At 37.1% G+C, this 288358-nt stretch overlaps 2 protein-coding genes across 3 annotated transcripts; one reads left to right on the forward strand and one right to left on the reverse strand.

Moving 5' to 3' along the window:
- Positions 1-22045: 22045 nt before the first annotated feature.
- DTHD1 (death domain containing 1) lies at positions 22046-41929 on the reverse strand. Its single transcript, XM_075092457.1, has 10 exons — positions 41659-41929; positions 37065-37869; positions 36246-36576; positions 35395-35574; positions 34325-34569; positions 32021-32185; positions 31153-31442; positions 29657-29901; positions 22930-22987; positions 22046-22335 (listed from the first exon to the last, which is right to left on the reverse strand). Exons 1-10 carry the CDS (start codon positions 41927-41929, stop codon positions 22046-22048), a joined length of 2880 nt encoding a protein of 959 aa, XP_074948558.1.
- A 13413-nt stretch (positions 41930-55342) lies between these two features.
- ARAP2 (ArfGAP with RhoGAP domain, ankyrin repeat and PH domain 2) lies at positions 55343-192431 on the forward strand. Of its 2 annotated transcripts, XM_075091712.1 has the most exons (35): positions 55343-55500; positions 56641-56724; positions 57040-57155; positions 61441-62465; positions 69227-69297; positions 70245-70324; positions 75037-75122; positions 75932-76288; positions 79107-79176; positions 84674-84794; positions 87615-87796; positions 112029-112144; positions 113301-113500; positions 114242-114327; positions 114992-115174; positions 117338-117512; positions 119082-119216; positions 124152-124296; positions 126681-126783; positions 127411-127609; positions 129653-129716; positions 140645-140808; positions 142750-142962; positions 145194-145299; positions 147176-147323; positions 148166-148234; positions 160822-160896; positions 162004-162121; positions 166719-166847; positions 173138-173277; positions 177324-177406; positions 178750-178785; positions 179269-179332; positions 183768-183884; positions 189068-192431. In XM_075091712.1, the coding sequence occupies exons 4-35, from the start codon at positions 61573-61575 to the stop codon at positions 189416-189418; spliced, it is 5079 nt and encodes a 1692-aa protein (XP_074947813.1). In that variant the 5' UTR covers positions 55343-55500; positions 56641-56724; positions 57040-57155; positions 61441-61572; the 3' UTR covers positions 189419-192431. The 2 variants fall into 2 exon arrangements, with proteins under 2 accessions (XP_074947813.1, XP_074947812.1); XM_075091711.1 differs by lacking the exon at positions 57040-57155.
- Positions 192432-288358: the final 95927 nt, after the last annotated feature.

The following is a 288358-nucleotide window of genomic DNA, read 5'->3' on the forward strand; positions in this document are numbered from 1 at the left end:
TTAAAGTTAGACAGTTTTAAATAGTCTTGGCCTGATGAAATTTACTGCAGGGTGCTTAGAGAATGGATGCAGTGCTTTAATGCATTTAGAGGATATCCGTGAGAATCTCTGCAGCCTGGGAAATGTATCAAAGACTGAAGACATCATGTCCTCCTTAAAAAGTGAGTGTGGTCGTGGTTGGGTAGAAGAAATAGGGATTATGTTTGGATTCTAGCTGTTGGAAAACAACAAAATGACCAAAATTTATTAGCCTCAAGAATTCTATAGGTAGCAGATCCATGTTAATTTTCAGGTACAAATTATGACAATCTAGCAACTTTTTGTGATAGATTAACAGGTTTACTGAGCAACTGAATCAAATATCTTTTGGCTATTTTTTAGTCCAGGTAACAAATGTGGCTTTGGCAGCCCTTGAATATTTTGTCTGGGAAACCATGTTTTCTCTTCTTGAATAGAAGTAACTACATATTCCATCTTAAAGACACTGATAATTTCGATTTAGACATCAGTGCTCTCTGGGACTCAGAAGACAACCCCTTTTCACTGTAGTTTCTAAGAGGTTTCTCAAGAGAAAGCACACTTTTCTATTTTTCCCTATGGGCTGATTTTTATTTTTGTTTATCAACAGTGATTCATGCCTCCCAGATGATTTCCAGCATCTGTGTACCATTTGTTCATAGAGCATAGCAGATGCTTGTTTAGACGCTTAGAGGTGTGCTATTATATGTTTTTCTGCTACAAGATTAGAGTTAGAAATAGTCTTCAAATACATTTGTATTTGCTCCTAGGAAAAATTCTTCATCTATGTTTGTGTTCAGGTAGATGGTAAACATGTAGGTTGAAGCTCAAGATACTGGTAGATCAGTCTAGGATTCATCTTCTGCATGATTTCCAGCAACTTCAAAGGAACATGGTTAGTCATTTGAGAGAAAAGAACATTGGAAAATATTGATTAAATGTATTAAACTTCTTTTGTTCAAGGCACTTTCTACTTCTTTGTGCTTTTGCTCTTGGAGGTTTGGCTGCTCTATAAAACAGTGTGCACACTACTGTAAAAGTTCTTCCCCGGGGTGCTGTTCAGAGCATTTATAAACAAGTCTTTTTCAAATCTGATTTTTAGACAAGTATCATAAAGATTTTTAAAAAAATTAATAATCTTGGCAAATGTGCATGTGTAGGTAGTTTAATTGTAAACCCTGTAAAATGGGGTAGGGAGGAGTAAACAGTACTGTGAAACTCAAAATCCAGCTATAAATCACTGGTAATATCCTGCTAAACAGAGAAGGCATATGTCTGGTGCTTCGTAGTACCTTCTCTGTAACTTAATCTTTTAGTTCCTTGTATTTTCCTAATTATTGTACTTGAGCATACCCTGTTTGGCATCAATCTGGCTCAACAGCAAGACCTGCTGTCTTAAGTTACACTGGACTATTTGAGCCTGAGACAATAGAGCTGCCAACAGCTGAGCTGTCTGTCAAAACAGAAATGTGATCAAAATTCACTGATTGCTTCATTTCCTCCTCCCCCAGTGTATTAACTTAATTAAAATAATCACAACAGCTAGAATAAAGCTGTAAGTGTGCTGCGTCTTGTTCAAATAGCATTTGCATTAAACAAACAGTTAGGAGTCTGCAAAGTAAAGCCCTGCCAAAATTGGCAAGTTCCAGCACTAAAACCTTAGCACAAGCCAACACTGAAAGTGTGCATTACAATATTGTTTTAAATTAAGGCTTGCTATTTTTGCTATTCTATATTTCAGCTTATCATTCTACAGCCCATGATCCCATACTTTATTTAGCATGCATTACTCAACATCTGCCTCTAAAATGGTTATTGTTAGCTTCCTTTTCTATGAACAACTTCCCTACAGATTGTGTATTTCTTAAATGATCATATCCAATGGTAAAGGAAGAAGGTATTTTATGGCTCTCAGTCAATGACAGAAAGGCATTAGTGTCAAATCTACTTGGCAAAGGAATACTTAACTTGAGATGTCTGAAAAAAATTTTTTTTCAGAGTATGTGTATTTTGTAAGTCCAAAATGGAGACCTCTTTGGCTTCAGGTGGTTTTCTGGCTTTTGAGCAAGTCTGCAAACTTAACTATGGGTGTTACTCAGGCAACATGGAACAAACACAACCTAGAATAGTCTAGTCTAAATAAACTGCCTAGTATCATGTGAGAACCACTCTTAGATGCAAGCAGATTCCAAAACTGCCAGTAAAACATTTTAACCAATGGGTTTATTGTTATTTTCCAGCAAACTCCCACCTCATAGGGGATCCCCTATACCTAATACTGCAACAAAAATATTTACTTAATTGCCAGAAGAGCTCCAGTCTAGGCTCCAGTCTATTCCTTCTCCCAAACAACTTCAACAATTTGTCTCGCTGCGTTGATGTTCACAATTCCACACTTTAAGTTTTAATGTGATATTACTATATCAGCTAAGTACCACTAAACAACAGTAGACAGTATCTTCCTTGCAGCTAAGCATACTCAGCTAAAATGGGTGATTTGGGTCTGCTCTTGGGCTCCCCACAGCTTTAAACGTTGATTCCAGCTGCAAGTTAAGCACATGTGTTTCCCTTCATGATTTCATTTCTCACACATTTTATACCACATGGAATTTCATACAACATTACCACATTGTTGGAACAGAAATTTACATTTTGGTGTCCAAGACAGAACTCCAAACAGTTGACTTCCCTCCTCCAAAGCAAAGTGATTCCAGACTTCAAAGAAAAGGTCATCAGAATTTGTTTTATTCTCTAAATTTTTCAAAATTACAGTTTTGCAAGAGCAAAGAAACTCTCAGATAACTTGGACAGAAAACATAGAATACCTTCAAGTAGTACGTCAGTGGCAGAAATCTAACAAGCAAAATATCAGCTCACACTGATATTTGAAGTTTGGCAAGTGAGGAGATGAGCTTTTTTAACGGAGAGACCTAAGAGAATCTTAATGACTAACAGTGGTACCAGTCCCAGCTGTAACTATTCAAAGTTACACCTAGTATTCAGATCCCACCTGCTAATGGAAACAGTTTCTAAACTAGGAGCCTTGATGACAAGTAAATGACAGCTGATAAATCAACTCACCCTCCTGTGTGTGGCTCTAAACTTCCAATATCTTACTGCTGTCATCAGTCTCAGGACCTCAGAAAAATACTATTACCTGGAAAATAAGGTAAGAAGGAGTTAAGAAATTAATGGAAATCCTTTACAGGAGGCAGGTACAGCTGAATGCTGCAATCCCCACACAATCCTTACTCAGGCAAGCTGCCTAAGGTAAAGATTGCAAAATGGCAGCAGAGCTGCTCAGCCCTTTGTAAAACCTAAGACACCATTTGTGCTGAGTTGTGAGTCACTTCAGGAGATTGGTGTCATGGCACTGGGTGATTTTCCCCCTGACCTTCCTGGGGGTTGGGCCTTGAAAGAAAGAGCAAGCGATCACATCCTTGGAGGCTTGCTTCAAGCAGCTCTGCTAGGAAGACTGAGCTGGGGGGCCCTCCTTCTTCACTTGGGGCTGCTGAGGCTCTTGTGGTTGATCCCTGCTGAGCTGTACTGCAGCCATGTTGTGCCTGTGCCCTGTTGATCCAGATCCTGACCCACCGACTTGATGTCCCAGCTGGAGCTTGGTCCTGCTCTGTCACCACAAGCATCCCTGACAAGAAGGGCCGTGGGCTCCCCGCCCTGGCCCTGCTCCCTCGCTGGGGGTGGTGGGACAGGCCCTGGCGGGCAAGATCCTGCCGTGCTAGTGCGGCTCTCTGTGTGTGGGCATGCGTCTTTGGGAGAAAGTGTAGGATCAGAGGGGTGTTTGTCATTTTACTGGAAAGCCTTTACTACTGTGGACGCTCAGAATCTCAGTGATGATAAAACTCTTTGCAGTTCTTATTTTTCTTCACAGTTCTGATATCACATTGTGGTATCGTTTGCTAAGCAAGATGTGCTTTCCAAGCACACTTGAAAAAAAAGTTTTTTGTTCCAGTTCCTTTAGGTATTTCTATTACATCAATTTCAATAATAATAACAACATATTAACTCACTGCTGCAAAATTACTGGTGGGATATATTGCTGAGCCTCTCCCAAAGTTGTAGAAGCTGTACAACCAGTTTTGTCGGCTCATGGCTCAGAATCAGCCTGGTGGTAGGTTCACTTCCTAGCATGTTTCCAAGCTCTTGATAAAGTTGTTTCTGTACTGTTCATATGGCTGGAAAATTCCACAATTCCTGTGCTAGTATGCCCATCTTTCAATGCTGTCTTCCACTCCACATATTGGCTTGTACTGTAATTCTATTTCCTAATTCACAGATAATAATTCTAATGGTTTAAGAAAAGCCAAAGAGTTTGTATAAAAGAGTGTATTTGCCTAATTCCCCTTAAAAATAGATTCAGATTGTATTCGTGGGTACAGCTTTTGGACATCCTCAAGGACAACTCCCACAGGAGGAGGAATGTCTGGGAAGTGCCATTACAGAGAAAAATAAGCTGTTAGCTCAGCTCTGTTCTAGGGACTGAGTGGTGGTGAAACAGAAAGGGGAGGTAAAATCCGATCATACAGAGAAAGTTATCTATCACAGATAATATCTACAAAAGAAAATTAATATTCCCTTCCTTGAAGAAGAGAATTTCCTTGATATGTTTCCATCTCCAATTCAAAAATACAGATGTGGCTGTAGAACTGAAAATTGTCTCTTTTCTACTGAGATGTTTCAGCCCTTTAGGAGTCCTTGCAGGCAACAGGATGCATGTCACACTTTCAGAAGGTCCCTTCCAGTCCTGTTTCCTTAAGGAAGTTTTACTCCCTTTTAGACTCAATGGAAGATAACTATATAAAACTGAAAATGAAGTATTGAAAAAAGTTCTTTTAAAACTCTATTTTTATTTATTAGTGAGACATTTGCCTCCTGGGATCTGGCATTACTTTGTAACCTGGAAATACTCCACAAACCTCTAAAATTGTCTGAGTTGTTTGTTATTTCTATGACAAATATGTCTACAATATACATAGAAAACTAAGAGAAAAAAATCTTTGTATAGCTGACTGTTCCCAAGAACTTGCAAAGTCTGAAATCGTGTTGAGTCCAGATTATATGCTGAAGCAAACACACTTTATGTAGTCTAAAGCAATACATTCAGATTGCGTTGCAGTAACTTGCAATGAAACAGTTAATAAAATATTTTTGTGGACATAATTATTATTCTGTTAATTCTTATGCCTAAAGGTTAAAGCAGATTTTGACAATCTAGGATGGGATCACCTCACATAAATGAGCTGGAATAGATTGGAGAGGATAAGATATTTTCTCATCTAGAATATGACAAATGTACCTAAAAAATGCATATAAAGCAATATATTTCTTTGGGTGACAAAAAGGCTCTTTTGGCTGAAACAGGCTCCTAGCCAGAAGAGACTGTGGCTTCATAACTTTCTACGTAATGTTGGAATTAGGATTCCAGAACATACTCCTTCAGGTACAATAGTTAACTTGAAGATAAGTAACAGTTCCCTGTGTATAGGCAACATTCAGAGCCCACTATGACATTCCTCTGCAGTGTTCTCCCAGCAATTGTTCCTGTGGTTAACCAACCTCACTTGCAAAGACATTTGTGTTTTTTTTTGTTCTCTGAATTTCTGTGTTCATCTGTAGTGAATTAAACTGAAGAGCCATATAAGCACCCTTCTAGCTGCTCAACTCATCTCCATTCTTTAAGATAAACAGACAAAGCTTCTTTAAGGTTTTTTTTGTAACATGTTTTATGTCTTCTACTGCTTTGAGTAATTCTTTTAGTGCTTCTTTCATCCGTCAACCTTATAACTGTAGCTTACTCAGAATCAGGGCTTTGGGCTCAGCTTAGTACTATAGCAGCTTCTCCCACTGGATATGGGAGCATTACAATTGCATGTTTCCAGCCTCTCAGCCCACGGAACTGCCCCACAGCACTGGTGGGTCAGCTCTTTTCCTTGGCACTCACCATTGCACTCGCTGCTGTTATCACTGGGCCTAGGGACCAGGCGTGTTTCTGTGAAAGGCTCTTGTGCATCATGCGTCAAGACCTCTGGGGAAATATTCAGATGTTCAGGCTGATGGCAAAGGAGATGAGACTGAGCTGTGTCTCCTTTATCTGAATCCTGCTGGGGAAATCTCAAACTTTTTCTTTCATTCTGTAAGAATGGGCTCCATCCTTTGCTCCTGAATGCACATATTACTATATAGCATTCTTCCTTCATTGATTAAACCTGCTTTCCTTGATCGCTCATTGAGTCAACAACAAAATTTGTCAGCATTGGCTGAATTATATTTGTCCTCAACTCTGTAAAAATATAAATAAATGTAAAATCAGTCCTGGAAAAGTGTGATGAAAATAAATAGCCACTTGGTGATATTTCCTATTTATATTGCATGTTGAGATCTATTTGTTACTCAGCTTTTAATCCCATTAGTATGTGCCTTGATGATTTTTATCAACTGAATTTATAATTTCACAAGAACGATACCAACTAAATTTGACAAGATCTATTTTCTATGTACCCATGTTGATTAGTAGTAATTATATTACCCTCCTTTAGTTGCTTATTACCTGAATCCCATATCAGGCTTTACATAATTACAACAATCTCTTAACACTGGCAGCATGAGACCTTTCATTGGTGACACTTAGATTGTTTTCCCCATGGTAATGCAAGGTGGGTTTTTTTCCTCTAATTATCCCAGATAGATGCTTAAATACCTATTTATACCATTCACTAAAATGTTATGATAGTGTGAACAAAATAATGAACTGAATAATACCTTGTCTCATGTTTTATTTGGTGAAAGGTTTGACCAGAAGTTTCAGAATTACTTTAGTATGAGTTGTCACTTCCCTGGAAACTTGGGGCTTTTCATATTCAAAAATCTTTCTACAAGATTTCAGTACATTAAACATTTTTTCCTAACAAAGGAATACATTCTAGGCCTTACTCTTTATTCCTGAGGATTCTTACATTGTTGTATTAGAAGTTACAATCTGAAAGACTTGATGACTAGGTTTTGAATAGCATTTATGCAAGCACATATTACATAAGGAACAAAAAAGCCCCACTTACTGCAAGGACTAGAAATCAAACTGACCCTTTGTGAATGTTTTTCAGATGCACCTCCCAGAAGAAGCAACTGGCCTTAAAGCAGGGCGGGAAGGGGAGGATGGCAGATGGAGGGAATTTTGGTTACCTATCATCTCCTTCTATCTTTTTTCCTAAGAATTCAAGGCTTATTATACTTTCACTATTGGACTTCATACATAGTTTAATATCTTCATGCATTCAGTAGCTAGAACGTACTTTGAAAATTTGATTTTATTTGTCTAAAAAGTGTCAGGTCCCTGGTACGTTTTGCCTAGACAGTGTAGTTAAGTGAATATAGTTGTATTAGCTATACATTTAAAAACAAGAATTACCTATATTTTCACACCCACAATAGACAGGAAAATATTTTTCTATATCTTTTTGTAAGCAGACATCCATTTCTGGCATTCAAAATACCAAAGACACACCTGTGTAAATAACACAATGAAGAACAAATTCATATATTAAAGAACAACGTCAACCGGACATTTTTATCCTCCATGTGCTTACTGGGATTAATTTGGTCCAACAATTGTACTGTTTTGTTTCCAATTAGTAAAACAGTTTGCAATAGCCTAGAACTGATATTCAAGTGAATTTATACTTCTGCTTCTGATTTTGTTTTGCTATGGTTTTATTTTAAGAATACAATATGATCAATTTTGCTTTGTTTACCACATTCCTTCATTAATTTTAATTAATGAGGTCATGGCATTTTTAATAGTAAGGAGCCTTTGAACCCAGTGAAAAATCAGCATCTGTAGGACAAACAAAAATCTTTGCAAAGTTCAGAGGCTCTAATTAGAAGATTGAATCTAATATACCTCTTTCCCTAAGTGGTGTTGGCTCTTACACATGATTCGTAAGATCTGAAAGACCAAAATAAATGTAAAATGCTTAATACTGAGCTTACAGACTGATGTGCGCTGACTTTTTGAAAGAAGTATCTGAATTTACTTGAATGTATATCAGCTTATCAGGAACTTTGCTGCTGTTTCTGGAATACTTTTTAATTTTTCTGAACAACAGCTTTGTTTAAAGTTTTTTGTTTAAAGATCCGTGAATATTTAATATCCTTTTCTAAGTAGTTTCTTTCCTTTGGAAGATTCTCTTGAAAAGCGATCTTTTTTCCTGAGATAGGTCTCAAGTACGTAATTAAAGGAATGAAGAACATCCATATTTCTGTCATGTGGTTACCGCTGGCCAAGCTGCTACTGTTTTAATGATAATGATTTTCTCAAATGAAGAAAATTAGTGGTTTTCTGGTACTGCTATCTGGGGAATTATTTGCTGGATTTTTAAATGGAAGAAATAAATGCAATATTTTGTATCGCCTTTGTATTCACTGAATGAGAACTTTTTTTAGCATTCTGTATTTCAGTGAAATCTTTGAGAGATACATGTGAACGGGACCCTGGGGTGAAGGTGAGAAATATGAGAGTGCTCTAAGATAATGATGCTTAAAGATTTTGAATAAGAATGTAATATATTCATGTTTTAATGGTTAATCTTCCTTGATCTTTAGTGCTTTGGTGTCATAGGAAATTAAGTTGATAGCTAAGCTTCTCGCATGCAAAGGCAGAACTCCTGTCAGGTTGTAGATGCAAAAGACCTACAGTTTTATGTAGGAAGCAAAACATAGAACATATTGCAAAGAAAAAGAGCTGTGGGTTACATCCTTAGCTACTAGTGGAGCACATTGATTGATATCAGGTAGGATCATGGTCCTAGATAAAAATCCCCATATATAAATCTGATAACCATGTGGTCTTATATTCTCTCAGATATTATTTGGAAAGTTTTTTTTCATGTAATTGTTTTCAGAAGGTGGTAGGGAGGGGTGTTAATCTTTCTAAATTCTGAATCCAGAGCAGCACATCTATCTGGGATGATTCCAAAAGGGGGAAAAAAGTGTCTATGCCTACTAGAATGTTTTGTATAGAAAAAGAACTATGTAGTGGTTAACACATTATTTTTCATATTTTTTTCCCTGCAAAACTTCTAAAGGGAAAATGACTGGTAGGAAGAAAGAAAATATTCACTGCATTTTTGAAATGGCTGTAAAATCTAATACTTCACTTCAAGCTGAACTGTATGTCATTGAATAATCCATGAAACATCTTGAATCATCCTTCATATGCACCTTGAAGATCCCTTCAGTAGGGTGGCAGAATTTGGTGTACAGGGAGGATTCATTTCCATACCAAGTGTTAGAACACTGCAACTGCTGCTGAGTCATAGTGGTTCATTCGTCTTACTAAATTCAGCTGGAGTAGAAAACAAGTTGAACTGGCCAAGTGACAGCATCATGCCATGGAAAATATCTGTATGTCAACAACGATGTTAAACTTCCCTATGTGTAGAAGTAGGGCTTCTAGGGTGTATCACTCTTAAAAAGTAGCAGAAGGTTGAGCTGCTCAGTGAGTATTTTCCAATGCCAGTCTTGGCATCCAGGGTAATCGGGATAGCACTGGGAGGAGTGTTCAAAACGGAAATATTCTGAGTTTATACTGCAGAATAGTGGGTAATCAGTTCTCCCGACACATGCTTTAGTTTATACCCTTAAGTAGCGGTGGTACAAAGTTAAGCGCAACACTGTAGGAAGAGATATTGTACATGGATGAGACTGCCCTCTGGAGAAGTCTTTGTCACCACATTTTTCAGTAAAGATGATGTGTTTTCAAAGAGAAAATTCCAGGAAGGAGGAATTAGTTTCAGAGGCACAACATTTGTAGTCTACAGCAGTGTCATATGATGACCTGCTTACAGTGGTCTGCCGTGTAAACAGGTATGTTTAAATGCAGCTTTCAGCTAGTTTGTGAGATTGGCTTGAACAAGAGAATTTGGAGATCTGAAAATAAGGCTGAAGTCACCGTTACCATCAGAAAGAGGCAGAATTAGACTTGCTCATGGAATTTTCCATAAAGCAGATTCTTTTCTGCATGAACAAGGAAATTTACTACCCTAACTGCTTTTTTCATCTCTCTCAAAAGAGAACACTTTAAGTTGTTCAGAATAAAAATACAATAGATAAGATTTGAAATTTAAAAGTCTTCCTTTCAACATTCAAAGATTAATATAGCAATTGAAAAAATATGTATTTAAATTTTTATGCCTAATCAGCTAATCCCCCCATTCTTAAAGTTTTGCATTTTATTTCTTTTTCCCAAATATCATACTTGAGCATTGAATTCCATCATATCTGTTCTAAGGTCATTTTTTTTTTATTCTGTTGCTGTGCTTATAACCTTTCCTGTCTTGGTGTCATGTACTATTTTTAGAGTGTATTTTTTACTATGTATTTTATAACATTAATGGAAGTGTTTAAAAGAATTGGGTCCTTGGTTGTTTTCTCCTCTTGCTCCCTGTCACATTCCATTTGCTTCATCATCTTGATTTGTATTTATGCTCCTTTAGTTTCCTTCGTGCCTTAGGGACTTTTTCCAAGTCTGTTATTACCCCTTAGGCAGTCCCTTTTCTCCTGGGGACTCTTCTTCTCTTTTTTCTGAGCCCTCCTAAACATTAACTGACTGGCTACCTTTACATTAACACTCTACAGTGGGTGCTTCTTGCTCCACTTTCTTTAATTACAGCTATTTTTTTATATGGTATATTTAGCATTTTGGGACAAGCTTTCAAGCCAGAAGATAACAAAGCTAAGGTTTTACTGTCAGCCTTTACTGTTTTAAAGCATATCCACTATTATGCAATCCCGATGTGCAAAACCATACTGGTTTTTTCTTATTGGTTCTGTGAAGTGCAACGTGGGCAAAATGTTCAGGGGAAAAAAAAAAATCGTTCCGTGCACATGTTAGGGACCAAATGCTAAAGGACAGATCTGTCAGCATGGCAGATACTATACATCAGTTTATTCCATAAGTAAGATCCACTTCCCTGAGGGATACATTGAATTGAATGATAGGATTTACCTGGCTATGTAAGAGGATGTACAAAATATAGTGTAGTTCAGCTTTGTGTTTTGACTGTTTGAACCTATAGGTTTGCTAAGTTTTTTCTGGAACTCAGGAATGTCAGACACGCAACATAGGACCAATGTCCCTCTAGTTTAATTTGACAGTGGCCATAATCTGTTGTTCCAGGAAATAATTGCTGTGGCATGCTTTGATGACATATTTTCCTAATGCAAAGCTGTTAGTGGTAGAGTTTATGCTCTGAAGCACGGTGTAGCTGTGTTCTAGGCTATTTTCTTTTATCCTAATGTAGCTCTGGATGATGTTCTTATTTATGTGGACATCTTAGGCCTGTAGAACTTCACTGTTGTCTCTGGCAGAGTCTTATTGTTTTTTTCATTTTTTCCTGTCTTCCCCTTAATGAAAAATATCTGTCCTAAAATGCTCCCTTCTTACCATCACTAGTGCCATGAGTACATAAAAGAAATAAAAATGCTGGTTTACTTCTTGTAGATGCTAAATTTTTCAAGCTTCTGAGCAACATCATGGGAGTGCAGACTAATATGATTCCAACTTGCATAGGCACATAGAGTTTGCCCAGGCTCCCGGTTACTGTTACAAACTGAGATCATGCTCCACAGCATTACCGCTCTCCTGTGAACAGGAGGTTTGGATGGACAGAGAGTGACCGGAAATGTGCACCTGAACTCCGGGTATCATGTGTCTTCAGCTCATTGGAAAATCAAATTCCAGAATCTCTAGATATCACTTTTCTTAGGTGATAAGTGTTTTTTGTTTGGGTTGGGTTTTGTTGTGGTGTTTTGGTTTTGGTTTTGTTATTTTTTTAAAGCAAGTCACAAAACCGCTTTCTTACTTTACAGCTTCACAGTTGCTGTAATTCTGGCTATCTAGTAAGACTTAAAGAGTTTTTGTAGTATTTGAGATCCATCGAATGCTGGTGGTTAAATCGCAAATGTCGTTTACAAAAAGAAACCTGTTGCAGAAAATAAAGTTGGCTGCAATCCTATCACAGTTTTGAGTCTAGTAAAAGAAGGAAGTCTGCAACAGATTTTGAAGCCCCAGCATCAATTATGAGCACAAAAAATAAATCAGAATTGTACTTTAGCAGACTGCAAAAAATATTGCAAGTATAAAAATTGCCAGAATAAGCCTTCTGCTTTGGTTTACAAGCTCATTTGAAATACTTAACTTGAACTTTTTTGTCTTAGAGGTTACATGCTAAGATGTAAATTAAATTTTTCAGAGAAAAGGGAAGAACTGCATGCTCTAAGTGATTTATTTTTTTTCTTCATTCAGAGTTTAAAATTCTTGTGGAGTTTTAAATTCACCTTCTTTCATGTCATACAGACTTTTATGGTAACTTATTGTGCAACTATGCTTTTTCCTCTTGTACTTCTTCCTATAATAAGAAACCTTCCTGTAGCCCAGGGTTGGACTTAGAGGCCTGTGGAGATACAACACTTTTAAACTCATTGCAGTGTGATAGTGTCATGGCAAAGAGGAAAAAAAAATAACTTTCCATCCCATTGCATGCTATCATTCTTTCTTTTTTTATTTTAAAATCATTCTAACAGCACAGGCATATTTGAAGCATCTCATGAAAGCATGTTCTCAAGGCATTTTTGAATGTTACATGTAATCTCTATTCTCCGTGACGCAAGCATCTAGAAGACTGTAATAAATTATCTGTCAGGGAATCAGCATTTTTTTTTGGTGTCACTAAGAGATTCTGTCCTGTTTCACAGCTCAGAGTAGCTGAACTTCAGCACAAGTGGAAGCAGGTTTTGAGAGCTATTCCCACTATTACATAAATTTTAAAAAGTTAAAAAATCAAGTACTTAGGGCTTGTACTGTAACAACAACTGTCCTCATGACTACTGGTGATTGCAGATGTATGGTAGTATAAGCACATCCTGTCCTACTTCTACCATAGCTATTTCTAGATTAGTTTCTCTAACCATGGGTGATGGAAAGTCTTCTCTTCCTCTTAAGAACCTCCCCTTATTGAACATTCCACTGCTGAGCACAACATTGGACGACTACTGTAAGAAAGAGCTGAAGTTTTTTTCTATTTCTGATATTTGAGCCTGTACCAAGCTGTTACCAAACCTATTAAAACTGAAGTATCATTAAATAATTATGTGATCATTTTCCAGTATTAATTAATTTAAAAATGTACTTGATCCTTGTACTTAATGTAATCTTCTTACCCATTTTTTTTAATCTTTAAAAACTTCAGGCTAATATTCTATATAATATAACTTTCGAATAGAGTTCTTGCTCACCTGTCTATTTTTAAGTAACAGCACATCCATTTGCCGAACAAGTCTTCACATCAGACATATTTGTTTATCATCGTCATGGACTAACATAATAAATTTATGTGTTGTGTTAAAAAAAAAATTAAAAGCTAGCAGTAGAAGAATAAGCTAGAGGTAGATACCGTCAACAAAACTTGGCCTCAGATTTTAAGACTGCAGATCTGAGGCTAGTACAGATAGAGGTACAGATAGAAGATTTTGAATTAATTTCTTATAGATAAAATAGGAATTAGTAGAAATTAGCTTCTTGTCCATTTATTAGGGTGTTAGATATGGAAGTTTATTTCAGCCAGGCCATACAGAAACATCTGGTGAGTTTTGTGGGCTTTTGAAGATAATTATTTCCATTCATGATCAGAATGATGACTATACAAATAAGTTGTTAAAATGTTTCTGTGGTTCAGAAACAGTTGACAGAAATGGATCCGTTCTCACAGAAAAGTATTGAGTCACCTAATCCAGACTGGATCATGTTTCAGCCAAAGGATGCATGTTCCTATCCCTTTGGATGTACCAGTAATAGTATTTTTGGTTTCTGCTCCTTACATTTCTACACAAAACTGCTGTGGTTGTTTCTTAAACAGAGTTTTCCTATCTTTTACACCAGAGTTTGGTCCTGGCCCTGATCCAGGTAAGTAGAGATAACAAAAGGTTTGCAGGTAAATACTGATGTTCCAAGAGACCCAGCATGAGTGCAGTGAAGAAGGCACTCAGGGAAGAGGTGAAATTGAAATGATGGTACCTATAACATCAGTTTCTATAGTGCTTCTGGTCAATAGTTCAAATTAATTTTAATGACGTAAAGCAGTTGAAAGTAGAAAATTATTGGATGGCATCATAAACAGCTACAGAATGGGAAACCGAACAAAAATACGCACATCAAATGCGTCCCAGCCTTTTCAGAATAAAGTGGAAAAAACCATTAATATAAATGTAAATACTACCTCCAAATACCTCCCTGTCCCCAGGCAATTAACTAAAAATCTATCTTTTTTCCAAATTTCTATTCATTTTTCCTGCGGAGAAAAACTTTAAATTGATATGGAAATATAAACTGTAGTAAAGAGAGTCATAATATTACTACTATTTGAATGAACCATGGATGGTAATCTATAAATTAAAAAATAAATAAGCTATTTTGTATAAAACAGATTTTTATGTCAGTTAAAAGAAGCAAGGGGTTAAAATATTGCTCCAGCTAAATCTATTAAACACAAAATGGCTAGAATAGCTTTGACAAGCTCATTAAAATTAATATGAACATTTCAATGGGACAGAGTGGCTGCCATAAATTATTCAGGAAAAGAAATTATGCCATTCAACAAAGCATGCATTTTTTATTAAAATACAAGAAAAAATTTAACTAGTAGCTAATTTCCATTTCACCCTGAATTACTAGTTTTATCTTCTTGGTGTTTCAAAACAAAGTCGGTTACAATATACACACCCTGATCACAGCATTGTGGATCACTTAACTTTATTACATTGTGTAGCCATGGTTACCAGTCACTGAAAAAGAAAAGAGACAAAGACTTGACAGCAGTTTATTGTCAGCCAGGAAACCATACGTCAGATTAATTTTATACCTTTTTAGACATGAACTGAGCCTATTTAGGTGTGTATATGCGTGTATATGTGTGTCTGTGTGTGTACACGGTGTGTAATATGACAAGAAATGGCAGGAGCCCGCTTGCAAGATGAGGTGGATTGAGCAACTGGTATAAAGGATATGTTGATAATTCCTGTCCAGTCTATATCTGTCTGTATAATCTAGGAACACAAAAATGGACAGAGGATTGCTCTCCTTGTGAATTCAGTTCTCTGCTGTTGAGGACTGCTGTTGTAAAACCTTTCATGAACTTTAAAAACTTCATTTTAAAATGCTTTAGGTATTTTCTCCTATTAATCCTGCCAGAAGGTTCTGATGGTTAGGGAAGTACTTCTAATTCCCAATCTGTATTTATATTTATCTTCAGGAATAAGTACTGTGTTTATCTAACTGAAAATAGTTTTTCTATTTTTCCTTTTCTCTGGCTAGACAAGCTGATATTAGTTTCCTTTCAAGATTCCTTCTCCTTTTCCATGGTCTTTTAACAATTCCTTCTCTGCACAAGGGCTCAGCAAAGAGATTCACCATAATTCTTTTTGAACATACACGAGTGGAACAATGCACCAACTTGCAGAGGAGGTCTCCTCAACCTCTTCTAGACTGGCATTGACCCTCCTAGAAATAGGAGTATATACTGGGATTGCACTTACATTTGGCATGGCAATTATAAGAAAAATATGAAGCTCTTGATTAAAACTCACAGTACTTACATGCTATGTAACAAATTAATCAAAAAGACTCCCAAGCAAAGCTTAAGGGCAGAATAAATTGAGTAGAAATGTACAGTAGGAATGTACTGTAAACTCACAGTAGCTTTGCTGACTTTGCATGCTGAGTCAATGTAGTTTTACCTTGTGTCCCTCCTTGTTTTGTTCTAAACCATTCCACTCTGTGCACAGCTCTTGGTAGCATTTGTTTCTGGAAGATTTTGGAAGATGTCCACTTATTAAAAAACAAAATAGCCGAAAACTTTCACTGTTTTACTTGTAGATGTGCAAAAATATAAGACTTTTAGCGGTTTCTGTGTGTGTAAACAGAAAGATGAGCTAAAGTATTCTTGAAACCATTTGGATTTAGTTTTATAAGTACCATAAAATCTGTTATTGTATCAGCTTAATTTAATGCTTGACAGACATTCTCAGAAAAACTTCAAGATCTTTTGTAGCATCTTGTTTTCTCTGAGGAATGACATTTCATCAAAACTCCATAAGAAAAAAAAAGGGGAACATAAATTTGTTATCTCAATTAGTAATTATTCATTTTCCCTCAAAAATCTGCTAGTTTTTTAAAATGTTCAGATGTATATGAAACAGTAAACTCTTCTGATATTGCGTTTCTTCAGTACAGAGTAATTTCCTCTTTCTTTCTAGAAAAAAATGCTCCAAAATATTTTTGCACATTTGATTCTATACCACTTCAAAATTTTTTTATTCCTTTCCTTAATTCCTTAGGCATGGACATGGATCTTAACAAAGTATTACTGTTAACACTTAGAAAGCATTCCTATTTCTGATCGCATAATATCTCCATCTTAAATAATTTGCATCCCTTCACTTCAAAAGACTCTAAAATGGGGTAACTCATTAAGACACCAGTGAATTATGCACAACCTTTCAGGAATTTCTCTTCCATTATCTTACTGAAGTGACTCTTTAGATATTGATTTCAGGTTTGAAAATACTAGCAATAGTATCTTTGTAGAAGCTCTTCTGCGACATCTGCTGGTTAAATTGGCGCTTGGCACATAAGGCTGGTATGTAGTAATAATGATCCCGGCTGGAATCCTTCCAGTTCTATTAAGCTCTTTCAGTTTCTGGTATGTAATTAGTCTGCTCCGGCCATAGTCTGACCAAAGGCCAAAATTAAAATGGGTGATAACATTTCTGGAAGTCATACTGTCAAAATTGGACTCCTAAACAGAGTGCAATGAGGGTAAATGTTATGTATGAATTTTTAAGTATTTTAACAAGTTGAAGAACCACCATTTTTTCATTTGAGAAGCTACAGCACAAAATATCTTAATGGGAACAATGATGTGGTAGGTGCTCAACGGACAAAAATGGTCAGTGAGATATAGGCATGCAAGACCCCATGTATGGCTTTGGAAAATCTTCTGTCAAGGGGGTATACCCGCTGTGACATAAAGAATTTATACATACAATGGGGAGTTCAAAAGCATATTAATTTTTTTGATTAAGATTAAGAATATGGTTACAACAGTAATGACAAAGGGCTGTGTTTCACTTAGACTATAGATAAGGACAAAGTCTTATACTAGCATGTTTTATCATAGAATGGTTTTTCTTATATTTATGATACTTTCATTGTTCAGGGAGAAAGGATGAAACATGGACTCTGCTTTTCTATTCTTGAAAGCTTTACTATGATTTATTACAATATTACAGTAGATTACTAATTCATAACGAGCCTTTTGTTAACCTCTGATAGTATATGAGAAAATTGTTTTCGTATCAGTCTGTATTAACAATGGGAGCTCTTCAAATTGCCAGATTATAAATCAGTTTTTATTAAAATAAGACATTAATAAAGTAATAGAAGTGCTAAGGCAATGTTTTTCAGTTTATCAGAATATTGTAATGATGCAGGCTGTTGCAAAAACTGAGTTGGGTATTTGGGAAGGGGGTGACTGGGAAATCTTTTTAATTTTTTTTTTCCTGTAGATTATGTTGTTGTGATGACTGACAAAGACTCTTCACAGTTTCCTGGAAGAATATGAAATACAATATGAGGAATCAATCTTAAAGTTACACCTTCTGTTTTAGAGTTTATCTAGTAATCATATTAATGATTCTCCTTTTCTGAAGAAAAAAAGTATGTCTATTCACAATTCCAAATTTCCACTTGCCGTTAAATTTTTTCAGTTCCATAACATTCATTGTGTACGATATGATTCAACTCAATTTTGATCAGCTGGAATAGGTGTGCTTGCACTTTTCCAAATCTCTACGCTATCTAGAACTATTAGACCTCCTAAATGTATTTTCAGAGCATCATGCAAAGACCTTGTTTCTACTGATATATTAATAATGATTGCGTAATTCATGCGTAGGCAGAGTCGTCAGAGAAAATATTCTAGCATCTTAATGAAAAAGGAGACTTGGAAGGAGTCTCACAACAGGCTGGTACCTGGTATTCAGTATTCAGGCATACAGTGAAGCTCCTTTACTGTTTAAAACCAAAGGAGTTGCCAGTAATGTGTTTCCTTGGTTGACAACTCTTTTGAGATGCACCAGAGATGCTCAAGGACTTTTTGTCCTAGAGTAAAGATTATATGGAAATAAAGGAGTGGTTCCTGAGTGCCCCTGCCCTTTCTCAGGGCTTTAGCTTACTGCACTTAAGACCAGCTCACTGAAATGAGTTGTTAAGAGCTGGAAGGAGCCTCTACTGGGGCTCTCTCACCAAACAGCTCTGCATGTCAGCTCCCTCCCACTTCGCTTGGGAGCAGCTTTGAAGCCGAGATTCTCGTGCTTGAAGGTGACTTTGCTACAGATAGTTTTTTCTATGAAAACAGTACTTATCCCAGGACTACTGAAAGGATAAAACAACTCATTTTTGCAAAGGGCTTGGATGGGATATTGATTAAATGCCATCTTCAATTTTCATTAAAACCATCTGTTGTATTCAACAGCTTACTGATCCTGCTTATGGAGTGCTGTTTCACTAAGTAAAGAGAATTTGTATTTTAAATGTTGAATATGCAAAGTCTGCTTTTATACCTTTGCACTTCATCAGTCTCAGATACAGTTGGCAACACACCCTGTAACAATGCCACAAAAGGAATATATATGTGTTCCTTCCCTTCTTTTCTGCTTAACTGTTCAGTGTTTAAGTAATTAGCTTTTGTATTCAGTCAGCCAAATTATAGTTGTTTAGGTGGTTTCTTTATGAGCAACTGGCTTCCCATCTTAACTCATTTTCTGTTCAGTTGCCTTCACCGTTTAGCAGAAATATGCAGCATCACCTTGTATTTAGGGCTAGAAAACATACCCATTCTAAGCAATAAAGCTCGTATTTTGCTCTCAGTGCTGCGTATTTTTTACAGCCAATAAAAACATGTAGCACAGAGCAGATTTGTCCCATATAGACTGCATTCTTCTCTACATTTTGATTTCAGTTCAGAGAGTCTGAATCTCACCAAGGGAACCCTTTCATTAGGAGACAATATTTGATTGAATGAAAAGCAAATGACAGCTTTGATGCTAGATAAGAAATTGGATTTTCTACAGCAATAGTCCAGTCATATCAGTCTGTGACTGGCATTTGCTGTTTGGAAAGAAGCAGAATAGTCAGATACACATCCTTCCATAAGGACTGAGAGCTGTCTCTGTTGATGTTCCATTGCTCCTCTCTTTTCAACAAGGTCTCTGGATTCTGCTACAACTTAATTTTAATTTACTTTAGCCAGAAAGAGCTATAATTTGGGGTCTAGTTGCTGCCGTTGTCATTGTTTTGTTGCATAGAAGGCCATATTTTGGTCTAAAACCTGTTTTATTTACAGACTGTGAACTTCAGAGGGGGAAGAACCTCTTCTCTGACAAAAAAATTGGAATAAAAAATTTATCTGTATATAAACCTGTTGGTTGAGGCCTACCACCAAGGGAAACCCCCCATAGTCCCTTTTCCTGCTAGGAGTCCCTGGGGTCAGGGAGACCTAGAGAAAGAGGGTGCTTCTGTGGACACCTGGTAGAGCAAAAGAAACAAAGTGGGCAGGCATAAGCATGTTTGCTTTGCAAGACTTGTTTATATAAATTTTTGTTAAAATGTGCATTTTAAACATGCTTTTCTGTTAAAATGTTGTTGTGAGCTGAGAAAGTGTGTGCTCAATGCTACCCATGCTCTTCCAGGAGCTGATATAACAAAAAAGTGGGAACAAAAGCTGTGAAGGTTACCAAGAACAGTTAACAGGGAAAGCGCCAGCACAAGGCAGAACTGGTGGCAGAGATGAGGAGGGGGAGGAACAGAGCAAAAGCACATCAGTGGCCAGCTCAGCTCTGCTGGGCCACAGCAAGACAAGTTACTGGTTTTAGACTGTGAGTGTTACTGATAGAAGAGAAAAATAACTAGCGGGCCTAATGGTTACTCCTTAGAGAAGAACAACATGAATTGTTATATTAAAAATTGATAATTTTTTAATCTAACTTATTAGACTTTTCCCACTCTTTAATAAAATAATTTGTTTAGTCCCTTGATTAGTGTTTGCCACTCATAAAAATGAGCTTTTAACATGAGCAAATTTAATATAATTTTACCATTCAGTTAATGTAAAAAATAATCTCAAATTCCTAGGAGGAGGCTGAATGCAGTTGTTCCTATTGTATAGATGCTACTGAAAAGCCCACAATTCTTGCTGCTTTGCACTAAAGTTAATGATACTGTACAATAGCTCTTTATAGATGGCTTCTAGTTTTAGCAGTGAAAATATTTCACATATTTCACATATTTTTCAGCATGTAAAATAAAGGCATTATGTTTTTCTTAGACACAGAGGCCATCTTGTGGCAGAATGTTGGTAGTTGTATTAAAATACTAATTTAGATGGAAAAATGAAGTCCAATTTGTTGCAATATTTCCAGTATTATTTGTAGTACCATCATACATAGAAGCATGATCATAATATACATACATTGTGACAGTACCTGCTAAGCCTGCAGCACAATTAAGATTTGTCAGCAAGACATACAGGGATTCTATGTAGTCTAAATATTAATAAAGTTTATATTAATAACTTTTAGATTTAATTAACATTTAAAGTTTATATTATATTATTAAAGTGATGGTGGTGGGTTTAAAAGAGGAAAATAATTGGTGCATTGAATCCAGAACAATAACAGTAAATAAAAAATAATTATGCACAGGTGGACTTGAAGAAAGAGCTGCATCTATTGCTCATGGTTAGAGCAGTAGGGAAACCGCACAGATGTGACAGCCTGTGTAGTCACAAATTGATACTTGTATGTGTAAATACCAAGCAGTCAGCTTTCTCCCAGAATTTTGTGATTCACTGTCACTTTCCAGCTATGTTGAGCCTTTAACAGACATTTCAAAGTTCACCTTTTAGAGAAATTTGTGGTGTGTTGTATGAGGTGGATTGCAATATAGCAGCAACTAACAGAAGACTCTTAATTAGAATATTATTTCAGTAGAAACACATTTATAAAAGTCCAACCCTGCTATTGCTCTGACTTCTAAAAATCAGGTTAGTTTTACTTAGCATTCTAGAAAGAAATGAGTTTTTAAAGATTAAAATACATGGCTAAGGAATGTTACAAATACGCCTGGTATACTATCTGTACCTTCAGTACAAGAACCCAGTATAAGCAAGCAAATTTCAAGGCACTACATCTTAAAACTTACATGAAGAAATACCCCTATTTCCAAATTTGATGGTAACCTGAAAAAGAAAACACAGTACCAGGACAGATAAAAGTGAGGCATCAAATCTGGTAAATTCTGGAAACAGATTAGATATTTGCATATGGTAACACTGAAATCTGATATGACATTCACAAGGATAAAAAACATTCACTAAGAATATAAAAGTCAAGATTAATTACTAACAAACTTGAAAGTAAGAAAAAATTTCCTCTGTCTGTGCATTATAATGATCTGTTATGCTTTTCTCTGAAGAATCTGATAGCTATTACTACTGGATGTAAAGTATTCCATGTATCATGGAATGATTCATAAAAGTTTGAGAAAGTGTAGTGAATAATTCCTAGTGTTTAAAGAATGTAGAAATATGATTCTATGTCAACTGAGTATGGTATGTGCAAACAATTAAAATCCTTAGAAACCTATGCAGACCAGTCCATAATCCTTCATACCTATATTTTCAGTATCTCACTTTTCCACAGGAGAAATGTTCACTTTTAGCAAGCAAGGACATTGCTATTTTACTTTGCTTTAGTAAAGGGGTTCAAAATAACATATAAATAAGCAGTATGATCCCTGACTGGTATCCCTGTCACTCATTCATCCAAAGATATCACAGTAATATTCACACCTTTCAACAAAAAAAGACGAGAAATGGGCTGTTAGTTGCCAGTGATTCTGTCAAGTGAACACTTTATTTTGCCACTTAAAATGAAGTTCTTCTGAAAGATCACTTCTGCCACTCTTCCGCAAATAGTGAGACAGGAGCTGCTGTTTATCAGCTGACCTTGGAAGGGTCTTTTTCCAGCAGCAAAGCAGCTCATAGATCTGTTGTGTTAAATTATCAGGGCACTTCAGCTTAACAAGCTGAAGCATGCTCCGCCGAACAGGTAAGCATAAAGCAAGCAATGATGTATTATCTTCTGCAAGCTCTTCTGCAAGCCAATATAGCAAGTTGTCCCATAGGGCCTCTGAAGGGCAAAAATCAGTAAATTAAGAGCATTATTCTTCTGCTGTGTAAATCTTTCTTTTTTTTGAAAAGCTTTCTAAAGCTGGAGGCTCAGTAGGTGAACTCCCCAACTAAATATGGCTTGGTCTTTAATGAAAACATCATCACTTCTTATTTCTGATGTAATTTTTGGTAACTGCACTGAGACATGAAGTCAATTTAGTCAAGAGGAGATTCATCAATGATCTATAACTTTTGGAACTGCATGGGGAAAGCTAGCAATAAAATAAAACCGTTTGGGCATTTCCTATGACTAATACATAACTTATACTGGAGCTTTCCAGTACAAAGTGAATCTCCTTATACAGAAAAATTTATGCTGCTCAAACACCCCACCACAACATTAACTTACAAGAGCTTTTGCATTTCATGGTAAACAGATCACTTTTTTTTTCCTTTGAATAATATCTTTTAACACATTAACTACTTCGGTTCATGAATATGGCATTTTAAAATGTCAGTTACAGCTGAAACAAATCTTGGCATTTAAAAAAAGTAAATAGCAAATATAACTATTATTTATATTGACGTTAATATATTATGTATGCGCTCTTACCCGATGACTCAGAAGAAATTCTTTTTGTGCTTCGTGGACGGTTGATCAACTTTTCATACTATCAAAGAAAATGTGTGAAGGAAAGAGAAATTACTAAATCACTAAGGGAGGATGGAGTGGATTGCAGTAAATCAGCATTTAAGACAGGTCCTACCTACATAGATGATTTGTGTCATTATTAAAAACCAGTTAACACCATCAGCAGGTAAAAATCAGTATACAGCTTTAAAATAATGAAACTAAGTCTCTTTACACCAAATGGATGTTTATTGCATCTTATTAAAAAGTTTATAATCTATGCAATTTTATAAATGTTTGATTAGAAGCATTATGGCATGACTGGTGTATATAAACTGGGTGTATAGAAAATCTGTATAGAACCTTCGTACATGAAGTGGATTATAATTTCGAAATTTCGAATACTGCAGTAGCTTTGCCTTGCTGTCTCTGTGTTCTTATTACAGCTGTGGGCATACCAGACTCTTTCAAGGAAAATTTATAGGTTTGTAGGTATGCAGAGCTATAGTAAGGTCTAGAAATCATACTATGTTTGTAGCTATAGTTATTTGGTTTACATGGTTCAACTTTTAATTATAAATCACTAATAATAATCAGAATTCACAAGTCAAGTTCCATTAGAAAGTGGAGTTCTTCCTGTTTCTTCCTCTGAACACTGGAGAGAAAGAAAAAAAATACTTTGTCCTTTTTCCCTATGACTGAGAAGGAGGACAGTCTTGTGGGCTTTACTCTTGTTTCCTACTCCATATAGAACAAGAAATTACTTACATAAGCCCTGAGCACAATAAGATATTAATTTGTATCAAGTGAAGTTCAGCTCTTTTTTTTTTTGTTAAAAGCTGTAATTGTCCTCTTTTAGTGCTAATGTTACTTTTGTCACACACAGTCAGTTTTATTACCTGGCTGTTTATGCACAGCTTTCCCTGTGAGACGTGTTCCAGATTTATTCTCTGAGCTTCTTTTTCCATTTGTGAATTAAGAGCATGAAACGCTGGCTGGACAAATTACTCTCCTTTTACTGCTGGGCATACTGAGCCTTGCTGAGCTTATCTTAAATACTTTTATAATACAGACTTCATATATTGTTCAATATTTGGAGTGCTTCATACGTACTGAACTACACATCCAAAAGGTCAATATAATCATAACTGTTACCAATTCACCTGTGAAATAAACAACTTTTCATCAGGCAGCCATCTTGGTAGGGGGTTTCAGTGTGCACAGGATGCACACTGTATGCACTGCTTGGCAGTGCAAAACCATCCTGTGCTGTACTCATCTTGAGATCTGAATCTGCCTTGTCTTGGACGTGCCCTAGTGTGAAGATGGCATAACATGGCTAAAAAAAGCCCTCAAAACAAGAGAAATATAAAGCTCTTCCAGAAGGGGGCATTGTTTTTCTTCCAAGACTCAGCCTCCTTTGGCTTCGTTTAATTATGCATTTATATTTAAACTTATTTTCATTCATTAATGAGAATTTAGCACCTCAAAGGTCTGTATGAGATTTTCAAAGTTATTGTAGATGAACTCAATTACCCGTGCATTGACTTTAATCTGAACCACTTTATGCTACTTAATGTTAAAATAGTAGTAAAAATGAGAAGAATTGAAAATGAATATTGTCTAGAAACAGTGTAATAATATACAATGCATTAGATCCAAAACATTAAACCTGCCTTTAAAGATTAAATATCTGTGGTGAAGCGCTAAATTCACCCACGGTTCAGCTGCACTGGCATGTGGCACCACTGTTCTGGTTGACAGCATAAGTAAAATACTCTTAGCAGTCAAAGCAGTTTTCTAGTCTGGAAGGCCCTTCAATTAGCTAAGCAACTGCCTTTCTGAAGCAGAGGATCACATGCTATTTTGCTGTTAGACAGTCATTAGACATAAAACTTCAGCAGAATAGTAATTTGATAATGCTTGTATGTATTACAACAATGTCTTTTTGCAAAGCGCTCTGATTTCAGCCAGCAATACTGAAGTGCTCTGTCAAATGGACCTCTGAGACATGACCAGACTCTACTAGCATATCAAACAGGACAGACAGAAAAGGAGAAATTAACCTTTTAAACTCTTTAGCCCAGTTTCACATAAATACAACTGCTTTGAAATCAGTAGAAATATTACTGATACGCACTCACATACTTGACATCAGAACCTAATCCACTGTATTCAACTTGTGCTGAAAATAACAGGTTTGACCAACCAGTGTTTTCCATGCTGAGGAAATGAAAGCTCCATAACAGGAATTGTTAGTGAAGATCAGCTTACTTCTGTACAAAGGTAGCATGCTTAAACTAAAAACTGATGTGACGGGTTACATACAAAGTAAACAACCACTGCTTTGACCACTGTCAGAAATATATTTGTCAGACAGTAGATAATATGGCATGTACATATAACACACATCCACAGTTCAAGAGAAATTTAGGCAGGAATTTTAAAGAAATGAGTGAAAATGTAAAAATGTAGTCAGAATGGTTGCCTTAAAAAGATCCCATCTGTCTTTGTCACAATCAAGATCAGGCATTGTGGATGGTACTAACTCCATCATCTGGCAAAAGGGAAAAAAAAAAAAAAGAAAAAAAAAAAAAGAAAAAGCCCAAACTTCATTTCGTTTTGTAGAGAAAATTTTTATTGTTACTGCCAACACTGAGTATTTGTGATCTCATGTGTATTAAAACTAATCCCTTAACATGTTTAAATTAAACTGAAGATACTTGTTAACTCAACAAAGTAGTAGAAATGTAAATAGTCTTTGCTGTTCTTACCCTGCATTTACTGCTATTTCAGGGATTTTATTCCCAAACCACGAAAGGCTCCCCCAGCATACTGGGAGCAAGTGAGAAGTCCATCAACAATGCTAGTTTAGAGTCGCCTAATTCACAGTTAAGACAGGAGAGCCTTACTGTGACAACTGGAACTCTGTAAGCAGCTGTGTTAGTGTGAGCAACACTGTACACAGCACAGCATTATCAATAGGCCAGAGACAAACCTAAGCATTATAATTTAATATACTTTTGAGATTTGTGGCAGCTTAATTGCTGTACTGTAGCAGTATACATGTGATAGAAACTAGCAAAATTGAAGGGTCATTGCTTGGGTGTATGTCTACACACAGGAATGTGGTCAGATAGTTCTGGATGCTTTGGCAATATATATTAATAGCATCAGCATATGACTAATTATGGACAGTGCCAGTCTCGGTTCATATTATATGAATATTAACACAAGACTTGTACTTTAATGAAGTGGTAAATAGCAGTTGCATTTGACAGATGGTTGGTGTAGTTGTTTGTATAATTAGTGCATTAAATTTCTCCAAGACTGTGTTTTCTTATCCAATTTTAACTATTTCCTTCTATTCGTTGTATTCATTAGAAAGCCCATCTAAATGTGAAGACATATCTGATTAAAATTTGTTGATCAGATCATAGACAGTAAAACCAGGATAAAGTTCTTATATTAGTTTTTGCTGTCAGTGCTTTCATCACTGTTAATAATTTTAGAACACACTGTAAGATATGGTAAGTAGTTAGAATTTCCTTGTCATTACTCTAGCATTTAATTGCATCTGGATCATTATGTTTAATATATGGTCTGTCTCTCTGCCAGTCAATTCCTTTTCTAGCTCAAACTGCAAATATCCTGTGAAAATGAGTTCACCTTTTGATTATTTTTGTATGTAAAAAGTACATTGTTTTATATTATTGATTACACCCGTGACTAACCAATATAATTGTTCTTATATCCTGCAAAAGGGGATATAATTATTCCTTTTTCAGCTCCTCCATAATATTCATAAGTGTACACAATATTTCAACTTTTACAAAAACTGCCTGAATTGTTGTCTTCAATGTATGGTCTCTCTGCCTGGAACCACTCCATGTTTCTGACCACCTTCTCTCTGTCCTCTTCCAAGTCCTCTTTCTAAGCTCTATGACCAGGACTGCAGAGTGCACTCATGATATGGATGCCTTATAGTTACATGGCATAATCTTGTTTCCATTTTGTTGTCTAATCATTTAGAACATTCCATTTACCTTTTGCTGCTGAACACTCTGGAAGTTTTCAGAGAGCAAAATGACAAAATATTTCTTTTTTAAGTGGTAATAGGTAATTTAGAGTCTACCAGTATACAATTAGATAGGTACTTCCACCCCAAGAAAACACTTACTGGCATCTACATTATCTAGTTTATTTTCTAGTCATTCAGTATCATTATATTTTGTGATTCTTCACAGACAGCTTTAGTACTCTGAATATTTTGTACTGTCATCAGACTTTCCATTTAATTATTCACAAGTTTCTGAGAATATGTTAGCATGGATCTGTGTGGGACTTTACTAGTAATAATTTTTCATTGAGAAAACCAACCGCTTTTCCCTACTCTTCTTTCCCTATCTTTCAGCCAAGAAAAAGAAAAAAGACAATATTTTTTGTTCTTAAAGTCTCTGTGAGTTTGTTCAGTACAGAATTCAAGATATGCTTGGCTGGAAGAAGGTAGGAAGAGCAAAAGAGTGAAGAACATTATAACTGTGTTAATTGATGTTACATACCACTAGATGATGGTGTGGGTGAAATTCCCATTTGCCTCCTGTATTTATATACCAATAGGAAGGTACATTGTATTTAATTTATTAATTATACACTAAAGTGAAATAATAAGCTTCATTGATGTTTTATAATGCTTCAAAAGGATGATAACTGAACTAGCTAAATTATTAAGGAATATTTCTTCTCTACTAAAAAAATCTGACTTTAATCATTATGAATTTTAAATTATTACACTGGATGGATGGAAGATAGATCAAAATGTAGGAAGGTTCACCAAATACAGCAAGGTATAAATTTTTTTTACTAAGATGAATTGCAACGTAAGGGATGATGTTATTTTGATGCTATTCTTCATCCTAGAGGGAGACATTTCATTCTGTGTACAACAGAAAATACAAGTCATGTAATGAAAAAGTTATCAAAATGCAAATGTTTTCAAGCATTTTGGTCTAATATTTGCATTTAATGAAGATTCTGACTCCTTTGAAATGCACCCTTTAAAATACGTTTACCAGAAGCAAAAGAAAAATTATTTGCAAGATGCTGCAACACAGGTTTTCTGAAGTGATATAATAACTCAGTCTCTCTAAGCAGACTTTTTGTGCATCGACCTTGGGTCCTCTGTGCTTGAACTGATTCTGTTAAAAGTAAAGCCACTATTCAAAAAATAGATTTAGAGAAAATATTCCCAAAGGCTATCACCATTCCTGAGGTTTGATTTAATTTCTAATTTATCAGCAATGATCTTGTTATACAGTTCCTCCATCTAATTCCATTTAAATGAGGAGGCTGCCTGTGTGCTACTGTGTACCCATATATATTATATATTCTCACACACTTATACAGACTGACCAGACTTCAAGATCTCAGCCACACTGGGAAAGACGAAACACGGCCTTAAATTTAGTATGAGAAAAGGGGTAGTCAGAAATATTTGTTTTGAAAAGTCCAAATAGAACATTTAAGGATGAATATGTATAGCAGTAGGCCATATATGCCAACCCAAATCTAAGACACTTTATAATTACTTTTCTGGTTTAATATAAATGCAGTTCAATCCTTTAAATCTTGTTCTTATTGCACGGTAATATTAAATAAAGTGGAAAAACGGGATGGAAGCTAGGCAGGTGGATGGAAGAAAACTAACTGATGCCTAGGGTGTGCCACAGATTTTTCTTTTTTTAAATCATCCCACTGGACCTCAAGAGTTTGCATTTCCCTCTCTGTGAATACTCCACACAGAATACTAGACCTGTGGAAAAGCAAAGTGCTTGAAAGCATGTGATTCTTAAAAGAAAACTTACACTTGATATGGAGTTTGTCACTAAGAGAGATCTCCTCCTAAAATCTTCTGCAGTTAATTGTTCTTAATTTTTACTTGAGAGAATGGAGATGAGACAGAAATCAAGAGGTATGCTTACAAAATAAAACATGTATTTGCAGGTCATAGGTTAAGGAAGAGTGAAGTCAATTAAATTCAAAAAGAGAGAGATGCTACTGCTTGTTACTAGAGATTTAGACCAAGTGCTACTGTACATAAGTTGACATTAAAATGTATGCAAATCTGATAGCAGCAGTCTAGCAGCAGCATTTTGTACAATATAGGGTACTGATACCTAGGCTCTTTGAAAATATTACAATGAGATTTCATTGCAGGAATATTAAAGATTAATTTAGGTAGCAATACCTTTCACCAGAGATGGACATAATTGCCCGTATGGCTGTATTGCAGAGGCTTATCAGGCATAATAGGAGACGACTCAGGTGATAGGAGAAAGATAGGTTACATGAACCATTTAATGGTCCTATAGTTTGCAATTCTGCACTTCCAAGACAAGGACATAAGAAGTACATAACTGAAATTTAACCAATAATTTCTCAGGGCCATACCATTTGGGGAGAGCAAATGGGTGAGAGCAGGTGGGTTCTACTCAACATTTTTTTCTGCTCGTGCTTGGATGAGGGTCCCTCCCACCCACTAAAAGATATTCTGAGGGTGTTTGTACATTGCTGATGGATCAGAACTGCTCCATCAGAGACTCCTGTGTGTATCTGTAAAGCAAAAATCATACCAAGATCCTTTTGCCTAATAAATATGTCGTAAGGAAAAAAGGGAGGGATCTCTAACATTATCAAATGAGAAACCTACCTTAGGCAACGTTAGTGCTAATTTACATAGTGGAGACTGATGGTGATATTCACCATATGGCAAGGGTTGTTCCCATTTCTTGGTTATCATCTCTCTGGTAATTTTATAAAACACTGCTGTTCCTTTGTAATGAGGTGAACTGTAGTTACCAAATTCATCCACTTCTTTAATTTGGAGCTCCAGCCTGGGTTTTCTTTGTGAATGAAAAATCAGCCTGTAGACTTTTCCAAAATCTTTTCCATTCTCTGCAGTACATTAAAAAAGAAAAATTTTTAGGCTGTATTTAGATGCTTGGCATCTAAAATAATTCATTAGGGTGAGTCAAATAGAGCTAATCACATAACATTTCATTGTTCTTTATCATTATTATTACTTTATATTGAACATCTGAAGTTCAAACATTCCTGCCAGCCTGCTTCAGTAGTTGTAATGTCTTCATAGTTACCTTTCTTAGCCCCTGAATTGTTGGCATAAGGTCTAAGTGGTGTGGCTGTGCTACAAGTTTAAAAGTAAGGAACACACAAGGGGATAAAGTACATAACAAGGAGAGAAAAAAAAAAACCACGTTGCTGTGAATGGAAGTATATGCTTTCCATTTATTCAGAATGGATATCTGTCTATCTGTAACAACAAAATGAATGGAGGTGGAGAAGTAGGTGAATTTTTAGGATTTGTATTTCAATTTTGATTGATGTAACACTATCCTTTGCATATACGAGCAGGCAGTCCTTAGGGGCTAGAGACTTCTCTTTGTAAAGAATAATCCTTTCTTTAGGAGTTTTCAATGGGAGAGTTTATGTACAAAATGTTCAGAGGGCCAAATATATTTTTATATGTTCTTTCCAAAACTGACAGAAAGAATATATCTAATTTTGGATTAAACTTTCCTGAGGCTTCTTATCTCTTTTCCCTTTAAGCAAATCTCTGAATGATGGCGGCCACCGCATGGAATTTTTGAGGCTGCTGATGGAAACTGCATAACAACTGTCTCATCAACTCAATTCACAATGCAGCTCACAAAAGCAACATTTTGCACTGGATTTCAATGTTTAATGTTGATCACTTTAAGTGAATCTACACAGATAAAATAGCAGACTGTTTCATTTTGTTAGGAATCTGTTTAATTCTATGAAATATGCTTTATGTTAAAAAGCCATTGATGGAATCCTGCCCTTTTGAAGTGAAAAATAAAATACCAAGGGACCGGGTTTCACAGAATGGCAGAGGTTGGAAGAGATCTCTGAAGACCATCTTGTTCTGCTCAAAGCAGGGTCACCTACAGCAGGTTGCTCAGGACCTTGTTCAAATAGTGCATTTTATTTTTCAGTTGGAGCAGTTTCACATGTAGCTCCATGCACGTATCTTTTAAAAGAAATAAAACACTGAACTAAATGTGCTGTGACTAACCACAATCTACTAATGCTCACATACAGTGTATCTGAATAGCTGAGGTGATTGATAATGTTCATCCCAGATGCATGAATTAATTACCTTACCTGAAGCAAAAATATTGCCTCTAAATGTAAAATGAATCTGCTCTCCTTCTCTTAATGGGAACTGCTGCGTAGGTTCTGGGGGACCAATGTAGCCCTCCTCATGGAGATTTTGAAGTTCGCAGCTCAATTCTTTGGATGGAGATAGCAAAACTACTATTTTATATGGGTTTTCTCTTTTCCGATATAGTATCACATTAGCCATTGTGCTACAAACAGCTTCTTCCAGAGCCTGAGCAAAGAGGAGGAGATACGTGTTTTCCAAGAGGAATGAAAAGCGAATGACCACAAAGCTGTATTAAAAAAAAAGAAAGCAAGAAAATAAATAGCTCTAGCTTAAATCATTTTATCAACTGCTAACAGTTTATTATGTAAAATAATACAGGGCTCAGTCTCCAATGGACCTTTTGCTACCTCCTTTTTTTTCTTGTTTCCAGCACATGAAAGGGTAGAAATTTGTATGCTTCCGTAGTGTAGAGTATATTGACTCTCTATGATTTCAAATATACACAAATTTTAGATGAAAGTAAGAGAAAATTTCCTAATAAGGAATAAAAAATAATTGGTTTTTAGTTAGAGAGCAAAATTACATTTTAAAATTAAGATTAATATCTGCATTTTCTGTTTCAAGTTTTGTATATATTACATTGTGTACAGTCTATAGATCAAAAAATATTTAAACAAATTTATACTTCCTGTAATTAGGAGTAACAAAACTAAATGATCTTATATTGCAAAGTGGAAGAAAGAGATGCTGGCAAGTTAATAATTAATAGTGAATGATTTCTTAACTCCACTAATTTCCATTGATTGTATACTTGAAAGCAAATATTTTAGTAAATAAAATGTTATTAAATTATTCATACATTACCTTTCTAAATGCTCATTTAGTTCAAATGATACAAGCCCATTCCGTGCATTCTGGATAATAACATCATCAAACACCTTCCACCCTTCTCCTCTGTTTCTGTGACCTAATAACTTCAAAGTATCACTGAGATTCTCCCCATTTTTTCTCACAGAAGCACTCACAGCCCTGGAAAGCCAAGAAATTATAGGAAAAATATATAATGAAAAATAGATCCTTAGAAAGAGTAAGCTTGTATTTGTAGCTCTGCTTTTTCTTTTGCTTTCCTTGATGGCTACATGTGGTTTTTCCACCTTACTGAAAACCTACATCTGGAACTATAGTCCAGAGTACGTCAGTGATATAATTGTTAAAAGGTTTTAGTTTTTTTGGTTTTTTTTTTCAATTCTCCAGAAAGGGACAAAAAGGAAAAACAAAGGTTTCTACCTAAATGACTCTGTATTAATGTATCGTTTACTATCATGCACAGTAATTATTATGGGTTGTTCCTGAGTCATTCATCAAGATTTAGATTCTCTGGAAGTAGATATCTGAGAAAAAAAGAAAAAAAACCCAACAAAACCAAACCCAAAACAAAACCCAGCAGCCAACCTTTTCTTCCAGAAGCGAATATTACTCAATAACCACAAAGGAATTTAGAAAATAAGAAATGACTGCTATCCATTATCTCTTTCAAAAGAGAAAATAAAAGTAGCTTCTCTTCAAATCAGGTGATTACACTCAGAATGAAGCAACTGTGACATGACGTGCTCTGGCTAATTTCTTCTAATGAATGAAACATGAGGGTTTTTTTTACAGAAGCCCATAACAATCACACACACCTCTCCTTACCAATTTTTAAAAATGGGATGTGAGTAATCCATTCACCTCAAATGCACATCATATGTACAGTCCAAAAAAGAAAATATTCCACAGGACAGCCTAAGCATTTCTCAAGCATACAGCCTCAGCCTATGTGCAAATACAGGACAATGTTGGCATCATTTTCTAAGGAATTTGTATAGAAATAAGCAATCAAGCCATGGTCTTTTCATGGATGTGCTTTGATTGAGAATCTAAAGTGCCATTTAGACAAGGACAGATGCCACGAAGGTACTGCAACACCATTAAATGCTTCTGGTACAGGATATGAAATTTGAAGGTCTTATAAATTGACACGGGCACCCTTTCCAAATCTGAAGTTTGTCATAAAGATGGATGTTTAGTCTAAGACACCAGTGTGAATGTAGAGCTCTTTAAAACATGATCTGAGAAGTTTTGTAAAAATGGAAAACTAGAAGATTGTCTGCCTTCTCCATCTGTACCTTGCTTATTTTCAAGACAATCACAATCTTGGCATGTGGATGAATTTTAAAAAAGATAATGTTTAGCACAGTAGGAATAAGCTAACTCTTTAATGACCTAAAGTAGAAGTACTTGAAAGCTGACTCTTGTCCCAGGCTAGTCCCTACAAAGAAATCGCAGAAAGCCTTTCTGAACCTGGAGTTGCCCATGGTAGCAGAACTGGAAGGACAACAATCAAATGGTAAGTTCAGATTAATTTTTTTCCTGCATGAGATGGTAAAAACACCATCTATTTTGCTATCAAAATAGATGAGGTCTTCTTTGGCTTTTTTTTCCACTAGAAATCTTTATCCCTATCCTCGTATGCATGCTGGATAAATGTCTTTGAACCTACAGTTAACAACTGAAATGGAGAGGGTTTTTTTAGGAGTCCCTATGTTTTAATGCTTTTTAAAGATATTCCAAAAGGTCTAAGTTTTAGAAATTTTGCAGTGAGTGCATTGGAAAAATCTAGGCCTTTATTTAGTGCAGCAGTGACCACAAAACTGACTTACTCCAAACCATTGTGTCATAAATTTTCACTCAGGTAGCCATTGGATTGTGTAGAAGTAGAGATTAGAAAATTCAAAGGCCAGGGTAGCCAAACCACTGACTAGTAAAATTATGATCGTAGCAGTTTTGAGACATGGTTATTCTCTATGTTCAATGTTTGGCTTTGGTGAAAATGGCTGAACATTTCTTGCTGAAAAAATCCATGCATTTTTCATCCTGACTCCTGTTAAAATATAGTGGTCAGCATATTTAAAGATAATACATCAAATGCCATATGAATTTTCCTGGTAAAGCTGTAGCATGAGAATTGTGGGGATTTGCTCTAGGGTTTCTAACAATGTCTCTCAGTATAGCAGACTGTATTAAGGAACTAATACATCTTTAATACAAAAAATTATTAATCAGCAACTGTTAAAATTAATTCATTTTGATGTTTTGAAAACACCGAATTTGTAGTGAAGTTGTTCTTACCGAGGCTGGTATGCCGTAGCAGCCCTCTTTACTGTAGCACTAATGGCTCTCACATGTTCTGCCTCTTCTCCTTGCCTTTTTTTTTCTGGGTTTGGAGGACAGGGTAGAGTAATAGTGACTGAACTGTTAAATGGTTGGGCTGAAGGGTGCTGAGCATAAACCAGTACACTAGTAGATACCACTGAGTGGTACATACTGTGTCTTGCTTTCAATGTGGAAACCAATGATGGTTCAATTGGCTGCACCTAAATAGGGAAAGCAATTGTACAATTAATTTGCAAATTAATAAATCTTCTCTTACATGCCTGTTTTTAACAAATTGATTTATCTTTTGGAATTGGATTAGACTATCACAGAAGTTTTAGGCTCCTCTCTATAACTCAGAAACAACCCAATCAACATATCAGCATTTTATACAAAGCACAACTGAGTGCTTGAAAGTCATCAAAAACTGGAGCCTTTACTAAAATATTTTGACTGTTTGGTTCCTGCTTTGAGTTCAAGTTTTGAAATTCCCGACTTCCCTCCCAAGTTTGATAATTTTCTAAGATTTTTCAAATCTGTATTTTTTTCACTGTTAATTTTAGCTTCTCTGTACCTCAGAATCAATATTTTTATGGGGGAAGGGAGAAACACATTATAACTGAAGCAGATTTTGAGATTATTCTCAGCCTAAGACTAAGAGGTGACAAAACCTTCTGTTGCACTGCCTGGTACAAGTGACGGTCAGGTGAGAAAAATTGTTCCATTAAATTAAACACTGGGCCAAGCAGTTGAAGTTTGGAGCTGATGCTTATGTCATTATTGAAGACAACTGTATTTTCTGAAGTATATCAAAAAAAGGTAGGCAGCTCTTTTCAGCTAGAGATATGTTCACTGCTGACAATATCATGTGGCTTTAACAAAGTTCACAGGAAATCGTTTGCTGTGTATGCAGGTCGCAGAGCTACAAGCACTTTTCCCTTTTTCTAATAATAGAACAGGTTGCCTTTTAACATTATTGGCATCCTTGCTTCAGAACTGATCAGATACACAATACTTGCTCCATAAATATGTTATTTCAAGCTCACCTTTAACTGCATGGGTGCTGGAGAACTGAATGTTTCTGGAGGGTAATAGAAAGAGATTCTAGAATCCACACTCAGCTTTTGTAAGAGTCCTACCTTAGGGACAGTAAAGGTTTCTTTTTTTAAGCATGACAACACAGAAAAAACACCCAGCTGATAAATTTTCACTTCCGCAAAGGTTTCCTGCATAAAGAGAATGTGGGGTTAGAGCTCATGGGAAGGAAAGGAAGCTGTATTCTACAGCAGATTAGCTTTTTGAGAAGTCAACATTATTTATAGAGCAAAGTGTGAAATGAAAGTAGATTGAATATTATTGCCACTTGGATGCCCAGTTATCTGGTGATCTCTAGTCATCGTGCGATGTCATTAATATTATAGTGTATGATTGGGGTCAATTGAAATAAGCGCATAAACTGGGTGTTGAATCTGGCCCAATGCAATTCTTCTGCAGTTAAAATAAAGAACCATCCTGCGTTTCTCTGAGATGGAATTTGTATTCTTATACACAGAATTGTGTTACTTCTCTGAATGCAAAATAATTGCCCTTAAGTTTTTACTTTTATCAAATAATGCAACATATTACACTTACTTACAAAAATCATGAACCATTGCTCAATCATTAGTATTGTGGGAACAAGCACTTGCCTTAACATCACAAGTGAAAAAAGGGCCTTGTTAAATACTAGGTTTCAAATAGAATTAGATCTTGAGAAAGTAGGAAGAAAAGTTCAATTTAACCTTATGTATTGGGCAATATGGCTTAATAATGGCAACTTTACTTGTATAACTCCACAGAGGCTTAACTGGGAACCTGGGATGATGTTTTTGCAATGCTTAGATGAGAGGTTACCAACCTTATGGTTTCCTTGATATCCTTCCAAACAAACAGGAGTTAAGTAGTTTGATTGAAAGTTCACATCAGTCACCTTCACCATAATCTCCCGATAATTTCCTCTGAAGCATGAAGTAAATGGGATTGCAATGTTGATAGGGAAAGGGGTTGTTTTCTCATAATCAGAGCATTCAATACTGATGACATTGCTGACCAGCTCCTCAGAATCAGCCACCACCAAGGAACTAGCATCATTGACTATCTTACACTTAAGATTCTCCAGAGCAGTTGCAGGGGCTTTAATGAAACAAGCTACTTCACGTTCTTTCTTGCCACTCTCTTCCACTAGAAATCTGGAGAAAAAGAATATAAAATATTATTATATGTATTTTGTGTGGGGTGGTGCCTTGTATTTTTAATTAAATACTTTACTATAATGATGTGCTATATTGTAGCATAAGCAGATCATTCATAAGTGTATATGTTACGTTTAGCTTGTTTCAGAACAGCTTACAAATTATCATAAAAGTGACTAATTGGGGTCTTTTCCTACTGATTTCTAACAATTCGGGAATTATTGACTTTATTGTCTGGGACTCAGTCCCTCTCTGGCATTAAAAAAAGATAAATCTATGCAATCAAATAGAAAGTTACAGTTTACTTTAGACCAAATGGAAGATCTTCATTGTGCCTGCTTGAGTTGTAAACTGCTATTATGTGCATGACCAGCACAGCTGTTCAATACATGCATACTGAGTTTCTGGGCCCACAGATGTTTATATGTGTGCTAATAAGCAATATTTATGTATATCTGTTCCTAAAAACAAGAATATGTGCTCACTCTTTGTTCATCCAGTGCCTGGATTTTTGTACTTCACATCTTTGTGCTGAAGATGTGAAGGTCAATAGGTCATTCCTACAGATGTCATTATTTGTTTCCATTTTGCTGTCTTCCATTTGCTCTGTCAGTCTGTATTCTTCACTTTCTACCCCTTTTGAAGATTCTTTGACTACTGCCTTTCTCTCCTGTTCAAAAAGATTCATGACACTTCTGTCATCAATGTCTTTCACTGTCCCAGACAGAATGCCTTCCTCACTGCTCCCAACAGCATCTTGAAAAAACAGCTCTGGAGACTTTTCAGTAACAGAGCTAGGTGGAGGTCTATGAGGTTTATTCCTGCCATTGCAATCTTTTTTCTCTGTAACAGAATTCATTAGTAGTCTGTGTTCACCATTTTCCCTTTTCATTGGAGGTTCTCTGCTAACATCCTGTTCTCGAGCAGATACGTTTTCAGCTAATGATGCAACAATGTCTTTTTCCACAGTTTTAGTTTCACTTGGCTGGATTTGATTAACATTCTGAGTTTCAGTCTTGTTCATGGAAGGAGTTCTTTGGGATTGCTGACTGGGACTAGAAGATGCTTGCACAGACTCTGTTGCTTCTCCTTCAGAACAACACACATCTGTTTCCCTAGAAGAACACACATCTGTTTCTCTAGAAGCATTTTGCTCAGTCTGGATCTGAGAATCCTCGTCTTGTCTGCAGCTAGCAGCACAAAGTTTATTTTCTGCCTCTTTAAGGTGTGACACTGTCTTTATCAAATAATCCTTCACTTTCTGCAGACAATCTGTAATTCCATTGTACTCTGAGGAAAAAAATAGGCAACCAATTGAATTTTGCTATAAAAGCTAGCAAAAAAATATGAAAACTTTTATCCACATACCTAATGAATTCCACCTAATTCCATAGTACCATCCAATACATGAAGCACAATGTATTTTCTGGCTTTCATTTAGTATTTTTGCATTTATTGCAATTCAATATGAGTGAATTTCTGAAGAATTGAATACAACACAGTACAACTGTGTATTTGTCAAAGAACTGCTGTGGCAACTCTAATCAACATCTTTCTAATGATCAGACACTAGCTAAATTCTTAATGACAATCAGTCTAAAGTGTGGAATTGGTAAATAATAGTCAAATCAATTTGGGAAGAGCTTTAAAGCTAAACATTAATTATATATATTTCCTAAAATTGAATCCTGCAAGATTCTAATGCATGGGTCTCTCACAAAGCTGTTATACATGAGCTCAACATAAAATATGCTTAGGAGCTTTGAATTTTTGCCATGGAGAATAGAGGATAACACAAAAACACCAGCACTGAAGTTCAGCAGTTTGCAGCATGCAGTTATATTGTGGAGGTTGCTCTTGCATATAACCAAAAACCCCTGGTGAAGAAGGATGCACGAAAAGCACACAGCCACTACGTGACATTCATGTAAGATTTTATCTTTAATCTATTTATTTTATGATCCCTTATTTTTTCTTATCTTGCACCTTTTCCTGGAAATCCTTCCAGATATTCTCTCCAAGGATTTCAGATGTATTCCTTTCAGTTCTCCCCTCACCTTATGCTGTCAATCTCTACAACTAGAACTGTGTCTTCATTAGTTAGGTATATTGCAAACATCTTGGAAAATGTCTTGCTTATTTCTGTTTGCTGCATGAGATCCTGAAAAGCTTTGTTTTGCAGGTTAAATCCAATGGAAGTCTATAAAAATAAGAGAATTCTACAGAATGAAACACAGTATGGTGTGCTTTCCACTTATAAGGGACAGATACACAAGGGAAGGACAATAGAAAGGGCTGATATGTGTCTTGTGGGAAACCACTGGCTGACGTTCACTTTTTTCAATAACTTCATATGAACTAAATAACTAACTCAAAGTTTTCAACTTGGAAAATAATCTCATTGAGTAAGAATGTCCTCACATCAATGCGTGATGTTATATGATCTAGATAGGCCTTTCACTTTCATCTCTGTTTGCATCGGATTAATTTAAACGTACAAAGAGTATACAATTCAAGAGAAAGGTTTTTTTCTTGTTGTACTCAGTTTAAAAATTATTCCTTTGCAATACTTCCTCAGTTCCCAAATGACTTGTTATTGGATTTTGACTATATTAAAAAAGAAAAAAGATGCAGCAAACACATTTTTAATATATTTTTTTCCACTGGTAGTTCAAAGAAAAAAAAAAGTTTGTTCTAAGGTTCTGCTGTTTTTCCAGGGGCTCTTTTACAATAGAGAAGAAAAACTTCTAAATAATTTAACAGGGCTGAGAAATAAAATAAAAGGATTGGAAATAACATAGCTTCGTTTGCATAAGGGGTTGTAAAAGGCCTCTTCCAAGTCTGTCTGCAAGGCAAAGTTCAAGCCTCGGCAAAACTGCCAAAACTAACCTGTTTCCTGCCTGAAGTTTGCATTCTTGGAACAAAACAAAAACCCCAAAACAAATCATACAGCTCCTTCAACTTCCCTAAACTCAAGTTTGAAGCTAACAGGGTCATTCAAAACAAGGGCATGTTCATACACAGTGAATGTGACTTTTCTAGTACTGCAGTCCTTAAAGCCAAAGCCAAGCCCTGTAACTTTACACTACCCAACTGTGTCATGTGAAAAGACACTTTTTGCATTCTGTTACAAGGTTAACCTCGAAATAAGCTTACTATCTCTTTTGATTAGATAAGCTACTATTGCTTTTCTAACACTTTGCTTTCTATGCTTTTTTTGATGTTTCATAACACAGCTTTAGAGTACAGTTTATATGCAACTGTCTTAAAACCTTTTTGCTGACTGTTTTATGGAAAAGTGTTAGATGAGGAAAAGTAGCTTTTTGGAGGGAGAATGATACTGAATTCTCAGAAATTTACAAAAAAAGAAATCATATGAAGCCAACAGGGCAAAGTTGGCTTGATCTTGGAGCTTCAAAGTAGGTCCTTTTTTTACAAAAATGTTCTTTTATTATTGCAGACAGTTTATAAACTGTCTTTAGAACAAAGACTCATGAACATGGGCATTGCTAAAGATTTCTGCCTGGAATCTCTCTCTTTCTCTGTTATGCATCATGCTGTTTATTAAATTATTAAATTATTATTATTAAATAATAAATATTAAATTATTAAAATTAAATAATTATTAAATTATTAAATAATTATTAAAAATTAAATAATAAATTATTATTATTAAATGCAGAAATACTAGTTTTCTCCTTTGATGAATGTTCATTAAGATGTTGTTTCTGAGAAAAGGGTTTGTTTCATTTGTCACAAAATGATCCTGCATTTTTTTCAGAAATAAAATCTGGTTTTGGTCCTCAAAATAGATAACACCATTATTATATCCACATTGTTGTTGTAAATGCAAGAAATTGAATTCCACATGTTTACCTGTGCACTAAGATGGCACAAGTCTTTCTTATTTTTATTGTCACCTTTTTATGTTGCTACTTTTAGAGCACTGTAGGCTACATACATTGGTTTTACTTGGAGAGGTGCTGGCAGCGGGGGGGCCTCAGTGTGGAGGGGCCCAGGGCCACCCCATGCCTCACACAGCTGGCTCCACAACGCACCCACAGCAGGCCTGAGCTAAGCCTGTCAGCAAAGCTGCTGCTGCCTCTGTGAAAACATATTTAAGAAAGGGCAAGAACACCAGAGAAAAGTGAGGAGTGAAGAAAAAAGTGGGGGAAACAGCCCTGCAAACAGCAAGGCCAGAGAAGGAAGGGGAGGTGCTCCAGGCATGGAGTGGAGATTGCCTTGCAGCCAGCGGGAGAACAGCCTGGAGCAGATATCCACCCTGCAGCCCAGGGAGGACCCTGTGCCAGAGCAGGTGGATATTCCCTGAAGCGACTGCAGTCTGTGGGAAGCCCAGGATTTCCTGACAGGAGCTATGGGCCATGGGAAGCACCCACACTGGAGCAGGGAAAACTATGAGGAGGAAGGAGTGGCAGGGGGGAACCATTATAGATTGACTTGCCACCGCCATCCCCCTGGGCTCTGCTGGGCGAGGAGGCGGCAGAGGGGGCAGGAATGGAGTGAAGCTGAGCCTGGAAGAAAGGACGGCTGGGGGAAACGTGTTGTTTTAATTTTTTGCCTTTGTTTCACACTACCCAAATCTATTTCAATTGGCAATAAATTAATTTTTTCCTTCAGTGGAGTCCAGTTTGCCCATGATGGTAAGCAGCAAGCGATTTCCCTGGCTTTATACTGACCCATGAGCTTTGTCGTCTTATTTTCTCCTCCTGCCCTGTTGAGGAGGGGGAGTAAGTTGCTGGGTGAGCATCTGGTGTCTGGTCAAGATAAATCCACCAAAGTATAATATACATAAAACTTGGAAACAATCCTGTTTAGTTAATTTTATTTTTATATATCTATTTTCCTCTCACATAATGAGAATTACAAGTCTCATTGAATCTCATGTAATAGACTCAAAAATACAACAGTTGAAATATTAATTCATTTGGTCTCATGAATGACCAAATACTGAAGTACTAACAAATGAAAAGTAAGGTCCCTTAGCATCATAACACAGCAGAACTCAGCATCCAATATACCCAGTCCATTATCTTTACAGGTAAGCCCCTCTATACTTGCCTGGACGTGCAGTCAATTCCTTGTGTTTGTCACGGAGAGCACTCAGCAAGTGGCAGGTGTCTTGAATACTTTCCATAACGTTCTCCAGCTGCTGGCTAAGAGATCTGCTCAGCTGTTTTGTTAAAGAGATCAGTCTAAGCACATACTCCCCTATACCTTCATTATCCAGATCACTTCTCAGAAGCATATCTCTTGCTAGCAAGTTTAGGTGCCAGATTTTTTCCAGGACTTGGCCTGATGTGCCTGCAGGTGTAATCTTACCTTCAGCCATTTCCATTTTATGTTCAGAATATACTATTACAATTTTTTTTCTGCTCAAACACTTCCACGAGGTGTTGTCCTTGGTTCAGACTACTACACTGTTTAGTGTTTATAGCCTGAACATAATTTTTTAAAGTACTGTATTCCACACACACTGACAAATACAACTCTAGCTTAGAAATGCTGAGTTAATGTTGAGTATTAAAAAGTTACTAGGTGACAGAAAGGAGTGGCTCTTCTGTAACTAGGGGCAAGGATTGCCAAGAGATGCCAATGTACACCATATACCTTTAAGTGAGGTTATGTAACTCAGTTGACTTAAACGTCAGGAGCTCTGAGCAATTTCTCACTTCAGTGGTTGTAAATGGTCATTACTTATGAAATCAAGCTTAACTGTGAACTCATATAGTCATCAACAACAAGGAATTGTTTTCATTGCAAGCTAACATTAAATGCTGTAGGTCACTTGACACCATTTTTTGACAATTGTATTTCATTTGTTCAGAAACATCAAATAGGTGGGAGGGGTCCAAGCTGATCTGCAGTCTGGATGATGTATGTGAATTATATGTAGGTTTTAACAATACAAAAATCTACAAATCTAATTTTGTGACTAGCAAGAATTATTTATTAGCAACAGACAGTTAAAGAAACTTGCAGTGTTTTCTGGGGTGTGTTTATGTAACAGGCAAAGAAACGTAAAGGAAAACCAGGTACAGCTGAAAGTTCAAATAACTAATGACTGAAATTTTGCTTGACACTTTATAAGTTGAGAGCAAACTTACAAGAAAAACATGAACTCACTAAAGTTCACTGCGGCAGCAAGAGTTGACTATATGGGGCTCACAGGCAAAAAAGGACTGTCCTCAGGTGTACCACCATGAAAGCGGGCAGCACTGCTTTCACAGGGGCTCGTAACCATGTGTTCCTGGAGGCAACCTGGGAGGAAGCAGGGCCAGTGCCTGACAGGGCTCGTGTGCTCTTCATTGTCTTCGGTGGGTGAAATTTGAGCAATGATACCTCAATGATAGTATTTGCAATGATTTCCATTTCACCCAGCAAGTTCATGAAAAGAAGTCTCACCAGGATAGCATGGAAAACAAGTGGAGAAACAGCACTGACCTTCTCTTACTGATGCTAGTTCGCATTGCGCTGTGCTAGGGGACGACAGGCCTGAAACCCTCATTAGCAGAGTTCAGTACTGGGCTAAATCTGAAGTATCGCATACACCAAAATACTTTGGAGTTTAAGAAATGTACTATACAAATTGCTGGTATAGTGGCTTTGGTATTAAACATTCCTTTTTACGGTTCATTAGAAATATAATTGATGCAGATTTAAATAGCAATTAAAATGGGACTGTGATATAAAAACACGCTGAAACGTGCATCTAAGCATTGCAAGAACTAATAAGGTAATGTCAGCAGAGTGCTCTGAAGATGTAAAGCACCATATAAATGTTAAAATAACAATGAAAGATACAAAGTGTCTTTAATCAAACGTATGAGCTGAAACCAGCTGCAATTATTAAACTCAAAAGGAAAGTTCCTTTTGACTCATTATAGTCTGCTTCATCACACTGAGTGCACTGCACAGCTAACAGAAAAAGGTATGTGAATCATTAACCTATTTACCATTTCTGATGGTCCAGCATCTCCACATTTTTCCCTTTTTTTCCTAGTACAAAGGGAACTCTGAGAAGAACATATACTTTCATGTACAGGAAGTGAAAAATGTCACCTTCCTACCCAAAATTTCTGTGATGTGTGAGGGAAAAAAAAAAAGATGGGCAAAAATTCATTATCATATTTTTATTGTATCATATTGCATAGACCAACTTCTTGATGTGAATCCCTATTTTTCCCCTAACCGTAGTATAGCTGGATTCATCAGCTCTGGATTCTTTCCGATATTTGTATTTGACTAGATTACTTCAGACTAAATCAATTAGTGATGTGCAGGTGTGAGTTATGAAAAAGGACAGTAGTTTGAATAAAGGTAAAAGTAGATCTGATTCTTAAAAATTAACCTTTGTGCATGAAATAGATAATAATAAATGGACCTGTTGTCAGAATATGCTATTCACTGAATGTTGTAGAGTTTATGAGAAGCTACTACAACACAGTTATAAACACAGTTTTAGAAGACATGGCAAGAACTTATTTATATTCATGATTGCGTTTTTTGTCAAAAAATTACGTAACTACCTCCTGCTTCAGCTAATATACTCTGTCTCTATAAATTGTCTATGCATACTTGAAAGAAGACATTAGTTAGTTTAGAAAATACATTTGTCTGAACCGTAACTAATAGGAGAAACTATTCTGATTTTTTAATGGGTAGCTGAAACAATTTCAAGCCTTAGAGATAATAATTTATACTGCTCTGTAAACAGGAGTGAAACATGCAAACAAATAAGCTTTTGTAAAAATACTAAGTACTACATGGTATAAGGTTCTGTAATTATAGAGTGGTCTATTTAAGAATTTATTGTAACAGTCCTTAGGCAAGCTATGTTCTTACTGAAACAATTACTACATAAGCACTGCTATTGGGAGGCATCTGAATTTTAAACACATGATTATATATCTGATCTCATGACAGCAAATGAGGCAGTAATGGTCACTCAAGTTACAGCTGACTCTTCCAGCTTTTTTACTCTTCAGCAGTAGTAAAGAGAATGTATAGTTAGGTTGTCAGAGGTCTTTAAATTCAGTTATTTGTATAGCAAAAACATAGTTTTGATCAAGCAAAAATAGGTCCCGCACCCTGTTATAATTTCAGTCCCAGTGTTGGACTATGAAAACCTGTTCTTTGTGATATTTGCGACTAATTCACCAATTTCTCCTTACCTGAAGAATGGTGATAAATTATGTAAGTGAAATTTATTAATCTCTGATGCTATTTAGTAAATAGTCTTATGATTTAAGGCTTGTGTTTATGTACCATCCTGGCAGGTATTAGACAATATAGCTGTAAAGTCTTTGGGAACAAGACATTTTTTACTTGACAGAATCTCTTGCCCAAAGAGATCCAATTGTAGTAGTACCTTTCAGGGTTATGCACCCATAGGGCTTCATGGCCCAGACCAGTCTCACCTGGTGAGCGCAGGGGATTAGCCAGGCCGTGTTTGAAGCTTTCTGAAAACTGCAGATTGTAAAAGTAAACGTTGCTGAAATGAGTAAAATATGAATGGAAAACATGAAAGGTAAAGGAAGCAGATAACATGAGTCATTCAGAAATATTACAGAAAAGTGAGTGTATATTCTCTGAAAATATACTACTCCCTGTATTAGTATCTAGTACAAAAAAGAAAATAAGATACTACAATAGATGACATGTGAAAGAGGAAGTCTTTTCAATGCAATATGATAAAGAATCTAGTACAAAGGTTATTTAAACAGAACTTATATCACAGAGTTAATGCTGGAGTTTTACAATCTCTTTAAGCTCGTACTTTTGTGAAGTTAAATTCAGCCTGGATTAGTTATCTGAGATGGTTTACTATGCAGCACACCAGCTACAAAAAGGAGGTTGAGACAGTAGGAATAAGCAGACTTGATAAGGACAATATTCATTTTCCAGCAGAGTCAATTTTAACAGGGAAAACTATAGTTTGTTCTTTCAGCTTTGGCTGCAAAATCCTGACCAGAAGAAATAAAGACACACAAAAAAGAGAGAGACAAAGGAAAACAGTTCCGGGATATTGTATCAGAAGAAACTCACAAATTTGGCTACTGTGGGTCCCCTGCCTTGCTGGAAATCCCTGCCTAAAATATATCCTTTAATTGAGAAAGAATCAGGCCCATAGGGGTAGGATGAAGACACAAGCTATCATGTTTGCCATTACATACGGGCACCACCTAATTAGTCTTATAGTAACAGACTCACAGGAAAAAAGACATAGGTGTCCTGCAACCTGATTGTCAAAATAGGGCCCTATGCCTGGGTAGGTAATATAATATAGACCGAAGAAAATGAAAATAACTAAGAGACAATGTGTAAGAAATAAAGGTGCAAGAGCAACTGTGATAAATGTAGAATTGTTACTAGATTGTATTTTTTCACATCTTGGGTTGTTATTTTATTTATTTATTTTGTGTGAAAGAACTAATAACAAAAGAGCTGTGCCCTCATCCTCGGAGCTTAGTTCTCCATTGAATTTCACCTTTCTGAAGACAGATCCTACCCTTCAGCAAAACTACATCAGCAAAAAAACAAAGCAGAAAATTGGCTCTCCACTTGATTTTGTTTTAAAACAATTCCTATTCCTGGGTTACTTTCACTTTTAACTATATTCTGTAACTATTCAAAGAGTCCTTAAAAAAGAGAGCTTTCACATCCATATTAAATAGTGGCCTTGGACGTAGGGGGAACAAAATAACAAATTTATTAAAATAAGGATCAAAGTATACATTTAAATTCAGTCATCATTTAGCAGATGTACATGTTCTTTTCAGAATACCTTAACACTGTTGCATAGCTGATAACAAAGGAAGTGGACTTTGCTCTGCTAGGAAGAGAGATTAGACTGTATGATGCAGACCCAGTAAGTTCTATCTTTATACTCTGTGCATAATGCTAAGTTCAGTATATGACAATAAATACATTTTGGTGCGTTTATTGATCTATGCATATTTGAAGACATGTGTAATGGTTTTCTTCCTCTCTCTGGTATTCTATGGCTCAATTGAGAAGCCAGTAATATCAATGTCAATAATGTCAACCAGAAAAAGAAGGTTAAAGAAAGCGTAACCCTGATGAACAAGAATGGTGGCCTAGTATCAACAGACAAGGAGAAGGATGACGTACTCAACAACATTTTTTGCCTCAGTCTTCACTGGTAATCCCTCTCCTCGCCCTTCCCGAGTCAATGGACCACAAGATGGAGACCAGGGGGGTAAAACCCTTCCCACTGTAAGGGAAGATCATGTTTGTGACCATCTGTGGAACCTGAACATACCCAAGTCTATGGGACCTGATGAACTGCATCCCAGAGTCCTGAGGAAATTGCAGCGGGGCTGAATTACATGACCTCTAAAGGTCCTTTCCAACCCAAAGCATTCTATGATTCTATAATAGTATAAGAAAAACAAAGAAAGTGCTATAGATGTACCGTGTCACAGAAATTGTATGCTCATGTGGATGGTTCATTTAGCACTATACCATAGAGACCAGTGCTGGATGTTTGGAAGAAAGTCATAATCACCTTGAAACATGTAATTATGAAATGACATGGTTAGAAAAGGTATATCTCTCCAAGCACAGTCACAGTACTTGACACTAAGCCATCTTAACTATGAGTCAGTATGCATGAGCCTCAAGTTAGGAAAGACAAAGCTCCAGAGCATAGGCGGAAAGAAAGGCTGAGCTTGTGCTAAACCCTGGTGTGGGGCCACCTATGTACCTACACTCACTTAAATGCTGCATGGTGTTCTTGGCCTGAATTTGCCATTACATTTAAGTTAGCTTCTGAGGAGGTTTAAGGTAACCAATGCTGAGAAAACAAGCCACACTCAGCTGTGCTGGGGTAGAGCTAACACACAGAAGAGAGGATTGGGGTGCTAACCATGTTTTTCACATTTCTGAGCCTGATCTATGCCAAACTCTATTGGCACAGCCTTTGGTGAGCTTTGTGATCTGGGGAGGGGGGAAAGCAGCTTATATTCTTTATGTGTTCTCTTTTAGTTTAATTGTTGGTAACTATTTGCAAATACTTTGAATATTATTCCATGGGAACAAATAATCATCTGTGTACTGACGGAAGACAAGGAGGTTGCAGACTGGGGCTTTATGAGTCCTCATCTTTGGTTGGCAAGGTCCTCATCTTTGGAATGGCAAGACTTCTAGCCCATCTAATCTGTCCTTTACTACTTGAGCATAGACCTACAAAATACAGCAAGAATGTAGGGGAAGATAAAAATAGCAATATACACTCTCAAATCCATATACTATATTACCCTATTTACGTTCTTCTACAGGACATAATCTTGACTTAGCTGAAGACCTATTCTGCCTGAAATCCAGCTTGAACTGTAATATGCATTTCCTTTACCTCCCTTTTGTGAAAGAAATACAGACCACTTTCACTGGTGCTTCTCTTACAATGGACAATTCCTGCAGGCACAAAAGTAGTGAGCTTTGCTGACAGATATGAAGCCAAAGAGGCCTTTCCGTAGCTGCTGAAATACCCTAATCAGTTTTCATTACATTTTTTCCATGCTCATTTAGACTCTTGGTGCACTGCAGACATGGCAATGTATGGTTTTAGTGCATTAATTTAAACTAGAATTTCCTTTATTTTTAAATTTATTTCCTTTTAATTTTGTTCTGTATGCAAGACTATGAAGGCCTCCAGGATTCTGAGCATTCATAAACAAGCCATAAGTTTTGTACTGCGGTAGCTGAACAGAGTATGTAATTTGAATTCCATGCCAGTGATTTAGCCGAGAGGCAGAAAGATTTAGTCAAGGTTTTGGTCTTGCATAAGTTCTTTCCTTTGTGCATACAATATTGAATTATCTTGAATCAAGCCTTTGTGTGATACATTGGCTTTCTGATTATTTTGTAAGGAAAGGACAAGATTACCACAGTGTCTCTGAAAGGTCAGAAGTTTGATTAACTGCTTACCTGGAGAAGATCATAATTTCCACAGCCTCTCTGCTCTTTAGTCTCATTTTATAAGATTAAGTAATAATCTAATTATAAGCTTTGGGAAAAACTAATTCTTGAAAGAAAAATGCCTTTTGATGCGATCAGTAATAGTATTTTGTCGTTATTAAACATGATTGATGTTTAATGTTAATGTTTACTTATATAAGAAAAACTAGGCTTTTCTATCCAATATTGAAGTGACACTTACTTAATTACAATTTTAATTAAATTTAAGAAAGGGAGAGGTGGTAGAAACATGATATGAAATTGTCGTTTTCACTTGATGGTATTTCTTTTCCTAATGATTAAGTCCTACTCTCAGTTATACTGCTGTCCTCAATAACAGAGTGCAACCTTCATTGCTCTTAAGAGATACTCTTGGTACAAAACAATCCTTAAGGAAGTAAGAAATCTTCTGAGTAGAAGAAGGTGAAAAAGATAGCAGGAACTGTAACTGGATATAGAATGGTGCGGTGTGACCAATTTCAGTAGAGCTTGTAACATCAGCTGAGTATTTGAATGAGATTTCTTAAATGGCAACCTAATTCAAAATTGTAGGCAGAATACTTATGCCATCCCTTGTTTACCTAAAATAACTAAGGTTACCAGTACCCCAGTACCATGTGGTACTCTCCAGGTGGCTTGGCTGCTTTTGACTTTTCTTTTAGCATTTTATGTTTGAGGCTGTTCCTCATTTTGTTACTTAGAAAACAGACTGAAAACTAAGGACACAGTATGTGAAATGGGATGCAAGTAGTAAAACTTAAGAGTTGACACTTCTCAGCTTCTGACTTAGTAACCTCACAGAATTTATTCCTGGAGAGATGGGGTATCTTCATTATGAGTCTTCTATTAAATTTTATTTGTATATACAGTAAGCCTCCAGTTTAGTCCCTTTAATTGCAGCAGAACCCTGGGGAGTGAGCCAACTATCATGAGTTGGTTTCTTTGGTTGAGCAGAAATCAATGAGGAAAAGAAAAAAGAGGAGAGAGATCATGTGTTTCACCAGACCTAAATACTAATGTGAAATTATGTTGAACCATATACAATTTTGACTGTGGTTGTACTTTGGAAATTTTGTCCTCTAAAAATAGTTCTGTGATGTCTATTATGTCTCATTACTTTCCATGATAAATTTGCTGAAGCAACAAGTAAAATGAAAGAGGGAAGGAGGTATCTGAGGCAGTGACCTTTAAAACTAATAGCATCTTTAAATATGTCATATGCGGTTTCTGTAGAATGCGAGCAAGCCAATACTGTGTAGATAAAACCTTAATGATGTGTGATTCATTACAATTCAATGAACTGTGCAAAAGATGAATATGGGAAATTTAGCACTTTGCTGTGCAGGAAAGTTCCTCAGAGGGATTTATTTTCAAATAAGTTTAAGAATGCTCCATTAGACTTCTCAAAGGTGACAGGAAGTTATGCCAAGGTAACTAGGTCCTCTAAATGACAGCAATAGCAAAGAAATAAAAAGGAACTTACTACGTGCTTTGACACTGCATTTGTATTCGAAAGCAACTTGAAAACCTTTAAATAAAAATGAGAGACAGAAGTGCTAGGAGAAGGTCCCTCACTGACCACAGGTACTCTGAAAAAAACAGTAGCGAAGCAACCACTCTAGCTTTTCTAGTGACAGGTTTCTTAGAGAAACCCTGAGCAGCAGCTAGAATGAGAGATTTTTAAAATTTGGTTTTTTTCTTGGTCAGATGCCTGTCATTTGAAGCAAGAGCTTAACCCCCCTGCCTTGCGAGAATAAATCTGCTGTTTTCATTTTTAGACTTGTGAACTCAGGTGAATCTTATATGTAGGACATGGTTTTACTTCCCTGTAAGCAATGAATTCAGTTAAAGCAGTACTGAAGACAAAATTCTCAGGTTGTCTGCAGATTGAAACACATATCAATGTATATGAAACTGGAGGATCACCAGTCTATGGGGCTGTATCAACAGGTTTGGGTGCTAGCTCAAAACAGGGCATGGAGCAGGTTCGTCCAGCAAAGTACTGTATTGGGTGCTTTGGGAAAAGGCAGTAGGTAGACTGTCCTTAACTTCCAGAAACCTCACGTTGTCCCAGGGATGTATTTTGACTTGTCATCTTTGCAGACTCCCATTGAGAGTGAGGTAGGTTCAATGCTTCTGACTCACTCATGACCACTACACAAGAGGTGCTTTTAGAGCAAATGTTACTACTGGTTTATAAGTGTTTTTATTCTCAGAAAGAGTATTTTAGTTAATCCGAATAACTTCTTGCCTTTAGAGGATTTTGCATGTGCAGCTGAGTGCAATATACAATACATAACGCAGAAAATTCACTCTGACTTAACTGTCACCAGAATTGGTAAGGGAAAGAAAAAATAATCAGTATATTGTAAAAGTAATCGGTAAACAGTACATCACCCTGTTACAGCAGCTTTATGTCATTTGTTTCAAAAGTCATATATCAATGTCAAAATAGCTTACAGGGTATCTCATGGGTCCATCAGTAGTTTTAAGCAAAGAGAGACTGGGTTACGGTCAAACATATAGCCATTAAAGAAAATAAGATGGCAAAAGCCACTATTGTTGTGTTGTCATACCCTCAAAGAAAAACATTAACTAGTTTATAAAGTTATAGTCTTAAAATACAAATCCATCATATGGTACAGGGAACTATCTTACGATGTTCTTGGAAATCAGATTGACTATTATACAATTACATTAAAATATGGGGTAAGGGTCAAACTGGCTTACAGGCCTGAGTAAAAATGTAGGCTGGTGCCCAGTGAGACATACAAAAGTAACTGAGTTACAATGCACTGAATAACTGGCTGAGAGGAATTCCAAGGTCACATAAACAGTTGATAGCAAATGCAAAAACTGAACCTAGTATCTCAACTCTTGTGCTTATTCTTAACAACAGCCCTATCATTTTTCTGAAGCTTTGCAGCATTTTGTCTTACCCTGAGTGAAATATGTTACCTCATACTAGAATTCTGCTTGTGAAAATTGTAATGCATGATTTAATTTCCAAGGTTAGCTTTCCTGCCATTTTATTAGCAATAATATCGACACTATACTATAACAATAGTAGCGAAGCTCAAATCATAAAAGGCCTAGATATTCACCTGCTGGTTGTTTGGGATGTAGCTAATATTTCATTTCTTATAATGCTTCACAGGCTCCAAAAACTAAATACATTTAACATTCTCAACACCTTGAGGAGACTGGTGGATTAATTTTATTATCTCTGCTTTAAAGAGGAGCAAATGAGACTGAAAAGATCGCAGAAGATCAAGTTTAGAACTTAGACCTTGCTACCTAGCTTGGACTGTGTTCAGTGGGAATATGTATTATTTTTACTGCAGAGAGAGAAATAATCTCATTAAAAGTCACAAACTCAGTTCTTCTGTGTATTTTTAGATAGCTGACAAACTGTGTACAATATCAGAGCTACTTGTAGGCCATCCATAAAAGAAGAAGGAGCCATTGCTTCCCTGGTTTATCTTATCAATTAGATGTTTGTACAGCTAGTTTTGGAGTTCTTAAATACAATAAATATGCAGCAAGTAGAACTGATCTATAGTTTTAAAGATATACACATCCAAAAATTACAATATTTGAAAATTGGAAAATGGTTGACTAGTTTGAATAAGTTACATGAACAATAAAAAATGGGGCAAACATCTACTTTGACTTATGACAAACCACACAGATGGAGTGTGGAAATCCGGGGTATATTCATATTCCAAGGATCAGTTCCTGTACAGTTTAGATTATATTATTCCATTTAAACACAGACTTACATGGTTATTCTTATGGACAGATAATATTAAAAATAATTAGGCCAATATAAATTACTGGAAAACAAGGGTATTTAAAAGGTTTTTGTAACCATAAATCTGAGCTGGAAGGCAATCTTAGCATGTTCACTACGAATGACCTTTTTGTATGGCCAAATGTATTTTAGGGTACAAAGGGCCCCAATGCCTTTCAGAGGATATAGCAAAAGTCTTGCAACGTCTTTTTAGAAATAATTTGTAAACCGAAATGTTATCTTCACCGACTAAAAAAACTTTACCTACCTAATATTTTTTCATTACAGCAACATAAAAACTCAAGGGAAGAGGAAATTATCAGATAATAAAATCTCTGCAGTTTTGAAGCCTGTCAGCAGATTTTCAAATCTCAAGAATATCAACAAGCCATAGACTAGTACTATGCCTTATGTCATATCTGAATTACATCAGAATTAGTAAGAAGCAATTTCCTTTTAGATTTTTCTAAGTTGTTGGTTGTTTTTTTTTTTTACCATAGTGGTAGAAAGCTGCCATTCCATGCTCTGACACAGAACTATATGCTGTAGATAAACCAGAGGCTTGAGAGCTTTCTTAAAATCTAATAAATTATACTACTTTATTTCTAACAAAGAGTAAAACAGCATATAGGTTTGCCTGATAGTGATAATGTCATTTAGACATACACAAAAAGACAAGAAAACCCTCCTATACCCTCAAAAGACCAACATGGCTGAAAATGAACTTGTATATACTGCAATTTTTCTGGATATAATGCAAGCAAAACATGTAAATACAACTGAGTAGGTGTTTCAGACATTTAATGCTTATTTCTGCCATTCCTTGCACCCTCCCCCACCCCCCGAAAAAAAAAAAGCCCGAAAAAGTAAAAAGTCATAGATCTTGTAGTCTCATACTGTGGTCAAGTCAAGTAGTAAGTATAATTCTGGTTGAGACACTGTGCCAGGGTGCAGTGTCATGTTCTGCTCTGAGGGGTGATGCTATTACTGCACAAGTTTAAAGGTGCAGAAGGCAATCTCTTTTAGCAAGTTCCATGTGAGACTCCGACATCTGTTTCAAAGACGAACACTGAGGGGACCATTATCTGTGGTCTCTGCTGCTGGCCCACTGACATGGGCAAATCACATGGGTCTCCTGGAAGAGAAAGAAAGGTGGACTTTATAGAAGGACTTGGGAGTTTCTTGACAGAGAAGAAAGAGCTGAAGGGTATTAATAATGCCGATACCGTAAGCCTTGCAGGGAAAAGAAATTCAGCCCAGCATAAACTACTAAATAATTGGGTTCTTGCATGGCAAGGCAAACCTTACAAAGGAGGGTGGGTCTTTTGTTGTTTACAAGACCTGAATCTTTCAAATATTTTAAGTTACTGTGGTTAAAATTCCTTTTCTAAGTCAGCATTCATTGGCATTCTTACTGTTCTGAAAGGAAGCTACGCTTAGCTGGAAATCTTAGGCAAATCTGTGATCGGATGACTCTGTGAGTCATTAGGTTACAATCCAGAAAGGCTATGACCCATAAGGGTGTTAGTATACTTACCTGGATACATCTGTGCGCTAACTTGGTTTGGAAACATACGGGTCCCTTTGCAAATACTTGGGAATGATGCTAAGACAGACTCAGCAAAAGCATTAATAAAAAGTCAGGCAAGAACATAATTAATTTCTTTAGGTTATCTAAAAAGGCAAAACCAAAAGTTTGCACTGGAGTGGAACTTTCTTGCCACAAAATTTGCTTGCATAATGCAAGCTTAGGAGGTGAAATTAACTGCATTTTTTTTGTACACTGGTATTTAGGCATCTCACAATTAGGACTTGCAGCAGGATTTTCAGAAGTGCTTCAGCACTGGTGGAATTGGTTCTGTAATGCTGAACTTCAAACTTCTAATTGTTTTGACTGGGAGTTGGAGTGAAATAGTTGTTTACATTCAAAATTGTGATCCAGAAACCTCATTTTACTACCATGGCACAAAGAGTTTTTAACAGCGTTACTATTAGTAAGGCTATTTGGTAAGGCTGTATTTAGCATGCAGTAAGCGGTCTTTGAAGCAGAAAAAAGAACCCAGGTTTACTTGCTCCTAAATGAGCACTTCAACTACTGGCCTCTTTTTCTCAATAGATCTTTGCATCTTTTCTGCTTCAGCACAGTGGCAGGCCTCAGACTTCACCTACAACAGCGTGAACCTTCTGGTATGACCTTGGATCTAATTAGAAAAAAATGAGAACCGATACATTAAGAGGAAGATGTGTATGCGCATGGATGAAATATATGAAAGTACTTTTCAGTCTCATTTTGTGCAACAAAAAGCTAGTTTCAGCTGAGTGGCAGTAATTCACAGATGTGGGCGAGTTCCTAGAAGTGGGGAAGTTACTTGCATTACCGAAAGCTTAGTAATATTTTTCTTTTTTTTTTTCTTTTTTTTTTTTTTTTTTAAAGCAAGCGATCACTCAACAGCTTTTCCACTACTCTGAGGCAGTGCTGCTTCCTCGCCCCCCGGGCGCCTGCCCCGAGCGCGGCCCCGTTCGGTGCCAGAGGTGATAGAGGGAGGCCCTTTACTCGCACCCCGCGGCTCCCGGGCGGGGGGGGGAGCCCCGCCGCCACCCCAACCCAGGCTACCGGGGAGACGGACGGACGGACGGACGCGGGCGCCTGTGAAGCGATGCGCTGGGGCACTCCCACAGCGCGGCTGCGAGGGGGCCTCCTCCCGACTCCTCGGGAAATACGCTGTCCGGCCAGCACGCGCTGAGCACCCGCCCCGGCGGCCCCCGCGCGGGGCGGCGGCGCGGAGGGGCGCGGCCCGGCCCGGCCGGCGCGGAGCGGCGCGGAGCGGCAGGCGCTCCCCGCCCGCGCTCCCCGCCCGCGCCCAGGTGCGGCCGCCTCCTCGGGAGGGACGGAGGGAGGGAGCTCCGCACCGCGGGCGCGGCTTGCTGGGGAGCGGAGAAGCGCAGCGCAGGGGTGGGGTGGGGTGGGGTGTGGAGGCAGGAAGGAAGGAAGGAAGGAAAGAGAAGGCAAACAAGAAAGCGAGCGAGCGGAGAGCCGGAGGGAGAGAAGAAAGCTGAGGCAATCTAAAGTCCTGCTCTTCTTTCCCCCTGCCCCTCTCTGCCCCTTCCCCCACTGCTTCCCGCCAGAGGTAAGCCAGCCTCCGCGGGGTGCGGAGTTTGCGAGGCGTAGGGCGAGGACTGCCCGCCCGCCGCCCTGCCCTGCTGTGCCCTGCCCGGCGTGGTGCGGGGCCTGCGCGGGCGGCTCCGCGGCGGGGCGGGCCGGGCCGGGCGCGGAGCTGCTCCGTGGGCCGCCCCGAGGCCGCGGTCCCGCCGGCAGCGCGGCCGCCAGCCAGAGCAGCGCTGCTGGAGAGCGGCTTTGAAGGCACCGGCGAGTTCAGGGGCGAGGCTGAGTGGTTTGGTACGGGGCATGCCTCAGATGAGCGTCAGATACCGAGGTTGGAATCTGACAAGAAATAGCTCGTAGGCAGGTAGAAAATAGGGCGTGTATTTTTTTTTTTTCTCCTATCTTCTTTTTAGCTTCAATTCTTTTAACGGTCTGTATGTAAATGTCACGATAAGGAACAGTATTTTGTTATTGTAAATGTATTTACTTTGTGAGTTGTTTTTGTGAGGTTAGACGCAAACAGACTTCTTGTTAGCTGCCAGTATATTTCTGGAAACTTTATCGGAAAATGCATAATGTTCACTTCGAGAAAGCCAAAGAGCCACTGGGATGTCCTAGAGAGAAAACCAGAGTGAATGATACAGCACCCAAGTGTTGCCACAGCAACTTGCTAAAGTGTACTCAGCCAATTCCACCTTGAGTTTGCTCATTTGTGCCATGCAGTTCCTTACTCTGGAAACCGTCTGCAAGTTGTTCCACTGGAATTTCTTGCATTATAAGGTTTGACTCCGAGGTAGCGAAGGTGGTTGAACTCTTCTCTGGAAGAGACGAGTTCTGAAATTAAAAAGAAAAAAAAGAACACCCCAAATAAAAAACAACCAAAACATTTTGACAGAGGATGTGCTTAAAGGTATTTCGTAATTATCCACTATGTTGAACTACACTTAGTAACTTCCTTGCATTTGGAAGGGGAATAGTTCTGTCAGAATTGTTGCAATCAGTTGTCTTGCTCCAAGTTGACCCAAATGTTAATTCACTAAGTAATCACTCTAAAAAGGTCATTTGAGAGGTTTTAGTTGTTTTTTTTTCTGAGCATGCAGTCAGTATGCTGATTGTACTGTGTGGATTTTTTTAAATATCTTTAATGATCTACAACGTTTTCTAGGCCTGCTAATCTTGTCAGTTTGTATGCAGTGAAGTACAATGGGAAGATGAAGTTCACTACTGGCAGATTTCATTCTGCTCCATGGTAAGTCCCGTTACAGTGTTTTTTTTCTTTTGTTCTGGGTTTTTTAACTGTTTTATTTGGATCATAATCTAGTATGTCATTTAGCAGAAGCTGGGAGCAAGCCTGAACTTGCTTGTATTTGTTGAAGTGATTGCTTAAGGTGTGATTATCTTGCTAGGCACTTCTGAAGGTTTGAGACTTTCTTCAGGCTGATGTCTGTAGTGATCTTAAAAAGGGGGAAAAAAAGTCTCACTTGAGTGTTTCTATATTCAGCTGTATCCCGCTGATCGCGTATTTCATTATTAAAAGTTGGATTGCTTGCTTGCTTCAACATAGATTTACCTGCCTATCTTCCAATTAATGTTGCCTTGAAGACATCTCAACTTGAAAAATCATAGAATGAGAAGAGTTATTGAATCAAATGATGTGTCTTTTCAGAATGTTAGATGCAGGTGAGATGCATCCTCTCAATGTGAGGAAAGGTTCTGAAAGTTATGTATGTTTTTCTGTGGCAGTATTGTCATTATTCTTTGGTGCTATTTAGCTTTCACTTTTAGTAAAACAAAAAGAACTGTTATGCCACTCTGAGTTGTTGTACCTCCTTGTCTAAGCCCCTTCCATAACATGGGAAGAGGAAGGACGTGAAAATGAGTTTGAAAAGAACTGTGAGAAACGTCATCATCTATGGAAGAAAGCTGGGTGATCCGTATAAGGCTTGGGATGCGCAACACAAATTGCAGTTCATCCTCTGCCAAAACATATTTTCTTGGAAGAGAAGCCCAGATGGTTTCCCTCGTGTTGTTTTTTCCACATAGCAGTTTAGATGTTATACCCTGATTTCTATAAAATTGAATGGTCAAGTGTCCTCCAAGAAGTTTGATTTTTGTATAACTGCTATAGCGTTTTCCTGTTTTTAGTAACCGTGTTGAATGATGACTTTTGTCTTGGTTGCGCTGTATTGGAAAGTAGAACAGTACGGCAGGAATCAGACCAAATTCCCCTCAATTTTTTTCTTTTCTTTTTTGATATTTATTTCTGTCAAATACTCTGGGAGAAATCTATTTTGCCTTGCTGCTGAGAGAAAAAGTTCTGTTTTACAGGGTGTTTGCAACCATGTGCACTAATGTTGAAGACAAATGTTTACTTGTAGTGGTACAAATATGGATGTGAAGGTGAGTGTATGCATATAAATATGTATATATATCATATATATGCACTACATATATAATGCTGTATGAACATTCTTTAGGGTTTGTTATGACTTGTTCTGCAATTAAAGCTATGGAGGAGATTAAATTATTTTTTAAATTGCTATTAATTACATCGAAATAGATTGGGCAAGATGGTCCTTGAGTTCTGCTTTCCTGTATACTTCTTGAGCTTAAGCCTTTGCTAGGGATAAAACATTGTGATGTAAGAAACAATTTAGTATTTCACTTCTAGCCTGCGATACAAACATTCATTAATGTGTGCAGATTCATTTAGCTGTTTGTTACTTGAAGTTTCATCTGAGTAGTCAAAAACCGGTGTCAGTATAACCCTTTGCTCAGACCCACAAAACGTGTGCCTGTGAACTTACTGGTATCTAACCAGCTGTATAGCTAGGACAGACCTATAGCATGTCTTTATAAATCTTGGTGGATGTGCTGACAGCTTCTGCCATAGATTACTACAGAAACAAAAAATGGCTTGGGCTTCAGCTTCTAGCAGCGCTGGCATTTTGTGGTCAAAATGTCTTCTGAGCCAGCAGTTTCTTCCTTTCTCATTCTGCTACATGTTTTGTTTATAAAATACACTGTAAAAAGTAATGGTTCTTGCAGGTTTGGCAACAGAGCTTGTTCTGTGCTAGGTAATCCCCTGCATTGTTACGTGGTTTATAGAGAGATGGGTTAGGATCCAAATGACTGATAATACATGGCTATTTGAGTTTCCAAAGTAACAACACTGAAGGTATAACAGAATAACGCAGAGGCAAAGCATGTAGGAAAAACAGTGTTTAGGTATCAAAAAGAGTGTGTCGGTATAAATATATATGTTTATATAAAAATATATATTTTTTTATAAATATATAGCTAAAAGGTACTTTCCTAAGTGTCTATTTTTGTTACTGCTGAAGGTGGAGGGATTGAGAGAATGATACTGTCTGAAAATAAACACTAACACCTCAGGGGAAAAACAGACAACCAGCACTATGAAACCCAGAACTGCCAGGGAAGGTGGAAATGGCTGAGAAAACCAATTGCAACTCTAACTTTAAAACACTGATATGCTAACGTTGCATGGGTTTTATATTTTTGAATAGATGGGGTTTTGTTTTGTTTTGTTTTCATTAATGGGTACATGAAAAACTGTTCTCTGGCACAAACGGTGCTCCTTGATACTTTTTGCCCACTTTAGTAATTTCTGTGCTCGTTATTTATCATTCTGTATTCAGAATGTATCTTCAACTTCTTAGGAGACCATGTATTTATATTGGTATTTTTCAGGGTTTAGAGATGGGTGGAGACCATACTGTTGACTTTTATCTTTTATGGCTAGAGGCTTGTGAGAAAAGCTTGAGGAAATGCTGATGTCTGAAGTTTTTAAAGGAACGATGAGCGTTTAAATAAGTGCACAGGTTGGAAAAGGACCAAGTTAAATCTAAAACCTGATTGTTAGTCATTTTAGCTCAGTCCAAGGCTTTTTGAATTTACATGACTTGGGAATCTTTTCCTGAGGGTTAACTCCCTAACAAACTTCATGTCTCTTGAGAGGTTGCTATCTGATTGGCCTGTAGAGTTCTCTCTCTAAAAAGTCTTAATTTTACGAATTTCATATTCAAGATAAGTCACTTCTCAGACCTGTGGATGGTGATCAAAGCTGATAAAAATATTGCCCCAAAAATGAAGTTAAAGAGATTAGCAAGACTTATTTCAAGTAATGGAACATTTGTAGTAAGTGTGGTGTGTTGATTTTTACATCTTCTTGGAAAATGTAGGTTTGTTCATCTTCTTTTTCTTCCTCTTATTGTGTCACATATATATATATCTGGTGTAAGTATAAAGAGGTTTGTTTTTATCCTGTTTTTGATTTGATTTTGATCCCACACTTTTTGAAAGTGTGGGAGTAATAAAGGTATTTACAAAATTTTGCAAGAAAAGACTTCTAGTGATTCAGTTGGTTATTTAATAATTTATTTCATAACCATTATGAAGTACAGTCACCAATAGCAGTGATAACAGTTGTGCTTCATTCAGTACATGGTTTTAAATTTATATCTGTTTGTATGTGGCTTTGGGGAATGAGGAGGGGCATAAAGGTTTATTTATGACTGCTTTTCTCAATAATGACTTCGTTATTCAAAAAGACACTGGGGAAATTTTACAGGAAGAGTTTTTATCCTTTATTGGAGGAATTGATACAGTACAGAAGCAGGCACTCTTTTAAGCTTCAATTCTAGATCATAAATAGCTCCCTTTTTGTCAGGAAACACTTCGAGGAATAAGGTATCAATACTTTCTACCATGGATATATTCTGGGCATGTGAGTTCTTTTCTTTATAATTGCTGCTTAATTCTTATGCTGTTCTACTGAGGCTCTTCTTTCTTTTCCAGGCTGCTTAAGGCTAGTACCTGCATGCCAGGACAGCTGCTACAGTCAGCAGGTTTCCCTAAGGCCAAATTACTCTTTAGACAGGAAGTGGGAGGTGAAAAAACCTGTTGACTGCTCCTGATCTTAAACCTTCTTTAAAGAGATGTGATTTCAGGCTGTCTCAAACACCTTCAGATTTGGATTTTGTAAATTGTGAGTTTGGATATGGCCCTGAAAGGAAGAACTCAAATAGGTGGAATCTGGAGAGCGCAAGAGCTGAGTTGGAAAATACTGAGGAAAAACTGTTATGGGCACTTGAGATACCAGATGTCCCTCGTGTGGAGGCCAGAACTTGCCTATGGGGTTATGCCTCTGCTATTGTTTGTGGCCAAGGGAAAACTGCTTCTTTGACAGCGTTGAAAAGCTAGTAGTTACCTCTTCCCTGTTTTCCCTCGTGACAGGTCTTTGAAGGGCCTGATGTGCAAGATGTATTTTGGTCACCTCTGTAGCTTTCTGATTGTAGTTATTTAAACAATTAAGCCCCCACCCCCCACCCCCCACTCAGAAGTGGTTATACCTTTGTAAACTATTTTACTGGTATATGGTACTTGTTCAGTTGGTTTCTCGGTTGAAGAGGGCTTGAACCCACCACTCACAGGGAACGCTCTAGCCAGTCATTTTTCTTTTTTTCCCATTGAACGTGTGTTTCTTTGCTAAAAGGGTTTAAGGCTCAGATAAGGGAGTAGAAGCCCTGTGCTGTAGTTAATTGGTGCTAGTATGGGAATAGGAGAGCTTTGGGTTCCAGCTGTGGTCTTGGATATAAGGGGGAGAAAAAGTGATCTTACTACTTACTACTGTGCAGTAAGAGTGTGTGTGTATACATAAGTGGTTATCTCTTAACCGTTCATCTTAACATTAACTGCTAGGATTATATATTTTAACACTGTATTACTTGTGGTGAGTTAAGAGTTTGATTTCTCTATCCTGTTTGTACAGGCCAAGATAAAAGGATGGAGAGGTTGTGCTGTTTACCTTCCTTGAAATTTTCATATATAAGCAATTTAAAAATATTTCTGTACAAATGACAGGGAGCCTTTCAGAATTTTATCCAAGATTAAAAAAAATTCCCACCTGAATTCACATTAATGCTCTTTTTCTTTTCTATAGGTTTGCAGTCTTTAAAAAAAATCAGTTTGAACTGAAGAAACTTGAAGAAGTGTCTTGAAGAAACTGATGTTCTCCATTGGCTGGCTGATACCAGATTTAGAGAGCGTTCACACATCCTGACTATATTTCTACATGACTGTGTGGGGCAATATTCAGAATGAAGCTGCCATCATGTCATCCACAGGCAATGGCACTGATATTGAAGAATTCTTGGTCAACATTAACTTGGGGCAGTATCTTCCTAACTTTAAAGAATATGGCTATAACATTGTGACAGATTGCGTGGGAATAAATAACAGTGTGCTTCAGCAAATGGGAGTGTTGCCTACGGGGCACCGCAGAAGGATTCTTAAGCAATTAGACACCACTCTTTCAAAAATGCAAGGAAATTCTCGTCTCTGTGAAAATGTAGAACTCAAAGACTTGAAGGGTTCAGAAGAGAAACAATATTCATCCTTGGATCAGGCATCTCCAGTAAGCAGTTCAAGTGTAGATGGGACTAGCTTGATACCGGCAACACTGCCAGAACAACTTCTTCCTAAAGCTTGCATTGATAAAGAAAGGTTTGAACTTGCAGAGCAAAACTTATTGGAGGCAAATGATGATAGCTTTACAAATTTGGATTTTTCTAGTTTATACCAGAATTCAGAAAGCATACTAAAAGCTGTCAATCTAAGTGGAAGTATTAAGATGAATACTCAGCCAGATACATCCCTGGAAGAAGCTGCTGCATACCAAGCTGATGAGCACTTGGCTGGCTGTTTGGCATTTCATGATCCTCCTTCTTCATTTGCTTATTCATGTGAGACAAAATACAATGAAAACAAACATCTGGATGTTTTATCTGATAGTGAGCCAAATTCTCCATTCTTTAAGTTTAAAGGAGAAATGATAGACAATGACTTGTATGATTCTTATATGCAAAATTGCATGAAAGGATTTCCAAGAGCAACCCGGTCTTTTATATTAAGGCATCGACCTGTACCAGAAATTCCTGAATCAAGTGAAGTTCAAGCTTCATCAAGGTAACTGCTGTTTCTTTCTAATGAAGAATCGCTATCATTGTAGAAATTATGGCTTGGTGTTTCTCACAGGTTTTTTATGTCATTTTTTTGTGGATTTTTAAAATATTTGCTCTAAATATACTGGATCTGGTATGAATGTTGCCAGATTAACTGAAGGAGGGTTGAGCTTCAATGCAAGTTAAAAGCACAAATGAGAGTATGAAGGGAAATTTTATAACACTGTTTTGTTATTACCTCCCCAGTCATCTCTGCATCTACTTATTTTCAAAGAAAGGAATCTTCATTGCTTTAGATATAACTCTCGTTAAAAACAACTATATCAAGCATTTTTTAAACTTAATCTGTATGCTGTTAGGATAGGGGAGAATAGAAATACACAAGTGTTAGAAAACCAAGGTTGAAAAATAACAGAAAAAGTTATTGACTCTTATTGTAAACCAAACCATTGCTAATAATATTAATTAGACCTTAGCTCCAGTGTTTCTGATGAAATTCTGATCCATCACAGGAGAATGGTGACAGCATGGTGATTTCAAGAGGGCTAAAAATTCACCCTTAAGTGTAAAAACCTATTTTTATGATGAGACAATGGTTATTGTGAAGCAGAAGTTGTATCTTAGTAACTTTTAAGGATGTACCTGTCAAGAGATACTGTTCTTGGAAAATACAAGTTTATATATGCAACTTATAAGAAAGATCTAGGAAGTTTTACACACCTACACATATTAATGTAGTTCTGTCTAACAGCTGGGGAAAAACTTAGAAAAACCTTCTTGCCTGTTTTGTGCATTTTATGGTGTAGCCGCCCTGTAAACAAAGTAAGATGCTTGTTTTTATGCTTGTAGTATAAAAATATTTTTGAGGCATTCCAGCAGGGAAAAAAGAAATGCAAAAAAGGGCAAAAAAAAATTATACATTTGGAAGGTTTTCAGAGTTTATGGAATCTTTGTAAGGGTAGTTCTGTGGAGCACTGGTGAGGATAGTATTGGATAGAGTCCAGTAAAGTTTGTTATGATAAATTGCACTTAAGAGTTTGAATTTGTTTCAAAATATTCATGTGATGTGGGTGTGGATTTTTCTTCCTTCAGAATGGTTGAGTTCATAATTTGAATCCCCAAATTGGTGAGTAGCACTTACTGCCTTGAATAAGCATCAGTTGTTGTAGCTTGTCTGTCCAAAATATGATTGAATGTAGAGGAAAAGGTCTGGTGTTAGAACTTAACTCCAGGCTTGTATTAATAAAAGTAATATTGTTTGAACGTTAAAAATAACAGGTGCTGAATGTGCAGTTGATCACAATATTACAGACTGTGTAAATGAACAATATCTCCACACAGATTGATTTGTCATATTTCTGGTTCCGTTAACTGTAAGCTTTTGCTCATCGTGCAGGTTAAGTGTCTTAAACAGAGAAGAAAAATTCATGCAAAGGCATATGCAAAGTTTTGTCAGTGTAGTGGTATCCAAATCATTAGGTTGCACTTTTTTTAGTCAAAAGGTTTGTTTTTTTTTTTTTTTAAACCACTAGCTATGCCTGGAAGGGACATGTCTGAGAATGTTTCGTATTTATCTTGTCTTTTTCATCTGCATAGCTCAGCAGTTAGAAGCATCGTTAGCGAGTTTATACATGCCCTAATTACAGAGTTTTCCCAGCTTTTATAAGTTTCTTTTAGACTATTGAAAGAAGTCAGTATTAAATGTTGTAATGCAATTGTTTGATTTAACAGATGGAGAGGCAAAGATTCTTTGCACCAGTTAGGAGATTTTTGTGTGCCTTAAAAAAATCTTTCATCAGTGCCTTGTAAATCACCAAAAAATTGTGCTTATTGAAACATAAGTATAAACATCTTTCAGTGAGGAGTAGCTTTACATTAACTTTTGTAGAGTGATTATCCCTACTGCATATAATAAAGCTATTCCTGCTGAGCTGAAATGGGATTCTCATCCTAAAGGATAACAGTTACTGGCTACTAAGAGTGCTCTTAATGTCTTTTGAGAAACAATCATCCAGTAGTGAGAATATGCTATATTTGTAATCTTCCCACCATTGAAGTAAATCCTCCAAATCCCAGTCTATTAGTGATTGATATGTGACTGGGTCACTAACTTCATTACCCACCATTTTGATTTGTGAGCTCCAGCTTAGTTTCTTCATCTTCATGCTCCAGTTATAACAATATGGAAATCCTGAAGGACAAGTAACAGTCTGTCTGAGGAAGACCAAGGCTAAAGCAGAACTTAGAACTTTGCAGAAACATTCTTGATAACCTTGCTGGTATTTTTTTTAGAGGCAAAGAATTAATGCAGAACTTTAAAATGGCAGCTTGCAGCGTCTTTAACCTCACGAAAGATCTTGTCCAGCATAGAATTGCGTAGACAAACGTTCTCAGCTGACTTTTATTGATAGATGCTGGTTTCATCCTTATTACACTGCGTGAAGGCTTTTCTGTAGAGGCAGAGAAATCCTGCTGAATTCTTCTGGGAAACTCAACATTTCCTTCTAGCTGTGCATGGATGTTAGTAATTAAATTTTTATGCAAGGAAATGCTTTTCCCATGAGCTCCTATGTGCCTCTGGCACAAAAGGTTCATACGGTAGGTCTCCTTGTGCCCCTTAGTAATGCTGTGACCATGTCACTTTTTATTACTAATAATGTGCTTGCCTCTCTTGCAATTATATCTGCTTCCCTCTGCCTCACTTGTGCTCCTGGCTCTTGTCTGTAAAAATCCATGCTGTCAGCTGGTAAGACAACATAGCATTTTATAAGTTCAAAATAAATATTTTGGTTTTCCTCCTTCTTTGAGGTGTATGTGGCATGACTGTAGTACTGAGGGGTGCAGAATTAAAAAAGAAAAAAAGATGGGAATTACACAGTGTTCTTGATAGTGGGGTGGTCGTGCAAACTTTAGATTTTTGTCAGCTAGGCTTTTCCTTATAATATTATGAGAGTTAGTAAAGATCACTCTAAAGGTGTTTAAAAGCACTGGAATTAAGGGGATTGCAAATCATCTTCTAAAATAGAAATAATGTGTATCCAAAACAGCTTTATTAGACAAAGTCATCACCCTTTCCGAGACCCTGAACTCTGCATTTAAGTAAGCACTCTTAAATTTTTAACGTGGTTTTCCAGTCATGTTGTGGAACAGAACAAAGGGTTAAACATGGTGGATTGGAAGATTCATGGTCTCTCTTGATACTTTTGGAAGTACATGGACTTGACTTCTTCCATGCAGACATGAGTGAAAGATTGAGGCTTTTGTAAGACAAAATAGTGAAAGTAATGCAATGAGTGGAACTAACCACTGACGTGCCTTTAGCACAAGATTAAAGATAATAAGTATAGAGATAGTTTTAGAGGCTTTGGATCGTGTCATTTAGCAATTGCTTTTAGGTGAAATAGCTACTGTTGCATCATTCAGAGCAGCAATCTGTTCAAAGAAAAAGCTTGAGCAGATTTATAACATGGTAGACCTGTTATACAGAGTGCTACACAGATAAAATTTCAGGCTAATAAACTCCATATACTTTTAGATTTTTTTTCATATCCCCCTATTTTATTACTTGTATTGTTCAGTAGTGGGATTGCTCTGATTCTTTATTAACAGAAATAAGAAGTAGACCAAAAGTCATTCTGGAAGATATGCTGCGTTTGGGGGAAAATATAAATAAATTAGATAATGATGCTTGGCCTGAGCAGGGACTATTCATTTTCTGCAACTGGCAGATCCTACGGTTGGAATGCCTTGCTTGATGCTGATATTCTTTAGACTCCATTTCTTAACATTTAAGTGGTCAAAATCGCTAATGAGGTGCCCAAGCTGGTGCTGCTGTGTCTCTCTACTCCGCCTTCTGTCACACGGAGCAAATTTTTAGGAGAGAAAAGCTGCTTAATCTCTTTTTATGTGCTTAAGCATCACCATTAATTTACCTCTGCAAGCAGTCTGTGAACCCCAAAGCTCTAACACAGCATGCTAGAGCACTTTGACGTGTTTGCATTATGGGAGGGTATGAGTTTGAAAACAAAAGCTTCATTCATTTAAAACACTCAGCAGATGAATGCCAGTAAAGACTTTGAAGCACTGACTACTTGCACTGACCTCTCTCCCTCGCTTTAGCTGCAAGGGGACAGGAGTGTATCGAATAAAACAGCTCAGCGCAGTGCTAAGACCTCACTTTTCCAGTCTCTCAGCTTTTAGTAAGACCAGTCGCTGCCTCATCACACCCTTTCATCCTGTTTATAAGTAAAGGGCGGTGGGGAGAGTGTGCAGCCTGAGCCTCATCTGGTACCTCTTAATATATGAAAATAGTGGGTCTTAATCACCACAGTTGTAACAAAGTGATAATTTAATTGAAATTTTTATTGTATCTTTGTAAAATTGGTACACTTGATGATTGACAGACTGCTTGCACTAATCTTCCTTTAAAGAGCAAAATAAAGATGATCATTAACCTGAAGAGGTATTAAATTTTTGAAACAGTTAAGGAAAGTGTTAGATTTTTCAGTAGTATTTGCTCCCAAAGAAGTCTTCAGTATTTTTCTGTCTTTCAATCCAGGTATTCAATTTGTACAATAACTATCTAACTATTCTGTTCTATCGAGCATTGACAAAACATTATCATTTTATAGCTTGTGTTGTATGATGTTTGTTATTCATAATCTTTCAAGCAGATATTGAGAGTAAACTTGTTTAATTTATTTAATATCTTGAGATAGTTCTAACTTACGTCAAGTAAAACTTTTGTTTTCCAAAAATGACAAAATGGTTTTATTTTTGATTGATGGGAAAAAAGACTATAGTTTGCTTATTAGCAGGTTTTCTTGCCATATATACATACATGTAGGTACACAATCAAAAAGGAATACCCAAGTCCTGAAAATACGTAAATTTAAAAAATACATGTCTTTGTAAGCTGAATTATTATTTTTTGTTTCCTGGTGAATTTATCTTCATTCGTTGCTATCTATCATTACCCACTTATAAATCCATCCACCCTGAAAATAAGCCAGTGACTCACTGTTTTGCGTAAGGAAGAGAACCATCGTTTTAAAAGCTCTTTGAGTCAAAGCTGCTTATCTGTATCTCTAATTCATTTTAACCATATTAATACCCCTAAAAAAAACCCCAACCTAACAATGAAAAATCTGGTCTGTGTTGAAAAAGTTAGGGTTTTGGGGGTGTTTTTTTTGTTAGCATACTAGTTTCTTTAAAATTGGATTAGCACAAATACAGGAAGTTAGTTTGCCAGTGTAGCTTCAAAAGATGTAAGTACATCGATTTTCATAAAATGTATGAAGAAACAGAGACTTAAAGTATTTGCTGTGTATTTTTTGTAACTCAGGAGAGTAAACAGTTATGTATAGGAGCTAGGTCATGATCCACCTTTACTGGCCAAACTCACCCTGTGTTTTTTAAAACCAGGATTTTACAAAATATCATAGAGGAACTTAATTGATATAACCTGGATAACATTTGAAATGTTGAGTAATTTGATAAGGTGGCTTCTGTCTTGAATTTAATAATTTGTTTGGGGCAGATTTAGGCGTGGATTAAAAATGAGATGAAATAGTAGTTCATAAATGTATGCCTTCTGTCATAGAGAAACATCAGCCTGTAGTATGGAGTAATTGAACTTGGACTTCATGGGACAGTATTTCTAAAGTGTTGAATATAGCTAATCTTAAAAGAATAAAATTTCTCAATATGTCAAGTGGGGAAACAAATTAAGAATATTGATATTTTTAGTAAAACATCTTTGCCTTTGAAGGATGGAAGACTTGCTAATAGTTAGAAAAACTTCAAGGATCTTGTATGGCATTTATCAGTCTATGAATACTCTATAAGGGTGCATGAGAACCTGTGTCACTGCATCACTTATTTCAAGCAGAGAAAATGAAATTAAGAGTGAAAATTACTAATAATTCATGTTAATAGGGGAAATCAGAGCTTGGCTGAAAACAGCTCTAATACAGACTGCTAGAGTAGTGAAGATGGGTTAGAAATGTACTGATTCAGGCATATTTGTTCCTGTGTTATTATTCTGAGGCTGCTTTCTTGGCCTGAAATCTCAATAATAATAATAATAATAATGTGATCTTTAGCAGCATGCTGAGTGCACTATACATGAAGTTGCCAAAATACTTAGGGGCCAGCACAACACCAATAACAAAATTTTTCTGTTGTGTACGGGAATACATTCTTATCTTTCTACCAAATGTGCGCTGGTAGTCACATGCAGTTGCAATGCAATGTTGTTTATGTCTCAGGTTGAAAACTTACTGAGAAAAATTCACCTTAGGAAATTGAAACTCTACAGCATTTTTTTTCAGTGGTTAAGAGCATGTTTTGTCCTATTCCCATGCCCAGGCTTCCATTGAGCTTAATGTCAAATTAGACTTCTGTAGTATATCCTTCTTTAAATAGCCTGGTAATTAGTGTGAAGGAGAAGGGACAGTAAAGAGGGGGGGAAGAGTGGGGGATCTCCATGCTTCCCAGAAAGCTGAATGTATTGTAAGGTCACTTCAAAACAAACAAAAATCCAAACTCAAGGTGTGTGCTAGTATCAGAGAAGTATTCAGTGGCATAAAGGGACAAGAAGACGTTGTTGGGTGACTTTTAAATCAGAAATTTTCCCAAGACTTAAAAATTGACTATTTCTATATTTGTATATAGTTTTAATAGTTTAATTGCATAAGATGTTTTTTGCTCAATTTCTGGGAAATTTCACTTAATGGTTTAATTTTATGCTTTGTTTTGTTCAAGTTCCCTTCAGAAAAGAAGAAATGTGGATCTTGTAAATATTTCTTGCACTGGGAGGCACATTTCACAAAACAGTGAGTTAAGCATGCTGATATTTACATCTTGAATACTAAGGAAAAAGAAACCTCATATCAGGTGTCTAAAATGAGTATTGTCTTGCTTATTTTAATAAATACTTGGCATTTGGAAGATCTGGAAAAAGTGATGTATGTAATAACACAGCATTGAACCACTTCTGCATTTTTACTTCGTTTTTTTGTTTATGAACTAATAAAATGAAATTTAGAAAATCCAGTCTTTAAACCTCATTTATTTTAATACACTTTTTAGACTACTGTGTTTTGAGTTTCCAAGATTAGCTCCAGATTTTTTAAGCAGAATTAGCTTTTTCTTGGAAGATACAAGGAACGTGTTCCTAACTAATGCTGCTTAATTTGTTAGTGCTCATAGCTCCAGGAAATAACAGGAAATTAACTGTATGAAATACTTTACTGGAAGAGTTTAGAAGTCTTACGCAGTCAGCTGTAAACAAAAGTTCTTTCATACTCTAGAGGTATGTCTTGTTTGAAGTTATGCATCTTAATTTCAAGCAAATACTTGGTCACAAAATGAAGATCGCACACAAATGGGTTTCTGTGCAGGATTTTTTTTTTAAAGTTGGAATAAAGGACACTTTGGAGCTGTTGCTTCTAAGAGTATGTAACAAAAGGGTGTGGGGTTTTTTTTGTTTTGTTTTTTCCTTCTTTTCTAACTTGATGCAGGGTAGGAAAGAAGAAAATGCCTGTGTGCAAGTTATATCCAAATTATATAGTAATGGTAGTAGTGTCTGACTAGGTACTGGCTGGAGGAAAAAAAACGGTCTGGAGTTCAGTTAGAAATGGGAAAATGTTTATTGTTCTGACAATTTTTTTCTGAGAAGGACAGAAAAAAATCTGATCTGTGTCTTTTCCTGATTTGACTAATACTTTAGTAGAGTACTGCGCTGTGTAACTTTGTATTTATTTGGGTTTTTTGCTTTAAGAAACTTCCACAGAAGAAAAGCCACCCATCATCTCGCCATATGGGGAAACCTTTATTCGTGATGACCCTAAAGATGTTAAAGTAAGTTGAGAAGTCTGGATATAAATGGTCTATCTTCACTTTAATCTTCATGTTATATATTTTATATTGCCCTCGATTCTTTTTTCCTCTGCTTTTTCAGTTCCCAACACCTTTCCAGTCTTTTGAGATACATGCAAAAAGTTCATTGTGTAAATATTTGTGGACTGGTGACTTCTCTTAATCTGGAGACACAGTTTGTACTATTCAATAGTAATAGCAAGCTGTTGAATTTGTTGGTTTTTCGTTTTGTTTTTTAAACAACATAGGACAGATAACTGACTTTTTTTTTCTTTAATGCCCAATGCTGCCATATCAAATGCAAAACAGTCAGTTATGGGCAGTTGCAGACTAGCTATGACTTCCTTTTACAGTGGTATATTGTAATACTTTGTATCTCAGTGATGTTAAGTGGTGGAAAACCATTAGAATGGACTAGTAAAGGTAAAAGTGGATTTTCTCTGTTCTGATAATTGCAGGTCAAGACTGGGATCTCTACATAGGCTTATGTACAACCTACAGCAGCGTACACATTAGCTTAGATGGTCTAATGGTCACTTTTGGCCATACTCTTATTTTATTTCCTGTATATGAAAGTTCTCAGGATTTCTGATATTTTTCATGCATCCCCTAAACTTGCCGTATACACAGAAAGACACTTTTGTTGTAGGATTCTCTGAAGTGAACATTTTTGTTAGGGTCAGTAATTGATGGAATGAATGGCATAGATGGCATGTGGTCAGACATCTGAATCATGTGGAGATCTGGGAGGTAAATTAGCTTATTGAGGCATCTGGCAAATGGGGTGAATCCCAGCTCCTACTTCTGTCTTAGCAGGATGCAGTCCAGAAATTGTTGATTCTGTCATTGCTTATAATTGTCTCAGCTGATCTCAAGCCACTGGGTTAGAGAAAACAGTAAATTACTCTTAGTTTCTGTTCTGGTCTTCACTCTAAGGTTTTACTTTCTAAACTATTGATTAAAATCAAAGCTACTAAAATGGATGCCTAGGATTTCCCCCCCCCGTTTTAATTTGTTAAGAATTAGTCAGTGAAGTTAAGTGGTTCCAATTTCATCTTCTAATGGGAGTGGTTTTAGAAGCATAAAAATGATCTCTGTTTTTGGTGTGTACTTTCTTTTCTTTGGAAATATGTTGTGCTTTTTTGTTGTTGTTGACTTTTTAAGGAGGTACACATAAATTCATGTCTTGTTTTTTGTTCTTGTTACCTGCACACAAGTCACTTTTGAGCTTTCATTTTCTTTCCTTGTGTACAATGTCTTGTCTGTGCCAGTTATTGGCACAGACAGCAATGTCTTTAAAAATTCAAAATTTAACTTCTTTTTAATTAGTTCAATGGTATAATAAGCAGGTTTTCTAGAAAAGTTTCCTAATTCTCTTGTTACTTTTTAGCATTATTCTGTATATTTCACTGAAATGGTTGGTTGTAAAAAAGCACATGCAGGAAGGTTGTCAGCAACCTTTCTTATTTTACAAAGGCACGAAATGCAGAAATACCATGCTGTTAAACTGGGTTAACTGCTTGAAATACAATTGCGATTTCTGCTGGCTGTAGAATCATGATTTATGCAGTATATTATGACTTGCTTCCCCTGATCTGAAGATTTGGATTTTAATTATCACTTTCATGTAAATGAATAGTTTTTTGAGTTATATTTATCACATGCCTGCTGGAAACTCCAGAGTTAATTTTGGTTCTGTAAGAACTTATTTGCAGACAAAGGTCATAAAGAAGAACCATAAAACAAAGGTCCTAAGATACATTGCACTTTCACATTTTTTCAGTAGGGTATCAAGTATCCCAGGAACGAATAAGAAAGTTTAGATAACACTGTAAAGTATCTGAGGTTTTAGGGCTTGTAACTGCTGCTTCATTTTTAAAGATAACCTCACATGAGAATACAGTTTGTCTATATACAAGAAAACATAACAAATTGTGATATGGACTGACTGCAGTTTGTTCTGAGGGCTTATAAGTTGGCTATTACCCTTCCTGTTTCATTGGTATAAAGGAGAGGATTCTGTAGGGTTTATAAAGGGAGTGTCTGTAGAAATAGGTAATGAGTCACTACAGACTGGAGATAAATGAGCATGAGAGAACAGGGAATTAAGGTTATAAAGAAAGTATGCCTTTGACTTAGGTCAAGATGACAGACAGGCAACCTGAAAAAGGACAATTTTTAAAATATTACTTCAAAATAACACAAATAAAAATCCAAATATTTCAGAACTGATTTATTGTTGTTTCCAAATGAAGAGTCAAGTGTATTAGAATTCCTTCACAGAAGAACAGAATTATAATGAGTTCAGACCTCTGGAGTGAAGTATTGGCTTTATTTCTTGCTGTAGACTGTCAGACTAAATGAAACATGCATACTGAGTTCAGTAAAACTATGTGAGCTCCTAAGCATTGTGATTATGTGGAATGCCGGCCAGATTGCAAATCTTACTACTTTAAAATGAGAACCCTTAATATTTTAAAAGGAGGAATTCGTCTTTATGGACCAGTTATAAAGTTATATTGCCAAACCATGATTCAAGAATCAACCTGAGGAGAACTGTGTGGCATTAGGTTTAACAGAAGACTAAGGCAGTATCTTTTAAGGAAGATGCCTGTCCTGAATGGCATTGGGTTTTTGTTTAATATAGCCTCATTTGTGATACTTTTCATGCCATCCATGTTTTAGCACTCAGGTTTCCTGTCTTGCTGTTGTGATCAGCAAGACTGCCTGTTTGAAAAAGCTAAAACAAAAATACATCTGAATTACTTCCTGATTAAAAGTGGAGGATTTTTATACAGAGCTGCAAGTAGGCAGTTCTGTCTGGGATGGAAGAAGCCAGATTTCTTCCTTACGGGTAGGTGCTTCCTATGTGTGAGAACAGTATGCGTTTAGAGGCAATTTCTGTCTAATATATATACATATCTTTTAAGAAATACTTCTCTCTGTAAAGGTGTCTGCAGGAGAAAATGCTGCTGCCAACTACCTTTGTATAATACCTCAGAGATTTGCAGGAGATGGGAGTTTTGCCTTGTCTTAAATCTGAGCATCTTGTAGATTAATTCTGTAAACAACACGCTAGAAATGCTTGAGATTTGGGTGAAATAAGTGTCTTTGTGAGCAAATAGAACTCCCTGTCTCCACAACCTGTCTCAGTTTGGGGACTTCTACATTTTAAAATCTACTAGCATTAGAAATGTAATTCTTGATTATTACTTGGAAGTTCTCAGGCTCCCTAAGTTCACTTGCCCAAGTGAATGAGTGGGAGGAAGAGGTACCGCCACATATCTTCAGTGGATATGGTTTGCGATTGTGTCCTGATACGCAAATGAAGATAAAAGATACTAATTTTTGCTCTGAAGACACTTCTTAGCCGATGATGATGTTAGCCTCTTTACTATTGTGTAGAAGTGGGACACAGCCATTTCCCCTCCTTTTGTGAGATTCCAGTCAATCCAAGCATTTGATAAGCATCTGACAGGTTGCTTTTAGTTTGTCTGCAAGGTGTATAGGTGGATTTTTCTGTTGTTGTTGTTTTTTGTGGTGGTGGTTTTTTGTGTGGTGTTTTTTTTTTTTGTTTAATCCTTTGGTGCTACAACATAGTTAATGGTGTGCTGTGTGGGTGGTGGTTATTGTTGGGTTTTGGTGTTGTGGTTTTTTGTTTGTTTGTTTTTTTTTAATGATGGATCTGGTTGGCAGAGGAAGGCAGGCCTAGGTTTATCGTAGTGGCAGCCTGTGACTTCCACAGTTTTTGCTGCGGTGTATGCATATTCAGCTTTTGGCTGGGTAGTTTTTTAAGCTTGCCTTTTCATGTTGCCAAGGTACAGCCCTCAAATATAAGATGAGGTACTGCTGCTCAGGAAACAAATGGCAACCATTGTGAGAGCTTATCCAGTTTTTTTCTGCCACCCTTCCATCAGAAAGCACGAGGATGTTCATTTTAGGTTGGGGTGGGTTTTTTATTGTGTTTTTGGGTTTTTTTTAAGGAAGAAGAGTATTGAGAAGCTTAGTAATGCAATATGACTGTCAGATCAAATTTAAGTAGTGTGAAATATAGTGTTCTTGAACAGCATTAACTTTGACATTTTGTACGCTGCAAGCAGTATGTGGTAAAGATTTCTAAACAAACATTAATAAATGTGCGTTTTAGGAAGAAGAGCTTGGCAAGAAAATGCAAGATATATTCGATATGGCTGAGTTCAGTCTTACTGTAGGAATTTTAATTTACAATTATTTTATCTTTAGCATACTGTGAAGGCTGTACATTTAATTCAGAGAAGTATTGATATGAAAGATAAGCTATCAGTGGCAAATCAGAAGTGGTATACTTAACATGCATGTAATGCATGGCTCTTGAGCTTAGAAAATTTCAGGGTAAAAATAATACTCGTTGTGCGTCAAGAAAAATCTGCACTGATATTTCTATGCTCTGAATTTCTCTATCTAGTTTGTGTCAGGTATTTTGGACTATGCTCATGTTTTATCTGAGTATTACTATTTAAAATGGAAATATGAAAATAACATTCCATAAAATACTTTAAGAAAACGTGATCTTTCAAATGCATATTACTTGAAAATATGGCAAAGAATAGCTTTGCTAGTTATGCTGTTGTTTGTATTTGATTTATGTGTACAGTAATTTAAACATCACCTACTACTTCAGTACAAATCTTGGTTACGATGTATTTCTTTTCTAGGAACTTCATGGAAACGAATTCCTGGCTGGTGAAAATAAATCCGATCTAGGAATGAATGAAGAGTATTCTTCTTACAAGAATCTATGGTATTAAATAAGAGTTAGAGAAATGGAAAATGTAAAGAGGAAAGTGTTATTTACTCATATCATAAGTAGATCTTTACCTCTGAAGGCATAACCATGACTGTATTCTCCCCTCCCCCCCCCGCCCCCATTTGAACCTTTACCCCATGCTATTGGAGGCAAAATTTGGACTGTGGCTGTCCTAAGACTGTCTAACGCAGCTTTCAGAATTTTTGTGGGTTTGGAAGGTGTCTCTCTTTTCCTTGGTCAGAGCAAGGGAGACACAGGTTTTATTTTTGTATGTCTCCTAGCTAACCATGCCTACGTACTCTCAAACTCTACCTCCTCATTAGAAAAACAAACCCAAACAAACAAAAAACGCCTACAAAACTAAAAAACCTTTTTCTACTCTTGTCATGAGGCAGTGGCCAGTGGTTTGACAAAATGGGAACTAATGTGCTCCTTAAGTGTCCAGTCTATACCTGGCTTCTTTTGAGGTGGAGAAGGGAAGAGAGAGGTGATACTGCAAGTCCTCCAAAGTATTAAAATGAATCTACTTTTCTGTAGAAGGAAAATTAATTTTAAATTTCTGTTCAGGCTTCTAAAGGAACCAGCAAGTGTTTCCTTCCTACCAGTCCTGTTGAATGGAGAAAGTAGGATTCAGTATGGTCATAGTTATAAGATACATTGTGTTTAGGATGTCTGTAGTTATAGTAATGGTTAAACAAATTGTATCTATAATATGTCTTACCAATATTTGTTCTAATTAATAATTTTATGTATTTGTGCATTGTAGCAAAACATTAAAAGTAGAATGGACTTTTTCTTTCTAGTTCCTGTAGTAATCAGGAAGAGAAGTCAAAGGACTTTGCAAAAAATGAATCCCTGCCTCAGGAAAAAAAATCATTAGCACCAGCAGAATCTGAAGGTGAATCTGTATACTCCATTGTGGAACAACATTCTTTGCCTTTAAAGAAAAGGCAAAATAAAGAGAAGGCACACTCAGCATCTTGTAGTAAGATACAAAGTGGAGATTCAGAGTGCTTCATCAGTGAACAAATGCATTTTTGGAAATTTGATGGCGAACAAACTTCAATTGGAAATGATTCAATAACACCATATGCTTGTTTTTATGGACCATCAGTAAAGAAGGTTAAAGCAGGATGGCTGGATAAATTATCCCCTCAAGGGTATGGTATTTGCAGTGATTACTGTATAATTGTGAAGATGTATGTTTGCATGAGAGATGTTAAGTTTGCATTTGGGCACTGCTTACTATTTGTGATGGGAAAGGAAAGAGAACTGGTTTCATTCCATGGGGCTCTTCTGAATTCGTAGTTTTTAATGATGTTACCTATTCTAAGGTGTATTTAGGAGGTGTACTCAGGCAAAATACTCTCATTAAAAATGTTGATCACCACTCATGAACTGTAGGAGAAAAAGACAAATTAATTTGTAGCAATATTTCCAGTCTGTACATTTTTTTGCTGATTTTCTGTGGGCCACAAAGTAATTAAAAACAAACTCTGATTCTGAAATACTACTTCACCAATTTGGCCATGGAGGTATAAATTAATAATTACTGTGTCTGGAGATCCTGTTGGTTTCAGAATTGTGTGTATAAGTTGAGCTTTGAGTTTAGAAATGCATCTAGGGTGAATTGTCTCCTAATTTAGTTTACTGATATGCCCAAAGTTTGATGGGAGAAATCTGAGCCCAGGTCTTGCTTTAAGATTTCAAATCAATATTTGAAAGAGGAGAGAGGAACTCAATAGAAAGAGAACAGACTCTTTGTCACATTTGTAGGTAAAATAAAATCGTGGTTAATTTTTGTTATTTTTTAAAGTTTGTTTTATTTTGACTTACTTTAAATTCCAGCTGCTCTTAGTTTGTTTTATGCTAAAGAGTACTCTATTATGAGATCATCCTTTCAAAAATGCTTGCAAACTTCGATGAAATTCTTCTAACCTTCTTCTTAGTAAACTGAATAGACTATTCTTTGGTTTAAATTCACAGAATCACAGTTCTCTAGTTGTTTTCTTCTGGATTCCTTTTTGTATTGAAAGTGGCACAATTTTACTTTTTAAGTCTATTTCTGATCTTCACTAGTACTTAGCATCTAGAAATTAGATGGCAGAAATCTGTCATCCTTCCTAGTGCTGTAACACATCTATTTTTCTGTACTTCCGCTTAAGCCTTAGTTCTGCAGTCTTTGCTCTTAGGAGTGTATGTTTAACTACACTGAAAGGTGATATTAAACTGTTTTGCCTTTCCTTTCATTATTTGTGGCTATAGTAGTCATCACTACTCATCGACTACTACAGCAATATTTTTTTTTTTTTCAGTTTGGTGATAAAGTTATTGAATTAAATTGGTTGAGAATACCATCTGGTTTGAGCCCACTCGGAAGGAGCTCTATTGTATAGCCATTTCCATTTTTTCATTGTTCCTTTTTAAGAGTTCAGATTTAGCAAGTTTTTAATTTCTCTGATTTTGGCTTTATTGGTATTGATACAGTGATATATTGTTCAAGCTGAATAACAAGAACGAATAAACCTGGTTTAATAAGTCTACTTTACCATTATGGAACTTCAATTTGCTCAAGCTTTTTTTTTCTAAATAGTTTCAAAAGCTTCATCCGCACACGTGGATTGTCAGTGTTTACTTTTTCTTAAAAAGTAAAAGAATACTATACATAGAGTCAAAAGACTTTTTCCCAGTATAATAGGCATTTGCGCATCTCTTTTTCAGAATTGTTAGCGTATTGACTTCTCAGCTGCAGTTAGCTTCTATTTTATTTCACTTTCAGGACTTTTTTTTTCTTTAAAGAACACTTCTGGCTGTTAGCTAATAGAGTGATAAAAACTATAGTTCTTGATTCCAGTTGACTCATCTTGTGCTATTTGAAGGAATAGACTTGCAAACAAAGTGTGAAGGCTTTATCTAAAGCACTGTGTGAGAATATATTATTTGAAACGAGTTAAGCGCAAAACTAGTACTGGTTAGACAGAGTAGAACAGTTGTAGGGTCATTAGCTTTGAGTCAGTGATATTCCTTGCTTGAATTTCAAGAACTTTTTCTTAAGGATGGTTTAATGAATACTACATTTTTTGGTTCTCTTTCTTAAAATGCCGTTTCTCAAATATCAGAAGACTTAAAGAAACCAAGTAAAGAAAAAGAACACAACGATTTTTTTTCATCCCTTACAGCACTGTCATATTTTATTTCAGTCCCTGCCAACTGAATGTTTCTTTCTCTGTCTTCCCCCCTCCCCTTTTCTTCTTTTTATAGAGCTTCCATTCACACCTGGCACTTCGTGTCTCCTCAGGGGAATGAATATATACTGTTTTCTTAAATTTCTACAAATCGTGCGTTTGAAGTACAGCTTCTTTTTTTCAGTTTAACTCACTATAAGTCATAAAGCCATTCAGTTTACTTACATTGTATGTGGTACTTAGTTTCACTTTTTCTTCCCTGCATCATCTTAAACTTTATTGACATTTTAATGGAAAACAGATTTTTACATTGGCCTTTCCAGGTTATGAAAAATTATGATTTATCGTAGTCATATAATACAAGTTAATTAAGCCAGAGCTTATTTGATTAAAGTTTTGCTAAACTATCACAGTCTACTAATCCTAAAGTAGGGCACTCATTTAGCAAGGAAGGAAACAATGTTGGGAAAAGAGATGCCACAGTAGGGTCTTGTTCTTGCTCAATTAACTTGTTTAATAGATTTTTAGAACTGAAAATTTTTTAGATGATAACTAATAGGCTGTCAGCATTTTAAATGAGCATAATGGGCTACTTCAGGTTCATGTAAAAATAACTTTTTAGGAGGTCCTTGTAGAGCATGAGTTAATGGCAAACTGAAATAATCAAATGAGCTTCTTATTAATGATGCCAGCTGATAACACAGATTGAAAATTAAATTTGTGCTTGAGGCATTCTTAAAATCCAGCGTTACTTGTGTTTATAATTTTAAGTATATTAATTTTTGATTCACAGCAAACGCATGTTTCAAAAGCGCTGGGTTAAGTTCGATGGAGACAGCATTTCCTATTACAACAATGAAAAGGTAAGTGACGTGTTTTGGTTGTGTATGCGACAAAATGCATCTGTGTAATACACACATTACCATGAAGAAATTCAGAAAAAAAATTACAAATGAATAGTCATCTTAAATTCATTTTCAATTGCAAAGAACCAGGATGAGACATCATTAAATATTTTAAGGTGTCCTTGAGATTTTTGTGTATTGTTTATGCTTTTGTTTTCTATAAGGGTTTGTATTCCTGACCTTATGAGGTAGATATCATTAGAAATTCTTACTTAATTGAAATAGTGACACTGCTACATTCTGCAAAACAGAACAGGATCTTGCAAAACACATTTAAGAGAGCCAATGTTATTTTGACAGTGGTATGTCTTTTTATGGGAACCCAGCATGCTGGAGATTTTGAGAAATTAAATGCAGCATGGAGGACCCTTTAAAAACCAAAACCCCCCCTACACTTGCTTACTCTTGAATTAAAAATGTCTCTCTCCTGTTTGTCTTCTCGGAATGATCACATACCACTGGAGTAGGTTATATTTGAATGGGTCTCTTTAAAATCAGCATAGAACCAGGATGTCAGTGGCTATTCTTTGCTTCTGTACCTAAGGGTTGAATCTTACTGAAACATTTGCAGACTCATGAGTTGCTTTAAGTAGTTAACTTCTGATATGTGATACAAAGATGGATTTGTAAATCATGATTTTCAATAAAATGTGTATTCATTCTGTCAAACTGAGATTTACAGAAGACTTATTTGACCTTTTGATACTACTTTTTCACAGTAGAAACTACTTTTTTTGAGACCTGTCTTCAAATATGACTTTTTCTTTTTTTTTTTGAAAGATTTCCTTTTTAAATTTTTTTATCTTCTATTTAATATACTTTAGCCCACTACAAAATTCTCTTTTCTTTTGCTCTATGATTAATTAATGTCTCCTCTTGGAAGAAATGAAGAACTTCTTAAAAGTGATAGATGATTTTACAATATGTGTGTTTGGAGATGAGGTTATATGCATGTGTGTTATCTGAAATGCTGGAAAGCATTTCATGCTGAAGGTGCTTATTAAATTAAGAAGAAAATACATTTTCAGGTAAAAGTTCCTGAGCAGTATGATGGGTGGTGGTAATCAGTTACAGTCCCATAGATGCTTTAAAATATGCACACTCTTAGACCTATTTTAGCCGATTATGAAGTAGTAGAACTGAAGTAGGAAAAGGCTGTATATTTCCTGAGGGGCCAGAGAAATTAAAAACAAGCTCAAAAAATTATTTACATAGATCTTTATGCCTGCTGATTAGGAACATGAAACTGGTTTTACTTGCTTACTTTGCTGCACTCACAGTAGAAGACATGATTGTGTATGTGAAGGGAACAATAGAATAACATTTGGATTGCAGTGACAAAAAATGTTACCCCTTTGTGGTATTCATCCCAGGGTTTCAGAGGAGCAGAAAAGCAGGGTTAGTCATTAAGAAAGACTTGAAAATACAGCGTTGGGATTTGCTTAACAGTGTCTGTAGCATAATTAGGGAAAGAAATGCTAATATAGAATTTTAAATCTTGTATCTGCACTGGTTTGGAAGGTCACTGAAAAAGTTACTTGGAGGTCAATTACTCTAGAATAGTACTTGTTATACATTTTTCTGTCAAAGGAGATTCCAGAAATCTTCCCTTCTGCTCATAGTGTGTCACACAATGCAGAGAAATCTACTAACTCTGCATCCTCTGTTTAGACTACTAGGAACTTGCAAAAGTCTTGGTCTGAAGTGTCTTTGTCTCCCTTTTCCTGAAATCTGAGTGCAAAACCTCACTTACGGGGTTGAAAGAAACACTGGTCTGTGTGTGTATACAGTTTGACCAAATCTGGGTGACTTGACTTGTTATCTTGATGAGTCTTGTATGCTAAGAACTTTGTATGTCTGAGAACTGCGAGGCCTGAAGCAAATTCTGGGAACTGAGGATTTGGTGGAACACTTGGACTAGCTTGCTGATCGGCGGAAAACATAGTGGTCAGTGCACAGTGGGATTGTGTTGGGTAAGCCGTGGTGTCACTGGGGAACATGAATTTTTGGTGTATTGTTTTCTGCTGGATCACTGCTTCTACACCCAGAGTATTCATATAGCCCGCTAGGTGGACACTGGTGTGTTCCTGCTGTTGCTTGTGTGTTGTTACCTTGACATTGTAGGCAACTATTTGCAGACCCATCAAGACCTGCATGCAGCTCAGGAGCCAGTTCTGGTAAAAGACAGGGATAGTTATACAGTTCCTTGCAAGGCAGTGGATGCCACCTCCTATCTATGTGTCTAGTTCATATATATATATATATATATATACTTAAATGGGGAAGTTGTTCTAACTTCAGATCTTAATGGGAAGATCCAGCTATTCTAACGCATGTTTGTCCAAGAACGTTCTTTCACGGACAAGCATATTACAAAGAAATTGTTACACTTATGGTTTTGCATATTAATTAAAAATAGTTCTCAAAGGAAACCAATCCACACACAGATATTTTTTCTGATTATTATGAGCAGAGAAAGGTAGACTTGGTGCAATGAAACTGTTTTCCTTACCCAGAAACACTACCAATGTTTAAAAGCTCTATTTATTATTCAGATTAGGAACTTGAAAGGAGTGAGGTTCTCAAGAAGGGGAAGTGTGCTACATGGCTAATTAAGAGTGAAACAAGTGGAGGATGGGGAGGAAAGACACAGAGGGTGGTATTCCTGAAAATATGTGCTTACTTAGCCCATCTGAATGATTCTCTGAATTATTTAAACCTTAGTTTTCTAAATATTGCTCTAACCTTGTTCTAGTTGTGCATCAACTTATAATCAATAGAGATCTGTTCTTTCCTTATATCTGCATATATGAAAATAATACTTGGTTTTCTACAAACAACATCTTACCTAGGAACGGTTTTGGTTTGACTCAGTGATGCTGCTCATTTCTTCTACGTTCCTGGTCCTGAGCAAGTAGCTGTGGTCAGAGCAACATCCTGTGTGGTTTTGTCTTAACAGAATGTGGTTAACTGAAGTGAGAGCAAACAGAAGAGAGGAAGGTAGAATTTGAGAAAGGAAGGTAGAATCTGAGAATGGCATAGTTTTTATTTCAAATTTCTTCCTACTTTTGGCAGTAGAACTCTGCTGCTCTAACAGGCACTTTATAGTAAGTCAAAAACTGGTAGTTATATTCAAACTCTTTATTTAAAAATATCTTAAGAGTCCCTGACAAATATCTTGGTGAATTAGGAAAAAGTTTTGCCTTTTTACGTGGAAAACTTCAATATTTTGTTGTGTTATGTTGCATGTGAGAATAACAATGATAATTCACTGTGAAACCAGTGAATCATTGTCATTCTTGAAATAGATGTTTAACCTGCTGTGGAAGGAAAGCCAAAGCAGTGCAAAATGGCCTTTACAGGATCTTTTAGCCCGGCTCTGAAACAGCTGTCAAGGAGGACTCCATTGGGCTATATTTGAAAATAAAAGTTTTCATCAAAGCAGTTGATATATAAAAAAAATTCCTCTTTCCCCACTAGGAAATTGTTCTGCCAGAGAATTTTATAGCAGCACTAGAACTGATATACACCTCTCAGTAACGGAAGAAATATATGTGAGGTTCTTGGCTCTGTTTAGTTGGTTTTGTTTTCTTATCCTTAAATAATTTGCCTAATTTCTCATCTGAGTATTTCAAAGAGAGAAATTGTATCTTAATCAACAAGAGCTTTTTAACAGTAGGCCATATTTCTTACATGTGAAAGAGAAGCTGCTGCAGACATAAGATTGAGAAATTATTATGGTTTAAACTGTGTTTGAAAATAGGTATGCCTTGGAGAACAAAGCTTTAAAAAGGATTGTTTAAATAGTAAAACCAAAGCTATGCTCATCTTAAAAGGAAACTAACATTTTTTTAAAATGCAAATAAACTAAAATAGCTGTGACTTCCAGCAGTCTGAATTATTCTCTTACAGTACCAAATACAGCCAGTAGATGCCTGCAAACACCATCATATAATTATATCTGAGCACCTTTATATGCAATAAGTTTCCTTTGCCATTGTGAAGGATCAGTTAACGTAATCTCCAACGTTATTAACAAATATGTTAAAATCTTTATTCTAACAAATATAGCCATAATGAAAATAGATGAGCAACACTAAGAACGTTCTGAGTGACGGAGTAGCTCTTGTGTGCAATTATAGTAACATGTTCACTTCAGCTGTATTTCGATTTTCTGTTTATGTATTTGCTAAACTGCATTCAGCAACGTGTATTAGTACCTGGAAGTGAAACAATCTAAAAGTGTGAAATTGGTGAAAATCAGTAGTATATTAAATTCAGTAAACAAAAAAATGATCCTGTGCACATGCTTAGCATTCACAGTGGTTCCTTAAGTCCTTGTATAAAGTCTATTATAATAATTTATACTTTAGGAGGCAAGTTATTGCAGTAGAAATTCTTTATGGGGAGCTGACTCTTGGACTATTACTGCATCTGGATCATAAATCTTAGCAGTATATCTGGATTGTCTTAGTCAGAAAACCAATTGATCAAAGCATAGTGGAGCAGGAGGAGCAGCATTAACTCTGGGATATAGGAATTATGCTGAAGTATTTCCGAACTGTTGCATGTCTGCTTGAGCTTTCCTTCCATGTCCCCCTCCTACTCCCCCCCACCCCCCCGCGGGATACATAGGTTACTTAGGTTAAAAGTTGAACTACTTGGAGAAAGTACTTGTAGCAATTCCTTTTTCCTGTCTTGCTTTTGTGTTCAGTTCACTTGTCCCAGTTCATAGTTGGAGATTAGAAAATTTTGGGAAAATTTGCTGTGATGCCCAGTTATGTTTCTGAGAGATCGTTCTCCTACCTCATATAGCAGAAAAGTACATATCTGATCCAATCTAGAGGATTCTTGTTAGTAATGGCAGGACAATGGGTTTTTCCAGAGTGTGACAATGCCCCTTCAGTTCAAAATTAGCAATAAAATCAGTGAATTTACTTTTACTTTTTCTTATTGGCTAGCCACTGAAGGATTGGTGAAGGAACAGAAAAATTCTTTGGAATTTACTGCTTGGAGAAGGCATAATTTTTTCTGTTGTCTTATGTCTGTTCTACAAGTATGATGATAATTTTTTAATTACGGCTTTGTAAAGTAGACAATGTAATTTACTTTGGCATAAACTGTAAATTTAAGGGTGTGAGATATTTTGCGATATTAGTGTTACAAGACAATTTATGAAGTGGTATGTCAGATATATGCATTCTGTCTCACCATGGGATTTTACTCTATTTTAGAAGGCAGTAGGTGTGCATAGACCCAGAACAGTGAACCTGGTGATGTGTGGGTAGTGAAGTGGTTTACTTATAGATGCAGTTCTACTAATAGTTGGGCGAACTTTTAGGAGCACAGCCTGTGCCATGTGATCTTCCTAAACGTCAGGGCAAGTAACACTGCCTGAGAGACATTTAACATTCTATGAGAGTTATTAACTATTTTTATTGCATTTTTATTATAGGAAGTGTTCTCAAAGGGAATAATACTGCTCTCTGCTATAGCAACGGTAAGAGTTCATGGGGAGAAACAATTTGAAGTTGTCACATCCCACAGGACTTTTGTCTTCCGTGTGGATAAAGAAGGTAAGTAGAACATGTATAAGTCTAATGATTGCCAAAAATCCATGTAATCACTTCTGATAAATGTTTGTGAAATAGTAGTTGTACTACCAGAAATATTTCTGGACTCCTGCTGTTTTGGGCTCATAAAGGGAAACTGGAGATAGTTGTAAGCTTTGTAAGAACAACTGAAATTGTTGGGGACAGGCTTTTAAAAATATCAAAATGAAAATACTGTTTTCCAACTCTTCTGCCTCCTCTCCCATCCTTCCCAAAGATGAATTTTTCTGGACATTCCTCAGGTCTCACTAGCATCCCTTACAGCCTGTGTGCTCTCAGCCATCTGCTCCAAGTCACCACTTGACATAAAATTGACAAAGAGCAACAATGAAGTCGATGGCTTGAATACGGTGCTGTGATCAAAGGAAATCCGGGTTTTTTTCTGTGTCTTTATTTACTGCCTTATACAGTATTTTCAGCCATGTATTGATAAAGAATACAAATGTAAACTGGAGTGGGGAAGTTAGTATGCTTTCTAATTTAATGCTTTATCAACCTACAGCTGTAATATGTGGAATCAATACCAGTGCATGTATGACTGACTTATGGAAACAATCAAGTAAAATAGAATACCTAGGAAAAAAAGATGTGCAATATGTATTTACAGCAGTACATGCCAGACCCATTATAGCTAAGGGTCTCTCAGCATTTCCATTATCAAATCCCATTTTTATGGGTTATAGCTTGGTTGTAAACATTTGCTGCAGGCTGTAACAGGAGTGCAGCATCAGTGAACAAATCCTTCTTATCAGGTTTGGCTCAAATCATTTCAGGCATTTTTATGCTCTTAGCTGAGTTAAAAAGTATGTCTATTTTTATTATTTTTGCTTTTCTCTTCCAAATTTATATTTTACTTTTCTATAAATTGGGACATAACTATGTTAGTGCAATACATTTTGTAGGGCTGTAATATGTTTTATGGGCTGTTGCCTTTGAATGCTACAAAAACGTTAACAACTTACACTGACTTATAAATATATTCAGAGCAACCACTTGTTATACATGAAATTGCATTTTCATTTAGTATATAACCATCTTTGGACGTAGTGGCCTGTCTGTAAAGCTGTTCACTTAAGGTTAGAAATGTGTGTTGTACTAGTAATTCGGTCCTTACTGTATCCAGAGCTGGATGATGTATTCATAGTAAATTATGTAAATAACCCTGCTTGCTTTCTGTTATGTGCACAAACTGTTACTTGATGCTATTCCTTCTGTGGATTTGTGGTTGGGAATTGTTCTGTGACTATTCGAAGGGTACTTAACTTTTCAAAGATTTTGAAATGGAGACTTCTATACATATTTCATCCTGTGGACCTTATTTATTAACTTTCCTTTCTTTCTACTAGAGCATTAAAATAAAGAATGCTATCATTGTCTTCATTGATCTGTGTCCCTTGATACCAATGTTGGTCTGCAATCACTGGATTATAATGCTAGTTTTGTTTGCTTTCAGTGCCCTGATTTATTTATTTTTGGTATGTCAAAAATATGCTATTTTTGGATTGATTTAAATATCCAGAGGGAAAAAACTCCTTATATAATGCGTTGGAAAGATTAGGGGCATTTGGGGGCAAAAAATTAAGTAGTTGGATGATAGCAATGAACTAGAGCATAATTTGCTCAGGTGCAGTGAGAGTTTGTTTAATTGGAACAAAATATCATTAAAAGAAAACACTTTCAGAGTAATTTGATGCCCTCAACTATACTGAAATATTCAAGTGATCTTTTCAAAGTACTTTAAAAGAGTGTGTATTAAAACGAAACTTCTAAGAGGCGCACTTGGATCACCTTCACTGTGTTAGTCTGTCGGGCTGCTCTCTTCCTTTTCTTCAGACTATTTTCTGACGCTTAGATTTGTGTATTTGTTCCTTCTTGTTGCACACGTGGCACTTGTGAAGTAAGTACATTAATGTTTTAACGGTGCTCTTTGCATTTTTTTCAACACTGATTGTGTCAACTTTATATATACTGTGGATAGAACTTTCCTTCTCTCCCTGCCCCCTCCAATATGTTTTATGACCTGAATCTTTCAGAGCGGAGAGTTGAAATATTCATGAAGTTCCAATCGCACGGGGCAAGTCTGATTCATTCAGAGTGTTCGGCATTAAAGTATATTGATCTTAGTCTGGTGAAATATCTGAACATAGTGAATGAGACTTAGTGGAACTTTATTACTTCACCTACTTGTGTTCACGTATTTGTAAGACATTAAATTAATAATGCATGCAAAGATAATCAAACATGCATTTTCTTGATTACCCAGTACCCTTGACAATATCAAGCTTAACCACTACACTTTAATGCAATAGACTGTAAATTGCCAAATGTTAATGCTTAAAAGCCTGGCCAAACATAGAGTAGCATTGGGGATGGCTTGCCTTTTTAGTGACAGATGATATCTAGGCTCCCTGTTTTTTGTTTACATAACTTCTGTAGTTCTTTCCCATTGATCTGGCTTTCAGAAGGTGAACATGCCACCTGTCTACCACCTCAGACTTGGAACTAGTAGTCGGGATTTTAAGAATCTTGATCATTAGTTTGTATAACTTTTCAATTTGTGTTTTTGGGAGCTAACTGAATGGCTATCTTTGCTAACATTTCCACTGATACGGACTTTCATGTCATTTTGATTTCCACCTCCTCTTGAAGGTGGATGTTCCGTCCAATGTGGTATAGCTATACCGTCAACCAGCATAGTAGGAAGAAGAGGAAAACAAATGTGGTAGAGAAGAATGGAGTTGTGGCTTAACCATATGCCTTTGTCTAATTTTTTTGCTTGTTTAGAAGAAAGGAATGACTGGGTTAATACAATGCTCAGTGCCTTGAAATCACAGTCTGATAATAACTGTCAGTCTCGAACTTCTGTCGCCCCTGAGAAAAGCGGATATCTTGAGCTGAAAGGATACAAAGCCAAAATCTTTATTCTACTTCAGGGGAATACTGTGTGGATCTGCAAGAATGAACAGGTAAATTTTTCATATGCTTTTTGTGAATGAATGCTTATAAAGATGATTTAACTAGTGAGTTGGAAATTGATGGCTCTTTGTGAATAGGTGCATTTCAATATAAATGCATATCTTTTTTATGTAGTACTTTATTGCTGCAATTCTCTGAAGGCTTCAAAAGGCAGAAGTATCATTATGTCTATTGTATGATGGAAAAAACGAATATATAGTGAGGTGAAGTGAAAAGCCCTGAGTGTCACAACAGGTTAGTGGAAGGGCTGAGATTAATTCTCTCTTAAAATGTGTGCCATAAGCATTCTACTAATTCAGAAGGCATATTTTGTGCACTGGTTTCACTGTCCTATAATATAGTGCTCTGGAAAGTGTGCTGTACAGAAGTAGATTGTGGAATTTAAGTGATACTTCAGCTAAATGTTCAAAACTGACGTTCTTCGTGTTTTTAAGAACCTAGATTGACCACTTTCTGTTGCGCACTGTAACATATTAAATCAAATCCAGTGTTAAAAACCATGACTTCAGTTCCCCAAATCTAGGGCTTTTTGGTTTGTTTTGGGCATGAATATATTATGACATAAAGTAGTCAGCTGTGGAACTCTTTAGGATGCTGTGGATAGGGAATAAACGGGGATAATGGGGTTCAATGACTAACTCTGTGTACTTGTGGAAGAAAAATCTATTGCAACACAATAAATGGAAAGTTTTATTTCTGTGTGAGGAAATTGATGACCGTGAGTAGCTAGAACCTGGAAGGGCATGTGGGGGAGGTGTTGTTACACGTTTGCCTTGTTCTCATGTTCGCTCAAATTTGTGTACAGACAAACTCATGTTTCAAATGTGAATGGTCTCTAAGTAAGACTTGTCATCTTGGAGTTGATCTTACTTTCTCTTTAAGTGTGAAATTATTTAGATGGGCTTGGGGGACCACATAATGTTCAATATTGGATCTTATTTCCCAGGGAATGGCAGGAAATTTGAGACTGAGAAAGACCTTTTTTTTTTCTTTCTACTTACTGTGCTCCAAGGAAGTTTTACTTGTCAGGTACATTCTCTTAGGTCAGCCAACAGCTAACTGATCAAAAACTTGATGCAATTTATGGATTTAAGCCTGCAGCATGTGCTTTGTGGAATGAGCACCATGGAGAGGAACTGGTCTTCACAGTTGAGCACAGTACTCTTTAGCTATACTGAAATCCTCAGTCTTGATTATTGTAATAAATAAGTGACCTGCCAGTTAGTTTGTTTATTTCAGTAAAGTCTGCAGCTACAGGTCTTTAAGGAGGAACAAAACCAAAATGCGAATGCCACTCCCCCCACCCTGAAACCCTGTACTTCACTGAAGTTCTCTTAATGTCATTCCAGTAGAAAGAATGAAAGTCAACTAAGTTACTTTACAGTCTCTGCATGTGGGATGATTCACACTGTGCTGCAGTGCTCAAGTTACTGTGTCATCATGGTGTTTCCAGGTATTTCATCAGTGAGAATCCCTGGACCCTCATCAATGAGAGGCCGCTCATTCTCATCAATGAGAGCCCTTTCTTTGTGGGTGTTCATTGTAATGAGCCACTTTTGCCTTCAGAATCAATACTGTATCCATCTCATGCCCCTGAATACTTTTGAGTGCTCCCATGTGGATGTTCTGAGCTTCTTCATTAAGGGACAAATGTGGTACTTCAGTGAGGTATACAGACTCGTGGAGGAATTTCTTTTCCAGAGTGATAGGTCATTTGAAACTAGCTATGTCCCTTTTGAGAGTCTCAGTACCAGGCATCCAACTTTCTTCATTCTTTCTTCTTCTGCCTGCATATAACAGTTGGAAGCATCTTTCTTGCCTCTAGTAGTCCACTGATGTTTCTCTGTTGATATGGGGCACTCCCAGTTCTGCCCACTATGCTGAATCAGTTTTTCTGACACAGTTGTTATGTTAGAAAACTGATCCAGAGCCATTCACTTCTGAAGGGTTCTTGATTGCTCTGTTACATGTTTGCAAGGTGCAGATTATGACTGTCTCAGGTAATCAAAGACTGTCATCCCAGAATCCCCCTCCCCTCCAGTCAATACCCCTTCTTACAGATTTTTTTTTTTTTAATTACTGTTTGGTATATTCATGTGCATGTTGGATCTATTGCATGTGTGGCTATATGGTAATTTGTATCAGCTCTGCTTTTTCAACATCATTGATTTCAGATTTGCTTTAGCTGATCATGAAAGCACACCCTTATACAGCCTTTCTACTAGATGTTTATTTTCTTCTACTACATGGATGCTCTGCAGAGATCACTGACTGCAGTGCAGCAGAAGTCAAACCAAAATCAAGCCCAGAAACAGAAAGAAGGTTAGACATGCTGCCAGCCTGTCAGCTCCTTCTGTGTGTATGAAAATTGCAAACAATGGTGCAAAACCAGCTTCTTCCCAAAGCTTATTTACTTAAGACCAAAAATATGAAATGATGCTAAGAGGTTTCTTTTTAGATCTTCCATTTGAACAAATGTCGCTTCTTTATGCGATTTCTGGCTATCTGGGAGTCAGAAGAAATAGCTTCTGTCTTGAAGCTCTCATAGTCTGTAGTTCTTTTCTCAGTGCCTCTTTTATTTTCAAGTTGAAAACAGAATTATTTTTACTGCAGCACTGAAGACAAGCCCAGTAATACAGCATTAATCCAGTAGAGGGCTCTCTTGTTCTAAAAATCTCTCCCTGTCCCAAGTTTGTGCTTTAGTCAGTAATTACCAGGCAAATATGTCCAGGGATGTCCTCGAATCCTGTTCATATTGGAATTCACATCCATACTAGAACGACTCCCAGAGAGACTTAGAGGGGTTTATTATAACTGCAGTGCTAAAAGATACCTATTTAGACTTCTTACAATGTTGAAATGAGATTGGATCAAGCTGATTTATTGATTTCTATTAAACTTGATAGAGGAGAGTCCACTGTTACTTTAAAAGATTTTTCTTCATTGTTAAAAGTAGAGAAGATCCTAAGCCAAATGCCAAATCCTAACGTAACCACCATCAGCTTTGTGAAGTTCAGATTGAGATCAGAACATCATGTCTCAGGCCCATTTCTAGTTAAAAAGTGATTGGTTTAGCTTGAGCTTCTGGCAGTGATATAGTGCTAGTATGAAACCATCAATTTCTGTGACTCTCCATGTAGTGTGAATTTCTTAGACTTCCTCTCTGAAGCAAAAGTGAAAAATAGATCGTACAGAATCAATTTGTTCAACCTGCAACTTGCTGAAATTCCCATTTCTATTTCAAAATAATTCATGCTTAAATAAAAATGCATCATCTGGTCCTTCATGACAGCTCAAACATAGGCTTGAAATGTCAGTCTGCTGTGGTGGCACCAGTGATAACTTCTGCTCTGTGACCATTAGAAGGGCTCTGACATGCTTGCCTGGTCTGCTAGAATATACCCCCTTTGTTAGGGTGTATTTAAGATTGACCGGTATTTAAAGTCAGGGAGGGCCTAGTTGTCGTAGTGTTTGCACTAGAATTTGGCTTTGATTAAAAAAGTTCAGGATCTTCTTTGTTACTGCCTTGGGCGGTTTTGAAATAGATGTAATTACCTGGGATATTTGAGGAAACTGCCAAATACAGAGGCTGGGAAATGGTAGGTATGGCTGTGTGCCATAATTATTTGTGACTTTTTTTCCTCCATGCGTGACTCCAAGTTAAAGCTTGAATGGTGATGAGTATTTTCTCTGTTATGTACAAGAAATAGTATCTATTTCTTATCAAAAACCTCTTGTTTCATTTTGGCTCAGTGCTCTTATTGATTTCAGAGGGTTTTTTGTTTCGTCAAAGATTTAAATGATTTGCTCTGTGGCAGATGGAAATGTTTATTCATGTTGAGTGAACCAGTAAGAGAGTGCCTAGTAATTTTCATTTCCTTTCTAATGCTTATGGTGCATTTAAAGCAAAACTGGACAACATCAAAAGATGTGTTACGGGAAATTATATTAAACAAGTAGAAGATGGCAAAGGGTATGGTAATGTAGAGAAATGGTAAGAGGACAGATGGAAGGACAAGTCAAAGACAATGCTTGAGCGTGTTGTTCTGAGAGAGAGGAAGTTATGTGAATATTGGAGGGAAGTGGATGTGTTCATGAATCTCTGTGTCTATTAGAAGAGAGATGTGTTCTTATCTCTGTTGAGAAACAGGCTTAACGGGGAGTGCTTTGAGCAACCTCATCTAGTGGAAGATGTCCCTGTCCATGTAGGGCAGTTAGGCTAGATGATCTTTAAAGGTTCCTTCCAACCCAAACCATTCAGTGATTCTGAAATACAGTGCTAGAGACAATGTGGTTGAGATTCAGGGGCAGACTTAGAAGTCTGTGACCTTTTGATAATAAAGGTGGGGAATTTATAATAATTCTATGCAAGGGGATTCTACATTTGGAAATGTTCTGGTTTTCCCTGGAGAAAATGAAATCCTGATTATTAATCTTGAACATGATGGATGAGAGAGAAAAACCCTTAAAAAAAAATAGTAAAGGATCTATTAAGTACAGTAGAAGGTGTCTAACAATGGACAGTGAACAGGGAAGAGTAGTTAAATGAAGTCCTGAAGATGAGTACTTTGCAATGCTAAAGCAGCGTTAGAACCTCCTAAATGTATTTAGATTCTTTGTTGTATCATTGCCATAATATTTGCGAATAAGTCCAAGGTGATGGCAACAGCAATATGGAAGAAGAGTTGGGGAGAGGAGCTGAATGTAAATGGAGCAGAAAGCAAAATAGTTGCTTAAAGATTTTGAGATCTAATGAGGAACCCTGAGCAAAGGAGATGACAATTTTGGGAAGGAAAGGGGGAGGGGATTAAAGGCAATGAAAGAAAGCTGGAGGAGGAATGGGAAGACCTTACAGATATTTGACAGGTAGTAAGTGAGAGGAGAGAGAAGTGTCTGATATGCACGGTGGGGCAGCGGAAGGTGGAATTATTGAGAATGAGAAAACAAGAAACGGTGTTGTCTGTTGTTGTGTTCCCCCTGTTCCCTACCTCTGTCCCCCCTGCCCCAAGAACACGTGTTCTTTTAAAGATTTTGTGGTGGTAAGCTGTTATTTGTAATGATAACTGGCAAGCTCTGTATAGAAAGAGTTCTCTACTTGATTGCTGGTGCAGACTATGATCAAACATGTTTACAAACATGTGAATAAGCCTGGCCCAGAATGCCTTATGTAGATGGAGGTGACAGGAAACCAAATGAACGTTTGTCCTCCTTTGTCCTTGATGGAGTCATTCTGTCTTTACTCTTTACTTCAGAGTGATACAAATCTGTAGCAGGATGTTAAAAAACAAAACAACCCAAAAATATACCCAATATATTGGAGGGGGAAAGATTAATATGAACAAGTATTTTAAGATACAGATGCACTGGTGATTTGAAGTGAAAGCAAATGATCCAGTCTCTTTTTAATATGGATATTTACATCAGCCAGTAGCTGGGATGATAGATTAAGGTCATATTCCTAATTTTCCAGAAGTTCCTTGGCAAGAAATTCATTCCAGTCATCCATACTCAAAATCATGGCAAAGATCAATTGCTGTGCATGACATCAGAAATAACTAAGTAGAAAATAACTTGAATTCTGTAAGAAAGCTTAAAAACTTCCTTTTTTTTTGCTTGTGGTGCAATACAAAATGAGTGATTACAGGAAATTATATTGGGTGGGGAAAAGGCTTGTTGCTGTTCTGAACATTACTTCTCCAGTTTTAACATAATCGCACCCCTGCTCCAAAAAAATATTTAAAAATGAATTTAAAATAATATGCTATTAAAGTAAGGTTGTTAAATCAGACAAGTAAAATGTGTCTGTGACCACCTGTACAGGGAAGACCTACATTTTACATTCAAAAATAATTTGGGGGGATGTTGTTCTAGGTGTTGTATATATTATTAAAGAATATGGAGAAGGGCATAAACAGGAATTCCATCAAAGAAAAATTAAAAAGTTAATGTTAAGCTCTTCTATGAGCAGTTAAATAAAACTTAGGCTACATCAGGATTTAATTTTTCTTGTTTATTTGTTTTTATGCTATTAAGATCTCATTGAGATGTAAGTACACCTAAACCAATCATGGAACATGATAGAAAGCCTAATGCTTCCACAGTTATCAAAAGTTTCATGATTAATTTAATTTGAGTGTAGGGAAGGAGGAAGGAAACTGACAAACTTCTCAGCTTCTCAGTAATGCTCAGCTGAGCTTTCTGGAGGGCTAATACATATACAGCCAGCTACCTTGATCATGTAAAAATTAATAGTGAGGAAAAGTAGGATTTGTTTGAATATTATGAAGAAATAAGATTTTTAGAGTGGCACAGCACATGCGTAAACAATTGAAGAAGGTTTTGGATCTACTTGTCTTAAGGTTTTAACACTCTAAATGCAGTACTGGGGAAATCTGTTTTCCTCTAAGAGTACTGGAATTAGCTTGAGAGTGTTATCCATCACTATTCATTTTACTTGCATTTAAGAACTACTAGCTTGGCTTCAGATCCTATGGTAAAATACTCATTAGATCAAAAGCCCTAAATATAGGAAGCAGGGCATCACTATGTGTGCTTCCATTTATAATGGTAGACCAGGTCTGCATTTATTTATTTATTTTAAATCATATGAACAAGCTATTTCTGCATTCCATGAACCTGAAGGATTGTATAACCAGTGTCTGTGCGTATGTATGTATATATACACTTAGATAATGAAGTGTTTTCCTTTTATGTGTGTGAAACAAGAAGGATTGAGATGACAATGAAACTGAAGAAAAAATATTTTTCATTTAAGTTAATCTGTCTTCTTTCAGTAGCTCAATATACTGTGGAATTCAATGCAGCTAGAATGTGATTTTGCTCCTATTTGATTGTTTAATTGTAAACTTATCAGTCAGTTCTCACAGGAGACATGCTGAAGAACTACTCAGTAGCTTTAGTTTGCTTTCTCTCCTTTAAAATGAGGGCAATGTGAAACATACGTTTCATATCCATCTCTTTTATGCATTTGCCGTGTCAGGGACAGAAGTAGCTTTAAACATACCAGTGGCAACACTGATTACTTTTTCTTCCCCAGCCTGCATCCTTTGTTTCAGGTATATTCATGCTGAAATATTGATACTTATTTGAAGTTACAAAGCTATTAAAACAGTGAAGGGGACAGTATTTCTGAGGCAGTGTAGACAACATATCCTCGCTGAACTTAGGTGTAAACATATGTTATGATAGTCCATGTGAATTCCATTTCCTAATTAGTTAAAAATTAGCATTATATGCCATTGCAAATTTTTAATTATTTAGCATATATCATCTGTTATCAACTGGTCATTTCTGAAATCTGTTACAACTCAATTTACTAAATGCAGTTTATTAATTTAATCCTAAATTATTTGGTGTGGCAGAGCTTGGACAAGTAATGTCACAGAAGGCTATTTTTGGTTTTGGTACATTGTCTATATGATAAAGGACTAAGCTGTATGGGTATCATTCTGTGAAAGCTAAACTTTAACAGAGGTGAGCTTATTCTTTTGTCCACCCGGAAGTGGAAAAGCAATATTCTTGAAGACCTTGGGATTTTTTTAATCTATGATGAGTATGATCAGATGAGCGCTGGCAGTCACATTATGATGATTAAAATGTTCTCCTTGGTTGCAATGCTAAATAAAATGGATTATCATGCATCAACAAGAGACCAAAGAATATGCCTGTAATTCATTAATGTGCCTTGTAACTGTCACTGTTATGTCTAGAACCCCAAGCACTTAAAATCGGGTGATTGATCACGATGCATTTAGCCTGCAGTAGCTGAATAAGCAGGAAGACCAGTGTTCATGAAGGAAACTCTTTTGGCTTTTATGGATTTCTGTTGTTATTTCATGACGATTTTCAAGATTGGGTGGTCTCACTTCAGTTTCTGTTGGAGTTTGTCAGAGTAAGGACAACTGGAATTTAAGATGCCCAGAATTTGTAGTCATCCCCCCACTTTTTTTCCTTCATACTGTTTCACACACCCCTCTTTTTTTTTTTCTTTTTTCTTTTTTTAAACCAAAAAATCAAACAGTGGACACGTGCTCCAGAACTGTTGGCTTCTGCACAATGTACACTGACAATGCAAACAGTATCTTTACTGGCAATGGAGAGACAGCAGGTTGGAATCGCTGTTGAACTACTAAAATGATTAGGCTGTTTGAGCTTTCGTCAGTTATGAAAAGTGGATGGTTTAAAATAAGCATTATAAAGATGATCCTTAAAATACTGAGAACTTGAATATCATTGTAGCTTAAGTGACATTTTAATTTTTTCGACTTTAAATAAGTTGGTTTTCATTTCTGCTGGTTTCTTTGGAACAGAATGGCATTTTTCAGATAATAACAAAGCATTATTTTCTTTACTGCACTATCTTATACCTATAAACTTCATTCTAAATAATTGTACCATCCTTACAGCAAGAGGAAGGCAATTTATGATTTACAGCATAATAAGAATGTGGGCAATACCCTAGTGTGCTTTCTCAGCAATAATTTCTGTCCCTGGTTAATAAATTGCTAGGCCAACAAATTTGAACTTAATCAACCCAAACTGAATTATTGCCTCATGAAACACTTCAATGCCATTGTTATTAAATTAAATGCTACCTCTTAAATATTTTGCATGCAAAATAATATCTTGTTAGAGATGGCATGTTTAAAAACTCATGCATTACAAATCAATATCTTACCAATATTTCAAGAAAACTTCACTCAAAAGTTACTTCCATCTTAGCATTCCCTCCCTCTGCTCCCTGCCCTGAGTCCACCAGAATGATTGATTGATATCTAACACTTCTAAAGAAACATTTGAAAAATGTTGCACGCACTGAGTTGTAGCAAAAAATCAGGCTTTGTTACCTTTGCTTAAGGTGGAAGGTTGGCAAAACAATTGGCATTGGGGCAGCTGGAAGACCATGCGAACAGGCCTGGACAGTGGTTGAGAAGGAAAATGCTCAGCTTAGTAACAGAGAAGTTGGAAAGCAATGATGCAGGAAATAAAGGGTGGAAATAATCTTGTTTGTGTTTTTTTTTTTTTAAGTGATGTATAGTGACTTTAGTATGTTTTGAGCATTTAAAACAACTTTTTTTTTTGTCTTTTGTTGCACTTCAGGATGAGAGGAAACAGCCTCAAGTTGTGCCATGAGAGGTTTAGATTGGATATTGGGAAAAATTTCTTAACCAAAAGGGTTGTCAAGCACTGGAACAGGCTGCTCAGGGAAGTGGTGGAGTCACCATCCCTGGGGGTATTTAAAAGACATCTAGATGTGTTGCTCAGGGACATGGTTTAGTGGTGGACTTGGCAGTGCTGGGTTAATGGTTGTACTGGATGATCTTAAAGGTCTTTTGCAAGCTAAATGATTCTATGATTCTACTTCTGCAGTATTTCTGATAAAAGTTGCTTAAAAAAAAAATGTTGAGCGAAGAATGCAATGGCTGACAAGTATGTTTTACTCATGAAGACAAACGCTTTAGGTATTGTTGTTGCCAATTATTTTGGTGATTCTTACCTAATTTTTAATTGAATATTGCAGCACCTGTCCATTTCTTTAAGGTGAGGTAGGATATTGCAAAAAAAAAAAACACCTGCTATGCATTGGATATGACTTCATTTTGATCATGGCAAAACAGTCTCTGTCCTTTACCATCCAATGTTTTCAAATTGTACAGGTTTCTGTACTCCGCATCTAGGCGGAGGAGTCTATATCCACTATACTGCATTTGTCCACGTTTATACATGTCTACAGTCTTAAGTCCAGTATGCAGAGCTGTGTTACAGATAACTGACAGAGGCTTGAAGAAGGCATTGAAGCAGGGTGGGTGTGTTAGTATAATTAATACGGCTTTGTATACAGCTTCCTCTTCCACAATGAGCCCGCCTGGCACTTGTTTCAGAGGCTCTGCAGGACATTGTGTGATGATGAGAGGTGTGATGTTTTTTCCAGCCGAGGGCTGTAATTCCTTGCCATGGGGTCATAAAGAAGTTCAAAGGCAGATAAAATGACAGCAGTCAGCAACAGCAGCTCAGTTCCTGCAACACAGGAGTAATTGCAGCCCATTATTACAATTGACTCTTGCTTCTCTCCCCTGAAGGAACTGAGCAGCTGCCAATTTACTGGGCTGCAAGAAAACTGATGAGCCAGGAGATGGGGGTCATAGCGAAAGTTGAGAAACTTATCAAGGCAAAATTCATTAGTCCTGAGTAGCCATAAGAAGAGAAGGAAACGGTGCTGGCTGGTCATCACTGATGCCTGGGTAGAAGACGGATTCTGACTTCCAGAATGTTTCACCTTGTGTTTTTTTCACAAAGAGAAGTGAGGGGGTTCTAGCGTCTTTTGTCTTACATTGTTTAAAATAAACCAACCACACAGCAGAGGTACCTGCTGTTTTAATATGACTTATCTAGAAGGGGCTTATTTCACCCTAAACAAATACATTGGCTGTTTCGCTTTGTGTTTTCTGTGTGCTCTATAGTCATTCCTGTGTGTTGGGTATTTACAGGGTTCTCATTTTCCTTCTACAGCTAAAACAGGATGATATGTAACTTGCTTCCTCATCTGTTCTATTTAATGACAATGTGTAGTTGGTAAAAGTAAGAAGTCTGATTTGAGGTTGATTTTAGGTATTTGCACTTACCTATGGTGAATGTGTACCATTAGCTGTTTAGATGTGAAACTTGTGTGTCTTTGTTGGTGTTCCAATTTAGCCAATAAATGCTAAAGCAGAAATAAACGGGTTACATCTACACAAGCTCTGTTTCAGAGGCTCTGTTTCCTCATACTCCTCTCATAGATGAGGTGTAGAATATCAGAAACATTTCTCTTAATATATGCAGCTAGAGCTGTACTGGAATTTTAAAGGGAGAAGAAAAATAAAGGTTAATAGAGTGCATTGTAGGTACAAACCCCGAAGATGTTATCACAGTTCTGCGTGATTCTGTGGTGCTGGGTGTTCAGGTCCTCTAATTGTCCAGGTCTTTCATCTGCAGACCTAAATTTCTTTCTCCTACGCTGCATGCAGATGTATTTTAAAATTAACCTTAGGAAGCCTGTGCAGATTTTGTCCTAGCTGCTTGTCCTTCTAAATGGGAAAGGTAAAGATGCATTTTCAGTATATACAAGGCTGTTTAAGGAAAGCTGTTGCTTGCAGGATCTAAGCACAGATATGTGGGGTGAATCTCCAGCTCTATGAATCTCAGTTGGAGCTTTGCCATTAATGTCAGAGTTAGCAGCGTTTCATTGTCATCCACTTTTTTCATTTCATTCCTGAATTCTTGTTCATCCTAGTTTCTTAAATGGTATGGGCATGCTGGGAAAATATATCTCCCTCTAACTTCACTGTGTTTGCAGATTGCAGCTGCCCATCCTTGCTAATATAGAAGGATTTTTTGGAAGATTTTCTGTTCTCAAAAATCATTGAAGCCTGTTACGAGCCTCCCCACCCAAAACTGGTACAAAATGCTGCTACTGGGTTTCTGAATATCCTGAAATGGGCAATTTTATAATTCTAATTCTAGCTCTATTTTACTGTTTAGTGAGATCCTTTTTTACAGTGTTATCCTGATCCAGCCTTTGCAATTTTGGTGCAACATCTGTGTGATGAGGTGCACCTGCATACCTTCAGCTATGAGCCAGATCAGCTTTTTTGTAGCTGTGCTTCACCATGACATGAAGCGGGTTCAGTTTGCTGGTGCTAGGTCACTATGTTGCAGTTAGATGGCCTGTAAATCAGTGCTTCATGTTTTTTTTTTTCTCTTATGAAAAAATTGCTACTGTAGGTGCTGTTCTTTACTGATCTCTGATTTGTAAGGCACCTTGACTTATCTAAACATAGTAATATGTGTACGTTTCAAAATTATTTATCGTTGCATGATTTTGAAGGTCGTTCTAATAGAACATTGAGGAAACAAATTTGTAAACTGGCAAAATGTGAAAGTTAAGCTTCTGTTTTCTCCATTACTGAGTTTATTAACGGTTTTCGAATAACAGTTTAAGTAGTGATCAGCCCTGTTGCCCCACCCCAAGAATGTGCTCTGAAACAGAGTTAAACTTGCTGTTGGCAAGTTTTGTTTTTTCAGTCTCATTAAATTCGGATGAGCAAGATTTATTTCTTCCATGTGTAAAGAGAGATGGATGGGAGTGAGAGACCTGAGAAGTTAAAAGAATGCATGAGGCAGGTAGAATCATTACACTACAAGGGAGCTGTGTGTCTGTAGCTCATTCTGGGTCCTATGAGACTTTCTTGTACTGTTCATTGTGTGACAACAGGAAGCTCAGTGACACAAACGGAATATAAATGTGGATATAGTAAATGGAGATAATTTATTAACGATCATGTAATTTTCAGTATTCTTTGTACCAACTAGGTCTCTACTTAGTAGCACAGAGCATGAAGGTTATTTGAAAGGATTGTGTTGTGGGTTTTTTTTAAATGGGTTGGGTGTTTAGTTTTATTTTGTTAACTTTTAATTTGTCATAGATCTGAGTATTGTTGTTCCAAGTTTGAACAAGCAGCTTGTATTTTTCTGTTGGATGTTAACGTTTGCTTTCTCATTAGCAGAAAATAGTTTCGTTGCAAGCTTGAATTTACTTGATTTTTACATAAGGTGCTCTAGCTTACAATTTTTAAGTTTTCTAAGACTGAATTCATAAAGATTTAGACTGTTACATTAATTAAGACAAAGGCGTTTTGGTTCAGTAAAGCTATATTTGTTCTAGACCCAGTCCTGAAACATGAGTACAGTGTAGGTGTTTTAGAGCTGGACCTTTGGTTTATTTTCAACTCTAATAAAAATATTTGAATAGCTTCTCTGTAATTGTGTGGGGTTACTCTTTGAGTTGTGAATGCCTTTGGTTAAATTGTGTAGCTGTGATTGTTGCCCTTCTTAACTTTAATCATTGTAAAATCAAAATTAAAAAAGAAGTAGCTAAAATCAGATGGCAATGGCTTTTATATGAACTTATTTATGATGGATGTATTAAGAGTTCAGTAAACCTGTAAGCACTTAGTACTCTAGCTGTTTTAGTATTTAAGTAGTGAAAAGTAGATTGCTTATTTGGGAACTGCATCCGCTTGAGAAACTCTCTTTTACATATTTACTTTTATACTAACAGTGTTTTCTTTATGGGGAATCATTACGTTAATGACAAAAAGCCTAAGGAAATATGAATGTGAATCACTGCTAAAGAGTAGTTGTATGTGTGTCCATTAGTAATTTTGTTTTATGAAAAATCAAAATACTTTCAGTGCATTCATCAGCTATTTTCATCTTTGTCCCTTAAAAACAAATTAGTATGTGTGAATCTAAAGCCAGTAGAAAAAAGTATTTTATTTAAAAACAAAACAAAAAAATCCACACCCCAAACAAAAGCCAAAAAAACCCACCCCACCCCTACTCTATTTTTGGCTGAACTAAATGTAAGGAGAATGTCATCCCAGGAGAGAAAATGCTGAAATGACTGACTGGGTTAGGAATGATGCCTTCTTATCAAGAGCCACTGTGCAGCATTGCGGTTCTCGTGGCATCAGCCCTCTTTGGGTCCAGGCACAGAAGAATGTATGGCAAAACTGTTGGTTCTGCTGTCCCTTCACTGTTTTAGAATAAATATTACAGAATTACAAGGAATTTACAAATCGTAGTTTTGTCTCCTTAAGTTCCTGATTCTAGGTGTGAGTAGGAAGTTGCTGCTTTACATTGGCTTTTAGAAAATGTCTCAACCTCCATGGGGTCTAAGGCATGTTCTTCAAAGTATACGTGCATGCACGCACACATTCAGAATATAGTTCTAGTAAATATGTATTTATATATTCCATAAAAGAAAATTTATTTTGCTATATTGGTTCAAATATTTCAAAAGTTTGAGTTTCAAATTTTAGGCAAACTTGAAATTTGATGAGGTTTAATGTTTCCTTTCTGCTAGGGTGAATATTTTTTTAAACAGATGAGAATTTATACCATCTGGCCAAGAGCTTTTGTTTGGGTCTGTGCTTTCCTTAGCATATTTTTTTTTCTCTTAAATTAAAGATCATAATGTCGCTTGTTAAAAGTGCAGCTTTTCTCTGTGTGGCTTTGTGAGCAGCAGGTGTCCAAAATCTCCCTAGCTGGAAAAACCACTCTTAATGCAATGTCATTGTAATTTGCATCATCTCAGAAGGGCCATTCAGCTTGATAGGATCAGAAATCTGAACTGTTAGTTATATTAACATCAGCAGGGAAATCCCCTAGTGATCCAGTTGTGCTAAATGAGGTATGTTTTCATATAGGTACTTTTTTTTTTTTTAAGATGTCAAAACTTCCATCATAGTTAATCCTACTTGGATGGCATTTTAAAAAGTGTTGAAACTTTTTTTTTAAAATTAATTGTCCTTTGTAATATATTTTGAATTTTGCAGATTATTTGCAAATTAGATCAATGAGTGAAAAAGCACTGGAAAACTTTCTCCATCAGCAAATGTTACTTTTGCTAATACTGATTGAAGGAGAAATTATTAATTATTTTTACTATGTTGTCACAATTAAAGTTTATTTTAGTAAAGTAGGAGGTAGTAAATAAACTCAAGTTTTTATTTATACAGTGAGAACTAATTGTTTTAGCACCTTTCTGTTTGCAGTCAATAAGTAAGACGTCATTGTGCTTGGTCGATGGTACTTTTTACTGGTTGATGTCATATTTGTTTATCTCCACAGGTGAATTTGGAGGAAAGCTAGAACTCCATTATTTGGAGATTTTCTTGGTTCATCAGGGGATCTTTGCTGGGGGAGTACTATACCAGTTTTTTCTATTGTTCAGTGACAACTGTACAAAAAGGTCTATGAAGAGGTTCATCAGTTTTGCATGACACTGTTCCAGATTTTAAAATATCACCAAAACGTTCACAATCTGTCCTTCCCACAGAAGTTCAAACACTTTGTTAGCAGTTTGTCTGGACTATGAATACATAATAAGATCTTCGGTGTGTATGTAAAACTTCAGTGAGAAAATTATAAAGATGTGAATTCAGAAAACCATAATTGTACATGGTGCTTTCAAAACACAAGTATCCTTCTTGTCTCCTGAGGAGTCTTGATAAATCTTCCAAGAAGGTTTCCAGTTGCGAAGCACTTCCAAAGAGGAGTCCAGATGGCTACTTAAAATATTAATAGTAATAGCTATGTTTAAAAATGTCCTTGTATCAACAAGAGGTGCTCTGGCTGCTCATTACAGGGGAATTGTTTAAAACTATGTGTGAATTTGAGGTGGTGGCTATAAGGATACCTGTTTCAGCTAAATGGAGGAAAAAAAAAAAATCATAGGCAGGTGGAAGGGGTCAAACAATAAAAGAGGGAAAAATTGAGGAATTTCCAGGTAATGATAGGTTTTGCGTATGTTAAATTGGCATCCCTTTGCGGTGAAAAAATGCGTGAAGCGAGGAGCAAGAAATGAACTCTGAAATGGAATTAATTTCCATGTGTTATGAGTTGTGTGTCTTAAGGAACATGATTGTCTCTTTTAATATAAGGTAAGGAATTGCTATAAAGGGGCCATTGGAATAAGACTAAAGGTGAAAGCCTTGAACACAGCCTCTACTTGCTTGTGACAGGGTCTGAATTTTATTTACACGTTTATTTAGCTGCACTATCTTTGTGTCATCCTATGATGTTTCATTACGCATCAAAAGGCAGGCTGCAGTTGCTTCAGCCTCTGTAGCTAGTAAGATGCTGATTTCTGAATGGAGCGTTGTGCTGCAGAGGAGCCCTGCTGGGAGGGAGTTACCAGAACTGTAACCAGAGCTTTGTCTGCACTTGTCTTTCACACAGAGGGGTGGGTGTGGGTGGGTGGGTGTGTGTGTGTGTGTGTGGAGTTGGCAACAAAGAGCAGTTTTGTCTCTTTTGCGTGATATCTGCCAGGGTATTTGGGAAGATAGCAAGAGAGGTTTTGTATGCGGTGTTACCATCTTGCTTTTGATGCTTGGTTGTGTCTTGTGTGTCTGAGATGTGAGACTTGCTTTCCTAGTATGTTGAGTGACAAGAAAAAGAAAGCATGTGCATGCAGAGTGGAGTGTGGTCTGAATCACACTTTCTGTACATCAGCTGAACTCTGGATTGTAGACAAGTTGAAGAATTCAGTTCTTTAAGTATTTTTCTAAAGCAGCAATGCAAATAACCATGGTACCTTTAAGTCATGAACTCTACTTTCCAGTAATAGCTTTAAATTGCTTTGTGTTAAAATGTAAAAAGTACAAGTTTCTGTAGAAATCAGTTCCTCACACTGATGCAACAGCTCACGCAAATTGTTTCAGAAATAACAAAAAGGTTATTGGACCATCACTAAATGGCATGCGTACAAATTATTTGTAATGGCAAGGCATGGTTGCAGCATGGAATTTTTTTTTTTCCCTGCTTTCAGCATGTTTCTGCACAGGTGAGAAACTTGTCGATATTTGGAATTATAACTTTTCCTCTCCCCCCTGTTGTCATCTTCTTGCTTTGTTTTTGAGGACTAAAAAATTGGAGCTTTTAATTTATGTATGGATGTATTTGTTCGTAGCTGTTGTCTTTGAACATATCTTTCCAGTTTGCATTATTTTGTCTTAATTCACTGTGACCGTAAACTAAAGCCATTCCTTCTGGGACTGGAAAGGAGGGGAGTTGGGAAACTTAGCTTCCATGTCCTCTGCTCTTGACTTAGGTTCCTTAAATCTTGTTAAGACCTGAGGCATTCAGTGGTTGCTATTATGTTGAATTTGAATGAAGCCAAGCGTCTATCTAGAGTAAAAACTTACTTGGGATTAGGTAGGGATTTGTGTACCCACTCTAAACACCGGAAAATTGTTATTCTGTACAACTGCTTATTTCTAAAACCTTAATTTCATCCAATTAAATCTATACAATTTAATATTGTGCAGTAGATACTACACTATTTTCTTCTGCAGGAGCGCTACCTCATTCAGTGCATTGTTTACTTAGTATCTGATAATTTCTGTTTCTTTTCATGGAGTAACCTATGCCTTTTTTATTGCACACTGTTGAAAAGTGCGTTACAGAAAGACTCCATCACCAGTAAAGGAATGTTCTGTGAGGAAACGATCAGTAATTGCTGTGTTTGGCTATTTGAGGAACAATGATTAATTTATTTTTCATCAGTTCCTGTTAGGTAAAGGAACGTGAGTGCTTCCTCCATATGACCACACAGTTCCGAGAAACAGAATTAATGATTCAAACATCGATACGTTTTGCATTCTCTGTTTTTTCTTTTATGGGGGGTTGGGAGGGAATAGTTTTCTGTCAGAATATACCTGCTCAAAATACTGCTTTCATAGGTCTTGGCTGAAGTTCCAGTTGCTCAGCAGTTTTGCAAATCAAACCCTGGAGCATAAAGTCAGGTACTAGGAAATGAAAAATGTACAGTGAAATGACTGTATGCTAAGGCTTTTGATTTACACTGAGTAGAAACTGGCAAAGGCAAAGATAAGAGCTAACTCTCCAGGATAGTATTCAGTCTCTTTAATTATGTGATCCTCCTTTTTTTGTATTTTGCAGCCTATACAGGAAGGGGGCTTTCATCTTCATGTGTCCTAGATCCATCCATACAACAAGCAAGGCATGGGCCTGATGGTGCATAGTCAAGTGATTTAAAATTGTATTGATACAGCAAAATACACACAGATAGCTGCTGAAGTGAGGATTCTGAATTACTTCTGTAGTAAGTGAAGACAGAGATTTGGAACTTAAATGAAAAGTAACATCTAAGGTTGTATCTACCTTAGAGTGTTGGTCAGGAATGCATTTTTTGAAAGAAATCTCGTAGTTGTCCCCACTCCTTATTTGTTGGCTTTCATCACAGATCCATCTCAAAGTACATGTACTAGATTTCTTTATAATGTAATGATGTGGAGTGATGTGCTTCAGTAGCACAGCCAATACATGCGACTGCAAACAAGCCTACTGCATGGCACTGGCCAGAGCTGATCTAAGTGGCCCTTCGTGCCTTTTGCTCTCTTCCTTCTTTTTAACCTCCAAAATTATGCATGTGAGGTTGTCATTACAAAATGTTTTGCAGTAATAGCTCAAATCATTTTCAAGTGGTTCTGCTGTGGGACGCAGGAATTTTGCTTAGCTAAGAACCTAAAATTGATGATGTGACCTCACATATCCTAACAGATGAGCATAAACCTACAGAGTTAACATGTACAGACAGCTTGAATTCTAGCATCTCCTTGCTTATCAGGGCTTGAGTTGGTAAACTTCATGTTCTTTTAACATAATTTTTTTGTGTGTGCAATTATACTATATGCTTCACTGTAGTTTCATTTTGAGGCCTCATTAGGAAGACTGTAAGAAATAGTCCATATGTCTTGTGGGGTTTATTCCAATCCATAATATGTAACTATCACCTAAAATCTATATTAAAAGATTTTAGGCTGTGATGAGGGATGTAAGTCTCTAAAGATTTGAAAAGCATGATGAGAGGTAACTGGGGAGGCTAAGCCCAAGGTAGTTTAAAAGGAAAGGAAATCAATGTAAACCTATGGAGAAGAATTAATATCATCAAAGCAATTTCTGCATTACTACGTATTAGAGTTTGAGAAGCAGTGACTAAATATTTCTTAATCTTTTGTTAACATGGAAACAAATTTTTCCCACCTTTGTGTTACAGAAATTGGCCTTCCTTACTAGCTGGAAAGGCTGAAATATATATCCACCAATTAAGGAGGAGAGGAGAAACTATGATTGCTTTATCTGAAAAATTCTAGTTACTGGCTTTTAATCTCTCTGGAATAATTTGGTTGTTTGAAGGGAATCAAATGCCATGGGGCTAGAATGAAGGAAAAGTCTAAATCATGTTAAATTGTTGAGGGAATACTCAGATCTTTCAGAAATAAATCTTAGTCTAATTGTCGCAAACGTCGTGGCAGCTTCCCCAAAGTAAACCTAAAGAGCTATTGCAAATAGCAAAGGTATATTCAAGAAAATGTGTAAGGTTGTATTTTGGAACTCTGATCAGAGGTATTGTGATTAAAGGTCAAAAACCTTCTGTGTATGGGTAGTAGGACAAGAGTAGTGTCAGAAATATGTATGTGCCTTTTGTAAATTAGTGGTAGGATGGTAAGAAAGGTGGATGTTTAAAAAAAAAAAAGCATGTGTGCTTATATGAAGACACATGCATATATATTTGTGTGTGTGTATATGTTATGTAGTATATTGTTCTTGTATTATCTGCCATTATTGGGTCATTATTATATATGTGCGTGTGTGTGTGCATGCGCACACAGCGTTAAATATTGCATGACCTCAAGATCTGACAGCCATAGACAAAAAAAGCAAAGGGACCATGATCTCTTAATTAACAGAAGGGAAACTGATAAGCAGTGAGAATACTCTGTTGATACAGCAATTTCCAAAAGTGCTACGCTTCTAGCATATACTAGTAGTATTTCTGTACTTCAAAATATGCTACAGATATATATTTACATATGTATATGCGTGTGTGTGTATGTAGAAAAATGTTCTCTTGAAATTGTGGCAGCAATTTTCCTCTTTCTCTGCTGCTGCTGTTATCCCCTTAGTCCTCCAGGAAAAAAAAAAACAACCAAACCCTGAAATAAAAATACGGACTGATATTTCTAATGTGAAAATAGAGTGAGTTAACCTTTAACATAAACCTTGGGATTTATTTCTAGAGCAGCAGCTCTAGAACTACTGGGTTCAGATGAATTTTGGTTTGACTAAACCAACCAGAATGCCAGCCAGTGTTACTAGTGCAAAACCGAGTGGGAGAGAAAAAATAGAAAGAAAAAGTATTATAGTTTCCAGGGGGAAGAGTAGTAGTTCTGTAAAGAAGGTCTGTTCATTAACTGAGAGCCACAAGATTCAGCCTCTGATTACAGAGTTGTTTAAGAATTCCACAGGGAAAGGGAGTTGTTTAAGAATTCCATAGGGAAAGATGCCTAGGCCTGTCTTTTTAAGACAGCATAGCAAAAGTTATGTGTTCAGCATCTGTGAAAATTAGACTTGTTTAGATGTAGCTGCATCATTTTATTCATATATGTACTTGTTTTCCTTAACCTTGGGGTTTATTTCTGTGTCTGTGAAACCGTGATGACATATTAGAAAATATATGAGACTGAATTTGAAGCTCCTTAAATTTCACCCAGAATAGAATTGAAGAAAGGTTATTAAAGTCTGTCTCAGGGTAGCTTTTGCCTATGAAAAGATAATGCATAACAGAGGAAGCAATTTTGTACACTGATAGGCACTTTATGGACACACATTAAAGGTATATTTTTAAAAAGTTATATAGTATCAAAGTTTATATACAGATGACAAGTTTTCATAGGTTATGTGTTTTTCAGACAGGAATGATAATGACATCGGGACTCGCATGTTATAATCATTCCTCCTTCAGGAAGGAACAACAGCTTACCAGAAAGCCAGTACTCGTCTCATAGTTAGCTACTTTCCCCTTTTAGTATTTTGAGCCTTCAGCTAACTGCGCTGTTCAGTGAATGCTTTTGATCTATTATTATATCTGTAAAGAATTTTTTTTTTTCAAAAAGCTCTTATTGTCAATCCGTTTTTAAGCTTTCTTCAAATTCATGAAGATAGTATAAATATAGACGTTTAAGATGTCTATATTTAAAAAACCCTCAGCTTTTTCAGTGATTTTTGAATCTTAAACTTTTCTTTGTTTGTCAGAAAGTCTAACACAGTTTAATCTATCTGAAACGATGAGCTTTCAGTCTGTAGAAGTAAGACAATTCTTATTCTGAAAAGATACTACTTGGTCTTGCTGTCGGTACATTTTGTATAGTTCTTGAATGGCCCTATTGTCCTCCTGTGCACTCAAAGTGAATGAATTTATCTTTCCAAGTGGAGCATTTCTTTCTTCCCTGTACCAGTTCCCACTTCTGTTTCAGAAGGAGAGAACAAGACTGCACTCCTGAAAGCATATAATTCTGAACCTTGAAAATTAGATTCCAGTGTACCTGTCGCTCACAAAGCGTGGTTTATGCCAACGGTTGTACAGTTACCATAAAGAGTTTGTTTGGACCATTACAGAAATAACGTCACTCTAATGTACCAATGAAATTGGTTTATTTGCCACCAGCTTCAGTTCTGAAAAGCATATTCCTCACTTCTAATTTCTTAACCTTTCTGACATTCCTCACACTAAAATTCAGTACTGGAACTTCTTAAGCACTTGCTGAATTTAAAACATTATAATAGTTATTCTCTCTTCAGTGTGATTGTTCATACACTGGGTACATATGCAAATTTTGGAGGGTTGATGCTCCAGCTGAAGGTAAAGACTTTCAAATGAATGCATTTCACTTCTAGAGTACTTTCTTAGTTCTGCATTCTTTCACAGACATAAATGTGTGCGTTCTTTGGCCTGCAGGATGCTTTCGTGCAGCCTGCTCCCTTTTGCTCTAGGGAAGGTGGGTGCGCAGCTGTTTGAAGGCATAAAAAAGAAGAGACTGAAGGGAATATAGGGTAGACATTTTCAAGAAGGAATGGTATGCAATAGGTAGATGAATAAAATCTGGTTACTGTTTCTTTTCTCTAACAATGTAGTGAAATTCTCAGATACTGGGGTGGGGGGGAACCCCAACATACATGCACAGAAGGAACTACTTTCTTGCACATTTGGGAAATTTATGAAATAGGAAGCTGTGGAAGCCTCAAAGCATGAATTTGTTTAGACCCCTTGAGGATATGGCTTTCAATGGCTAATAAGAATGATGACTTGGCTGCAGGTATTTGTTCAGGGACTTCTGGAGCGGGAAGTCCTTAGATTGCTGGAAGCTTATTTGGGAAGAAGAGAATGTACCTTTTCTTATTTACATTCTTTTTATGACAGTTGCCACTAGCAAGTGCTTAAAGGGAAGCTACTGTACTAGGTGTACTTTTGATCTGGCTCGATATGGTAGTAATTATTTCAGTTGTCTTCATTACTCGTCATTTACCTTCAGTAAACTGTCACCTGGATGTAAGAGTATATTGAACTCCAGTTAACTGTGGCTTCTGGCAGTCATTCAGCTGTTACTTAATAAACAAAGAATGCATTGCACCGTTGTTCAGGTACCACAATAGCCTTGCTACCTGTCCTTTAAAAGTCAGGACTTCTTAAGGCCAATTATTTGAAATAATTGAAACCAGGACATGGAACCTGCATCCAATTTACATCTTGAAAGTGCAAACAATTTAATTCTAGAAATTTAAAGGGTTTTTGGTTTGTTTTTTTTTTTTTAGTTTTGCTCATTTGATTTAAGACACTGCTGCTAATAGCAATAAAAAGTCGGTATTTTCCTATCCTCAATACTTTTTTTACCCTATATTTCATGCTTCTGTTTTCCTCACTGGTGGTGTCTGACTAAGAGTGCTTCACTGCTACAGAGCAGTCAAGTTCATACCCGAAAAGAGATTATTCTGCTCACTCCTTTCGTATAGAACTGATCTTTGAGGATGCATTAGGGACTGTGTAGGCTTCACAGAAATCTCTGCTCTATTTTAAGGCAAATATGTCAGTATGAAAACCATTGATTTATAGGAAAATGGGGTGGGGGCCGAAGATGAGGGGGGAGAATAAAAAAGTCTATGTTAAGGGATATGAGGGTAGAAGAAAGGTAGAAATATTAAAAAACATATTATATGAGGAGTGGCTAAGCCAGGGTACTTGTTGAAAAGTTACTAGTGTTTATAAAGGTTTATGCTGAAATCCACACCTGGGTACCATTCCATTACTGCTAAAGGTAACAGAAGGTTTAAAAAAATTCTTAAGAAGTCTGGCAAGGAGACATTAGCTGACTTACCCCACACTATGTTTAATTAGTGGAAATTATTTGCCTTTTAAAAATCTTTGTTAAAAGGGACACTATGATGCCTTTTGGGGCATAATTCTCTTCAATGCACTTTGTTACCTTAATGTGATATAATCAGTACTTCCACTTGTGCGTAGACTCATATGTACATTTTATGTCAGATTTAGCCTTATCAAACATGGCTAAAATGATATTTTTATTTGCTCATACCTGAAATAGGGGAGTGAAGTGAAAAGAGATTTGTGAAGTAACTTCTCTGTGTGAGCTTTAATGCTCACAAAATTTGAAAATTGTGTGAAGAGAAACTTGTCATTAATGAAGGTTTAAATACGTATTTACTAGAAAAACAATCCCCTCTGCACAGGCAGGTAACTCTGAAGCTTTCTCCCTCCAGTGCTTGTATTTTTATCAGCCCATACCCAACTACTTGTTATGTGGGAGGTAACTTAGTGAATATCTTGCAGGATGGTAAGATATGTGGATTTGGCTTTTTGCTTGGGTGATGTAGTTTATTTTGTTTCTGATGCAGTTACTGTTTCCAAGAAGTATGCTAATATTTCCAGAAATTAAACTTGTGAAAGTGACTACGATTAGATGAATATCTAAATCAGTTTAAGAAGGAGACACTGATGGGGTTCCAAATAGATCAGAAATAACATATGTGCCTAGCAGTGTTTCCAGAATGCATGCATTTGAGAGAGCCTCACAAGAACTCACAGAACATTTTATTTCGCAACTGTGTTAATGTAAGATTGATTTTTATTTTAGGCACATAGTTCCATGTTGGGGGGAAAAAACAATTTTTATTGGTTTAAGGCAAAAATACTTAGCATATCTGACAATTGTGTCACAGATAAACCTTCGTCTATTTTAGCTGCTGTATAGGACTTCCTTTCAAAGCCGTGTTTGACATGTTTATTTCACCTAATACATCAGAAGCATGAGCAACCAAAGGTTTAAGAAAGAATTTTGTACGTAATACATTTTATTTTGTTAAAACAGTCTGTTTAAAAGCAGGCAAAACTGCTGTTAACAAGAAGAACTTAGATGTAGAAATATTTTTTCTTTTTTTTGTCACTAAAGCGTCATTTAAGCTAGATACTTCCATTGTTTTGGATCTGCATTTTAATGCAATATGTTATTGAACCTTTTTTTTTCCTTTATTAATAGTTACAGTGTGTGTTTTTTCTCCTACTAACAATCAAGTTCATTCTAGTGATTAGAAGTGTAGCATTTGGATGAAATTTAGTATAAGTTTGTTTATTCATTGATGAATTAGAAGAAACTTGCATTTTGTGGCCAAAATGTGTATTATTGACCTCGGATTTTTGGACCATGCTGATTTCTGTACATGTTCTGTACATGTTTGATTCCTGAATGGTGAAACCCTGAACTTCTGTTGTCTTTTCCCTAGGATTTTAAGACAGGATTTGGCATCACTTTAATCCCTATGAATGTGGCAAATGTAAAAGAAGTGGATCGGACTGCTAAGCAATCTTTTGAAATAATTACTCCTTATAAAAGCTTTAGGTGAGAACTTAATATTAACTTTACAAAATATGCAGATAACTAATGCACTAAAGAAATACTTGCTTCATACTACAGTGACTTATCTAGGTTGGATGAAAAGATAATGTTTTTATTGAGAATACTCAGCATTTTTTAAAAAAACAGAAGGATTTGCTTTCCTTTGTTTAGCTGTGTGCTTCATCTATTATCTCCCTGACTAGACACCCTATACCCACAGATTCATATTTTTATGTAGCCTTCTTTGTTCATTCTGTGCAGGGGCAGAAGAAAAAAGTCACTTTAAAGACTTGACTCTATCTTAAAGAATAATAAACTGCAGTAGTGAAATAATGCTGCATCCATTTAATATTAAACATTTTATTCAAAAAGAAAAGAACCAATCATGTGCCAGCCCGCGTAGAAATACTCCACTGAAATCAGTAGAAAGTTTTGCTTTGGCTGATGCTGTGAGTTGTAGTGATTTTTAAGAAAATAAAAGTACATGCTAATAAAAGCCTTTTGTTAAGTGTCGTAGTGTTTCTTAAATCTCAGTAATGCAAGAGAAGACGAAATGATTTTGTTCTCCTGGGCTTGCTAAATGTTAGCAAAAAATTTCCTTTCATTCTCAGTTGGTTAGAGTAGCAGGTAGATTACTCTCAATCAGTGATTTGAATCTGCGGCTAGTCGATAGATAGCTAGTTTTTGACTCTCTCATGTTGGTGTTTGCTTAATGTTATTGATCTTTTTGAAAAATATAAATAATATAAATGAAAAGCATTTTTTGGCTGTTGTAGTTAGCAAGTCCAGTTTTACTCCTCATTAAGTCTTCATGTCTCCTTAGGTCATTCTGTGCTTCTGTTAAAGTTCAGGCTTTAAGTTTGGTATGTGGTAACGTAAAAAGATCGAAAGTAACTTAGGAACATAACTTGAATGTTACAAAAGCTGTGTAGCTCATGCTAGTAATGGTCTTGTTGAAAACTGAACACAAAAAAAGAGGGAGTTATCATTGACTAAAAATACAAAATAATACATTCCATCTTAGTATTTATATCTGTGCGGAGGAAGATTTTTTGACTGTGATTTCGAGTGTAAATGTAATAAATAAGAGGGACTATAGGCTATGTTTAATTGGGCTTTAAAATAAAGATCAATAACACAGAAAAGTCAATTGTTTCAGCTTTACAGCAGAGTCGGAAAGAGAGAAACAAGACTGGATTGAAGCACTGCAGCAATCGATAGCAGAAACTCTGTCTGATTATGAAGTAGCTGAGAAGATTTGGTTCAATGAGTCCAACAGGAGCTGTGCTGACTGTAAAGCTCCCAATCCTGACTGGGCATCCATCAATCTCTGTGTTGTCATTTGCAAGAAGTGCGCAGGTAGAGTAATTAATGACAGGATGTGTGGGTTCTACAAAATGTCATATTTGCATATGTGTGTATGTCCTTGAATGGCTGTTTTATTTTTAGAGTGCCATCCTTGTGAAAGTTTTGACAAACAAAGAGTAAACATAACTTTTTGATTTTTTTAATACCAAGGTCATCCTTATTCTAAAGCACTTCCATGCATAACTGATAGGTCTGTAAGGTTATTGGTTTCTCTCAAATGAATGATCCTTCACAATTAGCGGGAATAAGATATGCCAGCACTTTGTGGGAAATGGCTGGCTCTTGCAAGGTTGGATGCCAAAGGATAACAATTTTCAGTGCATAAATTTGGGGTATTAAATCTATTACATCGGGGGATATTTTACTGCCAATAGGGATAGCTTTCTCAGATACTACTAAAAATCTGGTTCTATCATGTTTTATTTTTAAATATGTGCTGCAGCAGCAGATTCAGGAAAACAGTTTATAACTTTAGGCTTTCTTTCAAAACAAACCGTCCCCAAAGTATTCTACATCAGGCAGCCTACTTACTAATGAATGAACAATCATATGCATTCCTCTTTTTATTTTGGGTTTTTTTGGTAGTTTTATTTTGTATTGAAATGTCAAACACAGTCTTTTTTAAAAAGAGCAATTAGAAGAAATCTGTCATAATTAATTTTTTTTTGTTACCTCAGCAGAAGGTTTCAGTTTCAGTGCTATCGTTATGTAAAAATACTCTTGCATTTTCAGGACAGCACAGATCTTTAGGACCAAGAGATTCAAAGGTCCGGAGTCTGAAAATGGATGCCAGTATTTGGAGCAATGAACTTATTGAGGTATGTTGTGATATTCTGTTTGTTCTGTTTTGAAAACTACTGCATGAATAGGAGTTATTTATTGCTTTACTTACAAGAAAACTGAACATACAGCACCTGTTAGGGTAAACTTGATATTTCTGGGAATAATGTACCTTTGTGTCATTCAAAATACTCATTTGTTTTGATAACTGTACAATTTCTCTTGGTATTTGTCCAAGCATCTAAGTTTTTGGGGAAAAAAGAAAATGCTTTTGGAGAGCAATCATGATGGGCAATACTGGGAGAGAGAAAAGAAAGGCAACTTCTCACTACCGGTTCGGTTGCTTGGGGTGTTAAAAAGTGGTGCTGATAGAGAGGGTTGAATCATCAGTGTTTTCTTTAAAACATATGCTAGTCTTTTCTGACCTTTTACTGGTATTTTCTAATATATATTGAAATATTACAACTGGTTAGCCTTGTAAAGCTTAGTCTCTATTGATGGTAAATTATGACTACAGACTTTATTATTCATTTATAGGTGACCATAGGCAGTGACTGAGAGAGGCTTCCATTTAATCTCCTGCAGGCAATTCTCCTTTCTTTAATAATTTTCTTTTTCAACTTTTAGCAGCTGAAAACTATTTAGAGGCTGGCTTCATACGCTTTATGCTATTTGGTTGTTTTTTTGTTGCACCTCATCCAGCTCTTTATCATAATTGGAAATAAGAGGGCAAACAGTTTTTGGGCAGGAAATCTTCCTCCAGATGAAGAGCTGCATATGGATGCCCCTGCAGAAAAAAGGATAGCATTCATTACACAAAAATACAAAGAGGGAAAATTCAGAAGAGCACCTTTTCCCTACAAAACCAAGGAACAGTTGAATAAGGTAATACTAGAATGGGTAAGCCCATACCATACATTTTGTATTGTAGTGTATCTGTGTGGCATTTGGTCATCTTGTTAAACTGGTGAGAAATAAATTCAGAATCCTGAGTGGCATTCTCACAGAGCTGAATAAGGGTTGTTTTGGAGCTTTTACAGGAGTCATTTCATTATTTCTTAGTTCCTAGTTTTTCCAGTTTGTAAAACGTTATGGTACCTATATGGTGCCTGTAATATGTCTTCCAGAGCCATCAATTAATACGGTTCTTTATTTTTCTTCAAATGCAGACTCTAGGGATGCAAATTCCCACTTCACTTCTTCAGATTCCTTCTTTATGTGTTTTTGATATATGTCTGCCATCTAGCATTCCAGTATATTAGATGATTCAGTGCTATCAATGGTGCAGGTAGCTCATACACACTTACATAGTAGTTTGTAGCTACTTGGAAATGAAACAAGCTAAAATTAATGAGGAAAAATGTGGGTTCTAAGTGTTTACTTTCACACAAATAACCCATTCTTTACTGTTATAAAGCAGAAAATACTAATTCTAATTACCAATTTCCGTGTGATTTTTGATGTCCATTTGACTGACTTCTAATATCTGTTGATTTCAGAGTCATGATTGTTCAGGATTTATGAATATAGAAGAGTTTAAATGCATATGTTCTTACAACACTAATGCATTTGATTGCATGAGTCAAATTGTCTCAAAGGGTATGCAGGGATTGTGGGGAGGCAGTAACATTTAAAAGTTATTGTGGTTTGACCTAGAGAGGTCTCATTTGTTCAGTGATTATTGTGTCAAAAAGGAAGTGTTGTTTTCCATATGTTTTATAAATTGTATGTTAGTTATACACATAAGAAGTCAAATAAGGGCATATAAGAATAGTTGTCAGTAAAACACTTCTAGCCAAAGTATAGAACCATCTCACCGTACAGCTTGAATTTACGTTTTCTGTATTGCATTGGAATTGGGAAACATTTTTGAATTCATGGGGAACAGTTTATGTCTTAGCAAAATAAAACATTTGGATTGTTTTCTATTTATTGGTAGCAGCTGTGCAAGAGACTTCATTAATATTGTAACTGCAGGCCACAGAAAATAGCTCTGTGTTTTTACAGGCTTGATTTTTCTGAAGTCTGTGTTTTTTGTTGGGTGGGTGGGGGGAGGGGTGTCTGTCAATTAATTAATTGTTTAACTACTGGGAAAAATATCATATGTAACGGTCAAATTCTCTAGAGACACGAAATTACTGTGTAATAAGGTGGTCATTACCAAGTAATTCTAGAACTTTGGCTGAACAGTCTGCCCTGTCACCTCGTGTCTACTGGGTGCTTGTATGCTTATTAGAGCAGCTGAATTTTAGAGTAGTACTCTTCTTGTGTGGAGTGACTTCTGCCTTAATCATTTCAGAACAACTCATTCATTAAGTAAATAACTTAAATACATACTAAATCATAGAAACTGCATGGAATAGATTGCTGTAATTGTGTAGCTACTCCTGGTTTTAAGGGTTTGGACCAATATTTTGAAAGAAAAAGAAAAAAATGAAAAAAACAACAGAAGAAAAAAAAAGGCTTATGTGTGTCTGTCTTTGTGTGTACAAAAATGGAAGAGGACCAATGGTTTTAGGATGTGGTGAGATCTTTAAACCTCAAGGAAGATGATCTAGTATGAAGATACCCTAAAGAATAGTCCCCTTATTGACTATGATCATAATTTTGAAAAACTACCTATGAATCAGTCTGTTTCCTAGTGATAGAGTTTAAGGATCAAATCTTGTCTCTTTGGTGGAACTTTTGATATCTTTTTCATTAGTAGTTTGGTGTGAGAAGGAAAAGGAGAGGAAATTTTTCATGTAAATAAACAACAAGCTTCTCCTCATTATATTAATTTGTGTTATCCTTCCCAAGTTAAATTTGTGGCAGCATCTTGCAGGGTTTGGGTTGATGATGGTTTTGGGTTTTCATTTTTTGTTATTGCTGCATTTTTCTAGATTCAGACCATACTCCATGATTCCTGCTACTTCTCACTGTTTAAGGTGTTTGAAAATGCAGGGAAACTATATTGGAAGTGAAAGGATTTGCATCTAAATTACATGTACTTGTTGCCAATAACTTTCTAATTTGAAAAGACTACTTATTTTCCCTCTCCATGAAAAGGCCCTGTGTGCTGCCGTAGTTAAACAAGATGTGCTAGAAACACTGATGTTGCTGTTCAGTGGGGCTGATGCTATGTGTGCCACTGGAGACCCTGTTTACAGTACTCCATACTTATTAGCCAAGAAAGCTGGACAAAGACTGCAAATGGAATTCCTGTACCATAATAAGTTCTCAGGTAAGATATATACTCTTTGTTTTGATCTTCTAATTTTATATTGAGCAAAAGGGAAGGAAGGAATGCAGAAGAAAATTGGGCATTGAGTTGAACAGCAGTGGTATAGTGGAGGGGAAGTTGTGGTGGTGTTAACTCTACTTCAGCAGACAACATATGTAATGTGTAAAAGTTACTTTTATTTTGCTTAGGCATCAAGTTTAGGACTTAAAAAAAAATAATTAAAAAGCCAATAACTCACAGACCGTATACCCTTATTTATAACACAGAAGAAAAATGTCATCTGTTCTGGCAATATTATCAGGCTTTTACCAGAAAAAATGTGTATATACAGTTAACATTTATCTAAAGAATTCGTCTGGGACGTTGTTTTTTCTTAAAAATTATTTAAATTGATACCTACCCTACCATACATGACCTACCTGGTTTTTTGGTTTGTTTTTTGTTTTGGTTTTTTTTTTCACAAACTTTCCTCCCAAAACAAAACTCACCTCTTGAACCTGTAATATGATCTAGCCCAGCAAACTGTCTTTTTTTCAGATCATAACTTCTGTTACAGCTTGGAGCACATGATAAACGTTGGCCTTGAAAGCCAACAATTCTGGTTGCAGTGTGTGACTGTTAGGAGGCTCTTGAAAACAGAAAGCTATTCTTAAAAATAAATGAATAAATTGTAGAGTATGGGTGTGCCTGAGGTTACCTTTTAAAAGGTCTGTACAGTATCTGAAGCAGCCCGGGAATGAAAAATAAGTGACATGCAGATTTACACTGGAAAGAAATAGCTATGCTATTTGTTCTGCAGCCAGCATTGTGGACATACTCCTTGACCAACTTTCCATTGTCTCGTGCCACTCTGCCAAGTAACACTCCATAGGCTGAACAACAAAAGCTTTAGTGGGAAGTGCAGGAGTAGTTTAGGGCTTCCTAGAGCAAAGAGGGTGCCTTAAGTTTTGCCTAAGCATTGCTCCGTCACAGGTGCTAGGCACAGGATCCTAGGATGTTGAGCTCAGTCACTGTACAAACATGCAGTTACATGTTAAGTTTTTTTTTTTTCCTAGCTATGCTCTGAAGTGGGCCTAAGGCTACAGAGAGAAGTTTGCTTCTCTTGGCTCTAGCTTTCCTACTTTTAGCCTTCCAGCCAAGACAGCATCACCATGTTCCTGTGCTAGTGTTTGCCCTTCTCTTCAGAGAAGTGGAGGTCATTGCAGTTCTTGGAATCATTGTCTGCTGCCAGAGTTGGTGGTAAACTTCTAGATAAACCCTCAAGAGAAAGAGTTCTCTTCTGTTGAAGTATGTTACATAAGGGATGAAGATAAAAGATTAGTACACTAGAAAACCGTATTTTAGATGATGTTGGCAAGAAAAGGGTGGTCAATGGCAATTTTGTAATAAATGTGAACAAGTGTTTTTTTGATGAATATATAAGAATTTTACTCTAATCTGTGCTGTAGTAAAGATATTACAAAGCAACTGCATATCTACAGACATACAGTTAGAAAGACCTGTGGAGAAATGGTTATAACTGATAAAATGGAAGTTCTGGTTTTTACTTACTCTTTTGTCTTTTAATAGATTTCCCAAACTATGATACTTGTTTTGAAAGTGGCTTCTCTGAAGATTCTTCACATTCCACCTTTCTTTGTGAATTCTTATACAAAGTTTCTTCTAACACTGCTAAGCTTCTTACAGAGAAGAAATTAAAAGAAGGTATTTCACTTTTACTTTATGCATTTGAATAATACATGAATATGCATGGTTTGGATGAATTTGGTTCTTTTAAACTTCTTGCATTACTTTTTAAAAGATAAACTGTCTTTGACACAACATACCCTCTTTTGATTCAGTAGACCTGTTTCAGATAAAGAAAATACTGATTGTCTTACTCTCTTTATTCAGTGGTTGACAGAGGAAGAAAACTGAACTACTGAAAAACTATTCAGTTAACAACAGTTACTGATAAATAAAAAACACTTAGAAATACTTCTCATTTCAGCTATATTTAGATGGATGCTACTAACTTCCAAAAAGTAGTTTCCATATAAAATGATCATATTCCAGAAATCATTTCAAAGTATCAGTGACTTCTTAGTCGGAGCCCAAATTACTAACATGTAGGATATTTCTCACACTTACAAATTTTAAAAGTATTCCAAGTTGAAGTGAGCACTTCCAACAACTTTACAACAAACTGGGCTTTGTGGGGTGAAAATGTGTGTATATCACAGTAGATATACATGGTCTCCTGTGTATATCAGTCTTCTGTGATTTCTCTTTTTTTTTTGAGAGAGAGATATGTTATCAGGTGATTTTCTTGGCTTTTTTTCTTTCTTTCCTTTTTCTCCACTGTTGTGTTCCTGTATTTTTCTTCCATCTAAACAAATTAATTATGTGGATTTTTAAAGTCTGGGCTGATATATGGTAGAGTTTATTGCTCCTAAAATCTTGACATGGCATTCTGTGTCAGTATATACATATTTTTGTATGATTATGTCTCTATTCTCGTGGTATATGCCTTTAAACCCTTAGTGGAGACTAACTAGGTGTTATGTGCTTTAACATGCCTTAAATACGCTTTTGAAGAATCTATATGTTAGTGTGGGCCCAAATACTTGAAAGCGTTGGGTGACTAACAGAACTAATCACAGGCATTTCCCAGCAACTTTGCAGTTATTAACAAAGACACTTGTGGCAGAGGACTGCTGCTGGACAGGACTTTCTTGAGCGTTGTTCTGAAACTGCACTGAGGAAGGAAGGGAATAACTGCAAACTTCACTACTGCTTGCTCTAAGTGCAGACCTTGTCTTCTGAGCTGTGGGTATCTCTATCTGTATTAATTAAAAAACTTCCCCCCCCTAAAAAAAAACCACCAAAAAAACCCCCAAAACCCACCACTAAGAGAAGTAGAGAGCAGATATAAGGCAATACTACTAGTCTAACACAATGGTATGTTAGAAGTGTGGTATAAGTTTGTAAATACCCGTGTAGATCGAAGATTTACCTATAAATGCTCACAGAATGTCTTCTACAGTACTTTTCGGGGAGGTAAAATGGGAATGAGCATCATTATTAGAATGCCTTAAAAATATTTATTAAGAAAGCCGTCAGACAAGAAACAACTGAATTGTGACTGTCTTCCATCACAAATTTTTACTGGACAGAAGTGAAGCTGCTTTGAAAGCTTGTAGTTTACTGTTTAGCATTGCACTTACTACTTGGAGGAACGTACAGTAAATGGAAAGGAACCGGATTTCCCTCACCTCAGATTTTGGCCTCTGAAATTGTGTTAATGTCATGTAGATGCTAGATGTTCTGCTCTTTGTTTTTTGGGGGGATTTTTTTGGTGTTGTTTGTTTACTTTGTTTTTGCATTAATGTTGAATTACCTATGTGTTCGTCAGGACTGATGTTTCTGGGATGGGTGCTTTATAGATAGGTAGGAAGCTAGGTTTCCCTGACCATTTGTAGTTTAAAAAGACAGATGAAACAAGGGAGGAAAATATAGTAATAACATCCTTTCAACAACAACAAAAAAAAACCCTGCAATTTTGATTTAGAAACTGCTCTTGCCTGGGGGCTCTAATATGTCAGCCATGTGTAAGAAGTATTATGAAAAAAGTGGGGTGTTCTTGCTATTTAAAACATAAAACACATAATCTTGGTTTTTTTTCCACTCTGTATTGATTTTTTTCCCCCCTCTACATCAAGACTGTTTCTACCTTTATAAAATCTCATCAACATGAATATGGGATATGCGTATCACAGATCATTGGGAATAGGCAGTAATATCTTTTTTTCCTTCTTACTGTCTTTAGAAAATAATTTGATGGTTAGAGTGCTAATGTGTAGGAGATACAGTTTGTTCCTTCCTCTGCCTGTAAAGATTCAGATAAGAAGGTTGCATTCCAAAAAAAGTGACCGAGCTGTTTAGTTTTAGAGAAGAGAAATAAGCTCTCCTGTTGAAGCAGTTCTGACTTGCTGTGAACTGACTTCTCACTGGGCCGGAGAGGCAGCACCATTCTCTTAACTGCGGATTACAGCACTTGTCTAAATTTTGGGCCCTGTCCCAAAGTACATTGGGCTTTTGATGTACTGATTTTCTTTTTTTTTTATAATGCTGCTTGTGGAAGGGGCTATAAGCCAGAATCCTGTTAAGATGTCTAATCATTAGAGTGAAGTTCTAGTGAAGAGTCCGTGTTACGAATCTCTGAGGCAGTTGTCGGTCTTGCCTTTAGTGACAAGGGCTGAAAATTTAAGCCCTCTGTTGTCACCGAAAACAGTTATCCCTTTGTGGGCTGAGCCCTAATGGTAAAAGGACGCTTAAGAAATCATTCAGTGGTGTGAATTGAACTCAGGTTTTATAACAACCAGGTGGAACACTTGGATACACAGTTAAGTTTTTCATTATGTGGGTTTCGGATAGTGCCGGAGAGAGTAAGCCAACCTTGTGTGTGTACTTTCCATTATAGCAGCATCAGTGGTTTCAGCAGGGGTGTGTAAGTTTTGAGGAAAGTTGTTTTTAATTGACAGCTGTTGATGATCAGCAGGATGAGAAATCAAACATTGGTGCTATTCTGATGTGATGGATCAAAAAGTAAAGGTTAGAGGTTAGGTGTAGTGGCTCAGGTTTGATCCCCCCCTTCTGTTTTTAGTGTAAAAGGTTTAAAGGCTTTATGGAGCCCTGTTAAAAGCCTTGACATTCAAAAATCATCCTTGCAAGTTTTAACAGTTTAATGAATATTGAAGCAGTGAGCTATTTTATTGAATAGGATTTGGGGTATGGAAGGGGGAAAGCTGAGCGACAAAAAACCCTAAACAATCAAAACCTCCAAGTTTGATGCTCAACTCCTGTAAACCTATATATTTTCAAATGCTTATGTTTATTTTAGTATTTAAAATGTGCATTTAGACAGAATATAGATAGAACTAGATAGCAAATAGCATGATACAAATAAATACTAATAAAATAGTACTGATATTTATAAAACATGTATAAATCATATAACAAATAGCAAAAACTAATTAGATGAAGTATCAGGTGATATACTAAATAAGGTTTGGCTAACTACAACTACAGTTTGGCTTTTTGTTTGATTTTTTTGTGTTTTTTTTTTTTTTTTCCAGAGCAGTTTTACGAAATTCTCACAGATACTTTACCAGAATATTTGCAGCTGTATAGGAATTTTAAGACTGTAGAAGTAAACAGAGTATTTTTTCTTAGGACCTGTTTCTCTGCAATGGTGGGAATAGATGCACCTCAAATTATATTCTAAGAACTAGAAGTAAGCTAGAATGAATGCATGAATATTTTTACTAGCAATTAATCATTAATACACTATGTCATGTGCTGTATCCATATTTTAGGCTCATAAGAGGGAGTAGACATTTGGTCTTAATTAAATATGCCAAATAAAACTTTTAAGTTGCTGTGCAGATTTTTTTCCCCACCTTGTTTGTTTTTTTTAAAAATATAGATACTCCACGATATCTAATTCAAAGTTATTCGAAGATAGAATTCTCAACTAGGTAATTTAACTGTGCTCAGCAACTGTAAATTGTTACATGTTGAAAGCACCCTACAAATGTTAGCATTCTGTAAACTAGTGTTGCTAAATAAATTTACCCTTGCTGGGTGTATGTGTGAATAGGAACAAGAACAGGAGACATTTCCAAAATGGTCTAATGTGAACATGCCATCCTGAAATGGCTATAGCTACTACCTGTCTGTGATGTATCCATTTATCTCCCCCAGTATACAGAAGTAAATTCTGTACAGTTTCGTTGTTATCTGACACTTGGGCCTGCAGTGGGAGAGAATTGAGCTCAACCACTGATGTACCTAGAAAGTATTGTTCTGTTAGTTTCTCTATCCTTCAGTTTGTCATCCTCTACTATTTTGGTAGCTTTTTTTTAAAAAAAACCCTCACGTTAAATAACACAACTTCTGAGAGCGTTTTCCTTGTGTTTTCTAGTTGTGTGCATTGGATACAAGTTATGGCATGTATGACATTGTTTTTTCTAGACTATTTGAAAGGCTTAAATTGTTTTCCTTGATCTTGTGACAGTGAGTGGACACCCAAGCAATACCAAACAATGGAAGACATTGACTTGGGTTTGGCCTCTAGCTCCAGTAACATGAAAGAGAGAGTTGCCCTTTTTTTGCTACTGCATATCGTGATTCACTCACTCATTTAACTATCAGCTCCTGTCAGAATATATTGTTCTTGTAGCTTTCAGTGTTTCTAACTTTGTAGTGTGTTTTCTTTTTGCTTCTTTAACTATCTTCTGCTAAACATGTAACACGGTATTGTGTACTAGCTCTTCCCCATCAAGTTCCACAGCAAGTGAAGTAAAAGCCCTATAAAATGGTAAAGTTAACTTATGAGGTGATTTAATATACTCAAAAAGTTAAGTGTGTTATATTTCAAATATTCTTTTCTTAAATTGCTATGTGCTAGAGTTTCTGTCGGTTTAGTATCAACACAGACTTTGAATTCTCTTCCCACTGAAGTCAATGAGACTGAGATTTCATCACAAATGTATTACTGTTACAACAGAGCTATGCATCTTGTGAAGCCACTTCTATAGGAAGAGGTAATTTTTACTGTTATGCCAACTGACTTTTCTATTATTTCTTTAATCACAGATTGCAACAGAAGATGGTGCACTTTGGAAAGTGGCTTTCTGAGCTACTATGAAAATGATAAAACTACCACTCCTAATGGTATGATTGACATCAGTGAAGTTATCTGTCTTGTAGTGCACAAGTCAAACTTCTTTTTAAATAGAGGGTAGGTTCCCAAATTAATATTTCAATAAACAAACTCAGGTATTTCAAAGATTTTATTCTGGGTTTTCAGAGCAGTTATTTGTTCCTGAATTATGAACATGCAGCTTAGAATAAAAGCTGAATTGTTTATGTTGACTTCAAGAAATAAGTGCTAAGTGGTATTTGGGGATTTTCTTTCTAATAGTGATATAAAGAAAATGTTAGCGTAATTTAAAAGGGCAGCATAAATTAGATACATCTGTTTCTTATTAAAACTGTAATGCGTATTCTCAGTGCTTAAAAGGTTACATGATGATAAATTGAACAATTAATACTCATTTTGCTTCCTGGGATTGACCTCTGCCTCAAGCTAAAACTCTTGCTTTGTTTCTTTCTGATAATAATGCAGCAGATAAGAGTTCTCTACAATGTTTTCGGTTTTGGTCACTGATCTATTGGTGTTTGAAACCCATTCTTTTTTCTTCAGTTGAGGACAATAGTGTGACTGTTGAACATTACGTTAGTTTGAAGATAACTCTTTTGTGGTCTTGTTTATCTTCTATAGCTCTCTCACATCCCATTTGTACATTAAAAACATCATGTGGAGATTCACCTAAATCTGAGTTGCGTGCCAGTGATACTTAATTTCTTTAGGGCGACATTTTTGTTTAAACTCTACTTTGGTTCTGTCTAACAAACTCTGTAACACTTTCTTTTAAAATTTCTTTATGTATGTGTGTATATAAATAACAAGATCTTCGACAGTACGATCCTGTAATGCTCATAGTTTTCAAGCAAAAATGTCTGCAAACAAAACAGAGTCTAATCAGTAAGCTTCTGCAAAAGTTAACAGGGAAGAAAGGACGTTAGCTACTACAGAGGTAAAGGGTCCACAGAGGGGAGAAATCCTGAAACATGGTGATACCTCAGCATGCTATAAAATACAGTGGAGATGGCCTTCAGTGTTCTGTAGTAGCATAGCTTTGTGGTATCCAGAAAAAAAAATCACTTTCTTCTGTCATCGAGTCTAACCTATTGCTTGCTACATCTCCAAAAGGTTCCGCTTCAGGATAATACCTACGTTAAAAACATGATGGCTGAATACTTCAGTTTTAGGGAATGGCTAACCACCTGCTGCACGTCATCTGCAGTTGGGTAGTTTTATGAGAAACTTCCCTAAATTTGTTATGTCATGTATTGAAACAATCGGTCCTTAAAATGTCTATTCTATTAGTCAGAATTAAGTATTTACATGTAATTTTCAAAGTGGTTATTGAAAACTAGAGAGCTGACTCATGTTCAGTTCTCCAGATTTAGATAAATCTCAACTCCAGCATTGAAAGGAAAAAGCATGCTCCATCTATCTGGATTCTAGGGAGAGGTTGCAGATGAGATCATATTATAAATTGGTGACCCATAATTTGTAAGTTAAAGACCGACCATATGTCCAACAAGATATTTACTTTCCAAATTCCACCCCAGTTTCAACTGGTTTGCTTTTTGTTCTTTTACAACGCTTATTTGTCAGTTAAAGATGGAAAAAGAGGGTCCATGTGTTTAAATAAGCATATACTTTTTTTAAAAACGAAAAAACCGAAACACCTTCCCCCCAAAAAAACAACGAACAAACAAAAAAACCAACCAAACAAAGAATCATAAACCAACCCCAGACTTCTAAGAACTTCTTGACCTGCAGCAACTTCAAAGGGTAGCCATTAAACATGACAAAAACAAACTCTTCCTGTTGGTGGTGGGTGATACAAGGAATGGCAGCAGCCACACATTTCACCCTAGGAGGTTCAGGCTGGATGATAGGAAAAGCAGTGGAGAAGAGGAACAGGTTGCTGAGATAAATAATAGTCTCCATCGTCATAGGTTTTCAAGGCTTTTCATTGTGGTTCTGACCTATGATTAGTGATAGTCCTATTCTGAGCAGGAGATTAGACATCTGAAAGTCCCTTTGAATGAACATTTCTATGATTCTGTGGTAACTTGTTTGCAATTTCCATTCAATGAGTTGGTCTGCTTATATTAAACCAAAAAAATGTTTTGAATGCATCACAAAAAATTACTTGCTGAAATTACAAGAACTTGCAAAAGCAAAAAATTCCCTGTGAATTTTAATGACTATATGTGAACACTTTTATTAATTCCAGAATTACTGAAAAATTGTTATGCAGTAGCCTCGAAACACGTATTATTGATCTGAAAAGCACTTTGATCATGTTGTGTTATAAAATACTCTGTTATTAGCTGGGTTGTACTTGCAAGATTGAAGGATAAATGCAACTATATGGATTTCAGTCCATAAGTATGAAATACTGAAAAAACAGAGAAATGGGACTCTGGTGTGTCTACTGTTACGAAGACTAAACACAGCTGCCTTTTTCCTCTTGCTTGCTTTAGGGATATCTTTACCTTTGAAATCTACTTAATGTCAGAACGTGTTTTTCTATTTGGAGCTGAAACTGCATATTCACAGAGGAAATGGACTTGGGCAATAGCTAAGGTAATACTGATAATTATCTTTTCCAGTTAGGCCAAGAGCCTTTGAACAAAGAATAAAGTGTCATTGTTAGCTTAAAATCCTCTGAGAAGCCATTCTTGATGAATACTGATCTGTCTTGTGTGTAAAGATTTCTTGTGCAGCAGGAAGAAATAACTTTTGTGATTTAATGTTTTAAACAAGATAATAAAATAAATGGAAAATGGATTGAAGCAACATTTTGATGCTGACCTTAAGAATATATTAAAGGTGCTCTAGTAAGCTCTATACATACACTGTATGAATTTATTTCAGTTAAATTGTTCATGGTTGCAATTCTGTTGTTTTATCTGCTGAAACAGAATTCATAAAGCAGTGTGTATGCTAATAGTCACCTGACTAATTAAATCAATTGTAGTTTAAAAAGCAAAAATGTTTGAATTGTTGAGTATGAATGGAAAAATGTTTTACTTGATTTAATAATCTAAATTTAGTGTATATATGGGTTTATGAATGATAAATCTGAAAGTCTTATTTTTTTACTTTGGCTTTCATCCTTGAACCTTATAGGTTTGCAATATCTTGATTTGTTTTTTTTTAGGGGAAGAGGGTTTTTTTTCTTCATCTGACTCACCCCATTTTCTTTGGTAGCATTTTGTTCCCCCTGTGGCTGAATGCTTATTAGAGAGAGACTGTGACCTGATCGGCCAGCTGTACTACAAAGATTGCCATAACCTGGATCAGTGGAGGAAAGGCTGGTTTGCTATAGAGAAGTCGAGCCTTTATTTTTGCCTTGAAATAGAGAATGCTGAAGAAGATTCCATATATCTAAGGAGGTTGCAAGAACTAAGTAAGAATTTTGCTTAACATGTAGAATTCAGGAAATACTCTATGGAATTAATTCACTGTTAGGGACATTTCTGTTACGTTTTAAAGTCATAAACATTAGGGAGCTCAGTAACTGTTCCTTTGCATGAGCCAGATGCTCTGGTTGGTAAAGTTCTGTCTTAGATTTTTTTTCCCTACTTAGTGGCACCCACTAGAGAGATTTTTCACAGCTTCATAATGAATAAAGACAATTTTTGTTCCAGTTGCAGCACTATCTTTGTTAAAAGAGTACAGAATTGAATAATAATATATGACCTTTTGGGATTATTGTCTCATATTTTTGACAGGGCAGAAATACTCACTGCAGAATGTGTTCTTGAGATGATTGACAGGCCTAGTTTTAAAATACTCAAATGTACTGGAAAAATTATAATTCTCTTCGAAAACTATTTCACAGCCTAATAGACTTCTCTTTTTTTCTGATACTAAAAATATTCTTTGCTCAATGTCATGACGTGGAAAGATAAGAATATTTATACAAATGGTCTTCTATGACCAATTGTACATCATTGTCTGTAATTATGCTCTGAATCCTCTTTAAGCATATCTGCCCTACTTGTTTTTATATTGAACAGGCAATATGGTATCTAGGAAAGTAAAAATAATTCGAGATTTTTTTATTAAAGTAACATAGAGAAGATAATTTAGCTCTTTATTGATGATCCTCTTTGTAAATGCTGTCAGATTATGGACTGTTTTGCAGGAACTTGCCTAAATGCCATTGGGCTTTCTACTGTTTATTTACTGCCACCTTACATTTGCTGTGGATAACACTGTGAAGGTGGTTTTTAATCAGGAATATTTTTATGCCTCTAGCTATCTTCTAACTTGTGAATACTTTTTGATCTTGATTCAGAATTAAAAGGTTAGGCGGTAGAACTGCTTCTGATACTAGCTTTGATAATGCAACTGTAATTGCTCCTACCCTAATCATACGAGCATCCAAAATCTGTGTACATCTCAGGCATAGAAATTAAACATACATTTAGCTTCAGTTGAAAATTGTTTTCGCTTGGGTTTTGGTTTTTAAGTATTAGTTGTATAACAGTTGTATTTCTCAGAAATATTATATATCCATATTTCTGTCTTTTCTTTGATTTCTGGTTTCCCCAAAATAAGTCTGCTCCGCTATTAAGACTGAATTATATAACTGAAAATTGCCAAATAATGAATCATCAGTGGAAGTATAATTACTTACCTTCCTGATATTTGATTCAGTAAATGTAAATGAGGCCAGGAGTATGTGTGATACAAACCCATCATATAATACGCATGAGAATGTTTGTTGAGCTTCATTGATATTCAGGACTTTACTGGCTCTGGGAATCAGTTGAGATAAGATGTGGATTATGTATAAGACCTAAACTTCAGAAGAATTAACTTTTCAGCATTTTGAATTAGTAAACAGGTTACATTTAATTTACTGATTTCAGTATAGTGCACAGTATAGTTTTATAAGCACTGTTACTGGAAGCTATCCAGATGTATTGTCTGTATTATGTATAATGTAAGCGTTTTGCAGGGTGCTTTTTTTAGCAGGAACAGCATAAGGCAACATAAAGAAGGGCGGCAGTGATCCTCACAGTATAACATATAGTTCATGTTATTTTATTGTAAATATCTGCAGCCTTTAGAATGCGAGTACATTAATGGATTAAAAAATGCAGCTTATGTCTGAATCATTTTCTTCTAAAACTTGTATTTACAAGTTTAATTTTAATACAATAAAACACTGTAGCATATTTTGACATTAAAAAGTACTTGTTTAACTGTTCTTTATAACTTTTTGTATGAATTTTTCTTGCAAATGTGAGTGTATTTTGGTATTTTGTGGAGTTTTGTTTCTATTATCAGCAGCATTCTTTATCTGAAATGTTTAAGAATTCCATGCTCCTTTTGTCACTGAAGATCACTTTGAAAAAACACATCTTGATGTGCATGTATGTGTTTATCTGTATATATGTGTCTGTGTAGGTCATATGAATGTTATATGTTTTGTTTTCAGCAATCAGTAGCATGACGCAAAACGGAGAGAAAATAGACGTCCTGCTGCTTGTTGAAAAAGGAAGGTAAGGTTCCCATCTGAATAAAGCTTTGATCTGCTTTTATATTGATGTCTTCAAATTCTTGCTGATCAGTCATAGACCTTTTTCACTTTTGGTTTCTAGAGAGAGAGTAAATTTGCAGACTTCTTAAAGGAGGGAAAGTCTTTGTGTATTAATTACATTTTATGTCTGTGTCAGGAAATGCTAACAAGAACTGCTTAATTAAAAGCAGTTTTCCCACTGAGAAAATTTTTCCCGTCAGATTAGTCTGCCAATAACAGTTCCTTCAAAAAGACCTAACTACTTTTAGCCTGTAAAGAAGGAGTACCTCTTTGGAGAATTTACCACTTATTTCTCAATTTTTTTAATCAATCTTATGTCCCAGAATTCTGCGTCTCGGTCTGTGTAGGTCAGGATTGAGAAGGTATGTATAAGTCCCCATGTCAGTCTTATTGTAATGTCTGATCTCAGTTATCAACACACTAGCTAGGATAAAACATACTTGTGAAGCAAACATGATCCATGTCTTCATCCAAGTAGGTAATATTTGCTGAGATGACTCTGTCAAATGTAGTGATATGGGAGGCTGAAACTTGGAGTGAGGTGGGGTATTTCTGCCTCGTATATGGGTACAAATTTATAGGCGAAAGTAAAATTATTGGAAGTAATTCGTATTTTGTAATAAGTTGGGGGTTTTTATTTCAATGATAGATTACTGGGTAAATGTCTGTGTAAGAAGTGGTGCAGTGTTTGCACAGTCTTCTGAACAGCTGATAATAGGTTAATAAAGGAAGATTGTATTTTCCTTTGTTGCAGAGACAAAAAAAACACCACAGATACCTTTGACATCTATTCAGAGATGGAGAAAAGCATTGTAACTTGTGTGTTCTGAATTCTAACTCTTCCTGAGATAGTGTTTAAGTTCCAGAATTCAGTAAGGTGATGCAGATCAGAAACAAACACTTTTTCCTGTTGGGTTTTTTCCAAAGAAGCATACTGAAAGATTCAACATTAAGTAAGCTGCATAGACCAACCAGGGAACCAGAGATAGCCTATTCAAGGTGCAGTCCAATAGACGAATGCAGACTGTGCGTCTGATTTCATAGATAACAGGTTTGAGCAAAACTTGTAACTCTGAGTCAGCTTTTACTATTTCATTCCTCAGAATATTTCTGTCAAGTGAGGGTAGGTTTTCCCTGAATCACTTCAATAGTTTAATGGAAATTCTGAACTATTTGAAAATAATTTCAACAGGGGTACCAGCTGATTTATGGTGGCCATCAATATGTTTAATTTTTTCCTCTTCTGCCATAAAGCATTTAATTGTATATTGTTCACATTACCTTAACCATTAAAAGCCATATGGCTATATAAGCTTTCACATAGTGATTCCTGCTTAGGATATTACTCTAAAAGTATCCAGGTGTTCAGCACAGTTGCATGATAACTGCATCTTGCAGTGATAAGAAATTTAACGTGTGTGTGGAAAATGATTAAATATAAAATCACCTTTATTTATAGACTCAATTATTGTAAATGGAAACAACCCAAGCAATCCTCCTTCTGCCCCTCCAAACCCCAGGTAAATTAATACCTTTGAAAAGTAAATGGTATAACACAGTGTGCTGGGTTTGGCTGAGAAGAGGTTAATTCTCTTCACTGTGGTGCCTGTGGTGGTCAGGGACCTTTCCAGCTTCCTGCACTCTGCCATGTGGGCAGGGGGCTGGGAGGGGCGGGGCTAGGGCCAGGGCAGCTGACCCCGACTGGCCAATAGGATGTTCATTCCATGCCATGTGACGCCACGACCAGTATATTAATGGGGGCAGTTGTGGCTAGGGACTGGTGGCCTTGGGTTGGCAGGTGGTGAGCGGCTGCGTCGTGTGCAGTTGGCTTTGGTGGTTCATCCCCCTCCCCCCACCCCAGGTTTTGTGCCTCTTATTGTTTTCCTTTCCATTGCATTTTTGTTGTTGTTATTTTATTTTAATTATTAAACTGTTCTTATCTCAACCCACGAGCGTTACCCTTCTGATTCTCTCCCCTGTCCCACCGGTGGGGGAGTGAGCGAGCAACTGTTTGGGGCTGAGTTGCCGGCTAAACCACAGCAGTCTTTTTTGGCACCCAACGTGGGGCTCAAGGGTTGGAGATGATAACAGCTGCTGGTCACACCACCACGTTCTTGTTTTTGCAGTTTGTGTTAAAAGGTTGGTGTTGGTTTGTTTAGTCTGCTGTGTTCTGCTGTGATTAGTAAGGTTTTGCCCAAGAGATTTGTTATGCAAACACTGGTTTTTAGTTTTATCTGGTATTTGGGGTTTTTGCTGAAACTGTTAGATACCACCTTGATGAGGCAATTAGCAATTATACTTCCTCCTCTGAGGGATTTTATATGGAGGAAATACAGAATGGTTATCTTTGCAACTTCCTTCTATAATGTCTCCACCTTTATTACAACAACCGTTTTGTATCCTTGGGTAGTTAAGATATACTTATTGTTAGTTTTTGGGCATATTGTTTTGGTTTTGACTAAGCAACTTAATAATATCACCCAGAAGTCTGCCCCAAGGCTTGATAGTTATGAGTGGCAGGGCATGTGGGATAGCATGGGCAAATACCTAGGGCAGTGGGCACCCCCAGTGTTTTGGAGTTTCACCCCTGAACAAGTGCAGAATCCTGAAGAGCTAGTAGAATATTTGGAGAAAGTGTGTTGTTACGCTGGGAACTCCAGAGAGACACAGATAACTGCAACGTGCTGGGGCCTGGCCCACGCGTACCAAGCCCTGCTCAACAGTATTCAGTGCTCCCAAGGGGAGGACAATGTCTCTGGATTGAAAGGCAAAGTGACAGGCACTGCAGCCACTCAAACCCCCAGGACAAGCGCTGTGGCTACTCAAACCCCCAGGACAAGTACTGGAGCTGACTCAGAGAATCAACCTGTACCAGTACAAGTCACCCGCATACACAAGAAGAAATATTGGAAGCAGACATCAACTTGTTTAGAATGGGATGAAGAAGAAGCAGGGCCATCACGAGGAGAGGAGGAAGAAGTCATAAATGAAATGGAGACCACCTGATCCCTGTCCTTGAATGAGTTGTGAGATATGCGAAAAGATTTTGGCTGTCGTCCAGGTGAGCACATTGTCACCTGGCTGCTCTGATGCTAGGATAATGGGGCCAGTAGCCTGGAATTAGAGGGAAAAGAAGGCAAACAACTGGGATCCCTTTCTGGAGAAGGGGGTGTTGACAAAGCAATTGGAAAAAGAACACAAGGCCTCAGCCTCTGGAGGCGACTCCTGTCCGGAGTGAAGGAAAGGTATCTCTTTAAAGAAGACGTTACATATCACCTAGGAAAATGGACAACCATGGAGAAAGGCATCCAGTGTCTAAGGGAATTAGCTGTGCTTGAGGTGATTTATGGTGACCTGGATGGTCAACAGTCATCCAAAGATCCAGATGAAGCCGAGTGCACACGACCCATGTGGCGGATGTTTGTACGGAGTGCACCATCCTTGTATGCAAACTCATTGGCAGTGATGTCCTGGAGAGTGGACGAGGCACCAACAGTGGTGGAGGTGATTGATAGACTCCGGGATTACGAAGCAAATATATCTTCCTTGCTCATCTCTTCTGTGGAGAAACTATCCCAAGAGGTCCTGCTCCCCACCTCTACAGAGTAGTGTCTCAGCTGTTAGGAATAAGCATCCTTTGGCTCAAAGGAGAGGATACACACCACGGGCCACCCTATGATTCTACCTTCATGACCACGGAGAGGACATGATGAGGTGGGATGGCAAGCCTACCTTGACCCTAGAGGCACGAGTGCGTGAACTGCAAGGAAGAACAATCACTCAGGGTGTTTCTTCCAGGAAAGCTGCTGCTCCAGTTTCCAGTGAGCAGGTCCCCAGACAGAGGAGTAGAAGTGCTGATTTTATTTCTGAGCTTAATGGAGACACTCTTGATTCACATTTACAGGAAGTGAGTTGCAAATGCCATGATCAGGACTAGAGGAGCCCTGCCTCCAGCCGGGTGGAGGAAAGGGGTAACCGGGCTTACTGGACTGTGTGGATCTGATGGCCTGGCACATCTGACCCACAGGAGTATAAAGCTTTAGCAGAGACCTGTGCACAATGCACCTCAATGCCATCAAACTATATAGGGGCAGAACCCATCAGCATTGCTGGAGTGACAGGGGGATCCCAAGAGCTAACTGTATTGGAGGCCAAAGTGAGCCTAACCAGGAATGAGTGGCAAAAGCACCCGATTGTGACTGGCCCAGAGGCTCCGTGCATCCTTGGCATAGACTACCTCAGGAGAGGGTATTTCAAGGACCCAAAAGAGTACAGGTGGGCTTTTGGTGTAGCTGCCTTGGAGACAGAGGAAACTAAACAGCTGTCTACCTTGCCTGGCCTCTCGAAGGACCCTTCTGTCGTGGGGTTGCTGAAGGTCAAAGAACAACAGGTGCCGATTGCCACCACAACAGTGCACCGGCGGCAATATCGCACCAACCAAGACTCCCTGATTCCTATCCATGGGCTCATTCACCGACTGAGGAGCCAAGGAGTCATCAGTAAGACCCACTCACCCTTTAACAGTCCCATATGGCCAGTGCAGAAATCTAATGGAGAGTGGAGGCTAACAGTAGACTATCGTGGCCTGAATGAAGTCACTCCACCGTTGAGTGCTGCTGTGCCAGTTCAATATGAACTGGAGTCAAAGGCAGCCGAGTGGTATGCCACAACTAATATCACTAATGCATTCTTCTCGATCCCTCTGGCAGCAGAGTGCAGGCCACAGTTTGCTTTTTCTTGGAGGGGTGTCCAGTACACCTGGAATCGACTGCCCCAGGGGTGAAACGCAGTCCTACCATTTGCCATGGACTTATTCAGACTGTACTGGAACAGGGAGAAGCTCCAGAACACCTACGATACATTGATGACATCATTGTGTGGGGCAACACAGCAGAAGAAGTTTTTGAGAAAGGAAAGAAAATAGTCCAAATCCTTCTGAAAGCTGGTTTTGCCATAAAACAAAGTAAGGTCAAGGGACCCGCACAGGAGATCCAGTCTTAGGAATCAAATGGCAAGATGGACGTTGTCAGATCCCAATGGATGTGATCAACAAAATAGCAGCCATGTCTCCACCAACTAGCAAAAGGAAACACAAGCATTTTTAGGGGTTGTGGGTTTTTGGAGAATGCATATTCCAGATTATTGTCTGATTGTAAGCCCTCTCTATCAAGTGACATGGAAGAAGAATGATTTCAAATGGGGCCCTGAGCAACGACAAGCCTTTGTACAGATTAAACAGGAGATAGTGCATGCAGTAGCTCTTGGGCCAGTCCAGGCAGGACAAGATGGAAAGCATGTGCTCTATACCACGGCTGGGGAGAACGGTCCTACCCGGAGCCTCTGGCTCCCCTGTCCCACCGGTGGGGGAGCGAGCGAGCAGCTCTGTGGGGCTGAGTCGTCTGTTATTATAGCAGTGCTTGTCTAATGCAAAGTGTGGCACAGTTTGATCATTTGGAAGACACTCTGTATACTGATATATTGACAACTTTCATGTTAATTTGATAGTTACTTAAACACAGGATAAATTATAAAGTCCAAAGAAGCTATGTCAAAAAATGAAACAATATGAGTAAGGTTTTTCCGGAATTAAGAAAATGGGTTTTTTTAAAACAAAAACAAAACACACACAAAAAAAAGCCACCCCCCTGAGCAAGCAAAAAAAAAACCAACCCCCCCCCGAACAAACCCCCAAAACAAAATGAAACAAACCCAACCCTTTTACAGCATCTTGCTAAATTTTATTAAAAGAAACAATGAAAACACGTCAAGTATTTTCTTACTGAAGCTTATACTGTTCTTCCGTTGGTTTTGTTATTGACTTCAAACTAACTTCCCATTACTTCCAAATATTTATTACTTTTTTTCATGTCTCAGTCATTGGGTTGATTAATTAGGGAAGCTCATATATTACACATATCACACCTTTTTCTTTGATACTTTTTCCATTGGCTACAGTAGGCGAAAGAATAGCTTACGTTGTTACAAATGGACTTCTCGCTTTAGAGTGATTGCATACACAAGTAAACCGTTTCAGAATTATAAAAACTTTAAGTCTTACTGCTGGAATAATTATAATGTAATAAATTATGAATTCTGGACTTTAAAAAATACTAAGTTTATATGTATGTTTAAATTCATGGGGTACACAAATTGAGTGTTCATCTGATCCATAACTACTTAGAGGAGGAGTTTACAATTGATTTTGGACTGCAAGGTGCATACTACTTTCCAGCTTGTATAAAATACATGAATTCAGAGAGAATACTACCAAAAGGCATGTGAGATTTTTCTGAAGTGTCTCAGGGATTAATGCACTCCACTCCTGTCCCTCTCCTTCCCCCCCCCTTCCTCTACCCTGTTTTCTACTTAGCACCTTGCTGTTCTTTTATTCTCTGACCTATTCAGTGAAAGAAGACTACTAGATCAGAAGTAGGAGGTGGTAATCATACTGTACAAACTCTTGTACATTACAAAGTAAGAGCATATCATGAGAGGCTGAATCAGGTTAAAACATTTCCGAAGTGCCAAGACTGTTCTTCTTTTGAAAATTGCTGGTTTTGAGGCTCAGCGTACTTCCTAAATTTTCACAATAATCCTAGACCTTTTCTAATTCTAGTTTGTTTTGGGGTTGGGGTTTGGTGTTTTGTTTTTTTTTTTTTCAGATGTCAAAGGTGTTTAATTTTTGTCTTTAGGTATCTTTGCTAAAGTAAGTTAGAGAGGAACACACTCTGTTTTGTAGCACCTATTGAAATTTTATTGCACCCTGATCTCTGGAACATATTGTCCAACCTGCTAGAACTATCTGCAACCCAGCTGGAAATCCTGACTTCACTGTTTTCTTGTGCCATAATCATATGGTCACTCATCTCCTCTTATGTTCTGCTTTCATAGTTAAAATGCTTCTTGACTTCTTGCTAGAAGTAGCAAACCATTTTCCAGTTTCCTGTGACACACAGATGTCCTCTGCTTTGCTCCATATCTAGTTTGGGGTTTTTTCCTCCTTGATTTCTCCTATTTGTAAAATTTATGAAGTGAATGGTGATACTCAATCTCCTGTTGCCATCCAAACAGAAGTTCCATAGAAAATAGGTGAAGAAGCTACTCCTGTGTAGTTCAACAGAGGGATCTGTACACTGAAGAGAGGAAAGGTGTCTGAAAACAACTGAATACAGTAATTATTAAATATCTTCTATGTATAAAATTTAATGCCAAATCTCTAATGTATACTTCAAGGAAGTTGTGCAAATCAGTTTCAAATGTTTCTCCTTTATTTTTCCATTAATCATTTAATCTCTTTCTGAGGTGTCAGTGAATGATTTCAGGCCAAGATGTAATCCAGATGGTGGGGTTTTTTTACCCGCTCCACTTCTCTTGTAGTTAGCTCTTTCTTATTATAGGTAGTAAACCTTCCCTATATGCGCAATTTATTTTGCTGATGGTTTATTAATTACAATGCTTTCTTCTTAACCCTTTGATAACAGTGGGATTTCTAGTAAAATGCAGTTATGAGCACAAAATTCTAGAGTCCAGAAATTATCTAAACACTAGTCTCAGGTGAGTGAAAGGACTTGTGCTTCCAGTATGATGCGCTGAATGTAAGACCTTTAATATCCTTTGAAGAAATATTGCTGACCTTTGTTATATATCTCTTAATTATTAGTGGAATTTCCATGTTTTAGTTGCAATTTGATTATTTCTGTATAATTTCACAGCAATGCATACCTTCTTAGTACTTCTGTTTTCAGGCATGTGGGTTATAAGAATCACTTGAAAATTGCCTGAGGACAGTGAATTGTGCTGATGGCTGTTTCTCACCCTTCCTCCCCACAACCCCTACCCAGAATCACTTAGTATCACTGCTTTTCCAATGCAGAGTTGTGCTACAAAGCATACAGACATAGCTAAAGCTAGTGGACTTTGCAAGATGGATTAAAGATAAGCCTTTGCATTGCTGTGGATGAAGTGTGCTCACGTGTAGTGTTTGTCTGACTAATGGTGCAGAAGGATGGGATGGTAGTCCACGGTAAAGTTGAAAAGCTAACAGTAGGTTTCTTGATGTTGAGGCTAGGTGATCTTGGACTGTTGCAATCATTTGGGTTGATTCAGTTGTGTTAATTCACTGAGGCAGAAATCTATGTTGTTTGAGTACTTAGATTATTAATTTCTTGGGTATGGACTGGATGCCCTTCACACTTAACAAAGCAGAAACTCTGCCATTATTCACCATGTAGTCACTATTGCTATTTGTTATGAAGTGTGTGCTCTTTATCAATTTTTTGAACTGCAAGAGGTAGCACATATATAAACATACTGTAGAAGGCACTGAATTTATGTTGTAGGAATGCATTTCAGTTCAGAGTCTGCAAAGTAGTTGTTAGTCTGCATGATAGGTAGATCTTTGTAAACATTGCAGTAAAAATTCTTTCCAACATGATTACTTCTGTAAGCTTAGAAGTATTCTTGACATTAAGTTGCTTGGTTTTGTGGTACATGGGTCATCAGTACTCTGCAGCCTGTGTTTATATGCTTAGTGTTAAGTCTTGCATTTAATATAACTTTATATTTTGATATTAGCAGTTAGTTCAGTGAGAAATGCCTGTATTTGTTGTTATTACCGTCTCTGAAAACTGCGTGGAAGAGATGATGGCATTGACATGAAAAGCAGAAGCTAGATCTGCAAAGCTGTCTCTATGACTTCAGAAGTCTTCTACAGAACTTCATGTGCTTTGACAAAAGTTCTGCTTTTCTCCTGGTGACTGATTTCCCTTTTCCGTTTCAAAACAACTTCGAGTTTATGGAGATCAACAAACGGTTTCCAAGTAGGAGAAATATGTTGTTAAGTGCAAGTGCTAAAACTAGAAGGAATGCTTAAACTTCTTATTCGTACGTTGTTGTATGTTTTTATGATTTAAGTGTATCTTAGGTGTGCCCCCTCTTTGCCAAAAATACTGCGGGTTGAGATGAGCTTTCTAAGCCAGTTCTGCAGTAAATTGACTGAATTCTGAGCTGTGTCTCGTACTGTTTTCATTTCCTTTTCTCCCTTCTCTTTTATGGTGTTGTAGTGGATGCTGAAATTGCTTCTTGGACTTATCTGACTTCCTTAGGTGATTTTTGACTGGGCAGTGTCAGTCATTTTTTGGAAAATAGTTAGTTGCCTTGCATCAACAATCAGAGTTCCACAATAGTGGCAAGATTTTTCACGTTTATATTTTTTACCAGCAACTTCTCTTTCATGACTGTGTTGGTTGCTATAGGACTGCTACTTAGAGATACCCCATTTTCTTTGTTAATTATTAAGTAACCTCTTCCTCTGTAATTTGAATTTAACTCTACTTTTCAAATTTTAGAAAACATGAAAGCATCGTCTTTTGGTAGTTCTGATACTTGTTCTTTCTAATGGGACGCACTGGGGGAAGGTGGGAAGATCCACAGAATACAAGGTGGTCTTTTTCCCATAGTTTAGGTAATTCCTATATCACGGCATTTGATTTACAGGCACATGATTTAGACTTTCATATCTCTGTGAAAAAATCCAGTTAAGGTTTTTAATTGCCTTTGAAGTCCAATACACTACTGTATTTCCTCTCTCCTCCTCTGTTACCGATTCATTGATATACAGCAGATTTGCCCTTTTCTTCTTTAGAAGTAATGATATTTTCACTTTACAGCATGCTGCTTCCTGTACATATCATGATTCTTTAGATAACAAAAAATAACCTGTTGAGACTTCCATCTGTCCTTTTGCATAATACTGTAATGTGAATCCTGCTGTTCTGCAGGGAAAATAAAAAGACTGTAATATGCATGCATGTGTGCATCTCTTGTGTTGGGAAGTAACATAAATATATATCATAGTCCTAACCCCTGCTGATCTGTGAATAGTGTAACATGCACTATCAGACTCTTTTCCACTCGGTTCAGACTTCTTAATTTCCTCTTACAAATGGCTGTAGCAATACTGGGTGATGAGTTGTTTGAAAGCCGTTGGCACCCATGTAGGATATCCATTCTGACAGGTCTTCAGAAAATGTTTGGAAGTATTGAATTAGACACACTCATTTTGCTGTAAAAATTTAAGAGCTTTATGCAAATTACTATTCTTAATGGAAGAGAGTGTTCTGCTAGCCAGGCATGACTTCGAAGTCACGAATTAGGGACTTCTAAAAAGGGGCTTCAGTAACATGAAATATTTTAGTGTCTCCTACTCTGCTGCTGAATGGCTAAGGCTGTATGGTGGATCCTGAGAATACTTCAGATCCTGGGCCTGTGTGTGTACATTGACTGCATCCTCACTTCTTATCGATATAGGAATGCTAGAATGGAAATATGTATAAAAGCTAAATTGAAAGATGCTAATAAAAAAATTTGAAACTCAATATTCCATCATTACATAAAATGCTTTGGGTTTTTTTTCTAAATAAAATAATAAGAATGAATGTTTATTTATATTTTGATTAAAGTATTTTCATAGAAGTTCAGTAGGACATTTTAATTTTCTCTAATAAGCAAATAAATTGTCATTAAAGAAAATGAATCCCTTACATTTATTTTTTGGGAGACAAAGAGTATGTATGTAGAAAAGTTTGCTTGCTATTTTAATGCTTAAAACAGTTGTGTATGACATACATTCATGGGTGGACATACAGCCTTAAACTTTTGAATTTTGGAATTGTTTCTTAGAAGCTAGCCTGTCGAGGGTGAAGAGGGAGATTATTGTAGCATGTTTAAATAATAAAATCAGAACAGGGCCATGCTTTGAGATAACAGGTATTTAAAGAGTTGCATTAACTTACTCTACTCTTAGTTTTTTCATACATGTTCCTTAACTCTTTGATTTCCTGAGGGTGATCATTTTGATATTTTGAATGCATGTATTTTTGTATTTTTCAGAACACTATACATCCATGGCCATACGAAGCTGGATTTCATGGTCTGGTATACTGCAATTGAAAAAGCAGCAGGTACAGATGGTAATGCATTACAAGATCAGCAGCTCAGCAAAAATGATGTTCCTATTATAGTGAACAGCTGTATAGCATTTGTTACACAGTATGGTAAGTACAGTGTACTTTAGAGTGAATAAAGTCATTTGTACAATACCTAAACCCCTAAACCATCAGATCTTACTAAATGAGTTTATATATTACCTAAAGTAAAACCATACCCCTAGTTAGCCTTGCCGCTCTGTGATGCAATGGTGAAGTACACTGCCACACATCTGAGAATGGAAAGTGTGGGGAAATACAGCTTGGTAGAGGCCCCTTATAGACACCTTCCTGTTTTAAAAATTGACTTGTTTGCCTAATGTAACTCCGCCTTGGGGTCCAGTGCCTCAGTGCAGAATGCCTCAGCCCTGAAAGTAAGCTATGTGAATAAGGAAAGCCTATGGCCTGGACTGGTCAGCACGTCTTCTGGGAAACTGATATTCACTGTGGAGCTGAGTTCAGTCTTAAGGCTGATGTTTTTCCGGCATAATAGCCTAAGGGGATATAGTTAGTTATCAACTGTTGAAGTACATTTTGCCAGCGTAACTTTCCATAGGTTTAGATCACATGCAGATGATGTCTGTATCCTTTTTACTACTGCAAATTCATCTGTTTCCTTGTGAACTGTTAAATACCTATCAACCCAGTACAAACCTGTCTTCAGGATATGTGTGTCTGTAACCTCTGTCTGTATGAGAAAGCCTAATTTATCTTTCAGTGATAAAAGTTTAACTAAATAACTTTCAAATATGGCAACACTGCATTATGGTAAATAGTTGTGTCTGGGTTACAACTATTGCCTAAAACAAAGAAATAAAAAATGGTTTTACTAAATGATTTTTAATCATTAACTATAATTCTAAGTATAGCCTACACTGTTTCATGCACTGAAATGTTGTTAAAGCAGGGTAATTATGTCCGCTCCTCAGAACATTCACTTGCATGTGCATAAAATACTAATTTGAAAGCTGAAGGAATTATTTGTATGCATACATGTGTTTATGTCATCATGGTAAAGGTTCTGTCTTTAGTTGTGGTCTACAGATGACAGACACTATCGGGTCCCACAGCTGTTCCTGACAGTAACAACACAAAGGCAGCATCAAATGCTTGTAGCGCTTGTGGGCGTTACAGGAAAGGTGAATTGCAAGAACGTAAGACAGGATTTCATAGGTTTTCACAGAGTACTTAATTTGACAGGTACATAAGAAAAGCAGAGTTTTGTATAAAATATGATTATCTCTCAAGAGATGTGGGGAATGTGGGAAGCACCTCTACAAAGAGAAACAATGGGACTGTGCAGATCTACATCAAACTTCCACAGGTTTAAAAAAAAAATAGTTTTGGCTACTCTCATATGCAGTAATTGAAGGTAGTCTTGTGTTTTAGACTGTAAATTTCATTTAAGTTGGCTTTGGGATTTGGTGTTTTAGTTGTAAAATACAAGGATAGTGGCTGCCTGATGTCTTCGTGAATGTAAAAAAAACTAGAAAAAAAGAATACTTTCTACTAATCTTGAGGCTTTTAAGAGTGAAATGTTTCAGGTTGGATGAATACAATACTACTTTACTCTGGCCTAGGTTGAGTTGTTCAGTAGGGTAGTAAAATAGCGGGAGTTTTCCCCATGAAAGCAGCTGTGTTTTATGTGTAATGCAGTACCAGTCATCAGAACTTCCTTCCTTTACTGTGGCTTCTGAAACTATTGTTTTAGGAAATCTTGAAACAATTTGGGGATTTGAATTGCCTGTAAAGTGTTCCTGAGATTGTGATCCCAGGCTTGCTTAATATTATGATGTGTATTTTTGCAAAGAGGTCTGGTTGGGTATAAGCAGACTTGGCAGTGTTTTTACTAACAAAGTGAGTATGTGCAAAAGGTCAGAGAGATTTTAGTAGGAAATACCATGTGTTTGACAGCCAGATAAGCTTTTCATATAATAATGCTTGGAATTTTTAAAAGAATACTTGACCTTACATTTATTTATTTTTCTGTCCTGTATTTCTGTAATTTAGGTTTAGGTAGCAAGCACATCTACCTTAACAATGGCGATTCTTCCAATGTGGCTGAACTGCTGGAAAGCTTCAAAAAAGATGCAAGGAGTGTTAAACTAAGAGCAGGAAAACATCAGCTTGAAGATGTGACTGATGTATTGAAAAGTTTTCTTTCTCAGATAGATGATGCTCTTCTCACTAAAGAACTTTATCCATTCTGGATCTCTGCGTTAGGTAATGTAATCAATAACACTCAATACAGGAAAGGTTGCGCGTACATTTTCAGTATCAAATTTGAGGGGGTGGTTAGTTACTTGCCCTGAGTTGACCTATGTTATTTGGTAATCCGCAAGACAACTATAGTGAGGAAAAAAATGTTTAGAGCTTGGCTGCAATAGACTTATATTAATCAGAGGTTATTTTATGGCCTTCAAGTGAACCAGAATAACAGTGACAAATGGCGATGTTTCCTTGACAATATATCTGTGAACAGTAGACCAATATTGCATTGCATCATAGTTGGATCAGCAAGGTAATAAGTGATGACTAATATTTCATGGAAGCATTGATGGTAGAATTCAAGAAATAGACAAACGTTTGAGTAGGGAAAAAATGTGTACTGTCTTTTGACCATATGTACAAGTTTAGTTCAAAAATGGCAAAATCTTAATGCTGTCATCTGTGTGATAGTTCAATGACAGTCTTGATGCTCAAACTCTTCAAATACCTTTTATGAACATTCACACAAAGTTTTGTATATTAACAATGTAGACTTGTTAGCAACTGTTACTTTGTTTCCTTAGAAATATTAATTTAATTGGAGAGAAAATTTAAGAAACTTCAACCCAAGCTGCAACTTGTGATGTATTTATAACATGAGGATACGTGTCTCTGTATGGTTGAAAACAGAACTGAGATTACTAATACATGAATTAGTTACTCATTACATGAATTGTGATGATTTTTATAGTGTTCTTACAAAGCAGCTATATTTCTGTTTGTTTCTATATGGCATTATTTACAGACTGCAAGAAACACTTTCCTTCCCAAACTCTGCTATAAAATTGCAGATGATGCGTAGCAGTAAGAGATGCATAGGAAAAGCTAAGATAGAGCATAAATTTCTGGATTAGTGCCTTGAAACTATATAGGCCTGTTTACTATATGGCAAGTTTTGTCTTTAAAAAAGATACTAAAAGCATATTCCTCTCTGATTTTGCTTAAGTTCAAACATGGGGGTTGCTTCAATAGGAACCTCTAGAAGCTTGGAAAATTCAAGTATGAATATTACATGTTTTTGACCTTTAACCTCAGTTTGAACAAACGAGGAAAGCTTATTAAGAATTTATTCACTTACCAGAGGATTGCTCTCATCTTATCAGAAATCAGAAAAAGTTGAATCTGTAGCAGTTTAGATTTAAGTTGGCTCTTTTGTGAAAGTGCATAATGGTGTTACAGTGATTTAATTTCGTGATTCGTACATGGGGCTAAAATGCTGCTTCAGCTTTGCAGCACAGAATCTTGTCCTGTTATAGTTAAGTAACATTGAAAATACTTTTCATGCCTAGGAAGATAGAGTAGACCTTTAAACTGGTTTTTTTTTTGTTGTATGTTTGTTTGCTCTTCCTTCCAATTACCAAAAAATCAAAACATAGTGCAGTAGTTAGTGGAGAGTGCTAGCAATCAGCTGGAAAAGGTTAGAGTTCTGTGCTTTTTCTTTTCAGAGACTTGATAGAAGCAAGGGACTGAGGGGAAAAAAAATAAATAATTAAATAAATATGTAAAACTTACATTCACTTTGCCCATGCCCCAAGCAGGAATATGCTCTGTAGTATCTATGCAGCAGGGAGGCAGACTTAACTTGAAGGTAGAGACCTATGGCTGTGTCTCAGATAATGTAATTCCCAAGACTGGAACTGCTATCATTGGCTGTGCCCCTGTTCAGCTATGTAACTCTGCACAACTTGCTCACTACCTCTTCCCCTTTGCTCTGCTCTTCTCAGTCTTACATGTTTGGATCTTTAAACTACTTTGAACCTTGAGACACTTTTCCAATAAAAATAAAAGAGGTTAAAAGGTCTCTTCCTTTCTCATCTCTGGGAACTCTTAGAAGTACATTTGCACTTGTGTATACACAGGTGCATTCACACATGTAGAAGCACAAACTACAGATTAAATATCCTTTGAGAAGAAGAGCAATTGCTATGCTGGGATTTAGTCTTAATCTGTAGCAAATGGTGCTTGAACATAGAACTGGCCTGCTTTATTGCTGATATTTTTTCCCTGAACTAGTGTACAGTAATAGACTTTGTTAATAGTAGATTGTCAGTATTGCCTTCATGAAGAAGAGGTTGATTGGGCAAACTGTAATTTTAAATGACTAGATGATGCCAGTGTAGTTGAGAACTGCTGTTGGTTTCAGTGTCCATTGTTATTAATGGTCAATGATTATTATTTTCCGGCAGATACACAGAATGAAAAGGAACGAGTGAGGAAGTATGGAGCTTTTATTCGGACTCTTCCACCGGTCAATAGGGCAACTTTGGCTGCTTTAATTGAACATCTTTACAGGTCAATGCAAATGATGTACTGTTGCAGAGAAATTCTTGTAATGTGTTCTCAGTAGAACTCTACCATAAATGAAATGTGGCTTGTTTCATTAAGTAGTAAGCATCAAAAGCTTACCTAGTTGAGACGATTTAATTATATTGATTCCCTTTAATTTATAAAGTGTTTTTTCTTTGATTGTATTTTTAGCAATAGGTATCTATAAATATCAGTGGGATGGAACAGCCTTACAGTGAGAGAGGGCTGCCAATGTGTGTCCAAGTAGGGTAATTTTTGATGTATTTTCTTTATACAAACTCATTTCACCCTGGTCTGCTAGTCTTCCAGAGTATTGTTGCAATAATTTATTCTTGAAATAAAAAGATTTTTTCAGGAAAATGTCCTTCTCCAAAATCTGTATTGCACATAATAAATTTGAGAATTGGCTACCCTTCCCGTTTTTCATCAGTGCTTCATTTTGCAACTGAGGTAGTGGTAGAGAATATCCAAAATATAAACTTGATTAAGAAAAAAAGGTCACATCTTACTCCTAGATCAAATAAGCAGCCGCAAATGTATAAGAAGTGTGTGACTTGGATGATTCTACAGTGTCACGGCTAAATAATAATGATCTATATTATATTATATTCTATCTTGACCAAGTCAAATCATATTCCTGGTATATTGTAGTGGGTAGAGAATGTGTAGAACCTATTGTGTTCAGAAGTTACATTACATATCCAGGTTTGTAGCAGATGTCCTTTGAAAACTGTTTATAAGATTATTAAATTGATTGGTGCCATTATTGGGCTACAGATTATAGCAAGTATTGTATTCAACAATGTTTCTAAGTATATCCAGTTCAGATATATTAATATGCTGTTACATCTGTTCTGAAAGTAGTTTAAATTCATGTGTTTAACAGCCAAAATACTGTGATACTTTAAAGTGTTTGCTTCCAAAAGAGGACACATTATGTAAACAACAGAATTGATATGAAAATTTTGCCATAAGTATAGAAACTAAGAAGGATCTCACTACTTTCCACATTTTATTTGATCTTAGATCATATGTTTGTAGGATATACTTACGTAACATAATACAGCGGAGCTTTATTTAGCACTGGTGCAGCTTCACCTTGAGTGCTGTACGTAGTTCTGGGCCCTAAAACTTCAGAAGGATGTGAAGGTCCTTGAATGCATCCAGAGGAAGGCAACAAAGCTGGTGGAAGGGCTGGAAGGCATGTCCTGTGAGGAGCAGCTGAGGACATTGGGCTGGTCTGGTTTGGAGAAAAGGAGGCTGAGGGACGACCTCATTGCTCTGTACAGCTTCCTGAGGAGGGGAAGTGGAGAGGGAGGTGCTGAGCTCTTCTCCCTGGTATCCAGTGATAGGGCACATGGTAATGGTTCAAAGCTGCATCGGGGGAGGTTCAGACTGGACATTAGGAAGCATTTCTTTACTGAGAGGGTGGTCAAACACTGGAACAGGCTTCCCAGAGAGGTGGTTGATGCACCAAGCCTGTCACTGTTTGAGGCATTTGGACAACGTCCTTTATTAATATGCTTTAACTTCCAGTTAGCCCGGGGGTGGTCAGGCAGTTGGGCTGGATGATCATTGTAGGTCCTTTCCAACTGAACTATTCTATTTTTATTCTATTTTAAATAATTTTGATACCACTTGAGATGCAGCTATATAAGTTATAAGTTTTAATTTCTGTAGTGAGATGTGAGATAAAGAATATAAAGACATAAATATAAAAAATAAATAGTATTAGATTTTTTTTTCCATTGCATTTAGTGCCATTATTCTTTCTGAAATGCACTCCATATTCTGTAGAGGAGCCCCAGACAATTAAAGGAACAATGAAACCTCCTAAATATGCTTATTTTTCCTTCAACAGGGTGCAGAAGTGTTCTGAAATCAATCATATGAACCCTCACAATCTAGCCATGGTGTTTTCCTCATGCTTATTTCAAACTAAAGGCCAAACTAGTGAAGAAGTCAATGTGATTGAAGATCTAATTAAAAATTATGTGCAACTTTTTAATGTAGGTATCTTTATATAAAAGTGTCCTAATTGCTCAGCTGTTTGACATGCTAAAATATATAAATCTTCTTAATGATGATCTTGCTATTAGTTATACTGTCTGAGGATATGCAGGGCTTTTGAACTCTAATTCAGTGAATGTTATTTGTCTGCTTTAAATTCTATTTCCCAGTTAGCTTAGTCTGTATAGGAAAGACTGTATTTATAGGATTGCTGTGAGCTACTGTTTTCCAAAACGATGCACATGCTTCTTGCTGACAGCAGCGTACCAATTTTAAGAAAATGTTAATATTATTACTATTAAAAATAATACTTCTATCCAAATTTTATGGGCCTGATCAGAACCGAAGCATGGAAGAATTCTGCGTTCTTAGTCTTTGGGCAGTGGTTGCAATAAAGACCTTAGAGAAAGTGCTTGGTTCCTTAGGCCTAGAAAGAACATTAAATCCAACTGGATAGAAAAAATACTACTATATTTTGATTTAGAGTTTACTGTGCCACTATAACATTGTTTGGCAGTTTTTCACTGACCTCGCTCTTCTAATATGTATTTGGTAAAGTTTGTAATAACGAATCCCATCAATGAAGAGCTGTTTCTGACTGATAGAATATTTTGCATAGCTGCTTCTGTAAGAACCATGAGTATTGTTAAATGTAACAGTATTTATTATCGTTACATTATTATTTATTATTTACTATTGTTAAATGTAAGCATTCTTTTATATTTATATTTGTATTTATCTTAGTTTATTATATTAAATTGGTGTTTACTAGTTCATTTTGTAATTTTTACACTAATTCCCGTATACTTACTAATTGATCAAAATGATCCATTCTAAACAGATAAATGAAGACCAGATCAAACAAATGGATATAGAGAACAGCTTTATTACCAGGTGGAAAGACACTCAGGTAAGTGCAAATATCAACTGGTATGAAAACAATTTTAACAAAGACTGTTTTTTTGTTTACTTGTTTTTATACCTAGATTTCTAAATGTAAATTTCTAAGTTTGTATAGTGAGCAGCGTTGTTAACTACAGGGCGGAGGAAAATAAAATGAAACAAACAAAAAGGAGGCATAAATTGATAAAGCAAAACACTTCTGTGTAAAGCATACTGTGGAATTACGTTCTGGCCTGAGCACTGGGATAATTTACAGGTTGTTACACGCTTTTACTATGTAGTAGTACGTTTTCACACAATTTTCAAAAATTTTACTAGAAGGAAATGGTCAACATCTGCAAGTATGAAAGTGATGACCTGTCTTTTTAATTTTAAACCTGCATATTAAATATCTACAAGTGTATATTAATACTTTTTATTTTTTCATGAGCTTTGGGTATACATGGTCTCTCTTCATTAAAATTTCACCATCCTTTTGATTTTAAAGCATCTGAATCTTTAGCCACATCCTCTTTTGTGACCATTTTGTGACCACAAATGTTATTTGGGGGAACTTCAGACACATTAACAGTCAAACTGAAATTTGTGTTACAACATAAGAAAACAGGAGATCTTACGCCACTATTTATCATCTTGAGTTCCAGTCTTACCTCTAACAACTTTTGAATAACTTGAGAGTGGTAAGAAACAGCAAAGTGATAGCATGTTTCAGTCTGAATGGTATTTGTGTACAGTCCTAATTAAAGCAAAAATTGGTAAGTTTCATAACACTACCAAGGTGGTTGAATTAAGAGAGGTAAAAGGAAGTGTAGGGAACTTAAAAACTTTTTCAGAAATCTAAAGTAATGGAGGAGAAGCTTTCAGTGATTTTGAGGTTTATACAGCTTCAGAAACTAATAGAAAGCTAGCAGAAAAAAAATCTATATTGTTTTGTCTGTTGGCTGCCTTCCCCCTTCCAGCAACAGTTTTGTGGTACCTTGTGAGCCATCATTAAGAAGACAGGGTCTTCCAAATACCTGTTGAAATTGCATGTTCTCTGAATTGCTATCTGGACTCTTACTTTTATCTCATATTCCCTTTTTGTCTGGGTCAAGAGTGGGATGAAGCTTTCTGACCATAATGGCCTACTGTGAATGTGCATACAGAAGGTAGAATGCCTATTTCCTCCTTTTGGTGCCCGGTGGGGAGTGACCAAGTCATTCAAGGGAAACAATTTCCTTCCAGTGTCTGTCTTGCAGAATGGAAACATCTGCTTTAGTAATGGCAAAAAAAAACAACCCAGATTTGATACTCCTAAGAGCGTTCTGCAAGGCAGGGGTTGAAGACTCTTTAATGGAACTTACTAATTCTGGGGTCCATGAAGAGGGTCTTATTGAGATTAGACTATAATATTTTGAAGCCTAAGATAGTGGAAATACACAGACTTTTAAATACATAATTTTCCGTGGTTTTAGAACCAAAAAAAGATTGTTTCAGCTTGTTACATTATTAACATTTTCCAAGCAAATCTGGGAAGCTGTAATGGTTAAATGTTTGCAATACCTTCTGGAAAATTAGGAAGATATGAGAGGAGTTTCATGAGTAAAGAAAGAGATAGTGGAGACATTTTGATTAGATAGGGAGAAAAAAGTAGACAGGAAACTGAAAGGCTGTTGATGGATTGAATAATGTAGTAGCAACTGCTGGCTAAGTGGGTTTGTCTAAAATGGGAGCTCTGAGGAATATAGAGAAGAACCAAAAAAAGTGGTTTTCTTCTGTATTTTTCCACCCCGATAGCACTGAGAAATCACCTTTATGACGTGTATTGTATTTGGAAGGCTGCCTATTGGAGAAAAAGAGAGACATGCTTTTGCTTTTATAAAATAGAAGCCTAGGTTTTCTAAAATCGGTAAGGCTTTTTTAATAAAAACCTTCCAGCACCTAAAATAGGTGATCTTCCAAATTTCACACTTTATAATAAAATTGGAAGCTTCATGAATAATTGGGCCTGTTTGGACAGGTTTCCTTGGGACTCTCTAAGTTCTTGGGAGGCAGAGTTATGAAAAGACTGAACTGGGTTTTTAACTCTTCCTATTTTGCTCTCGGCAAACTCTGTAGCATTAATAATCAGCTTTCTGAATTGATGGTTACACCTACTGTGTTAATAGACTCTGGCTTGATTCTCATAACATGCATAACTAAGCTTTAAATCATAGAATCTTAGAATCATTAATGTTGGAAAAGACCTCTAGGATCATCAAGTTCAACCATCAAGCCAACACCACCATGTCTCTAAAACCATGTCCCCAAGTGCCATGTCTACACAATTTTTGAACGCCTCCAGGGATGGCGGCTCCACCACCTCTCTGGGCAGCCTGTTCCAATGCCTGACCACTCCTTCAGTGAAAAAGTTTTCCTAATATCCAATCAAAACCTCCCCTGACACAGCTTGAGGCCATTTCCTCTTGTCCTATCACTAGTAACTTGGGAGAAGAGACCAACACCCACCTCACTACAACCTTCTTTCAGGTCGTTGTAGAGAGAAATAAGGTCTCTCCCCAGCCTCCCCTTCTCCAAACTGAACAACCCCAGTTCCCTCAGCCACTCCTCAGCGGACCTGCGCTCCAGACCCTTCACCAGTTTCGTTGCCCTTCTTTGGACATGCTCCAGCAACTCAATGTCTTTCTTGTAGTGAGGGGCCCAAAACTGAACCCAGTATCCAAGGTGCAGCCTCACCAGTGCCAAGTACAGGGGCACCATCACTTCCCTACTCCTGCTGGCCACAGTATTCCTGATGCAAGCCAGGGTGCTCTTGGCCTTCTTGGCCACCTGGGCACACTGCCGGCTCATGTTCAGGTGGCTGTCAACCAACACCCCCAGGTCCTTCTCTGTCGGGCAGCTTTCCAACCACTCTTCCCCAAGCCTGTAGCATTGCATAGGGTTGTTGTGACCCAAGCACAGGACCCGGCACTTTGCCTTGTTAACCTCCATACAGTTGACCTCGGCCCATCGATTCAGCCTGTCCAGATCCTTCTGCAGAGAGTTCCTACCCTCGAGCAGATCAACACTCCCACCCAACTTGTTGTCTGCAAGCTTACTGAGGGTGCATTCAATCCTCTCATCCAGATCATTGATAAAGATATTAAACAGAACTGGCCCCAACACTGAGCCCTGGGGAACCCACTCGTGACCAGCTGCCAACTGGATTTAGCTCTGTTCACCACAACCCTCTGGGCTCAACCATCCAGCCAGTTCTTTACCCAGTGAAGAGTGCACCCATCCAAGCCATGAGCTGCCAGCTTCTCTAGGAGGATGCTGCAGGAAACAGTGTCAAAGGCTTTGCTAAAATCCAGGTAGACAACATCCACAGTCTTTCCCTCTTCCACTAGGTGGGTCACCTGGTCATAGAAAGAGATCAGGTTGGTCAGGCAGAAATTCTTTACAAAAAACAGTAATATCACTTCTAATGTTAAAATTAAATAAAATCTCCTGCCTTATCACAGAACTATCATAGAATCACAGAGTATCTCAAGTTGGAAGGGACCCATAAAGATCATTGAGTCCAACTCTCTTTCTCACAGGACTACCTAAAACTAAATTATATGACTAAGAGCATTGTCCAGACAGTTCTTGAACTCTGACAGACTTGGTGCTCTGACCACTTCCCTGGGGAGCGTGTTCCAGTGACCGACCACTGCCTTAGTGAAGTATCTTTTCCTAATGTCCAATCTGAACTTCCCCTAACGCAGCTTTATTCCAGCTGTGTAGTTTGGAAGGAATCTGTTGAGATCATCTAGTCTGAATACACTGCTGCTCATGGATGGCCTCTTAGAGTAGGTTGTCTAGGACTGTGTCCTGTCAGATTTTGAATATCTCCAAGGATGGAGCCTCTCAGGGCAACATCTTCCAGTGTTTGCTCACCCTCAGAGTATAGTTCTTTGTGTTTCAGATAGAATTTTGTGTGTTTTTAATTTGTACCCATTGCCTCTTCTCCTGTTGCTGGATGTTACTGAGAAGAGTATCTCAGTTTTCTTCATTCCCTCCTATCAGGTATTTGTATATGTTGACAAGATTCTCCCCACAAGCCTTCTCTTCTCCAGGCTGAACAGTCTCAACTGTCTCAGCCTCTTCATATGTGAAAGATGCTACAGTCTCTTCATGATCTTGGTGATTCCTCACTGGACTCTCTCCAGTAGTTCCATAGCTTTCTTGTACTGAGGAGCCCAGCACCGGACACAGGACAGTGTGTGGCCTCAGCAGTGCTGAATAGAAGGGAAAAATCACCTCTCTCAACCTGCCGGCAGTGCTTTGCCTGATGTAGCTCAGGAGGCTGTTGGCATTCTTTTCTGTGAGGGTGCATTGTTGGCTCATGATCAGCTTATTGTATACTAGGACATCAAGGTCCTTCTCGGCAAAGCTGCTTTCCAGCTGGTTGTCCCCCAGTGCGTACTGATACCTGGGATTACTCCTCCCAGGGTGCAAGACTTGGATTTCCTCTTGTCAAACTTCATGAATCATAGAATGGTTTAGGTTGGAAGGGACCTTTAGAGGTCATCTAATCCAACCCCACTGTAGTGGGCAGGGACATGTTTAACTAGATCAGGTTGCTCAGAGCCCCATCCAGCCTGACTTTGAATGTTTCTAGAGTTGGGGCTTCCACAGCCTCTCTGGGCAACCTGTTCCAGTGTTTCACCACCCTTGTTGTAAAAAACTTGTTTACTTATATCCAGTCTAAATCTGCTGTCCTTTAGTTTAAAACCATTACCTCTTGTCCTGTGACAAAGGCCTTGCTAAGGAGATTGACCCCATCATTCCTATAGTCTCCCTTTAAGTACTGGTGGGCCGCAATAAGGTCTCCGTGCAGCCTTCTCTTCTGCAGGCTGAACAACCCCAACTCTGTCAGCCTTTCTTCATAGGACAGGTGTTCCATTCCTCTGAACATTTTTGTGGCCCTCCTCTGGACCTGCTCTAACAGGTTCATGTCCTTCCTGAGTTGAGGGCTCCGGAGCTGGACGCAGTACTCCAGGTGGGGTCTCACCAGAGCAGAGTTGAGGGGCAGAATCACCTCCCTTCTCCTGCTGGCATGAAGTTCCTCTCTGCCGAATTCTCGAGCCTGTCAAGGTCCTTCTGAATGTATCAGCCACTCCCCCCGGTTTAGTACCGTCTGTAAACTTCTCGAGGATGTGCTCTGTCCCATTATCCAGGGTCATTGATGAAGATCAACAGTCTCCTGGCTGTTCAGACAGTTTTCAATCCACATTACTGTCTACTTATCTAACCTGTGCTTTGTCAGCTTGTCGATGATGATGTTATGGGAGACACTGTCAAAGACTTTACTAAAACTGAGGTAAACAACATCCACTGCTATCCTTTCATCCACTAGTATCCTCATTTTAAAGGACTATGAGTTTGGTTAAGCATGATTTCCCTTTTGTAAATCCATGCTGACTGATCCCAATTACCTTGTTCTCATTTATGTGGTTGGAAATGCTTTACAGGAGGATATTCTCCACCACCTTCCCAGGGAATGAGGTGAAGTTGACCAGCCTATAGCTCCCCAAATCTTCCTTCTCGCCCTTCTTGAAGATGGGATTGATACTTGTGCTCTTCCAGTCTTTGGGAACCTCTCCAAGTTATCAGGACTCTTCAAAGATAATTGAGAGTGACTTAACAGTGACATCAGTGAGATCCCTTAATGTTTGTGGGTCCTAACTGCAGGCCCCATGGACTTACATACATCTAGTTTAAGTGCTCCTTAACCTGGTCCTCCTCCACTGAGGCTGATCCTTCTTGCTCCAGACCTTCCCTCTGGTTTCAGGGGCCTGGGATTCCTGAAGGTCAGTCCTATCGGTAAAGGCTGAAGCAAAGAAGGCATTGAGTACCTTGGCCTCTTCTGTGTGATTTGTCACAGGGTCCACTGCCCTATTCAGCAGTGGGGCCATGTTTTCCCTGCTCTCGCTCTTGCTGTTTACATACTTTTGGAATCCTCTCCTGTTGCCCTTCGCATCCCTTGCAAGCTTCAACTTGGAGTCAGCCTTGTTTTTCCTAACCTCATCCCTGCACAAAGGAACAGTAGCTCTGCACTTTTCTTGGGTCACCTGCCCCTGCTTCCATGTCTTCTACGCTTCATTTGTATATCTGAGTTCAGTCAGGAGCTCTTTGCTCATCCATCCAGGCCTCATATATAGAAGGGGATAATTTGCAGTGCTTTATAGTACTTAAAATTTGGAAATCAGCAGTGAAAGGGCTTCTTATTTTATTAGGTGGTATGCAAATGTCCAATTTGTTCCCATTCATTCTTAACACATTGCTAGAAATGTCTACTCCTAGTTTTGGACAGAACACTTGTACAAATAGAACTTACAAAACAGAAGAAAATGGCATTTCCTGCTTTAAAGGGAGAGAAAGGGCTAAAAAGAAATGCTTTAGGAATTGTACTTAAATGTATACATTTGAAAATATTTTTTTTATCCCATGGGGGAAAAATATTCTCCAAAGAACGTGGTAAGTAAGTCCTAAATACTTAGATATGATGTATGAGAGAGTTTTAGCTGGATTACGGAATCTGCCTGCTGAGTCTCCTAGATATGACTTGTCACTGATACTAAATTTCACTGAATCATGTTATCACCTGGGTTTATCTGTGAATTTTTGCTGTATTCATTAAGAGCTTTCTCAGATAATTTCTAGAGTGAGTTATTACACCACAGCTATGATTTCTATCTCAGCATTGCTTTTTTGCGTTTTGTGGTGTGGGGGTTTTTGGGGGGGCGGGGAAGTTGGTTGGGGGGTTTGGTTTGGTGTGGGTTTTTTGGGTTTTTTGTTTGTTTGTTTCCTGGCAGGAGGTCTTGCGTTTCCATACTATTTAGAACTCTAGAAGTCCAAAGGTCTTAGGTGCACAGGGGCTAACCTTACCTGAGGTGCAGAAGCACTCCCTGGCCCGCTCTGTTATCTTGGGACCCCTGTTGCTCAGGGCAGACGTCTGACCAGAGTGTGTCCTGATTTTTTTCCAGGTCCATGCTGTTAGGTTGCTGGTGGCATGAACTCAGGCATTGTGTCATATGTGAAGCAGTATTTCCTTTTTACGGATGTAGTGCAAGGCTTCTGGATTCCAGATGTACTGTTCTGTCCCAGATCAAGTATTTAAGTCACCTGTGATATGGATGGGGGAAACTTGGGGTCCTAACAGTCAGCATGCTACATAGGAAGCCATCTGACCTGGCCAGTAGCTGGGATGCTGAAAGAAATAGCCTCTTAAATCCTCCCTTTTTTTGCATGCCTGAACAAGTGTATGTTGTTGGATACTGATTCACAGACCCAAACCATCTTCTTAAGATAAGGTACTTTCTAGAGGAGAATTTGAACATTTTCTTCCATTTTAATATGCAGATGAGGAACGAGGAGACTAAACACTTCCTTGAGCAAGGTAAAGGCTGACCTAAATGCATTTTTTCCTTCTCTTGAATATCTGTGGTTACGGTGTGGTACAGCGTTATTAGATGCAGTGGAGTGTATTATTTCCTTTGTATCTGATTTCACCCCTTCACAATCCTTCTACAACTTTACAACCACCTGGAATAACTCGGAGCCATCCATTATGGCACTGTCTTGGAAATGTGGATTCAAATCATTGGGTTTGGCAGTGGGCTCGTTCGGAGTGTATTCAGGATGAGTTCAGTGGTTAGATGGATAGAGCTTCTCAGCTTTACAAAGATGGCACCAGTTTTAAGTAAGAAAAGAAACTTTAGGTACCAAGAATGTTTTAATAGAAAAGGCTAATTTCTTGGATACCTATGTACATAAGTGATTGTTTTGTAGATTGCTATTGTGAAATTAAACCAGAAAAATCTGTTTAGTCCCTTTTTGCATTGCTGAAGACCTTATGTGACCAAACACTTTGGTTTTCCATGTGAACTGTTACAGATATTTCTGATTATTTTCTTTTTGTTTATGTATGCTAGAAGTTCTCAGTGTGAATAGGAGACAGACAAATTGATTACTAATGAAAAATTATTGTGGTAAAGTACCACCATTTTCACTCTCTTCTAGAAATATTTTACTGTTAAGACCTAATCATATATTTTATGCTATATTACTTGTATTGTGTGGGCAAAATGGATGTGCATTATAAATTGTGTATGTTGTTTTATGTCTTTATTCTTTAATATAGACTTAAATGGCATAAAATGGAAAATAGTATACAGAATGATAGACTTCCCTGTTTCCCAAATAGGGCAATGATCGTAACTTAGAGCCGTGGTTGATGATGTTCCCCCTATAAAGAAAATAAGTAATGAAAAATTCTTAGAACAAACTTGGTCACTGGGACATTTTAAAATTGTGTATCTGAATTGATTCCAGATTCCTACTTGGAAAACATGAGTTCTTAATATTCAGTACATGTTTTTACAACCTGTTATGAGGAAAATAGTACCTGAGATGCTGGATTTTATTCATTAGTCTCTGTCAATATTGTATATGAAGACATTATGAAATGCTGAGTTTCAGTTAGAAAATGTTTTTGGATCTTACGAAATCATTGCTTATCTTTACTCTGTATGGCACTTCCTGCAAGAAGTCACCAGAAGTCAAGCTAGCAAGTAGGAACTCAGGAGACCTTAGTTGTTTGGGAGGACTTGCCCCAGAAATGTGTCTTTTTCTTTTTAGCTTTCTAAACAAGTAATGGACATTGGAACAAAACCTTTGGCTTTTAATGGTTAATAAATTGAAGTTTGAACTGCTTTTAAGGATAGGGACTGCATTCTCTCTGTTATGTCAGCCTGTTCCCCCTTGAATATAACAACTGAGGAATGGAGTCCTCAAAAGCCTGACTGTCATTTGTGGCAATTTGATTGTGACTACGAACATTTTTCCCCTCTGAATTAAGCTGTGGAACATTTTATGTCAGTTGCCAATTTTTCTGTAGCAGACATGATTAATGTAACTAGGGTTTCAATTTAAAAATACATTTTTCTGAAACTCCATGTGCACATAACATGTGAAATGCATGGATGTCTAATGCCTGGGACCACTTCAATGCAAAAGGAAGTAATTCTGATCAAAGATGGTGCACTTGCTATTATTTCAAAGTATTTACTGCCTGAAGCCCACTGATTAAAAGAAGGTGTTCACAAGGATGTTTTGAGATTTTATATATAACTTTTTCTCTGGAAGAATTCAACATTTCCCTCAGTATGCATGATGTTGTCAGTAGGTTTTGCTGGGGGAATACATTAGAGCCAGACCTGGACTAACACCTAAGTCCTTTTGAAAAAGATTGACCTTCTTCTTTTTTATACTTTATATTTATAACTTCTGTCATGAGTATAAAGTGCATATTACTCATAATTTTGGAAAACCTGCTTATATAGATGCCTATACTTTTATGTTCTATCAGGCATGGCCGTATAAACTTCTTTTAAACTGCTGCTGTTAAGTCCAGTTTAGCATTTGATGCTTAGATTAACACTCTATAAAGAATAGCCAGACCCCAGGCAATTGTCATGAGCTGTATTTACCAGTACAGACCTGAAATAGGATAAACATTTTCAGAATAAAACAGTGTTAGCTGGAATGGCATAGCTTTAAGTTGATGTCTTTCATTATTTCAGTGAAAGAAAGGGGTATTTCGAAACATATTCAACTGCCCCACTTCCTCTGTCACTAGCTACCATCATTCAGCCTGTAAGCAGTTTGCAAGACCATGCGTATGTAAGACTTGCACATGTAGAACATATAGCATGGAGATTGGACTTCAGGCTAATGCAGGATAGGTAGCTCTTTGGGAGCTTTTTTGGGTGGGCTTCCAGCTACTGTTAAAAGTGATGGCGTGGTACAGACTGAATGATGTAACAGCATGGGTGAATGGCAACTTAGGCCTCAAGCAGCTACAATTAAGAATTGTGTGTAAGAATCCTTTTCATTTAACATCTGATAGGCTGATATTACTACATCAAAATGTGCACATATTTGTGGGAAAATCATTGATGTGGATACGTTTGAGTATATAGGTTGTTATAGTAGAATAGTAGAATTATCTCTAGGCTGGTAATGCAGAGTGTTCAGAGAACAACTGAACCAAATTTCTGCTGAAGACCTGTAAGTTCTCGTGACTAAAATGTCACTGAAGTTCTGTTCCAGGTGGCACTTCATTAGCCACTCTTCATTTTCTGTCCACCATATACTTATGCCAGCTGTTTCTGTTTGCTGCTGTAATTAACATCACATTTTCTCTCCATAAGGTTGTTTACATGAGCCCAGTGGAAATCAAATGTCAGCACCACTCTTATTTCCAACCTTTTTCTGTAATATCATCTGAAAAGCAAATTTTACAACGAAATGAGCTTTTTTGAGTCTGTGCCACTATAATTAAGCTGCTTTCTTCAAAGTAGCTTTGTGATGTTTTTCTTCACAAATGTTTCCATTAGTTTTCTATTCTCAGAGGCTAAACTAACTTTAAAGTCACTGTTTTTCAGAATGTTAATGTTCTTTAAAATTGAGTGCTGCCATTTATTTTTCTATAGAAATGTAGTTTTAGCTTCTGTAAATTAATCAAAATGTATCCCAAAGCCTGCCTGTTTCTATCATTTTCTCCATATCTTATTCTGTGTATTACGCAGTTTTTTTACATTTCTTAACCTCTTCCTCTTTGGTAATATATAAATAAGCAGCATCACTATGAATACTGCTCTCAAAATTAAAACAGAAATTGTTATTCTTAATGTTATTTTGATTATTCTTGATATTGGTTTATTAATAAAAGGGTACAGCTCCTGAAAGGTCTAGCTTTCTGCCTTATTTTTTTGTTGACGTGATCTGATCATCACCATGTATTTAGTTTTAGAAAATATTTTTGGTACTGGGATGAATTACAATCTTTTGAAAACGCTTATGACTATACTGCAAGGGAATTAGAGCAGGCAAAATGTGAGACATTTTTAACTGTAGAAAAGTAAAGTGATTTCTTATCCATGAAGATAATTTTATTCCCATAGATGAGCAAACCTAGTAATGATGGAAAATACTAAATTCCTCCTCATGAATCACATTTTTCTCCTTGATCATGAAATGTTGGATTTACTGACTTCCCAATTTCTTTGTGTCATATTATTAGACATTCTTAAATTATGTTTGTTGGTATTGAGTATGTTAAACTATTGTATATTCTTTGGTTTTCCTCTAATTATTCCACACATTAGCATTATAAGTAAATTTAGAAATGTATTGAAGAAATTTTAAGAGCTCTTTTTAACAGAGGTTGATATAATTTCTTTTAATTCCATTTTTAACTACGTAATGACAAGTTTACAGCTGGCTGAAATGAGCCGGCAGTGTGCCCAGGTGGCCAAGAAGGCCAAGAGCACCCTGGCTTGCATCAGGAATACTGTGGCCAGCAGGAGTAGGGAAGTGATGGTGCCCCTGTACTTGGCACTGGTGAGGCTGCACCTTGGATACTGGGTTCAGTTTTGGGCCCCTCACTACAAGAAAGACATTGAGTTGCTGGAGCATGTCCAAAGAAGGGCAACGAAACTGGTGAAGGGTCTGGAGCGCAGGTCCGCTGAGGAGTGGCTGAGGGAACTGGGGTTGTTCAGTTTGGAGAAGGGGAGGCTGGGGAGAGACCTTATTTCTCTCTACAACGACCTGAAAGAAGGTTGTAGTGAGGTGGGTGTTGGTCTCTTCTCCCAAGTTACTAGTGATAGGACAAGAGGAAATGGCCTCAAGCTGTGTCAGGGGAGGTTTTGATTGGATATTAGGAAAACTTTTTCACTGAAGGAGTGGTCAGGCATTGGAACAGGCTGCCCAGAGAGGTGGTGGAGCCGCCATCCCTGGAGGCGTTCAAAAATTGTGTAGACATGGCACTTGGGGACATGGTTTTAGAGACATGGTGGTGTTGGCTTGATGGTTGAACTTGATGATCCTAGAGGTCTTTTCCAACATTAATGATTCTATGGTTCTAAGTTTTCATTGTGATTAATAATAAAAAATTATTCTTCATAGTAATGAATTTTGATTATGGATGTGTACATATGGCTATATGGCTGAAATATTCTGTTATTTGTAAATTTACCTCTGATTTTTAAGTAACTCATGTTAGCCTGGGTTTCCAGGCCATCTTTTTTCATGATTTTAAATTCTATTCATCTGTTTTGGCTCTGAAGTGAGCCTGACTAACCTCAGAAGCTGAGTTATGTTCCTGACAGCTGAAGATACTAAGATACACTCATGTCTTAAACTTTGCAGTCTTAAATATAAATTTAAAATTTCCACTTACTTCGTGTCTCACCTAGTTTTCTTGCTCTTGAATGTGTATTTGTAAAGTGTGCTCATTTTGTTTGATATGATTCTGTTAGCTTTAGTCAGGATTTAGATTTCCCCCCTGAATCTGTGAATAGTTTTTTTTATTTTCCTTACAGTAGTCAAATAAAAGTGAACGTAGTGGAGGTTCACGTAGAGTCAACATCTGCATTACTTTTGTAGGTAAGTGGATGAAAAAAGGGTTTGAGTTCAGTAGATTCTAGCTCGTCTACTAGATAATAAATGTACTTTCGCAATTTAAAAGGATATTTAAATATCTTTAAGACAGTCTAATTTTTTTTAAATTGTGTTTTGTTTTAGGTTTCCCAGGCTGGAGACTTGCTTATTGAAGTTTACGTGGAAAGAAAGGAGCCAGACTGTAGTATTATAATCAGGGTTAGTGATAGAAGTGATACAGTGTTTTTGCTAAGCACTTTCTCATGAATTATACTAAATTTATTTTCATACACGTTTTTATGTAATTACATCATGAAAGTATGAATTTATATCTCTCACTATTCCTTTAAATAATCTTTTTTTAAAAATTGGCTATTTCGGCTGAATTTTGTAAAGGCAGTTTATTATGCATTTTTAAGGAGAATGTTATGACACAATTTGAAAGGGGAGACGCCCTCCTTCAGTTTTGCTGCAGTATACAGTGGCATAAATTCTTGCAGTCCTATGGCTGCAGCACACAAGAACATTAACAAGTATACAGTGAATGCTGGTTTTATTCGATAGTACATTTAAATTACCTTCCTCCTGATTTTTCTTTCTGCCAGTGGCTATCTCCTCTCCTTGAGTACTAAGAAACCAAAGCTTTTTATTTACTATAATTGAGGTTTTTCAGTCTTGTATGCGATAGCATATTTTAAACGCACTCATGTCCATGTAGTAGTGCTCTATTGTTTGGATGCTGAGGAAAAATAACTTATTTCAATAATGATAAAGGATAGATATTGTTAAGAAGGAAGTAAAAAATTTAGGGCAATGCATTTTTTTTTTTAATGTTACACATCCCTCTTTGTTTCCTTATTGTTCTGTCCAGCATATGACACTAGCACCTGTGTGTGTACATATAGGTGGCATGTGGTATACCTAGATACATACCTGCACATAAGACATGCTTTTTTTAAATAGGAATAAAAATGGGAATATGCATAGCTAAGATTAAAAAATGGTATTTCGGTAATATTTACCTTCCCATACCCAAGAAAACATACAAAGGCTTCCCCTTCCCTCCCTCCTTCCCCCATTTTTCAAGGGTAGAGAAAAGGAATTTCAACATGCCAAGTTATCAGTCAGCTAAAAATTATAACTTTGGTTTCATGGAACAAAATAAGGAAAGTATGCTGGAGTCTGATAAATAGTTTATGTGTTTCCAACTCAGTATATCTGCTTTTTTTTTTTTTTAAAGTCAATTTCAGGGAGGAAGATTTTGAAAAAACAAATCATAAATTGGGAATTGTAATATATTATACACTGACTCAATTTATATTACAGGTATCACCTTTGATGGAAGCAGAAGAATTAACTAATGATGTTTTAGCAATCAAAAACATTATTCCCAACAAGGATGATATCTGGGCTGCTTTTGAAGTACTTGAAAATGGAGAACTAGGTTAGTGACACTTAAATTTGTCCTTGTTCCTCAAATTTTATTGTTTTTACTTTTCAATACTTAATCTAAAGCTTAGTTAAAGAGTTACTAAAAAGTTCATAGAAACAAAAAAAAATTAGCCTTCATGCCACTGTTTTACATTTGTTTACTGAGACATCTTTATGATTTCTTTCTACATTTTGCTAGAAATAATGTGATAAATTGTTTTAAAATGCTTATAAATTGGGGGCTGACAAAATATTCTTTATATTACCCTGATTCACAATTCATTAGTCATCAGCTATAGAAAAGCAGGTCTTACCAATAAGTCTCAAAGAAGCAGCTTGCTTTCATTAGAATGTCAGCAGTTGATTTTATAAGGAGTAATGTTTTTCAGAAAATGAAATGAGAAAATACATGTCACACTTAGGGGAAAGGATATTTTTTTACTATTTAGTCAAATATTTTGTGTGTAGATGATAAAGGAGACAAAGTTGTGTCATTCTCTGTTTATGGCAAGTGGCAGTACAGTGTATCTAACAGAATCTTGAAACATTTGTTTTAAATATGGTTCTGCTGCCAACAGGAGCAAATGTCACACAGTCACAGTATTCATGAACTGTGAAGAGGTTTTAACATTGGGAGTGCTTTATGCAAGCTGGAGCTTGCACCTTATAATTACATATACTTAACAAAATAATAGAGTTTTTTTTTAATTAAGACATTGTACTTCAGTGAATACTTACTGCTGTAGTCTGATTTTTTTTTTTTTGAAGAATACATGTGGACAAAATGTTTTTAGTAAAAAGGAACATCTATTCGCACTTCATAGTAAGTTGCTGCTCTTATTGTTTTCATGTTACAGGAGTGAACTGTGGACTAGTTCATTTCTGTAGTGAAGATACCTATTTTCAAGTTAAGAAAAAAAAACTATGAAAAAATATAGAAAACTAAGATTACTAAAAGTTCCAAGATCATTTGAATAATTTTGTTGTACTTGATTCTCAGATACACTTAAAATAATCTCTTTAGATTTACTAATATTCCCAATAGACTCAGTCTTGTCCTTGGCAGTATCAATAACAACAATGGAATTGCATTCTCCCTTTTGACTTAAAATAAATGATCCTGGTCCCACTTTGCATCTTGCAGTCTACTGTGTAGAGCTGTAATATAGAGTTCATTTCCAGATTCACAGGTGCAAGTGTCAACTCACAAAGAATGCTAGCATCTGTTACCTTTAGGATTTCTAGGGTACTTGTAGGTGTTATCAGGACGCTTCTATTTCTTTTGACTGAGTAACAGAAAAATTTGAAGAAGGAATTTTATTTTCTTAAACATGATATATAACATTTACAGGCAAATGAAAGCTAAACTATATATAGCTGAGAGAGAACATGAAAGTAAATATGAAAGATAGACCCCACAGCCACTCCTGGAGGTATTTGGGTGCAACAACTAATTTTAATGTGGGCTAGAAATGTTGTCTGAGATAGTCACTATGCAAGATCAGCAAAATTAAGCTTAGGTGTCATAGTGTCTCACTCTATATAGGACAGTAAATATTGGCAAGGGATTAGACTGTGTCCCATTGTAGCAAGACTTTACAACACAAAGTAGAAGTGGCATACCAGTGTGTTAAAACCAAAACAAACAAGCAAAAAGCAAACTAAAGTCATAACTCAGCACCTGGCTCCAATCAGTAGAGGCTGTGTTGATCAAAAGCCTGCTCTGTGGGCCACTTTCTGGAAGAATCTGTGCATCAGAACAGGTGAACTGAATTAATAATGTTGAAAAATAAAAATAATGTGTGTGGTAAGGGGCGCTGAATCAGGAAGACTCCTGTGGTACTATGGCTGAATCTAGCAGATTTTCAAAAAGCTGAAGCAGAAAAAAATAACAGAGGAAAAATAGTCCTGTGCAGTCTTTGGTCCAACTGTGACACTGAAGAACTAAAAATCTATTTGAGTCTTTGCTGCTAAAGGTTGATCTTACTAGTATCATTTAACAAACACCATTGAACATTATGTAATCTAAGGCATTTACAAATAAGTTGAGATTCTGACATGTCATGACAGAAACAAGGTTTGCATATTTGTTTCAAACATACATCAGAGTGTCCTTCTGACAGAAATTAAATTTCTGCTTGTGTTCCTGTCATGGCCTGGTACCTGTCCAGTGCATGGTGGTATTCAGTTTGTTACACTCAATCCTGAAATGCTATAAGAGATATTTTACGTTTTAAGATACACTGCCCTGAAAACGACCCCTGAGAAGTCAAGAAAATTAGAACCTTATGTTTTCTAAAAAGTCATTTTCTCCTGATAGTTAGTGTTATTTAAGGTGAAAATGACTGGTTTTGGATATTTACCAGCATGTGATGACCTAAGTAAAAGGGTAATTGGATGTATGTGCTGACTGCTTGCTGTTCAAAATACTAAAATAGCAGTATTAAAAATCAACTAAATTATTTGCATATAGAAAAGTTGAGATGATTGATAATTTTATCTAACCTAATGCAGAATGTTCAATACCATATGCTTTTAGAAAATAGGGTGTATAACTTTTTTAGTAATTTGTGCTTGATGGATAGTTTGTAAATGAGGTGTGTTGCCAGTAAAATAGCTAATGCATTTCAGCATGATGATTTATGTACCGTGTAATCCATGATGACAGATGGTCTTAAATGTAACTATAAATAAAACAGTAGGTGTTTACTCTGGGAGTGATGGTGTTCTAGGAAGGTGTGGTGATTTGCCAGTGTTTCCTGCATTAGATTTGTAAAGTTCTTGAAATTGATTTTTCTGTCTTTGTACAAAGGCAAGAAGTTGTTTTATCTTTATCAATCAGCATCCACAGTTTTCCAAAAGTTTAAAAATTTCTTTTCAAGTTTGACCATTTAAAACAAAAGGGCCAGAAGAAATGGTGTTATAAAGTAGGGATTGAGCTGCTGTCTACAGAATGGTATATTTGTTAGGCTATTTTGTTGTCATGTCTGAATTATAAAAAAATCTATATATAAGTGGTATAGCAAGTCTATAGGTAAGGTATTTTTTTCTCTTGCTGAAATGTGTTATTTGTGGCTGCTGCTTTCTGGAGCTCTGGTGTTCGGGAAAATATGCTCTGCTAAAGTGTAGTGCTGGACAGTCCCAAAGCAGCTGTTGACATTTCATATTCATCTACCCTAGCAGAAATGAAAAATGAGATTATGGCAGCATACTTTTCCCCTCAGTACTCAAGAGACACAGGCTAGACTGCCTGACCCCACATGACAGTCACACAGGTGTGACTTTCCAGGAGCTGTACCCACATATTCTTAAGGCCTGAGTTGCATAAGTTGGTATGCAAATGAGAACTCAAAACTTCTGGAAAAATCTCTTTGGAGATAAAATGACACTTGGATCCACTGCTCTGAGTTGTAGCCCACAAAGCCATTGTTAAAGTTTTTGTGCTTTCATGAATCTAAGCCTACCTATAGTGCATAGATATACTGCTATATATACTACCTACTATAGTAGGTACCTACTGCTGATCAGATGAAAGCCTTTGGGGGTGGAGGGTGTGGTGTGGAGGAAGGATTAATAGAGAGAGGAACTGTACAGTCTTCATCCACATCAGCGTTGCCTTGTGTGATACCTCAGGCTGTGTTGCAGTACATGTCACACTCAGATTTCTGCTGGATCTAGTAATGCAGATTTAGGGACTATTTGCAAGGTCTTCTCTACTTTCATTTGGTATATGAACCGGGGTTTGTATGGAGTACTGTCTGGACTTGGGTGTATCACTGCAGTTTGTCAAACCTGTGAAAGGGTCTGGGTTTCTGTTTAGGGTGGATGATATCTATCAACAATCTGTGTTTGAGCAACTGAAGTGTTGAAGTGCATGCATACAGTCTAGTCATGCCTTCATCTATTGGTATTTTAATCTTGCTGTACTCTTTGTATGGGGTTGGAATATAAAAGTGGAAGTATGGAAATTCCCCAACCACAGCAACAGGGAGAAGACCTAGGAAGACTTTTCCCTTCTAGTAAAAGGAATGTAATGAAAACAAATGTCTGTCTCAGTCTGCTTTGATTATTAACAAACAATATAATCTATGCAAATAGTATGGTTTTTTTTACACTGTGACTGCTCCAAATTCTTTGGTTTTTGAGTGCAGAGGATTGGTAGCTATGATGATTCATTTTTATATGAAGCCTAGACCTGCAAGGCCCAGTATAGCTGCAGGTCTCAGTTCTGTCTGGTCATATTTAGGTATGCCCTGTGATAGTTCCTAATGTTTGTGTTTAGTTTGAAAGCAGTGTTTTAGTGTATTTACATAAGAAAATATTAATAACTACACACAAAAGTGTCACTGAACATTTGACTATTGCTTGTTTAATTTGATATTTGTTACTTTTGCAGACTCTGCCAGCAAAGGTGTTGCTGCAGAAAGTCAATGATGTGCCTAATTGTCGTATTCTGAAAGCAGTGTTTTTCTTCTGTAGCTCAAAGTGAATGGGACAGTATTGTGTATAGACACACGTAACTTTTAAGGGCCTCCAATTTTGGTTGTTTTTTGTTTGGTTCGATGGTTTTTTAATTTCAACGTTTTCCTCCTTGCCCTGGCATTTTTCAGAACGTCCTCTGCATTATACAGAGAATGTACTAGAACAAGTTCTTCACTGGAGTTCACTACCAGAGCCTGGCACTGCATATCTGATAATAAAGAGATTTCTAACAGCTGACATGATTAAATTCTACAGTGGTATGTATCTTTTTTTAAAACTTCAGATATTTCTTGTAGGGACATGACGATGGCAATTCTTTTATAACTGTTTCCTTGGGGCAAAGTGTCCCAGAGCATCTGTATTACTACTACTTTATAAAAGTTACTGATTTACAGAGGGTTGTGCTGACTTCCTTTTAAAACATAGAGAATATGTATCTTCTTTTTCCTACAAACTATGAGCTCTCCCATTTGATCATAAAAGTATACAGAAATTCTGCATTCATTCCACAGTTTGTGAACTTCTGCTGTGGAGCTTGAGACTGCTGTTTTATCCGTAGTGGAGTTCTGCACAGTCCACACACATATATAATACACTACACTCTCTCTCTCTCTCTGTAGAATATATATACATATATCTTGTATATATAATGATTGTGTTATATATAAAACATATAATTTATATGTTAGAAATAATTTCCATTATGTAATCCGATGACTCCAAACTACAATGGTAATTTGAATGACATACTTAAGCAACTGAATGACTTAGAGAGTATGTGGCCTTTCAGAAGGATGAGGAATTTAGATCTGACACAAGAAAGGAAATATAGCTCAAATATATAGTGGAAAAAGTATTATTTACAAGCTGCCCCAGTCCTATTTTATTTTTTTACATAATATATGGATTTAAATCACTTGTATAATAACATGTAGTATTCACTTTGAGGAAGCAGGAGTTTAGAAGTTAAGCATGTCCAAAAATGAGTATCCTGTTTTCAAGCAGCTGAAATCCTGTATGCTGTCACTGTAAAACATGCAATGGTGACAGATGATGCCTGGTTTAACACCTACCTGATTTCATCTAATGACTTATTCAAATATGTAATCTTTTCTTTTCCTGTAGATATCCTCCCCATACATAGAGGTATTAATTTCTAAATCTGTGTATGTCTTCTGTCTTGATTTCAAGAAGTGAAAGTTACGCTGCTATGCTTATTCTGAAAGTAATAGCCTTCTCTCATCATCCTTTATTCCTGTAAAAGCACATTCCACAACTATGAACCAATCTTAACAAGTGTGCTATTCATGACTTTCGTGTTTGAGTTTCGCTATCTCTGTAAGTGTCATAGCAGTTAGTGAATAGAGAGAAACAGCCTACTTCATTAAAAGCTTGATATATGAACTCCCATCACCTCACTCAGTTTGTGTTTAGGTATAATCAGAAAAGGGAATGGGTCATAAGGACAGTGGGAAACACTGCTCTGAGAAACACATAAGGATTGGGGTAATGTCTGAAGTTCAATTTACAAAATGTACTATTTAAAGGAGATATCTGCCCTTTGCCCTCCTTCTCTCCTAATTTCTACATCTCTCTGTTTGCCCAACCCATCACAGTAATTGTTTGCATCAGTTGTATTCAGTTTGACCTTAGTCTGGCCATACTGGCTTTCAACTGAATGTTCACATTCACTAGATTTTTTTTTGTGTGTTTTAAAATAATTAATACCATATGACATAAGTGATATTGGTTTGAAGGGTCTTAGTGGTTTGAAGGGAAAAATCTATGTCATATTGCAGACTTATAGTGTTGATCTCTACAAATTCTACATGGTGGAGTAATCTTATTACAAAGTCTTTCCTTGAAAGTGGAAATGCCATTTTAAGGAACACAGTGAACGTGTTTTAATTTCTAAGGGCATCTTGTTATAATGAAATAATACACAGTTCTGTAGTAATTTCATCTTGTTAGAGTTTGAGTCCACTTTTAGCTTGTAAATTTACTCTGAAACATTAGCAATACTGAGGAACAAGTTCACTAGCTTCAGCAAAACAGTGTATATATTAAGCAGAGGCAAAGATGAACAGAAAGCCACCACCATTCATCCACATTTTGTAGGTGCAGGATTCTGTGTTCATTGTTTCTATTTCTAGTCTTGCATCTGTACACACTGTTGAAACGAGTAAGCAGCTATTTCAGGGAAAAAAGATAAAAGAGTTTTTTTAGATAAATGTACTTCCATCATTAGATCGTGTCAGAGTGACGACACAGGATGAGGTCACTGGGGAAGGGGATGCTCCCAGTGTCTAGAGGAGGATGCAGTTGTGGTTACAGCAGGGCTTTCCATCTCAAAGTGCACAAGAAATAACTTCTGCCTTGAAGGAAGAAGGGGAGACCTTAATCTTTTCTCTTTCATGTTCTTTATGTGGATAATTCCTCCTTGCTGAGTAAGAGGGCTGAGGCCCGATGTCCAACCACTACTATTTGAAGTATGTTTTTTTTAACAATGGATTCAGTCCATACAAATGGACAACTGGGTGGATGAATGTCCTCCTCCTTTGCAGTAAAATTAATGGGGCTGTGATGAAATTATGTTTATAACTGAATTCCATTAATTTCCCTTGGTTCTCTGATTTATGTTAGAATCTTACAGACTAAGATATTCCTGACCTCTTTTTTTTCTCTTTAGTGTCCTCTGAGCTTTGAGTCATCAGAATTTCCTCCTTTTTCTTCTAGAGACTTTAGTGATGTTTGAAATACTGTTGGTTTAATAGTGAACCTAATGGGACAACTCTCTTAGCCTCATCTCATCCTGGCAACTTATCATTACCTACCCTGTTAGTGCAACATTTCCCATGTTTCTTATATGTAGCACATTCTCCTTTTTCATAATTATTATACTCATTCTCATTTTTTCCATTTTAAACTAATTTCTCATGTTGTGCAATATCAAATATTGTATTGAGGTCTAGAGGTATATTTTCTCTTGCCTAGAAATCAACTCTCCTTTTCCAGGAAAAAAAAATGTTAGTTTATTTGTATTGATATGTTTCAGTAAATTCGTGGTGAGTTTTCCACTCTCCTCCATATCTTTAGTTATTGTGTCTTGACAATTTACTCCATAGCTTTTCATGCTTGTTGCAGGAGCACTCTTTCAAGTGCTGTTCAGAAGGACAAGGCGTGCATTATATTTTGGTATAAGAGATACTTTGTACAGCTTAGTTCTATTTCAAGACCCTTTTTCTTCTCCTTAACTGAAAATTTCCCACATTAAAGTTTTATTTATTAGAAAAATATGAGAGAATAGATTCACTATAAAGTGTGTGTATATAGGCCCTTGAAGTTTTACCAGTAAAGAGTTATTTTTTGAGTGGGAAGTATTGATTGCTGAGAACAGGGGCTATTATTCACAGATATTCTTTGAAAAGCAAGCTCCTAATCCATTGGTGGATCAATTCTGAATAGATTGAGTGCATCTAGTTCCTAGTAGTTGCAAAGTTCTAGAAAGTTCTGCATATTTAGTAAAATTTGTATCTGAAAAATCACACTGATCGGGACACATCATGATTATTTTAGGTCTACTTTATGAAATACTGGCTTCCAAAGAATATAGAATATCATAAATTAATAGGATTATTATTTTTCCTCCTTCAGGCTTTTCTAAGTGTTTGATAGATTTGTTATGGTGGGAACGCTGTGCAGTTTAGAATGAGTTTTTGTCATTTCAAGAGCTATGTGCAGAAATTTTAAATCTTCCAATTTGGTACAGATGTGGAAGTATCCCGCTACTGTCATTTGCTATGGTTTAAAAAAAAGGCTTGTGATTGTGTGGATAAGCGTTCATATTCTTTTCTGAACATGAAATAATCAATCTTATTGACAAAGAGGAAATATGTTAGCAGGTTTTTTAACTCTGTGTGTATATTTGCACTTATGACTGAGGCAATCCAAGTCACTTCTGATTTTAATTGTTGAAATGTATTGATTCTTGCTTTAGATTCTATCTTAAACTCTAATGAAAATACTGGGAAGTGTTCTGAGATTTTCCTTTCATAGCAAACATGCTGATTAGAATGTAGTTGGTTTTATTTGATGATATCAAAGACATTTATTATCTTTTTAATTTCCATTATATTTTCAAATATTTTTCATAACTTCAGTGTGTACTAAGATATAAAGCAAGAGGGAATTAGATTCACAGTTTTTAATTATCTTCTTTTTACAAATAATTAGAGTTAGGAGGAGGAATAATTTAATTCTGGCTCTTTAAACAGCTGCTCTTCAGCCACTATGAAAGATGGGATTGAGATACAACTTTTCAAGTTAGTTACAAAGTCTCTATACCGTACAAATGATAGTAGAATCTGACTCTGAGTTTTGAAAGATAACCTAACTGGGTTTTTATTTTTTTGTATGCACTTTAAAGTGTACTTGCATAGTTGGGCATTTGAGACTGGGTATCACTCATGTACTTTTTGTGCATGCACAACCATGCATCTAATACACTAATTCATTTTTCACTATTAAAGTGTTGGGGCTCTTCCTAAACAGTCATGTGTGGACTGTCTATACGTTCTTTAAAAGAAAGACAAAAACCATAAATGCTGAAATACAGGTAGTTGCAAACAGTACCATGCTATATATTTGTATTAGACCCTGCATTTTATGGTCATTAGTGATGTTTCATGCAAATTCTTAACTCTCCATTGTCATCTCTCATACTTGCTTTGTGCATATCATGCAGTACTTGAAGATATTGACTGCTCATTTAGCAGAATGTATGAAAATGGAAAAAATACATCATTTCGTTTAGTACACGTTATATAAGCATGGCTTTCAAAGCATGAATATTTGTGTAGGTAGCTGTGGCTGTGTAATACCGCTCTTCACAAATAAAAAAAAAATTATGCAAACACTGAAAGCTGGTCTTTTCTGTATTCCTGTCTTTCCTGACCAAGTGAAAATATATTTTATGTTATTTTTTATTGTTGATTTATTTAAAACATTTTGTTATTCTTTTTTGAGATTATATTGTGTGTTCCTTCTTAATAATCAAGTTTTGATATCAGCTGCTCAAATCGTAAATGGAATTTTAATGAAAAAAAGCCAGTTGAGTAGTTGGGTAAGGATGCTATTCTTCATACACCACGTACTCCTTTTACACTACCGTTTTATTTACTATCATGAAAATAATATATTATAAAAACTAGTGGTATCATTCTGCGACTCCTAAACAGGGGTATTGCATATTTCCTAAATAAGCGAGTGACTTGCATATCTACATTTAGCAAAATAAAATAGGCAGTGAAAGCCAAAATATGGCATAAGTAGTAGGCTTTTAGTGTTTTGGGATAAGGGAATTATTAGCCCTGTTAGTATCGCTCCCTTGTAAAGGCGAAATGGTGTTGACTGGAATGGAGAAGAATTCATCTCCTGCCTAACTGCTCTCTCTTCATGCTGGCAGTCTGCTTCCAGCACTAGTCACCTAAAGGAGAAAAGAAAACTTCAGAATTCTGCTGAATTCTGTGCTCTTTCATAAAGACTTCATAAGATGCGAGTAGGATTTTTTGTTGTTGTTGTTGATCCTTACTTTTCTTAAAGTGCTGTTTTGGTTTGAGTTGATATGCATGAGTCATATCAGCATGGTAATTACAGTAATTAGTGGTCAGAAGGTTTTGTTATTTGAAAGTGGACTTGCTGGGAAAAGCTGATAAACTAGTTTAAAAAAACACACATATTTGGCAGAATAGGAAAACCGAAAGCATCTGGAAGTGGTGATGTAGTAGTTTGTATGTAATAGTAATTTTTTTTATATATTTTGTTTAGAATTTTAAATTGCTGAGAATGTGCTGAAAAATCTAGTCTCCAACATTGAAAATATTCATTCGTTCTGATTTCTTTTTTTAAATAAAAGTTTTTTCAGTACAAAGTTAAATGCTTTATAAAGCTGACTGCAGCTGTGGTTTGGGTTTGGTTTGATTTGTTGGGGATTTTTGTGCAGGAATTGGTTTTTTATTATTATTATTTTTACCCAATATATGTGTGTTTCTATGTGTATTTTGTCTCAAAAAGAAAATGTAGACAGACTCATGACAAAATCAGATCTTAATGGAAAATTTTTGCCTCTCTGAAGCACACAGATTAAAAGTATCCATGTCGTACTCTTGGCCTTAACTGCACATTCTATTCTGAAAAGATTGTTTAATTAAAATGTGTTGGAGGATTCTTCCCATGTTATCTTAGAAGTGAAACAAAGAAGACTTTTTCCTCCAGTGTTTAAAATGATAATGGTGTCAATATTTAAGAATACCTTTCTTATTAATACCTAATATATATTAATATATAATGTGTATTTTAATGTAATATAATAAAATTAATTATATCTAATAAGTATATATAACTTTATTTTTATATATGACATAATAACAAATTAGTGGAATTGTAATTTTAGTCTTTTGATAAACAGTGATGCTAGGGGCACTAAAAAACTAAAGCTTCCAATGTTGTAAAAATCTTAACAGAACACTTCTCTTTTTTTTCTTGATAGAGAAAAATGAGAAAGGTAGTGTGAAAGCCGGCAATCTGAAGTACAAAGAAGAACCATCAAAACTACTGTCTGGAAACAAATTTCAAGATCGTTATTTTGTGTTACAGGACAGAAACTTGCTTCTTTATAAGGATACTAAGGTACAACAGACAAACTCTTCACCAAACTCTTAAACACTCACTTAAGTTTTCTGTTTCATATGAAAAAGAGAAGAAAGACAAAGGGATCAACATTTCTGATATTAAATGGCAATTTCTAGAGTCTGGGATTGAAGTACAAGATTTTTATCTTCTTATTTCACAGATGCTTTAGTAAAAGGAGTTTGTGTCAGTTGGTCATTTAGCTATCATAATTACACATTACTATAAGCTTTCAAAATTAAAAATAAGCCAGTGTTTAGGAATGCCTACAGCTTGTCTTGTGACTTAGTTTTTTGAAAACTTACTGCAGAGAACAGTAGTAGAAGTAATATGGAACTTAAGTGAGCTGCATGCAGTTTTTTCTTGTTATCTCACACAAAGCCTTTAGAAATTACAAGCAACAGGGTTCTTATACCTAGAAGTGTCGTGATAGAAGAGATTATAAGAAACAGTAGCTCTCAATACACTAGCAAAATCTTCCTCTGCCTCCCAGCAACAGTTTTCAGATGTATTCTCGTGCTTCAAAAACTAGTACTGATAATTAGATAGACCTTCAGAATTCCATAGAAGCAAATTTAGGCATACTTAATAGCACGGTGGGTTCAGTTTTTAATATTTCATGGGAGTTCTCTTTAAAGAATGTTTTTGGGTGTGCACAGCTTGTATTAAAGTATAAAACTAAATAATACACATTGTGAACGATGACTTAATTTTAGGTTCTATAATTTCTGGTTTAAAAAAAAAAATCTCTTAAACTTCTTTTATTTTTGCTGACTGCTTGTTTTGCCCATCCAGCAAATACAGATGTATACTTGCTGACCTTCATAAAGTACTTTTTCTAAAGACAGGTCCATTGCTCATGTAAGCTAATGCAAAAGAAGTATTATGTCTTCTTGTGATACTGTGGATATAATCTTAATTAGAATGACCCCAGAATGTCAAAGATAGTGTCTCATAATTTAGTGCTAAAACTCAAATTGGCACAAATGTAAGAAGAAATTAATATGCCCCTAAAACCTTAATTAGTATATTGGAAAGAGTTTATGATAGGATTGTTGTACTACTTTATAATCTGCTTTTTAAAGCCATTCTGATTTATAAAACATTAAATTCGCCAACTCGGGTAGAGTTTTAGCCAGTGTTACTTTTAAATGGCTTTCCATTTGTTTTTTTAAAAAGTGAATGGAAATACTATCCTGACAAAATACCATATATCAGTTTGTTTTATTTTCTTTTGAGAGATGTTCAAGTTCCACTAATAATGTGTGTTTAATTTTAGTCATCTTTAAAAATGAACAGCAGGAAAGCTTGACATTGCAAATGCAAAATTGTATTTAAAAAGACTGCATGCTAATTAATTTATAAATTCTCATTAACAGCAAATTAAGTTTTTATGTGTAGGTGGAGATACATTCTATTAAGTGTTTCTCTTGTTCAAGAGAATTATCAAAAAAATTGAAACGTTTCCATGATACCATGTGTTAAATTGCAATAATGTGCTAATTGACTGAAATAGCATACCACTTTAATGTACTGTTGTTAAGAGATAAGCTTATATACAGACAAACAGCTTCCTTAAGGTACATTTCTGTGAGAATATACTGTTATTTAACTAAATAGCATGGTTTGTAGGGCTGTATTTTCATCCTGGCAGCACCCTTACTTTGGGAAGTTACATAAGAATACCAACCATAAAACATTGTGTGGGTTGTTTTGTTTTGTTTTGTTTTTTCTTACATGTTTATGCAATCTCACGTTCTGTCTCTTTTACCCACACTGGTGTGTTAGAGATTGAAAGCTGTAGAGGGAGAAATTGAGAATCCGGGACAGTATAGTAGTACGGAGTAGCTTTATGTACTGGGACTATCGGATTTGTTAAGTACTTTTTTTTCTAAATAGAAAGCTAAAGCACTTGACCTAAAAGTACTAAAGCGATGTTAGTGTGTTGTGTTAAATGTTAGTTGTGTTCTGTAGTAGAATAGTGTACATGAGAATTCAGTTGTTTACTTACAGCATTTCATCCTCCAGGCACATTCAGTTCTCATACCTAGTGTGGGTGTATGCCTGTTGTAGGCTGGCTAAAGGTAGTTTGTTCAAGAAGGAACAAGGAAGGAAGGAACCTCAGGAGATCTCTCATCCAACTTCCTGTTCACAGCAGGGCTGGCAACTGAGGTCAGAACAGGTTGCTCAAGGCTTGATGCAGTTAAATCTTGAAAATCCCTGAGGATGGAGATTGCACAACCTCTTTGGGCAGCCTGTTGCAGTCCCTGACTGTCCTCATGGGAGAAAGTCTCTCCTTTCATCTAGTCATATTCTCATAATGTTAAGAGCCTCACTCAGTCTTCTTGATAACTTCCCTGTTGGTACTGGGGAGCTGCTCTTAGGTCAGCCTCTCCTCACAGGGCAAGTGTTCCAGCCCTCAGCCAGTTTGGTGGGCCTCTGCTGAACTCAGTCCAGATTGACTCTCTTTTTTCTATTGGGGGGACCAAAACTGGATGTAGAACTGCAGATGCAGTCTCACCGATACTGAGGAGAGGGGGGGAAAAAATTGCTCTCCTCACCTTAGCAGCTGTGCTTCTGCTAACGCAGCCCATGAGACCTTCTTTGCTTCCAGGACACATTGCTGGCTTATACCCACCTTGCCATCTACCAGCACCCTCAGGTCCTTCTTAGCAGAGCTGCTCCCCAGTCTGTGTCATTGGGGAGGTTTATTCCTTCACTGGTGCAGGACTTGGTATTTATCAATGTTGATTTTTTATAAGATTCCTGTTGGCCCTTTTCTGTGTCCTGTATAGGTCCCCCTGGAAGTCAGCTCTGCCCCCAAGCCTATTAGTTGGTCCTCTGGGTTGTTCTGCAAACTTGATGATCGAGTGCTCCAGGTGATTGACGATATTAAAAGGACAGGTCCCAGGATAGACCCCTACAGTACTCCCCTTGTCATAGGTCTACAGTTAGCGTATGTCTGATTAACTGTCACCCTCTGACTCTGATCATGCAACTAGCTTTTTACTGATATAGATGTCCACCCATCCAGACTGTAACATCCCAGCTTAGGTAGAAGAATATGGAGGGAGACAGTGTGAGAAACCTTGGTAAAGCTGAGGTAAGTTACATCCGCCACTCCCTCCTCCTCCACAGATCCAGTAATTTTATTGTAGAAATCAATCACATTGGTCATGATGCATGCTCCCAGTAGTACTTTCTCTTCCATGTGCTCCAAAATGTGCTCCAAGAACACTCACTCTAGGATTTACTATGGGACTGAAATGAGGCTGGGAGGCAACTAGTTCTTCAAGTCATCTTTTCAGCCTTGACTGAGGATGGATGCAGTGTTTTCCTTTTTCCAGTCACCAGCAGCTGCCCCTGATCTCTGAGACTTCCAAGATGACACAGAGCAGCCTTTCAAGGATGTCAGCCAGCATGTTCAGAACCCTTGGATGCAGTCTGTCTGATCCAATGGACTTGCATGACTTAAATTCACTCAAATCTTTCCTGACTTGATCCAGTGCTCCTCTGGTGCAGTCATTATCCTCCTTGAACCCTGTCTTAAGTGTAGAGGCCCAGGAGACCTTGCTGATGTGTAGACTGATGCAAAGAAGATTGAGTTATCTTAGCCTTACCTGTATCTGCTGTTGCTCATTGACCCTCCCTTTCAGCATTAGGTCCACTTTTTCCTTGTTTGACCTTTTACTACTAAGGTACCGATGTAGAAGTTCTTTGTGTTGCTCTTAAATTATCTTTCTCAAAGATCTTGTGTCCGTATGTTAAAGCACTCCAGTTTTGTGAATTGTACCACCACATCTTCGTTATTCCAGTTGTGTTACAGTTTTGTGATTTCATGTCAATCTCAAGTTCGTAGTCTGCTTCCAGTAATAGTGATTGGTACACTTTGTTAATGGGAGAGAAAGAGAGAAAAAAACCATAATGATCTGTTGGAAAAGATGGGGTGCAGCCCATGAAAGACGCCTACCTGTGAAGACAGTCATGTGGCGTTTTCTCTTTTGAACATTCCTGATAAAATAATTAGAATCTTGTTTTATTTGCAGGCTAGCAAACCTGAAAAAGCGTTGCCTGTCAATTCCCTGAAGCTTTATCTTGGAGTGAAAAAGAAAATGAAGCCACCAACAAAGTAAGAATAGAAAAGAAAATAAGATAAACGCTGTGTAGCAAGGTACTTGTAGCATCGTCAAGAAAGGGGAACATTTTGGAACAAGGAAAAGTCAAGAAACCAATTGAAGTATGCTGAATTAAATTACCCTCTATAATATTATTTGTTCTGTTTCTGCCTCTGTTTTTGTGTTCCACGTTAACTCTTTCGTGCTAGGAAATTGCTTTATTGATTAGCTTTTCTTAATCTTAAGTGTATTATCTCTTGTGGATATGTTTGCTGCTAGGTCACTTAGTTTTATGGTATGTGTCCTGCATTTCATTGGTGGACACACCTTCTTTGCACCAAGAAAAAAAGGGAGAAGAGAAAACCAACTAGTCATGGCCTTCGGTGACAGTCCCTGCTGTTCAGTAGAGGATTTTCCTTTTTCAGAATCCTTATTATTTGGACATTTGTTCTTCCAGCTGAAGACTAACAGTGCCCTTCACAAACATCAGTGACTATGTCTCTGAAAAGAGCAGTGAAAAATGACACCAGTTTTTCTCAGATGTTTCCAGAATGCTGACGCTGAGGCAATGTACATAGGATCTTATCCCAAGGGGGTTTTAAGTTGGCTGTAGCCTTTTAACAGATCTGCTTGAACTTTTCCTTTCACTTGGCACATCAGGTCTGTAAATTTCAAAGCTGAGTGCTGCTAGAGAAAAAGTTGGTGGGGGTTCTTCTTTTGAGTTAAGTGCAGAATGAGTAGGAAAATAGTCCAAAATAGGAATAAAAAGATTATGTAAATGAGTCTTTGCAGGTAGGTTCTTTCCTTGAGGTTTATTTTCAGTCTACTTTTAAAAGCAGACTTTGCAAAGTCTCTTCTGGATCTCCAGGAGCCTCTGTGTTTCTTTCACCTCAGAGGCTTCATTGTGCACCTACTCCCTTATTTTTTCAGCAATTTTAAAACCACTGTAGGTTCGTGTGATTCCTTCTGTTTATAGTGCAAGCATACCTCTCTTCCCTCTGACTTCCACATTGTAGTGGACTCTTTGCTGGGCACCATCTTAATAGTTTTACTTCCAGCAGCTTTCAGAAAGTACAGCCATGACCAAAATAAGGCAAGTAGCCATCACCTGCAGGGCTTGTCTATAGCCCTTTGTTCAGGACAGAATGGTCATTACCTATGAAGCAACTGTGAGAAAATGAGCGAAATCCATCATCAAACCCACAATTTGATTCTAGATTTGCAGTACACATTTAAACTTCGTAATTTTTTTTCCACTTAAAAGCACTATATAAAGGTAATGGATCTCTGCAGTTTGAGGAATGTGTCCCTGTCTTGAGTTTCTGGAACTAATTTTTGAAAATTTTATTTGTTTCAGCTGGGGACTTGCAGTATTTTCTGAAAAGCACCAGTGGTAGGTAAACGTGAAACACATGATTGGTTTAACTTCAGTATTTTGAAATGTTCAATTTCAAAATAAGAATGTTTGAAAACTAATGGGCGTTATTTTGCTTGCATGTTGACTTTTTGCTGTTTTTTTCTTAATTAACTAAACAGTTGTAATCCATGTGTTTTGGTAAACTTTGGGGGTTAGGTGTCTGTCTTTCTTCTGTGGCCATAAAGTAAACAATATTCATAAATTTAGAATGATAGTTTTTAAATCTACACACATGCTTTAAATGAAGCACATGCATTCTCTTCAAAGTAGGATAAAGTGATAACTTGAAATATTTATATTTCCCTATCCTTGTATGGCAGTGTTAATAATACATATAGACAGCAGTCATAAATTAATGTCAGCACTGTTTGAAGTTTAGAAGCCTGTTCTTTAGTATGTTTAACTGCAACAGGATTTTTTGTTGTTTTTTTTTCTTGTTAATTTTATATTGTGTTTTAGGTACATATGTTGTGATGGACAAGATGTGCAGATGGAGTGGATGATCAGCATTTTTACTGCACAGGTACTACTCTGATCAAAGAAATGTAACTTCTACTGCTGTTACAAAAATCCTATTAAACAATAATATGTATTATGGATACGTTATAGACAAAGTTGCAATGCCATTGAAGTTTGGAATATTCAATGTAATGAAACTGCAAAAAGGTGGTCTTAGTCTATGAAGACTATTGTTTATAATGACGTTTTCAAATGAAAGCTAAGTGTTCTCCCTTGCTCTGAAAACAACATTACATTCTGGCATCATTTTTTTTTTCCTGCTGTGTCATAGAGAAGCTGGTTAAAGAAAGAGAACTCATTTCCTTTGCAGTAATAAATTTCATCTCTTCTGGGTGAAATTCTGGCCACTGACCTAAAGGGCATGTCTGTGTGCCACAACGCCTGAGTGCTGTTTCTCTGCTCACTAGTTTGGATGCTGCGTGCAAGGTAGTTGTGAAAGAAGGGTGCCCTGTTCAAAAACAGAGTGGTGTGAACTAGCCCTATTGAAGAGCCGCACCAATACAGCTGGATTTCTCTGGTATCCAGGTTAGCTTAGTTAACAGCGACAATTGTGTTGGACAGACATTATCCTTAATTAAGTAATCTTCCACTTGCTACTAGATTGTAAGGAGGGTGTATGTTTGAGCACCATATAACACATTCTTGCAAATGGAGTTTGATATTTACATAGGAACTGGGAGTAAGAGAGATGGGACGAATTCAACCTGGCCGGAGACTGGAACGTAGTTTAAAGTTTCAAGAGGATTTTGTATTTGTGTCAGATTTTTCTTGTCTATCCTGTGACATTCAAGGAACTTTGGGGAATATCACTGTGAATAAACATGACTAGATTTATGATTACCTGTGAGCTTTACATATTACATAAAGCAGACTAGGTACAAGACTTGCAATACTTAGAGGCTTTCTAAAACAGAATCTGACCTTCATAGATAGTAGTGCTAGAAGTATAATGCATGCCTTGTAAGTAACGCTTACGAGTTTTTGTCTTATTCAGCTCCCTTAACTGAAGTAACTAGTGTAGTTTCTATGGAAACAGCCACTGGTCCTGCCATACATCTCATGGGCATAACAGGATTGGTGTCACAACAAATAGGCTCAGAGGTTATTGATATAGGCTACTTAGGAATACCTCATACAAGCTTGGTAACTGTTGAAGTTCTTTTGGCATAAAGTCACAAGAAGGGCAATCTATTAGGATTCTGATCAGGTAATGTGGTATGTAGAAGGTTCCTCTGAAAATATAGATGATAAACTGAGAGACACTGCTCAATGTTCAGGACATTTTTTCTAACAAAAAGATTATATCATTTCCTGTGCACTTTTTTTTCAATTGGTAGAAATTAATACTAATTTAAAAAAAAAAAACAAACTTCATTCCAATGAATGAACAGTCCAAGGATTTAGCAGTACTAATGAGCTACACTGGGAGGGGGTTTTGGTTTTGTTTTGGGGTTGGTGCTTTTTTGTTTTTAATCAGCATCCTGGATATCAGTAAAGTTGTCAGTCTTTGAATTACATGAGAAATTAAGTGCTAATGATGCAGATTTGCTGTATTGTTCTTATTACAATCTACTGCTTTAAATAAAATCTGCAGTGAAATCCTCCTTGAGAATGCGATGGCTCATGTTGCTAAAGCGTACTATACGATCTCCAAATGCTTTGTATCATGCAGCAGCAGACAATTATTATCCCATTATCCCATTTCTAAACCAGAAAACTGTAAATGTCAACTGAAGTTATTTCTAGTTAGAATTTTCAAATTGAGGCCATCTTTACAGAAGATAGCTTGTCTTTTACCTTAGCTGTTATCACAGTATTTGAACACCTTTATGTTAGAGAGACTGTAGGCAGCACATTTTATTTGTCAGTGGAATAGCTTAGATTGCAAATTGAAAAATACTGTAAAGTAAGTTTTGAAGTGTTAAGACTTTGACATTAATGATCCAATGCAATTAGGAGGGTGATAAATCTATGTTACTGGGCTCCTCAGTGCTTGAGCAGAATAAGACTTTACTGGTAATTAATATCAGTAAGATTATAGTACTATTGTTATCTTTTTTTCACCCTGTCATCTCATAATGTTTATTCCTCTAGTATAAATAGTGCAGAGAATATAAATAGCAAAATGTAGGTACCACTGTAATCTAGTAACAAGAGTACTTTTGATAGAGAATGTCAAATTACTCTAGAGGTTATTAATCTTGTTCTTGAAGCTGGTAAATACTGAGGGTTTGAAGGAGGACCACTGTTTCTGTGTTCTGTGCAAAATCATCCTGAAAAGTATGTCTGAAACTTGATTCTTTAATTCAATAATAGTTTTGTACAAAATCACTTAATAGTATACATAGCATACAGTTGGAAGTAATTAATTGATATGAAGATGGACACAATAATATTCTTCCAGTCCCATTGCCTTTGATCAACTAGAGAGAGGCGCATTATATTACCATGAAGTGCAGTTGAGCAGATAGGTCAAAACTATGAATAAATACATTTATTATGTGGCCTAATACGTTGCTAGTATTTCTGATGTACTTTCCCAGAGTTCTATATTAAGAAATGTTACAGATGCAAAAGGGAAATCAGGCTGCTTAACTGACAGGGGTAGTTTCCTTAAGCTTGCTGAGAATCAAGGGGGGCAGTTTCCTTCAGAAGCTGACTTAGTTTCTTAATCGCTTTCTGAATTACATCTGTTTCTTGTATCTTGGTACACAATAAATTTTGGTTGGTAAGACCTGCTCTTTCAGAAAAAACCTTCTCAGTGTTTCAGTGAAGATGATGTTCTTAATGTTCAATGGGGAGGGATCTTATAATAGACTTTCACATCACCCTGGTCAGCACCACATGTGAGAATTTTTTGCTCCATAAAGATGTGAATCTATAAAATACTTTTCTAAATTTGAAACTGGGGCTTCTGATTTCTAGACTGCTATTCTAAGTCAATAATCACTGATTCTGATGGCTTTTTAATAGTAATGCTGCAGACCATCTGCAGTTATGATCACAGCACCACAACTGGATTTTTGTATACAGTCTTGAAGAGACTTCTTGCTTCATGGATTTAGACGATTGAATACCATTTTAAAAGTAAAGGACACTAAAGATCCTGACACCTGTGAAAATAAATCTATTACAAATTTGGACAGCGTCACAGATTTGTTTACGCTGGAAGGGACCTCTGGGAATCATCTAGTCTAATCCTTCTGTTCAGAGCAGGATCTGCTAGAGCAGGTGGCTCAGGGCTGTGCCCAGTCAGCTCTGCTCTGAATAACTGGAGACTCCATAATCTCTCTGGGCAATTCATTCCAGTGTTTAACCACTCTAACAGTAAAAAAGGGTTGGGTTTTTGTTTTTTTCTTATGTTCAAACAGAATTTATTGTTTCTTACTTATTACAACTGATGCTTCGGATATTTTGCCAGTATTTACAGGAAGTATTCTCAGCTTTCATTAGGGTTCCTCTACAGTTCTGGCTTGCCAGTTTCCTCTGGAGTTGTGCTGATTTAGCTTTGTGTGCTCATCTCCAAGCTTTAGAAACTATTCCTCTGTAGGCCTCGCACGTCCTCATTGATCCACAGAAGCTCATGTTGAAGCTTTTTCAGGAAAATACTTTTATGCTACCTTGCTCTCAGAGCTAACTTCCTGGTTACCGTTAACATCAGCAGAGGACTCTGGGAGCTTCAAGCCCATGTGCTCAAATTTCAGCATGTGAAATTGTACATCATCTCCTAATGAAAGTTCATTACAAACCTCTTATAGAAAGAGGTTTTAACACTTTATTTGAAATATTCAGGGAATTATTTTTTTTTCCCCTCCCTTCTCTTCCCAGTCATGTTTTTCACATGAAGCTGCCCACTTTGGAGTTCTCCACAAAACTGACTTGTTTCAGTAGAGCTAAAACAAAGACTATTATTGAAGCCAGATCTGTTTATTTTTAGGTTTTAGTTTTGGAGGATTCGGAATGTCAAGCATTTCCTTTTGGATAATGTATTGTTATTGTAGGTTAAGCAATTATTTTCTCCTAAATTATTAATGAAAATTTTTTAATACTTCTTTGCAAATTGGGACAATTTTTTTTTTCAGAAACTTTTGTTGGGACTCCTAAAAGCATGCATATGTGGAATTTTGAAATTGTGAATCTCATCAATGTGTGTGTCTTGTTTGATGATATTTTCTATTCTTAGATACATAATATGGAGGGAAAATGTTTGATACATGAAAATTATATAGAGATATTTTGGTTCTCTTCACTCAATATTGGGCTGCACTTAAAAAATATTAACATAATTTTAAACACCATAATGTTTCCCCCCTTCTCCCACAAGAGGAGGGCATGGTGTTGTGCAGTAGATAGCTTTTTCCAAGAGAGTTTTACATACAAAATAATGTTGTGTATTTATGAAATTGCACACCAAAAATAAGGATTATTCTGTTCTTCAGCATGCAGATATATGGCCACCTGCTGGAAAAGCAAGAAAACAGTCTATAACTAAAAGTCCAAAGATCGGAGGCTTACCACTAATTCCCATTCAGCAGGAAATCAGAGGGACTACAGATGTAAGTGGGGTTTAAACTTGGTAAAGAACTCCTAACTACAATGCTGTAATTTTAAATAGTTCGGTAATAATGAACTTTCTAGAGCTGGATAAATGTCAAATATGGATGCTTTTATTAGCAATGTCCTTTTCATTGTTTTGTCGGTAAAGGAACGGTAAATGAATATAGTGGACTTTTATTTGTGTTTGAGGTTTTTCTTTGAGCAATTATTGTTCATTAAAAGTAAATAGGACTTATACCTGTAAGTATAGTGCACATTATTATGGTGCACTTTATTACAGTTTTATTTTAATAAGGTCCTTGAAAAATGTCCTGCATGCGTATTCTACCATATCTTTTCTTCTGTCTAAAATAACTGCGCTGTTTTAGTTATCTGCTCTGTGAATGTGATGGAAAAGCTCATATGGAACTAACTGTGATACATTTAAGTTGTAATATTATTATTCTCAAAAAAGAAGAAGAGGGTTTAGTTACAACTTTTTTCAGAGACTGAGCTGTGTCACTATGTTATGTGCACTAGTGGTATGTCTCAACCTTATCATATTAGCTTGAGATGAATTTCTGGTATCTACACAGAGGTACTGATGCCTGTGGAGAGGACTTATTTGCCTTGCTTCCAGCTGAGAAGAAGCAGCGGTAATAGAGGCACTGTTCTGCATGTGAAAAATAGTGGTAACTAATCTGAATGCAGCAGAGAATAAGTGTTGAAACAAAACAGCTCGGTCCTTTGACCCTATGCAGTATTATTTCTTGCATGTTTTGGAAAATTTTGAAGGTAGATGGATAAAAGAGTATGTATTTATCACTCCTTACACAGTGGTTCAGGCACAGATTGGTGAAGCTGACTCAGTTCCATAGCAAACCAAAAGCAAAGGTAGTGCTTTATCTAAACGGCAACTCCATCTTCATTTTGTTATGCTTTCTTCAGGCATTTCTGCTCTGCCTTACCAAATGAGTATAACACAGTGTGAACACAGTTATGGTTTTCCTATTTTGTTTAATTCATCCTTTTGGTTAACCTTCTCTGAGAAAGTATTTTGCCAAATCTTTTAAGTTCCTTCTAATGTTTGCATTTTTAAACTATTTTGATGAAAGTAAATCATAGGTCTTGTAATTCAAAAAATTTCATAACCCTTAAGTATGTCTCTTACCTGTGCTTTATACAGGTACTGTTCAGATCTCTAATATGTTCTTTGAGGTAGCTACAAATTCAGACATTCTAGGATAAAGGTTTTATTGGATTTTGAGCTCCATGATTTAAAATCCTTGCTACCTTACAGTACTAGAATTATTTTATTATTGTTATAGTTGTTGACAATGTGCTTGACTAGGAAGGACTCTAATGTTTTGTATACTGCAACTTAGACGAAGTCTGCATTTAAACTTAAAAGTAGATCATCATTTATGCCATGACTAGATCTAGATAAGTTTAATGCAAAGGGTCTTTGCATACATTAGGAAGATTAACACAAAATTATATAATGGAAAATAAAAACTAAAACTTTTTTTTACATGGAAAGCCAAAACTGGAATGAACTGTAAAATGATGTTGGGCAGTAAGTGTATGATACAGTTTATTAAGGAGAAATGTTGTACAGCAGTGTGGTCAGTAAAGCAATAGATATACATTCAGAGACCATGCCATCAGTCTTTCCAGGGATTTGTAGTGCTTCTCCAACAAGCAAAAATGTCTCCATATTAAAGCATTAGAGAGCAATAACAGAAGCAAGCATTTTGTGAAAGATGCTGGTTTATGAAAAATGGAGGCCTTTTTACAGATCAATGTGTAGACTTGTAGTAGAAAAATGATGAAAGTTACCTTCATATAGGCAGGAAAAGAGACTGAAAGTTTTCTGAACAGTGAAAAAAGTGACATCTTTGTGACGTGAAGGTAAGTGGTCGAAAAAATGAAAAACAAGACCTCAAAGATACCCAGAAACCAAGAAGTTTAATATTAATGTTCTGTGCTTAAAAACTGTTCATTGAATGTCTTCTTTTTTCCCTTGGAAGTAATTTTATTGTGTGCTACCAAGATAAATATGTAATACACAGTGTTTGAAAACACTGGATAACTAAGAATCCTTCTAATAACAAATAACATCAAAAGATTTCCATTATTTCTGCACCACTTCTTTCATACATGGATAGTGCGTTTAAAATACGTGTTTTTCCCATGTAGAACTGTTTAACTGAAACAGAAATACATTGCTGTATATCTGCAGTAATCTTATAATTTTATTTCAAAATATGGGAAGATTGAGCAATGAAGGAAAACTTTTTCTTTCAAGCCATGGTCAAATACCATACGGACTTATAATAGGTTATACCTGTGTAGCATTTTGAAAGGAACAGTATGTCATGGGGATAATGACGGTTGCAAATAGAGTTGCTCCATATTTGTTCGCTGGTGATCTGTAGAAAAAGGAAAACAGTAGTTAGATGTACATATTATTATCAATTTTTTCACCAATTACTTGATTAAGGGGCTGAAATTTAGAGGGAAAGAGCTGCTTCTCACACAAAATTGTTGCTTTTTACGTTCGGGGTTGTTAGGAGAAAAGTATGGAGTCCGGCAGTGTAATTTATAGCAGTGGGCAGTGAATCAAATACTAAGAAATAATGTTATTAAGAAATTTGATGTGGCAGTTTTGTTCACACATCATTTTGATATGTTATTTTTAAGAGAAACTGTTTGTAACGGGTAGTGCTCTAATTTGAACAACAGAATTTGGCTCCATCAATTGAATGTTCTTAAAATGCAAATGTCTGGGAATTAGGATTCCTGTGTATACTGAATCTACTTTAAAAGTTCAAAATGTTGAGTAGTAGTCTGTGTTAAGGGGCTACAAGCCAATATACAAGACTGTGTCAGGGAAGTAGGCAGCCTTTAAATTTGAGTGCTGTATTTGATCTGTTCCTACTTTCATTATATAAAGGGCTCCTGCTTTACCCAGAAGTGTAGTCAGTATTTTTATTCTCAAAAGATGTAAAATTGAAACATGATGTGAAGAATTCTGTAACTAGAAGATGGTTGCTTCTGACTGAATTTTATGACTAATTCATGTCTTAGTTTGCTGAGTAACAGTGAATAGCTTGGAGTGTGTTACAGTGTTTTCTGAAGGGTACTGCATGACGATTTACATTTCACATATTGCATGTATATTATCACAAATGTTTTTTTTTTTTCCAAATATTTGGCAGAAGAGAACTCCCTGCATTCATGAGTCATTGGGACAGTTCCTCGGTTGCCTTGAACTTTTTTTCACTGAATGTAGCTGAACATGTTAAATATTAGGATGCGTCTTCCTGGCTTAGGTGATAGCAGGAGATTTTAAACTGATAGCAGTTGTTAGAGTTGGCAGTAGAATTTAAAAGAGTCTTCAGGCAGCTAAAATCTACACCATAGCACATGCAAGTGGTAACTCATAGCTGTATGAATTCTTGCATGCATTGTTTTTTTGGGACTGATTTCCCCCACCCCCCACCCCCCCAGCATATCATTGTCACGGGTGCTTCATTATTAATGGGTAGTTTTCATTCTTGGTGAATGGAAATAGAAAAAGCAGCCTCCTTAATGGTAAAAGTGATATCAGTAAAATAACCCCTTTATCTGCTCTTCTTAAAATTGTGATTTATATCATACAGATGTTTGTTTTATTCTTGAACAGACGCTAGCTCAGGTAAAATTTCAAGAGACTGCACAAATTTAGACTTTGTTTTATAGCTTAGATCTCTTCAGTGTAAACTCATTTAATATTTACTATTTTTCTTCCTACACAGCAATTAATTTGTGCATCAACACTCTTTTTTTTTTGTAATGGGCTTATGTTTATTGTTCTCCTGAAGAAAGAAATGCCACTTTAAAGCATATAAGGCAAATAAGAATGGTAGAGGCATTTATCATATGCTGTCTGCTCAGTCGGTGTGGCAGTAGGCAGATCATTCCTTTTGTGTTAAGAGCCTTCCAGTTCTCGAAGAAAATGAGGTCTTGGAATTCTTCTTTCATATATGACATCTTTGTTGACTACTAGAAGATACTCAAAGCTGAGGGAGACGTTGGTTCTTTTTGTCTTTCCTGTGTGGCACTTGTTCAGTTTGGCTGGATTTTTATGGAGTTATTAATCCATAGCATATCAGCAAGTTGTCTCATGGAATCTTGATACCTCGTACATGTTAAAGCAAACATGGAAAAATATTCAAACACTAGAGAGGAGCTAGTTCGGGTGCATCTACATGAGTGTCAGGAGTGCACTTCAGGAGCAAATCTTCCAGTTGTTCCCAGTTAACTGTGTTTTGCTTCATATTGTGGAGTGGTTCTGGAGCACCTGAACTTGGATTGCTTTTGGATGCAACTGAAGTTAGAGATGTTCTGCAGGAGCATGTCTAACGCACTGCAGCCAAAAATAGGCCGTCTGCCACTAGGAGAGCACTAAAGCCAGTCTAGAAAGTATTTTTTTTTTTTTAAAAAAAGGAACAGCTTTTCAACACTCTTTCACTGTACAGAGATGCTCCTATTGGGCCGCAGTAGTTGCAAGTTAAGATTGCAGCATTTGGTTTACCTTTCATTTCCTACAGCCTAAAAACTTGAAAACAGCCCACCAGTATGGAAAGGTACATTGTCATCAGTTTGTTGTTATACCTGAGTTCCCAGTATGTTACTTAAAATTGAGAGCCAAAATTTGAAAAAGCAGACGGCCTAAATTTTACCGGGTAGTACTGAACAGCCACTGAAAATGTTTATGCGATCATGTAAAATTATCTTTTGTACATTCATGTAGCTCAGTCATTAGGTTGCATAAAAATTGCAAAAATATCAGTTGTATTTGTTCGATTTAAGAATTGTGTGTTTTTAAAAGTGTATGAATCTGCTGTAAAACATTAAAATTTTGTCTACTGTGGTAGAATGAAAAATCAAATTGTGAATTTATGAAAATGAATGTCTTCATTGTCACGCTGCATTTAATTGAAAGATTTATGTAATTTTCAGAAGTATCACTAATTGAGAAAACATGCTCACTAAAAATTGTGGGAATTTAAAACTATTACTCCGCTGTCTTAGCTCTTGAGTAAAACTTTTTTCTTTTAAACTGTTATGTGAAACTAACAAGCAAAAATCGCAATTAAATATTATTGAATATTGTGTTAATGTGAATGATCTTATTTCTCTTTGCTTGTTTTCTCAGAATCTAGAACTGCCATCTGAAAAGCAAAAATTCAGTGAGCATCATGAAGGCTTTCTGGAAGAAAGAAAAAACTTGAAAGAAAAAGCATCTATTGTGGCACAATGTTTGGAACGGAAGGAGGAGAAAATGCAAAGTCATGCAAAAACACAGCAAAGCTTGATCTCTGGTGAGCACGTAGGTGCGGGGATGACAGACCTATACCAAAGACCACATAAGGCATTGAAGAAAAATAAGAACAAAACAAACAAAACTTCTTTGGAATTAGGTAACAAATTGCCATCAAATGTGATCAAGGAGTTAAATACAGTGCTGCAGAAGAACAGAGCAGTTCATGATGAAACCTCCAGCTGACTTCCCGAGTCTGAAGTTACGTGTGTGTGTGTGTGTGTGTGTGTATATATGTATATACACACACAAAAATATATACACGTGTGTGTATTTTTTGGGCAAAAGTAGTCTGTTTTGATATGTGTAGTTTGTACAGTACAGAGGAAATATAATTTGTTTATATGCAGCTGTTGATTTTGTATATGCAGATGCATCATGTTATAATTTAAGATTGAACTGAGAGAACCAATTATGTAAAAATCCTGAAATTTGCAAGTTTTCCTATGCAGTGCAGTGACACCAGGGTGTTTTCTGTTATTTTTTTTGTTGCAGTTTTTTGTTTGATATAATAATTCTAAGCACTATCAAAAGCTTTTGCTCTGTGTATATTCTATACTATCTTGTAAGTACTGGAGAGATATTTTTGGAAGGAAGACAAGATATACAGTGAAATTTATACTGTTGGCCTGCAATATTTTTAATTGTCTAACACTATAAAAATGAGTAACATCTGCTTTGAAGAGTGATTTTTGCATGGGCTGTTTTGTTTTTTTTTTTTAATTTAATAATAAAATTAGTATCTGCTTGCATAGATTTGTCCTCTGACAGAGCGGCATGTGAAAGAATCAAAAGGGAGGGGAATGTAGTAGGTAAGACAACATAGTAGTTCTTGTATCTCAAAACTGTGTCTATATCATCTTCACCTGATTACGACATGTTGCTGGCATCTGAAGAATATTTAATATTCACATGAGAAATTAATTTCCTTAAGAAAAAATGGTCCTCACACAAACATATCTGTCAGAAGGACACTAACTCACTTAAGCGGTGCCAGATACTAAATGCGTGAGGAGATTAACTCCTCCCTTTACCATGGGGACAAAGGTGGACAGTACGCTGTTTTCAGGGACTAGGAAATGCTTGTGCTACAACTTTAGCATGGCTCTACTGAGTGTGAGGAGACGTCCCAAGGTTGTGACACCAGTCTCAGTTACCTCATTTGCTGCATTCTTAGTATGTAGGTAGCAGTTCCTGAAGACACGTGATGTACTACCCTGCAGCTACTTTGGTTTTTAAGCCCTAAATTGCTTAAAATTAAAAAAAATTAATCTGGCTTCAAAGCAAAACGTATATGAGTAATGGAATTATTTGGTTTTTTTCAGTTGTTTTGTGTATCTCATCTTCACTTATCCCATGGGATTGCCTCCTTCCTCTGTCATGGCATATCCCAGTTTTAATTTTGTCCCATAACAGCTGGATCGGCAAAAGCCACCTCTGTGCTGAGGCTGTTTCCAGGTGTGGCAGGTGGTGTCTGGTTCAGCAGCGGGACCAACAGAGCAGAGCGCTAATGAGCTCTCACTGCATCTTTGCTTCAGGGGAGGCATTAATAACAGCATCTGCTTTGTTTTGCTGCTGTCCCTTTTGTGCTCTGATTAGCCACTGTGCCACAGATTTTCAATAGCCTTTTAAGAACTTACTGACACCTTTAGTGTTCCTCAAGTTTGATTGGAATTGACCAGGCCTCTTAGGGTAGAAGAGAGAATTCTAAACTATTTCTTGTTTATTGGAAGTTGTTTTAAATAGTCTCTTAATTCCTTAAAATTTCAGAAGAAAAATTCAATTTAATCAGCATCCATGATATTTGATATTTATTAACAAATAGTTTTGACGATGCTTTAGGTTGCTACTGAATTTCTTCCCATACAAAACTTACACTCATTTATTCCCTCCTCTATTTTTGGTAGTCACAGGTGCCGTAACACTTCTCACATAATTTACTTCTATTCTTGATTGCATTGAGCAGCTTAATTGGAAAAATAATTTGTTTGATTGAAGAAATTAGACAAATTACTCAAATAATGTGTCTGGCAACTCTGCTAGGAAGTACGGAGAAAATGAGATCAAACCCAAATGTTTTATAGTGTTTCATATTTATTCTTCTGAAATGTAGCACTGACACAGCAAGTTTAGTCTTTCAGACTTTGCACTCACTATATTTGACCAGTGGTTAAAGCTGAAACGAGTTTGTAGATTCTAATTTTCCCAGTGCACTATTGACTGTTTTGCTACCTTTAATTTGTAATTGAGCCTCTTCTAATCATTGAGGCCCTGGCTCAAGAAAGCATGTAAGCCTGAACTTAAATTGTATTGACTAAAGCTGGTGCTTAATGTTAATAAGCACATTCTTAAATGCTGATTTGAATCAGGGTCTGATGCCATCAAGAGAAATTACTTTACTTTGTCTGAGGCTGGACCTGAATGTACTGTTTACAGTTATACTTTTATTTACAAATATTTTTCAGTATTGAGTTATGGTTGCTGTATTTGTTTATCTTTTTATTGGGTTCTTAAAAATGACGTTCACCTCTGCTGAAAGCCTCATGCATCATTTAAGCCCCTGCACTAATGGAATAAATGGAGCAATGGAAGGGCTTTGTGCATTGAACTGAATATATCAGTGAGGAAAATGTTTTGTGTATTTTTATTTGATCTAAGGACTACAGAAACATTTGTTTTATTTCAAAAGTATATCACAAGTAAAGTGTCTGTATGGATGTTGTTAAAGCACCCTAAAAATAAAGACGAAAAGATGTTTACTAAAATATGTTTAAATTTGGTTTTGTATGTGTTTATACACAAACATACATGTGTATGTGTGCATACAGGTATGTGCGCATCCACAGAGGCTCTCTGAATGGTAACTGTGTTATCAAAGGAAAATTTATTTGGGAAAGTAGAAATTAAATTTTCAATGAATTATTTCAAACAGGTATCAAAACTTTTGGACCAATTATCTGACCTGTCATTGTTGCACTACACATTTCAGACTCATCCAAAACCTGCAGATTAAATGTGTTTTGTTGCAATACCTTAACGGCTGCTGATCTTTTATTGTTCCTGTGCTATGGTGTGGAATGGTAAAGGAAGTATAATTTTCAGAGAATAAATGGTAATTATTTGAAAAAATGCTATTTCTCTAAACGAGGTGATGGATTCCCCCCCCCCCCCCCCCCCCCGAAAAAAAAATTAATAAAATGTTTGTAATAAAATATTTCTGTATGTGTTTCCATATGAAAACTACTGAATAGCCTGGAAAGCGTTTTTCTGATCTGCAAAATGAAGTTAAATGAGACACAGGTATTTTATGTGTGGGCTTATAAGAGTGGGAAGACTGGGATTAAAATCTCAGTAGATTTCAGGTTCATCATTACCTGGTTAGACTTCTGCAACCATCATAGGTGTAAAGCTGATATGTAAGCATGGTTTATGCTAATTGTTTTAACATAATGCTTGTTTGTGCATTTTCTCATGTGTGTTAGGAATGCGGAGGGACACAACCCAAAACCCAAATTAATATACGAGCTGGAATCTGTCGTCTTTTTTCCTTTAGTTGAGCTGAATGTTGGCTACTATTTTGAAATTTTTTCTTTGAAACGGATCTTTTTCTGAGATATTATTTTGGGCTGCTGGTTCAAAAGATCAGTTTGACTAATAGGTTTTGTGCCTCAGCAGAGACTGCTTTAGTGTGGGGTCAATTTGATCAGCTGGGATCTACAGAGTGTGTTCATGCAAAGCTTACCTTTACTGTGTGACTGGGATTGAGACACAATTTCTGCATTATAAGGCTTTGCAAATGTTATCCAAGAATCTGTCTAGTGGGGAAAGGATTTCTTCAAAGATTTCTTCAGTTAACAGGGAGGGCTTGACCACATTGTTGATTTTTGTTTCTTTGTAGTGAAGAGCTCTGGGCTGTTGTGCCTAAAGTGAGTTGTTAGGATGCCACTGGCTCTGTCTGCCAGAGGCACCCCTGGGGTGCCTTCCACTGTCACGTATGGGGGTAGTTTTGGACTGCTGTGCAGATTCAGGTTTATCAGAGAATAAAAGTTACAGGAATTTTACCTCACTGCTATGATTCTTCTCTCCCCTGATACTGTACTGGCACAGTTTGTGTTCCTATGAGTGCTGCCAGGTTACCGCCAGCTCCACATCTCAAGTTCCAGACTAAAGAGGCTGGGGCAAGAACTTACGTGCTCTACCGGGGGTAGTAGTGGTGGCTGCAGGAGTCAGGAGGTATGGGGTACATGTCTTACTGGCTGAGAGACACTGTTATGTGCCTACACTGTCACACCACCTTTCTGATTTTTAAATCCTGTTTTCCAGTGCAAACTGTTTCAATAGGAGAGAGTCAGTTATCAGGCTGTTGCTGGCATCTGAATTATAACAACTTCAGGTATGGCTGAGTCCAAATGGAAACTGGGTAAAAAAAAAAGAAAAAGTACTGGCTCAAGTCCTTCTGAGCATAGCATGCTCTAAAAAATAAATTTGATTTGGGCTAATTAAGGCAAATCAGCAGTTTCAGTAAGTTACATTAGGAAGCCTGAACTATGTACATGTGGGATAGAAACAGATAACCTTGATGGATGGATGGAATGTATTCCAAGTTGAATTGTCTGAAAAAATAGGTACAAATTTGCAAAACTGAGCCTACTGCGGCAAGATTGACTGGGAAGGTTCAGAAAGTTTGGATATGGTCTGTACGGTATTCCTGCTTCTGACCTGCCAGAAATATTCTCTGCCCTGTCAAAAAAAAAAAGTATTTGCCAATCTCAGTAGTTTTTGAGGATAGATTGGTCTCTGTAAAAAAAAAAAAAAAAAAAAAAACCAAACCACACAAAAAAACCCAACCAAAAAAAAAAAAAAAAAAAGGAAGCCTTGCAAAGTTTTCTTCATGGTTCACACTAGGTTTGGATGTTGTACTGCTTTACTTGCAGCTCAGTTAAGGGGAAGAACAGTCCTGCTGTTTTAGTTCTTACCACTGCTGTAGCTTAACTGTCTAATTATTGTCTCCACTGAAATTTGTTTGAGAATATTCTTGTTATGCTTTGCTGCTGATATTTTACTAGAAAATCGTGGCAATCTGTGATACTGTAGAGGAAGAAAGATGTGGATGTTAATGCCACAGTTGTAGCAGACAATTGTATCTTCCTGCGTACCTGTACTTCTGCACTGCGGTTCAGGTTTTTGGGTGCTTTAGTGCTTAGCCTACCTGACCTTACTTTAGCTCTGCTTTTTCTTCTAGACCCTATTGTATGTTGTGGACTCTGGAACATCCTAATCTTTAGGTTGTCTTTCCTATGCTCAATTCTGCGCATTGGCTTGATGTGGTTCTGTTCTGCTTGTCTAATTTTTGACTCAAACCTTAGCCTTGCTTTCTGTTTAGACCCCATGGCATCTCCGGCTATTGACTTTGGCTTGGTTTGCAGGTGGTATGTGCATTATGGTGAAGCCTGCTATATAAAGCTTGCCTTAACCCTTATCTGAAATTCTGGTAGACATCTTCCCAGTGTTTCCCTATAGAGAATGGGGTCTCACTGAACTGGCCAAGAGAGACAGAGGTTTAGATGTTGATAAATAGCTGTTTCAAAGTTCTGTAACCCACTTCTATAAATGCCTGTGAAGGTCTTCTACATGTTTACCTTTGTAGTTCTTAGCAAATCAGAAGGTAAACTAAAGCAAATGTGTTCTGTTTGCCTTTATAAATTTAGTTCAGTGCCTTAATGATCCTGTAGTAACTGTTGTGCCTGCTATTAAAGAATGCAATTTCTTGCAAATTATACCTTTGGTTACATAAACAGTAAAGCCTTTTCTCTCCGAACTTAATTAGCATCGGTTTGTCCAGTACTGCAGACTGCTTAAGAACTAATAGGTCCTAATAAATTGAGGTTTGCTGTACATATGAATTTTATAACGTCATTTTCTCCCCTATCTGTTTGCAATATGTTCAGTTTAAAAGCTAATAATGTCTTTGTATTTGACTACTTTTACTTTATATGTCTATTTAAATTACAGCATGATTGAAATATAATTTCTTCAAATAGGCTTTAGACATTAGCCTTTAGTTTATTTTGTCTTAGTAGTTCACACTTGTGATTGAAGTCTAGCACTTAAGTTTTTTTTCAGATTGGTTTTTTTTTTTCTCTGCTGTTTACTCATTCATCTTACACATTGGAACTGTTCAAGCTGTATCATAAACTGCATGTAACAATTCTAAGGTCTTCCCAGGCTGTTACAGGTAGAATAATTTTCACATGAGGATTCTTACAGGCTTTCCTTCCAGGGGAAACCATGGCAGATTACACAAATTTCATGTAGGAGAATATGTCTTGGAGTCTTGGTTAAATCCCTGAGTGAAATAACAGTACTTTTTATCCATATCCTGGAGATTGTTGGTTTAGTTCCCTTTCTGTCACTTTTTGATCTTGTATAGGACTACTTAGGTAAATGAGTTTTGAAAATGTTGGCATAGGATCTGTTCTAAAAACTAGTGTACAGAAAAATAAATATGAAATAACTGTAAAATAGCAAGAAATCCTACCATTAGCTTAAGAAAGCTGCTTTTTTAATTAATAAATAGCAAAATAGAAGTAAATTCAGATTTATTGTTTTATCCTCCCAGCTTTTAATGAAAAGTTCTCATTAGCTTCAACTCTATGAATTTTCAATACTTGTAACTGAGTTTCATTTAGAAAGCTTGTCTTCCAAGACTTAATCTTGACAGAGAGAAGTTACTAAACGTAAAATATTTTAACAGACCTTTTATAAAGGCTTGTTTTCCTACAAACTAGCTACATCATAGCAACATTAAATTGTTTAATTCTCTTTGAATAGTAGTTCCAGGATAAATACATATCCTGTGATGATTATTCATATTTTTAATGTCAGTCATTAAAAAAAAATCAAAAGTTTCCCGTATATAACTGAACTATTAAAAAATGCAAATTTAGGATCGTTACCATTTACTATTGGAATTTGTCAAAACAACCTGACAGCATTAGGCAAAATATTGTTCTTGAAATTCAACAGCCATAAATATGTTGCTTACTTGAATAATACAACCTTGATTTGTTACGGCCAATGATGAGGAACTAGTTACAGGGAATCTGATGTTTCTGCAGTTAGCAGTTAATTTTTATCTCCAGTTGAGTCTCTTGTGGCTATATCTTCTTTCTCTGAACTCCTTGGGTTTCAAAAAAAGGCATTATTTGAGAGTTCCAAATGTACAGCCAGAGATTAATCTTGAAAATTCTATTTAAAAAAAAAACAGAAAAAAACCCATAAAATAACCCTTCTCCTTAATGTGTTTGCATAAGCTTCCTATATTAAATTATCTTTGAGAGGCATATAAGAGAGCAGAGGGGTGACACCCATGCTGAAATACAAACCAGTTCTGCAATAGGTGAATGCTATTTGCATTACTTTCTCCATCAGGGAGGTTAGGGTGATCAAGCAAATACTTGAAATGGCTTGAATCAAGGTCAGAAGTCATTAGCAGGAAATTGCACCTGTGTCTTGCTAAGGATTCAGAGATGAATGTTCTCTCCATGGTTTCACCAAATTTTTTATTTCAGTTTTTATAGAAAGGCCTCAAATGTAGCTCAAGTAAGTGGAATTCAGGAGTTTCTCTGATTCCTTGATTCCTTTCCCACTTCTGGACACTGTAGTCCAGACTTAGTCCTTGTTGGTATATATCTGGTTATGCATTATTTACTGAGTACTGCTAATTACTTCTCTGCTGTAGCTTTTGGAAATTTCACTTTTAGGACTAATCTGATTTGCAGAATTCTACAGTTCGTCTGGCATGCCTATAATATGCAACTAGGACACAAAAGGTGAAAACCGCTGCTCTATAAACAGCAAAGTGTGTTTCCACCTTTGAGCCATATGCTGTGGCCTGTACATGAGATTTGTGTTCGAGGGGTATCGAAAAGCATCTCTTATTTGCAAATGGTCTTTGTTATATTTTATTGTCACGCTGGACTTTTTTGCGAAGATTAATGAAATCTATAGTCAAATAACATTTTTGTGAAATTAACCTGATTTCCTTCCTTGATATATTCTGAACTGAGTGACCACACTTTAAATGGACAGTTCATAGTCAGATTTTATTTAACTGTACCAGAGTATTAGAGTGAATATTCTTTTTGTATGTTTACATTAAACAGAATCTTCCTCTTCACAGGTACTGGAGGTTTCATATGATTTGTTGGTTTTTGGCTAACCAGTTTGGAAGTGATAGAATCATAGAATCATGAAGGTTGGAAAAGACCCTTAAGATCATTGAGTCCAAACGCTAACCTATCACTGCCAAGTCCACCACTAAACCATATCCTCAAGCACCACATCTACCCTTCTTTTAAATACCTCCAGGGATGGTGACTCTACCACCTCCCTGGGCAGCCTGTTCCAATGCTTGACAACCCTTTCGGTGAAGAAGTTTTTCCTAATGTCCAACCTAAACTTCCCCTGGCACAGCTTGAGGCCATTTCCTCTTGTCCTATCACTTGTTACTAGGAAGAAGAGACCAACCCCGCCTCACTACAACCTCCTTTCAGGTAGCTGTAGAGAGCAATAAGGTCTCCCCTCAGGCTCCTCTTCTCCAGACTAAACAACCCGAGCTCCCTCAGCCACTCCTCATAAGACTTATTCTCTAGACCCTTCACCAACTTTGTCGCCCTTCTCTGGACATGCTCCAGCACTTCGATGTCCTTCTTGTACTAAGGGGCCCAAAACTGCACACAGTACTTGAGGTGCGGCCTCACTAGTGCCAAGGACATGGGCACCATCGCTGCCCTACTCCTGTTGGCCACACTATTCCTGATACAAGCCAGGATGCCATTGGCCTTCTTGGCCACCTGGGCACACTGCCGGATCATGTTCAGCCAGCTGTCAACCAACACCACCAGGTCCTTCTCCTCCAGGCAGCTCTCCAGCCATTCCTCCCCAAGCCTGTAGCGTTGCATGGGGTGGTTGTGACCCAAGTGCAGGACCTAGCACTTAGCCTTGTTGAATCTCATACCGTTGGCTCCAGCCCAACGATCCAGCCTCTCCAGGTCCCTCTGTCGGGCCTTCCTGCCCTCCAGCAGATCGACACTTCCACCCAGCTTGGTGTCATCTGCAAACTTACTGAGGGGGCACTCAATCCCCTCATCCAGATCATCAATGAAGATATTGAACAGGACCGGCCCCAACACTGAGCCCAGGGCAACACCACTCATGACTGGCCGCCAGCCGGATTTGACTCCACTCACCACCACTCTCTGGGCTCGGCCGTCCAGCCAGTTTTTAACCCAGCGCAGAGTGCACTCGTCCACGCTGTGAGCAGCCAGCTTCTCCAGGAGAATGCTGTGGGGCACAGTATCAAAGGACTTACTAAAGCCCAAGTAGACAATGTCTACAGCCTTCATCTCATCCACTAAGTGGGTCACCTTATCATAGAAGGAGACTGGGTTAGTGAGGCAGGACCTCCCTTTCACAAACCCATGCTGGCTGAGCCCAATCCCCTGGGTGTCCCGCATGTGCCGCGTAATGGCATTCAAGATGATCTGCTCCATGACCTTTCCTGGTACCGAGGTCAGGCTGACAGGCCTGTAGTTCCCTGGGTCCTCCTTCCGACCCTTCTTGTAGAGGGGCGTCACATTCGCTAGTTTCCAGTCATCTGGGACCTTCTTGGTTGACCAGGACTGTTGAAAAATGATGGACAGTGGCTTGGCAAGCTCCTCTGCCAGCTCCCTCAGTATCCTTGGGTGGATCCCATCCAGCCCCATGGACTTGTGAACGTCCAGGTGAAGGAGCAGGTTGATGACTGCCACCTCTTCAACAACTGGGACTTCATTCTGCATACTAGCTCCATTTCCCAGCACAGGGGCCTGACAACCCTGAGGATGACCAGTCTGCCTATTAAAGACTGAGGCAAAGAAAGCATTAAGTACCTCAGCCTTCTCCTCATCTTTCCTGGCAAGGTTACCTTCCGCATCCAGCAAAGGAGGGAGATTCTCCCTGGCCCTCCTTTTGTCACTGATGTATCTATAAAAACATTTTTTGTTATCTTTAACAGTGGCAGCCAGTTTAAGTTCCAGCTGGGCCTTCGCCTTCCTAATCTTTTCCCTGCATAACCTCACAGCATCCTTGTAGTCCTCCTGAGTCACCTGCCCCTTCTTCCAAAGGCAGTAAGCTCTCCTTTTTCTCTTGAGTTCCAGCCGAAGCTGCCTATTCAGCCAAGCCAGTCTTCTCCCCCACCTGCTCGAGTTACGGCACATGGGGACGGCCTGCTCCTGCACCTTTGAGACTTCCATCTTTAATAACACCCAGCCTTCCTGGACTCCTTTGCCCTTCAGGACTGCCTCCCGAGGGACTCTGTTAACCAGACTCCTTAACAATCCAAAGTCTGCCCCTCTGAAGGTCAGGGTAGTGGTTTTGCTGACCCTCTTCCTTACTTCTCCATGAATTGAGAACTCTATCGTGTCATGGTCGCTGAGCCCAAGACAGCCTCCGACCGCCACATCACCCACCAGGCCTTCTCTGTTCATAAACAGCAGGCCCTGCGGGGCACCTCCCCTGCTTGGCTCGCTCACCAGCTGCGTCAGGAAGTTCTCTCCCACATACTCCAGGAACCTCCGAGACTGCTTTCTTTCTGCTGTGCTGTGTTGTGTTGGTCATATGGCCAAGTATTGGATTCTGGTAGAACATAACCTGGCATGTTTGAAGGTATGTAAGAAAACAAAAGTTGTTAAAGCATGTGGTCAGTAGTATCACACATTTGTGGCTGATCAGTAACCTTTTTTTGATAATGCACTTAGATCACTTTGGTTTTCATAGTAGATCTTTAATTACAAATGAAAATAATCCAAAGATGTTTCACAAATAAACCAGCATTATTTCATTCAAGTTTTCCTTTCATGCTTCTGTTTTGGCTCTTTAAGCAGGCATTTAATAGACAAGTACAGCACTCAATTTTTTTCCTGATTGACATAGGCAAAAGCGATGGATAATCATGAACTATCATTGAATATACCTTATTTTACCCTTTCCAGTACCTGATTCCTCACTACCTTTGAAGGTGTATTTTTATTTATTAGAGAGTGGCCCAATTGTGTTCTGTTGCACTCACATTCCCTCATTTTCATGTAACACCTGTGATGAGAATCTTTTTTAGCCTGTTGTCAGTTGTCCAGAGCTGAAAAATAAGTAGTAAAAATTAAAGGCGGGCCAGACACCTTTTTGCCCGCAGAAGTGCAGTATGTTGCCCATTCTTATAAATGTTTTCAGCTTCTTAGCTAGCGATGTCCACCTTTCCATTCCTCAATGTATCATTAGTGAAAAGAACACATAAAAGTGTATCCCATCCTCATGGCCATACAGGACACTATCATAAAATGACAAACTACTATTTTTCTTTCAAGTTACGTCTTCACAATTAATGAACTGTGAAAAGAAATTGCACAGTAAAAGGATACTACCTATGCAGCTGTATTTATGATTAGATCTTAAAAGGAGGGCCAGTTTATATGCTGCTTGGATTGCAAAAATCACTTACTTTTCTCCTTTTTTTTTTTTATTATCAACATAAAATGTCTGCTAGGCCAATAGGAGGAAAAACTCTGAAATCAAGCGAATTATAGAGGCTTTACTCTGAGTAAAAAAAGTCTCATTAACATTCTTATTTATATACTCCATTTTCAGACAATAACTCCAGTTTGATTAAGAGGCTAGAGTCCATGTCACTATCTGCTTTTAATAACAACTTCTGAACTACTGTTTTCTCTTCCAGGATCAGAACTCTTTGGCATGGATTTCTTGGAGCAAACTTTGGTATTTAGATATATGATTTAAAATTAATTGTTAAGTACTTTTGCAATCAATTAACTCAAGTCAATAGACAATTGACTGAACCATGAGAAACTTTAACATTCAGACAGTCTAAGATACCTAACGCATTCAGTGTGCCATACATTTTATGCTATTGAAAACATTGTCATCTTGCCACTTTTTAGGTTCCTTTTAAGACCTAATGTTTGTTCTTGTGTTCCCTGGAATTTGTGTGCACTTCATTTTCAGTTGAAGAGCTCCAGATTCCAGTGGAGAAAAAAAAATCCTCATAAACTTATTGGGTGTTACCCTAAACATTTACAGGTGAAGGAGGTGTGCCTCTTAAAAGAGGTTTCAGAGTAAGGTGATCAACTGGTTTCACAACAATAAAAATTCCTGAAAAAAGTAACATTTCCATCTTCATGAAAAGAGTAAGGTCATTCTACTCTGATCTACAATTTTGTTCAGGCCCCCAAAGGTTAATGTCCAGTACATTAGGCATGTTATAATTGAACTGTTGAGAAACAAATTAAAATGTTAATGAACTGTCTTCCCTTTGGAAGTAAACTCTGGGTTTCTTATTACCAGCACCGCCAGCATTCTTGATCTTATTGTCTAATCGACACTTAATGGCTCTCTCTTGGTGTCTCTGATTTTACATAATTAATGTGCATGTAAAATGAACCTTGTAAATATTTTGTGCTCATATACCACATGCTGAATAATGTAAGCAAGCTATTATAAGTTGCTTATGTTTGCCCCTCCTGGTTTCTTGGTCCCAGAACTTTGCATCAACATGGAGCTGTGAGGGAGAAATGTACCAGGCAGCTCACCTTGTTGAGGCATGTAACCCAGAAACAATGAAAAAAATCTAAAGAGAAAAGAGATCAGCTAGGTTCTTTTTGTTTGTTTTTCCCATACCAAAGCGGTCTAGTGAATAATGGATTGCTGAATTTTCAACTGATTAGACTGTTTTACAAATACACCTCTCTAAACTGATTATGTTTTTAACATCTAAGTGACTTGCAGCTGGCTTTTATGGCTACTTATCAAGGCAAAACTTGTCCACACTTGTAAGTAATATGTGATGAAATCATGAAGTATAGGATATAAGAATAAAAATAATGAAAACTTTTCTAGGTTGTTGAAATTATACTGAGGGACTCTTGCTAGACAAAAACACTCTTTTCAGTTTTAAGTATGCACTGAGTTTCCAGAAAATGAAACATCAGGTCACTAACCAGGAATTTGTTGTGCATTAGTGAATCAGAAATTTCTTTTTTCATCTTTTCTAACAGTCTTTGCTCTGAGGTGCAGAATGTTGGCTTAAAACTATTGTATTTGATAACTGTGATTAAAGACACAAAGATTTTCTCGCCTTTTTATTTTGCTGCTGCTATTTTGTATTTAATCCTGCTCTCCTTGTAAGCTTTAGTGAGTTAAAAGAACTTTCAATGAGACAGGTCAGGGTGGATCAGCCCTCACAGAAAATAGATACCGTAAGAGTGTCGTCTTTTAACAGTTCTGTTTTTAATAAGCTGCTTGTAATATACAGTCTGTTTCATGGAAATCAGATAGAGTCTTCATTTTTTTCTCACTGAGGTTAGAAAGGTCTTGCTCATCAGGATTATGTAACAGTTCTTTTCTTCCATCTCTTCATTTACCACCTGCCACTGGAAATTACATAAAGGTTGATTCTAGGTCCATGCAACAATCTGGCAGCTAGGAGTCCTTCTTTTTGATTCATTTGTTCACGCAAATTCAAATAAAAATTATTTTTAAAATAGAGAAAAACTCAAATAAAGAAATATGGGTTCAACTTATTTGAAAGAAAACTTATGGAGTCCTGACTACAACAAAGCTGTCTGTAAATAACTGGCAATCTGCTGTTATAGGTGTTGTAAAATTGAATAAGATGGTTGTCTACCCAGACTGGTGACACACAGTTTTGTACGTGCACATTTGTGAGTGAAAATATTTAAGTCATTTCACTTCCCTTTGCATTTCATCAAGTATCTCTAATGCTAGTGCTTCTGCTCTTGTTGTTAGTTGGTGCGTATGTGTGTCATGACCTTGTGATTACCCTGATGGCAGGTTTGCTGTCCAAGCCAGGTAGATTGCATTCCCATGGAATGCCAACCTGATCTTCAGTACTGGCTTCATTTTCCACTTTTTCCAGGCTCCATCTTCCTATGCTTCATAGGACTACAGGGGCACAGGTCCCTCCAGTCCCACTGACTCATGTCTACTGTCAGAGTAAATTAGGACCTCTCTGTTCTACTCAGACTGGAAAGTGGTCACACAGCTGAGTTACCAAGACATCGGTGCAAACATTATGGGGGACAAACTTTAACGGTGATATTTTTAAAAAAGTAATGCAGGGATGAGTTACAGGTGCCTTCACTGAATTTCTTCAACATACAATGAGTCAAGGACATAACTCATGTTTTTAGTCCCATAGAGAATTTTGTTGACCTGTGGGTGACAGAGAGATAGAAAAAGTGTTAACCATCATTGATGGATTATTTTATTACGGGCAGGAGAAGAACTAAAATTTCTGTAGAACAAAATTTGTTCCATACTCTTTCACAGATAGTCACTGCTTTTTCTAGACAGGGTAATTTGAGGAGTGAGGGCAGGAAGAGATTTTATTTAATATTTTTATTTCAATTCTCCATTAGTGTTAAGTCCTGTCTTAAAGTATTATAGAAGAATCATTAATCCGTTGGTAGTTGAAGACAGAATTATTTCAATATTTTCTGAATTATAATTTAATATTTAAAGTTTAATGAAACATTTATTTAAATAATTTGCTAAAAATGTGCATTTTCAAGGTGTTTTCTTCAAACAGGTAAATTATCACAGATCAGACCTTAAATCTAGATGAAAGTCCAATATTATTCTCATTTACCAAAATGAAGTCATGTCTTTGTTATAGACGTACAAGTGTTAAATAATTTCATGTTCGCCAAAAAAATACCTTTGTGTCTTAAATTACAGAGATTAGCATCCTATTAAAAATCAGTTCAAGAGAAAAAGTAAATGGAACTCTAAGATAAAACGTTTTTGCTTCATCCCAGAAATGCAATTTGAAGACCTGGTGATAATGTATTTTAAGCTGCAAAGTTGATACTTTTTTTTTATTATATTACAGTTGCCCTAGGGCACATTCATCTCTTCTGGTGCCTTATGGTGACCTAATACAAGTGAGGTCTGAATGTAGAACAATCTAGATAGGAAATAACTTCAGTGGGGAAAAAATTATGGCTTAGCCTTTGGAAGGCATTATAGTGAAGGACTGAGGCTGATGCACATTGCTGTGTGCTGCTTATCTGATAAATGTTTTCTTCTTTGTCTGCCACTTCCTGACCTTAAAAGAAGGTTTATGTAAAATTATGAAAGGCTGTTTCCACTGTATGTAGTTACTGCCAAGAATCAATTGATTTTATGGTGAAGGGTTATTTTTAAATTAATTTTCTCAACTTTGTGCTGCAGAGGTAGAGTTCAGGATAATTGAGACAATTGGAAAGTCAGGCTTTCAAACAGTTCTTTTCTTTTATACTGAATGTCTTGGTTTTAACTCCAGCTAACAAAGCTTTTCTAGACTTGGAACATGGGCAGTCTACTCCTGTAGAACAGAAGATAATTTTATTTCCTAGATTTCTCTGCTGTAATATAAGCTATAACAAAGACAGATAAGTGGAGGTCACCTGCTGCTAATATGAGCAATGTAGAGTTTATCCATTTTCCACAGCTAATCTGGACACTAAACAGAAGCTAATCTTTTCTTTCTCTGTTTCTTTTTTCTTTAATAGGTTCACCACTATTATAAGGAAATACCTTTCCCAACTACTGAATTTCTCTATCACAAAAAGGGTTAATGGATGAGATGATGCTGTCAGGTTTTGAACCAGAGGGGGTTCAGCTGTTACAAAACCAAATAATACTATCCTACTTCCTCCCTCCTTGACCAAATCAGTAAGTACAGTAAGTATAAAAAGTGTAATACTCTGTAATATTAAAATTGATAGCACAGGTGTTTAAAATACTATTTGAAAAAAATAAGCCTAGACTTACTCTTTTATATTAACACCATATTGCTTCACATGTAATCTCATAATTTCACACACATTGGCAAATATTCCTGAAGTGCAGAGAAGGTCTGTAAACCTCTAGAAATAGTGGTGCATAAAATATTTTCATATAATTATAGTGGAACTGCTTGCAGATTTTCAGTTACAGGTTGCAATGTGCATTCAGGCTATGGTCATATTTAATACATCATAGACATAAAATTTGTATTTTGCAAAGTCTTATATGGAAAGAGGTTTTAATCTAAATTTACTTTATAAGTAATGGACAAAGGTAAGATAATGATGTCCTACCATGCTTAGATGTACTGGCATGGGTGTACAATCCTAACTCACCCCAGTAGAAAACAGCATCTTGTATAATTTCACAGTCAAAGGGATCATTACACTATGTACAGTCTTTCAGCACACTTCCACTTTAATATTTCTTTCAATACAAATTAGAAAAGGAGACTTTTCTGGCAAATGAATAGTTTTGCCTTATTAATGCTGAGTGGAAAAGAGAAGAAAAACAGCTATTGACAAGTGAAGATACGTATCCCACCATATGGATTCTAACACTTTAATTATACTGTTCTCTTTCTTTTTATGGCAACTTTTAGTGATAATAATTTTTCAACTAATTAAAGACCAGCTGCTACTTAGCAAGCTAGACACCCAATTAGGAATCCAGAACCTGGTAAACAACCTTTACTGCCAGCCAGCTAGTTGAATCACCTCCTGTCACTGGCATGGAAGTATTTTTGTAGTTGCTGTTTTATAAATGCACATTTTAGTCATACTGACTGGCTCTGCTGAATGCTCTTCTTCGAGACTAGCACAAGAATCTGACATCATGCTCACTTTTTTTTTCAGGGCAGCCTGCAGTATCTTGTGGTTATCTACTTTTTTAAAAAAAAAAGTTTACTAGCAATTAAAAGCCCTTTTTTGAGGAAAAGTTTAACTGAGCAGAAAACCAGATATATTTCCTGGATGCAGAAAGCAGTTTGCCTACAGCAATGTCCTGCTGCTTAATGATATTTGGAGAAATTGTGTTGTTATTTCAGATTGAATGCTAGTTTTTCCATGCAGCGTAAGGTCCATATGAATGTGGCCCATGTTTATTCTGCCTAGTGGTGTGGAGTAAATAAATAATCCATATATGTGTTGTCTTGTCTTTGTTTATAAAAAGTAATTACCACAGAACAACAGATCTTTCAATGGAAATACAACGCAGTAAATTTTGAAATTATTTAAAAAAAAAAAAAAAGATTGTGTCTAATTCTTAGCAATGTGAGAGCTCTGCCAAAAAAATGGCTCAGATGAAGATTTTGGGAGGAACAGATGCTTTTATGAACTAGGAAAACATCCATTTGTTTTCAAAAGAGAGAGAGAATTGAGTTACCTTGGGAGAGCAATATACATACTCCTACATGTTTTTATTGCAAATTGTGGATTCTAGTGGCAGGATTAAGAAATGTCACAAAATTGCAGGGCCAGTGATGAAAATCACAGTCACAAGTGTGAGATCGGGCAAGTTTCCCAGGCTTGGCTTTTGAGCTAAATGTCCCTCTTACCACTTATTACCATAATCTTTCACCGCACTCTTTACCCATTCCTTCCTTCTAAGTTTGCTCAAGAAGATTCATGATCATCTGCTGTCGCATTTCTCCTTGCTCCCGCCGCGTGTGAGTGGTTAATTTTGCACTGCTCTACCCACCTCTACTAGTCGTGATCGAAGGGACAGAATTGCAAGCAGAATAACTCCATTTGTGCTTCTCAGAAACCACCTGGAACCAAGGAGTCTCTCTCGCTGTGTGTGAGAACTAGGTTATCAGCACCCTGCAACTACCAGTTCCCAGTTCCCTACGCTGACTGAGCTGGTAGGTAGTTTAGCCTATGCCTCTGCTGAAAGCCTAAGCTTTTATTATGCTGTGGTAGAAAAACTGGTACTGGGAGTAGTTTTCCCTTTGTGCTGTAAGTTGTTTCCATGAATCTGGGGTAGCAGAGATGGTGATATTAACAATAGAGCATACTCTCAGCATTACACTAGCTTCATGAAGCTGCACTGAAAATGAACTGCTAGTTAGAAGGTACATTTCTTATAGTTAGGATTAGATTAAAACTGAAATCAAGGTCTATTTGTCAGAGCTGGATTTGAGGCTTCTCAAAGGTGGTTTGACAGCATTCTTTTCTGAACTGCTTTTGCAAATGACGTTCTTTTAACCCAAATAAAAGTATTCTGAGCTTTTGTGAGACGTACATAGCATTAGTGGTACTGAGTGTTGTGAATGCTAAGCAGCTGTTTTGCAAAGTTAAATAACTTGGCCATTTCACAATATTTTTTTTAAAGAATTGATGAGCTTAGTGTACTGTATGTATGGTCTGCAGTAACATTTAATTTTGTTCCTTTGTTAAGCCCAGTGAAAGTAAGTTTAAAATGGTATCCAGGTGGTGTGCTTTCACTTTGAATAGGTGGCAAAACGAACATATAAGCATTAGATATTTCAATGTATGGTTGACTTGCTTGATTACAAATAAAATTGATTTATCTTTTCTTTTTCCTGTCTAGCCAAAGACCATATAAGATTGAAAATGTGCATTTGTTTGCGCCTGACAGGCAGTGTTTAATTTTGGTTTTTCATCTATACGTAGTGTTTCTACTTAGGAGTAGAAATTATTTTTATTATTACTTACATTGTGTCTTTACCCAGAAATGTCAGTCTTAGTGTTCTAGAATGTGTGCAAATACATGGCATGGGTGTGGGGGCAATGATGGTGGTGGTGGAAAAAACAGCAGTGATGTATATTGAAAGGTGAATTCAGCATTATAAAAGTGCTAAAATTGCTCTCTAACAGAGGGAAAACTAGTCAAGTCAAATGCAGTCGCTTTACTTATGTTAAGACAGTTAACTCTTATCGATTTTTAAATACCTCAGACATGGGACTGTAGAACTAGAAGGGGCCTCCTGCATCACTGTGTTCAGCCTCCTAGAATTACTCTTGGGGGAGGAGGGGGGGATCCAACAAAAAATCCCAAAATCCAAAACAAATCACCTTCTCCTCCACTCGCTCTCACTCTAGAGGTCACACACTGGCCTCATGATATGTTAAACCAAAGACTAGTTCTGCTTAACCAAAAGTAGCAATTTAATGCGAACAGGGAAGAGGAAGTCAATGAAACGTGTTGCCAGTTGATCACATGCTGAGCTGACTGTGGGAGGTATAATGTACCATGTCTGGCCAACAGAGATTTAAAACTCCTTTTTTTTTCTGAGACAGAGGAAGAATTTTTCCAGACTAAAATTTTAAATTACCAAGAAATTTCAGTAATGACCTAGAGATCCTAAAACCACAAGTAGCACCATGCATCTTGACCTGCCTTTAGCTGTAGGCCATCTCCAGTGCTTCATAAGAAGTTTTTCTCTTGGAGGAGAACAAGAGGAGGAGGGGAATCCTTCCTGCAATGCAGGCAGTTGTCTTCTGGCATTACACAGAAAAGAGATTCATCCTCCTGCTGCAAAAACAAATGAGACAGCACAACTTTCCTCGGCTGATTTCAGCCTTCCTCCATCCTTTTGAGTATGCATGTACAGGGATTTACATCTGTGTGCAGATTAGTGTGGGGATGGAGGTTTGTGGTCAAACGGCAAGTACAGCTTGCACAGCTTTGGTTTTGTCTTCCTAGATCTGACAGAAATCATTATACAAATTATAGAGACTGTATTTCATTTGTGGAATAGAAAAAAGATAGAACAGTATTTGTCCAAAGATTTGCCTTAATTTCTTGTTCAATGTATTTTTCATCTTTTAATGTAGGTAGCAGCTAGGATTGCCATAATTTTTTTTGCCCCCTTTTTTCTGGCTATAAGCAGACAGAAGGTCTGGTTGCCTAGGCTGGAAGTGAAGAACCTACAGTTTCATTTGGAGCCCCAAATGCTAATTATTTGTCAACATTATTAGTATTTGCTTTTTGTTCTTTGAGACAGATCTTGATGAATACTCAAGTGCCTTTATGCGTTACTGTTCCAGAAGAGAGCAGGGATTACCAGCCTGCAACAGGTAAGGAACACAGCCTGTGTAAGATTCTGGAAATGTGTTATTAGTGCTCACTATTTTTCTTGAAGTTAACAGGATACGAGATTGGCTTTACACCCTCAGAGAGGACATTTGAATGTGCCAGTTATTTAGACCTAATACCTGCTTCTTCTTGACTTAGTGAACGCTTCACTAGGAAATGCCATCTTAGAAACTCCTCTTGAAGGAACTCCTCAGCTAAACTGCAGTTTGGGTGTAACAGCTTTGGGCAGATAAGCTCCCTTGCTTTTTACCAGAACTTTGAAGAGTGTGGCAAAATGTACAGCATTGTTCCTTTGCTCAAGTCCAAGAACTGTTATTATTTCCAAGACTAAAATATCTTCACATATTTTAGGCATCTTAGTTTGGATGATGTCATTTTCATTCTTACCATATTTCAATGGGAGCAAAGCGAAGTCAGCAATGAGTACTTTATGATGCATCTCCCAGAATTAGAATACCCTGAAAATGAATTAAGGTAGAAGAATAGAATACAAAAATAATAATTTATAGCTGGGAATTCAAGGATGATCCTTGGCTATCTTTATTGCTTTTATATTTTCACATTATTTTTGTCATTTACATTATTTTTTCACAGGAGAGAAATGTATTGGATTTTCTTATGATAACAGTGACTTAATCTATTCATCTTTGATTTTCTAATAATAAAATATAAAAGCTTTCTTTTCAGTTTCAAATAAAGTTTTATATTCTACTTTTCTAAAAAAGCACTACCAGCAAAACCACTAAAGAATGTTAAATCATTAGAAAAATAAAAGAAGTGTGTTCTAACAAGAAAATTATTCTCTTGTTGCAAAGTATGTGTGTTCTAGAAAAATTAAAGGGAAAGAAGTTCTAACTTAAGGCTTGGTGGAAGGTCAGCATTTGCATTTTAATAGGAATATTTTATCAAGTATTCTTTCATTATGAGATCATAAACTGCATTTTGATATAAAGATAGAATGAAGGCATAAAAGGAGCTATGGATTCCTGGAATTTGGAAAGGTGTAAGATATTCATGATTCTTCCTTCTTATACCAGTGGTACTAGGAAGTTCATATCTGGTGTAAAGCAAACAAAACACCCAAGGAAATTACTAAACAAAAAAAGAATTCTTCTGCTTTGTCATGTATTAGTCAAGTGAAATTATCTTTTTTAGTTGTTGCTCTTTTAACACATGCAAGTGACAAGTGTTTAGTACATCTGTTCAGCTGACAATAGAGCTTTGTCACTATGATGACAAATGAAAAAGGATTGGATTAATTTAGTTATAAAGAGATTTGCATTTTGCTGCTTCTGACTCGTCTGCACAGACTGATGAATTAGAAATAATAATTCCTTCTGAAGCCACCATTGTAGAATGAGGTAGAAAAATTCCACTCACTGAAATATGTATCATGTATCTGGCAGGTAAACCCAAAGAAAGTTCCTTCTGTTATTAACTAAACTCACAGGAGAGAAAAGAATTTGTAAGATGTATGGCCTTATTATGTTGCTGGAGCATAGAACTCTACTATGCTGTTGAGAAAAGTATCTTCACTATTTTTTTTCTCATATACTTTGGTACATTTAGTGGTAGAAGGGTTGATGTTACAAGCAGTATAAGATTCCTCAAGTTTTTCATGTTTTTAGAATGATATGGAGGGATATAATTTGAGCTTTTTACAAAGTACACTAAGCAGTGGCAAAGTGATTCACTTGTTTTCTTAACTGTTGCTTTTCATGTAATATGCATTGACTAGTTTATAGTCTGGATTTTATGTAGAATCATAGTTACACAGACTAACTGGTACACAAGCTTAGCGGTAACCTGAATGTCTGATGGATCATTTCCTAAACACTCAGATAACACTGAAAGATCAACATAACAACAACAAAGTGAATTACAGAACACAGGATCTGAAGAGGAAGAACAAGGAAAGTATATCAGAAGCGTAAAGTCATCACTCAAACAAAATGGCAGCACGGGCTTGTGGAAATAAAACTAGAAGTTTTCAAATGAACTGATAACTGTGAAATATTTTCTTGTGCTTTACAAAGATGGTCAGATGTGACAGAGCAATTAAGCAAGAATCAGGAATTTTCCCCTGCTGGCTTTACATTCTGAGTCAAATTCTACCTGCAGAAGCTCACACGCTTATCAGACATTAAGGCAGCATACCAGTCTAAAAATGGCATGCTACATTAAAAAAAAAACTTCAGAGATTCAAGAAATTATACTTTTTATTGTTGTTAAAAAACAAAACAAAACAAAAAATATGACCAAACCCACAAAGGCACAAAGGTCAATTAGCTTCAGCAGTATAAATATAACTGACTCCTGTTTCAAGTTCTCTGACATGTTTGCACTTTTATCTATAGTATGTTTTTGTCAAATAACAGCATTTTTATCTGTTATTGCAATGCAGTTGGTCTTTCAACAATACGCAATAATTGCACAGCTGGCTCCCCAAATTATTGTGCTTGGTAAAAATAGGCAAGCATCACAGCCTTGGTTGTGTACGTGCTGTGGCGCCGACTGACAGCCTCAAAAGCTGCAGGAAGTACCTCTAGAGGGCTCCCGAGATATTTATAGTTAAGACCCTATTACTTTTCCTTAAAACGTTATTTTTCTCTTACAGTGTTTTTTCTTCAGAGTTTCTTATGTCTCTTCCTTCATTTTTTTAATGGAGTGTCGCCGTTATTATCTCTTTTAAATATTTTGATGCCTATTTATGTATTTTTCATTAAAATTTCCTCTTTTAATTCTTTTTTTTTTGCTTCCTTTCTGCCTCCATTTGATTGTACACCTAAACTTCAGTCTCTACTGTCATTGTCTTAAAAGCAAAATCTGAGATGTGTTTGCTGCTGCATGAAGAACAGTGGGGGTGTCCTGCTCCGGGACAGAGTTTTAAGCTGTGAATTCAGGGCCTCCCTTGAGCCCTAAACCATCAACCTAAATCATCAAGAAAGGCAGTATTTCACACAAAGCCCCATCCTTTTTATGTCTTGTTCTTTGCTGGCTGGTTTAGTTTCTTTATGCTATCCAGTGAGGTAAATCGTAAGCCTATTGGGTGTACTTCCTTAGGTTTCCAAAATTGCAGCTTTTGAGCCCTGTCTTGCTCTTTCCTGTCTCGCTGTTGTCAGAGTGCAGTGGGAACTGGTACTTCAAACCTAACCTCAGAAGGAATCGATACCTGTTCTGGTGTGCAAGTGCACTGGTGTTCGTGGGAGGGAGGAAAGGTTGAGTACTGGTGACTTGATACAAACTAGGCATGTTTTTCGTTTTCCTATGAGGTGTAACACTATGCCACTTTCCACGGGTGTAGTAACCAACATTGTATCAACCACGCAGGCAGAACACCATACTGAGAAAATATACGTGTTGTCTGTGTTCCTCTCAAGAAAGAGTTAAATAAAAAGTATAGTTTACTCTGTGTGTACCTGCCAGTTTTCAGAGATGAAAGGCAACTGAAGTCTGAGTGTGGTCCTTTGGGATGAACCCCTGGTTCCACTGAAGCTGGCTGAAGTTTATGCATTGACCTAACCAGGATTTCTACTTTATATGCATCCAGGAAGAGAGGAAGAGAAAGGTGAAGAGGAAAAAAAGTAGCTTTGGTCTAATCTGTGCTATCAGGATGCGTACCGTATTTTCTTCAGCTGGAATAAACCACAAATAGAAAGCAAGTGTGAAAGGATTAATCAGTAAGGTAAGTTAATGAATGCAACGTGTATCATAGCAGTGCGATATGATGATGTAATTTATCATCACTGTATGTAATAAACAAAGGCCACAGAGAGCTCTTTTTCAATTGGTTCTTCAGCTATATCATAGGGCTTTACTGAAGCCTCTTCAGTATCCACATGGAAAGTACAGCAAAAGAGTTGGCCAGCAGTATTTAATGCTGATAATGAGAAAAAGTAATTAAACTTAAAGGTCCTTAAACACAATTGTACATATACAATGACTTGATATATATATAATATATATACAGACACATATATACACATGTATATGCATACATACAAATATACATATTTATACACACACACCCCCCTCCAAAAAAGAAGGGGGAGGGGAAAAAAAAAAAACAAAAAACCCTCATGGTGCCAAAGCCATCTCTCTACAGAAAGCACATGGTTAAGTTATGTTGACATGGTAAAACCACTTATGAAAGAACTGTGAAATTTAAATTACTTTATTTGATCATTCTTAAACTCACATTTGTTTAAGCAGAATGGCCTTAGTCTGAAGGAAATACGATTTTTTTTTAATCTTCAGCTTTTTGAAAGCAAGAAAATTGTTTTGAGCATGCATATTTGATTTAAGAGATGAAAATGCAGATTGAGTCAACCAAGAAGGCAAGGGGAAAAAATTTGCTATTACTCTTTCAGGCAGGTGATGTGAATGGTACAGGGGCTGTACATTAGAGTTTTCCCCTTCTACAGGCCAAAATGTGATACAGACTTATATTAAGCTTATGATTCAATGCAACTTCTATGTCCTTTTCTTTAGGGAGGTTTTTTGCCTTGTCATTTCCCACTTTGGTATGAAAGATTTAAAAATACAGGCACTGTTCAGCTTCAAGATAGGAATGAGCAGGACATTAACTGTCTCAAAATGCAACGCAGCTACTGCAACGTAATAAAGAAAAATCTGTTATTTCCGTTTATGGTAGAGCAGGAACTGAAGCACCTATGATGCAGTTCAGAGGTCAGGAAATGTAACAGACTCTCGTGAGGAATCACGACATGATGCCTGAGGAATTTATGGGGTCTCTGAGTATATGTTTAACATGGTCTGTCAGGAATGAAATAACTGAGGGTGATCCTGCATTGGAGAGGCACTAGCTTGTTTTTCCAGCGCCATTCTGGTGCTGTGTATGGACATAATGTTGCTATTATATAACATGGTCTCGAAATGAACAGAGGACTTCAGTGGTGCTCAAATTCAAAAGGAAGCGTACCTATAGTGTGCAGCACAAGAAAAAAACCTCCTTTTTACTTGTACTTTTGGCTCATTTCCATATTACTTTTAACACTGCAAAAGAATGAGGTAGAGAAAGAGAATTGCCAAAGAAAACACAGCTTTAGGTATAGAATACCAGCAAAAGTAGACGCATAATAAAATAAATTGATAAAAACAAATCTGACAGTAACTACTGTATTATTTTCCCCTGTATTTAAAATATTCTTTTAATAAATTTTATGCATAATTCATGAGTTACAATTTGTTTATGAGCATTTTTCTAGTATTCAAAACTCCAGAGCTTCTGGCTTGCTTTGGTGGGGTACATGGGTCATGTATTTCCTTTTGTTTTGAATTAGATAGCTTAACTTTAAGAATCAGCATAATTTGCAAGCCATTCATGGCATTTTTCATGCAATTTTCAGCATAATATTCATGCTAAATAGAAGATTTCTTCTTGTTAATTTTTTCATTTATGTGTAAAATTACCTGTTCTTAACTACTACTGCTGTGAACTCAAGCGTATGGGCCAAGGCTACCCATAAAGGTAAACATTCTTAGGAATTTATGGTTTTAGGTGCTTTAAAAAGCCCATATGATTTTTTTTCTCCTGTGCTTGAAACAACTGAACTTGGCTTTTTGTTAGAAGAAAATAACTATCGCTTTGAGAAAGTTCTCATTTTCATTTGGGTTTTTGGCTCGTACAATAAAAGTTGTGTTAATACCATTCATAAAGCACCATCCACATGGTATTGTAAGGATTAGGACTCTGTTGAAAGTAATGAATTTAAACAGAGTTATATTTACATCTGCTTTTCTAAACAGTTATACCACATTTATTGTCTCATTCACTGAGTGCTTGCAAATAGATCTGCCAAGCACCAAACATCAGAAGTGACACATGAGATGATAACTTTTAAGATCTATCCAACAGACGTGAAGTCAGTGATGCTACTGTTTATATTACAAAAAAAAAAATATCCCAAACCCACAAGGTAGAGCAGTAGGTAAGATCATATAGACTGGAGGAATGGACAGAGTACAACTAACTTCTGTTTTTCCCATTAGAGGTGTAAAACTTTTAACTCATTTAGACAGATGGTCATCTTGAACAAATACTAATATCTGGTCATGATCTTCTCATATTATACTTCAAAACTGCTAGAAAACATGATGATCTGAAACAAAATTAATCCAGCATTTCAGAATGGGCTAACCTGTTTTTTTTAAGTTTTATTATTACCAGCAAGGAGAGGTTTATTTTTCATGTGTCGAGGTTTTTTGTTTAGTGCAAAGAGAGTAAGTATGTAAGTACTTGTGTAATTCAAACCCCAGGAAGTCCACTTTCCTTTTAAAAGTTTTATTCTAATATATTAATATTTCTGTATTGTATTATAATTACCTCTGTACAGTTGTTAGTGCTGTTGATGTCATTTACTTTAAGGTAGAAGGTTTGGCTCCCTCTAGGGTGAAAAGCAATTGAGATTATCCTCTTTTCAGGCAAAAATGAGAGGCAAATAAAATTATTTCTGTCACCACTCTTCCAGACCTCAACTGAAGTACCTTTGTTCTGCTTTCATGTGGTGCTGAAGCTACACAAAGCCTTAGGATTTCAGATGAACAGGTGTTTCTAATGTTTCCAGTGTGGATAGCAAGAAATACTTGTTATCACTGTATAGGTCACTCCAGATTCCATTTGTGGTGTCCAAGGTTATGCTGAATATTGCTATAGCAAGGATCATTCCTCATCTCCTAAGCCCAGCTGTAGTCACTGTCTTGTAGCTTCATTACTTTCCCTTGTCAGAGGGGACCTGGGTATGGTTATGCTGCTTGCTTCTCTACTTTTGCACAAAAAGCCCCCTAGGAGCAGGAGCAGTAACATGATCTACAAAAGTGGTAGCCTGCATGATCTGTAAACTGCTGTGTTGAAGCACTCTTTGGAAGATGAGAACAGAGGCAGCCTAACTCTCCCTATGCACTGCAGATTGCACTTATGCATCTCAGGGTTTTAATCCTAGAGTCTTCCTAGAGCTGCAGTGCTGGCAATATACTGTGCTGGCTAGTTTTTTGGCATTTATGTTATTTCATGCATTTAATTCTCTGCCACTTGACCATATCAACGATTATGACAGAGTTCGGATTTTTACCTGAATTTTTAAGAACTCAAACCTAAAAATAGCCATTGTGCATGTACGAGGTGGGTGTCCTTTTCAAAAAAAAACCAAAACCAAAACAATAAATCATCCCATTGCCTACACCCCTACGTATAGCCTTGTTCATCCAAAATTGAATTACAAATCTCTGAGCTGCTGCTTGGTGGACTTTTGTTTACTGTTAAGTAAAGTAACCACTTCTTAATAAATACTCGTTTAGTCAAGGAGAGGGAGAGCGTAGCTCTCTAGAAGAGAATCTTCGCAGGGAAAAAAAACCAACAACATTTTGAGGAAATCATTACCCACCAATTCTAAAATCAAGTTACATGATATTTTGGCTTGCACACTGGGAAAATAAATAACCATAACAAAACCTGGCAATTTTATATGCCAAAAAAGTTAGGGAGGCATAGAAGTAATCAAATGATTTCCAAGGTGATGAGTCTGATCAATTTTAATTAAACTGAAAGAATAAATGATACAATAAGATATGAAAAACAGCCTAGTCATCCCATTGAGTACATTTTACACTTTAAATAGGCCCCTAACATAGTAGTTTCTGCAGCTTTGAGAGATCATTAGTAAGTATAGTCAGATGATTTAAATATTGATCTGATCTGTAACTTAGCTGAGTGCACAGCACTTGATGAAGCTTTCAAAGCTGAAATGCTCTTTTTGACTAGGTGATGGGAAGAGACAGCAGATGACAATAACAGAATATTAATATTTTCAGCTCAGCTCTTAAGCTTCTGCAGTAATGACACTACTTATCTGTCAGTTGTGTTTGTTTTCTACAAAACCTTAACTCCTACTGTACTAACATGTGTTTTTGGTTTAAGTGGCACAAGAGGAAGAGAAGGCAAAACCACTTTTTGATCTAGGAGAGTTAGTAGAATAAAATGATGTGGACCATTAGGTCTTAGAAGCATACAGCTTCATTTTTGTTCTTGTTTCCCTGTCAAATGAAAAAAAAAAATTCCTCCAGTCTTTCCTACTCTGGTTAATTTAAAGAATTTATCTGAATAGTTTGCAAATACACTAGGGGTGGTTGCATTTTAGGAGTGGTGTGCATCTATGTCAGGGACTTGGAACTCTACGTTATAAGGTGAATAAATATAAAACACAAATTGTTCACTGTAGAATAAGCTGTGAATACAAGGTTGGTGAACACTGCAAATAGTGAAGTATAGAAATATAAAGGATTTCTCTAGGCTTTACAAGCTAAGGACTTCTTTTTACCCTTTGAGAATATTATGTGTATTGCTTGAGTGATTGTTCTCTGGGTGTCTTTGCTTGATGAATTGATGAACTGATTCAGCACATCCCAACTATCATCCTTCTTTTTTCTACACGCTCAATCCTAATAGATTTGCGTTAGTAACTGAAGACTTTTTTGGTGTTAGCTGTGCTTGGAAAGGGTGATTTAGGAGAGGATCACATTCCAGAGCTCGGCCTATGGCACATGGTAATTGGGTAATAAAGCATGGGTCTGTCAGTAGGAATATATATATTGCCAGACATAATTGCCATTCCCTTTTCTTGTAGTACTTCAGTAAGCCTGTGGAAGTGGAGCAGCTAATATGCTTCACAAAAAAATTTCTTTTTTAATGTACATCATTATTTTTCTAGGTTTTGTAATGCTTAATTGGGGCCTGTGAGTAAGATGGTTCCTTCCCTGGTCCTGTGGGAGGATAGAAGCAAGAGGGTTGTTTTTATTTAGGTCTAAATGTCACAGTTTTTCATAGCCAATATTTCATGTGCTGGATGTACATCTACACAGCCATTCACATCTGAGCCTCTTCGCCAATGATCAGGTGTGAGTGCTAATATATAAACTATGCTTCAGAGTAGAATTCATGAAAAAATAACTTAGTAGACATTAAATAAAAATTTAATGGGCCAATAATAACCAATGTCAACGATGACAACTGACTCAAAAATAACAATTCCATGAATTCAACAATTCCAAACTAGCAAACCCCAGCTTCTTAGCAATTTGTATCATATGTACTTCCTGCATTCCCATTGTGATATAGCCAGCTTTCTCCAGGTCCACAATATATTTAATCTTCCTCATTGATTTCCTCTGGTAATATTTCTGGATCCTGTTCATGATCTTTGGCCCATCCCACTGAATTGCCAGTCACTTGCTATAGCCATCCATCATCTCTTGCTTGATTCCACTTATCAGGTACTTGTCTGGACCCTGCTGTCTTGGGGCAGAGACTGTGCGTGCTGACTGACCTGTTGATTCTCCAAAGAGAATAAATAATGCTAAACATGCAATGCAGCCTCTCCTTTGTTAGGGCTCTAACTTGAATTTCAGTGCTCTTTGGTGCAGCTGGCAGTTCCCAGCTCCTCGTGTCTGCAGCATGGGGCAAGAGGCAATGTGCTGTCTCCTTGCTCCTTACAGTGCAGAGGATAGGAGCTTTCCTTTGCCCTCAGGGAAGTGGACTGCGTGCAGCTTGATCTCATGTGGCCAGTGAGTGGACAGCTAGGCTGTGCTCAGGTATGTAGGTCTTCTAGTTTGGATAAAGCCTATGAAACTCCTCTGTGAGACAGAGTCAGACCTGGAAAACAAGAATAAAAATGTGTGAGGATGAGAGGGAAAGGAGAGAAAGAGTGATATCACAATAACTTAATTTCCTGAGGAAATAAGGTTAAAACATAGACAGTGCATCACCTTTGTATTAGAATTACTTGATGTTCTGCAAGATGTCCTTTCAAGAAATTGGTCAAAAATGAAAAGTAGGGCTGAAAAGTTTCTGTGTGAGACCACTTTCAAAGACTATCCCTTAAACATTTATGAAGAGAAACCAGGAGACTGCACAGAAAATTCACACTGTCAAATTCTACATCAACAGACTCTTTACAAAAGAGCAGGGTTTCAGTGTAATCTCATTTCAGAATACAATCTCCTTTTCATAAACACTATCAAGTTCCCCCGTAATACCTATTTCAGGCTTTTTCTGAAGAACATTACAAGGCACATAACCTAGAATAACATTTATACATAATAAAATAGCTGATAAGGAATCGTGAGATGATAGAGTAAGTAGCAAATTTAGTAAATAGTACAGTAAGAAAATCTAACTTTTGCTTTCTTCAGGTACTTTAAAACCCTATTTTGGGGGAAAAATAAATTAGACTCTAACGTTCATTTTCATATTTACAACACTAGATAACATCCACTATATTTCTACGACACTAGGTGGTGTCCATTTAAAATTTCCTTGGTCTGTATGGTAGAGAGCCATTTACCAGTATCAGCTTGAGGTTTCAATAACAGATATTAAAACCACAAACAAAGCACAATAACATTTTGTATTGTATGAAACTGTTCCTATCTGATCAATAATGTATTCCTTCTTAATTATTCAATATTATTTAGTGAAAATTTTATGCCTACTGGAATATTAATATGATATAAGAACTGTAAATACTCCCATTTTAATTAAAATACTTTAGCAAAAGTTGGTTGAGAAAGTTTTGATGCATTGATAGTCATGGCAAAGCAAAGTAATCTACTGAAGTGCTAAATAAAGGCAAGGAATTATGAAACTACTAAGGAAATGTAGGAAAATTATCATTATAAATCATATACTTTATTTTTTGCTTTAAAACAATATTGTATATACATATGATATAACTAAAACATTCTAAAATAATTTGGTTTTCTATTTATTTTTCATGTGCTTTGTATAACTTTTCTATTTCTGGGAGCTTTTAGGAATAGAAGATGCTCCTATTTAGTGCTGTAGAATGGCAATCTCAGATCTCTGGGAAATTAGATTTTCTTTTGACTAAAAAGGTTCATTCCAACTGGAAAATGTTCCAGAGGAGGTATTCCTTCCAGAACCCATGAAAGTATTAACAAGCTCCTGGCTATGTTTCATGTAAGAGTGATAGCATCACTGAGCAGACAGCCTTCACAGTATGGAGGTGCTTCATAGCCATTGCAGACTTCAGGCTGTGGCTGCAGTCCTGGATTCACTGATATCAGTAGCAAAAGATTTCTGAGGGGGCTTCATTGCATGTCTCCTCTATGTAGGTGGCTGCCCATAGCTGCCCATGTTACCTGGGCAAACATGGATCAAAGAACGGAGAAAAGAAACGGCAAAGAGCTTCTCCAGAAGGAGCCATGACAATGTTTGCAGAACTTTTAAAAATTCCACTTCATGATAATACTATTATGTGCTTATTTGGCAATTTAAAAAAAAAAAAAAAAAAGGAAAAACCCCAACCTCTCTCCCCCCCAAAAAAAGCTAAATAACACTGCAGTGTGAGAGATAAGGGAAGTTTATAAGATAGAGAGACCTGAGATATTTTATGAATACTGTTAAATCTGTTAAATGTGTGAACTTGTACTGTCCTTGGAGTAATAATCTCAGACAAATTGGAAATTTATCTTGCCAAGAGCTGCTTTCAGTAAGGTATAGAGCTAACTAAAGTATACTGAATCTGCATCTCCCAGTACTGGGGCTGCCTTTATGAGGACTACCTGAGGTAGTGTCACATCACATCAAATCATTCCATGTTAATGTTAGTGCTGTGTGGGGCTGTTCTCAGGGCTAATACATATGCTTAAGTTACTTTGCTCAATGGGACCTACAGCAGTGTGAAAATATGAAAAGAGAAAGAAGGAATAAATTCATTAGAAAAGAGATAACAATCACAGAAACAAAAGCTAAGGGGAAAAAAATTGATTGTACTATATTTCCCCTTTCATTATTCGAATATATTGCTGTTCTGTTGCTAGAAAATGGCCCTTTTCACTATAGCAGCACCTTATCTTCACAGCTTCATGTTTCAAACTGTCAAAATGTAATAGGCCTTACTAAACTGCTACTGGTGGATAAGAGATGATGCTTAAAAACCAGAACAAAATAAAGCAAACAGAAAATGGATATTCCTCTCTCACAGACACGTTAGGAATAAAGCAAAAGCCAAACCAACTTAAAAAAGCAGAGGTTGTGAACAATACTGTAAACTGTTCAGAGATATCCAAAGTAGGTAAGCTAAGCTATCCCAAGCATGGGGTGCCTTCTGTCAGGCCGCATAACTTACATATACCCACATTTGGACAGGGGTTTGTTTGCCGATTCAGATCTGTCCTTAATTTGTTACATTTATTATAATGTCTTTTCAATTTTTACCCCAGATATTTTTTTGGTCTTCAAGTTATGCATAGAACCAAAGTACTGGAAAAAAGATAATAAGCTATGAGAAGATAGCTGTACCAGACACCAGCCTACTAGGTCCGACCAATGGCCCATCTTGCCTGTCTCTTGCAGTGGCAAAGAAGTGATGTTATTTACAGAACAAAGATAGTACCCTAAGTCATCCCCTGGGGACATCAATTCTGGCTCTTCTCTACCCCAGAGAGAAACTGTTAAGTCTTAACCCTTTGTTTCCTATCTTTTAGCCAGCTTTCTACTCATAAAATGACCTTTACTACATTCAAAGACTATGAGCACGACAGATTTGTTCATGTTAAAGCTTTTAGTGTGGAATCTTCTCAAATGATTCTGAAAAATTCAGATACTTTGTCCACTGAATCTTCTTCATCCATGCATGTATTTACATGCTCACAAAATGCTGGGATGTTAGTCCGTAGCTCTTCTTTATTATAGATTATTTTTACTGGAGATGGTAGTGAGAGTCACCAGTTTATAGTTTCTGGAAGCACCATCCAGATCTTGGGACAGTAAAAATTGCTGCAAACCATTCCTTTTCATTTATTTATTTATTTTCCAGGAAAGACTTAACTAATATTTAAGTGTTTGCATCAGTGTTTCTATGTGTTGCATGGAAGTTTCTCCAAGCACCCCTACATCTGAGATGAAAAGGCAGAAAAAAGTTCTCTCTAATACTTTCTGAATATTCCCCCATTTTTAATATAGTGCTTATGGAAAAACTAAAAGTGACATCTCTAGTACAAGAGCAGTGGAGCTACTGTGTTTGCTGTCATTAAGGTTTAAATTCATAAATACTATAATTATAGTTAGCAGTAAGCGATATGAGCGGGAAGCATATCCACTTGTTCAAATCCTGCAGTGTTTGACTATGTGGGAAACCCTGAGAATTCTAATTTAAGGCTTTGAGTCACCTCTAAGATAGGGAAGTGGAGTTGTTTGTTATAAAGGGAGGCACAATACTGTAATTACTTTTTATGCCAGTGTCAGCATCTTTAATAAGTATCTGCACTCTCCTCAGCATGTGTACTAAACCTTGATGCAGTCAGTGTAGAATAAAATTGGCACTCTTTTGTCCTGCTTTGTCCTTTCTGTTTAAGTTGTACAGCTAAAACTGAGATAAAGATGCTATTTACTAACTAACAAATAGATAAGATGCTTATTTTCTTTATTGGCAGAATTATTGCATACTTAACACAAGACCCACCAGGAACAGATTTTGTTTTTTGTAGAGTGCTCATCTAATAGTCCTGCACAGCAGGGGAAATATAACCTTGGGCCTTATGGGTTTTTTTCTGTTCTTCTGATACTTGGTAAAATCCTGTCCGTTCCACAGGTGTTGACCTCCTTTTTCCTTTCAAACTATACAAATGAGTAGCATAATAAGTTAAACTCAGAATAACTATTCCTAACTTCAATCTCAGAATTTGTTGCTTCTGTTTCAACCTGTAGAATCACTTATGTGACCCTAATCTTGTCTCCTTATTCGTGTTTCCCCTTTTCATTTAACCTTTTCAGAAAAAAAATCTCATCTCCTTTTAAGCCTTGCTTTCTCTTGGGTCTTGGGCTGTCACAACCCTAGCAGCATTACAACCTCAATAGCCATGCTAGTTAGTGGATGGCAAAACCAGTAGCAGTTAATTTGAAGGAGTTTCTGAATAAGTGATCAGATACATCCATACTGTGATCATTTAGTTTCTCCTTTTCAGAGTACAGGCCATAGGTCATCCTCAGCTTTCCACCTGCAATGCAGCATACGTTTTAGAAAATAGTCAGTCTTGATTTTTTAAATTGCCAACAGACACCTATGTAACCTGTTCTAATTACTTCCCCTCACAGTTAAAAATGTGTAAATGATTAAAAGGCTTAGTTTGTCTAACTTCAGCTGCCAGCCATAGGATCTTGTTATACTGCCAGCTGCCAGGCTGAAAGCCCATTATCAATACCAATATCAATTTAATTGATCTTTTGCTGCTGCTTCACGATTAAGCTTTTAGACGGCATTTGTAACGATGCCGTAAAGGGATGTGAAACAATACCCACCGCAACCAGTTGTTTGGGGCATGACGCTCCCCCAACATTTTTTTTGGAAAACTGGATGCACAAAAAGTGCAACTAGAATGAGAATGGAGGAGTCCCGTGTGCTAGTGAGTAACTCCCACATTGTTCATGCTTCCCACAAGTGTAAATGACTAAGTGAAGTACACGCACTGGAAAATCAGATCCACTGAATTTTTTTTGTCTAGATGCTGGAAAGCATGAATTTAAATTCTGAACAGCTGTCGTCTTTGACCATATTCTTGCCCCCTTTTTATTTGCTATTTACAAATATTCATGTGAACATATTGTTCCCAAGGAGGTTTGGGGAATAGCTACTCTATATATAGAGATGTGTATTTGCATGCAAATAAGTACTTCTGCAATAAAAAGATTACTCAGTCCTTGTATTTTTCCGTTGTAAAGCACTTCTGCCAACCAATCAGGGAACAGAAACAAACTCTAACTATTAGATGACCATTGGCATGCCCTGAATAGAGAGTGGCAAACAACTGCATCTACAAAATGTTTCAGGATTTTCTGGCAATCTGTCAAGTAGGTCTAAATAATAAGCATTTTCACAGAAATAAAGCTCTGTTTACTGAACAGAACTCACTGCAGAACTTGTTTACTATGAATAATTTCTTCAGTTGTTCCAAAAGACAAAATGATTTGTATCCATTTCTGATACTGGAAGAATGCTATTAACCATCAAAAGCTGGTCTTTAGAACAGTCTTGGCTTTCAGATTTTGGTTCTTGCTTGCTTTCTGTGCTCCTGCAGTGTGAAATCTTATCTCTTTAGGTCATCGCTTCCATTCACTGAGGTGCTGGAAGTAGAGCAGGTAATAGTGCTTGGATAGATAAAATACATTCTCAGTACCTCTGTTAAAATGTTAGGACTGCTGGTCAGGAGTGCTCAGACTTGTTCAGGAATTTTCAGTTCACAGATGAAAGTACAAACCATTTGATATTGGTGCACATGGTGACATCTTTGATGGGTACAATAAAGTCTTTCTGCTACACCTGTGAGTAGCTGCAGGAATATATTTACAGTTCAGTGACTGAATTTGCAAATCTGTTTCTCTTCCCATTTACAGCATGAAAAGTGGTGTAGTATTTGTTTCTGTTTTAAGAAATCAATGGTCTGATAAACATCTTTTTTCCTTTCAAGTGGGAACAGAGAGAGCAGATGATGTTCCCTAAATATCTATTTTAGAGAAACCTAAATTGCATCTGATTAGCTTTTTATAAAATTAATAGGAGGCCATCCTTCATGAAGTAGACAAGTTTATAGCCTTGTAAAATGTGGGGATGAGATATTTCTCTAATTTGCCCTTTAGCTCTTCTTTTGTAGATATCTGTTTTTCACTGCCTGAAGATTTTAAATATTTCCCAGATATATTTTAGAAACTGGACTGACCTCATTGTCTCTCTCTTGAATTTTCTACTCTGAAGCTAGCTCTGGTGATGAACAAATGTACTTTGTATGCTCTTGGCACTGCCAGTAACAGCTTCAAACCAGAAATTAATTTTTAAACACTAGGCTTCTGTGACCACTGCACTGCTATTAAGCTCTCTGGCACAATCCTTAGTTTTACTCAGTCACAGCTGATGATAGCTTTTTTCCTTTCTTTTTTTCTTTTTTTTTTTTTTAAGCTCTGTTTTATAGTGTACGTTACCTTTTCCCCCAAATTAATATTTAACTCAAAGTATATTGGAAAAATAAAAAACCAGGCATATTAAAGGTGCATGAGCCTGGTCAAGTTAAAGATTTCACTTCTGCAAATAATAGAATTTCAGTTTTGCTCAGCTGTTTACATCTTGGTGGAGAACCACTATATCAACAATTTTCTGTTCCTTTCAGTGGCTGTTGTGCTGTAAAAAAGGCTGCAACATCGGCAGGCCCAGCAAACTGAAACCTTTTAAACTAAATACTTGAAAAGGCAAAGCCAGCTGTCTCTCCCAGAGTTTGCCCCTTGGCTGTCTGAAGGAAAGAGAGTAAGCTGGAATATCTATTGCCAGCCTGGCTATTCTAGTCACCTTGGAAAGTGATCCTTGGGGTCATGACTACCTTGGTTGACATCAAAATACAGATGAAGATCTATGATAAGTAGCAGAAGAGGATGAAGGTGATGAAGGTCAAAGGGGAATTGGGAAGCATACACTTCAGATATACACCTTCCCATCCCTCTGGGACCAGTGCTGACTAGGGTTCAGAATACCTGAGAATGAGATTAAAATTCATTTTGCATCTTAAATTCATCATGTCTGAAAGAAAAAGACTCTAACACTTCCCTTATGATTCCAGATGGCAGACGCCTAATGCTCATAGCAAGCAAAGTAATCATGCAAATAATTCTTTTTTTTCCTCTCTTTTTTTTTTTTTTTTTAAGTGTGGTGTTATTTCAACTGCTACAAATTATACCACTAGACTGAACGAACATGATGTAACTGAAGATTTAAATATGAACCTGGGCTGATTAAACTGCATGTTTATGTGGAAAGAGCAGGTGCTATCAGTAACATATTAAACTTCCTTAAATCAGTGTTCTCCAACCTTTGTGATAACATAGCCCAACAAGGACTGTGCTATTACTAAAAATATTCATCCCTCTCAGCCTTCTTGATTGCAACTTTTTAAATTTCCTGTGGCTGCAAGGGTGTTCTCTGTAAGTCATGGCTTGCTTTGAAAGTCTAAAACACAATGTGCATTTATATTTCGTGTAAATATGCAGGGAAAAAAAAACTCTTTGCAACTTGGAATACTAAAGGGTGAATGAAATTCTGTCCCTGCTGAAACCAACAGCTGTTCTGCTTCTGAGATTAGTGTAGGTCAGATTTCATCCTTGTCAATCAAAACAGAAGATGTTTTCTTTGACTTCACTAGACTCCAAAAATTAAGAAAGTTATGTTCAAAAGTCCTCTTGGCTTTGATTTGGAGGTCCAGGGCAAATAAACAAAGCTGGAGTTTGTAAGTGAAAATAGAGAGCATACAAAATAACTTTTAAAGAATTTTTGAAGTTGTTGTCATGGGACCTCAAGTATTCCTATTTTGCTGTCTTCATTCTGAATACTGGTCTTTAATTGCAGCAAATACTTTGGTAATTCCTCTATGTTGTTATTGGTTCTGCTGGAGAGTAAGTAAACAACAGTATGATACTGTGTAGCAGCTGTGATATACTCTAGATAGTTCAGATATATTCTAAATATTCTATAATCACTTTGTTTATTGAAAGTATACTGGGTAAACTATTCATCTGGTGTGATATTACAATAAAGAGGTATCCTAGTTCTTTATTTCTGTAGTGCCAGATGACCCTTCATTTTGTATATTTAAATTTCTTGTCCTTCCATAAAGTAGTTTTTTTTTCATCTGATATGTAACAACAATCTTCAAGGAGGTTTTGCCTTTATGTTGCTGATATAGACTGTCAGATCCAATTTTTTTCTTTGGTAAGGAATTTTTATGAAAAATATATATACTTGTATATAGTAATAATAAAACCAGAAAAGCGTCATTGACCTTATGGTATTGTATTGATACTACATTTAATGTTAAAGCAGGTTCCAGAGTCTTTGAGGCCAGCTTTTATGGTGTTGAATATTTTATTCCGACACCAACATTGAAGGAAGGTTTAGTTCACACACATCAATGGTTTTAATGCAGCAACCTTTTCAACTGGATCTAAGACATAAAATTCTTTAGCTTGCTTGGGAGGCTTATTCAACACTGTGAACTTGAGCTCAGCTGAATCACAATGTGACAATGCAAAGCAGCCTACAGAAAACTAAATTAAAAATATAAATATAAAAAATTCAGAGCTGAAGCCATCATGGAAAGTTTGCCCTAAGTTGAAACAAAATTTTGGAATGTTTGAATAAGTTATTGTTGCATGAAGGATATCATATTTCCCCCTCCCAATTTATTCTGAAATTTAATAAAAGCAGAAAAATATTGAGCCTACTGTTTTTCTAGGATAAGACTAAAAGAATGCAATTGTGAACTCCTGGGGTTCTTCCTTTGCATTGTCATTGATTTGCTAGGAGGTCACTCAGTCTCCTGAGTTTGTGTGTTGTGATCAAGTATGTGTTTACTTCTCAGTCATGCCTATCATTTAGTGATGATTACAGCACCTTCCAAACATTGAATACTTCCCTAAAAACCTGCATGTCAATATGTAAACCTTTATTTCCCACCATAAATCCACATTTTATAGGATTAATCTACATGGATTAACTGAAGAAAGAATATGGCTAACCAAAAGGCCAAGAGACGAAGTACTTGCTCTAATGCACACACAGTTATTACTGAAGTTGTGAAGTATTCTCTGCATCCACCTTTTTGATGCTTGCTTCCCTTGTTGCAGAAGGAGGGTTTAGTGTACAACACTGTATTCCATAGTGATGCAAGTACCAGAACTGTAGGTTCCACCAAATGGCTGACAAGCACAGGGAGAAATGGTCACTGTGGAAGGTGCCCCCCATTGGATAACACCAATGTGTCTGCTCCAGAGATACTAACTGAAAGAAAGAGACAGCATATAGTATTTTATAAAAAACTCAGTCATCTGGCAAAAAATCAGCTGGATGTGCAGCTTCTTGGTGAGGACTGTAAACGCCTTATCTTACTATGTGCAAAGGCGGTGGACAAGGAACCTGTGTACATCATTTGAACCTTGGAAAAGGACCAGAGGGTGACATCCATGTGACAGAATACGATGAAAGAAAGGATCTGGAAACAGAATTTAGAAGCTCTCGGAAAGAAGTATGAAGACTGTGATTAGTACAACAGCATTGTCTAAAATTTTCCCTACACAGGGCAATGGAGGAGATAGTACTGCAGGTCTATGAAATGAGAGCAGACACTTCCTATTCCCCACTCATAGATCCTCCCTCCTCAATCTAATCTTCTTCTGTAGTGTCTGAGAAAGAAGAAAGTTATCCTGAGCAAAAAGCTCAACCATTTTCTTCCCACTGGCATAAGTAGATGGCTATGAAGAGTAGATTTTTTTTTACTGTTATAACACAAATTTTGGCTGTTTGTGTATTTATGCCCAAAACATAAAACTTCACTATAAGTCAGGTAAGTTGTATTGAGTTGCTGCAAATTAAATACTTTTTTCAATTAAAAACTGCATTTTTTTACTTAATGCATGTCACTCTGAGACAAATTCTAGTATATAATATGCTCTGTTGTATTAAAATGGCATTGTTAAATGATACTAAGTATCAGTGGTAAAATGTCTTCTATTGTGGGTAAAAAGAATTGTCAAGTGGGTTATGACAAAAACAAGATACCTGAGTCTAAAGAATGTCTCCCTGAGGACTGCATTAAATGGTATTCATTGTAAAATGAGATTGTGAATTGCAGTTCCTTGATCCAGAAAATCACGCAGTAGGCTTCTTCCGTATAGCTGGTATGGAACAGTATTAAGTGCAGTAAGTTTGTCAGTCAATGAAAAACTTGTCTGAAGCACAGAAATAACGTGCAAATGAACTCTTTCTAATTTTATACATGAAATAGCTATAACACAAATAAAAATGTATACGAAAATACTCATGTTATAAAGCAATCTCTGCAAAAAGAAGGAAAGAATTTATCCTGTTTTTAAAAAATGTTTTATTTAACCTTTATTTTAAATTTAAATTTATTGTAATTAAAATATTGTACCATAATGAGGTGTTAATTGTTTTTAAGATCTGACTCTGCTTTTCTATTTTTTCAATAAATTTGTTCTTATTAAATTTATGCAAAAAATCCTAAACCAATCCTCAAAAACTTTGTTGGCCACCATTTGCTGAAATATGGCAAGCAAGATTTAAGGCCCACTCATCCTGAACTATCCCATTGTGGTTGTTTTATTACTTTCACATCTTTCTTTTTTCCTAAGAGATAATAATGAGCCACATTCATTGTTCCCCATTTGTATTTGTATAAAGAGTAATTTTTCTAGTGTAAGTGGTGATGAATTGAAATGTAAACTTCTCCTTTGTAGTCCGCAGAAGAAATTTGCCACGGGAAAATGCTTTGTTTACACCAAATACCAGCTAGATGCTAGATTTTTATTTGCCAGTAATAACTGGGGCGACAGCGTTTCTGGGGTAACAGACTATAGCTGTCGAATATTCTTTTAGAAGAAGTGATCACATTTCTCAGCCATGGAAAACTATAAAATAAGGTCAAGGAGGCTTTGAAAGGTCATGGATGCTGTTTCACTAAGCTACAAAGGAGCTGATAAAGCAGAGTGTTGGTCTAGCAGAAATGCTTCCCAGAGGGAAGTGTTAATCAGACTATCCTTGGCAGGTAGAAGGGTGGTGGAGAGAAAGCTTGGAGGAGAATGTCTCCTTGAAATGGTAACATCATAAAACCTTTTTTTTTTCTTTGTAAGTTTAAGTATGACAGTAACTAACCTTTTTGTAGAAAGTGCTTTGGAATATATATATATATTTTTTTTTAATAGACATTTGTAGACTGTGAGTTGTTCTTATTAAGAAACCATATAGAATTTAATCTTATATCCATGCCATAGAATTCTGTTCTTACTCCAAGCAGTAATAAATTTCAAGCTCTTGCAAGTAATTTTTTGGCCAGAAGAATCTGGGTATTTTCTTAGCTTGGCTTACTGTATTGATGTTCCCACTTCTGAAAAGAAGGAATACAAAATACACAGGCAGCCCTACTTTTTAGGAATCTCAGCCAGAACACTAGAATCTGCTTCATAGAAAGCAGTGGTACCTCCAAAACTGACTGATGTAGAGGGAAAAAGGCAGACAGCATTTTTTTCATACTTCAAAATTGTCTTTTTAAAATAGTTAATGCTTCATTTAGACACTGGTACTGTTTTCTAAAAACCCAAGACTGTGTGACTGAACTTGGAAATCCCACTGGAAGAAAATATTTGTAAGGAAAATGTTATAAAACCTATGAGAAAGCTTTCCTTAGCATCAGCTTGTTAACAAAGTTACAGTACAAAAAAACAAAAAAAAAAATTTTTTGTTCAGTTTTCAAATACATCCGTATTTTTTAGAAAACCTAATTTATCTGTGGATTAGGCCACCTGCTCTGCAGTTTTGACCCTTCCAGTGGTAGGCTTATGTGGGTTTTTTTCACTTTCAGTTCAGAGTTTGGGTCCTGGTTTTCAACACTCTGGATTTTCAGTTATGATTTTTTTGCTTTACCATCAATGCTACAGTACTTAATTGCATATGAGGGCAGTGATCCAACAAAGACTGTTCATCAGTCTGAGCAGGATAGTGTTTACATTCTTCGGATAATAAATGATCCAAGGAGAGTAAGACATGTTTATACATATATAGTGATTTGGACATATATCACTAGTCCTGTGGTAAAGAAGTGATTAACTTCAATGAAATAAATAGACTGTGTTGTCATATAGCAAGTGATCTCCTATCCACAGCATCAGGCAGGAAAAAAATCCTAGTAGTGATTAGCCTGAAAACTATAGTTAGAGTAATTTATATATTTTTCCTTACCTCATATACCATATGGGAACACACTTAGCTAGCCATAACCTAGCACTTTGAAAGAAAAGTATATAATTTAAATATAGATTCTTTTTCTTGTCCTTCTATTTCAGTTAATCCTGCCTACAAACCTTAAGACACAGCTTGTGCCTGGAAGAATTTGCAGTCCTTTTATGTTGATTTACCGGCAAAATCAAGGCTTAAGAAGAAGAAATGTGAGTGCAACCATATAAATAATTGCTGATTAGAAGTAATGTGTGTGCTTATCTTTAGATAATGGACTCTTACTAAAATATTAATATATTATATTAATATATATTAATTAAAACTAGTCTAATATTGTGTTACATGTAAGCATTCCTTAAACTTAAAGGTTTTCACAGTATTACACCAAGATGCCATTTTGTCTTTATTAATTGCCTTCATTTTTCTTTTGCATTGGCTGCATCATTTTTTTTTCACATTGGCTGCATATGTTACTTTTAACATCAACCAGTAAAAGTCTGTCCTAAACCTATATAAAATGGGTATTTGTAAACATCATGCGCTGCATACTGTTCATAATACTAAAAGACGTAAGTAAAAGAAAAAAACCCCACCAAACAATATTTGGCTTAATCTTATTAAACTGGAGTTGCTTAAGAGTTACTCTTTACAGGCAGCAATCATACTAGGCAAAAGAGCACAGAAATGCAGCTTTAGCAAACGCATTGCTATGGCAAAGGCATTGGTCACTGGGTGTCACTGTTGAACCACGTAGTTGTACAAAAAATAATTTCTTTGGCAGTACAAATGCTTCTCGTCCCATTAACAGCAGGTGCTCTCTTAAGTGTTTGAACATCCCTACAGAGAAGAAGAGTGTCTGACTATGGAAAAAGACTTCCTTTTTTTTGTTTTCTTTTTTTTTTTTTTTTTTCCCCTTTCCTATCTCTGGTGAAAGCTCTATCTCTTTGCTGTTAGTTAACCTCACTGAAGATTCATGCAAGAAGGGAAAACTGGAACTAAGTTTAAAACTGGAGTTACTAGGTGGTTTGTGTAGAGGCTGCATGGATGGTGAGCTGCTGAATTTCAAATCTAGTAGAGTCAAAGCTAAAAAGACGTGAGAGTTTTATATCTTATATCCTATGATAACAGTTTACTGTATTGTGTATTGCAAACACATGCCCTAATTTTACCAGACTTTTTTTTCTGCTGCTGTTTGGAGCACGGAATACACAAACAGCAGAGCAAACTGGGAACAGTGAAGTTGCCCATATATGAAATAACATTCAATATGTAAAGTATTATTTTAAAATGGAGAAACATACTCTTCCTTTTTGCCTGGATTTTTTAACAGAATAAGTAATTACCTATTGTTTTTCCCTTGCAAGACTGAAAACAAAAGAAATAGCAGAATGAAGAGTATGAAGTTACTTCAGTGGAAGATGTCAAATATACTTCCTATTTTGACCTTTCTCAATGACTTTGACATTTTTCTCCTTGATCAAACTTCTGGGAAATTTTTCTAGTTCAAGCGTCATATTTTTCTCCAAGTTAAAGATGTCTGTTTATGTCCTCAGGATAACTCAAAATGTTAATGGTTTTTATATTCCTGCAAATTGGAAGGTTGATTTTCAGGGTTCTGTTATAGAATTCAAATGTCATAAATTCATAAAAGAACACAAAGCAAACAACTGAATATTCAGTGGCATTCACTTTATTTGTTTCCATTTAAAATCGTCACCAAGGCATAACACAATCTTTTCCAAATGAGCCCAGAATTCATGGCAAGTAGAAAAAAGATGCATGTTCAGAAGGTCAATATACCAATGCTATAAATATTCAGCAAATTTAACATCTAGGAACAATTCAAGTGAATGATAGCCTTACCTCTTTCGCATTAGTTATCTACTAGCTTGATCAGATCAAAAAGACACTAAACCATATGTGAAGTGAGGACTGACTTTTATGAAATAACTATTAAATACTTTAAGAATGCGAAAGGACATATCTCAGATGCCTCTATACAACAGCTCTTTGAACCGGCAATTTATTTATATCTGTCCTATTCCTTTCAGCACTATAATGTGCACTAAACTGGACAACACACTGGGGCTAGTTTACAAACTCTTACATTTCTTTTGCAGCATACTTTCTGCTAAGAAGTAATAATACAACTGACATTTTTCCAGTCTAATAGAACTGTTTTTCCTTTCCCTTTTCCTATTCCCCACCTGCACGCAGGGTTTCTGCATCATCTTATTGCTTTACATTTTGTGTCTTTTTTTTTTTAAGACATGGAAGCCTAAATAATACAATTCAAAATGTGATATTAAAAACAAAAGCATTTCTTTCTTTTGTTCATTCTGTTTCATTCTTTTTCCTTTCTTTCTCTTTCTCTCTTTTTCTTCATTAGTTTTTTGAAACACCAGGGGATTGGATCAGTGTGTAATCTCTACAAATACAAATCCACCTTCTTAATATGAATAATAGGTAGAACTTTACAAGAGAGTATGAGCTGTTATGAAGCTAAGACTGACCATTTCTCTATGCTGCATTGTTGTGTGAGCTATTTTTTCAGAGATGTATTCCTACAAAACGACATACCCATACAAACATCACATTTTCCCAGTGCTTTTACTCTGAAGGTTTGCCAGGTTCCATAATGTTGCTTAAAGGAAGGCTGCGGGTAGAGTATCTCCAAGTGGAATTTCTAAACTATAACTGGGGTGTAGTCAAAGTGTTCTTTTGATTAAAAAATTGCCTTCAGTGTTTTGTGGGAGATCCATCATTAGTTTTGTTTTCATAGATCTTTTTTGTGTCTTTACAATATTTTGAAAAATGTAGAGGTATCTGTGAAGTTTCAAAAGGACCATGTATTTATTTTTATGTATACAGCACAGTTTCTTCTGTTTAGACAAATCAAACATCCACTCTTGGAAAATGTGCTGTTTAATACCAGGGTCACTAGTAAACAAGAGAATTAGTAAATAAAAAAATATTTTTCAAGCAGCATATTTGTTTAGCAGTGTTTCAATAGAAGACTAATTTACTGCTGAAAGAGTTCAAAGAGGTAAGAATATGAAAAATAAAAAACCCTAAAGCTAAACTGGGAAGATATGAATGCATTTTAATCACAGAAAAAGCCTGAAATAATACAGTGATTAGAAATTAGTACCAATGGGCTAAAAAAGAGGTGAATATGAACTGATAACTTTTACAGAAATTATCATTTATACAAGTTGCCTGTGACTAAGGAGGTTTTGGGGACATATTAGAAAGAAATACTAAAACTAGATAATTTGGTTACTGATTATAGATGGAAAAGGCATAAACATATTTATGATAATGCAATGCTCAAAAAAAAAAAAAAAAAGGAGCTCACAACTCCAGCAAAAAGTGATGATTTCTGAGTTAGTTATGGTCTAACGGAAGTGCACTGCTGCTGCTGAAACCTGAAGCAACATGAGATAGAGGTTTCTGAAGTTACAGGTCTTAATATGGTATCACTACTGTGCTTATTACTACCTCAGTTTTTCTAAATTAGGTTTGTCAGTTTGTTTTGGAAAAGGGAAACTAAATAGAAATGTGAAAGAATATCTGAAGAAGGAAAAGTTATCATACAGTGAAGTTACTATCTGGAGAATTCCAAGTCCTCTGCCCCAACTTTGAGCGAACTGGAACAGTTGTCATTGTTGGTATGTTTTAATGTCTCCAGCTGCAAAATTAACAAGGTACTTCAGTGATGAAGGTAATATACATGCTGGTGTGTCTTTTCAGATAAGAATAAACTTTGTGGAGTAATGGATAACATACAGTCGTTAAGATGTAGTTTTATCTTTTAGTTATGTGTTGTACAATTTCAACAAAGCAGAAAATATGTAACATGTAAAATAATTTTCCTGCAGAATATAGTAATTAATGATTTGTACCCAGTTATGCAACATTCTTTGGATAAAGACAAAAAGTAGATTTAACCCACTATAGATTTGGCAAAAATTAGCAGGGAGATGTTAGCTTACTTTCTGAAAGTAATTAAAAATAAAAACAAATCAAGCCTGAACTTTAATGTCAAATTCTTTTATTGAGCAAATTATTGAGCATCATTGGCTTGCTCTTAGCTTGTGGTAATTCATATACATTTATAAGTATAAGGATAACAGAAACATTGTCACTGGTTATTAAAATTACAGAAGATACATAAGATTTAGGATGAAGTATAAAATAAAAATCCTCTATCTTAAAATATGAGATCAGAGAAAAATCTCCTTGCGTGATATGATTGTATACTAGATTGTGTGTCATAGTTTTTTTTATACTATTTTCTAAAGAACTTGTCTTGACTTCTACCAGGACAAGAAGTTAATAAGGGCTGAATTGGTAATTCCTGTGAAGCGACAGGACACGACAGAAACCAAAGCAGTGGATTGATTCATCCAGGCCATGAACTCCAAAATGACAACTGGCCGTTGTTGTTCTTATGGCAGATGAAGTTGGTAAGCCACTATCCATCATATCTGAAAAGTTGTGGCAGACTAGTGAAGTTCCCAGTGACTGGAAAAAGGGAAACATAACCCGGCTTTTAAAAAGGGAAAAAAAAGGAAGACTTGGGGAAGTACAGGCCAGACAGTCTCACCTCTGCGCCTGGCAAGATGATGGAGCAGATCCTCCTGGAAACTATGCTAAGGCACATGGAAAACAGAGAGCTAATTGGCGACAGCCAACATGGCTTCACTAAGGGCAAACCGTGCCTGATAAATTTGGTGGCCTTCTACGATGAGGTTACAGCACTGGTGGCTAATGGACTTGTGTAAAGCATTTGATACTGTCCCACACAAGATCCCTGTCTCTAAAATGGAGAGACATGGATTTGATGGGTGGAATACTTGGTGGATAAGGAATTGGCTGGGTGGTTGCACTCAAAAAGTTGCCCAATATCTGGGTGGAAACCAGTGATGACTGGTGTCCCTCAGGAGTCCGTATTGGGGCCAGTATTGTTTAACATCCTTGTCAGGGACATGGACAGTGGGACTGAGTGCACCCTCAGCAAGTTTGCAGATGACCCCAAGCTGAGTGATGTGGTTGCTGCTCTAGAGGGAAGTGATGCCATCCAGACGGACCTTGACAGGCTTCAGAGGCAGGCCCATGCAAACATGAATTTCAACTCATGCAAGATTCTGCATCTGGGTTGGGGCAATCCCAAACATTGATAAAGGCTGGGCAGTGAGTGGATTGAGAGCAGCCCTACAGAGAAGGACTTAGTGTTATTGGTGGATGAAGGACTGAATATGACCTGGCAACATGCGCTTGCAGCCCAGAAAGCAAATTGTATCTATGCCTGCATCAAAAGAAGTGTAGACAGCAGGTCAAGGGAGGTGATTCTCCCCTTCTACTCAGCTGTCGTGAGACCCCCACCTTGAGTGTTCAGCTCTGAGGCCCCAGCATAAGGAAGACATGGACCTGCTTGAGTGGGTCCAGTGGAGGGCCATGAAGATGATCAGGGGGCTGGAACAACTCCCTTATGGGGACAGGCTGAGACAGTTGAGGTTGTTTAGCCTAGAGGGGAGGAGGCTCCAGGGAGATCTTATAGTCTACCAGTTCCCTCTCTACTTGCATTGCAGGATAAGGTCTAAAACACAGGAAAATATAATAAACAGACCCAAAAAAAAAAAAAAAAAAAAAAAAAGAACTTTGAAACCCTCGAAATTGGTAACTGGAAGTAGGTTCTGTCTGAATACCTAGACTGTTTGTATAGTAGAAGAAATTAGATTTAAAATGATGCAAGGTGTCTGTATTTTACCACTGCAACTAGATCAATATTGGGCAGGGAGGTGTAAGATTTTGGGATAAATAAATGCTTCAGTTTCAATCTGAGCAGTCCCAGAACCTATCTGTTAATGAAAAGTAAGATCTATACCTAACCTGATGTGAAGAAAAGGAGTTTTTTTATAGAATGTGAAAAAAATAACTCACATGGAAACACATACTGAACACATTTTTTTTCTCACTGGTAATAGAAGGAAAAATACTGTATTTCTGCAAGTTAAAACTGTAACAAATGTTAAATTACTAACTAGGTTAGAAAATTTTCAATATTCTCTTTCTCTGGGTGGAAAATAAGTTTGATAAGACTGTGCTGTCCTCTGTGCGTTTGTTATTTATTATGCACAGATATGGATTTTTCTGATTGGGAAGAATAGGTGCACATGAAACAAATAGCTGGACAATTGCAATTCTCTTTAAAATCCACCCCAAATAAAAGTAAACTTTCTGCTCTTATCTGCTTTGTAATTACTATTAAACCACCTCAATAATTTTTCTTCATGCGTCTTCTTAAAACATGCCAGTATTAGTAATACAATTGCTATATAACAACTTAAAAATTGTATGAATCTTTTACTGGCCCTTGTGAATTATATAAAATTGCTATTTAACTGTGTTGTAGCCTTGGAATTTAGCAAATTCCACATTTTTTAAAACGTAATGAATACATTGCAAATATAAGAAACCAAATTTATAGCTCAAGTTGTTGGTTAAAAACCTGTGCCACTAAATTTCCACACCACAGAGATAATGGTGGCTGCAGATGAGGACCCATAGGCCTGCAATGGAAAGCCTCACTGATTTTTGATTGTTTTGTTGTCTCCAGTGACATTAAAATCTTTGCTAAAAAACTAGTATCAATATGTCAGGAAAAGTTTAAAAAGTGCTGTGATCCTTGAAGAAGATGGATGAGCAAAAAGGCAGTTTCTGAAGAGCTCTCTCTCTCTCATTGATGCTGAAATAGTTTCTAAATCAAGGAAAATGACATGAGATCTTGCATGAGATCCAGCCATCCACTTTAGACTTTTTAGTCTTGTTTTATGAATTTGGTTGTGTACTTGGTCAACTGCTTATTTCTGTTCTGCTGGTATAAAGTCTGCTTTCTCCCTCTGCTTTTGTCCCAGATAAATAAAATAAGTAGTATTCATTGTTCCATGTTGTGACTCATCAACATTACTCAGTCAACATTACTCTGGTGAAAACCAGTATGTTGCATTTGAGTGTCGGAGAACTGCACAATGTCACTTAAAATAGATTGCTAATCAGACCTGTACGAGGTAATACCTGAAGAATGTAGGATGGATGGGAGGTCAGTCTGGATACTGTCACAGGTAGAAATTTCAACTGCTCTGTAAGTTCAGAATTGCTCTAGAAGATTTTTCTTCTTACCAGAAGAATTACGTTTTTAACGTGACTTTCACATTAAAAGGAACATCCAATCTTCCATGGGAGCTCAGTTGATTAGGGAGTCAACATTGGTACTAATTCCAGATTCTCTTTCATTCATATATAAAGATTTTTCTTTAACTCTAGGCAAAATGAATGAAGGCCAAAAGCATGAGGGTTCTAAGATCACTGGTCAAACTGAAAGCTGGAATTATTATTCCACAAGCTAGGTTTTGCTGAAATATCCCCTTCTTCAAAATTTCCAAACTCATAATTTCCTTCAGTCTAAAATCTAATTTTTCTTGCAAGAAAACTGTCAGAAAAACTTCCCTGACCTTAGGCAGTGAAACCTTCAAAGTAACTATTCAGAATATTAGTATAAAATAGCTACTGAACTGAAGTGTCCAAAACTCAGCTACTGACACATTGCAGTCCATCTTTCTTAACAAACCCAACCAAATGCATAAAGTATCAAATTACCTCAACCCAAAATTAAAGTTTAACTGGGGAAACAAAAATGAGCCCCTTTTTTTCCTGATTTCTGAAATATGGCAATGCTCTCACCTTAGAAAATGGCTCTTAGTCACTATGCTGTAATAATTACCAGGGGTCTCTGCAATTAATGTGGGAACATCTTATTTTACCCATAACTCATGTATTCATATATAATAACACCCACTGGCCAGGTCAAGACATTTTCCTGTTGAACTATATCAACAATGCTTAGATATGCTTCTGTCAGATAGTATAATTTAATCACTGGGATCTTTTTTCAATATTTCACTTGAGGCTAAAGCCCCCAGTTTTCTGAAATCTCAATGCTTCATTCTCCCATGGGCTTTTCTTCAGCCTATCAGCCTAAACTATCTGAGACATCATGCACCTTTGCTCTCTCTGCATTATATATTAGCTTCAGTTAAAGCAGTGTTAGGCCAATGCTTAGTGGTTCTGAAAATCCCTTTTGAAGGGAATTTCATTCCACCTGATCGATCCAGCTTTATGACAAAGGACCAGCTTCAAATGCTGTATTTAGCCCTCTTCAGCTGTACATTTGACCATTGAAACAATGAGAAGCATTAAACTTTATTATACTTCAATGTAGAGAAAGTGTTTTACTCCATTGAATGGTCCTGCATTTTTTTCCTGCTTTAAAAATGTCTGTTTTGAAGTGAATAAATTAAATGGATAAAACTCCTGTATATTTGAAAGCATAGTTTAGATCAGCTACACTTTTTCTAACAAAACAAGTTAAATCACTTTGCTCCAGCTGCTATAGAATTTATTTCTGAGTATCAGTCAGAACAAAAGATTCAAAGGGCTTCAGTTTGCTGATACTGCCAACCATACTTTTCTACAAATTGATAATCCACTCAGCTGCTACCCCAACAAACTCTGACTTTTCAAAAACGCACCTAATTTATTGGTGGAACGATTTGTTAACTGATGCAACAGGCAAAATCTGCTTAATGCCTGCTTTCCTCCTAAATTAAACAGATTTTGTAGGTAGGATATATTCATAGTAATAGTCTCGATAGGTGGCTATGCTGTCTGAGGCTTCTTTGCAGAAACTGTGTTAGTAGAGAGCACATTCTGCCACTATCATATTTTGTATTGCTTGTCTTAAGTCTTTACCTAAAATCAGATGCTATGGAGCATGGGCAGAGAGGAGAATTTTGACTGATGTGGGGAGAGTGGTACAGAATGTAGAAAAAAGTGATGAACATGAGGAGAAAAGGGAAAGCACAGAAAGATCAACCAAAAGAAAAAAAGGAGCATAAGCTATTATGCTACCTGAATATCACTGTCATATAAAACTAGAAATGATATGGAAAGAAACAGTTGTTTATGCCAGCAGAGGCCACAGCAACAATGAAGAAAGCCTAAGTGTTTTTGGGGAAAAGAAATTTAAACCATCTGTTGACATGAAGACTGAAATGTCATTGAGGAGTATTGAGAAGTAGTTTTTTCTTTCAAACTTTGTGGGCAGAATTTTTGGTGACTGCCATTGTAATTTGCTTCTCTAACACCATAGAGTGGCCAGGGTACAGGGCCATTAATCTTGTACAGTGAAAAAAACCTTTATTTTTTTCTAGTGGCTATGTGAGTCGTTATTTTTTCTTATTCACAGCATTAATGGTAAATTTTTTTTCTGAAGCAGTTGGCGACAACTTTTGCCATATAAGTATAAAACAAAGTTAGAAAAAAATAAACTCTTGAAATAAACAATCTCCTCATGAGTTAAAACTGCAATTTATTTAAAATTTAATGAAATGTTTTTTTAATGTATTTGTTGTATTTTGTCACAGCAGCAAGGGTATACATAATTTATATCTTGTTTATAAGCCTAACAAATGTGTTTTCCAGAGATAAGGGGTCTGTTTCTAATACCAGTTATTCTTTGCATAGCAGAACTTTCCTAAAAGGTTTATGAACATTACTTATGATTATTTGTTGATGCTGCTGCTTTTTTTTAATTGTGGCCCCTGCCTTGCGTGCCAGAAATCCTAATGCTTATTCACTTCACTTGATGATCAGCGAAGATCAGCTTCCCTTCAGATAATTCCACAGACCAGCAGGGAATTCAGCATCCTGACACTGTCCTGTAGATACACAACTCTGCTAAGTAAGAAATTCTAATACTTAATTACTGTTTACAGATATTTAGGTATCAGAAGCCTGGGTACAAGAGACTTGTCACTGAATTTACCCTGACATTTTTAGCTTCGCACCCCAGTAGTTTGCAATCTAATCTAAAATATTACAAACCCAAATGCCAAAAGGCTTTTATCACATGGAACTAGGTGGACTATTTTAGCTAGGTTTTCTAAAGGGCTTAATTTCTCCTTAAGCATTGTAATAAAGTGCCGTATTTTAAGGAGAACTAGCATTCAGAACTGAGCTCTTGCAAACACACGTGGTAGTGCTTGTTGTACAGATTAAACTGGATAAACCATGGATGAAATCTTAGCCCCACTGAATACTCTTGATTTCAGTGAAGTCAGAATTTCAGTCAGCAGAACGGAAGCAGTTTTCAAAACTCTGCTTGAAGTTCAGTCTCTGCCTCTTATGGGTAGAAACAAGTTGCTGATTATTATAGTGTTATCATCCTTTTTTCTTTCATTCTCTGCTCAGCAGTGAAATAACACTCACTGCTGGCAAAATAGGTTTTAGAATTATCACTCAGGGAGATGAATGGAGGACTTGCGTATTTCACTCCTAGATCTACTTTTGTTGCTGGCTGAACTGTCAACTCTCACAGGCGCCACGGTGTGCATTTCCTTTTGCAGTGTTTTCTTCACCATGATAGATTCCTAAGTGTAGATTTTCTTCCAAACGAGAGCTTATACTGCAGTTACATGGACAGGATCTGATTTACCACACTGCTGGGAGCTAAGTTGAAGTGACCCCAGATTGCAAGGCGCCCTCTTGGTAATCTGCAAAATTAAACCTCTAAAAAGCCAAGTGGCCTTGAGAACAGACATGAAGTTTGTCTGTGTTCTCTCTTATCTTTCAGGTTTCTGTGTACAGAGCTGGTTTAGCAGTCTGTCTCCTAGTCCCTGATGATTATAAACAAGCCTCTGTGTATACCTCCAGGTGATTTTTTCCTTGAAGAGAGCTGATACTATTATAAGAAGTTAGTTATGCTTTGTGCCTGAGAGAGTGGGGTATTGGATTTGGACCCAGAAGGGGAGAAAAAAAGTTATTTTTCCTCTTCTGACACTGAGCTCCTTTGTGAACTTGGGCAAATTAGTTCACCTCAATAATTTCCCCAATGTGTAGAACAGGAATAATGCTTCTGTATAAAAAGAACTGCTGGTTCTTAGGTTACCTCAGGTAGAGCTGTGACAGAACATGTTCTGGCTGAAACTCTGAAGTATATAGGAGGAGAAGTGATGGTTCTTGGAGACAGTGGTAACAGAGGAGACATAGAGGTAACAGTTCTTGTCCTTGTCACTGACTCTGCAGATAACTGAGAAAGTCACACATTATCCTTGTATTTTAGTTTCCAGGAGCATTCCTCTATCAAACAATGGTCTTCTGAGGACAAATTAATTAACTTTTGTGAGGCATTCATCTACTATAGAGATTGAAAGTAGGAGATTTCTCTTTTGCTTTCACAAAGCAGCGGTACTTCATGGGAGAATCTGGCCTATGAACGAAGGTACAGTACAAGTGAGAAACAGGGCAAGGGTTCTCACGTCATCATCACTCTCTTGCAGAGTAGTCCGCAATACGCTAAAGTACCTTCAGAAATTAAAGCTGGGAATGAACTGCCCCTGTAAATATGAAGTTACTAGCTAGGGTAGAAGAACGTGTATGCAAACCTTCTTGAGAAACTGGGCTTTGTTTTTAAAATAGTCATGAGCTACATAAAGATCTGATTTACATGAGAAATCTGTAGCTATTTAGATATTTTTAAAATTGTAATGGAAAATAAAAGCATATTTCCAATGGAAAGCAAATGATCAGCAAAACAAGAAGTAATGAAAATTCAAGGAAATAATGGAAATGTATAAATAATGGATCTCAAAGATTAGCTAGGGAGCTAATATTTACATGATGTAATTATATTTTTTGAGCCAATTAACAAAATTTGTAGTGTTAGTTGTTTCATTTAAAAGGACAAATTCATGATGCAAAGCTGTACATATACAACGAAAGCATACAGATTTGTGGTTTTCTGTACACAGCAGGAATCAAACAGCAGAAATGTCTGTGTTTAAAATTTCAAATATCTTTTATCTAGTCAGGCCACTGTTTCACAAGCTTGGCTTGTCTGTCTCTACCATTCACTGAATGTCAGTTTCTGTGTGTTTCTGCTGTTTTTCACTATTGTAAAATTGCAATCCAGTTAATTAACCACCTATTGTTACTAATATCTAACTACTAAGGCATTATTAGCATGCTAGGAAACCCACCACCCAAGTCTGCACAGGGTCTAGCCTGGTTGCTCCGACAGGGGCCTGCTAGTACCTGTCACATCATGAAGAGCACATGAAAGGATCTGGATTTCATGAGCTGTGGTTTCCATACGTACTGCTTATAGGTTGCTCTAATTCAAAGCACAGGACAGTACCCAGGTAAAGCCTGCCTCTGGGTCGGGGGTGGATGGGATACTGGCACATGTAGCTGTTTAATGTGTTCAGCCTCCATGAACCAGCAATCCCCTCCAGCATGCTCCGGAGCATAGGTGACACACATCTGAATGCGTGGTCGTGCATTAACAGTGTTTATGACGGGTGAATCTGGGCTTGAGAACAGAACTGGACTGCTGTTTAAACGGGGATTTAGACTGACTTGTCCTGTCACAAATCCTGGTGCCTGGATGCTAGTGCTGCAGCAAAAAATTGTGTGCGTGTGCGGGGACGTTGGTTGTCAGCAGAAGAGGACTTGTGCCAGGTTACCTTGTTCTCTGAGAGCTGGTCAGAGCTGTGCTGCCTGCAGACTCCCCCGCTGTCCAGGCAGCTCTGATGACACCAGGCAGGGCCGAGGCCGTGGGCACTGCAGCAGGGCTGTGTGCGTGGTGCCGGCTGTCTCCAGGTCAGTGCTGGCTGACCCCTGGCACGTTTGCATTTTTTCAGTTACCACTGAAGGGAGCATCTAACCACTCCCTTATTTGACTAAGGAGGACCGTCGTGTTCAAAAACTTCTGTAAATACCAGAACAGGAATACTTCAAGGCTGCAATAGTGTGATATAAAAGTATTATTTACCCATTGCTTTTGCCAGAAAGTTTATGTGAAAAAGTTGTGCGGCTGCAGCAGTCTCTCAAATGACTCTTGATTTAGTAAGAGTAAATTACTGATGTCTGGCTAAAAGGGTTTTAAAAAACAGTGGAGGTTTTAGATGTTCTGTTAATTTTTTCTTAGTATTACAGTCACCAACATAAATCTTCCGTTAAGACTGCCTGTGCCTTCCCCTGGCTGCAGCAGGTTGCTTAGCAACCTCCGTGGTTTAGTCGTGTGATAAAAGTACTAGGATGCCAAAAAAAGTTCACATTAAAATTATAAAAAAAAGAGGGGGTTACTTTTCTCTTACAGAGTATACTTTTCAAAATGACCGACTAGGTAAAAAGAAAACTAGATTTGAATAACCTGAAAAATTGTTTTTACTTTGCCAGATACTTGAGGTGCAAACATTCACTGAACCCCAAATTCCAAGCAATTTGTTTTGAATTTTTTACAGACAAATCCACTCCAGACTTCCAGTGTTCAGAAAAACACTCCACTGGTTGCACTACAGTGCAATTCCCCTTGATAACAGGATAAAATTGCATGTCTCTGCAAAGAGAATTAATGGCTTTATGACATTTACTGAACACATGAAGTACTTAAACACATCAGAAAATATGTGACTTTGTAAAGGACTTCAATTTTTAAATGTCAAACTCTTTAAAGCAGAAAGATTTTTGAAAGCCTATTTGGATTCCTAATACAAGACTTAGTACAATCACTATCTATTTTTTTAAACATTAATTTTTTTCTTCAGAGGGTTGGTGCAGTTTCCGTCACAGAAATTTTGAGCCAGTGTTATTGCCTTTCAGATGTAGTCCCACAGAATTGCAGCCAGCAAGGGTATAATAAGGTAAGGTTTGGTTTTCTAAACTCACATCAGATGAAGAATTCTTGATGCTTTTTTCTTTTCACTATTTTAACTCTTTAACTTTTTTTTGTCTTTCACAGAAAGTTAAATTCACATGTTTATGAAGAACGTGGCTAAAAATTCTCATGTTAGTGTAGATAATGATTTAGTGTAGACAGAGACAGAGAAAGGGAAACACACTAACACAAAAGGTCTGACTCAAAGTCCCTTTGCTGAAAAACCTAACTTCTAAAGGAGATTTTGAGCAAGAGGATGATATTTACGTTTGAAGTGGTTCAAACATGTAGTTTCAGAAATCAGATTAATATTAAAGAATTGAAGAACTATTTTTCTTTTTGTACTGTATTTTGGCTAGGTACAGCCACATTGTGACTTCTTTCCCTTCTGGGAAAAATTCCTTCCCCATTTGGAGATATCAACCAAATAAAAAAAGATTCTGATGGACATGTTGATGTGCTGTTACAGCTATATGTATTTTTAAAATGGAAACTCGTGTCGCTAGGCTGGTGCCTCCATTACCTTGTACAATTTTGTTGTTAATTTAGAGATGTTATCTTATTCTCTTCCGTTTCCTGACCCCACTCACTGAGCTGTTCATCGGTGCTTCTGGCTTGTGCTCATACCCATTCTGCTCGAAGCAGACTGCATTCATTGCCTTGCTCTGCCTGGTGGGAATATTCTGCCTGGTGGGAATATTTTTCCTTTCCTTACCTTCATTACTCTTACTTAGTCAGTCAGTTCCCTTTGTCCTTGGTTCTGCCACCTCTCTGCTGGAACAAGAATATATTTTCCTGGCTCGTGAAAGGGTGTGAATTGCTGTCCTAACCAATGCCTGGCACCTGCCTGCTGAGTCTACTCTGAATTTCCAGATACATATATATTTTTCAGACACATATAATCTCTTATCTAATGGGATACTACAGTATCACTATTTCCCCTTGTATATGCCTGCAAATGTACATTTGTGCTTTTTAAATATGTAACATCAAGAGCTCCTTTTGCAAAAATTCTAATCTCTGAAATCTGTGAGAAGCAACTCTCATAAACAGGAAGACAAACTGAAAGTTGACAACCAGGTTTTATAAGTATATGCATTTTGAGCCAAGGAGGTCTAGTTACAAGGCAGGAATATCCCAGAAGCTTTATGAAATACTGTTTTCTTTTTGCTTTTCATGGTTGAGAACAAAAGCCCGTTTGGATGAACAGGTGTCAAGATAATTGGCAGAAAAAAGTACTGTAGAAAGACCCCTCTGATTGCTCCACAGCATCAGATATGATGATAATTGAAGATAGGAAATGCCTTGACTTCTCATTTCTTTCTCATACTTTAAATAGGCAAGGTGTGGCATGGATAGTAAGATGATTATGTGTCACCTGAGATTCAACCAATACATTTTGTTTAGTTACCATAATATTGATGAGTGGAGTAAGAATGGCATAAGACTTAATTTGCCAGTGGGTGAATTTTAGTGGGCTGCAGAATATGCAAAGCTTTTATTAACACTGCCTAAAGCTATAATGTGAATTGCTACCTATCAGTTCACCTTTATCCTTCACACTCAGAAGAACTGAATGAGTGTTTAAAAGGGAAGGACTTGTTTGTTGTCTCACAATCCAGTGAAGACGTACTTGTGAAGGAAATTATGTGAGAGCAGACTCAGGATTTCAATTTCTGCAGTTAAAGAAAACTTTGTCAGAACAGCGTGGAATCTCATACACTCCATTGAATATATTGGAAGGGGCTGGAGGGGAGGGGAGGAAGAGCATATACATCACTGACATACTTCATCACTTCACATACAGACATCACATTCAATTAAGTATAGAGCTCTCTGTCAACAAACTTGACACGTACATCTAGAGAATGTCACCAACCCTCCAAAATCAATATTCAAGTTATGATGGACTGACAGCTTACCAGCTGAGTGAGTGTCCCCTGATTTTACCTATTCTTCCTTCAGAACAGTGCAAAGTCCTTGTAGCATGAACAAACAAACTTAATTAACTAAGGGATATGGCTGAGTACAAACCAAGGGTCACAATTCATACAGCATTAAAAAAAAAACAAACAACTGGCTAATGAAATTCAGATCATCAGGAAACTAAACCATAATCCTGTTAAGGAATCTGAAAATACAAATTCTCAATATCCTAGGAAGTTAAAGCTGCATTTTTTATATAATTTATCCAGATGAAGACAACTTTCCATGTAGAATTTAATCACTATAGGCCTAGGGAAGAGTTCGCCGGTGCTGCCATGTTGTTAGCATTTTTCTTTTTCTGATATATGAGAACATAAGGGCACTACAATCATAGCAGAAAAGACCAGTGGGGCAGCTGGTTTGGGAATTGCATCTTTGACAATGGCCAATATTATATGAATGAGATGAAGGTTAAACATGTCACCTTGGAAATACTACTCTTTATAAGTGTAGCTCAATAGGTGTATAGTATATTTATAAAAGGAGGAGAATCTATAACTCATAATTTATAATGTTAATTCTGCCACTGTTTTACAGTGTTTTAGGTAGGATGACAGCCTTTCTATGCTCAGGACTCTTCACACTATTAGAGTAGTCTAATGGAATGATGTACATAGCAGTTGTTTATGCCGAATGGAATAAACTGGCCCCTAAAAATTGAATACTTTTTGTGAAGATAAACTCCAGAATGAGTTTGTACTTACAGATCCTTATTTTGGCAACTTGGTCCTACTCCAAAATGCACATCAGTAACAGCAATTATTTTGATTTGGCAGTCTGAAAGTTGTGTATTTCTGCTGTCATGCGACTGACTCATTTAACAGAAGCTTTGGTATTTAAATACAGTTTCAAAGTGTTCATGGGAGATGCACAATACAGCACAAAAGCATCCTTATGCAGTAGCACAAAAAGGTCTGATATGTGTTATTTATAATCTTTACACTACAAAAGGCTCAGGTATAAGACCTACTGCCTTAAAAATACTGCTTTGTAAAAGGGGTAATCACAAAATCACTGAATGGTTGAGGTTGGAGGGGCCCTCTTGAGATCATTTAGTCTAAAACCCGTACTCAGTCCAGAGCAGGTTGCCCAGAAACTTGTCTAGATAGCTTTTGAATATCTTCACAGATGGAGACTTTACAACTTCTCTGGGCAACCTGTTCCAGTGTTTGACCACTCTCACGGTTAAAAAGTGTTCTCTTGTTTTCAGATTGATTTTAATCTTTTAAAAATTTGTGCTGTTAATGGGCACTACTGGGCAGAGTCTGGCTCAGACTTCATTCCCTCCCATGAGATTTTCATACACATCGATTTTGTACTCCCTGAGCCTTCTCTTATCTAGACTGAACAGTCCCAGCTCTCTCATCCTTTCTTCATAGGAGAGGTGCTCCTGTCCCTCAATCATCTTAGTGGCCCTTTGCTGGACCATGTCCAGCATATACATGTCTCTCTTATACTGGGGAGCCCCAGACTGGGCACAGCACTCCAGGTGTGACCTCACCAGTGCTGAGTAGAGGGGAAGGATCACCACCCTCCACTTGCTGGCAATGCTCTGCCCAAAGCAACCCAGGAGGCAGATCACTTGCTTTACTGAAAGGGCACACTGCTGGCTCATGGTCAGTGTGTTGTCCACTAGGATCACCAGATCTGTCTCAGCAAAGCTGCTTTCCAGTTGGTCGGCAGTTAGAAAACAGTATGAACTGATTCTCACACCCCCAACTCCATCCCCTCTGTGCCACTTGGGATGGGGAAGGATTCCGGGGCGAAGCTGAGCCTAGGAAAGGAGAGAGGAAAGATGTTGTTTTAATATTTGCCTTCTTGTTTTCCACTAACTGAATTGACTGAATCAGCAATTAAATATCTATTTTTATTGGCAATAAATTAAGTTAATTTTCCCAAAGTTGAGCCTGTGTTGCCAGTGATGGTAACGGGAAGTTATCTCTCTGTCTTTATCCTGAACTGTAAACTTTCCAGTTCCTCTTCTTTCTGTTTTCCCCTCCTGTGCTTCCAGGGGTGGGGGTGGGGGGAGAAGTGAGCAATAAAGCGGGGGATGTGTTTGGCCACTTGTCAAGGCTAACTCACCGCAACCATCTGATTCCTCCCCATTTCATATCACCTGCAAATGTGTTGAGGATACAGTGTTCCACAGTCTAGGTTATTAATGAAGAGGTTGAACAGTATTGGCCCTAATATCAACCCCTGGAGTACACTGGTAGTGGTCTGCCTCCAACTGGACTTTGTGCCACTGGCTAAGATCTTCTGGGCTCAGCCCTTCAGCCAGTTTTCAAGCACCACACTGTGCACTCAAGTAACCTGTACTTCATCAGCTTGTCTAAGAGAATGTTATGGGAGACAGTGTTAAGCGCCCTACTAAAGTCAAAGTAAATAACATCCACTACTCTCTTCACATTCACCAAGTTAAACACCTCATTGTAGAAGGCCAGCAGGTTGGTCAAGCATGATTTCCCCTTCATAATTCTATGCAGACTACTCCTGATCACCTTGTCCTTCATGTGTTTGGAAACGCTCTTCAGGAGGAATATCTCCATCACTTTCCCAGGAACTGAGGTGAGGCTGATGAGTCTGTAGTTCTCCAGTTCTTCCTTCTTGCCCTTCTTGAAGAGTGACATTTGCTCTCTTGCAGTCTTCTAGAACCTCTCCCAGTCACCATAACTGTTCAAAGACAATGAAGAGTGACCCCACAATGTCATCAGCCATCTCCCTCAACACTTATGTGTGAAACCTCTCAGATCTCATGAGCATATTTATGTACTTCCAGTTCGTTTAAGTGTTCCCTGACCAGTTCTTCTCCACCAAGTTTAGGTCTTCCTTGTACCAGGCTTTTCCTCTGGTTTCAGGGGTCTTGGATTCCTGAAGGCTGGTCTCACCACTGAAGACTGAGGCAAAGAAGACATTGAGTACCTTGGTCTTTTCCGTTTTTTTTGTCAGCCATTCCCTTACTCCTTTCAGCAGCAGGCCCACGTTTTCCCTTGACTCCCTTTTGTTGTTTATGTCCTTGCAGAATTCTTTCCTATTGCCCTTCATATGCCTTACCAGATTCTACTCCAGGTTGACCTTGGCTTTTCTAACCTCATCTCTGCACAATGGGACAGCAAGTGTATACTCCTTCTGGCTTACCTGCTCCTGCTTCCAACCTTTGCACACTTCCTTTTACGTCTGATTTCAAGCAGGGCATCCTTGCTATCCATGTAGGCCTCCTGATGCCTTTGCTTGATTTCCTACTTGAGGTTGGGGACCATATCTCTTCCAGCCTTCTTACCTCCAGGGCCATATCTCTTAGGATCCTTCCAAGCAGATTTCTGAAGAGTTGAAATCTCTTCTCTTGAAATCCATGGTTGCAATCCTGCTTTTTGCCCTACTTTCTCTTAGGATCCTGAACTCCCTCACGTCATGGCCACTGCAGCCAAAGCTGCCTCCAACTTTTATATCCATGACCAGTTCTTCCTTATATGAGTTCTTCCAGGAGAGCACTGTTCCTTGTTGGCTGCTCAGTCATCTGTGTCAGGAAGTTGTATTCTAGAAATCTCCTAGATTGGATGAGCCCTGCTGTATTGTCCTTCCAGCAGATATCAGGGTGGTTAAATCCCCATGAGGACCAGGGCTGTTACAGTGAGGCTTCTTCCAGTTGTTTGAACAAGATGTCACCTAGTTTGCTTTCCTGATCAGGACATTTATAGCAGATACCCACTAAACAGCAGTCTTAGGCTCTCAACTGGTTTCTGACCTGTCCCAAGGTAGATCTCCGTGCACTCCAGCTGCTCTCTCACAGGAAGTGCAGCACTCACTCCTCACCTTCCTGGTCTGCCCTCACTAAAAATCTTGTATCCATCCAACCATCCATTGCAGCAGTCCAATCATGTGAATTATCCCACCATGACTCCCTAATCCCAATGAGGTCATAGCCCAGTAACAGCACAGGCTTCTGTTTTTCTTCTAACTCCATGTTATGTGCATTACTGAAGAGGCCCTTTGGAGAGGGACTCAAGAATGCTGATTCCCCAGCACAGGCTTAAGAGCATTCTCTGTAAGGCTGTTTCACATGTATTTCCATCTGTACATGCCTACACTTGAGGTGATTCTACTTCAGCTCTAGTTTGTTGACTGTTCTGTCCTTTCTGTTCCCATCACCCCAGGCCCTTGGCTTGTGTACTCCATCCACAGCATCCTTGCTTGTTTGTTGAGGAACCAATCCCTCATCCATCACTAATATGCTATAGGCATACTACAGTGATCCTTATAAAATATAGAATGTATGTATACTATTTTCAAGGTCTTGAGACATATCATTTGACAATCCTTCACATTCTGTTTTTACTGTGAATTTACTGGTTGGTTGACAAACTTAGAAGAGAATGAAGAATAGCTTTGCTGTTTTGCAGTTCAAACCAGAATTTTTACTTTTTACTGTTAAATCAGTACATGTGCCTTGTTTTTTCTTTTCTTTTCTTTTTTTTTTTTTTTTGTTAATTTAAACAGTGGTGTTTCTAAATGCTCTTCAGAAGGAGGCTTTCAAAACTAGAAACAGAATTTAGAAAATTGATTTAAGTTTTGCCTAAATATTTTCCAGAATTGTTAGTTAGGAATAGTGTTGGTATTTTGATCCAAACTTAGTTTGGTTCTAATGTACTTGGTGGGGAAAGATAAGACTTTATAGAACTGATAGCATTTTAGGAGAGACTTTCTTTGAGAGCAAACTAATGTCTCCATGACAGTGATTGTAACTATTGAATAAGTGAAAGAGGAATCTTTTAAAATATTTTCACAATTTGCTGAAAATAATATGCTACCTAAAGATCTAACTTTTGTAGACCTCTCCCATATGTTCTATACATGAATTAAATATGATGCAAGGTTCAAGAGTTATTGGACTAAGTGTAGCCATCCTGGCAGAATTTTGGACTGAGAAATAAAAGTAATAATCAGAGATTATAATATTTGGTTTCTGTCCTGGTTTCAGCTGGGGTAGAGTTAAGTTTCTTCGTAGTAGCTAGTATGGGGCTATATTTCGGATTTTTGCTGGAAACAGTGGTGGTAATGTGGAGATGTTTTAGTTGTTGCTAGGTAGCACTTATACTGTTCAAGGACTTTTTCAGCTCCCTGTGGTGTGCCGGGTGCACAAGAAGCTGGGAGGGGGCACAGCCAGGACAGCTGATCCAAACTGACCAATGGGATATTCCATACCATATGATGTCGTGCTCAGTATATAAAGCTGGGATAAGAAGAAGAAAGGGGGGGGATGTGTGGAGTAATAGCATTTGTCTTCCCAAGTAACTGTTACATGTGATGGAGCCCTGCTTTCCTGGCGATGGCTGAACACCTGCCTGCCCATGGGAAGGAGGGAATGAATTCCTTGTTTTGCTTTGCTTCTGTGCGCAGTTTTTGCTTTACCTATTGAACTGTCTTTATCTCAACCCATGAGCTGCCTCACTTTTACTCTTCTGATTCTCTCCCCTGTCCCACCATGAGGGAGTGAGTGAGCAGCTGCGTGGTGCTTGGTTGCTGACTGGGGCTAAACCACAACAGTTTCTGATCAGATATCTACTTTAAACCCATTAGAAGCAAGAAAAACCTAGTAGAAAAGTACAAAGTATACAGGAGAAATAGAGCAAAATGAAGTAACAATGTCTTGAAATAGTGGCATTTGGTTATCAGTATTTCAAATACTCTTTTTCAATAATATGGCATGTAAAATAGTTTATTATTTTCTTTTGTATTTTAGTCATTCTAATTTCTTCTGTTTGCCATAAACTGACTAATCTTTGTTTTTCACTTTTCTTCATGTACTAAGTAGAATTTTGCTGTTGCTTGTTGCTATGCTGTTGAACTAAGACTGCAGCTTGTTTCATTAACGCATCGCATAGCCTTTGTTGTTTGCGTGGACTCATGATGAAGACACAAGTGTCTCCATGTATATACAAGATGATATATAGAAAATACCTGTATTAATTTTCTAATGCAGATTTTAATGAGAAAATAGCACAAACATATGTTTTCCGTAAGTATTTTTACACTTTTAATAAAGTGACATTTCTTACATTTGTCACCTACAGAGGAATAAAATCTATATTTGATTGTCTCCAGGAAAGTCTTTGAAAGAAAATATTTTTCTTGTACTGTTCTAGGATCCTGCCAGAAGGAGTTTTATGGTCTGAAAAGATGCAAGCATATTTACTAGAGAGACTTTAGGAACACAAATGTGCAAACATTTTTTATTCACTTAAGCTTAGAAGGAACAAAATGTACTCTAACGAATAAAGCCTTTAAAAAATTTACTGAAAACTGGTCCTTTAAATTTTCAATAAGGCCGCTGCTCCAATATAATATTCAAACAAATAGAGTAAGTCAGACATACTGAGAGCTATATTAAATTGAGAGCAAAGAGGGGAGACTTTTTTCTTATTATGAAGTTAAAGATAGGTACACAAAATTACTTTTCAAGGGCAAACAGCAAGTGAATTGCTGAACTGGGCACAGACTCCAGATTTCCTGTTACGCAGTCTTGTATATCATGTAATAAATCATAGTAAACCTTTACCCAAAGCTGAGCTCATTAGTTTGGGGTTGTTAGAGCTGTACCTTTTACTAATAGAATCTACTTTACTTTTGAGTCAAGATGTGAAGGTTGACATTGTGAGGGGATTTTGTTTCAGACCACCTGATTAGGATGAAAAATCAGGTAAAGTCTTCAAAAAAAATCAAAAGCCTCTGGCACTTGAGTGACTTCCTTGGTGTCTTCTAGAAGGGCAACACAACAAGACATAGGGAACTGAGAAGATTTCTGGAGGATGTCAGGATAACTTCTCCACACAGTTACTGGATAGGCTAAGGGGTGAGGCACAGATGGATCTGCTATTCACATACACGGGAAAACTGATCAGGGATAGAATAAATAATGGTAGCATTGGCTATAGTGACCATAAAATAGTGGAGTTAAAGATCCTGAGGTGAATGAAGAAAACGAGGACTGATGCTGAAATTTAGGAGAGCAGCTTTCAGGTTACTAATGGAACTTCGCTTCCCCTTCCTCCCTTCCCCTTCACCTAGAACTGGCTCCACAGTATGAGTGGAGGTAGCTGGAATTACAGGAGAGGAGTAAGGCTAGAATACTGATAACTGACACTAGCAAACCAGTGAGGCTGCATAAGATCCTTTCCAAACAGTTGTTTTTCAAAATCTCCTGCCTCTGGTACTGTGTTTAACTTAATCTTATTTGATGGTTTCCTCTGATGAAATGTATATTGTCTATATTTGATTTAGCTTTTGCGATTCTGTTTACACTGGACACTTCTATAGACACTCTAAAACATGGTTCCTTTGACTAATACAGGTCAGATACTTTATCCTTAAATGTGCTTATTCTCATCATTGACTAAAGGAAGGCTACTATAGTGTTTAGAATACAGATATCTAATATTAGCTGAGATAAATCCCATCATTATAACTTAAATTAAGCTGGTCTTGGGGATTTTTTTTTAACTGTCTGAATGGTACTGTTTTTACACTTAAAGATTAGATCCTCAAGCAGTCTTATAATAAACACTGTATTTTAAATTTGATGATAGTTTATAGGAAGCCAAACTCTCAGCGCCTCCTGAGGGTGCTCCTTTGTAACAGTGCATTTTGTGACTAGTATTTCTTTGCTGCAATCCCATCTCAGCCATGTTTTATAAGGACCATGTTCCTTCTCTACCAAAGCATCCTTGTAGGAAGTGGTAACACATCATTTCCTACCCTACAGATGGAAGAAAGCGGTGAGCTAGGAAAATGATATGAAACCTATCGAGGGGTAAGGGAGAGTTAGAAAATCCAAATTAGTCTTGCCTAAACCCAAAAGTAGAATCAAATAGCATCATACATACATCAGATGTGTCTCGTATTCTGCTCTGTCTCCATTTACATATTGCAGAAACAAGCTACAAGTTGTTGAGAACTGCATAGGACACATCTGGAATATGTGATCATTGTTTTTTAACTGGAACCTTCTTTTAGACTTTGAAAGTACTTGTGTGGAGACAAAATGGCCTTTTTCTTCCATGTGGACCCACATGAAGACTTGTATAATCAAAGCCAGGAATGGCTTTTCTCTGTCCTGTAGTTGCCAATTTGCATAACAGCAGTGGTTTGTTTGGAAGTCTTGACGCACAAACAAGTCCATTGATTAACATTCAGGATACACCTGCACACTGCTTGAGTTAATTTTTTTTCTCTAGTGCTGCACCTGTACGTACACTACTTTCTTTTTCACCGGTGGCTTTTTTGGCATAAAAGCAAAGCAACGGAAATGTTACTTTTGACATAGAAAATGAGTGGACACTGTATATTTTGTCAAAGCCAGAAAATACTGTCCCTGTGGTAGGTGACAAGAAAAAACAGAAGTACAACATGGTGAAACAGTAGGTTCCAAGTCATTTGAGCTCACTGTGTTATGTGCTTGAAAGGCTTTAGGAATACTAAAAAAAATAAACATAACCATGTTTAGGAAACTCAGAAAAGGAACAGCTGATGTCCTTATCACCTCTCATTTAAATCCCCAGAGGCAGTACTGTTTAGTTCCTTGCCAATAATTTGTTTATTTCCAGGCATTTTTATATTTGTCTTTTTTCCCCCCTAAATGTAAATGTTTGTAAAGGACTAACGCTGACGGATGGTGAATGGGTCCCACAGCAATGAGTTTTCAGTCCTTGCTCTTTCATCATGTTTTGTTTAACCAGAGAAACCTAAATTCATCTTCCTGCTGTGAACAAATGTTTCTGCTCATATTGCTTGAATTTTGGCAGTGATCTTATGAAACAGGAGGCTGAGGTCAAATGCAGAAATTATGCAAGAGGCTCTTAGGCTCTCTTTAATGGTCTGGCTTAAAAGCAGTAATCTCTTATATCCTTTGCCAGTTTCTAAGCATGGAAGTTAGAACAAATAGCACTCCCTTGAATTTGAGTTCAATTTCTGCAAATGCCTCATTTACATGCAGATTTAGCCATGAGGGTTACTGCAACATTTGCTATATTTTGCACCTCTTCTGAACTGTGAGTTCACCATTTAAATAGGATGCCAAAAAATTGTCTTCCTTCTTCTAAATGAAATCAGTAACTTCACTAAAAAGTGAAAGCGTGTAATGGTACAGAGACAGGATGTAAGATCATGCTACCATAAAAATCCAGAGCGTAGTTGATATACTTGAGTCATATCTGGTAATAAACTATGCATAGGCTGCACAAAACTTAATAGACTGAGTAATATATAGAGAAGTGAGTGATATGTGTATGGGAGAAAAGTTTGAAGGAAGTCTGACTCATTTGGAGTCCATAAAACTCTTCATGGAAATAACACCAAAGGTACAAAATCACATAGTTTATTTAATACATTAAATTAAAACCCTAGCTACACAAGGATGTGGTGGTTCTAATGTATTAAGCAAGTTGCTTTTTTCCCAAGAAATAACAAACTGAGGATCCATTTGAGTCACAAATACCTTTATTTAATTTGGTTTACTGGTCTCGGACAGTACCTTTACAGAACTGAGAACAGCAGCTGATCAAGATGCTCAGCTATACACAGTGCTGGAAGCTTACATTTGTCAGTTAAGTGCATTCTTCAGTTGCAGAGATCTCCAGTATCTGCCAGGAAAGAAGGCCACAGGCAGGGTGCCTGCACAAGTGGTGGGCTGTAGTTATAGTGGCAGATTGCAGTGAGGGTGTCTCTGTTCCACAGTGTTAGTACTGGCTTCGTGGTGCAGCCTCACTGGTGAAAGCAGTCCCAGTGTGAGGATTTCACTATGTAATCACCTGAAATTATGTAATCTAACAGTGACTTCCTGAGACCTGAGGAATCTGTGGCTAAGACGCCTGGCTGTTCCATCAACATTAGAAACTATTAGGTAGGAACAAATGTTGCCATTATTGGTGAATGCAACATGAGAAAGGCTGCTTACCTGGGATAAACAGAATTAAAGGATAAAGAAGTGATTGTGCGGGGGTAGGGTTTGGCTGTTTATGTCCTGTATGAATGTTCAAGATAAAGTACGGGTGCACCAGGTTGAAAGAATTTTAACTGCAAACTGACAAGCTTTATCTGTTTTATAGCTTGAAAAGGAAGGTGTGACATTTGCAGGTTTTGCTTTTTGCTGGTTTTCTGATAGAATTTTCTGGCTTGCTTATAAGAAGCATATACCCTTAAAATTATTTCATTTCCCCTTCCAAGCAATTTGTGACATCACCAAAATAAGGTGCTTGATTTGTATCATGTCTTTACAATGCACTTTTGCTAGCAGTGATTTTGGGGGTTATTTAGCTTGCACTGGATAGCAACTGTAAACAGGTGCCCAACTAGCTAGGAAGACGGCTTCTGTGAGTATGTGGGGGGCTGATCTTACAGGGCTGTTTTTAATGTGAGAGCAGTCAAGGATATTCTACCTGTGGCAAGGTCATACAATGACATTTAATTTCTTTTCTGTGATAAGGGAAGACATTTATTGAGCATTAGAACAAGTGGATGAAGGGTAAGGGGATAGTTTGACAGACACTTTCAGGCATATTTACATTTCATGCCTGCAAAGATTTGCAGTAGCTGGATGATACACCTAGTGAGTATCCATACTGAAACTAAATCACAGGGAACACTGGGTAGCTCCCCAATGTCAAAATATCAGGCAAGAATTCTTGGATCCTTGCATGTATTTTAGGTTTAGAGGTCGTTTAAAACAGTATAGGGTGGAAGCTGGCTTATAAAAGGACAAAAAGCCTTACAAAAAGTGAAGTAAAATAGAAGAAGGAGAAGGTTAGGAAAAATATATATATTAAGGAAACGTAGAGAAACATGCAATTAGGAGACAGGCAGTTTCCTTTACGTACTACATTGAAGGAAGGTCAGTATATTTCACATAGGATGGTGACAGGTCATGGTATAACACCAGGAATGAGCTTGACACAGTCAGAGTACAGGTTTAGTAAGCATTGTTTATTTCTAAAATCACTCTTATATCGGATTTATAAAAGTGAACTAAGAATATTTCTCCTGCTGTGCAGAGACTTGTCTTGTGGTATCAGCGGTGTCTTTGACACTAAAGAAGAATTCTGACAAATACCCTTTATCTCTACAGGATGCATTAGGAGAGTAGATTTGAGGAAAGGGAAGGAGGGATGTCATGACTTTTCTCATGCCTGTGTTGCCATGATCACATTGTAAAGCTGCTGACTATGAGATTACTAAGTGAACTTTCATTATTACTTTCTCCTTCTTAAGGCAGAATAGGAATTTGGCCACCATTTGTTCGTGTTTCTCTTCTGTTGGCTGTGACATATCAAAGGCACTAACACAAAACTGAAACTTTCTGTCAGATGTTTTTTACAATTGTATTTGTGGAGTTGTTTGGTTGCTGTCTACAGCTGAAGTACAGCAGAGGCATTGCTCCTCATTATAAACGGTGGTAGTCTGAACTGGGTCAGCGTGAATGCTGCAGGGCTACGTGGGCTATTGAGCAGAGCAAAATACTGCTAAATCTGGTTGGGAAAGATAGAATAAATGGATTCTGCATTTTTTTACTTAGTAGCTGCAAATGTGTATACAGGCCTAAATACAAGCAATGAACCCATAGTAAAGTCTTTTTACACCGACTTTCCTTTCTATGTAGCCTGTATCTCACTGTGCTTCTGGACTACCTTTATCTCACTGTTTTGAAATTTGCTTAGAAATAAAGAAAGGAAGACAAAAGCAAAGCTGGTGGAATATTTGTGTCTGGATTCCTAAAGTAGTCTAGTTGCAGCGATGCTATTTCAGATGACATCTCAAAAATGAAGCACTTTGAGCCTCCTACAGAATGTGTGAATAGGTAACTGCCTAACACTGGGATCAAAACATACAGTTTTCATAAGGTAGAAGAAAAAGGCTAAATAGGGTGTCTGATGGTGGCCAATAGAAAATACTGAGAATACAACCGTGTCTGTTTTCTCTGAAGTTCAGACATTTTGTAGAGTTGGGATTGACTCCATGGCCTTTCCTCACCAAGCAATCAAACAAAATTCCAAAACCCAGACACGAAATCATTCCTTTGAGTTTGTTGGTAATGTTTAGCTAAATTATCTGGCAGGAAACAGGACTGGGTTTCTAGAATCTGTGCATTTCAGAAGTCCTTTGTAGTTTGCTTGATTTTAGCTTCCAAGAAACTGCTCGAGACATTCAGTTACACTTCTCAAACTCTTCTCTGCCCATGGATTCTGAATTCGTTTATGTGTAATAGAAGGGATTGTGATTAATTTTGGTGGTTTATTAAGTGTGATTAATTAAGTGTGGTTTAGGATTTGATCTTCCTCGTGAAAGCAGTTGGATCTGCGTCTCCCACAACATACATGATTCTACAAAGCACAGGACTATGGAAGAAGGGACATAGACCATACTGTCAAGCTGCTTTCAGAGAAAATAGTAGTTTCTATTACTTCTTAGGAATTTCTTTTCAAGGTATCCTGAACTGGTAGGCATGCTTTGAGAGCCTTTGCTAGGTTACTTTCCTCAGGATTCAAGCTGGAGGATTGTTTATTTTCAGGATGCCAGTGGTTTATTCTATCAATAATTAAATGGTCTACACATACATGCACAGAGGCAGCGTTTCAGGCAGCAGAACAGCTTCAAGAAAAAAGTTGAGCAGTACATGTTGTTAAGCTGCAGCTTGGTTAGATAGCAGTCATTGAGAAATAGATCATGATTCTGATCCAAAATCTTTTGTCACAGTCATAATTGTTATTATTTTTCTGACTATCAGAGAAGATATTACCCACTAGTTTGACTTCTACAATTTTATTTTTTCAGGATCTCTCCATTTTGGGGATTTTCTCCATTTTGACAACCTTAATGTTATTTCAGGTAGACACAGTTAAAGTAAATTGTTTTATTATCATTCCTTAATGCTTATCCAATAATAACGAGATGGTGAATCCAGAAAGATGTTGGCTTTCATAGCACTGAACACTACTGGTCAAGTCTTCTTTGTTACTGTTGAGCCTGCTGCAAATGTTACCCAAAGGCTGGAGCTGGTCCTCTGAATCTAGTATTTAAAGACTGTGGGCTCCCCTTAAAGGATATTGTACACCATTAAGAAAGTATTTCAGAATTTTTTGTCACTGTTAGCTGGTTTTGGAAGACTCTGATAGGCATAAAATTGCTGGATGTAGCAAATATTATGTATTTGGATAATTAATTTAGCTTGACTAATTAACAGTCTTCAGAATATATTACCAAAGCAAAGGGGATCTAAATGTCACATACTCACACTCTATAACAAGAAAAAGTGACGAAGGGTGTTGTCACAGTCAAGCTGTTTCTTGGACTTACTTCAGGAAATACAAGTCAGATTAAGTTCCCTTTGGTTACAGGGCAGTTTTTTTAACATTGTTTCTCAGGCAAAGAAAAGGTTAGGCAAGCAATAGGGTACCTCATTGACAGGTTTCAGCAGGGGCCAGGTCTGATCCTGAGGTCAGTAATGTAACTATGACATTAATGGCCAGGAAAAGTGGGCTTACCTTCCAAGGCTAAGAGATCTACCTTTTCCATGTGTGTTTTGAGTCTTGAAGATCCCTCATAAACACAAGCTTTAAAAGCCTTTTGTTCTAGGTAACATCAAATACTAACTTTTCACTTATCTGTCCTTCTCTAATAGAAACAATCAGAGAAATGTGCCACATCCCTTCCAAAAAAAAAAAAAAAAAAAAAAAGAAGAAAGGGGGGTGGGACGGGTGGGACGGGGAGATGGACAAACCTACCAGAGTGGATTTTCCATTGGGAGACATTTTCAGTATGATATACATTACTGCATTTTTCCCTTATAAAGCCACTTTATTCTTCTAAACGCTGATCTGTGGTATCTCATAATACAAGATCAGAAAACTGTAGGAGTGGAAACTCTTTCTTTTATAATTGTATCTCTAGCAAAGTCTGTTTGTCTCCAATGTAGGCGTCTAATCACTACCATACCTTAATTAATCTTTGAATACTTACCATATTGGCAGGTCCAAGACTGCAATGGATTTACTATGTAAATATGCTGGCTTCTTCTCAGAAGCCTGTGAATTAAAAAGCAATAGATCAGATTCCAAACAGGAGGGTACTAAGAGCAATCTGCCATCTAGATTTATCAGAATTGTCATTTAATGTCTGAAATGCCTTATTCCGTGTTAATATATTCTGAATTCTTAAAAGAATGTGGATTTTACCTGAACATAATTGTCTACCTTCAGGTGGATTAAGCTGATCTAGCAAATGGAACATTGGTGCTGTGTATAATATTCTTAGACTGTAGGAGAAAAAAAAAATGCTAGAAGACATGTAATAAGCTAAAAACTCCTTAAAAATTTTATCAGATTTTAAGAGAACATACATAAGAAATTTTTCAACTATTTCAGATCCCATTATTTGGGCTTTCCACAAGGAATGCAGTATTAAAGACCCATATCATTCCATATTCAAAATATAACAATTGAACCAATTCTTTCATGGAAGGCATGACACTATTATTAGTAATTATAGGTCTTTCATATTCTATGTGTTGGAGTAGGTTCAGTACAGTTAGTAACTGTGTGGCACTGAAAAACAAGAATTTACATTTCCTTGGTAATATTTTCTCCTTTCTAATGCTTACATGACAGGGTCAACATACACTGTCTGAACTCAAGCAGCAGCTACCTGTTCTAGTAGCTGGACTCTTCCATGATTATTCATTGCAACAACTGTCCTCAAAAGCACTGGTAGGATCCATCAGGTAGCACCCCCGAATTGCTTGTAGTCATTGATACAGTCCATTGCTAAGATTTTTCTAAACATGCTACAGAAAATCTGAGGGTTTTGTTAAATATTTGTGCCTGTTCTGCAACATTCATACAAGAGTTAAAAATGCAAATTACATGCAACTAGTGTGTTTAAATTAAAACATAAACATGTCTATTATACTTGAGACAAATGCTGTGTTAGTAATTCTAGATTTGTGTGTTTCTCTCTTTCATTTTTAGTTTGGAACATGATAAATGGAATCCCTAAGTGGTGTGTACGACATAGCATTTATTTACTGGGTATTATGCAGCATAACCACCAGTAATTACCATCCACAGTCAATCTGACTAATGCGATTTGTTCTCTGACACAACTTCTACTTAAGAGTTTGTTTTTTAAAAGTTTAAAATATCAGGTCCTAAAATAGTTTAAATTGAAGAATATAACTTTCATGGTTGAACTATCTTTTGAAACCCTTCAAACCATATGGTTTTGGTTTTTTGTTGTTTGCTTTTTTTTTTCATAAAACAACCAAGATATGATTATGATTTGCAGCAACTCTGCAGAAACAGGTCTGCTAGCATTTAGCTACACTATGAACAGCAGACAGAAATGATGCATGCTGACAATATAGTCTTGCAATTATTCTGAATTTATATCAAAATTTCCAAATTTGTTACGCGCAGAAGTGGCAAAAGGAATATATTGGATTTTAACTTTATAGGTCTATATGTTTTACTATCTCTTTTCATCTGTCTTCTACAAGAAAATCACCTCCTCAATGCCAACATACTGCTTTCCTTGCTTTGAAAAGATATTTCGGACCAACAGCTGCACATATTACAGTAAGAAAGTAAAACATTCCACACAGTAGCAACTGACTGGACCTAGGAAATGTTAACCTTTGCAGAGAGAGCAGTTAAATTTCCCTAAAGAACAGGGAATCTCCTCATGCATGAGAAAATGCTCCCTCAGGTTTGTGTTGAGGTACAGTTTGAACATTTTAAAGAGGCTTGTGTGCCACCTATACCACTGCCTGTTCAAAGAGGGTTACCTTTTCCTCTGCTTCTTGCTACAAAGGGTTCACATACACAGCCTGATGGATTTTAGGTTATGTATGGTTTTTACGATTTCTGAGCAGGATCAAAGTGAAGGTCATAGAAAAATAATCTAAAATTCAACTATACACATATAAAATATTTCAATGATGCTTCAGAGACAAAAAAAAAAAACAAAACCAAAACAAGCAAACATAACACCTTTTGAAAATGCAGTTTCCTTCCTGGATTCCTTTCTTCATTTGCTTTTCCTCTCAAACTCCTCCTCTTCTAAGCATGACTGCTTTCTCCATTTGTTGTGCCCTTCAACCTCAGGTGGCTGGAAAAGTCCTTTTAATGCTTCGTGTGACAGTTTCTTTTTCTACTAATCTCAGGGTACTTCTTGGCTAATCTAACAACTCTTCTCATCATACATCTCTGTTACTTCAGTTCTTCTTTATTGATTCCAGGATGTTGCTTTCATTATACTCTTTCTGGTATGGCTGTTGAATTTAAGAAACTGGCCTGTGTCTCCTGCGTGATGCTTTTTTTGGCACATGCCTGCTAAGTCTTGACATACATTGGCTCCAGCGTCTCGATTCAGTGGTAGGTAGGAAGGATGACTGGAGGAAGAACATTTATTGAATGAGAGCAAAAAGCTACTTTTCATTGTCACAGAGTCTTGAGAAATTGGCTAAGATATTGATTTACTGGGACAGTAGTAGATTTGAGCAGATCAGAACTATTGGCAGCATGAAAGAATGACTGGAAGGAGTGATCAGGGACAGAAAGAGGAACAGACAGGATTGTAATACTGTAAGATGAGTTTGTTAAAACATATAATAGTTTTCCTGAGAGAACATCTGTGCCCAGAACAATAAACTATGGACACAAGGACATTGAAGGACATCAAAGGATAAATGGGATTGGGTTTACTGTTATTAATTTCACTCAGCAGGTGTCATCTCCCTTTAGTTATATAGAGTTACACAGAAAATAAAGTTTTCTGCTTCTTTAGGCCTCAGTTCAGCAAAACACCTGAGCATATCCTTAACTCCTAAAGAATTCCAGTTGTACACAATGGGACTTAGATATGTAACTCAAGTTAAGGATTTAGTTAAGTGTTTCCAGAATAGACATGGAACTCAGTCTTAACCAGTTCTTTTCGTTTCTGTTCAATGCATTCAAGGCAATTTATTTATGTTTCTTTTCGTGCTCCTAGCTCCATTTTAATATTACTACTGGTTTTCTTTGTTATTTCAGAGCTGCCAACTGTCCCAAACCAGCCAGGACCATCCACATTAAAAAAAAAAAAAAGAAAAAAAACCCCAAAACCAGAGACAATTTTCTCAGGGAATGGAGTTTTCTGTGAACCTTTTAGGCCTGTGTGTCTGCAGAAGGCAGCTTCCCCTTTTTTCTGTGTTCTAACTGGTTCATCTAGTTGGAGGAAACCACACTTTGCAGGTGCTTTATAAACATGTATAATTTTGAATAAGAAAAGTATATCTGGCCAATGGAGACAATAGCATTCTCAAGAACAACATAAACCACTTAGACTTCTACCCAATCTAGTTAGGAAACTGCTCACTCTGGAGACATAAGGTGTGTTTGGTTGCATCTACAGTTTCAATTGTCTTGAAAAATCTCATCTGTGTTTTCCTGTGAAGTATTATTGGTTCTAGATTAATTACAAAACTTGTTCTTTCTCTTAAGCTAGTAGAACTTTCCTCTGGTTTTGCTGTTATTGAAGTTTCTGTATTTATTTTTTCTTTATAATGCTAACTTAAAGTTATGGATTAGAAATAAATCTTGTACAAGCATGCAAGAGAGCTTCTGCTGTTGCTTGTGGGTCACAAATATGTTTTTCGTCCTTGCTGCTTCTAGAATTTTTGTTTCTTTGAATTTCCCTGAACTACTGCATTTGGACCTTTCTCTGAATGTTACAGAACTGGCAGTCTTGGCAGGATGTGTTGCAGGGATTTAAAAGAATGGATATCCATTGTCTTACCGGATCCCTTTCAGAGGCATTATTAATTGTGACTTCTTGGACTTATACTATGTCTTAAGCTTGTTAGAAGTTGCTGGCAATTGTCCTATAGCTAACCTTTGTCATTGTTATCAAGGACTAGACCAAGTAGTCATGTCATTTCCTTCCAATACTGTGGTCCTAATTCTGATATCTTCCAACATCTGTTATTTGAGTTAGAAAGGCCAGTTTGCTTCTTCTATTGAAAGCTGGGGAGCTAAAGTTGTTTCATATTTGGTAAAGTCCCACACTGTTAATTCATAAAAAGCTTAAATTTTAATAGGGAAAATTTTCTCTACAAATAGCAGGAAAAATTATTGCCTTTTGAAGCACACAGAATTTTTCTGAAGTAGTCTTGGTTATCATTTACTGAGACTCATATATGGTTTGAACAAAACTTACTATAGTCCACTTCAGCAAATTATAAAACAAATTTCCCTAAGGTAAAATTCAGTTCTGGTACAGTATGTGAAAATCACAATACTGTTAATGCTCATTTATAAATTGGTACATTATTTTAGGGAGATAGTGTTCAGGCAAAAAGGGTGTATCAATTTTCCAGGAAAGCTATTAAAATTAACACTTGAATAACATTCATAGTAAAATTATTTTAGCTGTCCTTAAGAATTTTATAAACATGTTAATATTGTCTAAAATAATCTTCTATAAATATCAATAATTATAAAAAAATCCAATTGTTATAAGGTTTACATTAGACACTACGTAAATAACTTGGACATTGTAAAAGCTAAAAACGTCTCAAAATAACAACAAGCTTTATTATGATTGTGTGTGTCCTAGACCAACATAAAAGGCCTGGTCCTTCATAAACTCATTTTTAATCCAGGATGCATATGATCTACTTCTTGTCATCTACTAAGTCAGGTAATGACACAGAATCAGTATTTGAAATTACGTATGAGTCTCACACACACAAAAGTGTTAGAAGTGTTTGGAGTTAAAGGTGATCTCCCTCAAAGATGGGTTGTGGCAGTGTGTTTCCCAACCATATTTTCCTTCAAACCCAAATACAGTTTTTTTCTTTTGCTAAACTATTCATTGAAAGAAAAAAAAATCCACCTTTAAAACTACCTAAAAGAAATAGACATTCAAGGATTTTTAATATGTTTTTGTGTTTCTGGCTCAAGTGAAGAATCATCTGCCAGGTTTTTCTTAGAAATTATCAGAAGAACAATTCCCACTGCTGTTCTGGCACAGCATAAAACCAGTGTAAGTTTCAGCAATAGCAAGAGGAGAACAATCTACACAGAAGTAAAACCTTAGTTGCTGGATTAGAAATTCTTCCATCTTATCTCAGATGAAGAACACATAAATATTAACCAGCAACCAGCAGAGAAAGTCTCTCATTTTAGAAGGCTTGTGTTAAAGCAGTACTTCAAAAGCACAGGCTTTAGCGCAAGCATTTGGTCTTATCAATGGGACACAATCACAAATGTGTTGCAGTAGCAATGTTTTAAAACTGCCTTTGAAACTTGTGATGAGAAAACATGTTTTAAAATGTAATTAAGGGTCAGTAAGCATTGTGAATGGATAGATGCCTTGCAACTGACCAGGCAAAGAAGTTGTCATTAACTGAAACCACCAAGGTCCAGGAGGCGTCACAGGGAGGACGCAAGTATAATGGAGGCAGTCTTTGTAAATGGGAAGAGACACAAACATCCTTTCAGAAGAACATGAGGATGAGACCTTTCAATACTTGCTGGTGAGACAGAAGATGTGGGTGCAGACTTAGTCCTTTGGTGACACCAAACAAAATAATCGTGGAGAACATTAATAAAGGAAGTACCATTCAAGGATGTTATCAGGAGCAGGTTTACCCCAAGATGATCCTGAGAGATCTGAATGGAGAGTAATGAAGATTGACCTTGCAGGTGGTGGAGTTGTTGCATTAATAGTAGGAGTCTAAGGAGTAGCGAGGGAGAGACCCTTCCATTGAGTCATGAGGTTCAGACAGGACCCCCTTGCTTTCTAAACTCCTTCTCAGAGAGGAGTCTAGGTGCGGCTAAGTCCGGTCTTAGTTTCAGACTTGGTCAACGGTTTATTTTATAAGGTTTGTAGAAGTAACCACTTATCAGAGTATTTGTCGTTAGTAACTAATTTGGCAGCTGCCCAGGCCGGTCACATTCAATGAGAATGATCATGGCTAGATTAATGTATAGTACGATTTATTAAAGCAACAGATACACAGGTTCTTTGGATTACTGGTGATAAGATTGCTGGTTACAAGACACACAAAAATACTAGGAAAATTAGTAACACTGCTAGGCTACAAGTGCGTTAAGCAAATATGAAGCGACTCTAATGCATTGGAGGTTTAAAGTGAAGTTATAGAGAGGTTTTTAAGTTTTCCCAGGGAAACACTTGCTATAGCCAAGTGCTCAAATCTTACCCAAAGGCATCCCAATGTGGGGGGAAGAGAGGCTCAGCCCATCGACTGGTCCCAGGAGTCATAGTGGTATGCGATGGTATCTTCCCCAAAGCCCCTTTTCTGATACTATTTTTTACCTTTCAGGTGGAGCTTGTGTGACTCTAGTCATACACACCTTCATTATGATTGGTGTAAAATTTCCTTGCTTTGCCCAGTGAGGGGTGGTTGCACCTTAGAGGCAGGTAGATTTTGGGATGGAGGTGTGTTTTGGTACTATAATGATAAAAAGGACAGCATTATGTCAAAAGCATGACGGGCTGTTGGCTCAGGGTAGCAAGTGTGCCATGTACGAGCTCCACGGTACCGCGAGTTCCCATTTATCACAGAGCCTGGCCAAGTGTGCAGTGTACCAGCTCCATGGTCACAGAGCCTGGCCACGGTGTCTCCACACCGTTCCACCCTCTGGACAAATCCTCTTAGAGTCAGTACACCAAGTTCTGGCATTGCTGACATCTAAGATTACGAGCCTAGGGAACTTCCATGGAATGGATTTCTCAGCTGTCAGCCACACCCTACCCTGCAAGCTTCTTCCATGCTGTACCTTTTTAAGTTTAATTTTTAAGTCACCTCCAGTGACTATTCCACAGGAGTAAGAACAAACAAACAAATTTGTCCATAAGGACTTAACTGAATGACAGAGCCACTGGAAGATTTTAGCTGACCATAAAGAACAATTCAACAATCCTCCCTCACAAAATAGAATGATGTGATTGATTTGCTAATCCCAGAAATCAAAGAGATATTTAAAAATGAATGGATACTATTTCACAAATCAAATTGGATCTATTGATTAAGTTTTTTAGGAGCGCTTGGGGAAAAAGAGGCATATGATGAGGATATTTGACTTACTCTGATGGCACAAGGGGTAGTGGAGGCATGCATTTGCAAAAATTAGTGACTTTCTAAATTGCAACTGTGAATCACCTTTTAAATTTTCTATTTTTGTAATAACTGCAATGGTTGCGATTTGATTTCTTTTATTGCATTTGCAATACACTATCTGTACTAAATGTTCTTTTGTGGTTTTAGTAAAGGGACTAGCAGATTCATTAAATGCATTTTTTTCATACTTGATAATTGCCGCATGAATACCATATTAATTCAAAAATATGGTTTCTTCATTGCCTCTTTTTCTGCTATTCCTTTAATCTGAACAAATCTTTTTATAAGACCTTGACCAGAATTAAATAAAGGTTGATACCATGTTTTTTGCAAGGAATAATTTTCCTTTGTGATACTACATTTTGTTCTATACTCTATGCTGACAGTAATTAGAGCTGTCTGAAACATATGTATTTTTTTAATGGATACTACCCCAAATCATCTGCTCTATGTGTACTTTCATCTGCCCCATCCCAGATCCACTTAAAAAATGTCCAGACATAAACTAACTGGAGCTCAATAAATTATAATTGAATTTAATGAGCATAAGATCACTAAGAAGATGTTTGCTGGGAAATGAAAAGCTACTTAGAGGCAATGCTAGCCATTAACTGTAACAGCTCATTCAGGAAACCCATACTCAGCTTCTTGGTCTATATTTTGGGGTATGACTACAATTTCCAGCTCCATATATTCCACAGATAGGCTTTTCATTTTGATAGGAATGTTACCAGGTCCCGTCATTCAAGCATCACTGTATGGGAGAGAAGAATTCCAGAATAATCTGAATGACATAGATATTGCATTATTTGGGATGGTATTTTCAGAAATTAAATAATAAAAAAATAAAAACCAAATGGTGCTTAGTGTCTCATTTATCTGCTCATTTTGTCACTATTAAGTTACTTAAAAACTTCCATGCCCAATAAATGTTGTACATACCATTTTCCCTCAAGGGAGAGTAAGGTTAAGACCAAAGATTTTTATTTTATGTATAATTTTCAGGTCTATGTTGTCCATATAAGATAATGTACGAACATTTATTAATGCTGATGAACATTTTCATATTACTTGGCAGTAGGTGTGTGAAAGATTATCCATATGACCTATCAGGCCCCAAATTCTGATTCACGTATGCAGGTGTATATATATGTGTGTGTGTGTATATATATATGCGCTTATATTCATATTTATTTGTGTACATATAATTTCTTGGTATCAAGAAACACCATTCATTCACTGGAATATATATACACACATATAGAAAAGTGTATATATATAAGGTTTATACATATATATAAGCTTTTAAAAATATATTCTTTTATATAAGGTTTTCTAGTGAAGTTTTACTATAATGACTAACTTTGAAAGAATCTTCTGCTGACAGTCAAGCATCAAAAACTTCTAATCCAAGACTGCATCAAAGCTAGTTTTGAATGTTGCACTGAACATCCTGAAACTTTTAAGTTCAGCCAAGCATTGACAAAGCACAAAAGCAGAAGGCTTGTCACTCAGGAATCCCAGTCATATGGAATAAATAAACTTTTAGAGCACTTCTGAAGCTTCCAAAAAGGATCACCCATTCCACAATTATACTTCACTGTAGCAACTTTTTGTAGAATTTCTTCTGCACCTAGATAGTACAAAACTTTAGTATCCTATAAATAGAAAATTAGTGTGCTGCCACAAAATATTGCATCCAGGTAAAACTACAAATTAATATTACAGAGAAACAGATGAAACAAATCTCTCAGTGGAGTTCCTTCAAATTTTACTGAGGATCTATTTTGTTTTTCAACATAAGTAACTTGTATGGTATTTTTCACGTATTTACATATGTACTGTCATCTGTGAAAGCAAAGTTATCTTTTATAAAGTGCATAGTATTTGAAACTCCATATAATATAATATCATATCATATCATATCATGAAATGATAATATATAAACTCCATCATACTTTGAAAGCCATGGCAGCCAGGTAAAGTCATCAGTGACCAGAAAAGGAAGCAATGCACCCATTTTTAGAAAGGGTGAAAAGGAGGACCCCGGGAACTACCGACCAGTAAGCCGCACTTAACAGTGCCTGTTAAGATAATGGAACGGATCCTCCTGAAAGGCATGTTGAAACCTATTGAAGACAGGGAGGTGATTAGAGACAGCCAACATGGCTTTACCAAGGGCAAATTGTACCTGACTAATCTAGCGGCCTTCTACGATGGAGTGACTGTATCAGTGGACAAGGGAGGAGCTATCTATGTCACCTACCCGGACTTCTGCAAGGCCTTTGATACAGTCCACAACATTCTTGCAGCTGAATTGGGGAGATATGGGTTTGATGGATGGACTATTTGATGCATAAGAAATTGGCTGGATGGCCGCACCCAGAGGTGTGGTCATCGGCTCAATGTCCAAATGGAAACCAGTAACGAGTTGTGTCCCCCAGGGTCTGTATAGGGACTGGTAGTGTTCAATATCTTTATTAATGTCATAAACAGTGGGATTCAGTGCACCCTTAGCAAAGTTATGGATGACACCAAGCAAGGTGGTGCAGATGATACGCTAGAGGGAAGGGTTGCCATTCAGAGGGACCTTGACAGGTTTGAGAAGTGGACCAGTGTGAACCTCATGAAGTTCAACAAGACCAAGTGCAAGGTCCTGCACCTGAATTGGGGAAATCCTCAGTATTAGTACAGATTGGGCAATGAGTGCATTGAGAACAGCCCTGTGGAGAAGGGCTTTGTGATAATGATAGGTGAAAATTGGCTATGAGGCAGCAATGTGCGCTTGCAGACCAGAAACCTAATTGTATCCTGGGCTGTGTAACAAGAAGCATGGCCAGCACGCTGGATGAGGTGATTCGGCCCCTCTACTACACTTCCATAAGACCCCACCTGGAGTAATTCATCCAGCTCTGCGTGTTCCCAGCACAAGACAGACATGGGCCTGTTGGAGTGGGTCCAGAGGAGGGCTACAAAAACAGCCAGAGGGCTGAAACACCTCTCCTGTGAAGACAGTCTGAGAGAGTTGGGGTTACTTAGTCTGTAGAAGACAAGGCTCCAGGGAGACATTATTTCAGCCTTTCAATATATAAAGGAGACTTATAGGAAAGATGGAGCAAGACTTTTAACCAGGTCCTGTAGTGATAGGACAAGAGCTACCGTTTTTAAACTAAAAGAGAGAGATTGGACTATATGATCTTTAGGAAGTTGGACTAGATGACCTTTAAAGATCACTTCCAACCCAAACCATTCTATGATTCTATGATCCTAATATCCTATTTGGATCTGTGGCTTTCCATTGCAAACATTTACATAATTTCAGGATTTGATGGTAATTTCCACATACCCCAATCAGCGAAGCAGGGCTCAATAGCTCTGTCCATAATTTCTAAAGGGCTGGTATTCTTTAACTTCCAGTAAGAACATTTTCAGCAGGTGGCAACTCAGTCTTCATCAGAGCTCTTACGTGGTGTTGTAATGTCAAATATGCATCAGAGTTATGCTCTGCTCCTTTTCACATCTGCTCCTCTCTTCGATGTTGTTTTTCTCCACATACTGGTTAGGGAGATTACTGGTGTTCTGTCACTATGTTGTTTTTAAAACACGACTCTTACAATTAATGTTGAAGAAAGATTCCATTGTCAAATGCTACCATGATGGTTATGCCATACCTGGTGAAAATGGATTTGACAGCTCTGACTGATTACCTGCAAACCTTACTATCTTGTAGGAAGGCTAGTTCAAGGAAGTGCGAATTCTAGCCTAAGTTTAATCAATTGATTTTTCCCAGCCAAGATGAACAATTCTTTGCCTCTAAGGTCTGTTCTCAGAGGTCCAATGTTCTCTCTTCCGTGGGTGTTTTATACGCTTGAGTTGATCTGCATTTCTGACATGTGCGATAAACTATGTTGCAGGTTCCAAAGTGATACAGTTCACTTTGGGTGAGGATTTAAAACCTCTGACCTGTTCTTTTGATTTTCATTCCCTAAATTAAATATTACTTTTAAAATATATTTCTGTAAGTCTTTATCACCCTGTCATTGATTTAAACAAGACTTGGTTTGATAACAACATTTGTTTTAAGTCAGAAATAGGGCTTGGGAATAGTTCTACTACTGCACTGACAGCTACAACTAATTTTCCTTTTCCCTATCCTAATAATACTGATACTGATACTAATACTAATACTAATTTACCTTTTCCTGAGAAATACTGCTGCTAATCATAGCCTGTATTTCCTCTCTGGATAGACTTTGGAAATAATAATTAATATATACCTCATTGTGTTCTGGACTTCACCTTGCTGATTTTTGTTTAGTGTTCAAGAGATTATATCTACACCATCTAGTACTTTCTTTTATTCAATCTGCAAATACTGGAAAATACTTTGGGGAAATTCTGTGTGGAGGAAGTATATGGTAAAGGTCTTTAAAAGTGGTAATAAGTGATTCATGGTCAGTTTCAGATTCCATTTGCCTCCTGTAAGTGAAGAGAAACAGAAGCCTCATTGTGGCTTTTCTATTCAACTCACTTGGCCGGCAATTTGCCTTTGCAACAAAAAAGGCTAATGGTATCTGGGGCTGCAATTAGATAGACTGTTGCCAGTGGGTTGAGGGAGGTGATCCTTCCCCTCTACTCAGCACTGGGGAGGCCACACCCGGAATACTGCACTCACTTCTGGGCTCCCCAGTACACGAGAGTCATGGACATACTGGAGAGAGTCCAGTGAAGGGCCACAAAGATGGTGAAGGGACTGGAGCACCTCTCATATGAGGAAAGGCAGTGACCTAGGACTGTTTAGCCTAGAGAAGAGAAGGCTTAAGGGGGGGAACACATAAATGTATAAAAATACCTGAAGAGAGGATGTAAAAAGATGGAGTTAGGCTTTTTTCAGTGGTGCCCAGTGACAGGACAAGACGCAACAGGTATGAACTGAAACACAGGAGGTTCTATCTGAACATCAGGAAACACTTTTTGACTATGAGGGTGGCCAAGCATGGCCACAGGTTGCCCAGGGAGGTTTTGGAGGCTCTATTCTTGGAGTTATTCAAAAGCTGGACATGGCCCTGGGGAACTGGTTCTAGGTGGCCTTGCTTGCTTGGCACTGCACCAGATGACCTCCAGGGATCCTTTCCAACCACAATCACTCTGTGCAATTCTGTTAATATTTCATTGCATATATTCTGCCCTACTGTTTCTCCATGGAGCAAAATCACTTCTCTGTAGGTCTTAACAATGTCTTTGCCAGTTGTTCTAAAACTGTTTTGAGGGGAACCATTATAGAGAGTAAAATCTACCAGCTTGACAATTTTATAAGGTGACTCTAGTGGACAAAGAAATTTGAGGACTGAGTTATCTACCTTTTGAGAAGTTTTAGAAGTTTTAGTCCACAGCATCAAAACAGAGATATATTATTCCATTTTTATTGGGGTTACTCAACACAGCCCAACAAGCAGTCTGATGTTACAAATGTGCACAAAATATGCTCTGTTTTTCTAACAATTATAATCTTTACCAACATATCAAACATAGATTATTTTAAAAAAAAATTTGGCTTTCAACCACTTTTTAAAAATATTCTTCTTTTAAGACTTAGAAAAAATATCTTTTTATTGAGATAGTTGCTAATTTGGAGGCTTTTTGTAGAAATAAAAAATCTATCTTTCCTTTCTTATTTTGGACCAACTAATGTATGCATCCTATTGTTTCCTCAATTTGATATAAACTCTTGACTTTACACTTCCACCATAGTAGAAACTGTTCTTACCATATTGGTAAGAATTACTCCATCCCTCAGAAAACAGTTCTGTTTCCTTCCTCAATTATTTTGATTCCTTTTTCCTCAAAAGACCACTCAGGATTAGAAGACTGTGAATAATACAATGCAGTTACAAACTACTTTTTCTCCCAAGTTACATCAACAAACATTTAACAAATACAGTCCTTGACTGATTTTAGATCTCCCTGTTTTAGGCAGATAATCATGATGATGAAATTAGGAGCTAACTTGCCCAAGGCTGTTTCTGTTTCCATTGCAGAGAGATGGGTATTCTGAAAGGAAAGTCAGATCTCAGGAGTTTGTAAATGCCCTCTAAAAACATTTGTATCTCCTCTGCAACTACAGAGAATGCTTTGGGCAGCTGTATATCTAACTTAAGTGCCTCAGTGGAATGTCTAACATTAGCTTAGATTAATCCAGACATTCTCTGTCTTTGGACATTGATTCACTGACTGTAGTCAGAAGTGTGTTTTACTTGTCCACCTTCCAGACCCTGGCCCTTGTATTATTTTATATCATTCAGTAGTAATATTACTACCTGTAACATTACTCTAATTTGTGCACCAACATCGCTGATAATCAAGCTGTGTCCCATTTGCTTTTAGGCCAACAGTTCACTCCTCATCTTCTGCAAGTTTATCCCATTAAAAATTCCTCTGGAATGTGATGGTATTGTCACTGACTTTACCTGCATGATATAATCCGCTTGCAAAGTATAATTTTTAGAAAGTCATTCCTTGTTTCTTCCAATCTTAAATACTATCAGCTTCTTTGTGACTCTGGACTTTAGCTTTCAGAAGTCCTTCCTGCTATAAATTTTAAACTATCACGATGATGGGATGAGAGCAGTGTCAATCTTCAATTTCTTTCTGCCTAAACTAGGTTTTCAGGGCCTGAAACTGGCTGGAAATGGGTGGCATAGTGGATGCTGTTTTCAAGCTGGGAAAGCCTCACCTGAGATGAGGATCTAACCTCAGTTTGCTGTTTGTTGGTTAGTGAGGCAGCCCAGGATCCCCTCCTTTTCTGTTACCACTGCTGGTTGTCTGTGTCCCTCAGTTCCTCGCCTTCCGGCTGGGATTCAAAGGGTGATTGGTTGCTTGTTCATTAATCAGAACTGGCATATTTCACAGTTGTTATGGTTTAACCCCAGCCAGCAACTAAACACCACACAGCTGCCCCCTGGTGGGTTATGGGAGAGAACCAGAAGAATAACAGAGAAAACTTGTGGGTTGAGATAATGACAGTTTGATAAATAAAGCAAAAGCCACATGTACCAACAAAGAAAAACGAGGAATGCATTCACTACTTCCCATGGGCAGGGAGGTGTTAAGCCATCTCCAGGAAAGCAGGGCTCCATCACGCTTAGTTACTTGGGAAGACAAACACCGTCACTTTGAATGCCCCCCTCTTCCTTCTTCTTCTCCACCTTTATGTGCTGAGCATGACGCCATATGGTGTGGGACATCCCTTTGGTCAGTTGGGGTCAGCTGTCCCAGCTGTGCCCCTTCCCAGCTTCTTGTGCACCCTCAGCCTGATTGCTGATGGGGTGGGGTGAGGAGCAGAAAAGGCCTTGACTCTGTGTAAGCCCTGCTCAGCAGTAACGAAAACATCCATTTGTTATCAACACTGTTTCCAGTACAAATCCAAAACACAGCCCCATACTAGCTACTCTGAAGAATATTACGACATCTTCCTGATTTTAGCTAAAGAAAGCAGGTGTATCATGTGTGAAAAAAAAATTTGTACTTATGAAAGACTCACAAGTTGTATGAAATTTGTGTTTTTACTAAGGGAAACAGAATGTCAAGGAAAATATACAGCTGATCCAGTGAGAGCAACTGAAAACTTTTCCCATTGTTCAATTGATTTGCAATGCCTTTTGGAGATCCTTAGATAAGCAAAGCAAATAATATATTTTTATTGTTATTCATGACTGAAATTCACAATCCCTGCTTTTGCAAAATTCAGACTATGAAACTGAAATATGTTTGAGTTTGTTAAGCTACTTTTCTTTCTGCACCATCAATTAATGTACTTATAATCACAACTTCTGGTGTATAAAAAATCAAAACAATTTTGAAAACATTCTAATAAGATTCTAATGAGCAATTTCAGTAAAGCAAAAGAGAAAGCATGGTTTCAAATTCTGATATAAATGCATTTCAGGAAGATGCAAGTGATAAGGTGAAATACTGACTTAGCAGGATGCCACTAGTACACAGCTGGAAGGTATAAAGAGCATAGAACTTGTGTGATGCTAGACCAAAGCTTATCAACTGGAAAACAAAACTTTTTCTACTCTTCTTCTTTGAGAAGAAAGAACTTAAAAATACCCAGCAGGAGAGCAAATCTACAAAAGGACTCTAAAGAACTAAGTTTCTACAAGAAAAAGCAAATAGTTCTTCATGAAACTTGAAGCGCAAATCAGTGACAACATAGTAGAAAAATATGAGAGAGTTCAAAACAAGTTGGGGGACAAATTGCTTCGAGGTATAGAAATCTCACAGGGAAACAGAAGGACCATTTGTTCCAGTAAATTGACATAGCAAGCTCTACTCCAGAAAAATCACAACCACTTAAAAGTAGATCAAGGACACAGCTGAATTCAAGCAAAACTAGAGACTAAGGATTCTAAAACCTCTTTGGAAAATGAAATAAACTCCACTGAATCCATTTTGTGTAATGGATGTTCTTCCCTCTGTGGAAATTAACATCTTGTAAACCTCTGCTAATCTTCCAATAAATTTGGTTTGTTTGGTTGCGGGTTTGGGGGTTTGTTTTTCTATTAGTTTTAAAATCTGGTAGGACTAGTTCAGGAATACTAACTGTAAGAATCACAAGCCAAAACTGCTGAGTCATGGTTTATTAGGCAGCCTGCAACTTAGCACACTTCATTTTATGGGACTCAGTTCAAAACTATCTGACCATAGCAATGGTTTGTAAAGGTGACATAGACATGCATCTTGTTTGCTTGTTTTTCTGGAGATACTCTCTCTGTTTAGTTACTTGCATAGCTAGTCTGAAAAAATGAAGCAACTGGGCTAGATAGAGTAGATCTACACCTCAAGGAACGTGTTAAACTGGAGTCGTCTTTGGACTCACATAACCAAGGACTGAGAGAATTCTTACACTCTCATTTAAGTTAATTATAATTTTGCCACAGCTTTTAAGGAGAGAAAAATCAGGTCAATGAATGATACTGCTTATGCTTCATACAATGACACTGGTTTTATGTAAATTATGGTGCATGGTTGGCAAAGACAGTATCATTACAATTGAGGAGAGTTAAGACAGCTGGTCAAATGTGGATTAAAGTTTCAGGATCATGTAGTTGCTTGCATGTCATGCAAACAGTAGCTACTGCCATTGTAACAGAGCTGGAATCATTATAGGATAAATAATGTTAAATTGTGGATGGAAATGTATAGTTTAGGTGTGAGTTTATCACACCTTCAATAGATCGATCAGAACCATATTCAGAACCATGACTGCCGAATACCGTATGTTTATAAAAAGGACACTCAAATTATCATACCCCTTAGTATATTTTTAAAGTATCTGTTTTGGTTAAATAGGAACAGCGTGCTATGAGTTTTCAGGAAAATATTAAACTTTGGAAAATTTTAATGTAATGAATGAATAGAATCTACTAGGCTGTCATTTTACACTAACAGGGATGTAACACAAGGACAGTCCCTCCATAATGTTTTTTTTCTGCCTTGTGTAAAAGAGGTGTCCTAAAATCTGATGGATTATGCTCATTATTATTATAAATGTGCAGAGCAATTATTATCTCTGTTGTTTCATTTATACTTTTAAAAAGAAGATACTTTGTTCATGTGTATTGGGAGACCAGATGGCTTCTTTGGTATTTGAAATGACAGTAGGAGTATTGATGCTGCCAGCAGAAACTAGAAGAGAAGTAAGAAACCGAGCTTTTCTACTTGATTGAAAGGTCACTCTCAGATTTTATCTTTGTTGTTGTTGTTTTTAAAGAAGAGAAAAAACAAGGCAGCCTCTTCCAAAAGATGCTGTAAGCAATAAATAAACAAACGTTTATTCACTGTAAATATCTAACTTTGTTATATCATCTGAGTCTCCATGGCTTGATCAGGAAAGGGAATAAGGCACCTCAGCTCAGATTGCAGGAAGCTGAGCTGAAGCAGGACATGGAGTGCACCCTTATCAAGTTTGCAGGTGACTTCAAAGTGGGAGGACCACTTGATAATATCTGCCTTTCAGAAGGATGTAGGAGGCTGGGCCAATGGGCCAACAGGAACCTCCTGAAATTCAGCAAGGATAAATACCAAACCTTGTGCCTGGGGAGGAAGGGACTCCTACAGTGGTACAGGCTGGGGCTTGAGTGAGAGCAGCTCGGCTGAGAAGGACCTGGGGAGGTGCTGGTAGGTGGCAAGCTGGGTATGAGCCAGCAGTGTGCCCTAGCAGAAAAGACCAAGAGCAACCAGGGCTGTACTAACAGGAGCATGTCTGAGGTCAAGAGGAGTGATTATTCCCCTCCACTGTACTTGTCAGATCACTTCTGGAGTCTTGTAACCAATTTTGGGTGCCCCAGTACAAGGTGTCGATCAGCTGGTTTCCAGACATGGAATAGCATAGCTAATTGAAAGCATAAAAATATCTCTCACTGTTACAGTAACATTTGTTCTGCCTCTAGCTAAAGGAATAGTGAGCTTTTGCATAAATGTAAAAATTCCATAGTTGGTTTTGATGCTGATGATGTACCAGTGCCACCAATGTTCATTTTGCTAGACTAAATAACTAAACTGAGAATGAGTTGCATCTTAATTTTTATATTTCCAAGCTACCTAAGTGCTTTAGTCAGCAGTATGAACCACTGCTACTATCCCTTTCTCCCTTTTGTAATTTGGAAATGTACTTGGTTAAGAAGTACCTGATTTCTTTCTAGCAAAATTCAGTAAAGGCCATTTTTCCTTAAAAATTTAAATTTTCTTTCAATATTTCTGATACTATAGCCTACAATATATACCCTTTCCTTATGCTGAATTTTAGTTCCCTGCTCTCCCAACATGAGTTCAGACCTGTAGCCCTGAACTTGTCAGTGAATAGGGAAGGTAGTAAAATGTTCTCACCGTTAAAGTATGATTTAGTGAGGACTGGTTTGGTGACGTTGTAGTCAATGTTTTCTATTGAAGCTTTTTCCCTTACGGAATATAATTTCAGAAACAGTGGTAAGGAAAAGAGCTGATGTGATTAGTTCAAGAATTTATCAACAGAAAAGCCTATTGTAGCCTCAGAAGTAGTGGCTTATGTAAGACTATCCCAATAACAAGGCAAACGATGGGACAAAGAGGACTAAATATCCACAAACCCAGAGCTTCTCTGTTTAAGTGATGTTCTGTGTCCTTGGTCTTTCTTATTTCAAAATTAAACATTTATTGTAGGGGTGGTAGAACTGACTGTACAAAACTCTTAGTACTAATGCAACATTACACTTTTTATTTCTTTTAATTGCAATGTTTAAAAGCCAGGTATATCAAGTAATCTGTAATAGATTTACAACTGTTCTGTAATTTATAAGTATTGTTAGTCTGGTGACTGGGACATTGTACTGTGAGAATCAATTGCTTATGTTTAATAGGAAGCTGACAGAAAAAAAATGGTTTAGGATAAATCACCCTTCAGAAAGCATTTGAGATTTATTAAAAGTAAGGATAGGAAAAGGTCCTTGAATATAGGAGGAAAAAGAACCTTTCAAAAGAAAAATATCAAAAGTGAGAAGAGTGTAGTTGTTGAAGAGAAACAGACTAAGATGCCTGCTGTTTCTACATCAGTATCATCAGACACTAAGCCATGAGGTAAGACAGAGATATATGGACTGCTTCATAGTTTTAAAACTCATGGCTCTAAGTATGCTTTCCTTACGGTTAATATCACTTTAAGAGGCTTGTTTCATCTGGTCACAGACTCACCAAATAACAAAACCTCCAGAGCCAGTCAGTTTTGCTGGATCAGCCCAATGAACACACAGAGAACTGTAGTCTTAGGCCTGGCCTGGGGTTCCAGAATTGTGCGGTTGGTGTTGGGACTTAAAAAGGTACAAGGCTTAAGATTTGTAAATGAGGATAAAATTGTGTTACTGTGGCAAAACTGAAGCATATTTGCAGAGGGTTACAAATTGGATCTGTGAATCCTTTAAAATCTACCTCACTCTATCCATTTCAATGAACAAAAAATGCCATGCTAGTTAATATTTAGACTTTACAATAGATTAGTCCTCTAGCAATTAAAAAAAACCAGAATCAAACAATAATTCAAAATTATTTGGTGTATTAAGGCTTCTGAGTGAATAATTATTTTTCAAAATTTTAGGAGGACATATTTTACCATCTCTTAATTGATTTACTTAATTTAGGAACCAGAATTTCTCACAGGAGTTAATTTTAAAACACACAATAGGAAATATTAATGAAGAAAAGGGTTATTGTGCTGTATTTCTGCAGTAGCACTTTATAGTAAGTGACATTAATTACTTAATGTTAACTTTTTAAATTGTAATTGGAGTTTCAAGAAAACAGCAGTATTCCTATTTCTCATAATTCAGAGCTTAAAAAATATGATAAATTTAAAACTTTTGTATTTCTGGTTAATGCCCCAAACGTGCCTGTGTGTTAGTGTGTGACCAGTTGATGCATCTCTAGTAACATCATTTTAATTTAAAACCATAATATAGGAGATTCAAGTAGCTCTGCTAGTCTTGTCTGTCAGGATTTCCATTTTAGTTACCTCTTTTATAGAAGTTCATAACCAAGCTGTAAAACTGTGCTCCACCTTGAAACCTGGCATGTGTTAAGGAATCTCACAATTTCAACCAACCTGGTTTACCTATTTAATGTAAAGAAGTGTAATTCAACAATTTGGACTTTTCATTAGCAAAGTAAAAGGTGTGGAATGTAAAATGCTGTCTGGCAGAACTAATTTTCGTCACTGTGTCTTTACAGGTTTTTAATGACTGAGCATGATTTTGGATACCTCACTCCATAAATGGGACAAAGTTTAAAAGAGGGGTTTGGTAGATTGTGGTCATTAAAAATCCCTTACAAGGGTAGGGCTTATAAAGGGGATAAGTCATTACTAAATAGAGAGCAGCACTTGGGAACAGAGAGTCAGGAAGGACTGTCTGGTTTTGTCACAATGTCTGAAAGTGAAATTGCTAAACAAGGAAATAAATGTTTAGACCAGAAAGCTCTCCAGAATATAGAGCTCTGTGTCTTTGGTACCTCGTTATTCTCTTTCTTCTTCTACACATGCAATAATAAACCTTTGGTTCAAAAGACCAGTGCTAGAAGCAGTAAGAGAAAAGGTATAACCAAAACTGTAGGTCTTTACATGGATACTGTTGCTTACAAACTTCTGATGACCCTAGAGTGGTCCAAGCCTTGGACCTGAATGTGTTCCAAGCAGTGAAGAAGTGGTCTTTTGGTCGGCCTCATGATTCAAAATAATAGAAGATATTTACTGACTCCCTCTGTGACCTCTGACAGAAAACAGGTGTGCACATGAAATGCATTATGTATGTTTTGGGTGGGAGTCTTTTTTTAATTTTCTTTCCAGAGAGGTTGAACAAAATTGTAATTTTAGGATAGTAGATCAAAGAAATATGTGGATATTATCACAAAATATATATGGATTTATATGTGTGTGTGTGCATGTATGTGTGTATTTTGTAAGGCAAGGCAAGCTCAGTTCTTTTAGAAAATGTATATAAAAATATTCATCAAAATCCAACACAGGTCAAAATGGCTCACCCACACCTTCGTTTAGGTAATGTTAATTGCAGGCACATTTCACTTCAAATGTTCTATTTCTCTGTGTCGAAGGAAATTTGACACGTGTTTCCAGGTTGGTTCACAGTGTTTCATTAAACTGCATATTCAGATTCCTTTTACAGAATTATATGGAATCCAAGTTTAAAAAAAAACCCACCCTATTTTTAATTGTATCATACTACCTGGAGCTTAGCTCATTCCTAGTGGTTTTTTTTATTATTATTATTGGTTTTTCTGTACTTTTACCTCCTGATTATCTTTTAGAAAATTGAGACAGGCATAATTAAATGAAAACTCATATAAGGGCAATCTCTTGACATTACTTTTCATTCTTTTATCTTTTTCCTCCTTTGCCTTCCTTTCTGTCTTTTTCTTCTCCCATTCAAAGTGTATAGCAATATAAAAATGAGCACTTCCTTTTAATTTGCACATCGTGCCACAGTGTAACATTTGCAGAGAGACCACATCATCCTAACACTTGACACTGCCATGCCTAATATCTGAGTAGCTGTCACTTGGTAGAGAATCCATAATGATGAGTAAAGTGTCCATGTTTTCAAGTTCAGTGGAAGAGTGCAGAAAGTCTGAAGGCATGTTCCTTTCTTACACTAGGATACCAGCTTTAAGTGCCTGTTCAAGTTAAAATTCAAATCCTGAATTTAATTTCTTAATTTGAGTGAGGCATGGGTCTCACTGTTTTCCTTTAGAGGAAAAATAGAACTTAATACCATATTTTGAAGCAGTGGTAATTTAAGGTAGAAACTCTGATTCTGTGTCATCATTGTAATAAGAGGCAGTTGAAATCACAATGGGGATTCCAACTCTCATTCACATATGTGAAAACGTGCCACTGGAGTCTCTGAAACAGAGAGAAAGCAAAGAAGTGTCATTCTCTAATTCAATGATAAGCCTATATGCAAGGTTTTATTGCAATCCCAGTTAATGTATTTAGGTCTCCCCTTCCTTATTCAGGTTCTCTTTATCTCTGAGTTTCTATTTGCTGTACACCTTCACCAGTGCACTGTGCTGATTATTCCTTTAAAGCACTTCAGAAGTTTATTTTTTCATCCCCAGCTTGGCAAACATGCCCTGCTTCTGTTCTGCTTTAAGTGTAGCACAGGTCTCCTTAGCAGCCACTGGTAGCATCCCTAATCTCTCCTTCAAACAATATAAAAGCTAGCCTCTAAAGTTATCTTATGCACCATTAGTATTTTGTCCACATTCCCATCTACTTTTCAATCTGATGAATAATTATTTTTCTTGATCTTCAAATATATCAAGTCCAAGCTCCTTTTCCTGTCTTTGTCCTGTGTTGTCCCTCACATTTCCAGATCTTCCCACCATTCGCTTCCCTTATATCTCTGTCATCCTCCTGTCTCAGCTATGGAGCTCCTTTTCTATACTGTTTGGAACAGGATTCCAGCTATAGTATGTAGTCTAAACTTCATTTTTCAGTTGTATCCCATGTTTCATAATCTATTCTGTGTTCTCATGTCGCTGCTAAACTTTGTGATTTTGAGTGATTGTAGGTCTCCTACTCTTGCTCACTGTATCTGACTGAGTTAAAAAACGTATGGTTCTTCTTATCAGGATTCATTAGCTGCTAGTATACAGTAAAGCCCAGATATCTTAGGATGAAAATATGGTTCATTTTTGCAATAATAATTAAGGTCTTGTCCCCCCATCAAAAGTCTTAAACACCCCCTATATAGTGCTGTGTGCAAAATATTCATCCTGTCCTCACATGCATAAGCTGTTAAGGTCCCTATTGCCCCTCTAACTATTGAAACTCATTCACCATCAGGAAGGCATCTCCTGGCTTTAATCAATCTTATAACAATGAAAGGGACTTCAGGTTGTCATCTAGTCCAGTCCATTTTCCTAAGGTAAAACTGTCAACTGACATACTGTGCTAGTCTTTGTCATTCTGACCAATGTAATTTCTTTTGTCTCTATTATATATCACTCTGTTGCATGTTGCTTGTAATTTGCCTGTAAGATCACAGAGACTGTGGGTTTCTTCTTTAGTTTTGTGTGTGTATAACACCTTAGCACAGGTGCCTTCTCCGTGGTGTATCTAGTCCATTACACAATGTTCTAAGATGATGTAAACAAGACGACCACTGGTCATTTCACAGACACTAAACATTTTCTGAGAAGCAGTTTATCTCACCCTGCTCCTTTTTTTGTGCTGATACTTATGATTTTTATTCAGACTAGCTACAGTGTATAGCTAGACTAATATACTACTAAATATAGCAGACTAGCTATAGTTGCACAGAAAACATCTCAAGACAAAATTACAAATCATCTTTCCATCCATCAAGCATTCACTCAATGTTTCAGCTGTATTTTCATCTGCTTGCACTTGAAAAAAAAATTTTCATTAGGTTTACATTCCCTAAATATTTGAATATGAATTTTATTTATATGGCTTTTTTAAAAAAGTAATCTTTGTCAAAAGAAGGAAAACATATACAAAGACATAATTCTTCTGAGCATTCACATCTGTAAAAAAATCCTTTTACAGCACCTCATTAGACAAAAGCCAACTATTAATTTATAAGTTATTTACCCTAACAATGGCCTGTGTAGGTCTTCTTTCTTTCTTCCCTTCCTTCCTTCGAAGTAGTTTGACTTTCCTCTGTAACTTTAAGAAGGGAAGAATAATAATTCAGATAATTTCTGTTGGTAGAAAAATTCTAGCTGGGGGTGCTTTCTTGAAGATCTTCTCCATTGAGTGTTTCTAGATTTGTACCTATGGGCATCTTTGGAAGCACAAAGCAACAGTTTAGGTTTCAAACCTGTTTCTCTAGTTTCCATGCTCTTTAACTTTCACTATTTAAGCTTTAAATGTCAAAAGAAGTGATGTGAACTCAAGGAGACAGCAAGTGCACAGGGAAAAAAGTGAAATATACAGACAGATAATCCTGAGAAGTTCTGTAACAAACTGTTATATTGAATTTAACTCTTAATAGAGTAGTGCTATAGAATAGAGTCAAAAGGACATACAACTTATTATCTGTATTTTTACCAGAATAACAAAAAGTGAGAACAAACTCAAAATCACTTTCTTGTGGCATGATTACCATAAATTTATTTTTAAGATATTCTGTATTTAGGATTGCCTATAGATTTAAAAGATATTTTTCCCTCGCCTCTAAGATAACTTAAACATGTAACATTTTGTTTCTGTTGTGGGTCAACCCCAGTGGGCCGCTAAGCACCACATAGCCCTTCCTCCCAGTGGGATGGGAAAGAGGTAAGAAGGAATAAAAGCACAAAAACTTTGCAGTTAGGATAAAGGAATTGTTTAACAAGTGGAAGAATAGACAAGATAACAAAACAAAAGCAGGGATCACAAGGGGTCACTCACCACCTCCCATGGTTAAATTGATGCCCTGCCTGTTCCAGAGCAAAGGGTGGTTAACTTTCCTAAAAGCCCCTGTGGTCCCTTTTATCACTAAGCATGCTGTTACATGACATGGAATATCACTTTGGCTAGTTTAATTCATCTGTTCGGTTGTGCCCTCTCCCAACCTACTGTGTGCCCTCCCCAGTCCATTCACTCTGGGGGCAGAGTAAGAAACAGAAGACTTTGATGCTGTGCAAACATTGTGCAGAGAAAGCTAAAATGTGTGTAATCAGTACTGTTTTAGTCAAAGATCTAAAATGCAACACCATATGAGATGCCAAGAAGAAAATTAACTCTATCCTAGCCAAGCCCAGTACAGTTTCCTATGCTAAAATATCAGTTTTAAGAACATTTGCATTTTGCAGGAAGTTAATCTGTTTTCAGGTTTGTGCTTCCAAAATTAAATAGTTTTATTTATTTCTGTCAAATAATATTTTAAAACCCCCACCAATCACAAGCATTCATGAAGAGTAACCAACCTTTTACGTGGTTTTGATAAAAATTTTAATAGAGTATTTATTTTAAGAAAAAGAATTAAATTCTGTATATGTTCCATTGTCAAAAGAGATTTTGATATTATGAAAACATTTAACTTACATTCATTAGAAAATAATGTTTTTCTGATCATTTTAATTTTCATGAATATGGCATCCTTCATCAATATAATTTCATTTAAAAAAATCTTTTCCACTTTGATTTTGATGTATAAGTACTAAGTTAATATTCTGTTTGAGGCTAAAAACAACACTAAACATTATATTAGTAATGGTGAGATTTGAAAATTAAGCATTTTTACCACCATGTGGATGTGGAATAATGTCAACACTTTTCCTTTCAATAATATAAATGTTACTATGTAAATAATTGCTGCCATTAATAAAACAGGTAGTGTTGTATTCTATGTTTTAAATTAAGTTATATTAATTAAGTTCATGAATCTATTAAAGAATAAAGTTGACATAAGCTAACTACCTTGCTGGAGGCAGGGCCCCTCTAGTCCTGGTCACAGCATTCACAACTCACTTCCTGTAAATGTGAATCAAAAGTCTCTCTGTTAAGCTCAGAAATAAAATCAGCACTTCTACTCCTCTGTCTGGGGACCTGCTCACTGGAAACTGGAGCAGCAGCTTTCCTGGAAGAAACACCCTGAGTGATTGTTCTTCCTTGCAGCTCACGTACCTGTGCCGCTAGGGTCAAGGTAGGCTTGCCATCCCACCTCATCATGTCCTCTCCGTGGTCATGCAGGTAGAACCATAGGGGTGGCCTGTGGTGTGTATCCTCTCCTTTGAGCCAAAGGATGCTTATTCCTAACAGCTGAGACACTACTCTGTAGAGGTGGGGAGCAGCATATATCTTATTTGAGTTGCTGGACCTCTTGGGATAGTTTCTCCACAGCAGAGATGAGCAAGGAAGAGATATTTGCTTTGTAATCCTGGAGTCTATCAATCACCTCCACCACTGTTGGTGCCTCGTCCACTCTCCAGGACATCACTGCCAATGAGTTTGCATACAAGGATGGTGCACTCCGTACAAACTTCCGCCACATGGGTCGTGTGCACTCGGCTTCATCTGGATCTTTGGATGACTGTTGACCATCCAGGTCACCATAAATCACCTCAAGCACAGCTAATTCCCTTAGACACTGGATGCCTTTCTCCATGGTTGTCCATTTTCCTAGGTGATATGTAACGTCTTCTTTAAAGGTATACCTTTCCTTCACTCCGGACAGGAGTCGCCTCCAGAGGCTGAGGCCTTGTGTTCTTTTTCCAGTTGCTTTGTCAACACCCCCTTCTCCAGAAAGGGATGCCAATTGTTTGGCTTCTTTTCCCTCTAATTCCAGGCTACTGGCCCCATTATCCCAGCATCAGAGCAGCCACGTGACAATGTGCTCACCTGGACAACATGCAAAAAGATTTTGGTTATCTCACAACTCATTCAAGGACAGGGATCGGGAGGTCTCCATTTCATTTATGACTTCTTCCTCCTCTCCTCGTGATGGCCCTGCTTCTTCTTCATCCCATTCTAAACAAGTTGATGTCCGCTTCCAGTATTTCTTCTTGTGTATGCGGGTGACTTGTACTGGTACAGGTTGATTCTCTGAGTCAGCTCCAGTACTTGTCCTGGGGGTTTGAGTAGCCACAGCGCTTGTCCTGGGGGTTTGAGTGGCTGCAGTGCCTGTCACTTTGCCTTTCAATCCAGAGACATTGTCCTCCCCTTGGGAGCACTGAATACTGTTGAGCAGGGCTTGGTACGCGTGGGCCAGGCCCCAGCACGTTGCAGTTATCTGTGTCTCTCTGGAGTTCCCAGTGTAACAACATACTTTCTCCAAATATTCTACTAGTTCTTCAGGATTCTGCACTTGTTCAGGGGTGAAACTCCAAAACACTGGGGGTGCCCACTGCCCTAGGTATTTGCCCATGCTATCCCACATGCCCTGCCACTCATAACTATCAAGCCCTGCGGCAGATTTCTGGGTGATATTCTTAAGTTGCTTAGTCAAAACCAAAACAACATGCCCAAAACCTAACAATAAGTATATCTTAACTACCCAAGGATGTTCAAGATACAAAAAGGTTGTTGTAATAAAGGTGGAGACATCATAGAAAAAAGTTGCAAAGATAACCATTCTGTATTTCCTCCATATAAAATCCCTCAGAGGAGGAGGTATAATTGCTAATTGCCTCAACAAGGTGGTATCCAAAGTACAGTAAGACTTTCAGCAAAAACCCCAAATACCAGATAAAGCTGAAAACCAGTGTTTGCATAACAAATCTCTTGGGCAAAACCTTACTAATCACAGCAGAACACAGCAGACTAAACAAACCAACACCAATCTTTAACACAAACTGCAAAAATGAGAACATGGTGGTGTGACCAGCAGCTGTTATTATCTCCAACCCTCGTGCCCCACATTGGGTGGCAAAACCAAACCGTTGTGGTTTAGCCAGCAGCTCAGCCCCAAACAGTCACTCGCTCACTCCCCCACCAGTGGGACAGGGGAGAGAATCAGAAGGGTAAAGATCATGGGTTGAGATAAGAACAGTTTAATAATTAAAATAAAATAACAACAACAAAAACGCAATGGAAAGGAAAACAACAAGAGGCATGAAACCCGGGGTGGGGGGGAAGGGGAATGAACCACCAAAACAAACCACACATGACACAGCCACCTACCAACCCAACACTACCAGTCCCCAAGCCACAACTGCCCCACCCATACACCAACTGCCCCCATTAATATACTGGTCGTGGCATCACATGGCATGGAATGAACGTCCTATTGGCCAGTCAGGGTCAGCTGCCCCAGCCATGGCCCCACCCCTTCCAGCCCCCTGCCCATGGCGGAGCATGGGAAGCTGGAAAGGACCCTGACAACTACAGGCACCACAGTGAAGAGAATTAACCCCTTCTC

This window comes from Phalacrocorax aristotelis, chromosome 4 (assembly GCF_949628215.1).
Source record: "Phalacrocorax aristotelis chromosome 4, bGulAri2.1, whole genome shotgun sequence".
Taxonomy (NCBI): Eukaryota; Metazoa; Chordata; class Aves; order Suliformes; family Phalacrocoracidae; genus Phalacrocorax; species Phalacrocorax aristotelis.

Excerpts from the sequence above, each read along its gene's own strand:
- DTHD1 (XM_075092457.1), bottom strand. The coding sequence starts at position 41,929 with ATGGCTGAAGGTAAGATTACACCTGCAGGCACATCAGGCCAAGTCCTG. Across the intron at positions 32,186-34,324 it reads GCTACGGCATACCAGCCTCG|GGCTGTGAGTGCTTCTGTGA; the intron begins GTAAGAACAACT and ends TTGGCTTTCCAG. Across the intron at positions 31,443-32,020 it reads CTAAATGAGCATTTAGAAAG|CTTTGTGGTCATTCGCTTTT; the intron begins GTAATGTATGAA and ends TTTTTAATACAG.
- ARAP2 (XM_075091712.1), top strand. The coding sequence starts at position 61,573 with ATGACTGTGTGGGGCAATATTCAGAATGAAGCTGCCATCATGTCATCC. Across the intron at positions 173,278-177,323 it reads TTCTTTATAAGGATACTAAG|GCTAGCAAACCTGAAAAAGC; the intron begins GTACAACAGACA and ends TTTTATTTGCAG. Across the intron at positions 183,885-189,067 it reads AAATCAGAGGGACTACAGAT|AATCTAGAACTGCCATCTGA; the intron begins GTAAGTGGGGTT and ends TTGTTTTCTCAG.